The sequence below is a fragment of the Mustelus asterias genome, chromosome 9 (assembly GCF_964213995.1).
Source record: "Mustelus asterias chromosome 9, sMusAst1.hap1.1, whole genome shotgun sequence".
Classification (NCBI taxonomy): Eukaryota; Metazoa; Chordata; class Chondrichthyes; order Carcharhiniformes; family Triakidae; genus Mustelus; species Mustelus asterias.
The window spans coordinates 90,828,859-91,117,216 of record NC_135809.1 but is presented as its reverse complement, the minus strand read 5'-3'; the positions used below and the strand labels follow the sequence as shown (position 1 = coordinate 91,117,216).

General features: G+C 45.2%; 5 protein-coding genes across 13 annotated transcripts; 4 read left to right on the top strand and 1 right to left on the bottom strand.

Annotated features, from left to right (window-relative positions):
• The first annotated feature begins 319 nt into the window (after nucleotides 1-319).
• Nucleotides 320-61,803, top strand: tsg101a (tumor susceptibility 101a). The gene is made up of 10 exons (XM_078220518.1): nucleotides 320-512; nucleotides 22,029-22,113; nucleotides 29,859-29,924; nucleotides 30,799-30,962; nucleotides 31,873-31,999; nucleotides 41,896-41,959; nucleotides 46,342-46,433; nucleotides 50,155-50,357; nucleotides 51,029-51,268; nucleotides 61,470-61,803. Exons 1-10 carry the CDS (start codon nucleotides 471-473, stop codon nucleotides 61,557-61,559), a joined length of 1,173 nt encoding a protein of 390 aa, XP_078076644.1. The 5' UTR covers nucleotides 320-470; the 3' UTR covers nucleotides 61,560-61,803.
• A 3,268-nt stretch (nucleotides 61,804-65,071) lies between these two features.
• On the bottom strand, nucleotides 65,072-82,321 carry ldhbb (lactate dehydrogenase Bb). The gene is made up of 8 exons (XM_078220519.1): nucleotides 82,245-82,321; nucleotides 75,047-75,183; nucleotides 73,960-74,077; nucleotides 71,324-71,497; nucleotides 69,249-69,422; nucleotides 68,023-68,140; nucleotides 65,751-65,874; nucleotides 65,072-65,578 (listed from the first exon to the last, which is right to left on the bottom strand). Exons 2-8 carry the CDS (start codon nucleotides 75,173-75,175, stop codon nucleotides 65,414-65,416), a joined length of 1,002 nt encoding a protein of 333 aa, XP_078076645.1. The 5' UTR covers nucleotides 75,176-75,183; nucleotides 82,245-82,321; the 3' UTR covers nucleotides 65,072-65,413.
• A 10,476-nt stretch (nucleotides 82,322-92,797) lies between these two features.
• Nucleotides 92,798-155,122, top strand: gtf2h1 (general transcription factor IIH, polypeptide 1). Of its 2 annotated transcripts, none has more exons than XM_078220516.1 (16): nucleotides 92,798-93,551; nucleotides 112,010-112,084; nucleotides 113,122-113,295; nucleotides 115,390-115,591; nucleotides 116,825-116,987; nucleotides 119,953-120,046; nucleotides 120,194-120,343; nucleotides 122,869-122,948; nucleotides 130,141-130,259; nucleotides 132,683-132,770; nucleotides 135,584-135,672; nucleotides 139,817-139,934; nucleotides 141,194-141,284; nucleotides 143,603-143,718; nucleotides 145,671-145,763; nucleotides 154,544-155,122. In XM_078220516.1, the coding sequence occupies exons 3-16, from the start codon at nucleotides 113,142-113,144 to the stop codon at nucleotides 154,628-154,630; spliced, it is 1,644 nt and encodes a 547-aa protein (XP_078076642.1). In that variant the 5' UTR covers nucleotides 92,798-93,551; nucleotides 112,010-112,084; nucleotides 113,122-113,141; the 3' UTR covers nucleotides 154,631-155,122. The 2 variants fall into 2 exon arrangements, with proteins under 2 accessions (XP_078076642.1, XP_078076643.1); XM_078220517.1 differs by lacking the exon at nucleotides 92,798-93,551 and adding an exon at nucleotides 108,619-108,639.
• A 9,985-nt stretch (nucleotides 155,123-165,107) lies between these two features.
• On the top strand, nucleotides 165,108-230,565 carry hps5 (HPS5 biogenesis of lysosomal organelles complex 2 subunit 2). 2 transcript variants are annotated; one of them, XM_078220506.1, is made up of 23 exons: nucleotides 165,108-165,266; nucleotides 175,624-175,838; nucleotides 179,888-179,998; nucleotides 181,887-181,951; nucleotides 187,802-187,994; nucleotides 189,232-189,362; nucleotides 190,896-191,111; nucleotides 195,121-195,192; nucleotides 195,283-195,371; nucleotides 198,239-198,417; nucleotides 199,450-199,608; nucleotides 202,361-202,517; nucleotides 202,868-202,991; nucleotides 210,910-211,053; nucleotides 213,210-213,281; nucleotides 216,182-217,017; nucleotides 217,944-218,064; nucleotides 218,831-218,986; nucleotides 220,374-220,493; nucleotides 223,592-223,705; nucleotides 226,548-226,654; nucleotides 228,198-228,483; nucleotides 230,059-230,565. In XM_078220506.1, exons 2-23 carry the CDS (start codon nucleotides 175,734-175,736, stop codon nucleotides 230,117-230,119), a joined length of 3,618 nt encoding a protein of 1,205 aa, XP_078076632.1. In that variant the 5' UTR covers nucleotides 165,108-165,266; nucleotides 175,624-175,733; the 3' UTR covers nucleotides 230,120-230,565. The 2 variants fall into 2 exon arrangements, with proteins under 2 accessions (XP_078076632.1, XP_078076633.1); XM_078220507.1 differs by lacking the exon at nucleotides 187,802-187,994 and having other exon boundaries at nucleotides 165,128-165,266.
• An 854-nt stretch (nucleotides 230,566-231,419) lies between these two features.
• Nucleotides 231,420-255,055, top strand: saal1 (serum amyloid A-like 1). 7 transcript variants are annotated; one of them, XM_078220511.1, is made up of 13 exons: nucleotides 231,420-231,473; nucleotides 235,351-235,503; nucleotides 236,043-236,156; nucleotides 238,532-238,615; nucleotides 240,786-240,865; nucleotides 243,039-243,098; nucleotides 244,062-244,177; nucleotides 246,989-247,166; nucleotides 248,589-248,671; nucleotides 249,940-250,128; nucleotides 251,029-251,252; nucleotides 252,788-252,880; nucleotides 254,195-255,055. In XM_078220511.1, the coding sequence occupies exons 2-13, from the start codon at nucleotides 235,378-235,380 to the stop codon at nucleotides 254,279-254,281; spliced, it is 1,434 nt and encodes a 477-aa protein (XP_078076637.1). In that variant the 5' UTR covers nucleotides 231,420-231,473; nucleotides 235,351-235,377; the 3' UTR covers nucleotides 254,282-255,055. The 7 variants fall into 7 exon arrangements, with proteins under 7 accessions (XP_078076637.1, XP_078076635.1, XP_078076636.1 ...); XM_078220509.1 differs by having other exon boundaries at nucleotides 231,437-231,473; nucleotides 235,348-235,503; XM_078220510.1 differs by lacking the exon at nucleotides 231,420-231,473 and adding an exon at nucleotides 231,549-231,624 and having other exon boundaries at nucleotides 235,327-235,503.
• The last annotated feature ends 33,303 nt before the right edge of the window (nucleotides 255,056-288,358 follow it).

Below are 288,358 nucleotides of genomic sequence, written 5' to 3'. Positions count from 1 at the left end.
TAGTGAGTCAGATGGATTTTTATGACAATCCAGTAATGTCATGGTCACTATCAGGGATCCAAGCTGGAGGTCTGTGGCTCAGTGGGAAATGTCCCAACCCCAGCACATGATTTAATCAGGCTGTAAAATGCTAACAGGCCCTCAGAGCAGGACGGTGTCCGGGACAGGCCAGCTGGCTGCTCAGTGGCGCCCCTCCGGCCACCAACCTGTAAAACAGGGGAAAATCCAGCCAGCAACAACATCCGGGCACCAAGTGACCGGCCCCGCGCATCATCCGGCCCCGCCCACACTCGTAGCCCCGCCACACACGTAGCCCCACCCACACGTAGCCCCGCCCACCGATTCACCCTGCGACTCCGCTGACGGAGCGGCTGCAGTGCGCATGCCCGGATCTGGGATTCTGATGATTTCCGGTTGGGGCCCAGGCGGAACCGAGAGCAGTGGAAACACCGCGACTGCGAACCCACAACATGGCGGCGAATGAAGCAGTGCTGAAAAAAATGGTCTCGAAGGTACGAAGAGAGAGAGACTGGCACAGGGAGGGGGAGAGAGTGGCACTGGGAGGGAGAGAGAGTGGCACTGGGAGGGAGGGAGAGACAGAGTGGCACTGGGAGGGAGAGAGAGAGTGGCACTGGGAGGGAGGGAGAGAGAGAGTGGCACTGGGAGGGAGGGAGAGACAGAGTGGCACTGGGAGGGAGGGAGAGAGAGAGTGGCACTGGGAGGGAGGGAGAGACAGAGTGGCACTGGGAGGGAGGGAGAGAGAGAGTGGCACTGGGAGGGAGAGAGAGAGTGGCACTGGGAGGGAGGGAGAGACAGAGTGGCACTGGGAGGGAGGGAGAGAGAGAGTGGCACTGGGAGGGAGGGAGAGAGAGAGTGGCACTGGGAGGGAGGGAGAGAGAGAGTGGCACTGGGAGGGAGGGAGAGAGAGAGTGGCACTGGGAGGGAGGGAGAGAGAGAGTGGCACTGGGAGGGAGGGAGAGAGAGTGGCACTGGGAGGGAGGGAGAGAGAGAGTGGCACTGGGAGGGAGGGAGAGAGAGAGTGGCACTGGGAGGGAGGGAGGGAGAGAGAGTGGCACTGGGAGGGAGGGAGAGAGAGAGTGGCACTGGGAGGGAGGGAGAGAGAGAGTGGCACTGGGAGGGAGGGAGAGAGAGAGTGGCACTGGGAGGGAGGGAGAGAGAGAGTGGCACTGGGAGGGAGGGAGAGAGAGAGTGGCACTGGGAGGGAGGGAGAGAGAGAGTGGCACTGGGAGGGAGGGAGGGAGAGAGAGAGTGGCACTGGGAGGGAGGGAGAGAGAGAGAGTGGCACTGGGAGGGAGAGAGAGAGTGGCACTGGGAGGGAGGGAGAGAGAGTGGCACTGGGAGGGAGGGAGAGAGAGAGTGGCACTGGGAGGGAGGGAGAGAGAGAGTGGCACTGGGAGGGAGGGGGAGAGACTGGCACTGGGAGGGAGGGAGAGACTGGCACTGGGAGGGAGATGCTAGACCGAGGGAGGGAGAGGCTGGCACAGGGAGGGAGGGGGAGACTGGCACGGAGGGTGGAAGAGACTGGCACAGGGCAGGAGGGAGATTCTAGCACAGGAAGGGAGGGAGATGCTGGCACAGGGAGGGAGGGAGATGCTGGCACAGGGAGGGAGGGAGATGCTGGCACAGGGAGGGAGAGAGATGCTGGCACAGGGAGGGAGGGAGATGCTGGCACAGGGAGGGAGGGAGAGGCTGGCACGGAGGGAGGGAGAGGCTGGCACGGAGGGAGGGAGAGGCTGGCACGGAGGGAGGGAGAGGCTGGCACAGGGAGGGAGGGAGAGGCTGGCACAGGGAGGGAGGGAGAGGCTGGCACAGGGAGGGAGGGAGAGGCTGGCACAGGGAGGGAGGGAGAGGCTGGCACAGGGAGGGAGGGAGAGGCTGGCACAGGGAGGGAGGGAGAGGCTGGCACAGGGAGGGAGGGAGAGGCTGGCACAGGGAGGGAGGGAGAGGCTGGCACAGGGAGGGAGGGAGAGGCTGGCACAGGGAGGGAGGGAGAGGCTGGCACAGGGAGGGAGGGAGAGGCTGGCACAGGGAGGGAGGGAGAGGCTGGCACAGGGAGGGAGGGAGAGGCTGGCACAGGGAGGGAGGGAGAGGCTGGCACGGAGGGAGGGAGAGGCTGGCACAGGGAGGGAGGGAGAGGCTGGCACAGGGAGGGAGGGAGAGGCTGGCACAGGGAGGGAGGGAGAGGCTGGCACAGGGAGGGAGGGAGAGGCTGGCACAGGGAGGGAGGGAGAGGCTGGCACAGGGAGGGAGGGAGAGGCTGGCACAGGGAGGGAGGGAGAGGCTGGCACAGGGAGGGAGGGAGAGGCTGGCACAGGGAGGGAGGGAGAGGCTGGCACAGGGAGGGAGGGAGAGGCTGGCACAGGGAGGGAGGGAGAGGCTGGCACAGGGAGGGAGGGAGAGGCTGGCACAGGGTGGGAGAGGCTGGCACGGAGGGTGGGAGAGGCTGGCACGGAGGGTGGGAGAGGCTGGCACGGAGGGTGGGAGAGGCTGGCACAGGGAGGGAGAGGCTGGCACACGGTGGGAGGGAGGGAGTGGCTGACACGGAGGGGTAGAGACTGGCACAGGGAGGGAGGGGGAGAGACTGGCACAGGGAGGGAGGGGGAGGAACTGGCACGGAGGGAGGGGGGAGAGATTGGCACAGGGAGGGAGTGGGAGAGTCTGGCACGGAGGGATGGGGAGGAACTGGCTCGGAGGGAGGGGGAGGAACTGGCTCGGAGGAAGGGAGAGGCTGGCCCAGGGAGGGAGGGGGAGAGACTGGCACGGGGAGGGGGAGAGACTGGCACGGAGGGAGCGGGAGTGGCACTGGGAGGGAGGGGGAGAGATTGGCACAGGAAGAGAGGGGGAGAGACTGGCACAGGAAGAGAGGGAAAGACTGGCATAGGAAGGGGGAGACTGGCACTGGGAGGAAAGGAGAGACTGGCACTGGGAGGAAGGGAGAGACTGGCACTGGGAGGAAGGGAGAGACTGGCACTGGGAGGAAGGGAGAGACTGGCACAGGGAGGGAGGGGGAGACTGGCACTGGGAGGGAGGGAGAGGCTGGCACAGGGAGAGGAGGAGAGAGACTGGCACGGGAAGGGGGAGACTGGCACAGGGAGGGAGGGAGAGCGAGAATGGCACAGGGAGGAGGACAGAATGGAACAGGGAGGGAGAGACAGAGTGGCACTGGAAGGGAGGGAGAGGCTGGCACGGGGGGAGGGGGAGAGACTGGCACAGTGACGGGGAGAGGCTGGCACGGGGGGAGGGGGAGAGACTGACTCTGGGATGGAGGGGGAGAGACTGGCACAGGGAGGGAGGGGGAGCAACTGGCACTGAGGGGGAGGGGGAGAGACTGGCACAGGAAGGGGGAGACTGGCACTGGGAAGGAGGGGGAGAGACCAGCTCTGGGAGGGATGGAGAGGCTGGCACAAGGAGGGAGGGAGAGGCTGGCACAAGGAGGGAGGGAGAGGCTGGCACAAGGAGGGAGGGAGAGGCTGGCGCAGGGAGGGAGGGAGAGGCTGGCGCAGGGAGGGAGGGAGAGGCTGGCGCAGGGAGGGAGGGAGAGGCTGGCGCAGGGAGGGAGGGAGAGGCTGGCACAGGGAGGGAGGGAGAGGCTGGCACAGGGAGGGAGGGAGAGGCTGGCACAGGGAGGGAGGGAGAGGCTGGCACAGGGAGGGAGGGAGAGGCTGGCGCAGGGAGGGAGGGAGAGGCTGGCGCAGGGAGGGAGGGAGAGGCTGGCACAGGGAGGGAGGGAGAGAGAGGCTGGCGCAGGGAGGGAGGGAGAGGCTGGCACAGGGAGGGAGGGAGAGGCTGGCACGGAGGGAGGGAGAGGCTGGCACAGGGAGGGAGGGAGAGGCTGGCACAGGGAGGGAGGGAGAGGCTGGCACAGGGAGGGAGGGAGAGGCTGGCACAGGGAGGGAGGGAGAGGCTGGCACAGGGAGGGAGGGAGAGGCTGGCACAGGGTGGGAGGGAGAGGCTGGCACAGGGTGGGAGGGAGAGGCTGGCACAGGGTGGGAGGGAGAGGCTGGCACAGGGTGGGAGGGAGAGGCTGGCACAGGGTGGGAGGGAGAGGCTGGCACAGGTAGGGAGGGAGAGGCTGGCACAGGTAGGGAGGGAGAGGCTGGCACAGGTAGGGAGGGAGAGGCTGGCACAGGTAGGGAGTGAGAGGCTGGCACGGAGGGAGTGGAGGCTGGCACGGTGGGAGGGAGAGGCTGGCGGAGGGAGGGTGGGAGAGGCTGGCAGGGGTGAGAGGCACAGGGAGAGAGGGGAGAGGCTGGCACGGGAAGGGAGGGGAGAGACTGGCACAGGAGGGAGGGGGAGAGACTGGCTCTGGGAGGGAGGGGGAGAGACTGGCTCTGGGAGGGAGTGGGGGAGACTGGCACTTGGAGGGAAGGGGAGAGACTGGCACTGGGAGGGAGGGGGAGAGACTGGCACTGGGAGGGAAGGGGAGAGACTGGCACTGGGAGGGAGGGGGAGAGACTGGCACTGGGAGGGAGGGGGAGAGACTGGCACTGGGAGGGAGGGGGAGAGACTGGCACTGGGAGGGAGGGGGAGAGACTGGCACTGGGAGGGAGGGGGAGAGACTGGCACTGGGAGGGAGGGGGAGGAACTGGCACGGCGGGAGGGGGAGTGACTGGCACAGGGAGGTAGTGGGAGAGACTGGCACGGAGGGATGGGGAGGAACAGGCTCGGAGGGAGGGGGAGGAACTGGCTCGGAAGAAGGGAGAGGCTGGCCCAGGGAGGGAGGGGGAGAGACTGGCACGGGGAGGGGGAGAGACTGGCACGGAGGGAGCGGGAGTGGCACTGGGAGGGAGGGGGAGAGACTGGCACAGGAAGAGAGGGGGAGAGACTGGCACAGGAAGAGAGGGGGAGAGACTGGCACAGGAAGAGAGGGGGAGAGACTGGCACAGGAAGAGAGGGGGAGAGACTGGCACAGGAAGAGGGGGGAGAGACTGGCACAGGAAGAGAGGGGGAGAGACTGGCACAGGAAGAGAGGGGGAGAGACTGGCACAGGAAGAGAGGGGGAGAGACTGGCACAGGAAGAGAGGGGGAGAGACTGGCACAGGAAGAGAGGGGGAGAGACTGGCACAGGAAGAGAGGGGGAGAGACTGGCACAGGAAGTGGGAGACTGGCACAGGAAGGGAGAGACTGGCACTGGGAGGAAGGGAGAGACTGGCACTGGGAGGAAGGGAGAGACTGGCACTGGGAGGAAGGGAGAGACTGGCACTGGGAGGAAGGGAGAGACTGGCACTGGGAGGAAGGGAGAGACTGGCACTGGGAGGAAGAGAGAGACTGGCACTGGGAGGAAGGGAGAGACTGGCAATGGGAGGAAGGGAGAGACTGGCACTGGGAGGAAGGGAGAGACTGGCACTGGGAGGAAGGGAGAGACTGGCACTGGGAGGAAGGGAGAGACTGGCACTGGGAGGAAGGGAGAGACTGGCACTGGGAGGGAGGGGGAGTGACTGGCACAGGGAGGGAGGGATAGGCTGGCACAGGGAGAGAGAGAGGCTGGCACGGGAAGGGGGAGACTGGCACAGGGAGGGAGGGAGAGCGAGAATGGCACAGGGAGGGAGGAGGACAGAATGGCACAGGGAGGGAGAGAGAGTGGCACCGGAAGGGAGGGAGAGGCTGGCACGGGGGGAGGGGGAGAGACTGGCACAGTGACGGGGGAGAGGCTGGCACGGGGGGAGGGGGAGAGACTGACTCTGGGATGGAGGGGGAGAGACTGGCACAGGGAGGGAGGGGGAGCAACTTGCACTGAGGGGGAGGGGGAGAGACTGGCACAGGAAGGGGGAGACTGGCACTGGGAAGGAGGGGGAGAGACCAGCTCTGGGAGGGAGGGAGAGGCTGCCACAAGGAGGGAGGGAGAGGCTGCCACAGGGAGGGAGGGAGAGGCTGGCACAGGGAGGGAGGGAGAGGCTGGCACAGGGAGGGAGAGGCTGGCACAGGGTGGGAGGGGGAGGCTGGCACAGGGAGGGAGGGGGAGGCTGGCACAGGGAGGGAGGGGGAGGCTGGCACAGGGAGGGAGGGGGAGGCTGGCACAGGGAGGGAGGGGGAGGCTGGCACAGGGAGGGAGGGAGAGGCTGGCACAGGGTGGGAGGGAGAGGCTGGCACAGGGTGGGAGGGAGCGGCTGGCGGAGGGAGTGAGAGGCTGGCACAGGTAGGGAGCGAGAGGCTGGCACAGGTAGGGAGCGCGAGGCTGGCACAGGTAGGGAGTGAGAGGCTGGCACAGGTAGGGAGTGAGAGGCTGGCACAGGTAGGGAGTGAGAGGCTGGCACAGGTAGGGAGTGAGAGGCTGCACATGTAGGGAGTGAGAGGCTGGCACATGTAGGGAGTGAGAGGCTGGCACAGGTAGGGAGTGAGAGGCTGGCACAGGTAGGGAGTGAGAGGCTGGCACAGGTAGGGAGTGAGGCTGGCACAGGTAGGGAGTGAGAGGCTGGCACAGGTAGGGAGTGAGAGGCTGGCACAGGTAGGGAGTGAGAGGCTGGCACAGGTAGGGAGTGAGAGGCTGGCACAGGTAGGGAGTGAGAGGCTGGCACAGGTAGGGAGTGAGAGGCTGGCACAGGTAGGGAGTGAGAGGCTGGCACAGGTAGGGAGTGAGAGGCTGGCACAGGTAGGGAGTGAGAGGCTGGCACAGGTAGGGAGTGAGAGGCTGGCACAGGTAGGGAGTGAGAGGCTGGCACAGGTAGGGAGTGGAGGCTGGCACGGTGGGAGGGAGATGCTGGCGGAGGGAGGGTGGGAGAGGCTGGCACGGGAGAGAGGGGGAGAGGCTGGCACAGAAGGAGGGGGAGAGACTGGCTCTGGGAGGGAGGGGGAGAGACTGGCTCTGGGAGGGAGGGTGAGAGACTGGCACTTGGAGGGAAGGGGAGCGACTGGCACTGGGAGGGAGGGGGAGAGACTGGCACTGGGAGGGAGGGGGAGAGACTGGCACTGGGAGGGAGGGGGAGAGACTGGCACTGGGAGGGAGTGGGAGAGATTGGCACTGGGAGGGAGGGGGAGAGACTGGCACGGAGGGAGAGAGAGAGTGGCACAGGGAGGGAGGGAGAAAGAGAGTGTCACAGGGAGGGAGAGAGAGAGTGGCACAGGGAGGGAGGGAGAAAGAGAGTGGCACAGGGAGGGAGGGAGAGAGAGAGTGGCACTGGGAGGAGAGAGAGAATGGCACCGGGAGAGAGGGGGGGAGACTGGCACAGGGAGGGAGAGAGAGAGTGGCACAAGGAGGGAGGGAGAAAGAGAGTGGCACAGGGAGGGAGAGAGAAAGAGAATGGCACAGGGAGGGAGGGAGAGAGAGAGTGGCACAGGGAGGGAGAGAGAGAGAATGGCCCGGGGAGGGAGAGGGAGACTGACACTGGTAGGGAGGGAGGTAGAGACTGGCGCCGAGGGGGGCGGGAGAGAGAGACTGGCAGAGGGAGGGAAGGGGAGAGAGACTGGCGGAGGGAGGGAGGGAGAGGCTGGGGGAGGGAGAGGCTGGCACAGGGAGAGAGGGGGAGAGGCTGGCACGGGAAGGGGAGACTGGCACAGGGAGGGAGGGGGATGGACTGGCACAGGGAGGGAGGGACTGGCGGAGGGAGGGAGGGACAGGCTGGCACGGAGGGAGGGAGAGGCTGGCACAGGGAGGGAGGGAGAGGCTGGCACAGGGAGGGAGGGAGAGGCTGGCACAGGGAGGGAGGGGGAGAGACTGGCACAGGGAGAGAGGGGGAGACTGGCACAGGAAGAGGGGGAGAGACTGGCACTGGGAGGGAGAGACTGGCACTGGGAGGAAAGGAGAGACTGGCACGGAGGGAGGGGGAGGGAGAATGGTACAGGGAGGGAGGAGGACAGAATGGCATGGAGGGAGGGGGAGTGACTGGCACAGGAGGGAGGAAGAGAGGCTGGCACAGGGAGGGAGGGAGAGAGGCTGGCACGGAGGGAGGGAGAGGCTGGCACGGAGGGAGGGAGAGGCTGGCACGGAGGGAGGGAGAGGCTGGCACGGAGGGAGGGAGAGGCTGGCACGGAGGGAGGGAGAGGCTGGCACGGAGGGAGGGAGAGGCTGGCACGGAGGGAGGGAGAGGCTGGCACGGAGGGAGGGAGAGGCTGGCACGGAGGGAGGGAGAGGCTGGCACGGAGGGAGGGAGAGGCTGGCACGGAGGGAGGGAGAGGCTGGCACGGAGGGAGGGAGAGGCTGGCACGGAGGGAGGGAGAGGCTGGCACGGAGGGGGGGAGAGGCTGGCACGGAGGGGGGGAGAGGCTGGCACGGAGGGGGGGAGCGGCTGGCACGGAGGGGGGGAGAGGCTGGCACGGAGGGAGGGAGAGGCTGGCACGGAGGGAGGGAGAGGCTGGCACGGAGGGAGGGAGAGGCTGGCACGGGGAGGGAGGGAGAGGCTGGCACGGGGAGGGAGGGAGAGGCTGGCACGGGGAGGGAGGGAGAGGCTGGCACGGGGAGGGAGGGAGAGGCTGGCACGGGGAGGGAGGGAGAGGCTGGCACGGGGAGGGAGGGAGAGGCTGGCACGGGGAGGGAGGGAGAGCAACTTGCACTGAGGGGGAGGGGGAGAGACTGGCACAGGAAGGGGGAGACTGGCACTGGGAAGGAGGGGGAGAGACCAGCTCTGGGAGGGAGGGAGAGGCTGCCACAAGGAGGGAGGGAGAGGCTGCCACAGGGAGGGAGGGAGAGGCTGGCACAGGGAGGGAGGGAGAGGCTGGCACAGGGAGGGAGGGAGAGGCTGGCACAGGGTGGGAGGGGGAGGCTGGCACAGGGAGGGAGGGAGAGGCTGGCACGGGGAGGGAGGGAGAGGCTGGCACGGGGAGGGAGGGAGAGGCTGGCACGGGGAGGGAGGGAGAGGCTGGCACGGGGAGGGAGGGAGAGGCTGGCACGGGGAGGGAGGGAGAGGCTGGCACGGGGAGGGAGGGAGAGGCTGGCACGGGGAGGGAGGGAGAGGCTGGCACGGGGAGGGAGGGAGAGGCTGGCACGGGGAGGGAGGGAGAGGCTGGCACGGGGAGGGAGGGAGAGGCTGGCACGGGGAGGGAGGGAGAGGCTGGCACGGGGAGGGAGGGAGAGGCTGGCACGGGGAGGGAGGGAGAGGCTGGCACGGGGAGGGAGGGAGAGGCTGGCACGGGGAGGGAGGGAGAGGCTGGCACGGGGAGGGAGGGAGAGGCTGGCACGGGGAGGGAGGGAGAGGCTGGCACGGGGAGGGAGGGAGAGGCTGGCACGGGGAGGGAGGGAGAGGCTGGCACGGGGAGGGAGGGAGAGGCTGGCACGGGGAGGGAGGGAGAGGCTGGCACGGGGAGGGAGGGAGAGGCTGGCACGGGGAGGGAGGGAGAGGCTGGCACGGGGAGGGAGGGAGAGGCTGGCACGGGGAGGGAGGGAGAGGCTGGCACGGGGAGGGAGGGAGAGGCTGGCACAGGGAGGGAGGGAGAGGCTGGCACAGGGAGGGAGGGAGAGGCTGGCACGGAGGGAGGGAGAGGCTGGCACAGGGAGGGAGGGAGAGGCTGGCACAGGGAGGGAGGGAGAGGCTGGCACAGGGAGGGAGGGAGAGGGGCTGGCACAGGGAGGGAGGGAGAGAGGCTGGCACAGGGAGGGAGGGAGAGAGACTGGCACAGGGAGGGAGGGAGAGCGAGAATGGCACAGGGAGGGAGGAGGACAGAATGGCACAGGGAGGGAGAGAGAGTGGCACCGGAAGGGAGGGAGAGGCTGGCACGGGGGGAGGGGGAGAGACTGGCACAGTGACGGGGGAGAGGCTGGCACGGGGGGAGGGGGAGAGACTGACTCTGGGATGGAGGGGGAGAGACTGGCACAGGGAGGGAGGGGGAGCAACTTGCACTGAGGGGGAGGGGGAGAGACTGGCACAGGAAGGGGGAGACTGGCACTGGGAAGGAGGGGGAGAGACCAGCTCTGGGAGGGAGGGAGAGGCTGCCACAAGGAGGGAGGGAGAGGCTGCCACAGGGAGGGAGGGAGAGGCTGGCACAGGGAGGGAGGGAGAGGCTGGCACAGGGAGGGAGGGAGAGGCTGGCACAGGGTGGGAGGGGGAGGCTGGCACAGGGAGGGAGGGGGAGGCTGGCACAGGGAGGGAGGGGGAGGCTGGCACAGGGAGGGAGGGGGAGGCTGGCACAGGGAGGGAGGGGGAGGCTGGCACAGGGAGGGAGGGAGAGGCTGGCACAGGGTGGGAGGGAGAGGCTGGCACAGGGTGGGAGGGAGCGGCTGGCGGAGGGAGTGAGAGGCTGGCACAGGTAGGGAGCGAGAGGCTGGCACAGGTAGGGAGCGCGAGGCTGGCACAGGTAGGGAGTGAGAGGCTGGCACAGGTAGGGAGTGAGAGGCTGGCACAGGTAGGGAGTGAGAGGCTGGCACAGGTAGGGAGTGAGAGGCTGCACATGTAGGGAGTGAGAGGCTGGCACATGTAGGGAGTGAGAGGCTGGCACAGGTAGGGAGTGAGAGGCTGGCACAGGTAGGGAGTGAGAGGCTGGCACAGGTAGGGAGTGAGGCTGGCACAGGTAGGGAGTGAGAGGCTGGCACAGGTAGGGAGTGAGAGGCTGGCACAGGTAGGGAGTGAGAGGCTGGCACAGGTAGGGAGTGAGAGGCTGGCACAGGTAGGGAGTGAGAGGCTGGCACAGGTAGGGAGTGAGAGGCTGGCACAGGTAGGGAGTGAGAGGCTGGCACAGGTAGGGAGTGAGAGGCTGGCACAGGTAGGGAGTGAGAGGCTGGCACAGGTAGGGAGTGGAGGCTGGCACGGTGGGAGGGAGATGCTGGCGGAGGGAGGGTGGGAGAGGCTGGCACGGGAGAGAGGGGGAGAGGCTGGCACAGAAGGAGGGGGAGAGACTGGCTCTGGGAGGGAGGGGGAGAGACTGGCTCTGGGAGGGAGGGTGAGAGACTGGCACTTGGAGGGAAGGGGAGCGACTGGCACTGGGAGGGAGGGGGAGAGGAGACTGGCACTGGGAGGGAGGGGAGAGACTGGCACTGGGAGGGAGGGGGAGAGACTGGCACTGGGAGGGAGTGGGAGAGATTGGCACTGGGAGGGAGGGGGAGAGACTGGCACGGAGGGAGAGAGAGAGTGGCACAGGGAGGGAGGGAGAAAGAGAGTGTCACAGGGAGGGAGAGAGAGAGAGTGGCACAGGGAGGGAGGGAGAAAGAGAGTGGCACAGGGAGGGAGGGAGAGAGAGAGTGGCACTGGGAGGAGAGAGAGAATGGCACCGGGAGAGAGGGGGGGGAGACTGGCACAGGGAGGGAGAGAGAGAGTGGCACAAGGAGGGAGGGAGAAAGAGAGTGGCACAGGGAGGGAAGAGAGAAAGAGAATGGCACAGGGAGGGAGGGAGAGAGAGAGTGGCACAGGGAGGGAGAGAGAGAGAATGGCCCGGGGAGGGAGAGGGAGACTGACACTGGTAGGGAGGGAGGTAGAGACTGGCGCCGAGGGGGGCGGGAGAGAGAGACTGGCAGAGGGAGGGAAGGGGAGAGAGACTGGCGGAGGGAGGGAGGGAGAGGCTGGGGGAGGGAGAGGCTGGCACAGGGAGAGAGGGGGAGAGGCTGGCACGGGAAGGGGAGACTGGCACAGGGAGGGAGGGGGATGGACTGGCACAGGGAGGGAGGGACTGGCGGAGGGAGGGAGGGACAGGCTGGCACGGAGGGAGGGAGAGGCTGGCACAGGGAGGGAGGGAGAGGCTGGCACAGGGAGGGAGGGAGAGGCTGGCACAGGGAGGGAGGGGGAGAGACTGGCACAGGGAGAGAGGGGGAGACTGGCACAGGAAGAGGGGGAGAGACTGGCACTGGGAGGGAGAGACTGGCACTGGGAGGAAAGGAGAGACTGGCACGGAGGGAGGGGGAGGGAGAATGGTACAGGGAGGGAGGAGGACAGAATGGCATGGAGGGAGGGGGAGTGACTGGCACAGGAGGGAGGAAGAGAGGCTGGCACAGGGAGGGAGGGAGAGAGGCTGGCACGGAGGGAGGGAGAGGCTGGCACGGAGGGAGGGAGAGGCTGGCACGGAGGGAGGGAGAGGCTGGCACGGAGGGAGGGAGAGGCTGGCACGGAGGGAGGGAGAGGCTGGCACGGAGGGAGGGAGAGGCTGGCACGGAGGGAGGGAGAGGCTGGCACGGAGGGAGGGAGAGGCTGGCACGGAGGGAGGGAGAGGCTGGCACGGAGGGAGGGAGAGGCTGGCACGGAGGGAGGGAGAGGCTGGCACGGAGGGAGGGAGAGGCTGGCACGGAGGGAGGGAGAGGCTGGCACGGAGGGAGGGAGAGGCTGGCACGGAGGGGGGGAGAGGCTGGCACGGAGGGGGGGAGTGGCTGGCACGGAGGGGGGGAGAGGCTGGCACGGAGGGAGGGAGAGGCTGGCACGGAGGGAGGGAGAGGCTGGCACGGAGGGAGGGAGAGGCTGGCACGGGGAGGGAGGGAGAGGCTGGCACGGGGAGGGAGGGAGAGGCTGGCACGGGGAGGGAGGGAGAGGCTGGCACGGGGAGGGAGGGAGAGGCTGGCACGGGGAGGGAGGGAGAGGCTGGCACGGGGAGGGAGGGAGAGGCTGGCACGGGGAGGGAGGGAGAGGCTGGCACGGGGAGGGAGGGAGAGGCTGGCACGGGGAGGGAGGGAGAGGCTGGCACAGGGAGGGAGGGAGAGGCTGGCACGGGGAGGGAGGGAGAGGCTGGCACGGGGAGGGAGGGAGAGGCTGGCACGGGGAGGGAGGGAGAGGCTGGCACGGGGAGGGAGGGAGAGGCTGGCACGGGGAGGGAGGGAGAGGCTGGCACGGGGAGGGAGGGAGAGGCTGGCACGGGGAGGGAGGGAGAGGCTGGCACGGGGAGGGAGGGAGAGGCTGGCACGGGGAGGGAGGGAGAGGCTGGCACGGGGAGGGAGGGAGAGGCTGGCACGGGGAGGGAGGGAGAGGCTGGCACGGGGAGGGAGGGAGAGGCTGGCACGGGGAGGGAGGGAGAGGCTGGCACGGGGAGGGAGGGAGAGGCTGGCACGGGGAGGGAGGGAGAGGCTGGCACGGGGAGGGAGGGAGAGGCTGGCACGGGGAGGGAGGGAGAGGCTGGCACGGGGAGGGAGGGAGAGGCTGGCACGGGGAGGGAGGGAGAGGCTGGCACGGGGAGGGAGGGAGAGGCTGGCACGGGGAGGGAGGGAGAGGCTGGCACGGGGAGGGAGGGAGAGGCTGGCACGGGGAGGGAGGGAGAGGCTGGCACGGGGAGGGAGGGAGAGGCTGGCACGGGGAGGGAGGGAGAGGCTGGCACGGGGAGGGAGGGAGAGGCTGGCACGGGGAGGGAGGGAGAGGCTGGCACGGGGAGGGAGGGAGAGGCTGGCACGGGGAGGGAGGGAGAGGCTGGCACGGGGAGGGAGGGAGAGGCTGGCACGGGGAGGGAGGGAGAGGCTGGCACGGGGAGGGAGGGAGAGGCTGGCACGGGGAGGGAGGGAGAGGCTGGCACGGGGAGGGAGGGAGAGGCTGGCACAGGGAGGGAGGGAGAGGCTGGCACAGGGAGGGAGGGAGAGGCTGGCACGGAGGGAGGGAGAGGCTGGCACAGGGAGGGAGGGAGAGGCTGGCACAGGGAGGGAGGGAGAGGCTGGCACAGGGAGGGAGGGAGAGGGGCTGGCACAGGGAGGGAGGGAGAGAGGCTGGCACAGGGAGGGAGGGAGAGAGGCTGGCACAGGGAGGGAGGGAGAGATGTTGGCACAGCGAGGGAGTGAGAGAGGCTGGCACAGGGAGGGAGGGAGAGAGGCTGGCACAGGGAGGGAGGGAGTGAGGCTGGCACAGGGAGGGAGAGAGGCTGGCACGGGAAGGGGGAGACTGGCACAGGGAGGGAGTGAGAGCGAGAATGGCACGGGGAGGGAGGAGGACAGAATGGCACAGGAAGGGAGAGAGAGAGAGTGGCACTGGGAGGGAGGGAGAGGCTGGCACGGGGAGAGGGGGAGAGACTGGCACGGAGGGGGAGAGAGCAACTGGCACTGAGAGGGAGGGGGAGAGACTGGCACCGGAAGAGAGGGGGAGAGACTGGCACCGGAAGAGAGGGGGACAGACTGGCACAGGAAGGGAGGGAGAGGCTGGCACAGGGAGGGAGTGAGAGGCTGGCACGGAGGGAGCGGAGGCTGGCACAGGGTGGGAGGGAGAGGCTGGCACAGGGAGGGTGGGAGAGTCTGGCACAGGTAGGGAGGGAGAAGCTGGCACTGGTAGGGAGGGAGAAGCTGGCACAGGGAGGGAGCGTAGGCTGGCATAGGGTGGGAGGGAGAGGCTGGCGGAGGGAGGGTGGGAGAGGCTGGCACAGGGAGAGAGGGGGAGAGGCTGGCACGGGAAGGGAGGTGGAGAGAGAATGGCACAGGGAGGGAGGGGTAGAGACTGTCACGGAGGGAGGGAGAGAGACTGTCACGGAGGGAGGGGGAGGCTGACACGGGGGGAGGGGGAGGGACTGGCACAGCGAGGGGGAGAGACTGGCACGGAGGGAGGGGGGAGACTGGCACTGGGAGGGAGGGGGAGAGACTGGCACTTTGAGGGAGGGGGAGAGACTGGCACTGGGAGGGAGGGAGAGGCTGGCACAGGGAGGCATGGAGAGGCTGGCACAGGGAGGCATGGAGAGGCTGGCGGAGGGAGGGTGAGGCTGGCACAGGGAAGGAGGGTGAGGCTGGCACAGGGAGGGAGGGTGAGGCTGGCACAGGGAGGGAGGGTGAGGCTGGCACAGGGAGGGAGAGGCTGGCACAGGGAGGGAGAGGCTGGCACAGGGAGGGAGGGAGAGGCTGGCACGGGGAGGGAGGGAAAGGCTGGCACGGGGAGGGAGGGAGAGGCTGGCACAGGGAGGGAGGGGGAGAGACTGGCACAGGAAGAGTGGGGGAGACTGGCACTGGGAGGGAGAGACTGGTACTGGGAGGAAGGGGGAGAGACTGGCACTGGGAAGGAGGGGGAGAGACTGGCTCTGGGAGGGAGGGAGAGGCTGGCACGGAGGGAGCGGGAGGGAGAATGGTACAGGGAGGGAGGGGGAGTGACTGGCACAGGGAGGGAGGGAGTGGCTGGTACAGGGAGGGATGGAGAGGCTGGCACAGGGAGGGAGGGGGAGGCTGGCACAGGGAAGGAGCAGAGGCTGGCGGAGGGAGGGAGAGGCTGGCACAGGGAGGGTGAGAGAGGCTGGCACAGGGAGGGAGGGGGAGAGACTGGCACAGGGGGGGAGAGACTGGCACTGGGAGGGAGGGAGAGAGAGAGTGGTATTGGGAGGGAGGGAGAAAGAGAGTGGCACTGGGAGGGAGGGAGAGAGAGAGTGGCACTGGGAGGAGAGAGAGAATGGCACCGGGGGGGAGACTGGCACAGGGAGGGAGAGAGAGAGTGGCACAGGGAGGGAGAGAGAGAGTGGCACCGGGAGGAGAGAGAGAGAATGACCCCGGGAGGGAGAGGGAGACTGACACTGGTAGGGAGTGAGGTAGAGACTGGCACCGAGGGAGGGCTGGAGAGAGAGACTGGCAGAGGGAGGGAAGGGGAGAGAGACTGGCGGAGGGTGGGTGGGAGAGGCTGGCACAGGGAGGGATCGGAGGCTGGCACAGGGTGGGAGGGAGAGGCTGGCACAGGGAGAGAGGGGGAGAGGCTGGCACGGGAAGAGGGAGACTGGCACAGGGAGGGAGGGGGATGGACTGGCACAGGGAAGGAGGGAGAGGCTGGCACGGGGGAGGCACTGGCACAGGGAGGGAGGGGGAGGGAGGCACTGGCAGGGAGGGAGGGGGAGAGACTGGCACAGGGAGGGAGGGAGAGGCTGGCACAGGGGGAGAGACTGGCACTGGGAGGGAGGGGAGACACTGGCACTGGGAGGGGGGGGAGACTGGCACTGGGAGGGAGGGAGAGGCTGGCACTGGGAGGGGGAGAGAGTGGCGGAGGGAGGGAGAGGCTGGCACAGGGAGGGAGAGGCTGGCACAGGGAGCGAGGGACGGAGAGCCTGGCTCGGGGAGGGAGGGAGAGGCTGGCACGCGGAGGGAGGCAGAGGCTGGCACCGGGAGTGAGAGGGAGAGACTGGCACAGGGAGAGAGGGGGGAGACTGGCACAGGAAGAGAGGGGGAGACCAGCACTGGGAGGAAGGGGGAGAGACTGGCACTGGGAGGAAGGGGGAGAGACCGGCTCTGGGAAGGGAGGGAGGGAGAGGCTGGCATGGAGGGAGCGGGAGGGAGAATGGTACAGGAAGGGAGGGGGAGTGACTGGCACAGGAAGGGAGGGAGAGGCTGGCACAGGGTGGGAGGGAGAGGCTGTCGGAGGGGGGGAGGGAGAGGCTGGCACAGGGAGGGAGGGGGGAGACTGGCACAGGGAGGGAGGGGGAGAGTGAGTGGCACTGGGAGGAGAGAGAGAGTGGCACCCGGGGGGGAGGGGGGGGAGACTGGCAAAGGGAGGAAGGGAGAGACTGGCACAGGGAGGAAGGGAGAGACTGGCACAGGGAGGGAGGGAGAGGCTGGCACGGAGGGAGGGATAGGCTGGCACAGGGAGAGGAGGAGAGAGGCTGGCACGGGAAGGGGGAGACTGGCACAGGGAGGGAGGGAGAGCGCGAATGGCACAGGGAGGGAGGAGGACAGAATGGCACAGGGAGGGAGAGAGAGAGAGTGGCACCGGAAGGGAGGGAGAGGCTGGCACGGGGGGAGGGGGAGAGACTGGCACAGTGACGGGGGAGAGGCTGGCATGGGGGGAGGGGGAGAGACTGACTCTGGGATGGAGGGGGAGAGACTGGCGGAGGGAGGGGGAGCAACTGGCACTGAGGGGGAGGGGGAGAGACTGGCACAGGAAGGGGGAGACTGGCACTGGGAAGGAGGGGGAGAGACCAGCTCTGGGAGGGAGGGAGAGGCTGGCACAGGGAGGGAGGGAGAGGCTGGCACAGGGAGGGAGGGAGAGGCTGGCACAGGGAGGGAGGGAGAGGCTGGCACAGGGAGGGAGGGAGAGGCTGGCACAGGGAGGGAGGGGGAGGCTGGCACAGGGAGGGAGGGAGAGGCTGGCACAGGGTGGGAGGGAGAGGCTGGCACAGGGTGGGAGGGAGAGGCTGGCACAGGGTGGGAGGGAGAGGCTGGCACAGGGTGGGAGGGAGAGGCTGGCACAGGGTGGGAGGGAGAGGCTGGCACAGGGTGGGAGTGAGCGGCTGGCACAGGTAGGGAGTGAGAGGCTGGCACAGGTAGGGAGTGAGAGGCTGGCACAGGGAGGGAGTGGAGGCTGGCACGGTGGGAGGGAGAGGCTGGCGAAGGGAGGGTGGGAGAGGCTGGCACGGGAGAGAGGGGGAGAGGCTGGCACAGGAAGGGAGGGGGAGAGGCTGGCACAGGAAGGGAGGGGGAGAGACTGGCACTGGGAGGGAGGGGGAGAGACTGGCACTGGGAGGGAGGGGGAGAGACTGGCTCTGGGAGGGAGGGGGAGAGACTGGCTCTGGGAGGGAGGGGGAGAGACTGGCACTTGGAGGGAAGGGGAGAGACTGGCACTGGGAGGGAGGGGGAGTGACTGGCACTGGGAGGGAGGGGGAGAGACTGGCACTGGGAGGGAGGGGGAGAGACTGGCACTGGGAGGGAGGGGGAGAGACTGGCACTGGGAGGGAGGGGGAGAGATTGGCACTGGGAGGGAGGGGGAGAGACTGGCACAGGGAGGGAGAGAGAGTGGCACAGGGAGGGAGAGAGAGTGGCACAGGGAGGGAGAGAGAGAGTGGCACAGGGAGGGAGGGAGAGAGAGTGGCACAGGGAGGGAGGGAGAAAGAGAGTGGCACAGGGAGGGAGAGAGAGAGTGGCACAGGGAGGGAGGGAGAGAGAGTGGCACAGGGAGGGAGGGAGAAAGAGAGTGGCACAGGGAGGGAGGGAGAGAGAGAGTGGCACTGGGAGGAGAGAGAGAATGGCTCCGGGAGGGAGGGGGGGAGACTGGCACAGGGAGGGAGAGAGAGAGTGGCACAGGGAGGGAGGGAGAAAGAGAGTGGCACAGGGAGGGAGAGAGAAAGAGAATGGCACAGGGAGGGAGGGAGAGAGAGAGTGGCACAGGGAGGGAGAGAGAGAGTGGCACCGGGAGGCGAGAGAGAATGGCCCCGGGAGGGAGAGGGAGACTGACACTGGTAGGGAGGGAGGTAGAGACTGGCACCGAGGGAGGGCGGGAGAGAGAGACTGGCAGAGGGAGGGAAGGGAGAGAGACTGGCGGAGGGAGGGAGAGGCTGGCACAGGGAGAGAGGGGGAGAGGCTGGCACGGGAAGGGGAGACTGGCACAGGGAGGGAGGGGGATGGACTGGCGGAGGGAGGGAGGGACAGGCTGGCACGGAGTGAGGGACAGGCTGGCACAGGGAGGGAGGGACAGGCTGGCACAGGGAGGGAGGGAGAGGCTGGCACGGAGGGAGGGAGAGGCTGGCACAGGGAGGGAGGGAGAGGCTGGCACAGGGAGGGAGGGAGAGGCTGGCACAGGGAGGGAGGGAGAGGCTGGCACGGGAAGGGGGAGACTGGCACTGGGAGGGAGGGAGAGCGAGAATGGCACAGGGAGGGAGGAGGACAGAATGGCACAGGAAGGGAGAGAGAGAGAGTGGCACTGGGAGGGAGGGAGAGGCTGGCACGGGGAGAGGGGGAGAGACTGGCACAGGGAGAGAAGGGGAGACTGGCACAGGAAGAGAGGGGGAGAGACTGGCACAGGAAGGGGGAGACTGGCACTGGGAGGGAGAGACTGGCACTGGGAGGAAAGGAGAGACTGGCACGGAGGGAGCGGGAGGGAGAATGGTACAGGGAGGGAGGAGGACAGAATGGCACTGGGAGGAAGGGGGAGTGACTGGCACAGGGAGGGAGGGAGAGAGGCTGGCACAGGGAGGGAGGGAGAGGCTGGCACAGGGAGGGAGGGAGAGGCTGGCACAGGGAGGGAGGGAGAGGCTGGCACAGGGAGGGAGGGAGAGGCTGGCACAGGGAGGGAGGGAGAGGCTGGCACAGGGAGGGAGGGAGAGGCTGGCACAGGGAGGGAGGGAGAGGCTGGCACAGGGAGGGAGGGAGAGGCTGGCACAGGGAGGGAGGGAGAGGCTGGCACAGGGAGAGAGAGAGAGGCTGGCACGGGAAGGGGGAGACTGGCACTGGGAGGGAGAGCGAGAATGGCACAGGGAGGGAGGAGGACAGAATGGCACAGGAAGGGAGAGAGAGAGAGTGGCACTGGGAGGGAGGGAGAGGCTGGCACGGGGAGAGGGGGAGAGACTGGCACAGGTAGGGAGGGAGAAGCTGGCACAGGTAGGGAGGGAGAAGCTGGCACAGGGAGGGAGCGGAGGCTGGCATAGGGTGGGAGTGAGAGGCTGTTGGAGGGAGGGTGGGAGAGGCTGGCACAGGGAGGGAGGGGGAGAGGCTGGCACGGGAAGGGCGGTGGAGAGAGAATGGCACGGAGGGAGGGGGAGAGACTGGCACAGGGAGGGAGGGAGAGAGACTGGCACAGGGAGGGAGAGAGACTGGCACAGGGAGGGAGGGGGAGGCTGGCACGGGGGGAGGGGGAGGGACTGGCACAGGGAGGGGGAGAGACTGGCACTGGGAGGGAGGGGGGAGACTGGCACTGGGAGGGAGGGAGAGGCTGGCACAGGGAGGCATGGAGAGGCTGGCGGAGGGAGGGAGAGGCTGGCACAGGGAAGGAGGGAGAGGCTGGCACAGGGAGGGAGGGAGAGGCTGGCCCAGGGAGGGAGGGAGAGGCTGGCCCAGGGAGGGAGGGAGAGGCTGGCACAGGGAGGGTGGGAGAGGCTGGCACAGGGAGGGAGGGAAAGGCTGGCACGGGGAGGGAGGGAGAGGCTGGCACAGGGAGGGAGGGGGAGAGACTGGGACAGGAAGGGAGGGAGAGACTGGTACAGGGAGGAAGGGGGAGAGACTGGCACTGGGAGGGAGGGAGAGGCTGGCACGGAGGGAGCGGGAGGGAGAATGGTACAGGGAGGGAGGGGGAGTGACTGGCACAGGGAGGGAGGGAGTGGCTGGTACAGGGAGGGATGGAGAGGCTGGCACAGGGAGGGAGGGGCAGGCTGGCACAGGGAAGGAGCAGAGGCTGGCGGAGGGAGGGAGATGCTGGCGGAGGGTGAGAGAGGCTGGCACAGGGAGGGAGGGGGAGAGACTGGCACAGGGAGGGAGGGAGAGAGAGAGTGGTACTGGGAGGGAGGGAGAAAGAGTGGCACTGGGAGGGAGGGAGAGAGAGAGTGGCACTGGGAGGAGAGAGAGAATGGCACCGGGGGGGAGAGTGGCACAGGGAGGGAGAGAGAGAGAGAGAGAGTGGCACCGGGAGGAGAGAGAGAATGACACCGGGAGGGAGAGGGAGACTGACACTGGTAGGGAGGGAGGTAGAGACTGGCACCGAGGGAGGGCTGGAGAGAGAGACTGGCAGAGGGAGGGAAGGGGAGAGAGACTGGCGGAGGGTGGGTGGGAGAGGCTGGCACAGGGTGGGAACGGAGGCTGGCACTGGGAGGGAGGGAGAGGCTGGCACTGGGAGGGAGGGAGAGGCTGGCACTGGGAGGGAGGGAGAGGCTGGCACTGGGAGGGAGGGAGAGGCTGGCACTGGGAGGGAGGGAGAGGCTGGCACTGGGAGGGAGGGAGAGGCTGGCACTGGGAGGGAGGGAGAGTCTGGCACTGGGAGGGAGGGAGAGGCTGGCACAGGGAGAGAGGGGGAGAGGCTGGCACGGGAAGAGGGAGACTGGCACAGGGAGGGAGGGGGATGGACTGGCACAGGGAAGGAGGGAGAGGCCGGCACGGGGGGGAGACTGGCACAGGGAGGGAGAGGTAGGCACTGGCACAGGGAGGGAGGGGGAGGCACTGGCACAGGGAGGGAGGGGGAGAGACTGGCACAGGGAGGGAGGGAGAGGCTGGCATGGGGGGAGGGGGAGACACTGGCACTGGGAGGGAGGGGAGACACTGGCACTGGGAGGGAGGGGGGAGACTGGCACTGGGAGGGAGGGACAGGCTGGCACTGGGAGGGGGAGAGAGTGGCGGAGGGAGGGAGAGGCTGGCACAGGGAGGGAGGGGGAGAGACTGGCACTGGGAGGGGGAGAGGCTGGCGGAGGGATGGAGAGGCTGGCGGAGGGAGGGCGAGGCTGGCGGAGGGAGGGCGAGGCTGGCGGAGGGAGGGCGAGGCTGGCGGAGGGAGGGCTAGGCTGGCGGAGGGAGGGCGAGGCTGGCGGAGGGAGGGAGGCAGAGGCTGGCACGGGGAGTGAGAGGGAGAGACTGGCACGGGGAGTGAGAGGGAGAGACTGGCACGGGGAGAGAGGGGGAGAGACTGGCACAGGGAGAGAGGGGGAGACTGGCACTGGGAGGAAGGGGGAGAGACTGGCACTGGGACGGGAGGGGGGGAGAGGCTGGCACGGAGGGAGCGGGAGGGAGAATGGTACAGGAAGGGAGGGGGAGTGACTGGCACAGGAAGGGAGGGAGAGGCTGTTAGAGGGAGGGCGAGGCTGGCACAGGGTGGGAGGGAGAGGCTGGCACAGGGAGGGAGGGGGAGACTGGCACAGGGAGGGAGGGGGAGAGTGAGTGGCACTGGGGGGGAGGGGGGGGAGACTGGCACAGGGAGGGAGGGAGAGAGAGACTGGCACAGGGAGGGAGGGAGTGAGAGACTGGCACAGGGAGGGAGGGAGTGAGAGAGTGGCACAGGGAGGGAGGGAGGGAGAGTGGCACAGGGAGGGGGAGAGAGTGGCACTGGGAGGAGAGAGAGAATGGCCCCGGGGGGGGGGGTGGGGGGAGAGGAGATAGGTAGACTGACACTGGTAGGGAGGGAGGGAGGTAGTGACTGGCACCGAGGGAGGGCGTGAGAGAGAGGCTGGCAGAGGGCGGGAGGGGGAGAGACTGGCAGAGGGTGGGAGGGGGAGAGACTGGCAGAGGGAGGGAAGGGGAGAGAGACAGGCACAGGGAGAGAGAGGGAGTGAGACTGGCGGAGGGAGGGGAGAGAGGAACTGTGCGAACGTGGGTCTGTGCACATTTCTAAGGGTGGGTTGGGGCAGGGATGAGCAGGGGAGTGGTGCAGAGAGGAAGAGTTGTAGGAGGGAATGGGTTAGTTAGTGGTGGATGGAGTTAGTGTGAGTAATGTGAGTGGTTGGTGAGGAATAAGAGGGGGTCTGCCAGTTTTTGAAGATGGAGAGAGGGAGATTTCCAGGAAACTGCTCTGGTTTAAACTGTGTTTTTCCTTTTAAAGTATAAATACAGGGATCTGACAGTGCGGGAGATCATGAATGTTACCTCTACCTATAAAGACCTGAAGCCTGTGATTGATGCATTTGGTGAGTGAGGTGAAAATTCATCTAAATGGATTGTATCATTTCATTGAAGGGCATTTGGTTTCCTCTGATGTTTAATTGATTGAGGCAGTGAGCAGCTGTACACAGGTATCAGGAAGAGGCCATGTTTGGTCATTTTGGCATCCATGTTATAAGGACAATTGGAATCTACTTCCCTGGATTAACAAAGAAAATGGGGAACCTTGCTCCTAAATGCTACCCGGTGTATTTTAGCAGGATGGTGTTTGGCACTGGTATTGCTGTTATCAAATCGGCCGTATAGGCTGATGTTTGGGCAAGCTATCAGAAGGCAGCTAAATCTTGAGGAGCTGCAGTCCAGCAAGGGATCAAAACCTTGAGACAAGGAAAGGTGTAATTGAATAGAGTTTGGTGACCATATAAAGTAGTGATGCTCATCTTCACCAATCCAGTCAACTGCTGCTATACATACAGTTCACTGCATCTTCAACAGTACTCGTTGCAAACTCTTGGGCCATTGGCAATCCTGCACCTTGGCAGACTCATACTGCATCTCTCTCATACCGACTTCTTCAGCTTCAGTTGGAATTCTATGTTGTTGCCTCAAGCTCCCCAGTTAAAAAACGATTGCATTTATATAGCACCTTTCACAACCTCTGGATGCCCCAAGCTCTCTACAGCCAGTGAAGTCCATTTGAAGTATAGTCACTGTTGGGGTCAAAGAAAGCTACTATATTAGCAACCTGCATTTATCTTCATGCTCTTAAAATAGGAAAACATCCCAAGGTGGATAGCAGACAACAACAATTTCAAGACAGGATAAGTGGCCACAACCTTTATGAAAGATTTTTGATGAGGAGGGAGTGGATTTGAGATGGAATTCCATTCAGATGGCTGAGTATCGGATGCAGTTACAGAGATAGAGATTTAAGTGCAATCTTGAGAATGTTAAATTTGAGACTTTAGGTGAATGCGAACTTGTGAAGGTGAGTGGTGAGGCCTATGGACAACAGAACTTTGGATAATCACAGGATGGGAGGTTGGGCAGGAAAGCAGAGCAATAGTTCAATCTGGAGGCATGAATGAAGGTTTCAGCAGCAGATGTGATGAAGCAAAATCAGTGTTAAGTGACTTCTAAGTGGTCTATGTTATGTGGAATATACAGGAAGCTCTGCTCAAAGGCGGAAGATTACTGAGATTGAGAACAATCTGGTTCAGCCTGAGACAATAACCAGGAATGCTGATGCAATGGAACGCCATGGTATGGGAATGTTATGAAAGGTAGATTTTTAAGGTTCCACAGCCTGACAAAGGCCTTAATTAAAATTAACAGCTTGGTTGTGTATTTCTTTCTCTTCCTGTGAGCCTCCACTTGGCGACTGCCCCCAATAACATGAATGGAAATTGAGCTCCTTGCAGCAGACCTGTTACTTATCCCCTTGGTGCGTTGTATTCCAGGAATCTTCAGAGTCCCTTTCAGCATGGCTGTGATTGAGAAAAACTGCCTTTTTAAATAGTGATAAATATACTTGTCAAATAATACCTGAGCTTAGGACAGCCAGTCAGAGGCAGTGTGACCTCCATAGTATCTAATTCAAATGGAAAGGATTTATTCAGCACCCAGCCCAAACAAAGTGAATATCTCCATTCTAAACTCGCTTCATTCCTTAAAAAATAACCTTTCCTTAAATGATTTTTGCTGAAAGTGCAAGTGCCGATCCCTACCCAGCTAGGAAAATATGCCGTCTAAACTAGAGACACAGTATGAGGGAACGCAAACCACGGAAGCAGATTAACCTAGCATTTTATGGTGAATGGCAAAAGAACCAAAACCAGTTTAAAGCAGCAAATGGTTCAGATTTGAAATACACAGCCTGAATGTGCCATGGAAGCAGATTGAATTGTGGATCTCAAGGGAAAATTGAATAATTATATGAAGAGGAAAAAAAATTGCACTGTTGGATGTGAGTGTGAGAATGGCTGTGTTTCCAAGAGCTCTGGCACTAATCTTTCTGTCCTTTCGTTTATCCTGATGCAATGCTCATAAGAACCTACTCCTGGAGTGTGTGCGGACTCTGCACAGTGACCCAAGCCGGGAATCGAACCCGGGTCCCTGGCACTGTGAAGCAGCAGTGCTAACCACTGTGTTACCGTGCAGCCCCATAGTCTTATATAATGTACAGCATATATAATTAATGCTATACTTAAGAAAATAATGCACGCTATATTAAGAACGATTAAAGCAGTCCTTTCTGGACAAGTCAATTTATTTTTAATCTTGTATGTTAACCATTCCACAAGTTATTGCCTGTCACATCATTGCTTTGTAAAACAGAGGAACCTACACCTGAATGGTGTGGTTAGATCACAGTGAGGGAGGCGATGAATTATAAGATTAATATATTGTACACCACAAACCAAATTACACAAGACAATTAGCCCATCTTTAGAAATGTATTCCATATCAAGTTGTAGGTAGTTTGGTGATAAAGGATTTTGCTCAACTTTTTTGTGTCGCATTTTAACCTGATCATGTGGGCATTTTGCCCCCAGGGTCTTCCTTCACTGTTCACTGCAGGCCATCCAGCAAATGCAGGGGAGGTGTCCACTGTGCCCCAGGGGGAACACCTGGCCCCTGTTCGACATGCTACTTCATGATCGTGCGGCTGAAACTGGAAATAGTGTGGCAATTTACAGGCTCAAACTGGTATTCTAACAGTCCATGCCCAAAGCATCAAATCTCCAAATCGGCATGCCTGTTGCAGCTAAGTCCTAGTCGCCCTTTTATAGAAAGGATATTATTAAACTAGAAAGAGAGCCGGAAAGATTTACTTGGATGCTACCGGAACTTGATGGTTTGAGTTATAAGGAGAGGCTGGATAGACTGGGACTTTTTTCCCTGGAGTGTAGGAGATTTAGGGGTGATCTTATAGAGGCCGATAAAATAATGAGGGGCATTGATCAGCTAGATAGTGAACATCTTTTCCCAAAGGTAGGGGAGCCTAAAGCTAGAGGGCATAGGTTTAAGGTGAGAGGGGAGAGATACAAAAGGTCCAGAGGGGCAATTTTTTCTCTGAGGATGGTGAGTGTCTGGAACAAGCTGCCAGAGGCTTTTGTCTTTTAAAAAGCATTTAGACAGTTACATGGGTAAGATGGATATAGAGGGATATGGGCCAAACACGGGCAATTGAGATTAGCTTCCTTGCTTGAAAAAAAGGGCAGCATGGACAAGTTGGGCCGAAGGGCCTGTTTCCATGCTGTAGACCTCTATGACGCTATGTTCCTGGAAGATTTTTGGCTAAGTTTTGGGACAAAATGCTGGGTAAAGTTATGAAAATTCTCAATTGAAAGAAACAGTTGGAGGCAGCTGGGGTGAGCTGGGCCCTCAGTTTGGCGATTTGTTCAGTGATGTCGAAGGCATTGTAGGTGAAGATTGCCACTGTGATTAAAGTTATAGACGACAAACTCGGCTCTTTGGCATAGAATTTCCGTGCTCAGGTTGTTGAACTGCAGAGTACTGATAAGAAGCTTGATGAAGCGGAGGAAAGAATCCTTGCTGTCACAAATGCAGCTTCCTTGGTGGAGGCCTGCTTTCAATCCTTGGGAAATAAGTTACATGTAATGTCAGAGATCCTGGTCGATTAGGAGAGCTGGGGTCGGAGGAGGAGTGTCCGTGTGACACTCCTCCTTTTAGCTAAAATTCTTTTGAGAACTGGCTGCCACATTTTCTTAATCTTGACACAGAAACTGAGCATATTAATCTTGAGGATTCTTAAGGCAGTTTGACAAACCTACTAAGGCTTTGGCGCCTCTCAACTCTGGATGACAATTTGCAGTCAATCTGCAATTGATCACTAATCCTGGACTCCCTGTCATTACATTCCTTTTTTGATTTTGTGATGTTATTTATCATGTTAATAGGGGTGAATTCGTATATGAACATTGAGGTGAATTCCACCTAATATCCTTTGTAAAACAGGGACGTCCATTTCCTTTAATTATTCCCAAGTTTAAGACACAGATTTGATCCTACTATATCCTTGTTATGCCAGGGGTGCAGGATGGCATGGGGGGGAACCGCCTACATTGCTTCTGGTCCTATATCAAAATTGAATCTGATTGGTTTAATATCCTTAAAGAGCTTGAGAGTGTTGGGGAGCATGCCAGTTGCATGTAACCAGGGTTGTGTGATATTTATCTGTCTTTTCTTATAATCCTTACATTTAAAATGGTGGTGTCTACTATGTGGTATCTTTTACTCATCATGGCTCTTATGAGTAGCGCCACTGTGGGGAGATTTGGTAGGTGGTTTGATGTAGAGGTTGTGGAAGGCCTAATGAGTCTCCTCAGCTGGTGAACTATTAGTGTCACCATATTTTCTGTATTTTTGGGGTCAAAGAATTTCTGACGGACGCCTGTAATGGATGCAGACAGAGCACATATCCTGGGAAAATAAATCGTTTTATACATCACGCCTCCAGTATAGCCTGAGATAGGGAAGTATGCTTTAGTGTGCACCTAAGTGTGATGTGAGAATCTCTGGCTGACCAGCCTTTTCTATACCTGTGTCAATATCCTATATTATTTCACAGTAACTTCATTGCAGTGTTAACGTAAGCCTTACTTGTGACTAATAAATAAACTTTTAACTTTAACTTCTCCTTTGCTGAATACACAATGGCAATAGCTATTTTGAAAATCCTGGAATGTGTGGGGAATACAATTGTTTAAATGGAATACATCCCTCAGCATGCTCCTTTGATGGAGCAGGGGAGACTTAGCCTAGAATATCACACTGTCTGCATTACTTTAAGTTCAGGACATGGGTTTGATCCTGTTATATCCTTTTGGTGCCAAGGGTGTGGGGGTCTGCCCACTTTGCCTTTGACCTGTGTCAAAATTAAATCCTGATGGTTTAGTATCCTTGAAGAGCTCGAGAAGTTACCCTGACATTGGCAGTACGGGAAATGTTCTTTGCTTATGATTGATGTGGGTCTCCTTTGTTTTGTTGGAGGGTGTGCTGTGTGGGTTGTATGGCTTCCATAAGTTATGTGGCTCTGTCTCTAGTGTCCTGTAAGTGAAGGTGTGTACTGTTATGCCGTGTACTCATGTCCTTATCCTGTTTTCCCTCAATCTCTGCAACATCCTTTCACTGTTTGTATTTTTGGAGGCGCAATGAATAATGAACAATCCAAACCAACTGCGTTGGTGTTGTCTTGTCTTTTTCTGTGTGTCCTTGTGGAAAAATGGTTATGCTGGAATGTACCCGCCCTTGAGGGATTGTTGCATTATTTGTTTAAAAAAAAAGGGGAGAAATCTTCAAAAGAAATATATTTTTAAAAATGCCCAATTGGATTAGCTGTGCTCTTGCAAAGAGCTGGCAATGCCTTCTCCGATACAGTAACCGTTCAATAATACTGTTCTTTTAGTCTTCATAGGCCCCTATCCTTTCAGCTTTCAACACTGTTTTCTGCACAACCTCAAAATCAGTCATCGAATCATAGAGTGATACAGCACAGAAGGAAACTATTAGATCCATTGTGTCTCTGGCAACTCTTTGAAAGCGATATTCACTTAGTCTCATTCTCCTGTTCTTTCACTATGCCTAGCACTTTTTTTCCTTTTTCCAGTTTATCCAATTCCCTTTGAACGTTTTATTGAATTTCCTTCCAGCTTTCAGACAGGTGCATTCCAGATCATAATTTGCTGCATAAATTATTTTTCCCACGTGCTGCCCTCTGTCCAATTATCTTAAATCTGTCACTTCTGGTTATTGACCTTTTTCAACTGGAAACAGTTTCTCCTTATTTACTCTATCGATAGTCTTCAAAATTTTAACTACTTCTATCAAATCTCCCTTACTTTCTCTGCTAAAAGAAGTACAAACTCAGTTTTCCAGTCTTCCTGCAAAACTAAAGTCATTAATCCCTGGTACCATTCAAATAAATCTCATTTGCACCCTTTTTGAGGCCTGGACATCCTTTCTAAACAGTGGTGCGAGAATCACCCGAAATATTCCAGCTACTTCCCAACCAGTGCTTTATGAGGTTCAATATTCTTTATTTTTGTACTCTGCACCTCTGTTTATAAAGCCATGAATCCCTTGTATGATTTTAACCGTGTCAACTTGACCTGTCACCTTCAAAGACTTATGTATGTACACCTCTGGGTGTCTCTGTTGGTGCACTTCCATTAATATTTTATTACTTAGTTTCTTTGCCTCTCATTCTTCCCATCAAAATGAATCACTTAATTCTTTTCTGTGGTAGCTTTCAACTGTGGCGTGCCTGCCTATTTCATTAATCTCCCCTATTTACTACATAATCAAGTTTTGTTTTCCTGCAAATTTTGAAATTATGTCCTGTATCCCCAATTCGTGCAGCTATTGTGCATTTAATCTGTGGACTTCTATTTTGCTAACATGGTACTTTATCAAACAGCCTTTGAAAGTCTATTTATTTATATATAGAACATCAACTGCACTTCCTTCATTTATCCTCTGTTGCTTCATCAAATAACTTAATTTAGTAACCTTTTCCAGTCCAGTATCACAGATCAAGGAAATCACAGTAGAAGCTAAATGGTAGGTAATGATAAACAGCCTGTTCAGTGCATGATTCCGTGCTGACTGTTCACTCTGCACTGGTGTTCACACCCACGTCAGTGTTACACTGTACTGGTGTTCACTCTCTGTCAGTGTTAATACTGTGCTGTGTTGTTCAGTCCTTGTGTATCAGTGCTACTGCCTATGTTTTGGGAGTGCTATTGTAGGGATTATCGGGGTTATGTTTTACATTGGGAATTCAGGGCCCGAACTACTGGTCCACTGATGCGAGTTTAGGTTTAGAACAAGGGGTCACAATCTCAGGATACGGGTAGGCCATTTAAGACTGAGAGGAAGAGAATCTTCTTCAATCAGAGCATGGTGAACCTGTGGATTCTCTACCACAGAAAGCTGTGGAGGCCAACTTGCTGAATATATTTAAGGACGAGATAGATTTGTAGACTAAAGGAGTATGTGGAGAGCGCTGGAGTATGGTGTTGAGATAGAGGATCATCTATGATCCTGTTGAATGGTGAAGCAGGCTGAAACGGCCAAATGGCCGACTCCTGCTCCTAGTTTCTGCATTTAACCGACTGAGCCTATTGAAACTGGGAGTTTACAACCTTTTAGAGTCATAGAGCAATACAGCATGGAAACAGACCCTTCGGCTCAACCGGTTCATGCCGGCCATGTGCCCTCCCAGCTAGTCCCAATTGCCTGAGATCGAGTCATAGAGCTGGTGGAATTTTCTGGTGGAATATCTTTTCATTTCTGGTAAATCTAATTTATTTCCCTCCCCACTATCCCTGAAGGTGCAGACTATCATTTGGGCTATGGAGTCATGTTGGTGCCAACTATCTAATAGCTCTCCCTAAATGGCCATTAATTTTTGTGAACCCAGGCATTGAGCATCAATGAGCTGTTTTTGACAGTAGGAATATCAGTGCTCCTCCCAGTGCTTACCTGATGTGTCAATTCAGGCAGGACTCATTGGGTAACAATCATGAGTGAAAATGTTTTCAGCTTTCTTATATAACCACTACCTCCCACATCATCCTCCCACAGGATTTGCAGAGTCCCCATTGCTCCCTGTGCTGATGTTCCAAAGTGTATTTAACCTCCTAGGTATTGGTGAAGCTAAACTTTTTTTTTCCATAGATATTTGTGATTTTCCATTAATCTTTATGATTGTGTGTAACTTGATTTATTTCCTGTCTTATTCCAGTGTTTAACAATGGTTCTTCCCAGGAGCTGATGAGTCTCACCGGGACTATCCCAGTCAGCTACAGAGGTAAGGACTGAATGATGAAACAGCCTCGCATTGGATGCAAGGAGCAGTTTGCAGAACAAATGCAATACAAGAGCCCTGTTGGGATACATTGCTGGGGTTGACAGAGTGTAAAAAGGCTATGTGGGGTGGGTGGGTGTAGATGAGGTGTGTGTGACAGGAGGGGCAAGCTTTGTGTGTTAGCTGTTATTCAGGGAGGTTTTGAGAATATCTCAAAGCAGCCAGGAGACCGAGTAAGATCTTGGGTGCAGTCAGCATGTCCAGCAACTTAGAAAGCCTGTATTTTTATTGTTAAACTCTCTGCCATCTGATCTCCAAGAAACTTGCAGCTGTGCATGACAAGTGACCTCACATGTTTCTGTTGTTAACCATTTTCTGATCATAGCCATTCCACTCTTCTCTCTCAATATTTTTTGCCATGTTGTTGCTAAAGCAGGTATACATCCATTCAATTAAATAAGGAGTGAAGTCTTGAGGGATCAATCAATTTTATATTAAATGAATTATCTTTTTAAAATATAATTTGACAGCACTAAGAAATCCTTAGCAGGCTTCTCCAGTTATATTACTGAAGGGGACTGCTGTATGTATCCCAGAGGTGGGCGTGGTGGTGTATAAGGGAAGTAGATGGGCACAGAGTTCCAACCTTCACTGACCATTAGTGACATTGCCTGTCCAGCTAGCCCATCAGTATGCCACTTCTTGGAAATGATAAATTTGATTCTTGCCTTTTTTTTTAAACTGCAAAATGCAAGAGTACTTGGAATTAACAGTATCCCCACCACCCAAGTTTATTCATTCTTAAATGAGCTGCCATTGTTTTGTTTTTGCAAGCTTGAGAGGCTTTTCTCTTCATATTTTTTTCTTTCCTTCACAGGAAATATGTACAATATCCCCGTGTGCCTCTGGTTACTGGACACTTATCCTTACAACCCTCCCATCTGCTTTGTAAAACCCACCAGCACCATGATGATTAAAACGGGAAAACACGTAGATGCCAACGGCAAGATCTACCTCCCCTACCTGCATGAGTGGAAACACGTGAGTATCACATGTTTCAAACATGACAGTCCTATGTACCTCCATTTCTCAAGCAAGTACTGGCTTCTGTATACTTAGAAAGAGGTGGATATTTTGCAGCCAGTAACCCCAGGGAGAGACAGGTACTGATGGTCTATGAACCTTAAGGTGGGGTGGAGGGTGAGAGCTGACCAACACCTCTGGAAGCTGTAGCAGAGGCAGGTTCAATCGAAGCATTCAAAATGAAATTGGATTATTTGTTCAGGGTTGCAGGGAAGCGGCGGTGAATGGCAGTAGGTGAATTGCTCATTCAGAGCGCTAGTGCAGGCACGATGGGCTGAATGACATCTTCCTGCGCTGTAAGTATTCTGTATTCTGCCACTTCAACTGGGAACTCACGGCTTTGAAGGACTAAGGAGGAAAGGTCTCAAATGTTTTGCCTGTTCCTCAATTGAGGAACCAATTGTTTTTTTTATTGGCAACCTTGTGGTTGCTTAAGGCCCCGTATGGCCCCTGTGCCTGTTCTCACCATTTTCTCATGTCTTTCGGTTGAAGGGTGCAGTTCTGATCTCCATTCTACAACAGGATAGTCTGAATATTAGGATCTCAGAATAACCTCTGTTAACTTCTATTCACTGTCTGGCTAGAAGACACAAGACATTGAACATGATTATTTTCAACTCCATTTTGAGTTACTAATTGTATTCCATTCCTTTTATACTACATTGCACTTTGTTGATGAGCAGCTCCCATTTGTTAGAATTCCTTTCAATTGTCATGTTTGTATAAATGATCCAAATCGTAGTGAAATCCTCTGTTCCTATTTCCATGTAGAAATACAGCTCACACTGCACCCTATTGTGCAGATGTGAAGTGTTTAAACGGAAAACTTTAATGGCGATATCTCTGTGCATTTTCCTTCCTCCTTCAGCCACATTCTGATCTGTATGGGCTGATTCAGGTGATGATAGTCATGTTTGGGGAGGAACCTCCAGTCTTTTCAAGACCAGCCGCACCTCCACAGTATCCACCGTACCAAGCCACGGGACCTCCAACTAGTAAGTATCTTTCTGAGAAAGGCAATGTGATTAAAACAAGGTGATTAACCTTTGTCCTTCTAAAACTGTCTCTTGATATCCCAATTTTGTGTTTCAATTTTTCCCCAATCTGTTGCGTTGAGGTGCAGTTCCACAGTTATCCTCCGAAACAGTGAGAAAAGTCTTGATGTATAGCCTAGACAAAGAGTGTGAGTAGGATATTTGAGAACAGGGGCAACTAAACCTAATCCATTCTTTAATACCTCAACGTGCCACTTGCAATAGGGCCAGGGGGAAACTTATCAGCAGCAGAAACATTGGGTGATTGTTTTCTCCCCAACCCATGAACACTGAAGCCAAGAAAGACACTCCGTGCTACATCACCTAAAGGGCAAGCCTCTCTATTTTTCTAGCACCTTTAAACCAAGACATTTTACAGGAGTGTTATAAAACAAAATGTAACATCAAGCTACTAAAGGAGATATTACAGCAGATGACCAAAAATGCCTTACAGGAGGAAAGACAGGTGGAGATGTTTAGAGAGGAAATTCCAGAGCTTGGGACCTATGCAGCTGAAGGCACAGCCACCAACGGTGGCACAATTAAAATAGGGGTTTCCGAAGAGGCGAGAATAAGAGGAATGCAAACACTTTGGAGGGTTATGGGGTTGGAGGAGATTACAGAGATCTAGAGGGAGCACGGTCATGGAAAGATCTGAAAACAAGAGTGAAAATTTTAATATCAAGATAATGCTTAAGCAGGAGTCAGTGTAGGTCATTGAACATGGGTGATGAGTGAATGGGAATTGATGTGTGCATTTGAGTGACCTCAAGTTTACAGGGGGCAAAACGTGGAATCTGTCCAGAGTGCACTGGAATACAACTAAAGTTTAAAGTGCCCTGTTGATCCACTGGCACAAAGTAATGCTCACCTCACCCAGTGATTTATCCTCCAGCGATGTCAAATCCACCAGAAGGTTCTTCACTCCCTGACTAACCAGTGTCTTCAAACCTGATCAGAGAAAAATATCACAGCATCTCCTCTCAGACAGCACAAGTGGCATCACTGTATTGCAGAGCACCATTCAAGTAACAAAATGAGAGGTGAACCACAAGGTGTCAAGTAACATTTGACCTGTTTTCATCCGATCTATCATTCAAACTCATGCATTTGAGGATGAGAAAATAAAACAACAAAAACCTTGCTATGGGAAGTTTCAGGCTTTACAGTAGACAAAAACTGCTCGGGGAATAGGTCTCTACTAATTTCAACCAGTTATAATTTGATCCCAGGCTAAGTCTGTCATTCAGGGTTCCTGTACATAAAGTGAAAGTTTATTTATTAGCCACAAGTAGGCTTACATTAACACTGCAATGAAGTTACTGTGAAAATCTCCTAGTCGCCTCACTCTGATACCTGTTCAAGTACACTGAGGGAGAATTTAGCATGGCCAGTGCACCTAACCAAAGCGTCTTTCGGACTGTGGGAGGAAACCGGAGCACCTATGCAGACACGGGGAGAATGTGCAGACTCCGCACAGACAGTGACCCAAGCCGGAATTGGAACCCGGGTCCCTGGCGCTGAGAGGCAGCAGTGCTAACCACTCCTAATGTGTTCTGGAAAAAAACAGCATGCTGAACAAAAACATGCTTTAAAAAAAATCACTTTTCCATAAGAAAACATATAATAATGGTGTTTTACATACATGACATGTATTTTTTATATTTAAAAACTTATTAGCTGCTTTGAATCTAACTGCCCCAAAGATCTTTTTACGAACTCTTAATAACTTACAGTTCTAAGTCTTTTAGCTTACCTCCTGCTTGCTGCTTCCTCCACCCAACTCGACACCTCTCCAGACTCACCAATGCGCCGCTTCTCTCCCTTAGCCTCCCACTTGCCAACCCTGCTCCTCACCACCTCTTCTGCCTGCCATTTCCCTCCCCAACTCTCTTAACTCGCTGCCTCTCCTGAATTGCTGCCTCTCCCACCTACTCCTTCCTATCCCGGCCTTCCTGACTCTCTGTCTCTCCCGACTCCACCTCTTGCGTGCATTGCTTCCCCCCCTCCGACCCTGCAGACTCAGCACCTCTCCCATGCTTTGCTCCCCAGCCATTCCGACAAGTCACTTCTCCCAACTTGCCATTTCTCCTGACTCATCACTTCTCTTTCTGAACATTTGCTTCTGGGTCACTGTCTGTGTGGAGTTTGTACGTTCTCCTTGTGTCTGTGTCAGTTTCCTCTGGGTGCTCTGGTTTCCTCCCACTGTCCAAAGACATGCAGGTTAGGTGAATCGGCAATGCTAAATTCTCCCTCAGTGTACCTGAACAGACGCCGGAGTGTGGCAACTAGGGGATTTTCACAGTAACTTCATTGCAGTGTGAATGTAAGCCTACTTGTGACTAATAAATAAACTTTACTTTTTTCTCCCAACTCATTACCTCTTCTGACTTGGGACTTGCTGCTTCCCTCCCTGGCCTTTCTGGCTCGCCAACCCTCCTGCTCACTGCTCCTCTCCCCCACCCATTCTTGCTCACTCCTCTCCCCATAGCCCTCACTGTGGACGAGGGTTGGTGGGTGAATGTGGCAAGAGGAAGGGAGGGAATGTGAGGAGGTGTCAGTGGGAGAGTTGGGAGAAAAGTGGCAAGCAAGAAGGTTGAGAAGTGAAGCGGAAGGAAAGATCAGGGCAACTGGAAAATGGCAGCTTGTTTCTAAGAACTGTGAGCATGCTCAGTAACCGTGCAAAAATGAAAGTGGCAGCATTGCCATTTATAATTTACAAACAATTCTTCAATGAAAATGTGCTGTTACAATGTACTTTAAATGGGGGGATACCTGTAGTCGAGTCTGTAACAAAGATATGAATAAAGGCTTTATCAGTAAATGAGCTGAGGCGGGGGTGGAATCAGGCTGTGTTACTGAGAAGGAAATAGCAATCTTTGGAAGGATGTGGATGTATGAGCTCATCTCGAGTCATATATGACAGACAACAAGGTTACAAACAGTCTGGTTTAGCATCAGACAGTTGCCAGGAAGAGGGATAGAGTCAGTGTTTAGGGGACAGAGTTTGTAGCAGGGATTGAGACTAATGGCTTTGGTGGTGTTGATATTTAATTGGAGAAAATTTCTCCACATCCAGTCTGATAAGTTAGCAACAGTGGAGGAGACAGGAGGCAGTGAGGTAGAGCTGGGCATTCTCAGCATGTGTGTGAAAACGGTGTCTTTGGAGAATGGTGCTGAGGGGCAGGATATAAATGAAATGTGGAAGGGAGAATTGTGCAGGAATGGGAAAATGGAAAGATAAACTCTTGCATATGATACTCTGGTTACAGCCCCCCCCCTCCTCCCCCCTCCTCCCCGGGGTGGCGAAGAATAGCAGTGTGGCCAACACTATCAAAGGCTGCGGACAGATCAAAAAGTATGAGGAGGGATAGTTTACCTTTGTCATAGTCACACAGGGTGCCATTCATGACTTTGATAAGAACCGGTTCAGTCCTGTGACAGGAGCAGGAAACTGGATTCAAACTTAGCTTGGCTGATTTTAACATCAAAATATTAAACCTGTGCCTTTTTGATCTGTATGGTTCAATTACACATTGTCTTTACTTGTCTCAGATTGCACATGTCGCCCTTTGAGAACTATTCTGTTTTATTGCAGAGCTATAAATTGCTGATAATTTTTAGTTCTGCTTCATGCTGTACCTTTTTTATCAAGTCTACGTGGAGACATGTCAGGAAAGTGTGTCCTGGAAAATTTGCATTTAAAAAAAAGTAGAATTTCCATGGCAGTTCTTCAGTCTCTCATTTACACTGATTCAGCAGAGTTTCCTCCTATCTCAAGATAATCTCGGCCAAAAGTCCTAATTAATCTTCACTGCTGTGCAGCTTCCTGCTATGATGCCTTATCGGTTTCTTGTCAGAATCTGTTATGTTTGGGCTTCTCCCATGATTCTGTTTTTTCTGAAGGCATTTTATATCTGCTTTTTTCAAACTCTGGCCAGGGAACTTATCATGTGGAAATGCCGTCGTTGGACTGGGGTAAACACAGTAAGGAGTCTAACAACACCAGGTTAAAGTCCAACAGGTTTATTTGGTAGCAAACGCCGCAAGCAGCGCTCCGAAAGCTAGTGGCGTTTGCTACCAAATAAACCTGTTGGACTCCTTACTGAGGGAACTTAGCAGATGTAGCAGTTCTTAGAGCTGCTCTCCCGTTCAATAAAATGGTGGCTAATCTGGTCTTGTCCTCAACTGCACTTTCCTTCCTGTTCCCTAAAATTCTTTCCTTATGTTCAAAAGTCTGTCCAACTCTGTCATGAATATATTAAATAAATCAACTTCCACAACTTTGTGGGATAGAGAATTCTAAAGAGTCTTGAAGAAAGAATTTTCTCATCATCTCCATCTTAAATGGGTGACCCCTTATTCTGAAACCAGGCCCCTCTGTCTTTCTCACCTTATCTGGCTCTCTTGAAACTCTGAAATGCTAAGAATGTCAAACCTGCCAAATCATACTCTGTTGTTTCAGTCCGGTTCTCAATTCGCCATTTCTGTGTACATGGCAGTCAGCCATCCCGGCTGTAAGTGATATGGTCATGCCAAACATCGCCATGAAGACCCCTATGACTTTGAGTATTGTGTGCTTCCCTAAGAGCTGGGTGGAATTCTCAGGTGAAGGCAGAATGAGTCTTGTGGATCTGTGCCTGATTTCTGTCAGTCCTGGTAGCAGCCAGCTGAACTGGTCCTGCAATTCTATTTAGTTGTGTCAACATTTTGGTTTGTTTTGTAGTGTGTTGTCTCCTACAGATTCTGGTAAATCTCTGATTTCTGAAGTACCTGTTGTGTTCTGGGGCTCCTAGTTTCCCATCTGGTTCACTATCTCCTTTAGGGAAGGAAATCTGCCATCTTTATCTGGTCTGGCTGACATGTGACTCCAGAGCCACAGCAATATGATCGAGCCTTAAATGCCCTCTGAATTGGCCCAGCAAGCCACACAGTTTAAAGGCAGTTCAGGATGAGCAACAATGCCTGGCCTTGCCAGTGACATCCATATCCCATGAAATGATACAATTTTTAAAGAAAGGCTCTGGTCCCGAATTTTGCAGAGGAAGGAAAGCTCTTTTGCAACTTCCTTAAAACTCTGCCTCACCATCCTACATGTTGCTTCCACACCAGAATTCTAAGTAGGCACTCCTTTTGTAAATACTATTTTAAAAAGAGGAATGTATTTAGAGAATGAGTTTCAGCTTTCAACAGGACAGGAGTAAGATAAACAAAACCGACGATGAGCAAAGGTCATCTCGAACTCTGATTTTACACAAGGTGTAATCTGTTTGAACATTGCCTAAGAATGCAGAGGAGCAATAGATAATCTTTATTGGTGAGGACATGCTAGGTTCAATGCCTATGTTACTGATATGATTCCTTTATTACCTATTTGTTTTATTGACCTTTCTTCCCCAGTGTCTTCCATAGGTTGATGGCTAGACTGCAGTTCCATAAATAGGTTGAGTTTCTTGTCAACTGCAACATGCATCTTTAATTAAACTTTAAAAAATATTTCCCTACTCTCTGCTGAGTATAGATTGTGTCGTTCAGGTCTACCAATTAACCTTGTAAATTCCATATTGATTTTATGTCGGCTATTCATCGTGTTCTCTTCAAAGGCAGGAATTAGCATCTCTCTAGGCAACTGTGTTAGAAAGTCTAAAACCATGGTTGAGTTCCATTTGTAGTTAAACTTTACACACAAAAGAAGGAAGATAAACTAAGTACAGTCTATCTTTGTGTATAAAGTTTGTACACTTCACATTTGTATAAATTTGTACATTCAACCTACTTTTGCAAAATCTCTGTACATTTTGCAAAAGTAGGTTGAATGTACAGAGAACATCTCTTTACAGTAGCACAATCTAATCACCACTCCTCAAGATCGAATAGTATTATCTTACCATAGCCAAATCCTCCACCATCAGCATTGTAATAATTCTTGTTCACCAGTTAAAGAAAAACAACATAACATTTATTTACAGGGAAAGGCTAAACAGACTTGCAGCCTCTTGGCTGCTATCAGCTCCCAAGAAGGTTCTGGAACAGAAACCCGAGCTTCCCACAAACATCCTGGGAGTCGGCATTGACCAAAAACCTAACTGAACCAGCCACATAATACTGTCACCACAAGAGCAGGTTCTAGACTGCATAATCTCCAGTAATCAAAGTTCTGCAATGCTGTCACAGCCAGTATTGTATGATGGTAGACAATTAAATAAATAACTGGGGGAGGAGGCACCAAATGTACCTCCTGTCCTCAATGATGGTGGAGCCCAGCACATCAGTGCAAAGGTCGAGGCTGAAGCATTTGCAGCAGGCCAGAAGTGCTGAGTGGGTGATCCATCTTAACCTCCTCCTGAGTTCCTCACCAACATTGATGCCAGTTTTCAGACAATGCATTTTACTTCATGGGGTACCAAAACAGCTGAAAGCACTAGGAAGAGCAGTGAACTGGCTTCCTTCTATTTAACCTCCTCAGTTGGCTACAACAAAGGTTTCAAATTTATTTTCTTTGTTGGTATCTTTTTCAAATCCAAACGTATTATTTTACAATGTATGCAGTGGACAATAAGAAGCATTCAGCAAGGTTTTGTTGAGTTAAACAAAGAACAAGTTTATTAGCCACTAAACCAGAGGAAAATAATGTAAGACACAGCCTATCACATACAGGTATCAGCAGTAAGAAAAGTTACGAGTCCAAATCAAAGTTAAAAGAATATATGGTTAGAAGCTGTTAGCTTCTCATTGAGTCAGCTTGTTAAACGTTCTGGCTAACTGAAGTTATCTGGTTCCTTGGAGCAGGTAGGTGTAGAAGATGTTGCAATTCTTGCAAGATCTCAGTTCTTTGGTAGATCTTGTATACACTGGGAAGGTAAGTTCGTAAAGACGCAAATGATATGTCCATTCCTTTCAAATAGTTCTTTTTGAAGTGAACCTTGGCACTGCCAGGTGTGAAATTCATTAAGCAATCATGTCAGGGCATGTCTACAATGTAATTCATATAGTAACTTAATTGTCAACTTCCATCTCCTGACATCAGGTGACTTGTGGCAACTGTCTTTGGTCAGTGTCTTTTCTTGTGTTTTAAAATATAAAGCTCTCTTTAAACAGTCCAAATGTTTTTGGTTAGCTGATGAAGTTATGGGCGGATGTCACTTGTCACAACGACAGGAAATTGCGACTTAAGGTGTGTAACTTTTAAATGTTGATGCATACAAGAAATGACGAATTAGTCCAGCAAGCAATTTGAGTGGCATATTGCATGTTGGCCTTTATTGCAAGGGGACTAGAGTACAAACTAAGGAAGTTCTGATGAAATTGTACAGGCCTTTGGTGAGATCACTCCTGGAATACTGTGTGCAGTTTTGGTCTCCATGTTTAAGGTCGGACATGCTTACATTGGAGGCAGTACAATGAAGGTTCACTAGATTGGTCTCTAGAATGAAAGGATTGTCCAATGATGCGCGTGTAAATTTGGCCTATACTCTCTGGGGTTTAGAAGAATGAGAGATGATTTAATTGAAACATATAAAATTCTGGAAGGACTGACAAGACACGCACTAATGGATTTGGTTCAGGAGAAGGGGTCAATTATTTATGACTGCAAAGAGAAATTTCTTTACTTGGTGTTGTGAAGCTTTGGAATTCTTACCCCAGAGGGCCCATGGAAGCTCCATTGTTAGTAAATTCAAGTTTGGGATAGATACATATGTGATGCAGGTGAGAAAGTGGAATTCAGGCAGAAGATCAACAATGACCATATTAAATGGGATCATATGGACTTATTCCTTTTGATCTTCTGTTTCTCTCCAAGTCTCTCACGATCCTGACTTGAAATTATGTTGCCGTTCCTTCATTATCACTGGGTCAAAATTCTGGCACTCCCTGACCTAATGGCATTGTGGGTGTACCTACAGTACGTAGACTGCAGCAGTTCCAAGAAGGCAGTTCACCACCAATTCTCAAGAGAAATTGGGGGTGGGCAATTAATGCTGGCCTTGCTGGTGATGTTCACTTCCCATAAATGAATTGAAAAAATAAACGTCCAAACAGATACAATGAACAAACATTTCTGGGGAATATTTGATCTCTACTGGCCATTCTGTGAATCTTAATTTCATGAGTGTCCAAACTGCATCCACTTAAACCAATGAGGATAAACATGCTGCAGAATGACAGATATAGCCAAAAGAAAATCTACTTGGTTACAGTTGGTTAGTGTCTTTTTTTTAAAATCAAGCTAGTGAGGCCAAGCTGTTTTCGTTAGACAAATTTTACTGTTCTTTTCTTCACACCACTAATGTCACCAGAATACATATGTAGATTGGAAGTGCTGCATATTGACAGTCTTCATTGAATACTAGTGATGGCCATTTTGGGACCTCTTTCATAATTGGAAAATGTAGTGTGAATTGGGCAGGCATTGCCCTGGGCTTGCACACTGACTTCTTAAAAGTGAGATAGTAATTCAGGGGGTTTCATGTCTATATGAGTTGGAGAATTATGATAAATAATTTCAACCAGATCCAAAAACGTGACACGGTAGCGTTTGTCTAAAGAAAACAGCTCGGCCCCAATAGCAAGATTTTAAAAAACACTAACTGTAATCAAGTGGATTTTTATTTTTTGGCCAAGTCTGTCATTTTGCAGTATATGTTTAACCTTAATGATTTAAGAGGATGCAGTTTGTTCTTGATTGCTGCAATCAAAATATTAGTCTCACAACACCAGGTTAAAGTCCAACAGGTTTATTTGGTAGCAAAAGCCACTAGCTTCAAGCCACTAGCTTCTAGCCACTAGCACTAGCAAGCTAGTGGCTTTTGCTACCAAATAAACCTGTTGGACTTTAACCTGGTGTTGTTAGACTTCTTACTGTGTTTACCCCAGTCCAACGCCGGCACCTCCACATCATCAAAATATTAACCAGACTTCAGTTTGTCAATTTCTAAAATAATTTGTCATCTAGGTAATATATTTGCTTAATCAATGAAAAATTTCCAGTTTAAGTTCAGTATTCTTAGGAGGGTACTTTAAAATTAAATGCTACAAAGAAATATCAAAAACTCAACCATCGATAAAATAGTCTAGTTGGCTTGTTTCTATTTAAGTGGATTATTGTTGTCTTTCTATTGGGAACAAATTTTCAATTCTTTAAAAGTGTTCACAAATGCTTAGAAGCACTTAAGTTGCCGTGGTTGCTGATGAATAAGTGTGGAACTTGTACTTCTGGTGCCCCAGGACAAATGTGTGTGATGCTGTGTGCTGAAGAGAAATGGGATGCATGTTTGTAGCTGCAATGTTCACACACACACACACACACACACACCACACACACACGGTAAGTCGCAGGGACTAAACACTTTCCCATTGGCAAGCAAAAATTAAAGACGTGCCTTCACCGGTGTCGTATGTATTCTGATGTAAGCCTGTAATGTATTGTGCAATGTGGAGGAGACCTGAACAGGTGATGGGAAAGGAAACAACTCCAAACCGAATTTCATGCTGGACCAAAATAAACAAATTATATACAAATCATTCCCATCAAATTGGTTCCAGGGCTATAGGAAATAGACAGGGAAGTGGGATTAGCTGAGCTACTCATGCAGAGAGTGGGCATGACAAACTGAATGGCCTGCTGTACTGTAATCATTCTTTAGTAGTATTTACATGCAAATATGTTGGGCTAAAAACTAGTGTTACCTCATGTTATGAACTGTACACATTGCATCAATGTTGAATGCACCGCACGTGACATTTTTGATAAAGTAGCCATGAAAGACTTGTGGTAATGTCAGATATGCAAACTGTTGTATGTGCTGTTATAACATACCATTAATGTGTTCTGGTGTGTTTTTCTTTTTTGTTTGCAGCTTCTTACATGCCTGGAATGCCAGCTGGAGTTGCACCATATCCATCTGGCCACACCAATGCTGGGTATGATTCATATTTACCAGAGCTGTAATGCAGACTTGTATTTTAAAACTATTTATGTATTTATTTGTGTTCTATATTTGGATGCATAATCCAGCCTTAAGCAGAATACTGATGAAGTACTACATTGTTGCTTGTAAAACTGAAGTACCTCCTATCTGTTCGGCTGACCATCAAAGATATATGGTACTGTTTGAATGAGATTAAACAGTCCAGTAGTCAATCCTTCAATGAAGGCTAGACTCCCCATATTTTGTACAAAATAAATAATAAATCACTGGCAATATCTGTTTCTAAAATAATTCAGCCTGATCCTATAGGATAATTTTAACAGCAGATAGTATTTTAGAACCGGTCTCAGTGAAAACAAATCTAAATCTTCAAGAGTCAGAGACCAGGAAGAAGACACTTGGTTAGTACTAAGATGACATTCTCTTGAGACACGACAACCCGGGTTTTCTGCTATGAAAGTGGGATCTACTCTCAGTAACCAGTATTGAGAATAGAAGCATTAATTTCTCCTGTCGGAACTCTGATCCTTTCTTTGAAAACCGCGTCATCGGCACCATAGGTACCCTTTGCAATATCAATCTGGTTTTTAAATATTCAGTCCTGGGATGTGTCTCCCTATCCCTAATTGCTCTTGAGAAGGTGGTGGTGAGCCATATGGTGAAGGTGCTCCAACAACGCTGTAAGGTAGGGAGTTCTAGGATTTTGACCCAGTGACAATGAATAAACAGCTGTATACTCGAGTCAGGTTGGTGTGTGACTTGGGGAACCTGGAAGTCGTGGTGTTCCCATGCACCTAAAGTTTATTTATTAGTATTACAAGTAAGTTTACATTAACACTGCAGTGAAGTTACTGTAAAACTCCCTAGTCGCCACACTCTGGCACCTGTTCGGATACACTGAAGGAGAATTTAGCATGGCCAGTGCACCTAACCAGCACTTGCTTCTTCTAATTGTCCTTTGCGGTGATGGAGATGGTGACTTTGGGAGATGCAGTTAAAGAAGTTTTGGTGAGTTGCTACCATGTGTCTCAGAGATGGTAGACACTGAAGTCACAGTACACTGATGATGGATGGAGTAGATGTTTAGACTGGTGGATGAGATGTCAATCAAGTGGACTGTATTGTCCTGAGCTTCTTGAATATTTTTGCAGTTATATTAGCATTAGAATTAGGAGCAGGAGTAGGCCGCTTGGTTTTCCCAATTACTTGCTGTATATTAGCCTGTTACGATTCATGCACTAGGACACCCGGATCCCTCTGCATCTCAGTGCAATGCCACCTCTCCCCATTTAGATAACATGTTACTTTTTTATTATTCCTGCCAAATGAATAATTTTCCACCTTCCTATATTATACTTTATTTGCCAGGTCTTTGCCCACTCATCTAACCTATCTATATCCTTACAAAGCCTCCTTGTGTACCCTTCACATGTTACTATCCAACCTATCTTTGTGTCATCAGCAAATTTAAAAACCATATCTTTGGTCCTTCATCCAAATCATTTATCTAAATTGTAACAAGTTGAGGCCCTGGCACTAATCCCTGTTGCACATCACTCGTTACATCTTGCCAACCAAGCTTCTATCCATGCAATATGTTACCCCCTACACTAGGAGCTTTTATTTTTCACAATCTTTGATGCGGCATCTGATCAAAAGAATGTCTATTGGAAATTTTAAGAACAGTACATCCACTGGTTCCCAATTATCTACACATTATTTCTTTAAAGAGCTCCACTAGATTTGCTAAATATGATTTCCCTTTCACAAAACCATGTTGACTATAACTGATTACCCACATTTTTCCAAATACCCTGCTGTGACTCTTTAATAATGACTTATAACAATTCCCAATGACATATTAAGCTAACTGGCCTGTATCTTCCTGCTTTCTCTCTTCCTTTTTGAACAAAAGAGTCACATTCTCTCTTTCCTAATCTAATGGAACCTTCCCCGAATCTAGGGAATTTTGGAAAATAATCCATTGTATTAACTATTTCACTAGCGACTTCTTTTAAGATCATAGGATGAAGTCCATCTGGCCCAGGGATTTGTTTGCCCGCAGCTCCAATGATTTTCTCAGTAACACTACCCTAGTGATTGTAATTTTCCTGAGTTCTTCCATTCCTTCCATTTCCTGATTTACAGCTATTTCTGGGATGTTGCGTGTTTCCGCAAAATAAAGTTCCTCAGCTACCTCTTTATTTTCCATTATCAACTCTCCAGATTCACTTTCTACAGGACCAATGCTTGCTTCGTTAACTTTCCCTTTTTGGTTATCTGTAAAAAATTCTTGCTACCTGTCTTTATATTTCTAGCTATCTTTATTTCTTACTCTAATTTTTCTCTCTATCAATCTTTTAATCATTCTTTGTTGTTTTTATATTCTGTCCAATCTCCTGACCCGCTGCCAATCTTTGCTCAATTGTATGTTTTTCTTTAAGTTTGATACTAGTTAACCACGAATGGTGAGTCCTCCCTTTGGAATTTTCCTTTCTTGTTGGAATGTATCTATTCTGTGTGTTCTGAAATATCCTCTTCAAGGCCCACCATTGGATCTATCCCTTAATCTAATTTGCCAGTTCACTTTAGCTAGCTCTGCTTAGATGCCCTTGTAATTGTCCTTATTTAATTTAAAGTACTAGTTTTGGACCCACTCGTCTCTCCCTCAAACTGAATGAAAAATTCAATTATATTATGATTGCTGCTACCTAGGGGTACCTTTACATTGAGGTCATTGATTAACCTTGTCTTGTTGCACAATACCAGGCCTAGTTTAGCCTGCTCTCAGTTGGTGGCACAATGTGTTGGTCTGAGACAGTATCCTGAGAACATAGTGAATTCCTCATCTTGGCTACCATTGCCCATCAGATTTTCCCAGTCTAAATGCAGATTAAAATCCCCCATGATTATCACCGCATCTTTCTCTCAGGCTCCCATTACTTCATATTTTATACCCTGTCCTACTGTATGATTACTGTTTGGGTGCCTGTACACCACTCCCACAATTGACTTCTAGTCTTTATCATTTCTTATCTCTACCCAATCTATTTTTATGTCTTGATTTCCTGAACTTAGATTATCTCTCTTTAATGTGCTGATACCATCATTAATTGAAGCTGTCCATGACTAAATGCAAGAAAACCTGGACAATACCCAGGCTTAGGCTGACAAGCACACAAGTGCCAACAATGACCATCTCCAACAAGAAAGAATCTAACCATCCTTTCTTGACATTCAGTGGCATTACCATCTCTGAATCTCCCACTATCAATATCTTGGGGGTTACTATTGACCAGAAACTGAACTAAACTAGCCATATAAATACTATGCTACAAGAGCAGGTCCGAGACTAGGAATCCCGTGGCAAGTAACTCACCTCCCCAAAGCCTGTCCACTATCTACAAGGCACAAGTAAGGAGTGTGATTGAGTATTCTCCACTTGCCAGGATGAGTGCATAAAGCTAACCTTCCCTTAGGGAAGGAAATCTGCCGTCCTTGCCTGATCTGGCCAACATGTGACTCCAGGGCCACAGCAATGTGATTGACTCTCCACTACCCTCTAAAATGGCCTAGCGAGCCATTCAGTTCAAGGGCAACTAGGGATGGACAATAAATATTGGCGAGCCAGCGACGCCCATGTCCCACGAACGAATCAAAAAAAAGTTGTTGCATGATTGAGGAGCATGAGGATCTGCCACTTGACCCATCCTGAGATAATGCATTTGACTGAATACATGTTTTCACTAGTCCTACATAATTCCTTGAAGTGCAGAAGTTTAAATAAGTCGATTTTGACAGATATATTAAGATACAGTGAATTGCACTCATTTGGGAAATTCCTGATCTTAATCAAAATATTATTATTATGCCTACAGTTGAGAGATGAAAGGAAAAGTTCAGTTTCTGACTTCATTACAACAACTGTTTGCATTTTAATTTTAGGTGCAGGAATGTAGTACTTGCAGCAGGTTCTGGAGCTGATCCAGCATCTGCCTGGAATGATAATGTAAGCTACAGTTAGATTAGCATTTGGAGATCTTGCCTGTGATGATAGTAGGCTTATTGAATAAATTACTTTTCAAAAGGTGAAATCTGTGTCTTATTTTCCAGTTACTGTGCGTTCATGTGCTTTGATTATGCTGTTAGAGGCTGCAATAAAAACAGTCCGTGTTTGTTATGCAGCCAAATATTGTGTAGCCGTTAGGTCCTTCTATCTTAACAGAATCTTTCATGATGTTTCTCTGACAGCTACTAAATGCCAGATGCTCATGCATTGCGCTTGTACTCAGCACTTCACACTATTTCTCTTTTGTCATGGTTTTGTGGTGCAACAGTTGTTTCATTCCTTCCTTTTCTCCTTCCTGTTTCCAGTGGGTTTCCTGGATATCCATATCCCCATTCAGCCTCGTATCCTCCAACCACAGGCACTGCACAGCATCCTCCATATCCTTCTGCAGGTGGTGGTAAGAGATAAGGAGCACTTCATTTTATAGGTTAAATATCTGGAAATAACATTGTTGTAATAACTTGGTAGAAATGTGATTAAATATTAATCTATTTTTGAGTTCATGACATGTTTCTTGTCAAAAAGTGCATGTACTCGGGTTATTTAGGTCATGATGGAAGGAAAAGGTTTCACAGCTGCATTCAGTTTTGGCAATTGTTGGAACTGATCTCAACCAATGACGGTTGTTAAAGTTTTTTCCACTAATTTTCTCAACGGATAGCACTTTCTGGGGTTCCATTGGTGCAGTATCTCTCCAGCATCCTGACAAGTGAGCATTTATCATTCTTGAATCCAGACAATGAGTGTTTGCTGACTATTTGATGTGTAGGGCACCACAGTAAAACTTGATAACCACATATTTATTTCACCTTACACAGAGACACAGACACACACACAGACACAGAGACACACACTCACACGCAGGCAAACGCACGCAGGCATGCACACGCATGCCCACAGACACACACACCCGCGCACACGAACACACACCCGCACATGTGCGCGTACAGGGACGCACGCGTGCGCAAACACGGACATACATGCACACACATGGGGACGCAGGCGCACATGCACACACGGACACGTGCGCGCACACATAGGGACACGCGCGCGCACATACACACAGACGCACGCACATGGAGACGCGCGCGCACACAGACACGCACGCGCGCGCACACAGACACGCACGCGCGCGCACACAGGCACGCGCGCGCGCACAGACACGCACGCGCGCACAGACACGCACGCGCGCACAGACACGCACGCGCGCACAGACACGCGCGCGCACACAGACACGCACACGCGCGCACGCAGACACGCGCGCGCACGCAGACGCGCACGCGCGCGCACGCAGACGCGCGCGCACGCAGACACGCACGCGCGCGCACGCAGACACGCGCGCGCACGCAGACACGCACGCGCGCGCACACAGACACGCACGCGCGCGCACACAGACACGCACGCGCGCGCACACAGACATGCACACGGAGGCGTGCCGACGTGCATACGGAAACACGTGCGCGCGCGCATAGAGGCGCGCACACAGGGAAACGCACGCGCGGAGACATGCGCACACGGAGACGTGCGCGCACGGAGACGCGCGCGCACGGAGACGCGCGCGCGTACGGAGACGCGCGTCTGTGGGCATGCGTGTGCATGCCTGCGTGCGTTTGCCTGCGTGTGAGTGTGTGTCTCTGTGTCTGTGTGTGTGTCTGTGTCTCTGTGTAAGGTGAAATAAATATGTGGTTATCAAGTTTTACTGTGGTGCCCTACACATCAAATAGTCACAGACGCGCGCGCGCACAGACACGCGCAGACACATGCACAGACACACCCAAACACGCACAGACACACACCCAGACACGCGCAGACACGCACAGACACACGCAGACACACCCAGACACACGCACAGACACGCACAGACACACGCAGACACGCACAGACACACCCAGACACGCGCAGACACGCAAAGACGCACCCAGACATGCACAGACACACGCACAGACACACACGCACAGACGCACACGCACAGACGCACACGCACAGACGCACACGCACAGACGCACACGCACAGACGCACACGCGGAGACGCACACGCGGAGACGCACACAGGGACACGCACACAGGGACACGCACACAGGGACACGCACACAGGGACACGCACACAGGGACACGCACACAGGGACACGCACACAGGGACACGCACACAGGGACACGCACACAGGGACACGCACACACACGGAGACATTCAGACACACGGAGACATTCAGACACACGGAGACTATCTTGACTTGGATCAACAGTATTTGAATTTTTGAAACACGGAGGCACACACAGTCTCGGGGTCCCAAGTCCTATTATGATGTACTCTGACTGAAGCGAAGCTAACTCAGCACAGTCTAGGGATCAAATCCACGACCTTCTGATTTATATGGTGAAACACTTAACATAAGACCATTGAGAGAGCTTCTTAATGTCACTGTGCTATATCGGGAACTGAAACCTTAGCTGACTACTGGCTTCCAACAGATCATGCATCGGGAGCCTTATTAAGGTTAACAGAAAGGAATCTTCTATATTTGCTGACTCTTAAAAAAAGGTTGAGACACTTCTCTTCAGCTAGCTGCCAGTATAATACTGCACTAGGACACTTGTTTCTCATTCTTACACAAAGCACTGTATAATGTACAGAAATCCCGATTGAGATTCCTCAGAGTATAAAGTCAGCAGTTCTAAGTAACTTTATTTTGCACATTTATTAGTGATAGCTTTTGTTTGAATGGAAAATCATAGTCATTCCATGAATTTGTTTACTATAAATTCATTTAAAAATTAAGCTCCTATTCCTAACCCTCTTTCCAGTAGCCTGCAATCCCCTCCCCCACTTATCATTGTGTAGGTGTCCACAGACGTTGTCTTATGAAGAAAGATGAGAGGTTGGGCCTATAACATCGGCGTTTAGAAGAAAGAGGGGTGAGTGAGAATTCTCACAACACCAGGTTAAAGTCCAACAGGTTTATTTGGTAGCACGAGCTTTTGGGGCGTTGCCCCTTCATCAGGTGAGTGAAGGGTTCGGTTCACAAACAGGACATATATAGGCAAAGACTCAGTTACAAGAAAATGGTTGGAATGCGAGTCTTTCAAATTCCAACCATTATTTTGTAATTGAGTTTGTGTCTATATATGCCCTGTTTGTGAACTGAACTCTTCACTCGCCTGATGAAGGGGCAGTGCTCTGAAAGCTCGTGCTACCAAATAAACCTGTTGGACTTTGACCTGTGAGACTACCTACTGTGTCTACCCCAGTCCAACGCCGGCAACTCCACATCATTATTGGAACACGTAAGATTTTGAGGGACATGACAGGATAGATGCTGAGAGGATCTTTCCCCTCCTGAGGGAATCTAGAACAAGGAAGCATAGTTTCTGAATACGAGTTCATCTTTAAGATGTAGTTGAGGAGAAAATTCTTCAATCAGAGTTTTATAATGGAATTCTCTATCCTAGACCATTATAGATATTCAAGGCTGAGATAGCCAGATTTTTGAATGATAAGAGAATCTGGAGTTATGGGGACAGGCTGGAAACTGGAATTGAGGACAAGATCTAGTAAATGATATTGAATGGGTGGATCAGGCTCCTGCTATTTCTTAAGTTCTTGCAAGTACTTTTCTCGTCAGACTGGAAATTTACTGACAAAGTACAAATAAGTTATTTAAATGTCTTTAACTTTCAGTGTTTGATTTAATTCTATCTTGACTTGGACAACAGTATTTGAATTACTATTTTTTCTATATATTGACCATTTCACAGTTTAGAAACTAAAAGTTTGTGCCAACCATATCGTTTTCAAATTTTTCATTTCTTGCAACGTGCTGCTTTTAACGGTCAAAGTGACTTTATTGCCTTTCGTAGGCCTTAAAACTTCTGAATCTTCGCTCACTTCTCTGAAGAGTTAATCGAGGATAAGTTCAAAATGGAAAAATAACGGGTGTTATCTGCATCTCTCTTGAATTTTGAAATGACTAATAAAGAGGATTCAAAATGGCAATTTTGCAATCTGCTCTAAATTTCAAAGACAGTAGATTGAGGTTTGCAACGATGTTTTTTATCGACAGTTCCTTGAACCATCTGTCAGATTCCATGGTGTTTAGGCCAACATACAGTTTGTATTACAGGTCCTGCCAGAGACGGCACCATCACTGAGGACACGATTCGTGCTTCTTTGATCTCTGCAGTTAGTGATAAACTGCGCTGGCGGATGAAAGAAGAAATGGATCGTGCTCAGGCTGAACTTGATGCCCTCAAACGAACAGAAGAAGACTTAAAAAAAGGCCACCAGAAGCTGGAGGCGATGGTTAATCAGTTGGACCAAGAAACGGTAAGACTGAGCCACGGAAGAGAATTGCTAAGTGTTTCAAAGCCAGTAATCTAACATAATAGTAACAGGTCTCATCATCAACACCACAAGACACAGACAAGAGAGACCATCTCAAACGTTGAATTAATTTCCATGTGTGTATTTGGTCAGTGATTGGTGAAAGAGCCTCCTTTTTTTGTAGAGAGATCTAAATCTCGGTATGTATAATAATTAATGTCTGAAGTGTGACCTATAATTTGGAACATACCACATCACTCCACTCTCAGCATACGTGTTTGATGACGCTGATATCAGCAAAATACCCTGGCTACAGACTAAAGGAAAATTTCTTAACTTTCCCCTTTCCTTTTCCAGATTGCCTCACACCTTGGGGTCCAATTTCATGATTGCTTTGTTAGATTGCTAACCTCTTCTTCACTGTACATGCCATACATCAAAAAGGTTTCCTCAGAGTTATTGGATTAATATGGGCATTACTTAGGGTAGCATCATCAAAGCACAGTTCTGATTAATCACCTGATCTTGAAATTTATCTCATGAATAACCACCTCCTTGATTTAAAAGTTATATTCCTGTAATATATCTACTGCACACCATTTTATAAAATTCTGATTGCTCTGGCTGTTGTACTGTTTGAGCTTTCATTGACTCAAAGCTTATCATTTTCCCAGAATGAGGTCGACAAGAATATTGAAATATTACGGAAAAAGGACGATGAGCTGAGCATTGCACTGGAGAAAATGGAAAGTCAGTCTGAAAACAATGACATTGATGAAGTGGTTGTGCCAACAGCACCCCTCTACAAACAGATTCTTAATCTTTATGCAGAGGAGAATGCCATTGAGGACACCATTTTCTACCTGGGTGAAGCACTGAGACGTGATGTCATTGACCTGGAAGTCTTCTTGAAGGTAATTAAAGTCTGAACTGATGTGATTATCTCTTTCTTCCCCCTCTTACAGGGTCTCAGTACACCGAACATATGAATGTCTAAAGTGGTCATATTATATTCCTGTATTGGGGATGGAGTCATGATGTGGAGATGCCGGCGTTGGACTGGGGTAAACACAGTAAGAGTTTTAACAACACCGGGTTAAAGTCCAACAGGTTTATTTGGTAGCAAATGCCATTAGCTTTCGGAGCGCTGCTCCTTCGTCAGATGGAGTGGATATGTGCTCTCAGACAGGGCATACAGAGACAAAAAATCAAGTTACAGAATACTGATTAGAATGCGAATCTTTACAGCTAATCAGGTCTTAAAGATACAGACAATGCGAGTGGAGGGAGCATTAGGCACAGGTTAAAGAAATGTGTATTGTCTCCAGACAGGACAGCTAGTGAGATTCTGCAAGTCCAGGAGGCAAGCTGTGGGGGTTACCAATAGTGTGACATGAACCCAACATCCCAGTTGAGGCTGTCCTCATGTGTGCGGAACTTGGCTATCAGTTTCTGCTCAGCGACTCTGCGCTGTCGTGTGTCGTGAAGGCCGCCTTGGAGAACGCTTACCCGAAGATCAGAGGCTGAATGCCCGTGACCGCTGAAGTGCTCCCCCACAGGAAGAGAACAGTCTTGCCTGGTGATTGTCGAGCGGTGTTCATTCATCTGTTGTCGTAGCGTCTGCATGGTTTCCCCAATGTACCATGCCTCGGGACATCCTTTCCTGCAGCGTATCAGGTAGACAACGTTGGCCGAGTTGCAAGAGTAAGTACCGTGTACCTGGTAGATGGTGTTCTCACGTGAGATGATGGCATCCGTGTCGATGATCTGGCACGTCTTGCAGAGGTTGCTGTGGCAGGGTTGTGTGGTGTCGTGGTCACTGTTCTCCTGAAGGCTGGGTAGTTTGCTGCGGACAATGGTCTGTTTGAGGTTGTGCGATTGTTTGAAGGCAAGAAGTGGGAGTGTGGGGATGGCCTTGGCGAGATGTTCGTCTTCATCAATGACATGTTGAAGGCTCCGGAGGAGATGCCGTAGCTTCTCTGCTCCGGGGAATTACTGGACGACGAAGGGTACTCTGTCCACCGTGTCCCGTGTTTGTCTTCTGAGGAGGTCGGTGCGGTTTTTCGCTGTGGCGCGTTGGAACTGTCGATCGATGAGTCTACCAGGTACACCATCTACCAGGTACACGGTACCTACTGGGATTCTGCTGATGGCATTTAATAGATGCAGGAAAGTAGAATTTCCGGCAGAAGGTGATCTAAGCACAAGAATCTTCCTCATCTCCAGAAATGCTTTGGTTTAAAGGACATTGAAGGAATCACACATCATGATGGGAGTCTGCTTCCTGAATGCTTTGTGTTAAGAGTTTACACTATCGGTAACCCCCACAGCTTGCCTCCTGGACTTGCAGAATCTCACTGGCTGTCCTGTCTGGAGACAATACACATTTCTTTAACCTGTGCCTAATGCTCCCTCCACTCACATTGTCTGTATCTTTAAGACCTGATTAGCTGTAAAGATTCGCATTCTAATCAGTATTCTGTAACTTGATTTTTTGTCTCTGTATGCCCTGTTTGAGAGCAGATATCCACTCCATCTGACGAAGGAGCTAATGGCATTTGCTACCAAATAAACCTGTTGGACTTTAACCTGGTGTTGTTAAAACTCTTATTGGGGATGGAGAGCAGACAACGATTGTTGAAACCACATGGTTTCACAACTTGAATCTGAAATTACAGAACAGGTTGAAGCAATCGCGTTTCTGCACTGCTGTCTTACTGGATGTAAATACCAACTCTGAATGAACTCAGTCACAGACATTCCTGAGTCCCCCGGACTGAAATAACTGCAGGAGTTCCAAACTTGCTGGCGCCTTGTTTGAGTGAGTGGACTGTATCTGTTGTAATGAGGTCCACTAGCCCCCCCCTCGGTCCAACATTGTGACCAGTGCTCAGTCTGAACTCTGGCTTTTCGGGAACAGTGCTGTGTGAACATCCCTGATATTTGTCGACTTCCTCCGTGGGAGAAATTGTGAGAGCAGATGTTTGCCTAAAGGGGATGTTGTTTGTCTAAAATGGATGTTTGAGAAATATACATCCAAAGTCTGTAGTTCTCCTTTTTCCTGTCATTTTCAGGGAGAGATAAGAGACCATATTCTGTACAATACATCAATGTAATTAAATATTGCAGTATGTAAAGTGCCTGCCATGTGTCCTCTAAGGACTGTAATTCCTTTACCATGTCTGAGCTTGTTAGCACATGCTTTGATCTAACTGAGCTGTTGGTTTGTTAGAAAGTTGTGTAATTAGTAGTTGAGGTTTAAGTAGATTTATGATAAATGAAAATTAGATTAGATTGAAAAAAACCACTATTACTGAGTTAATTTTCCTTCCACACAGATGTGTTATCAAATTAGCTTTAGTGTGTATTGTCTTAACATCTCCGTTTGTTACTCTATTCTGGTTCTGGCTTATCCACTGTGTACAACAAAACTATTTTTAAAAATTATTTTGGGGTGGGGGAGATATTTTCACAAGATACTCTCTAGATGAGGATTTGTCTAGTTTCTGTTTTCTTCCTCATGCATTCTCTGAGCTCATCGTGTTCATGATGCCCATTTCCTGCTCCCTTAACCCTATTCCCAATGAAATGCTGGCCATCAAACTTTTATTGTCACCCATATTAAATTATATTGTTAATGGTGTTTTGTCCTCAGTTCCTGCCCCCTCTCCTTCAAATCTGCTTTATTACCCCTCGCCACAAAAAAAATCCTTGATCCCTCTTTTCTTGCAAACACTAGTCCTATCTCGTTGAATGGCGAAGCAGATTAAATGGGCTGAATGGCCTACTTTTGCTCCTAGGACTTATAGTCTTATCTCCAACTTCCTTTTCCTCTTCAAGTCCATATTGTTGCCTATCAAATCCATGCCTCCTCTGAATCCCTCCATTCAGTTTTCTGCCCCGCCATGATACCAAAGCTGCTCTTATCGATCCTCTGCAGCTGAGACAAAAATAAACTGTCCCTCCTTGTCCTACTTGACCTGTCCGCAACCGTGGCAGGTTTGACCACACCATCCTCCTCCAACTCCTGCCAGTTGTCTTCCAGCTGGAAAGAACTGCACTCGCCAGGTTCCATTCTTACCTGTCTAATGGTAGCCAGAGAATCACCTTTAATGGATTCTCCACCTCTGGTGTCCCCCTCCTATTTCATTCAGCATACTGTCCCCAATTACATCATCTGAAAACGCAGCATCAGTTTCCACATGTACACCAATGGCACCCAGCTCTACCTCCCCACCATCCCTCTTAACCCCCTCCACTCTCTAGATTGTAGACTGCTTGTCCTACATCTCATTCTGGATGAGCAGAAATAGTATTCAGCTAAATATTAGGAAGACTGAAACTGATGTCTGGGGCCCTCATCACAAACTACAGTTCCTTGCCACTGACTGCATCCTTCTCCAGCAAGTATCTGGAGGCTAAACGAGACTGTTCGCAACCTTGGTGAGATGAGCTTCCACCCACATAACTACACCATCAATAAAACTGCCTCCATAACCTCACCCAATTCTGCACCTGATTGAATTCATCAGCTGCTGAAACCCTCAACCATGCCTTTGTCATGTCTAGATTTAACTATTCCAACACACTGCTGGCTGGCCTCCCACTTTCTACCCTCCGACACTTTGCTGCCCACATACTAACTCAACCATCACTCCTGTGTTTAATGATCTGCTGGTAAAGCAATGCCATGATTTTTAAATTTGCTTCCTTGTTTTCAAATCGCTTAATGGCCTCGCCTCCCCCTGTTGTTGTAATGGCTTCCAGCCCCACAACCCTCCTCTAGTTTGTTTGCCCATTATGTTAACTCTGCATTCTCTGGATACCAATACTTCTGCCCTTGAAAATGGGTTTACTGACTTTACTCTATCAAAGCCCTTCATGATTTTGAAAACTTTTGTTAAATTTCCATCAACCAACAGGGGCTGCATGGCGGCACAGTGGTTAGCACTGCTGCCTCACAGTGCCAGGGACCCGGGTTCAATTCCGGCCTCGGGTCACTGTTTAGAGTTTGCACGTTCTTCCCATATCTGTGTGGGTTTCCTCCGGGTGCTCCGGTTTCCTCCCACACTCCAAAGATCTGTAGGCTAGGTGGATTGGCAATGCTAAGTTGCCCCTTAATCCCCCTGACACTAACGGGGAAAATGTATGGGGTTACGGGGATAGGACCTGGATGGGATGTGGTTGGTGCAGGCTCGATAGGCTGAATGGCCTCCTTCTGTACTGTAGGATTCTATGATTCACTACAAAGAGAACATCCCCAGTTTCTCTGCTCTCTCTGTTTGTAACAACTGTTTTAACAAACGGAAATTATTGTCCCCAATTTAGGGGAGCATTTATATCTCAGCCATTCACAATTGCAGCTAAGCTAAGAATTTCAGATTTTCAAAATAGATTTACAGATGAAATGGTTAGGGAATCCTATTTGGGAAAATTAAGGACTTTGGAGCATCGCGGGAAGGGAGTGTATACACATTGAACCTTTTAATAAGTTACAGATCAGGGAGAGTTTATGTACACAATTCAGCTGCTGTCACATTTTTGATCGGTGAGAGATTATGAAGCTGTTCATATGGTACTGATCGGGAGAGGTTTTGTACACATTGGAGCTGCTCATGCCATACTGTTCGGAAGCAAGTATAAAGTCTAAAGGGATCTGGGTATTTGTTCGTGAGTCACTGAAAGATAGCATGAGGTGCAGCAACCAATTAAGGTGGCAAATAGTATGTTGGTCTTTATTGCAAGATGATTTGAGTACAGGAGTAAGCAAGTCTTGCTGCAATTGTAGAATTTTGGTGCAACTGCACCTGGGGTATTGTGTGTAGTTTTGGTCTCCTTACCTAAGGAAGGATATACTGGTCACAGGGGGAGTACAATGAAGGTTCACCAGACTAATCCCTGGGGTGGTGGCAATGTCATCTGAGGAGAAATTGAAGAAGAAGGAGTGATCTCATCGAAGAAAATTCTTCCAGGGCTTGGCAGTGCTGATGCAGGAAGAATGTTTCTCCATTTAGAACTGAGATGAGGAGAAACTTTGTCAGTCAGTGGTTGGTGAATCTTGGAATTTTCTATCCAAGAGGACTGTAGAGTCTCAGTCTTTGAGAATGTTAAAAGCATAGGTTGATAGGTTTCTAGATAACCTTGATGCATCAAGGGATATGGCTACTGGGGAAAGGTGGCATTGGGATCAAAGAACCACCATGATCCAGTTATGGGCCAAGTGGGCTAGTCCTTTCTTATGTTCTGAGCTGCTCTCTCAGTACTGATGAGAAGAGAATCTATAGTGCAGCTGTTCTCTCAGTACTGATTGGGAGAGGTTGTGTACACAGTGAAGTTCACAATACTGATTGGAAGGGAATATCATTACAGTCCAGCTGCTCTCTCAGAACTGATCAGAAAGCATTGTCATTTTCATTAGCACTAACATCGCTGAATCCGCCACCAGCAACATCCCGAGGGTTATCATTGACCAGAAACTAGCCAGATAAATAGAGCAGGTCAGAGGATAGGAATCCTGCAGTGAGTAACTTACCTCCTGACTGCCCAAATCTGTTCACCATCTACAAGGCACAAGTCAGGAGTGTGATGGAATGCACTGTATTGTCTGGATGAGTGCAGCTCCAACAACACTCAAGCAGAACAGATTGGGGAGGGGTTATGTACATAATGGGGCTGTTCGAACAGTATTGATTGGGGAGGGGTTGTATTCACATTGGGGCTGTTCGAACAGTATTGATTGGGGAGGGGTTATGTACATATTGGGGCTGTTCGAACAGTATTGATTGGGGATGGGTTGTGTACATATTGGGGCTGTTTGTGCAGTACAGGTTGGGAAAAGATTGTGCATATATTGGGGTTGTTTGTACGCAGTTTGGGAAGAGATTGTGTATATATTGGGGCTGTTTGTTTAGTATAGATTGGAAGAGGTTATGTACATATTGGGGCTGTTCGTACAGATTGGGAAAAGGTTATATACATATTGGGGATGTTTGTACAGTATAGATTGGGGAGAGGTTATGTACAGAGTTGGGTTGTTCACAGTACTGTGTTGGAGGTGATGTAGAAGCATTTCGAGAAGCACCAGAAGTTGAAGACTGTCCCCACGATGATCATTACCTGCCCCAGTGAGCCTCATAGTTAGCCTTTTTTGATTCATTCATGGGATGTGGATCTGGGCCAGCATTTGTTGCCCATCCCTGAGGACATTTAAGAGTCAACCACATTGCTCTGGATCTGCAGTCACATGTAGGCCACAGCAGATGGCAAATTTCCTTCCCTAAAGGACGTTAGTGAACCAGGTGGGTTTTTGTGACAATCGACAATGATTTTATGGCTATCATTAGACTTTTAATTTCAGATTTTATTTCTTGGGGGATTTGAAGCCGGGTCCCAGAGCATTACCCCGGGTCTATAGATTAATAGTTCGGCAGCAATACCACTACACCACCGCCTCCCCCCTTGAAGAATTGAATATTTTGGGATGACAAATTTGTTTGGGAAGATTACTCCTGATAGTCCGAAAGACGTGCTGGTTAGGTGCATTGGCCATGCCAAATCCTCCCTCTGTACCCGAGCAGGTGCCGGAGTGTGGCGACCTGGGGATTTTCACAGTAACTTCATTGCAGTGTTAATGTAAGCCTACTTGTGACACTAATAAATAAACTTTAAACTTTCATTGGGTTCACCTTAATGTTTGGTAATTCACTGGTTTTGGACAGTTGTGACATGTTGTTGCTGTTAAGGTTTGTAATTGTGATGGTCTGTTGGGAGATCCATTATTCTAAATCCCTCTCTTCCACCATCCTAAAAAAATGCTGATGTTTATGCTAAATTGAGTTTTAGAAATTGAGAAATTGACAGTGCAGACATTTGTTTTGTTTCTGTGTTCTGCTTAACTTCGATGTTTGCAATGTTTTGTCTTGAAGCTTGCTTTCTGTATCAAAACATTTAGATAAGCTTCAGTTAGGTAAACACGACCACTGAGCAAAACGCACAGTCTGTTTTGTTTGTGACATAAATAACACATTGGTCAGTATACAGGTGTTTCCCTAGACACTATTCGTAAGGCATCTCCACAGAATAATTTCTCTGCTTTAATGGTTCCATCCAGATATAACAGGACTATGGTTCTTCAAGTCAGAGGCTGTATTCTCCATCTGTGCCTGACCAAAATAATTCAATGCAAAAGCAAAATTCTGCAGAAGCTTAAATCAGAAATAAATAAAAACAGAAAATGCTGGAAATACTCAATGTCAGGCAGCATCTGTGGAGAAAGAAGCAGTATTCAAGTGTCATGTTGGTGACCTTTTCTCAGGAAAAAATTAGAGACCTAACAGGTTTAAGCAAGTGTACAGATTGGGAAGGGAGAGACATTGAAGAGAGCAAAATCTCGAGTGGGTGGTTGGTTTGCAAAATGCCTCTTGTCGGTCTGCAAGCTTGACTCCCAGGTTCCCATCATCTGTGATTTAATTCTGTGCAAAATTCCCACTGGCCATCTTCTCTTTGATCTTCTACACTACAAACTCAACCGAAGCTTGAGAAACAGCATCTCACCTTTCAATTTGGCACTTTACAACTTTCCAGACTCCGCATTGAGCTCAACTATTAGAGATCATAGTGCATGCTCCATTTTCTTTTGGATGGCAGCTTTTGCCGATGACTGCTTTTCTCATTCACACCTCTAGACCCAATTTTTGTTTCTTTACTTGTCCCATTACTATCACCTCATGCATGGCATTATCATCCTTTTCAATCTATCCTTGCTTTACCCCTTCACTGACCTTCCTTTTGTTCTCCCTTCACTCGTCCCAATTCATCCCACCTCTGACTTGTTTAAGAAATATAAAAGTAGGAAAGTCTTGCAACGACTTTACAGAGCATTGGTGAGGTCACACCTGTTGTACGGTCCCTACAAACAGCCCCAATGTGTACACAACCCTTTTCCAATCAGTATTGTACGAAAAACCCCAACGCAAATACAACCCCATCTCAATCTGTACTGTATGAGTAGCCCTAATATGTACGCAACCACTACCCAATCTGTACTCTTCAAACAGCCCCAATGTGAATACAACCCCTCCTCAGTCACTATTTCCAGTGCACCACCACACCCACCTTAGCACTCCTTGACTCTGAGGTCCAACAGATACTCCACTTGATCGCTTGCCCACCAACCAATGCTGCTAGCTTCACACCTACCTCTCACTGCCTCTAGCTATGGCAGGCACAACAACCAAAAACAGTGACATACAATCATTGAGCTTCTGCCCTCTCTCTCTCTTGAAGGACAAGGTGGCACCCAATAGATGGGAGTAAAGTAGAACCAGCAAAGGACAAGAACACCTGCATCTTTTGACCACTATCAAGAGACTCTTGGCATCACTCTTGGCATCATAGGACCAGCGGCACTAGAATCAGTCATCTGATGTTGCTAAGAACATTATGGGGCAGTATGTTCCTGCTTAATACCACTTCTCAACTCCCAGCTGGCTCTTATCTTTAGATCTGGCATAGTGAACAAGGATCTCTTGCTTTTCACCCACCATCAATCTGATTTTCTGTTTCCAGATACCCAAAAACTTTGCCCTGGCCAGTCACAGCAGCTTGAGGATGAGTAGGAGAACAGCAGCACAGCACCGATAAAGTGGCCCCATCACTTCTTCTGGCCCTCGAGATCATCAGCTCAGATAGGCATTTAGAGACTATTATAGAATTAGCATTCATATATGGTAAATCACCAGTATGTGAGGGCTGCAGTCTCACCAGGAGTTAAAGGACGGTTTGCCAGCTCACCAGGTGGTGTGGCCACAGATGAATTCTGTCACTGGGGACTTAGATGAAGACCTCAATGGGACAGCATGCAGATAAGCCCTAGATAAGCCTGCACACTGAAATTCTGGGTGCATTGACAGATCTGCTAAACAGCTTCCTGTCTTTGTTATAGAGCATGAAGGAATCTGACAGAATTGGTTGGGGACATTGTGCACAGCTACCCCTTTCTGTAGCTTTTACTCCACCTCATGCTACAAACTTGGGTAGTGCCACTGCTGCCCCCAGACCTGTTGCAGTCTTTGTGTGGACAGGTCATTTAATATTCTGCCATCATAGGGAAGACACAGCAATACTTCCTGCCAAATCCACCAATTACAAAAACACTCCACCTTACTTCCAGGCACTTCGCAACAGCAGATATTTTTCAAAATTAATCTACCTACACATTGGTGTTTTGACCTTTTAAATACATGGTGCAGGGTCCATCTTGCAGCTGAGCTTTCAATCTTTGTAGAGTGATGTACACATTTGTTCAATGGACCTGTGTGGTCCTTAGGAAGTCCACTGTCACATCAGCTGGGAGGACTATCTATCCTCCAGGTAGTGCCAAAACATTTGCTTCTAACGCAAGTATGGAAAACCAATGCAAGTGTCCTTCTGATGGAGGCTTGCCATGTCAGAAGTAACTGGAGGCACAACCGCAGGGAAACCTTCATGTCCATTGTTTCTGGGCAATACCCAAGGGATGTAGCAAACCAGTCAATTTAAATACAAGAATGTTGTGGATTTTATTTATTCACATGTTCGTTTGGCAGCTTTATCAGTTTAAAAAAGCACATTAAATTGAGCATTCCATCAGAAGGAATTGGGACAATAAGCTCAGGAGGCTCCATGAATGGTCAGCATTAAACCACCACATAACATCCAGGAAAAGCTGTGTCCTGTCAGTTCACAACCAGTGCATTTTTTAATATTCCTAACTTGGGTGCAATTACGTTAATTACTGTGTATTTTACAATGTGTCAATGCTATTTTACTATTTCAGATAATGGACAAATAAAAGTTGTATTCTATAGCTTGTTGCCTTATTGCTCGAGGTTGAGATCCCCCGTTGTAACTGGGACAAACTTACTGAAAATACAGTTGAGTCCCAGTGGAGAATTTTCATCTCAAATACAAGGAGCATGTGATGAGCTCAGTTGCCATTCTAGGGATTTTAAGAACAGCCTACCCCTCTAACTAGATACAACACACTATCTGCTTTTGAACCACAGTTTGCAGACTTCAATTTTCTAATTCAATACCACTGCAGAAGTCACTAATTGTTTTTACTCCTCTCCACAGCACGTGCGACTCTTGTCTCGTAAACAGTTCCAGCTTCGAGCATTGATGCAGAAAGCAAGAAAAACAGCTGGTCTTAGTGACTTGTACTGAGCCATTCTTTGTGACTATAGAGTCAGGTCTGACTTACTTTCTCTCATTTGTCTTTGCAGTTAACCAGTTTCATAGAAAAATACTAAATTATTGCATATTCCAACTAAATTATGTTGACTTTCTGATTGCGATGTTTCCTTTCCTTTTAAAAAAGATTTTTTTGTTGAGGGACTTTGTATTTACCTGTAACCTTCAGGAGCAGCAATTAGGAATTGGAATAAAGATTCTTTAAATTCCAAACATATTGACAGCTATATTGTGTTGGGGAATTTTATCTAAGTTATTCTTTTTAATCGTTGCAGTTTTTAAAAAAAGTCACTTTGATCATGGTCTTTGATGAAGCCGCTTCGCTCCTTATCCAAGACATTTGCCATGATGTCGAAATGTACTTCATTACCTCCAGAAATAGAAGGAATAGGTCAGACAGCCCATTACCCAGTAAGAGGCAGAGGGGGAAATTGGATTTAAAAACCTGTGTGAAAGGAGTTGTTTCGGATCTACTGTCCTATGACTGTACCAATGAACATGCTTGACCCGTATTATTTTGAATAGATGGAAGTGACAAGTTTTCTGTTGCTATACCATTTGATTCAATAGCATATGATTCTCCAGCTCTGTGGGACTTCCCTATGTCAGTCCAAACAGTACACTTTTGAACAGAGAATGAGTGAAAATGTCATCCAATTCCATGTTGAGTAAAGCAGATTCATTTCAGGCCACTGCCCACTTACACCATCAGCCTCCTAGGTTATACACTCAAACTAAATCTTGAGCATGCAAAACCTTGAATTCTCTAACGATCTGAACTTCAAACATCACAACTTAGTAAATTATCAGAGCTCCTTCCACTTCAGCAACATGATTCACCTTTGCCCAATCACTTCCTCAACACTTACCAATATTTGTCATCTCAACTCAATTTCTTCAATTCCTTCCATAAACTCCAACTTGTCTGAAATTCTTCTTGCTTACGTTCTGTGCCATGCAAGTTGCACTTTCTCACTGCACTTTGTTCCTACTGCCTTTGTGGCTATTGCTTTGAGTTTTATGATCTTCCATGTTCCCTTCAAGTATCTTGGCCTCACCTAATACTCCAGTTCTCAAATACTGCTCCCACCTCTGCCCATTGATTGTTTTTTTTGGCTCAGGCCTGTAACTCTATTCCTCCACACCTTTTACCCGCCATCGATAGTAATACCAGCACTGCTTCAGCTCTTCTCACCAGAGAACCCTCATTCTAAATCTTTCACTTTTGTCCCTCAGTTTTGTCTCTCTAAATATATTTGGTCTCTAATGTGATTTTGCAGCTGGCTATGTCCTGTAACTTTACTGATCCGTAAGGGTAACATACAGCAAAATATCAAATAACAGGTCAACATCATTCAAAATTAGAGCGCAGACCATTTGTTTCCCATACTGCTGTCTATAGAAATAGGGTTAAATCTAAAAACACATTAATAGTGACGGAAGGAGTCCATATCGTAGGATCGATATCACACTTATTATGAAACATTACTTACAAGGAGATTTATTAGTTACTTTGTACTGGTCAACATGGAGGTGAATTGGTTTTGTAACATTGTGAACCTGGGATTGGTAAGAAGCCAGTAATTGATGTCAGTGTAAATTTGAATGCATGCGGTCCTCTGGTTTACACCACAAATTGCAACTCGGAGATTTTCAGGAACCAATGTTTTAAGTCGGAACAGATTTTCCCATAGGAACAATGGTATAAGCAGGGGCTTGGTCCCTGAGCCAAGGCCAGAAATCACTCGGGGCCCCCGGCAGTGCTAAATGGTCTCAACTCTAGCCCGATCAAGTTGCCAAAGCAACTGTTGATGCATGTTTGAGCACAGGTTTCTCGGGTTAGTGTGGAGGGTACAATGCAGTCATCAATCTGTTAGTTGCCTGTTTCATCTTGAACTTCTGCATGTTTGAACACATACTAAATACAACATAAACATTAAATGCCGTAAAATTACATTGTTTTGCTTTTAAATTACTTTGCTACACATTTCCAACCTAAAAGATGGTTTGACCTATCCAATCATACTGGTGGGTGTTGCAGCACATCAGTGCGTACATATGAACGTGCTGGTGTGGAAATGAGGTGTCAACTTATAAATGTTAAGTGCCATTTGTTGTAACTCAAATGTCGTAAAATCAAGGACTGCCTGTGTACTACAATCTCCATGTATTGAACACAATGTTCCTTTGAATGCTGAAAGATTGCTGGCATATGACACTTAGATCTGTTAGCCATATACTCACTTTATACAGGTGGCAAGGATAGCATCCATTTACTGTCCAACCAATAACTTATATTGCATTCAATGTTTCAAGGCACTTTAAGGGGGGTTCAACTCCTGAGTTGAAGAAACAAGGGAGGATATGGTTGAAGCGATGGAGCAATAGATGAAGTTTGAGTGTAAGGAAAGAAATAGTAGTTTCAAAATGGAATTCCATTGTATCGGGATGCAGTGACTGAAAGGTAATGACCAGACAATGGAGGCCACTGGAATGGAATGTACCAGCAGGAAAAGGTGGGACGTGAGTTCCGACAGGCATAGACCAGAAATTAACATTGTTTCTCTCTCCATAGATGCTGCCAGACCTGCTAAGTATTTCCAGCATTTTCTATTTTTATTACCGAAGAGGGGGATTTGAAGAGGAAAGTAATTCTTATGGTTCGTAAAGTTAGTGAACAAAGTGACGGGCAAGTGTGCATCATCATCCAGTGAGCACAAAGAATTGTTTAGAGCCCAACCATAATTATGTAGCAAACTTTTGATGTTTGTTCCCCAGTTCCATGTGTGGAAGTCCAGCCAGATACTAATACAAACACAGATCAAAGGTATGAAGTGAAAGGGAATTCCCAGTCCAAGTTAGTGTTCACACCATCAGTGACAAGTCTTTCAGTTCCAGCAGTAAGACTGCTGTACGCTGCAAATACCTTGACTATCCCACAGCCTTCAGGAACATTTTACTAATGCATAATTTTTCCAAGAAAGCAGAAATGTTAGGTTTTTTTGGAAAATTTGCAGAGAATATTAGAGCTACCTTGTGCCGTGTTGACCTCAATTAAACACTACAGGTAATTGTATTAACTCCACATGTTCAGCACCTTAAGGCTGATCATGGTTTCAGGGACTAATAATGGGCAGCAGGTCTCTTGGGACCAGGTAGAGCACAACGAATGGAGCATTTCCAAAGAATTGGCTAGAATTCTTCTCATTCTTTCCCTGGACCTCAAAACTGAGGCACTCTTTGTCCTGCAATATACATGACTTTTATAAGAAATTTGGCATTATCTAACCATTGTTTTGATTTACAAGCATCATCTCTCCTCAGTTGGTAATATCCTGCACAAAGAGCTTCAGCCTCTTGGGTTTCTTAGAGGTAGGATTCCCACATCAGAGAAATAGGCTATAGCTTGATTAACAAAGTTCTCCTTGACTTGAGGTGTACATTTGAAACGGGAATCAGTGCTGAAAAAATATATTTACATGAAAGATAGTTGATCAAACTTTATTTTTTTAATTTGATGATTTTACTGTTACATAGCTGTCCACTATATAATAAATACTTAAGACATTAAACAGCAGTGAGGGAGGGGTGCAGGTGAGGAAGATGAAATTATCTGATGTACAACTGTAATTACACAAAATACAGACGTGCTCCCTCCAAGTAATACTTTCGGATGTTTAGCAATTTGTGGTCAAAAGAAGTCACTAAATAGCTAGTGATCACAAGACAGCAGAAACACTGCCTATTTTCTAAAAGGGGCTATATGCAGCAAGATCACCAATGATCGTTGGGGGTTACTGCTGCATGGAAAGCTAAAGAGGAGAGGTTCAGAATTTCAGGTCTTTCTGGATGTCCCACAAGGTTGTGGCACTCTTCTGAAGCTGCTTTTCTTCTTCTGGCTTCAGCACCATCTTCACAACATTGGAGATTCCATGGTTATCCAGGACACAAGGGAGGCTCAGGAAAACGTCATTTTTAATACCATGGAAATCCTAGAGGATGGAAAGAATGGTTAATGCAATTTCAACTTAATGGTCCCCGCACTAAACCAGATAACATCTCCTGCCCTCCAATTCTGTGAAGTTATAAATGGTTCTGTTAATGCTTAGAAATGATTAACTCTTTTCCAGTCCCAGGTCTATAGTACAAAACTGCTGCTCTTACCTTGACCATTGTGGAAATAGGGTGCACCTTACACAGGTTTTTCATAATTGTCTCTCCCAGGTCTGCCACAGACATCCCGATCGCCCAGGAGGTGTATCCTTTCAGCTTTATCACCTCATAAGCACTAGTGGAGGGAAAGCAATAAGGATAGCACTGAATCCACAATCAACAGTAATGGCTTTCTTAATATCAATATACAGCCAGTGATACAGTTTGATAATACACCATTTGTAATTTGACCTACACAACCAGCAGTGCAAAAAAAAGAAGTGATGCTTGCATTAACTTTTGCCTCCTGATACTCATCAATGCTGGTAGCACACAGATATCTTGTTCAATTAATGCTTCACATGAGTGAATACAGTGTCGGTACGGTTTTCCATTACATAAAAAGCTCAGCATGAGAGAAGAACTGGAATTGTTGGATTCTTTGAATAGCAACATTTTCTTAAGCTGTGCAGAAGAATAATAACCCTTCTGTGGTCAGGTATTTATCAGTGGAAGTATTGAGATAACTGGGTACTTTTTCCAAAAGGATGTATCATTAAAATGAAGCCCAAGAGGAAAATCCCTAAATTCTCAATGCAGTTTCTCAGTCGGGGGTGGCAGTGGTTAGTACTGCAGCCTCACAGCACCAGGGTTCAATTCCTGGCTTGGGTCACTATCTGTGCGGAGTTTATACATTCTCACCATGTCTGCATGGATTTCCTCCCACAGTTCAAACATGCGCAGGTTAGGTGGATTGGCCATGTTAAATTGCCCCTTAGTGTCAGGGAGACTAGCTAGGGTAAAATACATGGTGTTATGGAGATAGGAACTGGGTGGGATTGTGGTCGGTGCAGACTCGATGGGCCAAATGGCGGCCTCCTGCACTGCATGATTCTATGAGATAAGGCTCTGCAAAAGTGCAGTAATACTTTCCATCATATTCCAACTCTCTCATTCACCCTCTCCACCATCTTTTAAAAATTCTTATTGAATAATGTGCCATTGGCAAGGCCAGCATTTATTGTCCATCCCTAACTTCACTTGAGACTGGTGAGCCACCTTCCTGAACTGCTGCAAGTCCAGCTGTTTTTTTTAAATTCATTTATGGGATGTGGGTGTTGCTAGTTGGGCCAGCATTTATTGCCCATCCCTAATTGCCCTGGAACTGAGTGGTTTGCATTTCAGAGGTAATTTAAGAGTCAGCCACATTGCTGTGTGTCTGGAGACATTTGGGCCAGACAAGGCAAGGATGGCAGACTTCCCTCCCTAAAGGACATTAGTGAACCAGATGGGTTTTTAAATCAATAGTTTTATGGTCATCAGATTTTTAAAATATTGAATTCACATTTCACCATCTGCCTTTGTGGGATTTGAATTTAGTTGTCCAGAGCAACTGAATCAATAGTCCAGTGACAATACACCACCACCTCCCCTGATACAAATACTGCTGCTAGGAAGAAAGTTCCAAGTCAGAATGGTATATGGCTTTGAGGGAAACTTGCAATTGGTGTTCCCCCTTTGCTGCCCTGGTCCTTCAAGATGCTAGAGGTCACAGGCTTGGAAAATTGCAGTAAGAAGTCTCAACACCAGGTTAAAGTCCAACAGGTTTATTTGATAGCAAACATTTAGAAAATTGCTGCAGTGCATCTTGCAAATTGTACATGCTGCTGCTGCCACCGTGTCAGTGGTGGAAAGGATGCCAATAAAGCGGTCTGGGGAGATTCAGCGATGGTAACATCACAATGTTTAGTAAGATCTTTTGGTCATAGTCCTCCAAACTTACTTTTAAAGGCAATAAATTCCAAACTCCATTTCCAATTTCTGCTTGGTAAAATCCACAGGGTAGAGAAGGAGGCCACTCAGCCTATCAATCCTACACCAACAACAATCCCACCCAGGCCCCATCCCTGTAACCCCATTTACCCTACTAATCCCCTGATACTAAGGGACAATTTAGCATAGCCACCCCACTTAACCCACACATTTTTGGAGTGCTGGAGAAAACCCTGGGCACTCAGGAAATCCACACAGACACAGAGAGAATGTGCAAACTCCACAGTCATCAAGGCCAGAATTGAATCTGGGTCTCTGGCGTTGAGGCAACAGTGTTAACTACTGTGCCATGGTGTTCTTCAAAAGCAATCTGCAAGGCAGAGTTGACCCTCACAGGAAGCACTTATTAGTTTTGACTATCTTAAAATCCCAAACCAATGAATTCCATACAGGAAGCTAAGAGAATAAAGACATATACACACAGGGACTTAAGAATGTACAAATCACTCACCTGTCCACAACATCTTTATGCACCTTCTTCCAGTTCTCTTTATCTTGGTCAGTTCCTATATCAGGATGGATGTCCTTCAGGCTCACACCAGCAACGTTCATGCCACTCCACACAGGCACTGTGATAAAACCAAGGAAAAGAATTGCAGCAGGGTTAGTAAAAACACCAAGATGGTTCAACATTCATCAACTCAGCACACTACACTCTGCAAGTACAAGTGGAGTTTAGAAAGAATCCAACTACACTATCTTATCAGGTATTCTTTCATAGCTCAAGAAATGGTATGTAAATGCCACATAAGCAGATATCAGTCATGGAAATTATATGAAAAAAAAGTGTTCTCTCTAGGTTATTTGGTTAACTCATTTCAAAAAATATTCCCGAGCAACAGAAAAGGCTGTTTGACCCAGCAGGCCTGCTCCTTCCATCAGCTGTGCATATTCTACACCACCAGGTAGTTTTCTAACTCTTTCCACCAAGAAGGGTAATTATTCACAATTGAACAGGCAAGAGTACAGAATGTGTCATACCCATTTGAAGTAGGATTATAATTTCTCCATCTCGACAGCTATTACTACACACACACACACACAATGTAGATGGATTATTAGGTACATTATCTCAGTCACTGTCATCTAAGGTTTATCATTTGGTTGACCTACAAGAGGTCAGAGGGATTTTTCAGCGCTATATTTTCCCCTTGATTGCATAGCTAGTAGCATCCATGGAGTCCTAATGAAAGATCATCAACCCGAAACGGTACTGAAATTCCCATCCCCCGCCAGACCAATGATCTCGTACAGGATTTTGTACCCTGGCTGTGTGATCCTAGTTTAAATTCCAGATAAAACAGCTAGATTATATTACAGTACCTCAGCCTTTCAATAAATGGTGCAGTTTTAAAAAATATGCTGAACTCAATGGACAATTTCTATGGGAAGGGACAGAGTGACCAAGTAACCAGTGTAACCCAGTACACAGCCCCAGGTCAGTGCAGTTCACAACTCCCAAGTCAAAATGTCTCAACAGTGAAAGCTGCTAAGAATAGCTGTTAGCACTGTTCAAAGAGACTAATATTAGGTAGCAGACGTCTTCTGGAAACAAACTGAGGGAGGCTGTGATAGAGCTATTTGCTTCCTTGCCAACTGGCCACTGCATGACATTTGACCTACTTCAATTTCAACTGTAACCTCAGGCATAAATTGGAGCAGCTCGCGCAGACATACCGCTCGAGTCTCCATGCTCGCCAATCACCCAGGCATGACAGCTGGAGCTGTGGATTCCCAATCTCTCTCCCATTAGATAGCGGAACCGAGCAGAGTCCAGGTTACAGCCGCTGCCAATAACACGGTGCATGGGAAGGCCACTCAGTTTCCACGCCACATAGGTCAGGATGTCCACTAGTGGGAAAGAAAACGTGTACATTAGAACAACACAAAGCAAATTCTTATCCCAATGCTATCCCACAGTACAATCCCAACTCTTACTCAAAGTGAATTGACAGATGGCTTGTAATTTTTGATTAAATGCTCAATTTTGGCAAACAATGTTTAATAGGTGACATCGGGATAAAGTAGAGTTCGCTCATTTGCTTCACCTGATAAAGTTGTCGAATGGAGCTCCATTATGAGCTATGATTACATTGAATGGTGGAGCGGGTCCAAATGGTCGACCCCATTTCTCATTCTTCACATTTCAATTTCAGCACTTACACAGTTAACAGCGCAGAATTACTGAGTAGGATTACTGAGAAGGTTTATTTGCCTTCATGTTCTGTCTAATCTCATGCTCTAACACATGGCTGAACAATAAACTCCAAGGGCACGGGATAGCTTTTGTTGCGGAGGCATCTGTACCCTGGGCAATATGCAGTTTCCATGGTGATGGCTATTTTTGCTGTGAATTGCTTGAACAGTCTCGGATGATAGTTCTGCTCGAGTTCCGACAGCTTGCTCAGCACATTCCACCAGCTATCCATTCAGAGAAAATCATTTTTCCCTTCCTCGCCATTTCCCCACAAGCTCGTTTTCACTCAATTTCCTCACATAGTTCTTTAACAGACCTGGTGTTACTTTCTCACCAGGGACAGCCGCTGCCATATATTCACTGAGCTATTGCAGACTGAAGGATCAGCAATTGAAGCCAAGATGGAAGCAAAAATAAAAATAGATCAGTTCTGGAAGAGCAGGGGATTTGTTAGTAGGAAATATTGCTGAAGAAGGTGCACAGGCAAGAAAGTATCTGTAGACAAGAACATGGATCTTGAATTGAATGCGTTGGGGCCAGATATAAAATAGTGTTTGAAGCTCAGGACAGGACTCAAGGACATATTAGATTAAGCATGACAAAGTATCCAGGGGAAGGAAGATAGTGTAGTTTGTTCAATGAAGCCAAGCAGGAGAACCCTACTTGTCAATATTAACCTGCCAAGATGTGGAGAAGCCAGGATTTTGTTTCAACAGACAGCAAACTGATGGTCGCAGCCTGCAAAATGATGGCAGTGCAGTAGAGATAGGTATGAACAGGCTGGACATGAAAAATGGGCTTGTGAAAAGATGCCACCACCAAGGGGAAGCACACCAACAAGCCTTGGTGGGGTGGGTGACCACAAATTGGAGAAGAAGCCATCCCAAGGATGGAGCTGTGTGGTGATCATGCAAGGAAAAATAATCATTTCAGGAGATGTACCGACAACACAAACAAGAAGAGGTGGAAACTAGGCAAAAGCAATGCCAGGCACACCATGTGCAAAAACAATATGATAATGGAGTTGGGCTGGTCATAGCAAACACTGCTATCAAGGAAGAGGAGCGAGATAGTAACGCCACTGTCACAAATTATTTAAATTAGTACAGTTAGGGCAAGCCAAATTGAATGGTTTTAAAAGTATTATGAAAATAAGGATGGAGCTGTGTGGCAATGGCATGCTAAGGAACTGGAGAAATTAGATAGTGAGAATAACTAGGCCACGGATGGGGTCCAGTATATCATTTAGTCTTTAATCTTAAACTAAATCTAAAGTCAGTATTTACATAAAAAGAAAATCATAATTTGCCCTTAGGATCTGGAAGCATTACTTCAGAACTGAATTTGTGCCAAAATCAAAGCAGAATTTAAACCATGATTCCACCCCAATAGGCTGGAGGAAAGGGCAACATTTGTTCAACTGCATGCCTCCTTGACTGAACACACCTCTTATTTTAAAATAGGTGTTTAATCACAAGAGCACATCCTGTTAGTCCCACCTTCAATTGTCCCCAAGTTCCTGATCCCTCCTGTACGAAAGGTAGGAAATGCTCACCTGGATTGGACACAACAAGTATGATGCAGTTGGGGCTGTGCTTGACGATGTCAGGGATGATGTGTTTGAAGATGTTCACGTTACGCTGAACAAGATTCAAGCGGCTCTCTCCCTCCTGCTGCCGAGCACCAGCTGTGATCACAACCAACTTGGATCCAGCACTCACGCTGTAATCTGTTAAATGAACAATAGCACATTTCCATTAATATGAGATGGGGTTACTCCCATCTCTCACAGATACCATCACATATCTCACAGCTATCCTACATACTCAACGACTGGTACAAAACGATTCCACTGCTTCTACCTCCCTATTATGAATCAACATTCTAGCTCTATGGCCTAGGCCCATAAACTAAAGAGCCTGCCTCATCACAGCAGTAGGTTGACAAACACTAAATCTCTTGCATAGAAACTACAGAACCGTCAACTGTAGTATGCCAGTGTTTATTCTTCACATTAGTGACCTGCATCACTCTCTAACCCTCCCCTCAGTCTGCCCTCTCATGCAACTTTACAAAGAAGGCAATAAACATCTACCCATGCATATTGTGCAGAGGAGATTTACCAAGATGTTGCCTGGGCTGGAGAGTTTTAATTCATAGAAATCATAGAAACCCTACAGTACAGAAAGAGGCCATTCGGCGCATCGAGTCTGCACCGACCACAATCCCACCTAGGCCCTACCACCATATCCCTACAGATTTACCCACTAATACTTCTAACCTACGCATCTCAGGACACTAAGGGCAATTTTTAGCTTCGCCAATCAACCTAACTCGCACATCTTTGGACTGTGGGAGGAAACCGGAGCACCCGGAGGAAACCCACGCAGACACGAGGAGAATGTGCAAACTCCACACAGACAGTGACCCAAGCCAGGAATCAAACCCAGGTCCCTGGAGCTGTGAAGCAGCAGTGCTAACCACTGTGCTACCATGCCGCCCACAAAGAAGAGAGATTGGATAGACTGGGGTTGTTTTCCTTGGAGCAGAGACGACTGTCGGGAGGGGCAGGGGGCGGGGTGGGTTGCAAGGGCCATGATTGAGATGTATAAAATTTTGAAGGGCATAGATAAAGCAGACAGGAATAAACTTTTCCCCTTGGTGGAGGGATCAATGACCAGGAGGCATAGATTTAAGGCAAGGGGCTAAACGTTCAGAAAGGATGTGGGCGAAAACATTTTGACCCAAAGGGAGCCTGGAACTCACCAACTGAAAAGGGTGGTGGAGGCAGAGACACTCAACATTTAAGAATTTAGGTGTGCACTTGCAATGCCAAGGCATAAATGGGCTAAGTGCTGGAAAATGGGATTAAAATAATTGGGTGGCTTGTCTTTAACTTTGGATCTCATGGGATAAAGGGGGAGGTGGCTAGATGGGTGGAGAACTGGCTTGGTCACAGAAGACAGAGGGTGGTAGTGGAAGGGTCTTTTTCCGGCTGGAGGCCTGTGACTAGTGGTGTTCCGCAGGGCTCTGTATTGGGACCTCTGCTGTTTGTGATTTATATAAACGATCTGGAAGAAGGTGTAACTGGGGTGATCAGTAAGTTTGCGGATGACACAAAATTGGCAGGACTTGCAGATAGTGAGGAGCATTGTCAGAAGCTACAGAAGGATATAGATAGGCTGGAAATTTGGGCAAAGAAATGGCAGATGGAGTTCAATCCTGATAAATGCGAAGTGATGCATTTTGGTAGAAATAATGTAGGAAGGAGCTATACGATAAATGGCAGAACCATAAAGGGTGTAGATACGCAGAGGGACCTGGGTGTGCAAGTCCACAGATCCTTGAAGGTGACCTCACAGGTGGAGAAGGTGGTGAATAAGACATATGGCATGCTTGCCTTTATAGGACGGGGCATAGAGTATAAAAGTTGGGGTCTGATGTTGCAGATGTATAGAACGTTGGTTCGGCCGCATTTGGAATACTGCGTCCAGTTCTGGTCGCCACACTACCAGAAGGACGTGGAGGCTTTGGAGAGAGTACAGAGGAGGTTTACCAGGATGTTGCCTGGTATGGAGGGGCTTAGTTATGAGAGATTGGGTAATCTGGGGTTGTTCTCCCTGGAAAGACAGAGGATGAGGGGAGACTTAAGAGGTGTATAAAATTATGAAAGGCATAGATAGGGTGAACGGTGGGAAGCTTTTCCCCAGGTCGGTGGTGACGTTCACATGGGGTCATAGGTTCAAGGTGAAGGGGGGGGTTTAAACACAGATATCAGAAGGACATATTTTACACAGAGGGTGGTGGGGGCCTGGAATGCGCTGCCAGGCAAGGTGGTGGAGGCGGACACACTGGGAACGTTTAAGACTTATCTAGATAGCCATATGAACGGAGTGGGAATGGAGGGATACAAAAGAATGGTCTAGTTTGGACCAGGGAGCGGCACGGGCTTGGAGGGCCGAAGGGCCTGTTCCTGTGCTGTATTGTTCTTTTTTCTTTGGTTCTTAACTAATGCAGATGCAATGGGCCAAAGGGCCTTTTTCTGTGCTATAGACCTCTATGACTATGACTCTCTATATTAAGAGCCATGCACCAATCTCAAAGCCTGGTCACAAGATGAATACATGCTGTTTCCAGCTTGAACCCAAGCTAACATGGCACTTTCATTCTCCACACCAAACTTGTACTCACCCTTGCCGGACACAATCTTGGGAGTGCGGAGGAAGAGGCTACCATGTTGCAAATCCATCATCTCTCCCTTCAATTTATCCTCCATTACATCCACCAGAGCCAACTCATCTGCCAGGTCCTGAAACAAGGAACAGTGTCATTTATAACTATATTCAAGGCACCAAAGGACATAGCATGATAAAATCATGGGGTTCAATTGCCATTCTGTCTCAAGTGGACCCGAGCCAACTAGATCACATGGACAAGATTGGGGGGGGGGGGGAAATACCACCAGCAAAATTCACAGTGCTGTGGCTTAGTTGGTAGACCCTCGTCTCAGAGTCGAAAGGTTGTGATTCAAATTCCAGTACAGAGTACTGCACTGTTGGAGATGCGGTGTTACAGATGGAACATTAAAACAAGGTCCTGCTTGTTCTCATGTGGACCATAAAAGATCCATGACACTACTTCAAAGAAATGCTGGGGAGTTAGCTCTGGTGTTGTGGCCAATATTTACCCCTCAATCAACATCTGGCCGTTATCACAACAATGTTTGCTAGGGCCTGCTAAGTGCAAATTGACTGCTGAACTTCCAATATTACACTGTGTTCATGTTTCAAGAGTACTTGTTGCCAGTAAGGCACTTTGGAACATTCCAAGATGTGAAAGGTGTCATAAAACTGTAATGCCTTTCGCCAAAGAAGCACTGCAAGCCGCCTGAGCATTGCTAGAAACTGGGTGGGAAATTTCTGTCCTGGTTAACTTTTGGCAAAAACACAAATTGTTGCACATATGGGCAAAACACTCCAGCTGAACCACGCAAGATTAGGGTGATATTCCATCTGCAAGAGTCAATGTCTTAAGGAGAGGATAGAATATGGCGAGGTGGCATGTAAGGAAAATCAAAGTTGTCAACATTATTCAACCATATGTGCCCCATGGTGTTCGCCCCATGGTGTTCACCCAACGGCACACGAGTTTGTCCATCCTAGGAGGGTCGCAGAACAACAGAGACCTATTACCCCTCTAAATCCAATCTTAAATTAATCAGAATCTCAACTTGCAGCCCAGTAGAATCTACCACAATAGCACCTGAATTCCATCTTACCTTCATTAGGACACTGACGGCACATGCCATTCCTACTGCACCCACACCAACAATAGTTATCTTGTTGTGTGAGCTTTTGTCTTGTGATGTCTGCAGATGCCCAATCAGTTTGTCCTTGAGGCTCGCCATTTTTGCTGCTGAAGAAAACAATAATTCATATTAAATCATCAGTCTTAATACATATTCCCAGGAGCTCACCATCACAAATGATCGAGGAGGACTGATTAATATTAGAGTCAAGCCATCACTGTAAAGTGTCAAGTGCACAAGTGCTTTTGCTCTAATGAAAATAAAGAATGTTTTGTAACGTGTTGTGATCTTCAACAATTTAAAAATTACAGCCTCTTGTCTTACCATCCAGACAAGTTTGATGCAACATCAGCCCAAATGACTCATTATTCCATTTTATCTAAAACCTACTTTAAGTTTCACTCTTCTTTTAAATTAATATCAAGCTTAAATTGTACATCTAATTATTTATATTAAGAGCTTTCATCAAGGCTTTGACATTATGCCACAAAATGATTAATCTGTGAACTAAAGCTTGCAATGAGTTGTTGTGTTCTCTGCCAACATGCTGCAGGGTTCATGCAAGTTCTACAGGAGTCCATTTCAGGATCACTGCTTACAATATTTTCCAAGCCTTTCTTTCTTCACAGTTAAATCACCAGCCTCTCTATCCCTCAAAACTCTGATGTCATTAAAACAGATGTTTGTTTGGTTATCTTTATCTGCATTGCATTCAGTGCTCGGATATCTTCACAGCCTGTGACCAGAATCGCTTGCTGTATTGTCGCTGGCAGTTCCCACCTGAGATTTCTTTTCTCTCCTGCTGGCAATTAAAACATGCTACCGTGCAAAGGGACCTGGGGGTCCTTGTGCATGAGACGCAAAAGCCCAGTCTGCAGGTACAACAGGTGATCAAGAAGGCAAATGGGATGTTGGCCTATATTGCGAGGGGGATAGAATATAAAAGCAGGGATGTCTTGATGCACCTGTACAGGGCATTGGTGAGGCCGCAGCTGGAATACTGTGTGCAGTATTGGTCCCCTTATATGAGGAAGGATATATTGGCATTGGAGGGAGTGCAGAGAAGGTTCACCAGGTTGATACCGGAGATGAGGGGTTTGGATTATGAGGAGAGGCTGAGGAGATTGGGTTTGTACTCGTTGGAGTTTAGAAGGATGAGGGGGGATCTTATGGAGACTTATAAGATAATGCGGGGGCTGGATAGGGTGGAGGCGGAGAGATTCTTTCCACTTAGTAAGGAAGTTAAAACTAGAGGACACAGCCTCAAAATAAAGGGGGGTCGGTTTAAGACAGAGTTGAGGAGGAACTTCTTCTCCCAGAGGGTGGTGAATCTCTGGAATTCTCTGCCCACTGAGGTGGTGGAGGCTACCTCGCTGAATATGTTTAAAGCGCGGATGGATGGATTCCTGATCGGTAAGGGAATTAAGGGTTATGGGGATCAGGCGGGTAAGTGGTACTGATCCACGTCAGATCAGCCATGATCTTATTGAATGGCGGGGCAGGCTCGAGGGGCTAGATGGCCTACTCCTGCTCCTATTTCTTATGTTCTTAATGCATCGCCAAATCTAACTGGCCTTCCTTGCTACTGCCATATTCTTGGGAATATTGCTGGTTTTGATGAGCTTTCCACAAGTACCTTCTAATTCCTCTACAATGCTGCTCTGCAGTTTAGGGAAACTTGATTTATATTGGCACTGCTTTATTTCCCTGGTTTCACTAAATTATAGTTTTCCATATTGAATACCACTTTTTAACCTTAAAAATCTATTTGCTTTTAGTTTTTCAATTGCACATTCTGTCAAACCCTCAGACATCCCTGTCACATGCAAAGTGTTTTCTGTTCCTTGCAGCCACCTGACATGTGGCTACACATCCAGGAATGTTTTTGGTGAATGAGGTACATAATTTGCAGGTTTCTGTGGTTTCAAGGGGAGGTTTGTACCTATTATGATGCAAATTACTCAGGAGTATTAGCAAGTATCCATCTTTTTGCTGTAGGGTGTCCATTTATTTAATTCTCTTTGAAATTCGGAGCCGAATTAGCTTTCCCCACTTTACAGGCTGGAGTAACTTTATCTTTCCTCATCTCTGCTCTGTGCTTTTGCCAATCATCTTACCTTTGTGCCCTGTGGCTACTGACGACCCTCCAACAGAAACAGTTTCTCCTCATTCACTCAATCAAAACCCTCTATCTTGAGACCTCTTAAATCCCCTCTTAAAATTCTCTGCGTTGTGAACAATCCCAGCTTTTTGCATCTCTCCACATAACCTAGAAAGTATTAAGTTCCTTCAGGGAATATGGTAAATTGCCACATTTCAGGACAGAGGTTACACGCTGACGGTCAAAATGGAAAGGTGCAGCTTAGACATAGTTGGGGGGTTTATATGAGTATGGAATGGACTGTCTGGGGACCACTTCAGTCTCCTCAATGACCCACCCCTCCTCCACTGTGACATTACCATCTCATTGTTCTACCCTATCAAACCCAATGTAGTCAGCATGCCACTCAACTACAGCTTGGTTTCCCAGACAATAATTTGTTGAATTAAAACAGTTCTGTTTCTCCTCCACATTATGCTTTTACATGCAATTTCCACAAACATGGGAGTCAGGTTCCACATACAAGCCGATAGCCAGCTGTACCTTTACCACCTTGCAGCATTTTGTCAAGTTTCTAATATTGTACCATATCATTTCATGATGAACCAAAATTTTCTCATTCAATAATTAGCAGATCAATTTTACTTTATTTTAAAAACTTTATTTCCAACTATGCTAGAGACTTGACATTTTAACTACGTGCCCGTTTTACTAACACTCTGCCACCCCCAATTGTACGGACATCCTTCTCAGTCCAAATGGCATTTTGCTCCAAATTCGGCTTCAAACCTCAGAATTAGTCTATTGCCAAGACTGCCCAATTCCACTACCCAGCTCTATCCTTAATCCTTTAATCACGCCACTGATTTCTCCAATGCTCCACTGAAATTCTAACATCTGAATTATGCAAACTGTACCCAAGTTAACACTTTAGCATCATTTAGTCATCACCCATTCTGATTCTTGACCCCTCCTCAACATATTGTTTGCAAAATAGTTAACCCAGTCTTGATATTAAGTTTTTATCTTGGGAACCCTAGAATCCTCCTACCAACCTTTGTCCAAGTACACATCTCTTCCTTCTCCTCTTTCCCAACCTGTTCATAAACGGTCAGTGCTTTTGGAACTATCCTCCTAAAGACTTCACTACGCAGTTCCACAAGGCTCCTCAAAGCTTAAATTTTTCACGTGCACCTTTTGTCACTGACTGACACTTCTCCCAGCGCTGCTTTATAAAGCACATTGGGACCTTTCATTACATTAAAAGGCAGCCCCCATCAGCAAATTATGGTTTCCATAATTTCTCAACAACCAAGAGATTTCTATAAGATCATGTAATAGCAACCAGTGCCACTGTATTCATTGTCCATCTGCATTAACTGCTGCAAGTAATCTCATATTACAAAAACTGCTAACATTACTACAGTAACATTCACAAGAGTCCTCTCTATTGTCTCCAACCTAAAATAATGGTTAATGGGCAGTGGACGGCAGCGATTCAAGGTGGCAGCTCACCACCACTTCTTAAGGGCAACTAGGGATGGGCAACAAATGCTGGTCAGCCAGCATGTCCCACAAATGAATTTTTAAAAAGTGACTTTCAAAGGGGAATTGAATAAATGGAAATCCACAAACTAAATAGAATAGCCATTGAGGATTGGGTGAGGGAAACATGTAGAAGTATTTAGCTGTTTCGCATACTAACTAAACAGAGATCTATTTCTAGAAGGAGATGGTTATGCAATCTACAAGAGTTTGGTAACCTTTCACAGTTGCCAATTGGCAGAAACCCAATGAGAAATTTCGGAGGAAGAAAGTTTCCAAAGACAGATGGACATGCAAAGCAAAAAAGCACAAAGTCATCATTGCACAAAGATCATTTACAGATTACATTCAAATGCATTCCTTAAAGCAATTTAATTAACAGATAAAACAGTTGAGGGATCATCCATAAAATAAAAAGCAAACAAAATTTGTTATGGAATGTTACCCATGTTAGTAGTTTAATAATTTGCAACTACCAAGTTGCAGCTGATACATGCATGTTGAAATTGCCAAAGATTTAACTTAATATTAGCACATGGTGTGCCATGCTTACTCTGCTCCCCTGATTAACTGGTTGCGTGCAAGACGATAAGTTCAGCACAGTAACAGAGCTATTGTGAAATTAATAGTCAGTTTAAAAAAAAAATCTAATTCTGTTACATGCACACTGGAAATTAAGCAATTTTAACTTACAAAAAAAGTGAATTGCACATCAACAGAATCCAGAACCCTACTTTTGTTAGAAATTGAAAACAGTACAAAAGGCAGTCTTGTATCCTACTCAGAAACCCGACAGTGCAGAAAGAGGCCATCTGGCCTATCGAGTCTGCACCGACCACAATCCCACCCAGGCCCTACCCCCATATCCCTACACATTTACCCACTAATCCCTCTAACCTACGCATCTCAGGACACTAAGGGGCAATTTAGCATGGCCAATCAACCTAACCCGCACATCTTTGGACTGTGGGAGGAAACTGGAGCACCCGGAGGAATCCCACACAGACACGAGGAGAATGTGCAAACTCCACACAGACAGTGACCCAAGCTGGGAATCGAACCCAGGTCCCTGGAGCTGTGAAGCAGCAGTGCTAACCACTGTGCTACCGTGCCGCCATTGTACTGCTTTCAACATCTTCACTTAAGTTAACATGTGAAACAAGAGGAGTCATATTCAATGAAACATTAACGGTTTCTCTCCAGAGATGCTGCCAGACCTGGAGTATTTTATTTCAGATATTCAGCATCTATAGTATTTTGCTTTTATTTAAATGCGAGACAAGCTTTGACAAAAATTAAAACGTAACAGGTTGTTGTAGAAGAGGAAACAAAGTTTGATCATGTTTTAAATGTTAATGTTTCCTTTGTTTCTGTCAGAGTGCTTTCATTCAGTGACACAAAAGAACTAGACAGAAAGATAAGTCTAATTGTTTTTAAAATCATAGAAACCCTACAGTGCAGGAACAGGCCATTCAGCCCATCGAGTCTGCACCGACCACAATCCCATCCAGGCCCTACCCCCATATCCCTACACATTTACCCGCTAATCTACACATCTCAGGACACTAAGGGGCAATTTTTTAGCATGGCCAATCAACCTAACCTGCACATCTTTGGACTGTGGGAGGAAACCGGAGCACCCGGAGGAAACCCACGCAGACACGAGGAGAATGTGCAAACTCCACACAGTGACCCAAGCCAGGAATCGAACCCAGGTCCCTGGAGCTGAAGCAGCAGTGCTAACCACTGTGCTACCGTGCCGTTTAAGGACGAACGTCAAGTTTTCTTTATATATATATATCTTTTAAATAATGATTAAAATGAAATTGTATAAATATTTGAAGAAAGTGCAAAGGATACAGGACAAAAGCAAGGAAATTAGCTGGCAACAGATGACTTTAAAAATCCAGCTGATGCCCTGCCTATGGTGCAATTTCTGTGGAGTTTCCAGTTGGGTGGTGGCCTGGCAGGGCAGCTCTAACCAACAATTCTTTATTGAGCTGACTTTCGTCCATTCACAAAAAAAATCACAACAATGTTTGTCCTACCCAATTAGCACAAATATATACGAGGTAAATGTATGTGAAAAGATTCCAACTTTTACATTCGAAACTGGACCAAGAGGCAAAGGGGAAGCATGTCTGGTGTCCTAAAATTTACCATAATTGTACACTTTCAATAGTCAATAATGCACAGGGAATTTAAGAAATGGATGAAGGAAAGATGTCAGCACATCCATTCACAAACAGGGTATTCACAAAACGGTCATAACATTTAATTAACCAATGTAATGCCAACATTTTGCTTCAAGTATCTAACTCAAAAGCCTATACCCTGTATTGATCTATCCACCTGTTGAAAACACTGCTCCATCCTGATTTTGAATTTATTAATTTTAATCCACCCTTCTCCGTATTGTACTATTCCAAATTTACTATCCCTGTGTTAATTGCCACCTTGATTGTCTAGAGTTTCTCAAATGAAGAATTAGTTCCATGACGCTTTATCTTGAATTCATCATCAAAACAATTGTAACCTTGCACACACAAATTTGCTGAAGAATTTTGAGAAGTCCATAGGATAAACCTCATCATGATCTTCCGGCCTGTAACATCATGCAAGGTACCTTCGAGTTTACTCCCAGTAATCAATTCTATCATTTAAGCTGCGGATACCCAGACATCATATTAATTCATATGTAACCTCGTGAAAAATCTACAGTGCTCATTGATAAAATGGGTCAAAAATTGCACCCAAATTCCTTTCCTAGTGTCATTTCGTACGCTAGAATATCTAAATGATTACACACTAATTTTTTTTTGGAAAGGGGGACTATGAACATCGGAATTTCCCCAGGGCAGTTGCCTCAACTTGGTTCTAACTTACAACGTGCACGTGTTGCACTATCACACTCAGGGCAGAGCAAAGCATTCAGGAAGAAATGATTCATTCAGGGACTGGAACCGGAGTCGATACGCGAGCCAGCGCCATCCCACGCTCCGGCCCCACTCACAGTCAGCAACAAGGTCGCGCACGATGGTAGATAGGCTTAATTCATTTCTAAATCCTCACATCCAACCCGGCTCCCAGAACCTGCCCTTAAATTGTGGACAAGAGCAACACTTTCTGCGTATGTGAAAAAGGAAGCTCTTGCGCCATCACAACAGCTTTACATAATTCAACCAAACGTACTATTTCAATAAACCTGCACTGTTATTACAAGAACAATAAATGCATAAAATTGGAGTGCTAGTAAAAGAATGGTACAAAATTTTAACAATTCATCTATTAAAAAAAGCCTATACCCAATCCCCATTTATATTCAATCTTATCTAAGACAGCGTGATGCAGTATTTTACATATAACGAGGTTATATATATATATAAGCATTATTTTATACAAATCGATTTATATTAAGCAACGCAACACGTAAGATCTCGCCAAAGTAAGTGGTACATTAAATGTAACAGTTGAGTGGCTGGGCCATGTCTACAGATTGCTACATTGATTGATAGCACATACCAGTTTGTTACCTTCCTCCTCTGCAGTAACACACTCCCTTCGCACAACGCCTGTATTTATAGCCTGCGTCATAATGCGTCACGCACTTATTAGCATTTTACGCGGAGAAGGCGGGGCCGCCGCTCAGCGCAGGGGATCGTGTCTGCCCACACGTAGTGTGGAGACTGATTTCCTATTGTGAGGAAGTGGTTGCCCAGGGCGGGGGGAGGGGGTGGAATGACTTGTGCAGAAACGAATGTACGTTTAAGCTCTTAAGTTTATTTATTGGTGTCACAAGTAGGCTTAACACTGCAATGAAGTTACTGTGAAATTCCCCGAGTCGCCACACTGCAGCGCCTGTTTGGGTATACTAAGGGAGAATTTAGCCTGGCCAATGCACCTAACCAGCACGTCTTTTGGGAACTAGAATGTACCAGCTGAACATTTGTTACTGCATATTCATAACTGGCTTCCATGGAAATGTGTTACCTCTAAAGATTACTGATGTGGGGATGCTGGTGTAGGACTGGGGTGGACGAGATGAGGGGTCACACAATACCAGGTTATATTGTTCAACAGGTTTATTTGAAATCACAAGCTTTTCAAGCGCTGCTGCTTCGTTGGGTGAATAGCACTTTACCTGACAAGGGAGTAGTGCTCTGAAAGCTTGTGATTTCAGATAAACCTGAAAGATTGCAGACTGTGAGGACCACAGTGAGATTGCAAGTGAAAGGTCTGGTGTTGCAGTCTTTTGAGAAGATGATTCCACCACATGCTGCCATCTGCCTGACGCTCCAACAAATTCATATGTGCTAGGCAAAGGAGTTACTCATTCAAGAGCAAGGAATTAGTGCAAAGTTGTACAGATATAGCCTGTTTTCCAGCTACCATTTAAATACACTTGGAAATGTATTAAGCTATCAGTCTAGTCCCAGTTATTCTTTACTTTGTCCCAGTACATATTCGTCACTTGCTTACAGCGGCCTGCAGCTATATAGCTCCATTAATGTAGTCAAATGTCAGAAGCCATTTTACAAATTTTGACACTGAGTCACACTGAAGATTAAAGGAGTATAGTGTAGAGGAAAGCTTACATGATGCTGTAATGATGATGTCAGATCACATGAGCAAGGAATAAGTGATCTGGAAGGAGAACCATCGAAAGCATCCTTTCTGGATGTATCACAGCTTGGTATGGCTCCTGCTCTGTGCAAGAAACTACAAAGGGTTGTGAATATAGCCCAGTCCAGTCCATCAAGCAAACCAGCCTCCCATCCATTGACTCCGCCCACACTTCCCACTTTCCCACTACCTCGGAAACGCAGCCAGCATAATTAAGGACCCCATGCACCCCAGACATAAGAACATAAAAACATAAGAAATAGGAGCAGGAGTAGGCCATCTAGCCCCTCGAGCCTGCCCCGCCATTCAATAAGATCATGGCTGATCTGAAGTGGATCAGTTCCACTTACCCGCCTGATCCCTATAACCCCTAATTCCCATACCGATCAGGAATCCACCTATCCGTGATTTAAACGTATTCAACGAGGTAGCCTCCACCACTTCAGTGGGCAGAGAATTCCACCTCTCTTCCACCTTCTTCCATTGGGAAAAAAATACAAAAGTCTGAAATCACATACCAATCAACTAAAGAACAGTTTCTTCCCTGCTGCCATCAGGCTTTTGAATGGACCTACCTTATATCAAGTTGATCTTTCTCTACACCCTAGCTATGACCAACACTATATTCTGCACTTTGTCCTTCCTTCTCCCCCAAGTATTCTATAAATGGTATGCTTTGTCTGTATCGTGCAAGAAACAATATCTTTCACTGTATCCCAATACATGTGACATAATAAATCAAATCAAATTAAAGCTCCAATCTTATGTGGAGGCCAAATGTGTAAATACTTGCAGTAAATAAAGAGTAATGGCTTTGAGGAACTACAGACTTGAGCAGCATACTTTGGGAGAATAGACAACCCCCGTCTAAACCCCGACCACACATTGGAACATAAGGAGGGCAGTGAATACAAAGAAAGTGAGAGCATAATGAATTGAGTTGGAGGTTGAAATTACCAAGGATGAGAAGCCAGGCACATGATGCAGAGACTGATTGAGGGAAGCAGTGAAGATATCTCCCTGAGAAAGTTGTTTGTAGTACAGTAGAGAATGAGGATTTTAAGTAAGAGGCAAGAAGAATGGAACCAGATGAGATGCTCAAGGAAGGAGAAGGTGCCAGAGAAGTAGAGAGAGAGAGAGACCAAAGTGTGATTTGGAAATAAAAGCCACACCACAACTGTTGGAGTTGAGGTCCCTTAGACAAGGGTCTATTCAGTTCTCCTAGTCAAGGTTAATATTCATGTTATCTCTTTATTCTCTGGCCTGCGAAGCACACAATAATCTTATTCCTTATACTTTAAGAGTCTGTATTAATAATCAAGTGTTAATAATATGTTTATAATCATAAAGGTTATAAACATTTGTGTTCCAAATTACATTTCCAGCCTTTCTAACATATCTATTATTGCGTTACTTATCCTTTAACTGTCTCACAATTAAGGCTATCTACTTAACTGATCTGGCTAGTTTCCAATGACAGTGGTTTAGTTTTTATTAAATGGCTTCCATCAATTTTAGCAGAAAATGCTTAACATATTAATTCAAAGTACAAAATGGTAGTCACACTTAAAAGAGTGATTTTCAAACTAGCAGCACTGCAACTTCCACACACTCTTCCCTCAGGACCCTTGGATGGATCTTATCCGGTCTTGGTACCTTATATAAAGTAATGATAGGCTTTCTAACAATGTCTCCTTTCAATTGTAAATTCCTCAATTGTTCCAGTTACCCCCTCGTTCATCTCGGCTTCGATAGCTCCTTCTTCCTTTATAAAGACAGATGCAAAGTACTTGTTTAATACCTCCGCTATTTCTCGTGCCTCTGTGCAAATCCCCTTTTATAATCCCAAATCAGCCCTACTCTTTTTCCACGCTTCTATTATTTAAATACTTATAAGAGACTTTAGGATTCCCTTTTATCTCAATAGCTTTTCTCTTTTCATGCTCTCTCCTGGCTTTTCTTTTAGTTTTTTTCACTTCCCCACCAGTCTGTCTATATGCAGCCTGATTCTCCATTGTATTTTCTACCTGACCTCCATAATACACACACCTCTTCCTTTTCATCTTCACCTCTATCTCTCTTGTTATGCAAGGCACTCTGGATTTATTTTTCCTACCTTTCCCCATCAAGGAAACATACTTTTAGATTGCCTGCAATTCTTTTTCTTTTGAGGTGGCCCATTGTTTAGCCATTATCTATTCTGCCAATGTTAGATTCCAATCACTCGACTCAGATGCATTCTTATTCCATTGAAGTTGGCTTTCCCCCAATTAATTATCCCTGCTCTGGACTGTTCCTTGTCCTTTTTCATGGTGAATTTATACCTTATGATACAAATGGTCACTGTCTCTTAAATGCTCTCCCACAGGTATTTAGTCCATTTAGGTCAACTCATTCCCCAGGACTAGGTGCAAAAGTGTCTGTCCTCTTGTTGGACTGGAAACATACTGCTGCAGAAAATCATCCTGAAGATATTCAAGGAACTCTAACCTTTCTAGTCAAGTTGCTTTGGACTATTCCTATCCCAGTCTGTATTTAGATAATTGAAGTCCCCCGTTATAATTATCTTAATTCTTGCACCTCTCTGTAATTTCTGTGCAAATTTGTTTCTCTACATCCCTTGCACTAGTTGGTGGTCTATATATTGCACCGATCAATGTTATTGCACCTTTTTCATTCCTTACCTCTAGCCTGAGATTCCATCTTGCCCCTCTGGGACATCCTCTATCTTCAGTATTCTACTGCCATCTTTAATAATACTGCTGGTGATTGCCCACCACCACACATACACACACACACACATAAGCCATTTTCTTCCTTTCCTGTCTCTCCTAAACACCTTGCACTGGGAATATTTAATGCCCAGACCTGCCCTTCTTTGAGCCAGGTCTCTGTTATAGCAATAATATCATTATTCCATTTGGCAATCTGTGTCTGTAGTTCACCAATCTTATTAACCACACCCCGTGCATTCACATACATACACTGATTTAGGTTTCATTACTTTCCGCCATACTCTGGCCCCATCTAATGACTGCTCTAATTCTATCAAAACTCTCCAAGTGTTCTATTTACCTTGATACTACACTCTGATGTACCCTCCTTATCAGTTAATGTTCCACTACTTTCCACTGCCAGTTTTTCTGCTCTCCAGTCTGAATTCCCCCTCAGGTCCCCATCCCCCTCCCCCTCCAATCTTCCCCAACCATAGAAAGGTTATGGTGCAGAAAGTGACCATTCAGCTCATCATGTCTGCGCTGGCTAAAAAAGGATAAAAAGAAACTAGCTACTCATTTTAATCCCATTTTCCAGCATCTGGTCCATAGCCTTGCAGGTTACAGCACTTCAGATGCAGAGCGCAGAATCTCATTTCAGACATGTGTGCACTGGAAGGACAGCTTATTTTTTTCTAATTCAGAACTGCTCAACCTACCATGGAACACTGGAGAACCCAGTTTGGGAAACCCTGCCCTAGGCTATCCAATCTCACATTGTAATTTTCAAGCCCTGGCGACATTCTGCTAAATCTCTTCTGCACTCTCTCCAGACCAATTATGTCCTTCCCATAATGTGACCAGAACTGTACACAAAACTCCAACTGTGGCCTAACCAGTATTTTATACAGTTCCATCATTACATCCCTGCTTTTTGTATTCAATATCTCATCTAATAAATGAAGCATTCCATATGCTTTCTTGACCACCTTATCTACCTGTCCTGCCCCCTTCAAGGACTGGTGGACATGCACTCCCACTTCCTCAATCCCTTACAATGTCTTCCCATTTATTGAGTATTCCCTTGCTTTGTTTGCTCTCTCCAAATGCATTAGCTCATACTTTTCCAGATTGAATTCCACCCACTCTACCAAACCATTGATATCATTCTGGAGTTGACAGTTACCCTCTTCACTATCAACTACATGACCAACTTTTGTGGCATCTGCAAATTTCCCAATCATGCATCCCATATTTATGTCTAAATCATTTATATAACAAACAACAAGGGCCACAACATTGAGCCCTGTTGAACACCACTGGAAACCATTTTCCATTTGCAAAAACATCCATCAACCATTACTTTTTGTTTCCTGTCACAGCCAATTTTGGATCCAACCTTCCACCGTCCGCTGGGACCTTGTCAACTGCCTTGCTGAAATCCATTTAGCCAACATTCACTGCACTGCACTCATCAATTCTCCTTATTACTTCCTCAAAAAATTACATTACATTAGTAAGACATGATCTTCTCCTAGTAAAACCATACTATCCCTGATCAATCTGTCTCTTTCTAAGTGACAATTTATCCTGTCTCTCACAAATGTTGCCTACTGCTTGATATAATTTGATTCAACGTTTGTGTAGTATCACCCTGCCTTTGGAATGTTATCTTAGCTACTTTTAGGTCATGTAGTGTTTTAGCTGTTGGGTGCATATTGTGTTTCATGTGATTTTTTTGCATCAATGACAGATATCTCAGCCAAAGTAAGTCTCAAACCTGTCCTTGTTGTGTTTCTGTCTTTATCAAATGTTGCTTCTGCTGCTTCCTAGATGATTGAGCTTAGTGATATCATTAATACCAGCACAGGCGCTTCCCAGTAAACCTTTGGTGGTGGCAGTCTGTCCCGTTTGGAACTGTGAGATTTATGGGGTGTACCTTCATTCTGCTGCTGACAAGAATATGGTTGGTGTCACGATCTGCATTGTGGTAGGTTTGGGTGTGCGGAACACTGGGTAGATCACATCTCCTCATGATGACCAGGTCTAGTTGGTGTTAATATCCAGACTTTGTGGCGATGTGAGAAAGGTGTTCGTGATGCAGAGTTCCTTCAATGCACAAAGTGCAAGAAAGATTTGTCCATTATCATTGATCCTTCCCATCCCATGTTGAAGCATATTGGCCATAAATCATTGTCTGCCCTCAATACATGTGTTGGAATCAGCCAAGATGAGTAGCCTCTCACCTTTTGGAATATTCCTCAGAATGTCGTCCATGGCAGGTATATAAATGCTCTTTGTCTGAGGTGCAGGCATACAAATTTGGTGCTTAGGTACCTATGTTAACTGCGTTTCCATCAGATGATAGCTGCAGAGAGATGAGGAACTCTGAGGTTGCTACTGACAGTTTAATAGACTGTGCCAATAAAGGCGGGAAACCCAGTAAGGGCTCAGAATATTCAGATTACCAGTTTAGAATGAAGAAGATTCGTTTTATATCTTGACTAATATTCGGAAGTGAGCTTTGAGTTGATCATCTTCATCAACATAACCTGTTACTTACAAATGTCAGTCAATTAGATTGAAGAATGTCTTTCAAGATGTATGGAACAGACTCGTACAGCAAACAGCATCAAGGGCAATGGATTGAAATTATTTAAGAATAATTGACAAATTCAAGATTAATAACACTTTGATTTATAGAAGAATTTGGTGATTTATTAATTAAAGGGAAGTTCATGATAGGATGATTATATAGTCCAAATGCCTTTTCCTACCTTGAACTTTGTCATTTCATAGAATCCCTACAGTGCAGGAGGCCATTAGGCCCATTAAGTCTGCACTAACCCTCTGACAGAGCATCTTACCCAGGCCTGTCCCTGTAATCCCACATTTTTACCCCACTAATTCCCCTAACCTATACATCTTGGGACACTAAGGAACAATTTAGCATGGCCAATCCACCTAACCTGCACACCTTGGGAGAAAACTGGAGCACCCAGAGGAACCAACACACAGAGGGAACGTGCCAATTCCACACAGACAGTAACCTAAGGCCAGAATTGAACCCGGGTCCCTGGTGCTGTGAGGCAGCAGTGCTAACCACTGTGCCACCACACTACCCTAAATGCTGCATTTAATGCTGCATATTATTTAATTGTAATGTGTCATCCTTTCTTTATCATTGGTGAGGTGACGAGCCGATTCACTGAATCTTGTTTTAAATTTTGCTAAATAAAAATTTAAAGATATCTTTGTGAGGACCTTAACTTACGACAGATATTTATATTTCAGTTGTAGTACACAAAGCCAAACGATCAGTAACTTAGAAGCACAGAAAATTATCTATAATTTAGAGTTTATGCAAGGTTCATAAGGGATTTATTAAGTTGAGCTATCTGCATTATAGATATAGCTAACCAACAACCATAATGCAGCAGCACAGCAGCTATGCTTCAGCAGCCACTCTCACTACTCCAGAAACTAATAGTTTCTGATTTCCCAGCTATCATCTTGGTTCAGCTAAATATGTTTGCAGCAATTAGCCCAGTAATAGGTTGTAATAATTAGACTGTAATGGGTTAAGAACATAAGAAATAGGAGCAGGAGTAGGCCATCTAGCCCCTCGAGCCTGCCCCGCCATTCAATAAGATCATGGCTGATCTGAAGTGGATCAGTTCCACTTACCTGCCTGATCCCTATAACCCCTAATTCCCTTACCGATCAGGAATCCATCTATCCGTGATTTAAACATATTCAACGAGGTAGCCTCCACCACTTCAGTGGGCAGAGAATTCCAGAGATTCACCACCCTCTGAGAGAAGAAGTTCCTCCTCAACTCTGTCCTAAACTGACCCTCCTTTATTTTGAGGCTGTGCCCTCTAGTTCTAGCTTCCTTTCTAAGTGGAAAGAATCTCTCCACCTCTACCCTATCCAGCCCCTTCATTATCTTATAGGTCTCTATGAGATCCCCCCCTCAGCCTTCTAAATTCTAACGAGTACAAACCCAATCTGCTCAGTCTCTCCTCATAATCAACACCCCTCATCTCTGGTATCAACCTGGTGAACCTTCTCTGCACTCCCTCCAAGGCCAATATATCCTCCCACAAATAAGGGGACCAATACTGCACACAGTATTCCAGCTGCGGCCTCACCAATGCCCTGTACAGATGCAAGACATCTCTGCTTTTATATTCTATCCCCCTTGCCATATAGGCCAACATCCCATTTGCCTTCTTGATCACCTGTTGCACCTGCAGACTGGGTTTTTTCGTCTCATGCACAAGGACCTCCAAGTCCCTCTGCACAGCAGCATGTTGTAATTTCTTTCCATTTAGATAATCCAATTTGCTATTATTTCTTCCAAAGTGAATAACCTCGCATTTGTTAACGTTATACTCCATCTGCCAGATCCTCGCTCACTCACTCAGCCTGTCCAAATCTCTCTGCAGACCTTCTACGCCCTCCACACGATTCACTTTTCCACTTACCTTTGTGTCGTCTGCAAACTTTGTTACCCTACACTCAGTCCCCTCCTCCAGATTGTCTATATAAATGGTAAATAGTTGAGGCCCCAGTACCGATCCCTGCTGTTGATTGCTGTTTGGATTTTATTTATTCAGTGAATGCAAAGTCCCTAAGATGAGCAGTTTCTTTTGGTCCTGCTGTATTGAATGTGGATAGGCCTCCACTGAATCTGTGCATTGGGCACTCTTCTGTGATGTGGTGGATGGTTTGCTGTCTTCCACTGTTTGGATTGGACAGCAATGACAGTAGCACATGGCAAAAACAGTACGTGACGCTGAGTCTCAAAGCTCATTTAACTATGTAATTTAGTAGTTAGACTCATCAACCAGTAGTCAACACCTTTAGTATCTTATTTGCGACTTTCAACCTAAGAAACTTACAAATGGATATCACTTTCAACTCCAGGAGCCCTTATCTTGTGTATTCACGTCTTGCGTGGCATCTTATTGAACCCCTTTAGGAAATCCAAGTATGCTACATCTACTGGTTTGATCCTCAAAACACTCTAAATTTGTCAAACAGAATTTCGCTAACATAAAACCATGTTGACTTCTAATATTATTTTTTCTAAATGCATTAAAATTTCTTTATGAGACTCCAGCACTTTCCAGGTCAACTGGCCCAAGTCCCCTGTTTTCTCTCCCTGCTTTCTTGAACAGCAGTGTTACACATTTGCTAAATTGCAATCTGTTTGGATCTTTCCAGATTTTAGGTAATTTTGCAAATTCATATCCAGCATCTCTGCAGCTATCTTTTTACAACCTTTGGCCCGTAGACCATCAGGCCTTATAGAGATGTATTGGATTTTAGTCCCTCGAGCTTCTCCAGTACATTTTCCTCCGCTGATATCCTAACCCCTAATTTCCTCTCTTTTATTGGATTCTAGGTTACCTTCTATTTCTGTTATGTAATAACATTATGCAATGTAATGGGTATTAGGTAGCTCGGGGTCGGCCTCTGGGGATGAGGTAGCTCTGGGCAGGCTCCGCGGAGGAGGGGGAGGTAACTCAGGGCCTGGGACAGGCTTCGGGGTCAGGTAGCTCAGGGCCTGGGACAGGCGCCGGGAGGGGGAGATAACACAGGGCCTGGGACAGGCTCCGGGAGGGAGAGTTAACTCAGGGCTTGGGACAGGCTCCGGGAGGGAGAGTTAACTCAGGGCCTGGGACAGGCTCTGGGAGGGGGAGGCAGCTCAGGGCCTGGGACAGGCTCCGGGAGGGGGAGGTAGCTCAGGGCCATGGACAGGCTCCGGGAGGGGGAGGTAGCTCAGGGCCTGGGACAGGCTCCGGGAGGGGGAGGTAACTCAGGGCCTGGGACAGGCTCCGGGAGGGGGAGGTAACTCAGGGCCTGGGACAGGCTCCGGGAGGGGGAGGTAGCTCAGGGCCTGGGACAGGCTCTGGGAGGGGGAGGTAGCTCAGGGCCTGGGACAGGCTCCGGGGGTGAGGTAACTCAGGGCCTGCGACAGGCTCCGGGAGGGGGAGGTAACTCAGGGCCTGGGACAGGCTCCGGGAGGGGGAGGTAGCTCAGGGCCTGGGACAGGCTCCGGGAGGGGGAGGTAGCTCAGGGCCTGGGACAGGCTCCGGGAGGGTGAGGTAGCTCAGGGCCTGGGACAGGCTCCGGGAGGGGGAAGTAGTTCAGGGCCTGGGACAAGCTCCGGGAGGGGGAGGTAACTCAGGGCCTGGGACAGGCTCCGGGAGGGGGAGGTAACTCAGGGCCTGGGACAGGCTCCGGGAGGGGGAGGTAACTCAGGGCCTGGGACAGGCTCCGGGAGGGGGAGGTAGCTCAGGGCCTGGGACAGGCTCCGGGAGGGGGAGGTAACTCAGGGCCTGGGACAAGCTCCGGGAGGGGGAGGTAACTCAGGGCCTGGGACAGGCTCCGGGAGGGGGAGGTAACTCAGGGCCTGGGACAGGCTCCGGGAGGGGGAGGTAACTCAGGGCCTGGGACAGGCTCCGGGAGGGGGAGGTAGCTCAGGGCCTGGGACAGGCTCCGGGAGGGGGAGGTAACTCAGGGCCTGGGACAGGCTCCGGGAGGGGGAGGTAGCTCAGGGCCTGGGACAGGCTCCGGGAGGGGGAGGTAGCTCAGGGCCTGGGACAGGCTCCGGGAGGGTGAGGTAGCTCAGGGCCTGGGACAGGCTCCGGGAGGGGGAGGTAACTCAGGGCCTGGGACAGGCTCCGGGAGGGGGAGGTAGCTCAGGGCCTGGGACAAGCTCCGGGAGGGGGAGGTAACTCAGGGCCTGGGACAAGCTCCGGGAGGGGGAGGTAACTCAGGGCCTGGGACAGGCTCCGGGAGGGGGAGGTAACTCAGGGCCTGGGACAGGCTCCGGGAGGGGGAGGTAACTCAGGGCCTGGGACAGGCTCCGGGAGGGGGAGTTAGCTCAGGGCCTGGGACAGGCTCCGGGAGGGGGAGTTAGCTCAGGGCCTGGGACAGGCTCCGGGAGGGGGAGGTAACTCAGGGCCTGGGACAGGCTCCGGGAGGGGGAGGTAACTCAGGGCCTGGGACAGGCTCCGGGAGGGGGAGTTAGCTCAGGGCCTGGGACAGGCTCCGGGAGGGGGAGGTAACTCAGGGCCTGGGGCGAGGTACTCGGGGCGGGCTCCAAGGTTGAGGTCGCTCAGAGCCTGCGGCAGGCTCCGGGGGAAGGAGGTGAGGTGCTCCGGCCTTGGGGCGGGCTCGGGCGGGACACAGGTTCCCGGAGGGGGGAGGTGTGAGGCGCGCCGGCCTGAAAACCGCCCCCACCTCCGGCGGGACTGAGATGCTGTCACTCCGCCGGCTCGGCGCCTGCGCGTCATTGCCGGTCACGTGCCGCTAGGAACCTTTGTCCGCGGGCCTCTTGTGCGGGTGCAGAGTTCCGGGGGGTCCACAGAGAGGGGAGGTGCCGGTGCTGCTGGATGTCAGAAGTTGGAGTCGAGTTTGGAGCTGGAGCCTGAAAGGAGGAGAAATTAGCAAGAACCTGGGAACGGGAGAAGAACAGGTATGGCAGTAATAGATCCGGTGTAGGACGTGGGCTCAGCAGCACACCCGGAATAGTGTCTGTATCTAATAGTCTGTTACATAAACTGTGATTGTATATCCGCAATAGACTGTTTCTGATAATGCCCCTGGGGTAGTGTGCACGGCTGATAGTGTGTCACGTATTGTGTGCCTTATACCTGGAATAGAACGTACATCTAACAATATGTCAGTATATCATATGACTAATAGTGTTCCAGTCTATCAAGGATGTAGTGTATACATAAGTATTGAGTGTACATAAAGTAGTGTGCCATGCGGAGGACGTCCTGGATGACTGGAGGCAAGGAATAATCATCGAGCTTCCAAAGAAAGGGAACCTCAGTGACTGCAGTAGTGTAACATTGCCGTCACTACCTGGCTCCTGGCAAGGTTTTCAGCACAGTGCTGCTCAGCAGATTGAAAACAGAAGTAGACTGTACAGAGCCAAGGTTTTGAGTCTGGATGACCCTTCATCTGCTCTGGCGAAGGGTCATCCGGACATGAAACGTTGGCTCTATTCCCTCTTCACGGATGCTGTCAGATCTGCTGAGATTTTCCAGCATTTTATGTTTTTATTTTAGATTCCAACATGGGTGGCACAATGGTTAGCACTGCTGCCTCTCAGCATCAGGGACTCTGGTTCGATTCCCGGCTTGGGTCACCGTCTATGTGGAATTTGCACATTCTCCCCCTGTCTGCATGGGTTTCCACTAGGTGTTCCAGTTTCCTCCCACAGTCCAAATATGTGCGGTTTAGGTGGATTGGCCATGCTAAATTGCCCCTTAATGTCAGTCGAATTAGCTTGGATAAATGCATGAGGTTATGGGGATTAAGGCCTGGGTAGGATTGTGGTTGGTGCAGACTCAATGGGCTCAATGGCCTCCTTCTGCACTGTAGGGATTCTATGATCTGCAGTATTTTGCTTTTATATTTATAGAAGCAGGCAGTAGCCTTTGAGAAGAACAGGCAGGTTACTGAAGTAGCAAATCTTTATGCTCAGCAACATATGTAGCAGGGCTGAATGTGCCAGTCTCATTGATTTCAAAAGGCTTTCAATAATATCCATCAATAGTCACTCTGGTATATTGCAAGACAGGATGGCAGCCCATTATGCCATGTTAACATCTTCAGTGCATTATCCAGCGTGCAAACTACGTGCTCCTACAACATCATCATAGCAGTGCAGCTAGGCTACACACTCTCCTCATTCGTTTCCCCTGTGGTTATTGATTTAATCATGAAGGAAGAAGGCAATGATGGGTACAGACTTTTGCATCTCATGGCAACATCACTGGTTGACAAACCTGGATTTCGTAGATGACAACATCTTGCTGGCCAAAGAATCGTGCACATTCCAAGATGTGACCACCGGTCTTGAGAGCAGTCGCACCAAGGTTGGCCAAGCATCAGCTGCAAGAAGACCAAGAGAATGATGACTGGACAGCGACAAAGCTCTTCCATCACCATTGGGCAACAAAATTTTGAGTACGTTGACCACTTCTCATACTTGGGAGGCAACATCAGCAGGGAAGGTGACTTAGAGATCGATATCCATGCAAGAATTGGCAAAGCAGCATCGGTGGGCCCCATACAGTCTGGGCATTCAACGCCATCAACATACCCACAAGGCTGCAATTCTACATGGCTGTAGTAGTTCCAACTACAATCTGTGTCAGCAAGAGAACAGCAAAGGTGTAATGTAAATTGAGCATCTTTCACCGATGTTTCCTATGTAAAATCTTGAATATCAAATGGAGAGACAGGATCACCAATGAAGAAGTACGCCAAAAGACTGGTCAGAGGTGCCTGCTGGTCATTGTGACAGAGATTACAAAGGCTGACAGACTCGCATTTTGCCTCCCAGACATATGCCTCATCAGTGTGGTAGTAAAATGGGTGCCATCAGATGGAAGAGTAAGAGGGATGGCCAAAGAAGACCTGGTGAAGTATGTTTTAGGAGGATCTTTGAGTGTGGGACACCACCTGTCATGGACCGGGGTTAGTGGCAGTGTTTTCCTGTCCATTGTCCCATATGGTGGAACTGTGGCATTTTAGCCTGGGCAGAGTGTTGGTTGCGGATCAGTGATAGCATTCTTACCTCTGACTTGGAAGGTTGCGGGTTCAAGTCTCACACCAGCTACTTGAATACAAAAGTTTAGTTGACATCCCAGTGCAGTACAGAGAAGTGCTGCAATATTGGAGATGCTGCGTTTTGAATAATGTTAAACTGTGAACCCATTTATGCTCTTAGATGGTGTAAAAGATCCTGTGACATTGATAAGAGCAGCTCTCCCTGGCTAATATTTATACCTCAAACTATATCACTAAAGCAAAAAATCTGATGATTCCTGTTTGTAGAACCTTGCAATGTGCAAATTGGCTGCCAATTTCTTACATTAGCATAGTGACTGTGCTTTAGAAGTACCTGATATGGTTGTAAAGCACTTTTGGACATCCTGTGGTTATAGATGTAAGTCCTCCCTTTTTTCTCGAGCAGTATGCAAGTAATGTATAACTACTGGTATGGCACCATATCCTGGAGAGAGTGCACGCCTGATAAGCTTCAGCAGATTGTACATATAATACTACATACCCAGGATTGAACTCATACCAAACATATCATTTCTTAACATGAAAGAGTGCAGATTAATGTGCAAGTATACCCAAGTAATGTACTGTTAATGGTATGCCAGTTTTTAAAATTCATTTGTGGGACATTGGTTGGCCAGTATTTATTGCTCATCAAGGGCAGTTGAGATTCAACCACATTGCTGTGGCTCTGGAGTCACATGCAGACCAGACCAGGTAAAGGATGGCAGATTTCCTTCCCTAAAGGAAATTAGTGAACCAGATGAGTTTTTCTGAAAATCGACAATAGTTTCATGGTCATCAGTAAATTCTTTTATCCCAGATACCTTTTATTGAATTCAAATCCCACCGTCTATTGTGGCAAGATTTGAACTCGGGTCCCCAGAATATTGGCTGAGTTTCTGGATTAACAGTCTAGTGATAACATCACTAGGCCATTGCCTCCCGTATTCCTGGAATAGAGTGTACACCTAATAGAAAAACATAATGTAGACCAATGTGTGGACAGTTAGAAGAAGGGTCACCTGTGGTTGTCCCACTCCAAAACAGGTACATTGTTTTAGATAGTGTGGAGGAGTGTGCCTCTCCAGGGGTAAGACACAGTGACCAGGTCACTGGCACACAGTCAGGCTCTGTGGCCCGGAAAGGGAAGAGAGGGGTTAGGAGAGCGATAGTGGTGGGGGATGCGTCAGTTAGAGGGACAGACAGGCGATTCTGTGGGGGCGAACGGGACTCCAGGATGGTAGTCTGCCTACCTGGTGCTGGGGTCACGGATGTCTCCGAGCGGATAGGAGGCATTTTAAAAGGGGAAGATAAAGAAACGGATGTCATTATACACATTGGTGGAAATGACGTAGATAGGAAGAGTAGGGGGGTCCTAAGGGAGCAATTCAGGGAGTTGGGAAATAGGTTAAAAAGTAGGGTCACTAGGGTGGCCATCTCTGGGCTGCTCCCAATGCCTCGTGCCACTGAGGATAAGAATAGGGAGTTGGTTCAAATGAATGCCTGGCTAAAGGACTGGTCCAGGAGGGAGGGCTTTATTTTCATAGACCAATGGGAGGTTTTCAGGAGAGGATGGCACCTGTACAAGAGGGAGGGGTCACAACTAAGTTGGAAGGGCACAAATATCCTGGCTGGGAGCTTTGCTAATGCAGTTCGGGGGGGGTTTAAACTAGTATGGCAGGGGGGTGGGGATCAAACTATTAGGTCTATAAGTGTGGTGGCTGGGGACGAGCTTGGGGCTGGGACAAGGCTGGCAAAGAAGAAGAGCACTCTGGGGGAGGACGACCTCACTGAGCCTGGGGGTCTGGAGTGCTTATACTTCAATGCAAGGAGCGTAGCAGGTAAAACAGACGAACTTGGGGCCTTAATGCGCACGAGGAATTTGGATGTGGTTGCGGTGACGGAGACTTGGTTGAAAGAGGGACAGGACTGGCAGCTGAATATTCCAGGGTACAAGTGTTTTAGGCGAGACAGAGGAGGGGCCAAAAGAGGTGGGGGAGTAGCGGTATTGGTTGGAGAGCATATTACAGCGGTGCAGAGGGAGGACAATTCGGAGGAGTCGTGTAGCGAGTCACTCTGGGTGGAGCTTAGAAACAGGAAAGGCGCAGTCACTATGTTGGGGGTGTACTACAGGCCCCCCAACAGCCCAAGGGAAGTGGAAGAATGGATATGTCAGGAGATACTGGATAGGTGCAGGAAATATAGGGTTGTTGTAGTGGGAGACTTCAATTTCCCTGGTATAGACTGGAAATCGCTGAGGGCAGGGACTCTGGATGGTGAGGCATTTGTAAAATGTGTACAGGAGGGTTCGTTGGAACAATATGTGGACAGCCCAACTAGAGAGGGGGCTATACTGGACCTGGTGCTGGGGAATGAGCCCGGTCAGGTCTTCAAAGTTTTGGTCGGGGAACATGTGGCAAATAGTGACCACAATTCTGTTAGCTTTAGGATAGTGATGGAAAAGGATGAGTGGTGTCCCAAGGGTAAGGTGTTGGATTGGGGGAAGGCTAACTTTATTGGGATCAGGCAGAAATTGGCAGCTCTTGATTGGGAGAGGCTGTTGGAGGGTAAATCCACATCTGGTATGTGGCAGTCTTTTAAGGAACGGTTGTTAGGGCTACAGGACAAGCATGTGCCTGTAAAAAAGAAGGATAGGAAGGATAGGATTAGAGAACCGTGGATAACCAGGGAAATTGAGGGACTGGTCAAAAGGAAAAGAGAGGCGTATGTTAGGTCCAAGCAGCTAAAAACGGAGGGAGCTCTGGAGGAGTATAATGAAAGTAGGAAAATACTCAAACGGGGAATTAGAAGAGCAAAAAGGGGTCACGAAATGTTCTTGGCAGACAGGATTAAGGAGAATCCCAAGGCATTTTATTCATACGTTAGGAACAAAAGGGTTGTAAGGGAAAAAATCGGACCTCTCAGGGACAAAAGTGGGGACTTATGCTTGGAGCCCAAAGAGGTAGGGGAGATCCTAAATGAATACTTTGCGTCGGTATTCACTAAGGAGAGGGATGTGTTGACTGGGAGTGTCTCGGAGGGGAGTGTTGAACCGTTGGAGAAAATCTCCATTACAAAGGAGGAAGTGTTAGGTTTGTTAGAGAATATAAAGACTGACAAATCCCCAGGGCCTGATGGAATCTATCCAAGGCTGCTCAGGGAGACGAGAGGTGAAATAGTTGGGCCTCTGACGCAAATCTTTGTCTCGTCACTGGACACAGGTGAGGTCCCAGAGGATTGGAGGATAGCCAATGTGGTCCCGTTATTTAAGAAGGGTAGGAAGGATAACCCGGGTAATTATAGGCCGGTGAGCTTGACGTCCGTGGTGGGGAAGTTGTTGGAGAAGATTCTTAAAGATAGGATGTATGCGCATTTAGAAAGGAATAAACTCATTAACGATAGTCAACATGGTTTTGTGAGAGGGAGGTCATGCCTCACGAACCTGGTGGTGTTTTTTGAAGAAGTGACCAAAATGGTTGACGAAGGAAGGGCCGTGGATGTTGTCTATATGGACTTTAGTAAAGCATTTGACAAAGTCCCTCATGGTAGGCTAGTGAAAAAGGTTGGATCCCATGGGATAAAGGGGGAGGTGGCTAGATGGGTGGAGAACTGGCTTGGTCATAGAAGACAGAGGGTGGTAGTGGAAGGGTCTTTTTCCGGCTGGAGGCCTGTGACTAGTGGTGTACCGCAGGGCTCTGTATTGGGACCTCTGCTGTTTGTGATTTATATAAATGATCTGGAAGAAGGAGTAACTGGGGTGATCAGTAAGTTTGCGGACGACACAAAACTGGCAGGACTTGCAGATAGTGAGGAACATTGTCAGAGGCTACAGAAGGATATAGATAGGCTGGAAATTTGGGCAAGGAAATGGCAGATGGAGTTCAATCCTGATAAATGCGAAGTGATGCATTTTGGTGGGAATAATGTAAGGAGGAGCTACACGATAAATGGAAGAACCATAAAGGGTGTAGAGACGCAGAGGGACCTGGGTGTGCAAGTCCACAGATCTTTGAAGGTGACGTCACAGGTGGAGAAGGTGGTGAAGAAGGCATATGGCATGCTTGCCTTTATAGGACGGGGCATAGAGTATAAAAGTTGGGGTCTGATGTTGCAGATGTATAGAACGTTGGTTCGGCCGCATTTGGAATACTGCGTCCAGTTCTGGTCGCCACACTACCAGAAGGACGTGGAGGCTTTGGAGAGAGTACAGAGGAGGTTTACCAGGATGTTGCCTGGTATGGAGGGGCTTGGTTATGAGGAGAGATTGGGGAAATTGGGGTTGTTCTCCTTGGAAAGACGGAGGATGAGGGGAGACTTAATAGAGGTGTATAAAATTATGAAAGGCATAGATAGGGTGAACGGTGGGAAGCTTTTCCCCGGGTCGGTGGTGACGTTCACGAGGGGTCATAGGTTCAAGGTGAAGGGGGGGAGGTTTAACACAGATATCAGAAGGACATATTTCACACAGAGGGTCGTGGGGGCCTGGAATGTGTTGCCGGGCAAGGTGGTGGAGGCGGACACACTGGGAACGTTTAAGACTTATCTAGACAGCTATATGAACGGAGTGGGAATGGAGGGATACAAAAGAGTGGTCTAGTTTGGACCAGGGAGCGGCGCGGGCTAATTGTTCCTGGTTTCTCGTTTCAAGGCTTCATTCTACGATCATCTTGCTGGTGCCAGTACAGAGTGAGACTGCGGATAGTTGGGAACCTGTCTCGGGGGCAGGGAATTCATATGGTGTTCGTGGAAGTGGAAATGACTAGGGTTGGGAAGCATTTTCCGATCGGGGCCATTGTGATCTCCTGGACTCGTTTCGATCGCCTCAGGGGGTCGGAGAGGAATTTCCCAGATTTTTTTTCCCCATATTGGCCCTGGGGTTTTTCACTCTGGGTTTTCGCCTCTCCCTGGAGATCACATGGTCTGGAATGGGGGGGTGGGGGTAAGTTAATAGGTTGTAATGAACAAAGCATCGTATCTGTGAGGGACAGCTCGGTGGATAGGATATTGGTATGTAGATAGGCTGGAAAATTGGGCGGGGATCCTGGATTCAGGATTCAATCCTGGACCGGGGAGCGGCGCGGGCTTGGAGGGCCGAAGGGCCTGTTCCTGTGCTGTATTGTTCTTTGTTCTTTGTTCTTTGTTTTACTGAAATTGTATTGACAACTACACAGCAGTCAGAGCAAGATTTAACTACATCGACCTTTGTAAGCGCTATGACATGGTTAAAACCATAGTTGTAGACTAGATTGCTTTGAGATCTTGGACCATGTGGTCATAGCGAATGTTGAGACTTCCCAGTTAAGTGGGTTGTGTCAAACTGGCTTTTGCTATGGTTTGGATGCTGACCTTTCAGCCCTCCAGTCTGAACTGAAATCCCAGCCAGCAGCACAAAATAAAATCAATAATCAGGGCAAGTGAATTAGGTAGAAATGCAGCCGCTGCTGTATTTTTCTACCTATGCTGCAGTAGGTGAGATAACAGAATCCAGGCAGGCACATCACCAGTAACAACAGCTTGCATTTATGTAATGTCTCTCAGTTTAGAAAGATGTGACAATCATAAGGTGTAAATTAAGAAGACAAAATGCACACATGAGCGAGCAGGGAAGGAGACTGGTGCAGTTGGAGTGAGAGATTTAGACGAAATGCAGGAGACTTTCAAAAGTACGTAGGGAGATGATATGGCAGAGGGATTTATGGAGAATGTTTGAGAGCTGAGTAATTGGAGGAGCAGCTCGTAATGAGATACAAAGAAGAGGTCAGTACTAGAGAACTGAAGAGTACAAGTATAGAATCAGGTAGAAACTACAGCAGGGAACTAGACTATTTGACCTAACCAGTCCATGTTAGTTTTTATACTTCACATAAATAATTGCCCTAATCCTGTTACAAAACCCCTTTCTCCCCTTTTCCCGCAACCATCTATCTAACCAATTCTTAAATGTTGATATGGTCTGTACTTCAGTAACTAACTATGGTAATACATTCCTGAGTTTGCAACTGTTATATCTTTTTGAAGAATCACCTACTCTTTGTCCGTACTATTTACATTTAATCATATCTGTCTCCTCATTCAAGATTCCCCAAGAGTTGGAAAAAGTCTTGTTTTTATCTACTGTATCCCATCCCTTAAATATTTTGAAGGTCTTCATCAAATCACACTGTAATCTCTTCAGTTGTAATTAAAACAGCCTCATTTTTGTCTTCCTTGGTATTGTATTTCTGCAGTCCAGATGGCATTTTCGTGAATATATATTGAAATCTCTTTAGAGCCTCAATATCTTTCCTGTAGAAAGTCTAAAATTATACATAGTATTCCAATTTATAAATTCTAGGCACATGTGAACATATATAATAACATGAATGGAAAGCTTGAAAACTTCAGCAGCAGAGCTGTACCTGCTGTGTTCCGCTCCAGGCTAAAGTGAACCTGTGGCTGGGTCACATGACACACTTCCCTTAAAGTGATGACATGCTGCGATTGCTCAGTGGTCTGACTGAGTTTTTATATTGATTTATCTTGATAGTTCATCTTTTATATTATATATTTTATACCTCTTGTACAGTCCTATCTTTTAGTTTTACAATTAATACAAATGCCACTGTTGTCCTTTAACCTGTGTCAAATATTATTTCATGAATTGATACATTAGTGAAGATCCAGGTATTTTGCTACACATATATTCAATATCAGTACTTTTGCAGTTGTTTTCTATTAAAGTAGCTGTGGATCTTAATTGAAAATGCCTGTCAAGACTACTGTCAAAACAATCGTCATTTATTCTACAGCCCAGAAAACCTTCCCTCTTTGGTAAGGGTGCAGTAACTTCTCAGAAGTGTATAGCTGAAGTCAGTCTCTTGAGTATAGTGGAAAGGGGGCACAAGCATTTGAAGACAAGGAAATAGATTTTGGGAATTGATATAAGTGACTACTGGGACATAATGGGGTCTGCTAAAGGGAGTGTACTGTTTTGAGTGATTCAGGATGTGGGTGGACGCCACATACAATTCTGACTGAATTGTAATTCTAGAAGGTAGAAGAAGGGGAACCAGCAGGAGAACGTTAGGCAGGTTGAGCCTTGAAGTGATAAAAGCATTTACTAGATGTTGTGATATGCGTTTTAGCGATAGCAGCATGTCATCACTTTAAGGGAAGTGTGTCATGTGACCCAGCCACAGGTTCACTTTGGCCTGGAGCGGAACACAGCAGGTACAGCTCTGCTGCTGAAGTTTTCAAGCTTTCCATTCATGCTATTATATGTGTTCACATGTGCCTAGAATTTATAAATTGACCCACAATGTGTTTGCTCAATCCCTTGTGAGCGATTGGTGCCTTTATATCTTTAGAACACACATGACATGAGGTAGAAAAAGAGTGTTTTGGTTATGTAGTGTTGAGTATGAATGGAGTCAGAAGAAGCAGTACATCGACTGGAAGGAATGAGGATTTTCAGCAGGGAAGCAAGAGGGTTTTGGAGATGTTGAAATACCAGGTGGCCAAGGTGAGATGGGGATAGTGTTGGGGAGGTAGAGAAAGGGCAAGGGATGTCAGGAAAAGAGCAAGGCAAGACATGGAATTGGAAAGTAGGCAGGTCTGAGTGCTTGGGTTTGAAGTAGCAACCATTTGTTGTACTGATCAAGTGTTATGAATCTTGGAATTCTCTACCTCAGAGAGCTGTGGATGCCCAGTTATTGCGTATATTCAAGACATAAGTTGTTATGGGGATAGTGCGGGAAGGTGGAGTTGAGGTAAAATGTCAGCCATGATCTTGCTGAAAGATGAAACAGAATTGAAGGGCTGAATGGCCTATCCCTTCTATTTCTTATGTTTTATCTCCAAGAAGAGAACCCCCTGGGGACTACAAAGATATTAATCTCAAGGAATTAATTTGGAAAGTGTTGGGACAGCATGTAGTTGATAAAATAAGGAAGATGTCGAGGGGGGCAAAATAAAAGCTAGAAATGCTAGAAAGATATAATGGGCTGACCTGTGGACAGTGGTGTAGTCAAGCTTTAGAATCAGTGTGAATTTAAATAGGTCAGCAGCTGATTGATGGGAAGTTGGAACTGTCTGGTGTTGGAGGACAAAAGGTGGATTTATATTTTATAAAAACATCACTGATTTTCAAGCAGTTCTGGCACAGCTGCTCTTTAAGTGAATTTATTTCTGTTCTTTCTCTTTAACCAAGCTTCAATTTTTCATATTTTTTCACTTTATTCTTTCAATTCCAGTTTTTAATCATCATCTCTTTCATTTCTGTTGTATATGTCTCAGTTGTTTCAGTGGACACTTGCTGTCTTGCTCTCTGCTGTAGTTTTTCCCCTTTGATATTTTTTTAATAAAAGCTTCTCCTTGATGTAAGCAGCCAAATAATACTGGGAAGTAACCTTTTTAAATAGGTGATGGTGGTCAGCCTCTTAATTCCTAGAGCACCATTGTGGAATCAGGTACACACCCACCCTCTGTAGCTTTTTTATAAAATGGGAAATTTTTGACTTTGCAATATTTGGAAATGCACAACTTTTCACTCGGACTGTTTCCCCGGGATCATTCCTGCATAGATCTCCACAGGATAGTTACAGGTGCAGCTGTGCCTTTCTTTCTTTGCCCATGTTTTCATTTCTCTTTGGGTAAGGGTCCACCGATATGTGTTCTCCAGTATTTCACTAGATGGTCATTCTTCATGGGTAAACCTTGACAATGAGAGTACTGAACCATACCAGGCATCACAGCCTAGACCATTTTAGAGACCACAAATTGTCACATCAAAACTGTTGTTGTATGCCATCTTTGAGCTCCTATTCATTTTGTTTGCATTAAACGCCACGTTGCTGAAGGTCTGCTGAATAATTTCTGGATTGATACCCAAGCCATGAACAAATTGGAGTAGGGTAAATAAGATTAGAGATTTAAATGTCTGACTCAAATATTGGTGTGGAAGAAATGGGTTTCGATTCATGGGGCACTGTTACCGGTATTGGTAAAAGTGGGAGCTGTACCATTAGGATGGTCTGCACCTGAACCGTGCTGGAAACTGTTTTGGTGAGTATGATTACTAGGGTGTTGAGGGAACTTTATGCTAAATAGTCGGGAAAAGTGATACAGAATTAAATGCACTCTTTCTAAATGCATTTGCAACAAGTTAGATGAATTGATGACACAATTGGAAGTAAATAGGTCATCATAAAGACGTGACTGCAGGGTGGTGACAGAGGCTGAGTCAATGTTCAAGGATATTCGACATTTAAGACGGATAAGCAAAAAAGGAAAGGGAGGTAGCGCTGTTAATAAAGGATGAGAGCAGTATTTTAGATTGGGAGGTCAAGATGTAGAATCAGTTTGGGTGAGATTAAGAAACGGCAAGAGGCAGCAAACATTAGTAGTTGTTATTTATAGGCTACCAAACAGTACTATTGGTCACGGTATAAATTAGATGTGCATGTTACAAGTGTAATACAGTAATCACGGGGTACATCAATTTGCGTATAGACTGGGCAAACCTAATTAGAAATAATGCTGTGGAAGACGATTTCCTTGAATCTATACATGAAGGTTTTCTGCAACAGTATCTTGAGGAACTAACTAGAAAACAAGCTATTTTAGATCTAGTATTGTGCAATGAGAAAGGGCTAATTAAGAATCCTGTTGTAAAGGAGCTTCGAGAGAAGAGTGACCATAACATGATAGAATTTTACATTAAGTTTGAAAGTAATGTAGTTCAATCTGAAACTAAGGTCTTGCATCTAAACAAAGCAAATTATGAAGATATGAGGGGCAAATTGGCTGTGGTGGCTTGGGAGACTATACTAAAAGGTACAATGGTGGACAATGGCTAGCTTTTAAAGAATCAATACATAGGATAGAATTGTTAGGTGCTTGCCATCCTGAGGGTCAATGCATAACATGCTCCCACTGAGTCTCAGAAGTCCACTGCCATTTGAGCATTGATTGGCAGTTGGCAGAACTTCCATACACCCTCAGCTGACAGCTCTCCCAGCCTCTCCAGGCACAGTGCTGCAGAGGCCAGAAGAGCTACTGTAGCACTCTGCCCGTAACTAAGTCATAGAATCATTGAATCTCTACAGCACAGAAGGAGGCCATTCAACCCATTGAGTCTGCACCCACTTTTCAACAGAGCATCTTATACAGGCCCACCCCCACACTATCCCCGCAACTCCACGTATTTACCCTGCTTATCCCCCAAACCTACACAACTTGGGACACTAATAGGTGATTTAGCTTGGCCAATCCACCTAACCTGCACGTCTTTGGACTGTAGAAGGAAACTGGAGCACCTGGAGGAAACCAATGCAGACACAGGGAGAATGTGCAAACTCCACACAGTCACCCAAGGCCGGAATTGAAGCTGGGTCCCTGGAGCTGTGAGGCAGCAGTGCTAACCACTGTGCCACCATGCCCCTTATACCAAGCATTGACAAGATACAACAAAAACACACTATTATTTGGTTTGACCTAAAAAAGAGGGCAAAGCAGATTTCTCAAAAACACATAAGTGCCTGTGTTAATGAAGTTCCACAAGACATGGTGATACCTATAGATCAATTAGACATCCGGATCAATTAATCCATGCTCCTAGAGATCACATGCTGTCTTATCACAAATAAAAGCAGACATCAAAACCATTCTCACTTATATTCTATATGTAAACTACATAACCCACTTTGTAAACTTATTTATTAGTTTTAAGGTTATAAGTAACTTTCAATCTTTGTTTTAAAAGTAAAGCAATTTCAAGTAACCACAAAGAGAAGTAACATCAACCTTCAATGACCTGTCCAAAACATACAGTCATTGATAGGGGCTGATTTAAGACCAGAAATCTGAGATGATGAGCTTAAGATATCAATCATGAGGGCATGACAGCATATTTCCCCCACCCTGAACAAATGGGCAAGGAAGATATCAGGAAACATTCTTAACAAGATGTAAGTAAAGTAACAAACACACTTTAATGATCAGTTGACACCTTAGAGGGCCAGTCAGGGGACAATGGGAAATGAAATCAATAGAAGACCGTCACCCTCGCGAAACAAATTATAAACTAATCATGCACCACATAGACCAATCACAGACTGATCAAGCACCCCTTAAATCAATTAAGAAACAACTTTGCCTCATTTAGGCCAATTAGAATGCAATAACATCATTGATCAAGCTGTGGGTTGTGGCTCGGAAAGAATTAATAAGCAGCAGCTTTCACTGAGCAAGTTGTGCACAAGGAAATAGAAGTTATAGAGAGAGAACAAAGACCATGTGTTCAAATAATACATAGAATGTGCGGCCCGGGGGGGGGCCGGGGGGGGGGGGGGGTGTGTGTGTGTGTCTAGAATACAGGACACAGTCTCAGAATAAGGGGTAGCCATTTAGGACTGAAATTAGGATGAATTTCTTCACCTCCAGAGGGTGGGGAATCTTTGGATTTCTCTACACCAGAGGACTGAGGCTCAGACATTAAGTACGTTCAAGACAAGAGATCAATAGATTTCTAAATATTAAAGATATCAAGGGGTATGGGGAAAATGGCATTGAGGTAGAAGATCAGCCATGATCTAGTTGAATGGCAGAACAGGCTCGAAGAGTAAATTGACCTACTCCTGCTCCTATTTCCTGACTCATGTTTGATGCTTATTAACTGTATAAGGACCTCCTTTCATTTTCTTAGTGGCAATTGTAAGTTTAACACAGCCTTGTAATTGACTATCCAAACCAAAGGAAATAGCCTTTCCCTATTTGTTCTATCAAAGCTCTTCATAATTGTAAAGGCCCCTTGTAGAGGTTTTCTTAGCTATCTCTGTTTCAGTACAAATAGTCGATATATTTTGAGGCTTGTCTCAAAACTATGGTTTTCCATTCCTGGTATCATCTTGGTGAGCCTTTCTAAAAGTGGACACCCTACCTGGCCCGAGTAACAATTTGTCCAAATTTATCATAACTCAAGTTATTTTACTAATATAGCATTTTTTTTTGGCTATAGCTGCCCAAGGAATTGGGTCAGAATTTACTGGCTTAACTGGTGAATGTGCCTTTACCAGTTTAATTTAAATGAGATCTTGAAGTAAGTGGAAGGTCAAATCTGCACAATACCCCATTCAGGGCAAATGACTGTGTATTCAATCAATCAGATTGAAGACTTGTCAAATGAACAGTGCAGGATCTGAAACAAAGTTGGAATAGTGACTTTTGTGTCAAGTCGGAGAGAGAGAAAGAAATATATTTTTAAAAACATTTGGGAGCTGAAGGAATGAAGCTCGTATGTTGTGTTAATTAATTTTCAGTGCCAGAGATATTATTTGGCAGTGGTTAACACACGCCATTAAAAAGGAACTCCGATGGAAACAAAGAAGTTTGTTGCAGTGAAATCTAGCTTAGATCAATAATGCAAGTACAGGAACCTCATACTGTTCATGCTTTTGAATGGTTTGTCAGAACTTAATTTCTGTCCTTTATCAAATCTTTGTTCACTCTGTTGTGTTTCCTTATATACTGTGTACCGGAATCTGACTTGAAACAACTTGTTGAGTGCTTTATGAAATTCATGTAAATTACATCTACTGCATTCCCCACATCTACCCAATCAGTCACTTCACGAAGAAAACCAACATGACTGGTCAGTAACAAATCCATCTGGATATTCTTGATAAAATGCTGACTCTCTTTATTTCAAAATGCTTGTCCATGACTAATGTTAGACAATTTTATGATTACTTGTTAAATCTTTTCCATTTTGAACATTGGCTAATTTTCACTTGCACTGTGTATTTGCATATCTGAGGAAAATTGAAAAATTGTGGTCAAAGCCTTAGACATTTCCTTTCTGAATTTTTTTAACACAGTCTTGCATGCTATCAGAAGGTTGTGGGTTCAAGCTCCACTCCAGGACTGGAGAGTAAAAAACTAGCCTGACACCCTGTGCAGTGCTGAAGGAGTGCTGCATTTTCAGAGGTGTCCATTTTTGGGTGAGATGTTAAACTGTGGCCCTGTCACTTCCACCATCATACGTAAAAATAAAAATATTGTGTCTCTATCATTCCTTCATTCTCCACCTTTAGATTTCTTCCTTCATTCCTAAACAGTCTGACCTCCTTTTATAATTCTTTTACTTTTTATTAACTTTCCAAAGCCGATAAAGTTTACTCGTGAGCATTTTTGCCAATTCTTTGTGCTTCAAACCTCCCTGTTCACGTTGTCACTAACTTTCTATGTTCTCATTATTTTTATCATTATTGTTAACCCTAACTTATTTTTCCATGGAACTCTATTCTTTGTGCTGCTTTTTGCCTTCTTGGAATTTATTTGGTATTCTATCCACCTCATGTTTGATTTATCTTTGTTGATTAATTGTTCTGTTTGCTAATCTCTCTGCAGAAGGATAGTGCAACAGACTCTGACTGGAAAGTGCAGGAGTTTTATAATGATCAAAATTGGTTATTTATATATCGCATTGCATTGTTGGGGTATTTAATGGTGTAATGGGGAGATTGGTTGGTGGGGTGGTATCAGGGTAGCTGGTGAAAAACACAGGAAATCGCATGTGAATCTGAAACAGTGACAGTTACAGATCTGTCACTACTGGTGGAAAGACAAATCACATTTGTATTGTGCTATTTCATAGCAAAACATCCCACAAAATGTCACAGGAGTATTATCAAACAAAAGTTGACATTAAACCTCAAGGATATTAGGAGAAGTGACCGTTGCATTGTTTTCCTGTCTGAATTTGACTTGTTACCTTAAACAACAACTGTAAACACTTACAGTTCTGACAATATTAGATGAGGTATTTATTGAGGCACCATATTCATGATTTCCCTATGAGTGCTGCTGTAGGGTGAACTGGAATACTGTGTGACGTTTTGGTTTCCATGTTTAAGGAAGGATATGCTTGCACTGGGGGGAGGGGGGGAGGTCAGTACAGCAAATGTTCACTAATTTGGTCCCTGGGATGAGAGGCTGAGTAAATTGGGTTTATATTTTCTGGAGTTTGGAAAAATGAGGGGCAATCTCTTTGAAAGTTACAAAATTCTGAAGGGTCTTGAGCCATTGAGATTGTTTCTGCTGGTCGGAGAATCTAAAACGAGTCTTAGAGTAAGGGGCTGCTCATTTAATCAGGGCGGCACAGTGGTTAGCACTGCTGCCTTACAAGCACCAGGGAGCCAGGTTCAATTCTGGCCTCTGGCGACTGTGTGGAGTTTGCACATTCTCCCCGTGTCTGCGTGGGTTTCCTCCGGATGCTTTGGTTTCCTCCCACACTCCAAAGATGTGCAGGCTAGGTTGATTGGCCAAGCTAAATTCCCGAGTGTCAAGGGGATTAGCAGGGTAAATACCTGGGGTTGCGGGGATAGGCTTGGGTGGGATTGATCTTGGTGCAGGCTCAATGGGCCGAATGGCTGCCTACTGTACAGTAAGGATTCTATGATTCATTCAGGACTGAGATGAGGAGAGATTACTTCACTCAAAGGGAGGTGAACCTTTGAAATTCTCTATCCTACGTGCTTGTGAATGCCCCATCGTTGAATTTAAGGCTGGGTTTGACAGACTTTAGGGCCAGAATTTTACCGGGGAACGGGCGAGGCTCGGAGAACGGCATTCTCCGTTGGCCTCGGGCAGGATTGTATGAATCCCAGGCGGACGTGCCAGTAAAATTCCGCCCTTGGTCTCAGGGAATTGAGGGATTTGGGGATTGGGCATGAAAATGGAGTTAAAGCCCAAGATCAGCCATGACGGTATTGAATGGTGGGACAGGCTTGACATTCTTGTTCTTTTTCACTCATGTTTGTTTACCATTTTTGTCTTCGATGGTGTGTATGAAATATAGTGATCAATTATTCATGGTGAAGCAAAGATACATAAAAGTGACAACAGAATTACACACATTCAACCCAGCAGAAATGCTTATACCTCCTGATCTCTTCTAATCAATTTATTATCCTCTTTATCTATGGAAACATATTTGCCTTCAATCCTTTATCTTAGTCCATAGTTTATATGGATGCTCATCATCTGCTGGCCTGACAGACTGCCTAGAACATTGAAATACCCAGGTAGTGTGAACTATAATTTCCTCAGTGACCAAAAGCTTGGTCAAAGAGATAAATCTTGTTGCAATTTTAAGGTTTATAAGATAATTAGGCCCAGAACTTCCATGGAGTGGAAACCACCGTTGGATTGGCAATCTGCTCTTTTTTACTTAATCGGGTTGGAAGCCACAGCCTTTTTTTTTACAGAACGCCTGCTGGAATTAGAAGTTACCAGGCTGAGAAAGGAAAAGAGCTGAAGTAAACTTATTTTTTTTCTGATTCTGGGAGAATTGAATGTTACTCAAAGGACAGTGTAATGTATACTTGTGAAGTGTGTTTTTTTTTGGCTCTGGTAAAAATAAAGGGGAAGCAGGGGTATTCCATTCTGTAGTTTAAAATATAAATTGCCTACAAATATGGTGTTTAGGTATGTGTTTTTTTTGTCTTTTGTTACAGTGAATGTCTTAAAATGTAAAATCTTGTGTCATCCTTTCGGTCATTAATTGGAAATTTGAATTTAAAAAAAAAGTTATTGGTCTTTATTGATATTGTAACAATCTTGAGGATCATTTTAAGGAGGAGAAAGAGAGGTAGGGAAGGAAATCCAGAATTTGTTGCCAAGCAAATTGAAGGCATCGGTGGTGGAGGGATTATAATCAGGGATGCACAAGAGGTTAGAATTGGAAAAGCAAATAGGTCTCAGAGACGTAGGGCTGAAGAAGGTTACAGAAAAGGTGAAGTGTCATTGCGGATTTGAAAGTAAAGATGAGAATTTTAAAATTAAGATATTGCTGGATCAGAATAGTACCCAAGGACTGTATCACATGCATTAAAGTGTGATTTGTTTTTTGTCCGATTGCCAATATAATCTTGGTCAACAATTAGCCTGTTGTACTGAGATAGCTGCCTAGTGTAATAAAGTATTCCATAGATCAGAGGAGATTTCAGAGCCCTTAAAGACGTGTTGAGGCTCTTAAAGGAGGAAGGTTTATTCATTATCTGCACCACACTTGCCTATACTCAAATCATTTGGCAAATCGTATATCCATCTCCCACCCGGTGTCTGTCATTGAAGTTGTCTTATATCTACCCTCCCTTATTTCTACATCACTGAGACTGTCCTGTAACAATTATTCCTATAAGCATGATTTTGTCCCTTTTCTAATTGTCCTGTCAAGCTTGATTTTTGCTTATTCTGGTCGAGAGTGCAGAACCCTATCAGATTTCACTGAAAGCATTCCTCTTGTCTCAGTTGAATGGAAATATCTAAAATCTTTTCCTCATGCAAACATGTTTTTTGTCTCTCCAGTTCCCTTTCTTGCTCCTGAAGACGTTGCTCATGCTGAAGGTCAAAGGTTGTCTGCCCTTTGGTATCTCACTTCTGGTAAATATCCATTATTTACATTATTTGGTCAGGCTGCTCAGCTAAGCCTGCTGCTGTACATACATATTTTCCAGGGAAAGTACCCAGAGAGCACTTTCTTCTCTCCCACACCCCCCCATGCTGAGGCCAGTTGTACATACTAACTCTGTTGCTGCATCCAGTTCAAGTAATTCCATATGTTTTCTGTATTGGCAGGACAGAATTTGCAGGAATCACTCTGGATTGGTGCTCAGTGCCTCCAGGTCCAGAGTGCAGGACACTAACAAATTTAATGTACAACAGAAAAAGAGTCAAAGAAGCAATGATCTGAGTGATAGAGGAAGAAGATAAGAAAGATTAGAATGGATAGAATATGTTGGAAGGCACTTGTGACACGGATCGCTGATTTCAGGCTAAACCTTTTCCTGATGGCTGTAAACACAGTGTATGAGTAACACTACTACCATTTCAGCTGTGTATGTTTTTTCAAAATTCAGAGCTGTGCACCATTAAACCAAACCAGATCTTGCATATTGTCAACATTTAACAAAAATATTTCTTAAGAAAGGGCTACATGTGAAAAATGAAAGGACAATTAAGTTAATGGTTATTTGCAACATTTTAAAGGAGCTGTCCTAAACACAGCTGAATATTTTATAGCAAACACTGGATTAGCAAGATAGCTATTTGATCATATTCTTTCAGATTATCAAATCCACCAACTTCCCATTGCAGCATCTGGCTGTTTCTTTAAATGGTTCCAGTGATTGTGTTTCTTGACAGAATTCTATTTCTAACTAGGTATGCTTGAGAAGTAAATATTTATCTTTGTAATGTTCTTTGATCTGTTCTGGGGTGCTTCACTATGAAAAGAAAATGTTAGTCATGAGGTTATGGCCAGGTTAAATAGTGTAGCAGCAGTTAGTGTCCTGAAACAATTGGACTGTCTTACATTAGGCATATGAAACATTGGGAGCTAATTGAGTCTGGACTTGTTTGTTTTGTAGGCTTAAATTAACTATGTAAATTAAGTGCCAAACTTTGTGTACTCTTTGCAGAATCTCATAAACTGTTCATCATGGCCACTTCATCAGAGGAGGTTCTGCTAATTGTGAAGAAAGTGCGGCACAAAAAACAGGATGGGGCCCTATATCTGATGGCAGAGCGTGTAGCGTGGACACCAGAGGGGAAGGATCGCTTTGTCATTAGCCATATGTATGCAGATATCCGCTGTAAGTATTTTGGTCAAAGGAGGAGTCTGGACAGTGAGGTATTTGTCACTGGCCTGTCAATTTTTAATTTGAACGCAAATCTAGTCCAAGCTGATAGTATTGAAAATCTTCTCTTACTTCTGGCTGTAAAGATCTTGTGTAAAGTCAATGTTTTAAAATGAGCCCAGTTCCTAAAAAGCATTGTTCCATAGTACAGAACTCCCTCTAACCTTTCAGCAATTGCTGCTAAACTAGCAGTCTCTCTTGGAGAGGCCACAAGATTGGAGATGTGAAGAATGAAACATGTCACAATGGAGCTTGTAGAAGATTAGGACAATGCAGAAGGAGTTTTGCTATTTGCATACTTCAGGGTGCAAATTTGTGAAATAATATTCTAAAGAATTTTGGTATGGGATGTTCACAGTATTACATTTATATTGAACAACAAGATATATATTTTGTATTTGTATCCCTTTATGATTCATATCTCTGTCCAAAGTGACTTGAATTTTGCATGAGCCTAAATCACATTGTCTCAATTTTTACACCCTTTCTTACTAACCACTCCACTTGCCCTCCTCAGTTTATTTTTCTGACCCAACTTGTAATACCCTACCCAATATTGTAATATTGCATCAAAGGACAAAGGGATGTTGGGGAAATGGGAAAGCTGTCAGTTCATTGCTTTTCTGCAGCTGGGGCAGAGTAGAGAGAGAGAGCTTTACTTTGCATCTGGCTGAGCTATACCTGCTCTAGATATTCTGAAGTAAATTATTTAACATTAGGATTTGTTTTCCATTTCTGATTTTAAATCCATTCTTGATTATCAGGGTTAACTTCTGCTTTGCTAAGGCTGAAATTAGTTACAGTCTAGTTTCTGGTTAATATGGGCCTTTATACAAGACTGGCTCTAGGCAAGCAATCTCACAGGTCAAAGTGGAGCTGGTGTAGGAAATGGAAGGTGGTACTGATGTTCTAACTTGCCTTGGAGTGCTTTGTTAAAAACATGGCTGATGGTAAATGCTGGGTTATTCCAAATCCCAGAAGGGAAACAACTGCCCTCAACTGTATTTTGCAATGTAATATAATGTGAGGAAAGGTTTGAAATCCAGAGAATGTAAAATAATTTTACATTTTATTTTAAAGAGAAAATCCCAAGCATTTTGTGACTATTTTAAGTAAAAATAAATATTTATTAAGCAATAAATAAACAACTGTACAAAAAGCTGGAAGTACTCTGAACTAAAACAATGGCTATACACAGTATCACTAACTTTACTTAGTTCCAAACAATCTTTATTGCACTACCTTCAGAGCTATTTCTGCCTGAACATTCCACAACATCTTATAGATTTTTAAAATTCAGTAAATGTTACCATACCAGGCAGTTATATATTTGGGTTTGCTTCTGAGGTAAAACAAACAACTGGCTTCTTAGGATGGGTTTTTTCACAGACGAAGCTTGCTGGGAGTAAGACAGCTATTCCCGCTGTTTCTGAAGTCTGAAGCAGTTATCCTAATTAATCACCTCTTGATATAGTTTTCCCTGTTGACCTTCCTTTATCTGAACTAACTTCTTCAGAATTCAAACTTAATTACTTTCATTTTGTGAGTCTATCTTTTAGAGTGCAAATGCACAGTTCACACCTTGTCTCCTTTGAACTTCTGACCCTTTATTCAAAATCCTTTATGTTCTGTTCACCATTGTTACCAGCTTGCCTTGCGTAAACATCAGTTTGCAATGTTGTTTGGCTCACAAAATATAAAATACACTAGTGTTATTAGCATAACTAAACTGTCCCTGCCTTAAGCAGTTTATATTTTCCAAAATTGAAATTAACCAGCAGGAAACATTCCAATTTATTGAATTTCCCTGATATTTTCATGTCATCCCCATTTTTCCTGGCAGCTTGATGCTTTAAGATATTTTATTCTCCAGCTTAAAAAATATTTGCACAGATGAACAAAACATTCATTTAAAAAATAATCTGTAGATTTTTTTCAATGCCAGTTAATATTTTGTCTCTTTATGTTCTCTACTTGAGGTCAATAGATTGAAATGTCCTATTGTAATAATTTCTTCAGTCTGAATTCAAGGTGTTGGTTGAATTCCAGGTCAGAAGATAAGCCCTGAAGGGAAAGCAAAAGTTCAGCTTCAGCTGATTTTACATACAGGAGACACGACAATCTTCCATTTCACCAATGATAACAGTGCTAGTGCAGCAGCCAAAGACCGTGACGCTGCTAAGGACTTGCTCCAACAGCTGCTCCCCAAGTTCAAGAAAAAAGCAAACAAGGAACTGGAGGAAAAGAACAGGTACAGGGAGGGAAAATACAGAACATATTCGAAACATCTTCAATCATAGGTGGACATGGAAACACTCAGCAAATTCCATTGTCCTAATCCAGTTGAGGAATTTATAGAAAATTGGTTTGACCTTGAATGTCTCATGGTAGTTATCTCAACCACAAAACTGGATTACTACTTAAAACCAGTTGAGAGGAAATCTTATTGGCCCTAATAGGAGAGCTGATGAATTTTCTTTGTGTGTGATATTTTATTTATGTCTGAAGATCAATGCAGGTGTTTCAAGCTTTTAAGGCGGAATGTAACTGAGCCATAAAAGTCACATGGCTCTAGGTTTAGTTCAGTTTTGCTTACTTAGCCAGGAAAGCAGTTGCTGTGGTTGCTTTCACTTCCTTGCACTAAATGTGGGCTAATTGGCCAGAGTTTTTGGTCCTTAATGGATATTTGGTGATCCTTGTTGGAAAGTGTGCATGTGTAAATGTTACAGTAAGAAGTCTCACAACACCAGGTTAAAGTCCAATAGGTTATTTGGAATGACAAGCTTTCAGAGCGCAGCTCCTTCATCAGGGAAGACTCACCTGATGAAGGAGCAGCGCTCCAAAAGCTCGTGATTCCAAATAAACCTGTTGGACTTTTAACCTGGTGCTGAGACTTCTTACTATGCACACCATAGTCCAATGCCGGCATCTCCACAACGTGTAAATGTTGTGCATTGTCAGACTTTGGATAAACTGATGCTTCTCATGATTTAGGCTCACATCTACTTGATGGCCACTTGGGCAAAGTACCAAACAGTAGCTATGTCTGCAGCAAATACACTCCACACACAACCACATGACCTACGATTAGCTTACTTTTGGTATTGTGAATGACAGAAAAATATGTCATGTATAGTTTAGTAAATGAATGCAGAATCGACTAACCAGAATCTCTGAATTAACAGTGTGCAATAGGTGCTATTAATTTGCCCTTTCAATTTGAGAAAATCCAGGTTTCAAAGTAATTTTTAGGATAAAATATCTGCACTCTGAGGTATTGATGGCCCAGTTCGAGTTCTTTGCTCAACCTCCTATCTGATAGTTGAGTCTTGGGTTCTGGAGTTTGGGAGTTACCAGTGATGATTGTAAAATTCTGTCTTGGCACTAGGTAACAAATAAACCCAAAAAATGAACAATCTTCCAGTGTTGTATCCAAACACTGTCATCCATTTATATTCTGAATTCCTGTGTTTCTGTATGCTAGAATGCTTCAGGAGGATCCAGTTCTCTTTCAACTCTATAAAGACTTGGTAGTGAGCCAGGTAATCAGTGCCGAGGAATTCTGGGCTAACCGTCTGACTGGGAATTCCGTGGATAACTCTGCGTCCGGTAACAAGCAGGATATTGGAATCTCTGCTGCATTCCTGGTGAGGATTCATTGTGGGCCTAATATGCAAAAGCCCATTGCAAGCTTTATGTCAGTTATCTTTGCATATTGTATGCTGTTTGGTGATAATACAAGAGACGGACAGAACGGGTAAATGTCTTTCTGCATCAAGGAATTATAAAAGAATAGGGAAATTTACCAGGAGAACAAATTTAAAAGCTTTGTATCTAAATGTACAAAGTATTCGGAACAAAATTAATGAGTTAACGGTGCAAATAGAAACAAAAGGGTCTGATTTGGTGGCGATTACTGAGACATGGTTACAAGGAGACCAGGTCTGGGAATTGAATACCCAAGGGTACTCAGCATTTTGGAAAGGAGGTGGTGTACTTTGCTGGTGAAGAAAGAGATCAGTGCTGTAATGAGAAATGACATAAGCACGGGATATCAAGATGTGGAATCAGTCTGGGTGGAAATAAGAAATAGCAAAGGAAAGAAGTACTTGTATAGGGCACAGTATAAATCAGGAAATACTGGGAGCTTGCAAGAAAGGCAATAATCATGGGTGATTTTAATATGCACATAGATTGGAAAAATCAAATTGGCAAGGATAGCCTTGAAGCAGAGTTCATTGAATGTATTAGAGATTGTTTCTTGGAACAGTGTGTTGCGGAATCAACCAGGGAGCAGGCTACTCTGGATTTGGTATTGTGTAATGAGGAGTGATTAATTGATAACCTCATAGTTAAGGATCCTCTAGGGAGTAGTGACCTTTGGGGTGAGAAAGTGGAATCCCACACTAGCGTTCTGGAATTAAAGAAAATTACATTGGCATGAGGACAGATTTGGTCCAAGTAGAGTGGGCAGGAAGGCTAAAAGGTAGGACAGTGGATGAGCAGTGGCAGTTGTTTAAGGAGATACTCAAGTCCTCACAAGTAAAATATATCCCAGTGAGGAAGAAAGATGGTAAGGGGGTAAAAAAACATCCATGGCTAAACAAGGAGGTCAAGGACAATATAAAGACAAAAGCTAAGGTATACCATATTGCAAAGGCCAGTGGCAGGCTGGAAGATTGGGAAACTTTCAAACATAAACAAAGGGATACTAAAAAGGTAATATGATGTGGAGTTGGCGGTGTTGGACTGGGGTAGGCACTGTAAGTCGTCTTACAATACCAGATTCATAGAATCATAGAAATCCTACAGTGCAGAAAGAGGCCATTTGGCCCATCGAGTCTGCACCGACCACAATTCCACCCAGGCCCTACCCCCATATCCCTACATATTTACTCACTAATCCCTCTAACCTATGCATCTCAGGACACTAAGGGGCAATTTTAGCATGGCCAATCAACCTAACCCGCACATCTTTGGACTGTGGGAGGAAACCGGAGCACCCGGAGGAAACCCACGCAGACACGAGGAGAATGTGCAAACTTCTCACAGACAGTGACCCAAGCGGTGAATCGAACCCAGGTCCCTGGAGCTGTGAAGCAGCAGTGCTAACCACTGTGCTACTGTGCCGCCCACGGCTAAAGTCCAACAGGTTTATTTGGTAGCATGAGCTTTTGGAGTGCCGCTCCTTCATCAGGTGAGTGCTACCAAAGGTGGGATCAGGTGAGTGGGATAAATGGATTTTTTTCTGGATGGCAAGAAGTAACTAGTGGGGTGCCACAGGGTTCGGTCCTTGGGCCCCAGCTATTTACAATTTATATTAAATTGTATACAGGGAATGAAGGCTCTATAGCCAAATTTGCAGATGACACAAAAATAGGCAGGACTGTGAGTTGCAATGAGGAAATAAGAACCTTACAAATGGATATAGATAGGTTCGGAGAGAGAGCCAAAATGTGGCAGATGGAGTTTAACGTGGATAAGTGTGAGGTCATGCATTTTGGTCAGAAAAATGGGAAGGCGACTTATTGTCTAAATGGGGGCAGACTTTGTGGTGCTCCGGAGCAGAGGGATCTGAGTGTCCTCGTTCGTGAGTCGCAGAAAACTAGCATGCAGTTACAGCAGTAATAAAGAAAGTGAATGGAATGTTGGCATTTATAGCTAAAGGAATAGAATATAAAGATAAGGAAGTTTTGTTGCAACTATACAAGGCATTGGTGAGGCCTCACCTGGAGTATTGTGCACAGTTTTGATCCCCTTGAGGAAAGGTGTAGTGGCATTGGAGGCAGTTCACAGGCGGTTCACTAGATTGATTCCAGAGATGAGGGGTTTATTGTATGAAGAGAGATTGAACAGTTTAGGCCTATACTCTCTGGAATTTAGAAGAATGAGGGGAGATCAAATTGAGGTATACAAGATGCTAAAAGGTATGGATAAAGTAGACGTAGAGCGGGTGCTTCCGCTGGTGGGGCATTCTAGGATGAGAGATCATAGTCTTAGGATAAGGGGTAGCGAATTTAAAACAGAGCTGAGGACAAACTACTTCTCTCAAAGGATTGTGAATCTGGAATTTGCTACCCCAAAGTGCGGTGAATGCTGCGACAGTGAGTAAATTTAAGGAGGACTTAGACAGATTTTTAATTGGCAATGGGTTGAAGGGTAATGGGGATGAAGAGCATATCAGCCATGATCGAATGGCGGACCAAACTGGAGGGCAGAATAGCCTAATTCTGCTCCTATAACTCATGAACTTAGCTTGTTTTCTACATGTTTGATTTATGATCATGACTAATGGAGAAGTATTATTATTCTTCCTAATGTTCCTAATAATTCAACACTGGTGAAGGAAAAACTACATTTATTAGTAAACCAATATATATGTATGTGTGCTTAGATTGCAGGGGGAAGTTCCAGGAGAGTGTGATAGTGTCAGTGAAGGGGAGAGAATACAGGTGTACTGAGGCTGGGAGTCTGGGTATGAAGTGTCTGCAGAGGCTGACTGCTTTTTTATAGAAATTTATTTTTTCATAAGTTTAAATGCAGTTTGAAGTAACCACTTATTCTTGTATACTGCAATATCTGAAATGTAATTGTTTCCTGCTTTCCTCACAGGCGGACATCCGGCCACAGACCGATGGCTGTAATGGCCTCAGGTATAATCTGACCTCTGACATCATTGAATCAATTTTTAGGACCTATCCTGCAGGTGAGTGCAACATCAGCAGAAAGCTTATGAATTTGGATAGGACAAATAGTGAGCTATGGGCAACATGTCTGCTGGTAAGCAGTCTGTATAGAACAGTCACCATTTTTGACCCAGATGATTGTGTGATACTCTTACTTTGTTTGACAGTGAAACAGAAGTATGCAGAGAATGTTCCTCACAATATGACAGAGAAGGAATTCTGGACTCGCTTCTTTCAGTCCCACTACTTCCATAGGGACAGGATCAACGCTGGCTCTAAGGATCTCTTCTCTGAGTGTGCCAGGATTGATGAGAAAGGTGAGCCTTAAATTCAAAGCAGAAACTTCAGTAGATGCAAATATGGAGAGTAAATGGATCTGCACATACATAAAATAGGATAAGTTTTTTATTATTCATCCGTGGGAAGTGTGCTTCTCTGGCAAGGCTAACATTTATTGTCCATCCCTAATTTCTCTTGAGAAAGTGGTGTGAGTCACTATCTTGACCCATGTTGTGTGGCTGCATCCTCAATGCTGTCAGGAAGGGAATTCCAGGATTTTGACCCAATGACATTAAAGAAATGGCAATTATATTTCCAATTCGGGAGATCTGACATGGAGGGAAACTTGCAATTAGTAGTGTTCCCATTGGTAGTGTTCCCTTGTTTTTCTAGGTGGTGGTGTCAAATGGATTTGGAAGATGCTGGTGAATTGTTGAAGTGTATCTTGTACGTGGTACACAATGCAGACACTGTTTGCTGGTTGGAAATGGAGTGAACATTGAATGGAGTGGTGGATGGGGTGCTGCTCAAGCAGACATTGTGCCTCGAATGGTGTTGAGCTTCTTGAGTGTTGTTGGAGCTGCACTTATCCAAGCTAGTGGGGAGTATTCCGTCACACTCCTAACTGTGATTTGTAAATGGTGCACAGGCTTTGGGGAGTCTTGAGGTGAGGTTACTCACTGCAGAATTCCCAGCCTCTGACCTGATCTTGCTACTCCACCTGCATTTTTAGTCAATGGTAACCCACCCCAGGATGTTGATGGCAGATTAAACAATGGTAATGCTGCTGAATGTCAAGATGCTGGTGTTGGACTGGGGTGGGCTCAGTAAAAAGCCTCACAATGCCAGGTCAAAGTCCAACAGGTTTATTTGGAATCACGAGCTTTCAGAGCGCTGCTCCTTCAACATAGAAACCCTACAGTGCAGAAGGAGGCCATTCGGCCCATCGAGTCTGCACCGACCACAATCCCACCCAGGCCCTACCCCCACATATTTACCCGCTAATCCCTCTAACCTACACATCAACAGGTGAGAGGAGAGGTAGATTTCACAAACGCGGCATATATAGACAAAGACCTAATTGCAAGATAATGGCTGGAATGCGAGCCTTTACAGGTATTGAAGTCTCTTTACAGGTATAGACTGTGCGAGTGGAGAGAGGGATAATCATAGGTTAAAGAGGTGTGAATTGTCTCAAGCCAGGACAATTAGTAGGATTTTGCAAGCCCAGGCCAAATGGTGGGGATTACATATAGTGTGACATGAACCCAAGATCCTGGTTGAGGCCATCCTCATGTGTGAGGAACTTGGCTATCAGTTTCTGCTCAGCGATTCTGTGTTGTCGTGTGCCTTGAAGGCTGCCTTGGAGAACACTTAACCAAAGATTGGAGGCTGAATGCCCTTGACTGCTGAAGTATTCCCCGACTGGAAGGGAACACTCCTGCCTGGTGATTGTTGCAAGGTGTCCGTTCATCCGTTGTCGTAACGTCTGCATGGTCTCGCCAATGTACCACGCCTCGGGACATCCTTTCCTGCAGCGTATCAGGTAGACAACGTTGGCCGAGTCGCATGAGTATGTACCTGGTGGGTGGTGTTCTCACGTGTGATGGTGGTATCCATGTTGATGATCCGGCACGTCTTGCAGAGGTTGCCGTGGCAGGGTTGTGTGGTGTCTGTTCTCCTGAAGGCTGGGTAGTTTGCTGCGAACAATAGTCTGTTTGAGGATGCACGGTTGTTTGAAGGCAAGTAATGGGGGTGTGGGGATGGCCGTGGCGAGATGTTCGTCTTTTTCGATGACATGTTGAAGGCTCCGAAGAAGATGTCGTCGTTTCTCCGCTCCGCAGAAGTATTAGATGACGAAGGGTACTCTGTCAGCATGTCCCGTGTTTGTCTTCTGAGGAGGTCGGTGCGGTTTTTCGCTGTGGCGCGTCAAAACTGTCAATCGATGAGTGGAGTGTCATATCCTGTTCTTATGAGGGCATTTTTCAGCGTCTGTAGATGTCTATTGCATTCCTCCTCGTCTGAGCAGATCATGTGTATATGGAGGGCTTGTCCATAGGGGATGGCTTCTTTATCGTATTTAGGGTGGAAGCTGGCGAAGTGGAGCATTGTGAGGTTATCCGTGGGCTTGCGGTACAGTGAGGTGCTGAGGTGACCTTCCTTGATGGACGACTAGGGGATTTTCACAGTAACTTCATTGCAGTGTTAATGTAAACGTACTTGTGACTAATAAATAAGCTTTTACTTTACTTTATGTACAGGAACCCTAAACAATAGACTTAGCCTGGAATCAAATTATAACTGGTTGAAATTAGTAGAGACCTATTCCCTGAGCAGTTTTTGTCTACTGTAAAGTCTGAAACTTCCCATAGCAAGGTTTTTGTTGGTTTTATTTTCTCATCCACAAATGAGTTTGAATTATAGATCGGATGAAAACAGGTCAAATGTTACTTGATGCCTTGTGATTAACCTTTCATTTTTGTTACTTGAATGGTGCTCTGCAATACAGTGACGCCACTTGTGTTGTCTGAGAGGAGATGCTGTGATATTTTTCTCTGATCAGGTTTGAAGACACTGGTTAGTCAGGGAGTGAAGAACCCTCTGGTGGATTTGACATCGCTGGAGGATAAATCATTGGGTGAGGTGAGCATTACTTTGTGCCAGTGGTTCAACAGGGCATGTGAATAATGTGTTTGCTGTACCATGCAATCCAACACTTAAACAGCGGGTACTTCAGTGTTTAAGTAATTTGGCAGTGAGCAGTATAACAAGTAGAGAGGAAGGCAGTCAGCAGCTGTGCAACCAACTACCCTTGTCCTAACAATAACAGCATTGAGACCAATTTGTGTGGTTCCAAACCTTGATTCCATGTTCTTTCCTTTTCATGGTGGCAGGCAATTATTTGCTCAGAGGCCACTCTTGAGAGTGGGTCTACATCTGCAATTAATCTGCTGAACCATTGGGATGAGTGGGGGTACAGTGAGACAAAAAGATTTAGTGTAGGCTCCATAGGAAGAAGAGGCAGTACTATAGGACCAAAGCAACAATTAAAATTCTACTTTGGGCTATTTAATTGCATGGCTGCTCATGGAAACTATCATATCCAAGTGAATGGAAGACAACTGAAGTGGCAAAACAAGAAAGAAAAATTCCGAACATATGCCTAAAATAGCCAGCATACTTAGCATTGTAGCTGATACTTACACTAATAGTCCGAGTTAATTGCTTGACATAGAATCTGCTTGCAATGAGAATGAATGATATAAATTGTGGGGACTGTAAAAATATGTTTTTTTAAAAAGTGTGCGAGTGACTAATATTCAAGTTTCACAATATAGTCTATCAAGTTCAACATCACCATTCTCTCCCATAAATGGATCCTGTCTCCCTAGGGATTCCAACATGCTGCTGGTTAGCTTCCCATCTTCCACCCTCCATAAATTTGTCATCTAAAATTCTGCAGCCTATATCCTAACTTGCGACAAGTCTCATTCACCCATCACTCTTGTGCTTATTTACCTACATTGGTTCCCAGTCTGGCAATGCCTGTATTTTAATATTTTTATCCTTGTTTGCAAATCCATTCATGGCATCACTTCCCTCTCTGTAACACCTCGTAGCACCACAACCCTAGGGGATCTTTGTGCTCCTCCAAACCTAGTATCTTGCATGTCTCCATCATTCTTGGCTGTGCCTTCTGCTGCAAGGCACTAAAGTCTGGAAACCCTTCCCTAAACCTCCTTGTCCTTTAAGATGCTCTGTAAAACCTACCTCTTAGATCGAGCTTTTGGTCACCCATTGTAATATCATCCTACAAAATCTCTTGGGACTTTTATTACTAGAACAGCCACCACTCATATTTATATAGCATCTTTAATGTAATTAAATCATCCAAGGTGCCTCATAGGAGCGTTAGCAAAATTGAATTCCAAGCTCCAAATGAGATATCGGGATAGATGTCCAAAATGTTGGGTTTCAGGAAGACCTTAAAGGAGGAGTGATTGGTAGAGGTTTCAGGAGGAAATTCCAGAACCAAGGGCTTGGCTGCAAAAGGTATGGCCGCCAGTGATGGAGTGGTTAAAGTCAGGAATAGTAGAGGCCAGGATTGAAGCAGCATGGATATCTTGGAATGTTGTAGGGAGGGAGGAGATTATAGAGATAGGGACAGGTGAGTCCATTCAAAGATGTGGCAGCAGAGATGAGCATTTTAAACAAGCTGTTGCTTAACTAGAAACCAATGTAGGTAAGCAAACACAGAAGTGATAAGTGAAAGAGATATGATGCGAGTTAAGACATGAGCAGCGGAGTGTTGGATGACCCAATGTTTACAGAAGGTGGAAAGTGGGAGAATGGCCAAGAATGTATTGGAATGGGCGTGGATGAGTGTTTCAGTAGCAGATGAGTTCAGGCAGGAATAAAGTCGGGATTTGTTATGTAGATGGAAAAAGAACAAAGAAAATTACAGCACAGGAACAGGCCCTTCGGCCCTCCAAGGCTGCACCGACCATGCTGCTCGACTTGACTAAAACCCCCTACCCTTCCGGGGACCATAATCCCTCTATTCCCATCCTATTCATGTACTTGTCAAGACGCCCCTTAAAAGTCACTACCATATCCGCTTCCACTACCTCGCCCGGCAACGAGTTCCAGGCACCCATTACTCTGTGTGTAAAAAATCAGCCTCGTACATCTCTTTTAAACCTTGCCCCTCGCACCTTAAACCTATGCCCCCTAGTAATTGACTCTTCCACCCTGGGAAAAAGCTTCTGACTATCCACTCTGTCCATGCCTCTCATAATCTTGTAGACTTCTATTAGGTCTCTCCTCAACCTCCGTCGCTCCAGTGAGAACAAACCAAGTTTCTCCAACCTTTCCTCAAAGCTAATGCCCTCCATACCAGGCAATATCCTGGTAAATCTTTTCTGTACCCTCTCCAAAGCCTCCATATCCTTCTGGTAGTGTGGCGACCAGAATTGGACACTATATTCCAAGTGCGGCCTAACTAAGATTCTATAAAGCTGCAACATGACTTGCCAATTTTTAAACTCAATGCCCCGGCCGATGAAGGCAAGCATGCCATATGCCTTCTTGACTACCTTCTCCACCTGCATTGCCACTTTCAGTGACCTGTGTATCTGTACACCCAGATCCCTTTGCCTATGAATACTCTTAAAGGTTCTGCCATTTACTTATATTTCCTATCTGTATTAGACCTTCCAAAATGCATTACCTCACATTTGTCCGGAAGGTGGCCTTAGTTAAAGAAACTATATCAATGTAAGTTTGTTGTTGTTCAGTCATGGGATGTGAGTGCTGATTCAGTAAAGAAGAAATGGCAGTATATTTTCAGGTCAGGATTGTTTTGGATTTAAAAGTGAAGTTGCAGTTGGCTGTGTTCCCATCTGTGCATTACCTTGTTTTTCTATGTGGTAGAGGTTGCAGGTTTGTGAGGTGCTATCAAACCCTTGGTAAGTTCCTGCAGTGCATCTTGTAAATGGTGTACATACCACAGTGTTCATGGTGGAGGGAATAACTGTATAAGGTGATAACTGGGATACCGATGGGCTGCTTTTTCCTGAAACAGGTTGCCCTAGAGTGCTATTGGAGCTACAGTTATCCAGGCAGGTGGGGAGGATTCCATCACATTCTTGACCTGGGCCTTATAGATAGTGAAATTGTTTTTGGGGAGACATAATGTGAATTACTGACCAAATAATTCCCAACCCCTGACCTGCTCTTGTGACTGCAGTTTTTATGTGACTAGTACAGTTCAGGGTTCTGGTTAATGGTAACCACAGGAATTTGATGGCATGTGATTCAGCGAAAGCAATGACATTAAATATCATGGGGATATGGTTGAATTATTGCTTGTTGAGAGATGCCCATTGCCTGGCGTTTTGTGTGGTGTGAATGTTACATCCCAAGTCCGAATGTTGTCCAGTTCCTGCTGTATGTGGACATAGGCGGTCATTATTTGAGGAGTTACAAATGGGAGTGAACGTGCAATTATGAATGAACATTTCCACCCATGACCTTATGATGGAGGTTAGGTCACTGAAAAAGCAGCTGAAGGTGGATTGGTCTAGGACACTACTTTCCTGCAGTGATGTATTGAGTCTGAGATGATTGGCCTTCGTGAACCACTAGTGGAGAGTTATTCCCCCCTGATTTCCATTGACTTTAATTTTGCCAGAGATCTTTGATGCCACATTCGGCCAAATGCTGCCTTGATATCAGTGACTGTCGCTTTAACCTTGCCCTCTACGATTCAGCTCTTTTGTCCATGTTTAGATCATGGTTGTAATGAGGTTTGGAGCCGAGTGGCCCTGGCAGGACCCAAATTGAGAATCAGTGAGCAGGTTATAGCTAACTATGAGCTGTTTGTTATCACTGATGACACTTTTTATTACTTTGTTTAAAAAAAGACTGAAGGGATGCTAATTGTTCAGATTGGATTTTTTTTCTGTTTCTTTTTGGTCAAGATGTAGGTTACAGATAGGAGGGAGTGAGTTCAAACTATACTGATTCTTCCTCTTCCCACTTGTCCGTAAGCAGAAAGTGTTTTGATTTTTTTTTTGAATAAGCGGTGGTATATTTCCCACCCCTTGGTTTTTGTGTGATCCGATTTCTACCAATAACTCACAGCAAAGTCAAGTTAAGATTAACTCAGAAGATTAGTTTATTGCACACAAAATGCAAAAAAGAGTGTCTGCAACTTCCCACTCCGTATTCATACAGTAAAGGGAGGGACAGAGAAAAGGAATTAATATAGGATAAAAGCAAATTACTGCGAATGCTGGAACCTGAAACCAAAAGAGAAAATGCTGGGAATCTCAGCAGGTCTGGCTGCATCTGTAACGGGAGAAAAGAACTGACGTTTCGAGTCCAGATGACCCTTTCTAGCTTCCACTTTCTATGCCTTTTAGCTTTGACAAAGGGTCATCTGGACTCTCAACGTCAGCTTGTTTCTCTCCTTACAGATGCTGCCAGACCTGCTGAGATTTTTCAGCATTTTCTCTCTTGGTAGGAGTTAATATAGTGCAGGGACCGCAGAGGAAAATAATATTGCTTTACATGAGTTCCACAGTCTAAAATCAAAGCCCAATCAGGAATTCTTTCAGAGGTCAGCTTGCTGAAGACTGGTGCTTTTCTGGCGGTGTTGATGCTCCACCATGAAGTAGGCAGGCAGAGGCAGTTCTGTAGGTGATAGTTCAAAATTTTTCCAGCAGAGTAGGATTAGATTGGGGCCAGTTGTTCAACCTGTTTATCCAGTGTCTGGAAATTGGCTTTGTGTCCTGGATTGATCACGCCTCGGTCATTCCGGGTTGGAAGATATGTTATTTTTTGAGAGTCTGGTGTTCATGAAGTCATTGTCTCTAGACACACCAACTCCACTAACAACCGTGGCTTATCAAATACAAATGACCTTCATGTAGCTCTCTCTATGAAGTTGGTTTGTGTGGTTCCAGTTGATCTGTTAGAAACTTCTCCGACATAACGAGGTGTGACATTTCCAAAAACTGAGAAGTGAATTATTTTGTTCTTTTGAATTACAGAAGGTCAGCCATCTTCATTGGCTTCGTTCAGCAGAAAAGTCCAGGGTAAAATAAGAAATTACATTGAGGGTAACATTTTAAAAATGTTTATGCAGTATTGGATTCTGTTCTGTAACACATCTGGACAAATTTCCACTTTATTGGGTTGCTGTCAGTTCTGTAGCTGTACTGGAATCGCTTACCGAGAGACACAGCTAATTTCAGTGCAAAAGTCTACAGCTGGGATATTGACAGAGCCTGCAGCTTTTGCCATGTATGCTCAGCCATTTCTTGAAATCATGTGGAGTGAATTCAATTGGTTTCAGTCTGTTTTCTGTAATAATGGGGAACCTCAGAAGAAGGTCAAGATTAATCATTGCCTTGACATGTTTGGAGAAGATTGGTGCGAATGTTTCTGCCTAGTCTTTTCTACTTGCGTACAGTTTCTGCCATCATTGATGCTGGGATATTCATGGAGCCTGCTCTTTCTGTTAGTTATTTAATTGTGTATTGTCATTCATTGCTGAATGAATGGTCTCTTTCTGTGCCATAATGACTATTAACTGTTGAATCTGTGGATCTGATCTTTTAGTTTTGGGATCATTTAACTCTGTGTACGGTATGTTGCTTCTACTGTTTAGCATGAATGTAGTCCTGTGTTGTAACTTCACCAGGTTGGCACCTCATTTTTAAGTATGCCTGGTGCTTCTCTTCGTACTGTCCTCCAGGGTTGTCTCCCTGGTTTGATGGGAATTGTAGCCTGGGCCATGAAGTTCCAGATTGTGGTGCAATACAGTTCAGCTGCCAGTGGCCCACAGTGCCCCATGGCTGTGGTTCTGGAGTCATGCATCAGCTAGACTAGGTGTGGATGGAATATTTCTTGCCCTAAAGGACATTAATGAACCAAATGGGTTTTTGCAACAATCTGGTAGTTTCATGGTCACCAGTACAGATACTAGCCTTTTATTCCAGATCTTTTATTTACTTATTAATTTAATTTCCCCAACTGCTGCAGAATTCAATTTTCTGGATCATTGGTAACCCACAGACCTGGATTAATCTAACAACATAATCACTATGTTACTATATTCTTTTTACCAAATATCTATTGATTTTATCATGTGACTTGGGAAACTCCTTTTTTTAGTCGAAGTGGATAATGTATTACTGCACATCACCATATCTAGTCCTTTCAATCTTCCAAAAGGCAGTTTGATTAGTGGTTCAAGCAATTATAAATTGCGGCACAGTGGTTAGCACTGCTGCCTCACAGCGGCAGGGACTTGGGTTCAATTCCCGGCTTGGGTCACTGTCTGTGTGCAGTTTGCATGTTCTCCCTTTGTATGCGTGGGTTTCCTCCGGGTGCTCTGGTTTCCTCCCACAGTCCAAAGATGTGCAGGTTAGTCGAATTAGCCATGCTAAATTCTCCCTCAGTGTACCCGAACAGGTGCTGGAGTGTGACAACTCGGGGATTTTCACAGTAACTTCATTGCAGTGTTAATATAAGCCAACTTGTGACTAATGAATAAACTTTAACTTTAAAAGAGTATATGCAGGTATGCAAATAGACATGCATGCTTGCAGAAGGGGGAAAATTATGTGCATGTTATGAAGGAAACTATAAAACTGTGTGGATTTGAATGCAAGCCCATGGAAACTGCACGTGTTTGGTTGGCTTGAGACTGTATGTACTTTGTAATGCATTGAAAATGCGCTGTCTCAATTTGAGCACACTCACCTGAGTCTGAATATTATAGGATCAAAGACACTCCATCAATTCAGTATTTACATAAGTGTTGGAGATTATAAATTGAGGTGCTGTTTGTCAAGGTGGATGTAAAAGATTCCACAGCATTATCTGAAGATGTGCAGGGCATTCTCCCGGTGTCCTGGTCAACATTCCTCTCTCAACTAATATCCCCCCAAAAATTAAGCTATCATTCAATTCATTTTACAATTTAGTGCAATTTGCAGTAAAAGATTTGCAGCATTTACCTCCACAACATTAGTAGCAGCATTTCAAATGTAAATTATTGTGAAACGCTGGAGCACATGATGAGGTGCTATATAAATGCAGGTCTTTGACATAGTAAATATTTGGAACCGATTATATATTTTTATTCAGCAGGCTAACACTGATTTGGGCATATGTGTTTTATGATGTATGTTTTTTAATGTTTCTCCTCAGATATAGTGTATAACATCATAAATGGATTGGATTGATGGTTTAAATGTAGGAGGGGTATTTGTGACAACTTGTTTATCAACAGTCTCACTGCAGTGAAAACTGTTGTTCACAGGGTTATGGAACTTCAGCGCTGTCATCCTCTAAATCCAACAAGGAGAGCAGCAATGCTGCTATAATCCGTCGCTTCAATCATCACAGTGCCATGGTGCTGGCAGCCGTCCTCCGCAAACAGTATGTGTCAATGCAATTTCCTTTGGTCCTTTTGCAAGGCGTCTTTGTTTTTAGTTTGTTTTTGTGGGTGTTATTGGCAAGGCCAGTATTTAATGCCCATCCAGTGAGAAGGTGTTGGTGAGCTGCTTTCTTGAATACAACTGAGTGCTTGTTGTACAATATCAGCAGACAGTTAAGAGTCAACCAATATTGCCGTGGTTTTGAAATCATATAGGCCATAGTACAGAGGCACAAGGATCTTCAACTAAATTACTGTTTGTGTTAAACTCATTTAACTGAGCACAGACTGGGAATATGTCCTAGGACTTTCCAGTCTGTGTGGCCCATTCATGCACTTTCTGTCATATCCAAGCTCATCAGAGCATCATTTTCTTGTAGAAACATAGAAAATAGGTGCAGGGGTAGGCCATTCGGCCCTTCGAGCACTATGCACTATGCGTGTGCTATGTTGAAATCTGCTGTTAACATGTCCTATAGGAACTGCAAAGTTGAAGTGTCAACACTTGTCCATTAGCTGTCACAGCACTGGGTGATGATTTAAAGGAAAATCCCAAGTGCTATTTCCTGTCATGCCACTAGATGATGCACGAAGGAGAATTCCAGTCTGAATTTTATCACTGACTTAATGTTTTCCTTAATATTTTACTCAAACTGCTTTCTAAAAAGATTTGTCTGCCATTTTTCGCAGTTAGTGAATTTTATGATCAAAATAAGATTCCAGACAACATTTAAAAAAAAACTTTTCATAACATTTCAATTTATCCATTAAGTTGTTCTTTTTTTTTTAAAAAAGCCATTTAATTCCTTCATTAAAATTTGAAGTTAATTAACATTGGTTTTTGGAAAATAAGCACCAGTTAAAGCTAATTAATTATATCATGCATTTTCGACAGAACAGGTTGATGCTAATGGCATGAACGTGTGTAAAAGACTCTTGATTTCTAACACTGAATGAGATAGAGATACAGGGGTTAATTGATAGAGAGATGGTTTCTTGCTGAATTTCTGATTTTTACAGTTGAATTTTGAAAGGAAAACCTTTAATCAGACCTATGCCAGCAGGATGGCATAATTGAGTGGCAACTTTACAAAGGTAATTTTCATTTGAATAAGGACATAAGAATTTATAAAGGAAATAACTAAAATTAATGGAAAAATACATGAGTTTAAAATGGTAGCTGATTTACATCTGCATGCCTTGCTTCAGTTATCCCCATTTCACCACTCTTGATTTCTGCAATATCTTAAAAGTTTTGTGTACAAAATACATTTTCTGTAAGTGTTTCACAACTTGTGCCACTCCCCATCATATTTTCCCTGTCACATTTTGTTGATACAGTAAGAAGTTTAACAACACCAGGTTAAAGTCCAACAGGTTTATTTGGTAGCAAAAGCCACACAAGCTTTCAGAGCTCCAAGCCCCTTCTTCAGGTAAGTGGGAATTCTGTTCACAAACAGGGCATATAAAGACACAGACTCAATTTACATGAATAATGGTTGGAATGCGAATACTTACAGCTATTCAAGTCTTTAAGATACAAACAACGTGAGTGGAGAGAGCATCAAGACAGGCTAAAAAGATGTGTATTGTCTCCAGACAAGACAGCCAGTGAAACTCTGCAGGTCCAGTGTGACATGTCACACTATTTGTAGCCCCCACAGTTGCCTGGACCTGCAGAGTTTCACTGGCTGTCTTGTCTGGAGACAATACACATCTTTTTAGCCTGTCTTGATGCTCTCTCCACTCACGCTGTTTGTATCTTAAAGACTTGATTAGTTGTAAGTATTCGCATTCCAACCATTATTCATGTAAATTCAATCTGTGTCTTTATATGCCCTGTTTGTGAACAGAATTCCCACTCACCTGAAGAAGGGGCTTGGAGCTCCGAAAGCTTGTGTGGCTTTTGCTACCAAATAAACCTGTTGGACTTTAACCTGGTGTTGTTAAACTTCATACTGTGTTTACCCCAGTCCAATGTCGGCATCTCCACATCATGACATTTTGTTGATAACATACAATTATAAAATAGTAACTCCAACTCATCATAGGAGATCTTCTACATACAATAACCTGCATTTATGTAGTATGTTTAAAGTAGAAGAATATCCCAACATGCTTTATGGAGTCATGAAAGAAAATAGGGCACTAGGCCAATTTGGGGTGGATGGAGGGTTAAGGTGATCAAAAGATTAGTCAAAGAGGCACGTTTTAAGGAGAACCTTAAAGGAAAAAGGGTAAGTAGGGCAGCGGGGTGGCATTGGTGAGGGGTGTGTGTGGCATTCCTGAGTGGTACCCGGGTGGTTGAAGGTAGAGCTGCTAATAATGCACTAGAGGGGGAAGAGATGAAAAAGAGGCCCGAAGTGTAGGAATGAAGTTGTTGGAGGGTAACTGTGTAATGTAATCCTTTGTGTCCCATTTGCAGAGAAACACAAAATGATCAGAACAGTGAGAACAACAACACTGATGGTAATTCCCGTGATTCAGATTGTTTCCAGCCGCCAGTCAAGAAGGTAAAGATAAAAAGGATACTACAAAAGAAAACAAAACTACATCATTCTGAAACAATGCTTAAACAAGATAGATATCAGACTTCCCGTGTGGTAAACCGTAGTCGGGATGGCAACCAACAACAGGAATAAAACACAGACTCTGAGCAAGGCTTTAAACATTGAACAAAATCGTCTATCCAAGATTTACCAGCATTTCACCTGAAAATTTGGTTTCAGCATGCTCGGCCATTAACTTAAATTATCCGTCCCCAGTGCCTCAGTAAATTTACATGATGAGAAACTGAGTCAGGCAAGTAAGAAAATTCCGTGGTTTGATTCCCAGCCTGCTGAGTTGGCTGATTGCAGCTAGGTTAGTGGTAGGGACAATACAGTTAATTTATTCTTTCATGGGATGTGGGCAAAGCTAGCATTTGTTGCCCATCTCTAATTGCCCTTGAACTGAGTGGCTTACGAGACCATTTCAGAGAACAGTTAAGAGTTAACCACATTGCTATTGATCTGGAGTCACATTCCCGCTGCCTTGGAAGAGCAGCCAGCATAAATCAAGGACCCCATGCAACCCAGATATATTCTCTTCCACCTTCTTCCGTTGGGAAAAAGATAACAAAAGTCTAAGGTCGTGTACCGACTGACTCAAGAACAGCTTCTTCCTTGCTGCCATCAGACTTTTGAATGGATCTATCTTATATTAAGTTGATTTTTACACCCTAGTTATGACTGTAACACTGCATTCTGCACCCTCTCCTTTCCTTCTCTATGTACAGTATGCTTTGTCTGTATAGTGCACACGAAACAATACTTTTCACTATATACTAATACATGTGACAAATCAAATTAAGACATGTAGGCTGACAAGATAAGGATAGCAGATTTCCATCCCTAAAGGATATTCGTGATCTAGATTGCTTTTTACAGCAATCGCTGATAGTTGACATGGTCACCATTTCTGAGACTAGCTTTAAATTCCAGATTTACTTATTTAATTTAAATTCTGCAAGCTTCCATGGTGGGTTTTGAACCCATGTCTCTGGAGCATTAGCCTGGCCTCTTGATTACTAGTTCAATGACATTATCATTCTCTCTCTCTCTCTCTCTCTCGCCTCCTCTCCCCTTGCCATTATCATTGGTGTTTGTACCTCAGTTAGAGAGGAGAAAATCAGAAAGGTTCCATGTGAGCAAATGGTTCTTATCACAATAGCCCATCCTCGTCCCATATTCCTTCAGCTTCCCTTTCTTCCTGCACTTCACTGATCTAATCTTGAATTTTGACATTTCTGCCTCAACATTGTGGATTTCAAACCTTCACAACTCTAAAGAAGTTTTTCCTGCCTCGGTTTTAGGTTTCTCACATTTAATCTTGTATCAATGCCCCAATGTTCTTGTACCTCCATCGGTGATAGCACTGCCATTTACTCTGTTCCATCCTTTCTATATTTTAAATACTTCCATCATCATTGATGTTGTTCTAATAAGAAAGATCCGATTCTTTTAGGTTTCCTTCTTATTAATGTTTCTACATACATCCAGCTTCCTCGTGAATTTGATGCATTCTCTTCAGAGCCCCTACATACCCATTAATGTGGAACCCTAATACTTCTCTCAGGACTATAACAGGTCTTAAAGATTTAATATAGATTCTTCGTTACCTCTTAGCTTTAATACTCTATAGCTTGGCAGGTGGGGGAGTGGATGGATTTATAATTCGGTTACAACAGTTGACCAGAAACATTAACTGTTTCCTCCTCCACTGATGTTGCCTGACTGCTGTGTTTTTCCAATATTTTCTGTTTGTATTTGAGAATTCAATTAGCTTGTCTTATAGCTTTAACAACTTCAGGTGCTGCCTTTTATATCTTGAGCCTGTATTCCCAAATGCCTCTGCTCTTCCACGCTGTAAGAAGTCTCACAATGACAGGTTAACATCCAACAGGTTTATTTGGAATCATGAGCTTTCAGAGCGTTGCTCCTTCATCAGGTGAGTGTGATGAAGGAGCAGCGCTCCGAGAGCTCGTGAATCCAAATAAATCTGTTGGACTTTAACCTGATGTTGTGAGACTTCTTACCGTGCTCACCCCAGTCCAACACCAGCATCTTCACATCATGGCTTCCACACACTGCCCAGTGGAACAAATATTTACCAATGCTTTATTTAATGCCTTGATGTGGGGTATTCTTGCCCATGTTTTCTTTCCAAACCCTATTCAATAGAGGATCTGTATCCTGTAAAGGAACAATATCCAGCTGTTCCTGATTATTCTCCTGATACACAGGAAAATTCACTTTTTTCCTATTTCTGCACTTTGAAATTCTGTACTTCCCCAATATTTCTCTTGTAGATATCCACATTCTGCAAGAAAGTTGATTTTTTGACCTTGTTGTATTGCTTTTCTTGCACTTCGTTACGTTTTGCCTTTTTCAAGTCTCATTTGATAAAGACCATGTCTAAGAATTAAACTTCGTTGCTCAAATGGCCTAACTTTAGTAAGACATTTTCCCAGGTGAATGTTTGTAAAGTTTTTGTCTTCTAAATTTTCTTAGCTATATGTCATGTGAGCTAAAAAGATGAGAGAAAATTTAACTTCAAACTAATCAGATTGGAGTCCAGCTGAAGTTTAATTCAATTAGAAATTATTTGAAAGGGATAAAGAAAATGGGAGACCAATATATCGTACATTAATGAGGGGAATTGGATGGTCTGTAGATTAAAATGGCAAGATCGGGTGGGGTGGTGTAGGAGAGCACAGCAATTGGGTAAGACAGTGCAATACAGCTTATATTAAAGTTTGATTGTTGGAATCTTTCTTTCTGTGAAGGTAAAGTTACAGGAAGCAATAGAATATGAAGACTTGGGAGAGAAGAACTCAAAGAAGACAGTTGCACTAAATTTGAAGAAGGCTGACAGGTAGGTTTGTGATCATAGAGTAGGATTGTGTGACCCAAACCGGTAGATTAATCATACACATGGCACAGTGGTCAGCACTGCTGTCTCATTGCGCCAGGGACCCACGTTTGATTCTCAGCTTGGGTCACTGTCTGTGTGGAGCCTGCATGTTCTCCCTGTGTCTGTGTAGGTTTCCTCCGATTGCTCCGGTTTCCTCCCGCAGTTTGAAAGATGTGCAGGTTAGGTGCATTGGCCATGCTAAATTCTCCCTCAACGTACCCGAATAGGTGCTGGAGTGTGGCGACTAGGAGATTTTTCACCAACTTCATTGCAGTATTAATGTAAGCCTACTTGTGACACTAATTTAAAAAAAAAACTTCAAACTCATAAAAACTTAGGTGCGGACACTCAAACTGATTCAGTCACCTTCTATGGCTATGACTTTCTTGTACATGAAGACTGAACTTTCTAAGAGTTAGGTTATACATGTTACATAACTGGATGTTCTTCCTCAAGGTACACTTACGATAGTGCATTCCTCTAAAAGCTATCTGTTCTCTTTCTCTCCCATGCTATGTAAATGCAGTAACCCCAGTTATCAGTTTTTTTCCCCCTGTGGCTAGCAGCAGGACTGCACTGTCAATTTTCATACGGGAGAAATCTTTCAAGCCCCTTCTAAACCTTGCAGAAATAGTTATAGTGCTAGCTGTTTCTTCTTGTAGAGATCCTCAAATTGGTTTTCTGCATTTCCACTTTCTGTCTCTCTTTATTTGTCTATTAGTATTTTTCACATAAAGCGCACTTCCTATAAATGTAATACTTTTTTTGCTTTTTTCTGTCAAGCTTTCTTCCATTTGGCTCATTTTTCCCACCTAACTCCCAGCCTACTAAATTTCTTCCAGCTGACTGTCTGGTATACAGATTTACTAGAATTTTCTTTCCTATTCGAGAAGGGTGACCAGTGAACCACTCAAATTAACCATGTAAAAAATGGTATGCTTTCTCCATTTTTTTTCAGTAACTGAAATATCTAATGAACAAAATTCAATCATAAAATTTACAACTTGCGATATTATGATCTCTATAGAGACTGATAACTTTTAAACAGCAATTTGAACTTCTGGTTATTAGCTGAAAGGATTTTGTATTTTAAAATAACTTTTACCATATCAATGATTAAAGATAACACACTATTAACTAAAGATTACTTCAAACCACTGGAGTTTGCCACTTTGCAGTTTTAATGTCAACTGTAAACCCCAATTTTGTTACGTTACTCCATCTCTTAAATAGACATCCAATCTCATGGAACCAGTCCCCAAAGGTTTACTCCTGTTATTTTCCTTTCCCAAAACTATCTTTCACCACAAGATGTTTCCAAGAACATTCCTTCTAGCTTTAGCTCGGCCAGCTGTTTTATTTTGACTACATGAATGTACTTGGTCTTCAGATTGAGTCTGAGCTACCACCCACATTCTGCATGGTGATCGATAAAGTTGCATTTTTGCTGCTCAGTTTACAGGGCTGGCTAACATCTATCACTTTTTGTTCTCCTTTCAGTTGGCTACAGACCACAAGATCAAAACTACAACTCCAACCCCCTCTCTGAAATTTGTCGACATTTAGGGAAGCCTGTAACCTGATCTCAAAATGGATTTCTGTATCCACTTCCCCATGACAATGGGAAACACATTGGGTGGGATTCTCCCACAAAAATTCTAGGTGTTAAATTCATGTAAAAACTGGAGCAAACCACGCTGGGTTTTTTTCAGTGGGAGTTTCAAAATGAATCTCCCACACTCTGCATTGAAGAGTCCACTAGCGTGAATCACTCCAGAAATCAATAGGCGGGGCCTATCCCTGCTGAAGAGGCCAGTAACATAGTGCTGAGGGGGCCACTGCGCATGCACCGATCTGTCAGTGCCAAGATCAGCACAAGCACAGTTTGCTGGCCTTCCAATTGCTAGCCAGTCCGATCACTGGCCCATTGAACATGTCTAGGCCCAGCAGGACCCTACCCCCCCCCTTCCTGGCCCGCCTTGATCTCCTGCCCCACCCTGATGGCCAGCCGCAATGGCTGGCTGGCCTCCCTCCCCCACCGATCACGACTGCAGAGTGGCAGCAGGACCCACCAGGGCAGTGCCAAGATGCCCCCGGGTGGTGGCACTTTGCACCTTGGGCAGTGCTGGGGGCCCAGGCTAACACTGCCAAGTTGCAATGCCCAGGGGGCACTCGCCGTCTCTCCCCCCCCCACCCCTGGTATCCCCTCCCTCACTCTGGGGGCCCTTGATTGCCCCCCCCCTTTACTCCAGTGGGGTCGGGCCACCAGCACCCTGCAAGTAAACACTGCTGAAGTGAAGCGTTCCTGGCAGGGGGTGGTTGGGGTGGGGGGGGGGGGGGGGGGGGGGGAAGAGAGAGAGAGAGTCTAGCGGGCCTGGAGATTTCAGTTCTGGGCCTGCTAATAGAATTTAAATTATATTAAAATTACCTGCTGCATATATTAGGCGCGGAGCTGACGGCACCGGAAATCCATCCCTGGGAGACATGTGGAGACCCGAACGTCTAGCCCGCTGCACTAAATAAAACAGTGCAGTGAGATGGAAGAATCGCCCCCATTAGCTTTGTATTCAATTAGAAATACTAATCTGTTATCACAACCTTTCATTTTAGAAATAAAGAGACTTGTTCCCGTGCAACTGTTTACAACATGATGTGGCTACCACCTTTCAGATTCTTGGCAGATTTATGTTCTTTTCATTGTGAATTTAGAAACAGCTGTTCCCAAGCATCCAGCACCTCCATCACACCAAAATCATCTGACTCTCCCTTTGATCATTGATAATTAAACCGCCCAGGTTTATGGTCAGACAGGCTCGAGCAAATGTCACATGACTCCTATTATTTTTCTGAAATTTAAAGATGCAGTCCCAAACTATAAAATCTTACAAACCAAAATAGTCCTAAAACATGATAATCCTATAAACCTATCTTAACTGGTATGTAATTATCATTGAGTGAGAAAACCTGAAGTCCATGGAGAAGATGCTCCATCAGTCACTAACAACAGTGCAACTTAAATGTGCGCTAATTCTTTACATGGTGTTGCCACTGCCTGCAAATGAGTAGGAAGTTTAGGAGCTTAAGAGAGGGTAATTGGTAAAACAGGGACTAGAGAGGAATACGCTAGAGACCAGGACCCTGAGGAAGATTAATAGAACTCGAAAGTTCAGAATAGAGAAGTTTTTGGGCATGAACCAGGAACAGACATTTGTGCTTACTACCCACAGTGAGTGACTTATTGTATCATTCACCACAATAATTTGTGTATAACACTACTCTTAACCTCCAAACATTCGAAACTTATAGATGAGTTTATGCAGTAGAAAAATCCACTTGTTTATACGTCATCATTTTTAACATGTATCTGTCCTCAAGAACCTATTCATTTTTTATTTTGCTGCACTGGAATGGATTTGGGTTCCCCTTGTTTTTAAGGTGGATGGGTGCCAACTGTTGCTTTGATTATTGGGCTACTTACTATTCATGTAAAATCAAAAATGTCAGTATTTTTATTATTTGTGCAGAGAATTGAAGTTTGCTGTTAAATTGAGGATAACTGACTTTGTGTGCACAATTCACATGATCTTGGTAAATTGACAAATTTGTCCTGAAAACTCTCAAATTTATTCCACTGACATTCCAATCTTTGAGGCAGTAACTAATTCCAGCCGTGCCACTGAATAAAATCTCCAATGGGGCCATATCTAAACATAAATATATCAGGCTATTGTAAGCTGATCAATCCAGCAATGAAAGGTCTTCCTGGCATTGTAGGATGGGTCACTGCCACAAAATTTCTTCATCTATGTAGTTTGGGATCGTTACAACCTATTGTGTTATAAGTGCTTTCTATCTTGTTTGTAGCTGTAACTTTGCAGAAAGGAACTAACGCGTGGAACCTGGTTGTTGATCTTTCTAACTCACTGGAATAAGCTGCATTGGTTTGAAATATGAAAAGAAAGGAACTGAGTAAATTCTAGAGACTGTTGCATTTTGCCTCAGAGTGTTCTGACAACAGCTCTTATTCAACTAAAATAAAGCATAGTTAACGGAACAAAATTCTTATTTTTAGTGAAATTAATTTTTTCCCCTATTTTTCTTTTAGATATTTTCATGGTCCAACTCCTGTTCAGTCTCAACAATACGCATCTAGCCAGGATATCATTAACTCGGTCCACTGTATTCAACAAGAAATGGTTAATTACAACCCCAGTCTCGCTCAGGTATGATCAATAAAATAAGCATGAATATTTTGTGGCTGTGCTGAACACAAATCATCTTGTCTGTGTTTGTGTTTCAACAGGCTAAAAAAAGGAGCAGAGTAGAATGAAGCTTTGTAAATGAAAACTAAGCTGCATAGAGGGAATGAGGCACATCTATACCTCACCTAATATCATTGCTCATTTATATCAATCTCTCATTTAACTCGGCAATGTACTAAGGAGAGCAACATAAGAATACAAAGAAATAGTGAACCATGGCCAAAGATACAATAGTTTGCTTCTGTGGCAATTCATATATTATCATTTGTTATGCTATTGAATAGTCAAAATGGAGAATTAATTAATAAGGACATTGGATTCATCATCATAGGGATTGATTTTTGTAACTGTTCATCCACAAACCTTTGCTCCAAGCAGCTCTTTGCACTTTACAGGCAGTCCTTGGACCTATGACAAAATTAGTTCCTGCGAACCATGTGTTAAGTCGAAACATCGTAACTCCGAACCGATGTTTCTTATGGGAAAAATGTTAAATGGTGGATTGGTTCCTGAATCAAGGCTTGATACCCTATGTTCAATGAAATAACCCAGACTTTTGTACTCGATCAATTATAAATGTGTGATATATCAACATTAACATATTATATTAATATTGCTGATATGACATAAAAAGCAACCATAAAAATGTATATACTGTATAGTGTTGTACAGTATTATCCGTTAAACATTACCTTCAAATGATCTAAAAAGCATAGACACATTTTTAAAGCTTTAATTTGTCTTCTTCATTCCTGGGCTCATGGGTGGGTCTGGCTGGGTGAGCTTTTCAGGGGAAGGACTGCTTTGAGATGACCTTGCTGGACTTTTTGAAGGGTTCTTGGTTGACATTTTGAAAGGTCCTTGGCTGGAATCTTAGGAATGTGGTTTTTCTTTCCTTAACACTGGGCCAGTTTAGTGCTGCTGTTGCAGCTGCACTAAAATCAATCCTGGTTATTTCTCACAATTCAAGTGGGCATAGTTTGAAAATTTCACAAATGTATTATTATACTCTATTTATTTTACTATGATAGCACTGGACTGTGTAGTACATTATAAACATAAACTGTAGTACAACTGTTATACTTGGATCCACTGAGCATTTTTTTTTCACATTTGGCTTTATGATGATACATATGGATTTTCTGCTCACACAGCTCTAGAGCATAGTTCAAAATCTAAAGCCATTTCACTGACATTTTCCTTGCACATCTGTTGATCAGGTTCTGTCCAGTAATATGGCAAGCAGTGCAATTAGTGACCTATCGCCTGGTGGAGTGCTCATGCAAGGGGGAACATCCCAAGCCATAAACCGTGAGTATCTGTTCTTACGCACACTGTTGCCGAAGTTCTGTGCAAATGTCACTAATGTTTCATGTTTGTGTGACTATATCTAAGAATCCTCACTGTTCCCACTATCTGTATATGTACAACATAGTTTGACACAGCCTCTCTGTTTATATGATCCTTATTTTCTGGACTGCAGAGAAAGAGCACCTCCCAATTGTTCAGGGATTTAGCGCACAATTACGTAGTACTGAGCCATTTAGAGCAGGAAGGTCACATGCTGCATCATAGTTCTGTACTGATCATATCTGGAGTGGCCGTGGTCCTTTTGACTCTTGCACAGTTGAAAGGAAAGCTCGACTTTGGTTCCTACAGTTGATGGCTAGTTAATGATTCTATCTAGAAAGTGATTGCGTATTTGGGTTTTACATAGGTACAGGTAAGTCTGAATGCGGTGCATTTTTTCATGTCCTCTCCTAATATTTTATTTATAAGACTTGCTATTTGAGTCTCACAAGGGAAGAGCAGCCACTAGCGTGGCATACCGGAGGATTGGTTGTTTGCAGATGTGTACCCAAGCATTAGTCAGCAACTACAGGCAAAACGACAGAGGTTATGGGTTTGGTGTGGGGGTGTTGGGAAAGGGAGTGGAATTTTGTACTATAGCACTTGCAGGTTTTGCATAGGGACCATTTTACAACGAAGGTCAGACCTTGGTGCTGAATAAAGGTCAAATTGTTAACAATAAACATTACTAGCAGTATGAGCAGACTGTCTACAGTCTGTCTATGCTGCGAAAAACTGGAAGACTAGAAACGGGAAGCTAAAAGCTGCTGGGATAGGATGCCGCCGTTGACCGGTGCACAATGATAATTTGGGGATTGTTATTGATGTGAAGCAGTGAAAAATGAGGGGGGAATGAAAGGGAAGGTCTTTGATGGGGTGGAAGGCAGGGCAGATTATGATAAAGGGATGATGGTGCAAGGCTAATTGGGTAGTGATAAGATAAAAAACTAAAATGGACCAGAGAAGATGTAAATAAGAACTATTACTAGCATCGACCGTCTGAGAAAATGGTTATGATCTGAAATTGTTGAATTTAATCTTGAAGCCAGAAGGTTATAAAACGCCTAATTAAAAAATGAGCTGCTGTTCCTCGAGCCAAGCTTCAGTGATACAGTTCTGGAGACTAGGATCAGAGTGAAATGGAGAATTGAAGTGACAGAGTAAAATGCAGGTCAACACTAGATCACGGATGGCAGCTTCCACCTCCAATTAGCTAACCCGCCTTAACAATTCACACACACACTCTGCATCTCATGGTCTTTATTTCTCATTCTTTCATCAATATCTTACACCAATATCTGTTCTGACAGTTTCTCGCAATTAAGTTAATGACTCATTCCTGTTTCTGTGGTCTCTTTCTTTATCTACACCTTTCCCTTTCTTTTGATAAGAATAGTGAATGTTGCATGATGGTTACATTTTCAAACATTTCCTTTAATGCAGGTGAAACAGAATGTTCTGGAAAGGGGGGGTGGTGAGGTTATATTAAACGCTTCTGACCAGAGACAGGCTCATGTGATCTGGTGGCCATGCGAGAGAAACTGAACAAAAACCTATTGAAATCAAGTGACAGTGTTACACATTTACACAATAACTCACAATAAAGGGACTTTGTGAGCAACAGGGGCACACTATAGTTTTATCAAATGTGCAGCAAATCACATTCATGGCAAAGTCACAGTGACACGATAAGGCAAGACCAGCTTCAGCAAAATCCCAGGTTTATTGTAGGAATGGTTGAGAATGAAGACAGATGGACTCTTTGCATATCAAAGAGACTGCATCTTGGAACCAAAATTGCAAGTACAGACTTTGTGAGAGGGCACAGCTACAAAGCATCATTACAAAGTACATTTCTACCAGTAGTGTCAGGAGATGGATCCTCAGTTGTGCATGACTCCCAGCCAATCTGGGAGAGTTTAAGGGGTGGCACGATGGCACAGTGGTTAGCACTGCTGCCTCTCAGCGCCAGAGACCCGGGTTCGATTCCCGGCTTGGGTCACTGTCTGTGTGGAGTTTGTATGTTCTCCCCATGTCTGCGTGGGTTTCTTCTGGGCACTCCGGTTTCCTCCCACAGTCCAAAGACGTGCAGGTTAGGTGAATTGGCCATGATAAATTCTCTCTGTGTACCCGAACAGGTGCTGGAGTGTGGCGACTAGGGGATTTTCACAGTAACTTCATTGCATTGTTATTGTAAGCCTACTTGTGACTAATAAATAAACTTTATGTGCCGCTGGAATAAGTTCTGCTTTGCTCACTTTGTGTTGCTATTGTTGCAGAGATGATGCCAAGTGATGTTCAGATGGAACTCAAACACTTGTATGTGGCAGTGGCAGAGTTACTGAGACACTTCTGGTCCTGCTTTCCTGTCAATACGCCATTCCTTGAGGAGAAGGTAAGCAATTGACTCTGGTCTGATCCTCCTGTTGTTAGAAAAAGTTAAAGCTAGAAACTTAAACTACACAGTTCAATCAATGCATTGTTTTGGGAACTTAAAGCATCACAGACTTTAAAAACCGTTATTAAATTTCAAATTCTGAAACCGGAACAAAAAAATTAAATCATAAATTTTGCATTGGACCTATTTGCAGTTCATATTTACATGAAAATGTCTACTTGTCTCAGAAAAATTTAGTCAATACTTTCATTTTGACAAAATATTTCCGAACCTTGAAGTACGCTGAAAATGTTTTGATTTTAGATTCTAACTCCTTTTCAAAGATGTTTCTTCCTTTTTTTTGCTACTTATTATACTGCAGTTTACCATACATACTTGTATGTACGCTCCTTTTAAAGCAACCTGTATTTTGTGCCCATCTTAACATGTGCCATTGTATTTATACTCTACCAAAATCTATCTTTAACTTATTTATGGGTAGCATTTTCCCTTCAGATTTAATGTTTTAATCATGATCAGTATTATGCCAGTTGCCTTAACCCTAACCCAGATTTTAAAACTGCCCTTGGCATTAAATATGCAGTCTCACTTGTAAAGACTATGGGCCCTATTTTACCATTTTGATTCTAAGTGCTGGGCGGATTTGAACCTGGGAGAGTTTCAGATCCGACTTTTAGGCCTGTTAAGTCAATTTAAGTACATGCAAATGTACTTAAATGGCTGTACACCCTTTTTGGGCGCGGTCCCGATCGCGGCCATTTTCAGGCCTTGGTAAAGGGGGAACTGGCGCGGAGGCGGGTGCGGATCATGCTACTCACGCCCAACTTTACCAAGTTTTCGTGCCCGAAAACGGGCGCAACGTGATGGTAAAATCAGGCCCTGTGGGGGAAAGAATACAATTTGCACAGTTCATGTAAAAGGTATTGTTCTGAGATGGGTAACGGGCTTATAGTGGAGGCAAAGTAGAGAGAGTTTATCAGCAGAAATTCTTGACCCTGACAAATGGTAAAAGTGTTCATGTTTCTCAGTATTGGAATTCCCCCCTCTTTGTCCACTGCAAAAATGTAATAAGAGCTAAGGGCCATGTTACATATTGAGATTAATACTGTTTGTGCTGCCGATATGGTTGAATCTGTGAGTGCCCAAACAGTTTAAGTTCTCAAAGTGGAAACTATTTATATCATAACGTCTGCAAAAGTACTTTCGTATGTGTTTCCTTAATTTTCTTCCCTCTTCTGAAGTTAATGACTTTCACTATTGCTCAGCTTCATGGGTACAACTATTAGCTGTCTCCTACCTCACTTAAATGACCACTTGTCATGTGTAAGCCCAGCCAGCAAGTGTTGACAGGCTATTTGACAGTGGAGGGTTGAGGTCAGTTCTGTCCTCAAGAAAACAGGGAATTCTGGATACAGGTCACTGAATAGTGATCAGGAGCATGAATCTTCATTCATGTCCCTGACCTGCAGCCTTGGAGCATTGGGCCCATTTAAAGCACTTCATCGGCTGTCTCTTGGCTGAGATCAACTAAAGCTGAAGTCTGTGTTGAAATCTGCAACTTTCTGATTTGTAGGGTGGTCTATTCATTTTTATTGCCAAATATCATATGCTACGTAACCTGTCTGTAGAATGCACTACCTCTGAGCGTCAATGCAGTCAAAGGAATCAAAATATCCAGGTTGAAAACATTCATAAAAGTATTGGAAGAAATATTCCTTTTTTATCTGATCATAGTGGCCCCAATGGGGTTAGTGCGAGAAGGTGTAGCTGAGGTGCACCATGATCTTATTGAATGGCGGAGCAGGCTTGATGGGCAGAATGACCTATTCCTGTTCCTATTTCTTGTGTTTAGTGCTTGGAGAATTCTTTGTGTGTGCAGTAATTCTTGCTGATTTTTGGCAGGAGTTTACTCAATGGAGAGATGTAATTTCTTTTGTCTGCTGTGGCAGGTTGGGAAGATGATGAATAACCTGGAGAGATTTCAGATGACAAAACTAAGGCCATTCCGAGAGAAGCTGCAGAAGTTATACATCAGTACAAACGTGAGTCTCGGCAGTTGTGGGCACTAAACATGGTTACACTGGTGGGACAGAAGGAGAAATGCGTGCAGAAGGAAAAGCAACCAACAGGTTGTGCTGCACATTTGATTCAGAAGTTGCCTCAGATATTGGGATAAGAGGATGTTTCGGCTCCCAACATCTTTAATGTTGTCGTCTGCTTTGAACTCAACGTAAAATGCAAGATCCCAAACTTTGATCTGTCAGTTCTTTGGGTACTCACCCAGAGTTGCAGTTGTTATAATCATGCTTTTACACAGATGGTATACTGGCAGCATACACATGCTAATTCTTTCATCTTATTAATATAATGAGGGCAGTTGTACCTCCAATCCTATGTTCCTGTTTTTTTCTTGAGTTCTCAGATCAGCTTCCTGAGCCATTGTAAATGCAAGCCTCTATTCTGTTGACTCTCAAGGGGTCCATCAGGACCATCACCATAGAAGAAAAAATGTGAGAGTGGCACTCGGTGATTGTGAAGTTCTGGCCATTTTTATGGCATGCTAAAAGCATGTTAAGGCTGGAAAAGTTTCCTATCTTGTGATGACATTAAAGCAACAAAACCCAAGGCCTATCCATCTTTACCCATCTGGTTCAACTAAAAGTAACTTGGAAAATCTTCAGTAGTTCCATCTCCTTGATGGACATATGCTTTTGAAAACTTTCTACTGGGACCAGATTAGGAATTTTGTAACAAGTGCTTCCCAGAGCCACATTATGTGGAAGTATTGAGCTTTTTTGCATCAACTGGTTCATACTTATTTTATCATAGAATGACGCAGCACATTTAGCCCATTATGCTAGTGCCGGCGAGCGATTCACTCCCCTCTCATTTCCCCATAATCCAGCAGTTTTTTTTCCTTTATTATTTATCTGATTTCCTTTTAAAAGTTATTGAATCCTCTTCCATCATCTTTTCAGGCAGTATATTCCAGGTCATCTTAACTCACTGCGTAAAAAGGTTTCCTCATGTCACCAATTAATTTAAATCTGCAACCTCTAGTTACCAACCCTTTAACCACTGGAAACAGTTTCTCCTTATTTGCTCTGTCAAGACTGTTTATGATTAAGAACATCTCTATCAAATCATCACTTAACTTTCTCTGCTCTATTGAAAAGGACCTCCACTTCTCAGTCTCTTCATGTAATTTCATTCCTGAGACCAGATTTTTGTAAATCTCCTCGACATCCTCTCTAAGATCTTGACATTCTTTCTCAACTTGTCCTGCCACCTTCCAAGCTCATATGCTTACAACCCTAAGCCTTTCCTCATTCTTTCCACCAAAATGAATTCACTCTCACGTCTCTGCACTAACTTTTATCTGTCTTGGCTACTCAATTCACCAATCCATCTATAACCCTCAGAAATATATTAATATCCTCCAGCATTTGAGTTTTGTATCATCTAGAGTTTTGAAATTATACCCTATATATCTGTTCTGCCACTTCCCCTTTACTTCCATGGTCTTTAATTTTGCTAACAAGCCTATTATGTGGTATTTTATCAAACACCTCTTGAAAGTCCACCTATGCAACATTGGCCACACTGCCCTCATCCACTTTCTCCATTACTTAATTTCGAACTCACTCAAGTTAGCCAACATAATTTACCTTTAACAAATCCATGTTGGCTTCCATGTGTTAATCAATATTTTTCCAAGTGCCAATTAATTTTGTCTCAGATTAATGTCTCTAACTGTTTCCCTGTCACTGACGTTAAGCTAATTGGTCTATAATTATTGGATTTATCTTTCTTCCCATTTGTGGCGTAACATTTGTAATCCTCCAGTCATTTGGCACCACATCCATATCTTAAGAGGAGTGGAAGATTGTGCCGAGGTCTCTGCAATTTCCACTACTACTCTCAACAAACTAGGATGCAACCCATCTGGATCAGATAACTTTTCTACTGTGGGTGCTGCCAACCATTTAAGTGCCTCATCATTTTTTTTTCTACCTTTACTGTGACACTGGCATCATCATTCTCTTCAAGACAGATGCAAAACATTCATTACCTCAGCCAGTCTCTTTAAGATCTCCCTTTTGGTCCCTAATCGGCTTCACATTTTGACTACTGTTTTATTAGTTAAATGTTTATAAAATATTTTGCACTCGATTTTTAATGTTAGCTGCTAATCCATCCTCATAGCGACTCTTAGCTCCTCATTTCCTTTTTAAGATATCTTCTATGTTCAATTTGGTTCTCTTTTACCTTATCTGTACCTTATATGGGCGGCACGGTAGCACAGTGGTTAGCACTGCTGCTTCACAGCTCCAGGGACCTGGGTTTGATTCCCGGCTCGGGTCACTGTCTGTGTGGAGTTTGCACATTCTCCTCGTGTCTGCGTGAGTTTCCTCCGGGTGCTCCGGTTTCCTCCCACAGTCCAAAGATATGCGGGTTAGGTTGATTGGCCATGCTAAAATTGCCCCTTAGTGTCCTGAGATGCGTAGGTTAGAGGGATTAGCGGGTAAAATATGTAGGGATCTGGGTGTAGGGCCTGGGTGGGATTGTGGTCGGTGCAGACTCGATGGGCCGAATGACCTCTTTCTGCATTGTAGGGTTTCTATGATTATATTTGTCGGAAGCCTCAGTTTATCTATATCATTTTAACCCCTTTAGTCATCCAAAAAGCCCTAGCTTTGGATCCTTTCCTTTCCCCATCATGGGATTGTATTTATTCTGTACCCAAACCATCTCCTCTTTGAAGGCTCCCTGTTGCTCATTTAGTTTTATCTGCAAATCTTTGATTGCAATACACCTGAGCCAGATCCTTATTTAACTTACTAAAATAGCCATCCTCCAACTGAGTGTTTTTGCATCATTCTTTGTTCTTTTCCATAATTATTCTAAATCTAATAAATTGTGATGCCTATTTCCCAAACACTATCTGAGTTTATTCCCCAAAACGTTCCCCAAAACAAAATCCAGCACTGCTTCCTTCCTCTTTTGGTTGGAAATACACTGATCAAGGAAGTTCTCTTGCACAGATTTCAGAATTTCCTTGCCTTGCCCTTTACAGTGTTTCTATCCCATTCTACATTAGAATAATTTAAATCCTCCCTTATCACTATTCTAGTTCCTGCATCATTCTCTAATTTGCCTCTGGATTAGCTCCTCTATCTCAATCCCACCATTTGATGGGCTCTAATATGTACTCAGCTGTGTAATATAGCTCTACAGTTTCATAATTCTAACCAAATGGATTCGGACTTTGATTGAACCCTTTGGTGCATCATCTCTTTCCAGTGCTGTAAAAGTATCTCTGACCAATATTGCCAGTCCATTTTATTTTTTGCCCTTTCCCTATCTTTCTGAAAATATTACAGCGAGGGATGTTAAGTGCTTTGCTCCTCTTTTTTGTACCACGTCTCTGTTATTACCACTCTATAACAATCCCATGTGGCTATTTGTGCCTGCAGTACACCAAGCTTTTTATCTTGCTCCAAATGGTGGACTTCACAGTTTCTCAATCTGTGGCTTGCAAAGCCTGTCAAAGTGGGACATGGTGATATATCATTGTGCAAATTTCAAGGAGGTAAGTTTAAAAAACAATATAACTGGGGGAACTTAACCAATTGAGGCTGATATCAGAATGCTGGGCCAGTAATCATTCTATCTGACATCGTGATCACAAACTAGAAAACAATTAGTAGAGCACATTTCCCTCTTGTAATTGTTTGGCAGAATTAGGAAGATTTGAATAGGGAGTAGCTGCCTTTACAGTATTGATAATGATTCTTGAAACTCTTCCATTTTTTTTGTCCTTGAGAAAGTTATATTCACCACCCTTTATCTTTCTGCTGGTAGAACAGCAGCAGCATGAGATCTGAATATTGTTGGCAAGGCCAGCATTTGTTGTCCATGGTTAACTATCCTTGAAGAAGTGGTGTGGTGGTAAGCCGCCATCTTGATCCACTGCATGCAGTGTAGGTACATCCAGGTGCTTTTTAGAACATAGAACATAAAACAGTACAGCACAGAACAGGCCCTTCGGCCCACGATGTTGTGCTGAGCTTTATCTGAAACCAAGATCAAGCTATCCCACTCCCTATCATCCTGGTGTGCTCCATGTGCCTATCCAATAACCGCTTAAATGTTCCTAAAGTGTCTGACTCCACTATCACTGCAGGCAGTCCATTCCACACCCCAACCACTCTCTGTGTAAAGAACCTACCTCTGATATCCTTCCTATATCTCCCACCATGAACCCTATAGTTATGTCCCCTTGTAATAGCTCCATCCACCCGAGGAAATAGTCTTTGAACGTTCACTCTATCTATCCCCTTCATCATTTTATTAACCTCTATTAAATCTCCCCTCAGCCTCCTCCGCTCCAGAGAGAACAGCCCTAGCTCCCTCAACCTTTCCTCATAAGACCGACACTCCAAACCAGGCAGCATCCTGGTAAATCTCCTCTGCACTCTTCCCAGTGCTTCCACATCCTTCTTATAGTGAGGTGACCAGAACTGCACACAATATTCCAAATGTGGTCTCACCAAGGTCCTGTACAGTTGCAGCATAACCCCACGGCTCTTAAACTCCAACCCCCTGTTAATAAAAGCTAACACACTATAGGCCTTCTTCACAGCTCTATCCACTTGAATGGCAACCTTTAGAGATCTGTGGATATGGACCCCAAGATCTCTCTGTTCCTCCACAGTCTTCAGAACCCTACCTTTGATCCTGTAATCCACATTTAAATTAGTCCTACCAAAATGAATCACCTCACATTTATCAGGGTTAAACTCCATTTGCCATTTTTCAGCCCAGCTTTGCATCCTATCTATGTCTCTTTGCAGCCTACAACAGCCCTCCACCTCATCCCCTACTCCACCAATCTTGGTGTCATCAGCAAATTTACCCCCAATTTTTTCGGTCTGGTTAATCTGTTTTGGATTAGTAAATTTGCGGATGACACTAAAGTCAGTGGTGTTATAGACAGTGCGGAGGGAAGTGGCAGGTTACAGAGGGACATAGATAAGCTGCAGAGCTGGGCTGAGAGGTGGCAAATGGAGTTTAATGCGGAAAAGTGTGAGGTGATTCACTTTGGAAGGAGTAACAGGAATACAGTGTACAGGGCTAATGGTAAGATACTTGCTAGTGTGGATGAACAGAGGGAACTGGGTGTCCATGTGCATAGATCCCTGAAAGTTGGCACCCAGGTTGATAGGGTTGTTAAGAAGGCGTACGGTGTGTTAGCTTTTATTGGTAGAGGGATTGAGTTTCGGAGCCAGGAGGTCATGCTGCAACTGTACAAAACTCTGGTGCGGCCGCATTTGGAGTATTGCATACAGTTCTGGTCGCCGTATTATAGGAAAGATGTGGAAGTGTTGGAAAGGGTGCAGAGGAGATTTACCAGGATGTTGCCTGGTATGGTGGAAAAATCGTATGAGGAAAGGCTGAGGGGCTTGAGGTTGTTTTCGTTAGAGAGAAGAAGGTTAAGAGGTGACTTAATAGAGGCATACAAGATGATCAGAGGATTAGATAGGGTGGATAGTGAGAGCCTTTTTCCTCGGATGGTGTTGGCTAGCACGAGGGGACATAGCTTTAAATTGAGGGGTGAGAGATATAGGACAGATGTTAGAGGTAGGTTCTTTACTCAGAGAGTAGTAAGGGCGTGGAATGCCCTGCCTGCAGCAGTGGTGGACTCGTCAACGTTGAGAGCGTTCAAGTGGTTATTGGATAAACATATGGATGATATTGGAATAGTGTAGATTAGAGGGGCTTTAGATTGGTACCACTGGTCGGCGCAACATCGAGGGCCGAAGGGCCTGTACTGCGCTGTAATGTTCTATGTCTATGTTTTCCATAAACAATATGGGGGCAATTTTGAGCCCGCAGTCTCCGTCTGCGAGAATGGCAACTCATGCTCAAAATCTGGAGAGCGCGATTCGCGCCAGCACATTTCTGAGTTCTGGTCTTACCGGCCCCTTGTTGGTGAACTGGCATGAAACACATTGCAGGACCACAACGCAAACTGGAGGAACAGCATCTCATCTTCCGGCTCTGCATTGTACAGCCTTCTGGTTTCAACAATTTCAGATGATTAGCCCTACCCCACCTCAATCCCCTTGTTTTCATTTCATTTCATTTTTTACCATTCCCAACTTTTTATTTCTTTAGAACTTGTTTTGAAGGGGAGTTCCTGGTTTTGACCCAACGGCAGTGAAGGAACAGCAGTATATTTCCAAGAACGGATAGCGCATGGCTTGGAGGGAATCTTGCAGGTGGTGGGGACCCCATGCATCTACCTCCTTGTTCTTCCAGGTGGTAGAGTTTGCACGTTTGAGCGTGTTTTTGATTCAGGATTGACAAATTGCTGCAGTGCATCTTGTAACTGGTGCGTACTGACGACACTATGTGAGGTGGTGGAGAGAGTGAATGTTTAAGGTGGTGGATAGGGTTCCAAACAAGTGGGTTGCGTTGTCTTGGAAGATGTCGAGCTTCTTAAGTGTTGTTGGAGCAGCACTCATCCAGGCAAATGGAGATATTCCATCAAATACTTGACTTGTGCCTTGTGGATGGTGGACAGGCTTTGGGGAATCATGAGCTGAGTTATTCACCACAGAATTCCAGCTTCAGTCTTGCCCTTTTAGACACAGTATTTACATGGCTAGTTCAGTTTCTGGTCAATGGTAACCCTGAGGATGTTGATAGTAGTCCTGGCAAAACCCAAACTGCATGTCGGTGAGGCGAGCTGGTTATTGCTGAGTAAGTGGTGTTCGATAGCATGATCAATGACCCCTTCCATCACTTTGCTGATGATTGAGAGTAGGCTGATAGCAGTGGAAATTGGCTAGAATGGTATTGTTCTACTTTCAAAACCAACTAAAGCTGTGCTTAGCCTTATAAATCTTCCCAAATTTGATACATTGATTTTAAAACTTGAGTGATTATATAATGAAATGTGTTGAATGAGTGAGTAAGGACCTTGTAATTTCCTTACCAGGGTTTCTTTAGTCCACCAAATATACTCCTGGTTTGAGTGGACAAATGGAAATGAGCACAATCTAAAAACCAAAACAATGTCACATTTTGACAAGAGAGTCTACCCAATGACCCAATACAGCACTTGGTGATCCTTGGTGATCTTTTCTATCTCCTCATCCCTCCCTCATGGAAGCTCAGTGTGAGTTAAATTCCAGGGCTTATTGAGAAAACTGTTTCTTAGGTCAACCAAAAGCACAGCATGGGCTTAATGTTAGTATTTATATATGTGGCTTGAATTCATTGTGCATGTTGTTTATATAACATAGATTACATAGAATCATAGAATCCCTACAGTACAGAGACCATTCAGCCCATCGAGTCTGTATTGACCACAATCCCACCCAGGCTGTAACCCCACACATTTACCCTGCTAATCCCCCTGACACTAGGGTCAATTTAGCATGACCAGTCAACTTAATCCGCACATCTTTGGACTGTGGGAGAAAACCAGAGCACCTGGAGGAAGTCCACGCAGATACGGGGAGAACACGCAAACTCCACACAGATGGTGACCCGAGGCCGGAATTGAACCTGGGTCCCTGGCGTTGTGAGGCAGCAGTGCTAACCACCAAGATCCCACTTGGAGTTAGATCCCACTTGGAGTACTGTGAGCAGATCCGGACACCACACTGGAGGAAGCCGCTTTGTGGCCCTTTGTTGGTCTTTGTATCTTTTCCATTCGGTAGGATCTGTGCTATTTTTTACATTTTGTAAGCACTTTCTTTTAGTTTAATTCTGTCCCTTATCTCTTTAGTTGTCCATGGCTTTTTTTTTCTGTGAAGTTGTGCTTTTCCTTCCTAGGGGTATAAATGTTTCTTTAAATATCCTTCACAGTTATTCAGTTGTTTACCCGTTAGCAGATTTTCCCAGTGTACTGCAGACAGTCTCCATCTAATTTTCTAACCTGCAATGGTCAGTTACACCCCTTTCTCAACTGAGTAATTTGGTAAGTTGCTACGAGCTATGTTTAGTGGGTGGACTAAGAATAACATTGAATTTAATGCCTTTAACGTAGTGAACAGTCTCAAGGTGCTTAACAGGATTTGATACAGCCACAGAAACAGATATTAGAACATATGACCAAAAACTTAGTAATGGGTAGATGTAAAGGAGTATCTTAAAGGAGGAAGCAGAGTTAGAAAGGCTGAGAGTTTTAGGGCCTAGCCAGCTGAAGGTATAACCAGCAATGGTAAAACACTGGTTAGACCCCATCTGGAACATTGTGGCCCATTATGAGCATCATACTTAGTAAGTAAATTAGGGCCTCAGCAAAGGTGCGGTATGAAATAATACTAATGATGAAAACTTGAGTTACAGGGAGAAACTAGAGAAACTGGGTAGCTGTTAAAGAAAAAATTGTTAAGAGGAGATTTGATAGAGGTGTTTCAAAAGAGCAAATAGAGCAAGAGAGAAGTAGGAGGGGTCAGTAATTAGAGAGCAAATTTCAGGTAATTAGGCAACATGGGAAAAATCTGCAGAGCAAGTGGCAATCTGAAACGCACTGTCTGAAAGGGTAGTGGAAGCAAATTAATTTTCAAAACAAAATTGAGAGACAGACAATAGGGATCTGGAGATGACTGTGAATTATTGGCACCTTAAGCAGTCTTGTCAGTGTCTTTCAGGCTTGGAGCAGTGAGTGTCTGTAATGAGCATTTCCAATTGTATTGCTTTTTCTTGAGCAGGTCAACTGTGTGATGCAGGTGGTATAATTTTAGCCTGGATTGGGTTGTGAGGTTTTGCTTCGTGTTCACATTGTTTTTTGGTTGTCTTACAGTTGACTGGTCATTTAGAAGATATGCTACAGGTAGCCTTCAGTAAGTTCCATGCCTGGCAATCAAAACGAATGCTGAAAAAGACGTGATGCTGTATTGTTTTGAGACGTTTGAGAGCAAGAGATCGAGTTACCTGCAAAGTCCCAGCAGAAAATGCTACCAGCTCACCAAACTGCTATGCTGGACAGGGAGGTGAAAGCCCTGCGACATTGAAGAGACTCAATGTAATTTACAGAGCTGCATATTGGGAGAAAGCAATTCAATAAGATGGACCACTCGGGGGTGACTCTCACCAACTGACCAAAATAGAAGAGAGCTACAGGGCTAATTCCTGTATAACACAGCTTGGGGAGGCAGTGCTTCTTCTGTGCACAAAGATTCTGTCAAATGATAACTGAGTATATTTAGAAATGGTCTTTCTAGCATAAACATTTTTTTCATTTTTGGGTACAGTTTTAAACAAGAATGGCACAATGTAAATGTGAAACTTTTTCAAAGTGTAGCCCGCTGTTTTTGGATCCTGTTTGTAACTAAGGAGATGGAAGATGTGGATATTTTAAATAAAGAATAAATGTGAAATTAATTTGAACTTTCTCAAATGATTTATCTTTTACATCAAGAAATGTCTTGTGATTATACACAGTTTCTGTAACTGCACACGCTGAAATGAGAAGTGCTTTTTCACACAAGAACATGCTGACTCAATATAATTCGGGATCCCTGGATCATATATATTATCCTACCCTTGGTTTTATACAATGTTTACTAGTCACCCTTGCACCTGCATAGTAAGCTACCCAGAGTTGTGTTCCCATTTCCAAATAGAAACTTATGTGATTGCAGACCTTCCACAAACATACCCAGGATTTTGTCTGAGAATTCATTGTTTGGTTTGCATTGGAGTGCTCCTTTGGGTTGTAATAGAGTGCTTAAGTTGGAGTTTGGTGAGTGAGAATTTGGTAAAGAGGGAAGGAGGTGATCCTTCCATTTTCTACCTTTCCTTAGTCTCCAGTAACTTGCCCCTTTACTACAGGGGAAACCCACAATGCAATGGGAGTTCAGAGAGAGACAGCCCAAAAAGCAGCAGAGAGTGTGAGCCAGGAGTTTACAGATAAAATCTAAAAATTATGTTACAGGAGTCCTAGAAGTTAATTGGTTGATAAGTGTAGGCCTTTCTGGGATTGGTACTGAGAAGACAGATGATTGGTAAGTGACAGGTGGGTTATTATACCATATTATAGTAAATACTTTGAGGGAGAATTCTCCAGCCATTCTTGCTGGCGGGATTCTCTGGTCCCGTTGGCAGTGCACCGCCTCCCGTGACAGCATGGGGTGACCTCAATGGGAAATCCCATTGACAGTGGCGGGACCAGAGAAGGCCACTGCCAGTGAACAGCGCATCACCTCCTGCCACCAAAAAAACACACGGCTGGGAGGCTGGAGAATTCTCCCCTTTAAAGTTTAAGGATGTCAGTGCATTTGGGCCAAGTGGAATTTGCAGCCTGTGGGATGCGCAGGCACAAAGTGCCCTCATTGACTACATCTGCAGGAAATGTCACCAGCTGCAGAAACCTGAGCTCCGTGTTGCAGAACTCGAGTGGTGGCTGGAGTCACATAGTGTATCCATAAGGTTGAAGATTATATGGGTAACGTTTAGAGACGTGGTCACACCGCAGCTAAAAAGTACAAAGGCAGGGGGAAAATGGGTAGCTGCTAGAGCATCTTAAGAGGAACAGGCTGGAGGTGCAGGAATCCCCTGAGGCTATCTCAATCTGTAACCACTTTTCCATTTGGATTCTGGTGGGTGAGATGGTTCCTCAGAAGACTGTGGCGTGAGCCAGGTTTGTGGCACCACGGGAGTCTCGGCTGCACAGGAAGGGGGGGAGGAAGAGTGGAAATGCTAATGGGGGAATCCCATAGTTAGGGGAACAGACAGGGATTTCTGCAGCTGTAGACATGAGTCCAAGATGGTATATTGCCTCTCTGGTGCCAGAGTCAAGGGTGTCACAGAGTGGCTGCAGGGTATTCTTTTTGGGGAGGAAGTTATGGTCCACATTGGGACCAATGACATAGGTAGGAAAAGGAATGAGATCCTGAAAGATTTTAGTCCATTAGGAAGGGAATTAAAAAGCAAGACTTCAAGAGCATTAATTTCAAGGTTACTCCCAGTGCCATGTGCTAGTGAGCATAAGAATAGGAAGACTGAGCAGTTCAACGTGTGACTGGAGAAATGGAGTAGGAGCAAGGGCTTGAGATTTCTGAGGCATTGGGACCAGTTCTGGGGCAGATGGGACCTATAGAAGAAGGATGGGTTACACCTTAACAGGATTAATGCCCTCACTGGGGATTTGCTACTGCTATGTGGATGGGTTTAAATTAGAAGTTGATTTGATTTATTATTGTCACATGTATTAACATACGGTGAAAAGTATTGTTTCTTGCATTTTATACCGAGAAAACATAACTTTCATAGAGAAGGAAACGAGAGAGTGCCGAATGTAGTGTTACAGTCATAGCTAGGGTGTAGAGAAAGATCAACTTAATGCAAGGTAAGTCCATTCAAAAGTCTGACGGCAGCAGGGAAGAAGCTGTTCTTGAGTCGTTTGGTACGTGACCTACGACTTTTGTATCTTTTTCCCGACCGAAGAAGGTGGAAGAGAGAATGTCCGGGGTGCGTGGGGTCCTTAATTATGCTGGCTGCTTTGCCGAGGCAGCGGGAAGTGTAGACAGAGTCAATGAATGGGAGGCTGGTTTGCTTGATGGATTGGGCTACATTCACAACCGTTTGTAGTTCCTTGCGATCTTGGGCAGAGCAGGAGCCATACCAAGCTGTGATACAACCAGGAAGAATGCTTTCTATGGTGCATCTGTAAAAGTTGGTGAGAGTCGTAGCTGACATGCCAAATTTTCTTAGTCATCTGAGAAAGTAGAGGCATTGGTGTGCTTTCTTAACTATAGTGTCGGCATGGGGGAACCAGATAGGTTGTTGGCGATCTGGACACCTAAAAACTTGAAGCTCTTGACCCTTTCTACATCGCTCCCGTTGATGTAGACAGGGGCATGTTCTCCGTTTCACTTCCTGAAGTCGATGACAATCTCCTTTGTTTTGTTGACATTGAGGGAGAGATTATTGTTGCCCCATCAGTTCACCAGATTCTTTATCTCATTCTTGTACTCTGTCTCATCATTGTTTGAGATCCGACCCACTACGGTGGTGTCGTCAGCAAACCTGAAAATTGAATTGGAGGGGAATTTGGCCACACAGTCATAGGTGTATAGGGAGTTGAGAACACAGCCTCGTGGGGCATCGGTGTTGAGGATGATTGTGGAGGAGGTGTTGTTGCCTATCCTTACTGATTGTGGTCTGTGAGTTAGGAAGTTCAGGATCCAGTCGCAGAGGGAGGTGCCGAGGTCCAGGCCACGGAGTTTGGAGATGAGTTTCGCGGGCATAATAGTGTTGACGGCTGAACGATAGTCAATAAATAGGAGTCTGACATAGGTGTCCTTGTTATCTAGGTGTTTCAGGGTTGAGTGCAGGGCCAGGGAGATGGCGTCTGCTGTGGACCTGTTGCAGCGGTCGGCAAACTGTAGTGGATCCAGGGAGTCCAGGAGGCTGGAATTGATTCGTGCCATGACTGGCCTTTCAAAGCACTTCATAATGATGGACGTCAGAGCCACCAGACGATAGTCATTAAGGCACTAAGATTGGCAGTGGAATGGTAATCTGAGGGAAAATTTAGAGTGGAGAAGAGAAAAACTGGCAGTAAGAAGTAGAGAAATATTAACTGATTTAGTGGATATATCAGAGAGTAGTATCAAGGTAAACAGAATACTTTGAGAGTTTGATAGAATAGGCAAAAGTAAGTCATTAGATGGAGTCAGAGTAAGGAGAAACATAAAACCCAAATCAGGGCTAATGTGCATGTATGAGAATGTATTGTGTGTGGTTAATAAGATTGGTGAACTGCAGGCACATTGCCAAATGGAATGATGATACTGCTTTAACAGGGACTGGGCTCAAGTGTTTAGGAGAAACATAGAAAGAAAATAAATGCGTTGTGTGTGTGTGTGTCTGTGGAGGGGTGGGGGGGGGGGGGGGCGGTCACAGTCACTGGCAGTATTGATTAACGAAGACATTACAATACTGGAGAGAAAGGATGTTCCAGAAGGGTAAGGGACAGAATTTCTCTGGCTAGAGGGAAGGAATAAAAAAGGTGCAATAACATCAATTGGTGTAGTAGACAGACCACCAGCTGGTGGAAGGGATGTAGACATACAAATTTGCATAGAAATTACAGAGATGCAAGAATGAGAGTAATTATAATGAGGAGTTTAATTATCCAAATATAGGCTGGGATAGGAATAGTGCAAAGGAACAAGATGGGTGAGAGTTGTGATCTGGTGCATATCCAACCTTTGAACAATGTTGACCTAATGATGGCCAACTCTTGCTGCCTTCACTGCAATAACATTCCCATTGTCCACCCACAGCAAATGTGCAGATTCCAGTGTCAGCCATTTTCAACAACTTGATTTTACATAATGGGTTGGATATTGTAATGAGCAGTGAACAAAAGCTGTTTATTAGATTTACACTTCTTGTAGATTTTCTCTCACTGTGCGTGACAACTTCCTGTCTGCCAAATCTCAAGACTCTGCGGCATCCCCTACAGATAGCCCGTGTCAAAAGGGTATCCTCCGCAATTGGGTATCTCCTCAACCAAACATTGCAAAATGTGAGTTAGGAAATGTGAGTCAGGATAGTGAATTTGATGCCAAAACAGATACAGAAAGCAAAATAAAGTGAGAGATTCGATTAAGAGACAAAATAAAACATACTATTTTTTAGAACTCCCAACAATGAAAATCTGAAGGAATGAGGTATACAGCTTTACTTTCCATGCCAGAGAGATTGTTTGGCAGTAACTATGACTTACTATATTGTTAATATGTTGCTTAGGCTGCAATTATTTTTTTTGTGTTGAGTTAGTTTGTATTCACACTGTCGGTACAGAAAATTCGTGTCATTCAATATTGGGAACCAGACAATGAGATGCTGTTTTTGTGCAGCTGACATGAAGGTAACACATCTTGGCCAGCAATTGTCTAACTGCACAAATGCCCTTGCCAGAAATGGCTGCCTGAATTTGTACCCTGTTGCCTCATTATTATTTTCATAGCAAAATGTGACCCAGTAGTTTTAGCACAAAATAAGCCACCCAACATATTTCACAGAGAATAATGAATTATACACTGGCGATGGCAGAGATATGGATCAACTGATCAAAGAAGTAGGGTTTGATGAGGTTTCTAAAGGAGGGCAGGTTCAATGAGAGTGTTCGAGTAGTGGAGGAGCTGAGGTAGGGGAGAGCTGATCGATTTTGTAGAGGGAGATATAAACAATGTTCATGAAAGATGTGAGATGTATTTAAATCTTAACTGAGGTTTGCGTGGAATATAGTTTTGTAATTGGTCTGTTTCAGTTTGAGAGAGTGAGTGACCATGGAAGGAGATTAAGTTAGTGACAAGGTAAAGAAATTTACAGCAAAGGAAAAGTATTCAAACTTGCCAATATTGAGCAAAGGAAGTCATGATTAATCTAAGACTTGATATCAGACAGTCCATTAGGTGTTGGAACAAATTTTGCTGAGTTATCTTCCCCAATAATGTATTATAATGTAATATTTGCAGCCCGTTGTGAAACTGTCATCACCAAGCTACTCCCAGTTTTCCAAAATTTCACAATACCTTTTGAGGTTAGAGCTTAAGTTACTCTTGTATTGTCACTAAATCCATGATTCATGCTCCTGAATGAGCCAAGTCCATGGCAGCACCTTGCTACTCTGATCCAGAAGCCATTAATTCTCAGGGCTCCCAACCTCACTGATCTCCCTGCCAGATGTTTCAAGATTATTTGCCTTGCTTTTGTCTTATAGAATTAGTGAACTGAAAGTGCTTAATATTAATCAATCATGTTTGTTTTGGCATTTCGACAAAACAATCCTTTGGATACACTTGGAGTTTCTGCTAAAGAAAGAACCTGCAGTTATGTGATATAACCTCAAGATGTCCCAAAGCACTTTGCAGGCAATTCAGTATTGTTGAAACATATTTGTCAAGATTTTAACTAATTCATAGTCCATTCACCAACAGAGTCTTTAAATTGGGCTCATATATAGGCTTCTATTTAACATCCCAAATGAAATATGGCATCTCAGATGGTGCAGAACTGCCACTGGAATGTCAGGCTAGATTACATGCTAATTTCTCTGGAATGGGGGATGAACCAGGCGGCATAGTGGTTAGCACTGCTGCCTCACAGCGCCAGGGACCTGGGTTCGATTCCCAGCCTGAGTGACTGTCTGTGTGGAATTTGCACATTCTCCCTGAGTCTGTGTGGGTTTCCTCCCACAGTCTAAAGATGAGTGAGTTAGGTGGATTAGCCATGCTAAATTGCCCCCGAGTGTCAGGGGGACTAGCTACGGTAAATGCTTGGGCTTATGGGGATAGGGCCTGGGTGGGATTGTGGTCGGTGTAGACTCGATGGGCCAAATGGCTGCCTCCTGCACTGTAGGGTTCTATGAACCTGCTACTTTCTGATCCAGAAGTTAGGATACAACCACTCAGCCCATGTTGATACTTGAGAATTTTGTTTCTAGTTTTAAGAAATTGTTTTTTTCTAGTTAAAGGTGTAGCGCTGGCTGCATTAGGTGAACATTTTTATTAGCTTAAGATGTTACATCATCCAAATCAAGTGTTTCTGAAAGTTTGGACAATTATTTGTTTCTATGGCTTGAAGACCAAGAGCGATAAATGGAAATAAAGTGAAAGCTCAGGATACTTTTTAACCAATCAGCATGCAGGGAAGAGATGGAGAGGTCAGTTTAAATATCATCGAACTTGTTGTAGAACAGCTTTCTGGCACAATTCAAATCAGTTGTGATTTACAGTATTTGCAAAGCACCTGCACACTTTTACTTGTGCATAATAAGGTTTTTGGCAGATTTGATCTTGCAACAATTTTTAAGTCCCCCCTGCTTTGATAGAATGAAGATCATTTTGTAAGGTCATCTTTATTTTGCAAACAAACTTAATGTGTCACACACACCACAATCTTATTCAACGATCCCTCAGGCACTTCAACAACTTACATTGCCTTCAAGGTAGCAAAATATCCCAAGGCAGCACTCAAAGGCAGAGGGGGAATTTGATCATCAAGCAAGAAATGTGATAAAGCAAGGATAGTGACCGGTAAGGTGGAACAGGTAAATTTTGAGGATGATTTTGAAGTTAGACAGTGTTGAAGTAATAAGCAGGAGATTTGGAAACTAATTTCAGAAGATGAAGTTATGATGCTTGAGGCATGACCATTGGTGAGGGAGCAGAGAAAAGTCATCAGTAGATAATCATCCAGACTCAGAAAGGTAGGCGTTAAGGTAGGATTTATTGCACAGGAGTAGCAAGGATTGGGATTTGTTGCTGTATATTAGGAGTTTGAAGTTAATATGCTTGTAAATTGGGAACTAGTGGAGGTTGGTGATAACAAACGTGATAGGTGAATGGAACTTAGTATGGGACAGGTTGAAGCGGTGGAGTCTTGGATAAGCTGGAGTTTTTGTTCTGTGGGGCTGCTGGGGCGGGGGGGGGGGGGGGTGGGTTAATTTTGAAGACTACAGGAGAGAATAAAGATGGAAATACTTAAATTTCCATATATGGTGAGTAAAAGGTAGAGATCGAAATGGGCAATATTGTGAGGGTGCAACTAGATGGTCTTATTGTTGACTGGATGTGAATTTTGAATCTCAGCTCAGATTGAATAGGACCCAATGTTTCCTAATGTTAAGTATAGCTGAGCAAGCAGTCCAAATGGGAAAAGGACTGTGGGGAAGGGAGTAGGGTGTTGTTGGAAACTCTTTGGATGTTAATTTTTACGTTTAATCGGAGGCATGACTTGATGTGTAGGTTTTTTGGTACTTACTTGTTGTCTTAGATCAAAATAAATTAGTGCTAATCTGCTGACTTTTCGGAGACCATTATCAAGCAGCATTATCAATCTGAGGTTTGGCTTAATTCCTAATGGCATGTGGAAGATATATAAATTAAGAACACAAAATACTTAACTACCTTTTTGGCTAGTTAAGCCCTCAGACAAGAACAACAAAAAAAAGTACAGCACAGGAACAGGTCCTTTGGCCTTCCAAGCGTGTGCTGACCATGATCCCTAACCAAACTAAAACTTTCTGCATTTACTCATGCCGTATCCCTCTATTCCCTCCCTACCCACCCAGATGCCTCTTAAATGTTGCTAATGTGTCTGCTTCCACTACTTCCTCTGGCAGCGTGTTCCTGGCACCCACCACTCTCTGTGTGAAAAACTTGCCCCGCACATTTCCCTTAAACTTTCCCCTCTCACCTTGAACCTGTGCCGCCTCGTAATTGACACTTCCACCCTTGGAAAAAGCCTCTGATTATCCACCATGTCTATGCCTCTCATAATTTTGTAGACCTCTATCAGATCTCCCCTCAGCCTCCGTCTTTCCAGTGAAAACTATCCTAGTTTATTCAACCTCCCCTCATAGCCAACACCCTCGAGACCAGGCAACATGCTGATGAACCTTCTTTGCACTCTCTCCAAAGCTTCCATGTCCTTTTGGTAATGTGGTGACCAGAACTGCACTCAATACTCCAAATGCGGCCTAACCAAGGTTTTATATAGCTACAACATGATTTCCCAACTCTTGTGCTCAATGCCCCGGCCAATAAAAGCAAGCATGCCTTCTTATTCACCTTGGCCACCTGTGTTGCCACTTTTGGGGAACTGTGGACCTGCATGCCCAGATCCATCTGTATGTTAATGATTCTAAGGGTTCTGCCATTTACATTATAATTCACACCTAAATTTGATCCTCCAAAATGCATCACCTCGCATTTGTCCGGATTAAACTCCATCTGCCGAATGTCCAATTTATCTATATCCTGTTGTGTTCTCTGACAATCCTCGGCACTATCAGCAACTCCGCCAATCTTCGTGTCATCAGCAAACTTACTAATCCGATCCCCTACATTTTCCTCCATATCATTTATGTATACTACAGAGGTCCCAGAAGATTACAGAAGCCCTGTGGAACACCACTGGCTACAGATCTCCATTCTGAAAAACACCCTTACACTGCGACTCTGTCACCTACAACTAAGATGTGGAGATGCCGGCGTTGGACTGGGGTGAACACCGTAAGAAGTCTCACAACACCAGGTTAAAGTCCAACAGGTTTATTTGGTAGCAAATACCATAAGCTTTCGGAGCGCTGCTCCTTCGTCAGATGGAGTGGAAATGTGCTCTCAAACAGTGCACAGAGACACAACAAGTTACAGAATACTGATTAGAATGCAAATCCCTAAAGCCAGCCAGGTCTTAAAGGTATAGACAATGTGGGTGGAGGGAGCATTAAACACAGGTTAAAGAGATGTGTATTGTCTCCAGACAGAACAGCTAGTGAGATTCTGCAAGTCCAGGAGGCAAGCTGTGGGGGTTACTGATAATGTGACATAAATCCAACATCCCAGTTTAGGCCGTCCTCATGTGTGCGGAACTTGGCTATCAGTTTCTGCTCAGCGACTCTGCGCTGTCGTGTGTCGTGAAGGCTGCCTTGGAGAACGCTTACCTGAAGATCCAAGGCTGAATGCCCGTGACTGCTGAAGTGCTCCCCCACAGGAAGAGAACAGTCTTGCCTGGTGATTGTCGAGCGGTGTTCATTCATCCATTGTCGTAGCGTCTGCATGGTTTCTCCAATGTACCCATGCGTGCAGACGCTACTTGTCAAGCATCTTACTAAATTCCATAAAAACTACATTCATAGTCCTTCTAGCTGGAGTAATGGGTCAGAGCTTTCCAAACTTCTGGTGTGGAAAGAAAAACTGGAGATTTATCTTCAGGTTTTTGGATGGTTGCTTTCCTCCCTCACCAGATTGTCCATATGAAATATATGGTTGTGTCTGGGGAAGGTCATGTCTCACCAACGTGAGTTTTTTTGAAGAGGTGACAAAGATAATTGATGAGGGAACGACCAATGTTTGTGCAGTTGGGAAGAGCCCAGCTTGCTTTCCCGCTCCATGATGAATCTCAGATCTTCGTCTGTCTACTCGGCGGTGATGCCTCGTGTAGCTGAAGGGCCGGGGGCGGGGCCACGTTCTCGGGGGCGGGTTCCAGGGGGCGGGGCCGGGTTCTGAGGGGCGGGGCCGAGTTCCAGAAGGCGGGGCCGAGTTCCAGGGGGCGGGGCCGTGTTCCAGGGGGCGGGGCCGAGATCCAGGGGGCGGGGCCGTGTTCCAGGGGGCGGGAGCGAGTTCCCGGGCTGACCGTCCCCCTCCCGGGGCGGGGACGAGTTCCAGGGGGCGGGGCCGAGTTCATGGGGGCGGGGCCGAGTTCCAGGGGGCGGGGACGCGTTCCAGGGGGCGGGCTCGAGTTTCAGGGGGCGGGGCCTAGTTCCCGGGCTGACCGCCCCCCTTCCCGGGGCGGGGCCGAGATCCAGGGGGCGGGGCCGAGTTCCAAGGGGCGGGGCCTAGTTCCCGGGGGCGGGGCCTAGTTCCCGGGCTGACCGCCCCCCTCCCGGGGCGGGGCTGATGCCGTTGTGGGGAAGTCCGCGGCTCGGAGCGGGCCCCTAACTGGTTTTGATTCCGATTGCAGGCGGACGGTTCGGGAGCAGCTCAGAGGCTGCGGGCCGCTTTCAGGTAGAAGCGGGCGGGCCGCCTCGGTTGCCGGTTACCGTGTCCCGCTCCGGGCTCGGGAATCCCCTGGAAGCTCCGCTTGTTGGCCGGGCCCCGCAGCCTGTTCACAGCCGTCGGTCCGACTGGCACCAAAGCTCAGGGAGTGCAGGCGACTGGAACAGGGGGGGTCACCCGACACCCACCCCTCTGCCCGTGTACCAACCCCCCTGCCCGGGTACCAACCTGCCCGGGTACCAACCCCCCTGTCCGGGTACCAACCCCCCTGCCCGGGTACCCACCCTACACTCCACCCCCCCCCCCCCCTCGCCCGGGTACCAACCCCCCTGCCCGTGTACCAACCTCCCTGGGTACCAACGCCCCCTGCCCGGGTACCAACGCCCCCTGCCCGGGTACCAACGCCCCCTGCCCGGGTGCCAACCCCCCTGCCCGGGTACCAACCCCCCTGCCCGGGTACCAACCCCCCTGCCCGGGTACCAACCCCCCTGCCTGGGTACCAACCCCCCCTGCCCGGGTACCAACCTGCCTGGGTACCAACCCCCCCTGCCCGGGTACCAATGCCCCCTGCCCGGGTACCAACCACCCTGCCCGGGTACCAACCACCCTGCCCGGGTACCAATCCCCCTGCCCGGGTACCAACCCCCCCTGCCCGGGTACCAACCCCCCCTGCCCGGGTACCAACCCCCCCTGCCCGGGTACCAACCCCCCCTGCCCGGGTACCAACCCCCCCTGCCCGGGTACCAACCGCCCTGCCCGGGTACCAACCCCCCCTGCCCGGGTACCAACCCCCCCTGCCCGGGTACCAACCCCCCCTGCCCGGGTACCAACCCCCCCTGCCCGGGTACCAACCCCCCTACCCGGGTACAAACCCGACACCCACCCACCCACCCCCCTGCCCGGGTACCAACCCTCCCTGCCCAGGTATCCACCCTACACCCACCCCCCCTGCCCGGGTACCCACCGCCCCGTACAAACCACCCTGTACCAACTGCCCCCCTACCCCCGGTACCAGCCGCCCCTACCCCCGGTACCAGCCGCCCCTACCCCCGGTACCAGCCGCCCCTACCCCCGGTACCAGCCGCCCCTACCCCCGGTACCAGCCGCCCCTACCCCCGGTACCAGCCGCCCCTACCCCCGGTACCAGCCGCCCCTACCCCCGGTACCAGCCGCCCCTACCCCCGGTACCAGCCGCCCCTACCCCCGGTACCAGCCGCCCCTACCCCCGGTACCAGCCGCCCCTACCCCCGGTACCAGCCGCCCCTACCCCCGGTACCAGCCGCCCCTACCCCCGGTACCAGCCGCCCCTACCCCCGGTACCAGCCGCCCCTACCCCCGGTACCAGCCGCCCCTACCCCCGGTACCAGCCGCCCCTACCCCCGGTACCAGCCGCCCCTACCCCCGGTACCAGCCGCCCCTACCCCCGGTACCAGCCGCCCCTACCCCCGGTACCAGCCGCCCCTACCCCCGGTACCAGCCGCCCCTACCCCCGGTACCAGCCGCCCCTACCCCCGGTACCAGCCGCCCCTACCCCCGGTACCAGCCGCCCCTACCCCCGGTACCAGCCGCCCCTACCCCCGGTACCAGCCGCCCCTACCCCCGGTACCAGCCGCCCCTACCCCCGGTACCAGCCGCCCCTACCCCCGGTACCAGCCGCCCCTACCCCCGGTACCAGCCGCCCCTACCCCCGGTACCAGCCGCCCCTACCCCCGGTACCAGCCGCCCCTACCCCCGGTACCAGCCGCCCCTACCCCCGGTACCAGCCGCCCCTACCCCCGGTACCAGCCGCCCCTACCCCCGGTACCAGCCGCCCCTACCCCCGGTACCAGCCGCCCCTACCCCCGGTACCAGCCGCCCCTACCCCCGGTACCAGCCGCCCCTACCCCCGGTACCAGCCGCCCCTACCCCCGGTACCAGCCGCCCCTACCCCCGGTACCAGCCGCCCCTACCCCCGGTACCAGCCGCCCCTACCCCCGGTACCAGCCGCCCCTACCCCCGGTACCAACCGCCCCTACCCCCGGTACCAACCGCCCCTACCCCCGGTACCAACCGCCCCTACCCCCGGTACCAGCCGCCCCTACCCCCGGTACCAACCGCCCCTACCCCCGGTACCAACCGCCCCTACCCCCGGTACCAACCGCCCCTACCCCCCGTACCAACCGCCCCTACCCCCCGTACCAACCGCCCCTACCCCCCGTACCAACCGCCCCTACCCCCCGTACCAACCGCCACTACCCCCCGTACCCCCCTACCACCCGTACCAAACGATCCCCCCCCCCGTACCAACCGCTCCCCTTTCTCCCCCTCCCCCCGTACCAACCTCTCCCCTTTCCCACCCCTCCCGTGCCAACCGCTCCCCTTTCCCCCGTACCAAGCGCTCCCCTTCCTCCCCCGTACCAACCGCTCCCCCCCCCCCGTACCAACTCCCCCCCCCCCCCCCCCCGTACCAACTCCCCCCCCCCCCCCCCGTACCAACTCTCTCCCCCCCCCCCGTACCAACTCCCCCCCCCACCCCGTACCAACTCCCCCCCGTACCAACTCCCCCCCCCCCCCCCACCAACTCTCCCCCCCCCCCCGTACCAACTCCACCCCCCCCCGTACCAACTCCCCCCCCCCCCCCCCCCCCCCGTACCAACTCCCCCACCCCACCCCCACCGTACCAACTCCCCCCCCCACCCCCACCGTACCAACTCCCCCCCCCACCGTACCAACTCCACCCCGTACCAACTCCCCCCCGTACCAACTCCCCCCCGTACCAACTCCCCCCCCCCCCCCCCCCCGTACCAACTCCCCCCCCCCCCCCGTACCAACTCCCCCCCCCCCCCGTACCAACTCCCCCCCCCCCCCGTACCAACTCCCTCCCCCCCCCGTACCAACTTCCTCCCCCCCCCGTACCAACTCCCTCCCCCCGTACCAACTCCCTCCCCCCCCGTACCAACTCCCTCCCCCCCCCGTACCAACTCCCTCCCCCCACCCCGTACCAACTCCCTCCCCCCCCCGTACCAACTCCCTCCCCCCCCCCGTACCAACTCCCTCCCCCCCCGTACCAACTCCCTCCCCCCCCCGTACCAACTCCCTCCCCCCCCGTACCAACTCCCTCCCCCCCCCGTACCAACTCCCTCCCCCCCCCCTACCAACTCCCTCCCCCCCCCCGTACCAACTCCCTCCCCCCCCCGTACCAACTCCCTCCCCCCCCCCCGTACCAACTCCCCCCCCCCCCCCGTACCAACTCCCTCCCCCCCCCCCCCCGTACCAACTCCCTCCCCCCCCCCGTACCAACTCCCTCCCCCCCCCCCCGTACCAACTCCCTCCCCCCCCCCCGTACCAACTCCCTCCCCCCCCCCGTACCAACTCTCTCCCCCCCCCCCATACCAACTCTCTCCCCCCCCCCCGTACCAACTCTCTCCCCCCCCCGTACCAACTCTCTCCCCCCCCCCGTACCAACTCCCTCCCCCCCCCCCCCGTACCAACTCCCTCCCCCCCCCCCCCCCGTACCAACTCTCTCCCCCCCTCCCCCGTACCAACTCTCTCCCCCCCCCTCCCCCGTACCAACTCTCTCCCCCCCTCCCCCGTACCAATTGCCCCCCCCCCACCAATTGCCCCCCCCGTACCAATTGCCCCCCCCGTACCAATTGCCCCCCCCGTACCAATTGCCCCCCCCGTACCAATTGCCCCCCCCGTACCAATTGCCCCCCCCGTACCAATTGCCCCCCCCGTACCAATTGCCCCCCCCGTACCAATTGCCCCCCCCGTACCAATTGCCCCCCCCGTACCAATTGCCCCCCCCGTACCAATTGCCCCCCCCGTACCAATTGCCCCCCCCGTACCAATTGCCCCCCCCGTACCAATTGCCCCCCCCGTACCAATTGCCCCCCCCGTAACAATTGCCCCCCCCGTACCAATTGCCCCCCCTCCCTCTGTTCAGCTGTCAGTCATCCGATTGGTGATTGATTTTGGGATATTTCCATGCTTCTCATGGACATGTGATATTGTACCTCACCCTGTTCACTTGTTCTCCCTCTGCTGCAAAGTGTATCATATTTTGCTACTCATATTGCCTTTGTAGTTATTGTGATTATTCCCACATGGTGCTTGTTGGTGTTTCTAGTTTGTTTGAAGATGGATATTGTAATTTTCCTTTTTAACTGGTGTGTTGGTTGATAGTTGCATTTGACAATTTGTTTTGTTAAAATTTCTGCTGGCTCATTGGACAACTTGGGGTAATGTTGGGTCAGCTGCTGTCGACCTTCATACGAGTTTTGAATGTGCCTCCACTATTGTTTTGTATTAGTCAGGTTTTATAGTGAGATATTGTTTAGCACCTATCTTGCAAAACTGTGAGGATGCAAGCTGTGTAACCAGAATGAGGAGGAAAATGAATGTCACATGCAGCTGCTGTAAAAGCCACAATTACATCTTCAAAAGGGATTTTGACATCCTCCAATTACTCTTCTAAAACTAGAATCATAAGACGCAGGGCCTTGAGTCACATGAACATGGCAGACAAGGAAGGACAGTTGGTCCCAAGACACATTCCATACAATCATGCTTCAACTCAGCATTCCAGTGTGACCTTAGCTGCCGCCACCACCACTCTGCAATAAAAGGAAAGCATTTTAAAATTTTTGAAAATGCTATATAAGACGATAAGCTGTAGGAGCAGAAGTAGGCCATTCGGCCCATCGAGTCTGCTCTGCCATTTAATGAGATTATGACTGATCTGATATGATAATCGTCAACTCCACTTTTTCACCGTAACCCCATAATCCTTGATTCCCTTACTGATTAAAAATCTGTCCATCTCAGCCTTGAACATACTTAACGACCCAGCCTCTACAGCTTTCTGCAGTAAAGAATTCCATAGATTCAGTACCCTCTGAGAGAAGAAATTTCTCTTCACCTCAGTTTAAATGGTGATCTCTTACTCTGAGATAATACCCTCTGGTCTTGGACTCTCCCACAAGGGGAAACAACCTCTCAGCAGCTACCTGGTCAAGCCCCCTGAGAATCCTATGTGTCTCAATAAGATTGCGCCTCATTCTTCTAAACCCTAATGAGTACAAGCCCAACCTACTGAACCTCTGCTCATAAGAAAATCTCTCCAGACCCGGGATCAATCTAGTGAACCTTCTCTGGACTGTCTCCAATGTCGGTATATCTTTCCTTAGATAAGGGGACCAAAACTGTTCACAGTATTCCAGGTGTAGTCTAACTAGAGCTTTGTACAATTTTAATAAGACTTCCCTATTTTTATACTCCATTTCCTTTGAAATAAAGGCCAACATTCCATTTGCCTTCCCTATGTCCCGCTGCTTGCTATTTGTGATTTATGCACAAGGACCCCCTATCCCGCAATGACCCTCTGGAAAACAAACTCCTAGCATCTAACCGATTCTATATTCACATACCTTAGTTTGGACAGCACAGTCGTCTCTGACCTGCCTACCTCATTGTCATCCTTACATGATATATAAATGCTATGGTTATTTTCTCCATATCCTCAGGGCACTGATCATGAGACTTTTATACCTTAGTCTCTTTCCTACTCAGACTTTTGTTCAGAGCCCTGCACAGTATATGTATGCTTGTTGTTAGCCCTATCCAGAAAGATTCTAAGGGGTAAACCAACCATGGCTAACCATGGTACCGCATGGTAGGTTGTTGCATAAGGTTAAATCTCACTGGATCCAGGGTGAGGTATCTATATGGATAGAAAATTGGCTTCTTGACAGAAGCCAGAGGGTGGTTGTAGAAGCTTGTTTTTCAAACTGGAGGCCAGTGATCAGCGGTGTGCCTCAGGGATCAGTGCTGGGTCCACTGTTATTTGCCATTTATATTAATGATTTGGATGGGAATATAGGAGGCATCGTTCGTAAATTTGCAGATGACACCAAGATTGGTGGCATAGTGGACAGTGAAGAAAGTTATCTCCAATTGCAACGGGATCTTGATCAATTGGGCCAGTGGACTGATGAATGGCAGATGGAGTTTAATTTAGACAAATGCGAGGTGATGCATTTTGGTAGATTGAACCAGGGCAGGACTTACTCAGTTAATGGTAGGGCGTTGGGGAAAGTTACAGAACAAAGAGGTCTAGGGGTATATGTTCATAGCTCCTTGAAAGTGGAGTCACAGGTGGACAGAGTGGTGAAGAAGGCATTTGGCATGTTTGGTTTCATCGGTCAGAACATTGAATACAGGAGTTGGAATGTCTTGTTGAAGTTGTACAAGACATTGGTAAGGCCACACTTGGAATACTGTGTGCAATTCTGGTCACCCTATTATAGAAAGGATATTATTAAACTAGAAAGAGTGCAGAAAAGACTTACTAGGATGCTACCGGGACTTGATGGTTTGAGTTATAAGGAGAGGCTGGATAGACTGGGACTTTTCTCTCTGGAGCGTAGGAGACTGAGCGGTGATCTTATAGAGGTCTATAAAATAATGAGGGGCACAGATCAGCTGATAGTCAATATCTTTTCCCAAAGGTAGGGGAGTCTAAAACTAGAGGGCATAGGTTTAAGGTGAGAGGGGAGAGATACAATTTCTTCACACAGAGGGTGGTGAGTGTCTGGAACAAGCTGCCAGAAGTAGTAGAGGCGGGTACAATTTTGTCTTTTAAAAAGCATTTAGATAGTTACATGGGTACGATGGGTATAAGAGGGATATGGGCCAAATGTGGGCAATTGGGATTAGCTTAGGGGTTTAAAAAAAAGGGCGGCATGGACAGTTGGGCCAAAGGGCCTGTTTCCATGCAGTAAACCTCTGACTCTATGACTCTAACCAAGGAAGTTAAGGAGAATATTAAGTTGAAAGAAAAAGCATACAAGGAGGCAAACTCAGTCCCACAGGCTGGGATAAATTGAGAATCCAGCAAAGGAGGACTAAAATGATAGAAAAGAGAAAAGAAACTACAAGGACAAACTAGCGAGGAATATAAAAATTGACAATAGGAGATTCTTTTAAATATATAAAAAGGGAAGAGCGAGGTCAAAGTGAGCATAGGCCTCTTAGAAAATGAATCAGGGAGATAGTTATGGGAACAAGGAAATAACAGAGAAGTTAAACAGATATTTTGCGTCAGTCTTTGCAGTGGAAGATACTTCGAACATCCCATTAATAAAGAATACAGGGGAGGAATTAAGTACGGTCACCATCACTAGAGAAGAAGCATTAGACAAATTAATGGGGCTAAAGGCAGATAAGTCCCCTGGCCCTGATGGCTTTCATCCGAGGATCATAAAAGAAGTAGATACAGAGATACTGGATGCATTGGTTGTAATTTTCCAGAAATCCTTGGATTCTGGTGAAGCACCAGAGGATTTGAAAACTGCCAATGTGACACCCTTATTCAAAAAGGGAGGGAGGTAAAAAGCAGGTAACTATAGGCCAATTAGCCTAACGTCTATTGTTGAAAAAATGTTGGAATCAATTATTAAGGAAGTAATAGCAGCACATTTAGAAAATCATAATCTAATCAAGGGAATAGTGTCTGACTAATTGATTAGATTTTTGAGGCAGTCTCAGTCAGACTATAGAGGGGAATCAGTAGATATGTTGTATTTGGACTTCTAGAAAGCATCCAACAAGGTACCTCCCATAAGGTTAAATCATAAGAGCCTATGGTGTAGAAGATGGTATATTGCATGGATAGAGAATTGGCTAATGGGCAGGAAACAGACAGCGAGGTTGAGGGATTCTTTTTAGGTTGGTGACCTGTAGCCAGTGGGGTTCTACAGGGATCAGTGCTGGAACCGCAACGGTTTACAATATATATTAATGAATTATAGAAAGGAAATGAATGTACTGTAGTGTAGCTAAATTTGCAAACAACCCAAAAATAGGTGGAAAGGAAAGTTGCAAGAGAAACATGAACAGTTTACAAAGAGGTATTAATAGGTCAAGGAAGTGGGCAAAAAGCTGGCAAATAAAGTATAATGTGGGAAAATGTGAAGTTCATTTGGAGGAAGAGCAATGAACAGTATTATTTAAATGGAGAGAAATTGCAGAAAGCTGCAACACAGACGGACTTCGGGGTACTTGTGCACGAAACATACAAAGTTAGCACACGGGTGCAGTAGGTAATCAGGAAGGCTAATTGGCTTTTATTTCAAGGGGGTTGGAGTGTAAGAATTGGGAAGGGGAAGTCTTGCTGCAACTGTACAAGTTACTGGTGAGACCACATCTGGAGTACTGTAAGCTGTTTTGGTCCCTTTATTTAAGGAAAGATATTTTATTGGAGGCAGTTCAGAGAAGGTTCACGAGGATGATCCCTAGTATGGAGGGATTGTCTTGTGCGTAAAGGTTAAACAGGGTGGCACTTCACTCATTGGAATTTAGAAGAGGTGACCTCATATAGGATATGGCATATAACATATAGAATTCTTAAGGGGCCTAACAGGGTAAATGCTGAGAGGATGTTTCCCTTCATGGGAGAGCCTAGGACCAGAGAGCATAGTCTCAGAATAAAGAGGTGCCAATTTAAGACTGAGATGAGGAGGAATTTCTTCTGAGGGTTGTGAGTCTTTGGAACTCCTTGCTGCAGAGAGCTGTCAGGGCGGAGTCCTTGTGTATATTTAAGGCTGAGATAGATAGAATTTTGATCAGTCAGGGAATTGAGGGTTACAGGGAAAGGGCAGGAAAGTAGACGTTGGATGTCAGATCAGCCATGATCCTATTTAATGGCAGAGTAGGCTTGAGGGGCCAAACAGCTTACTCCTGATCATATTTCTTATGGGTTTATGGTCTTCCCCATGTGCATAACACTATTATTGAGCTAAATGTCACTTGCCAGATGTGTTTCCAGATATGTGCCATCACATCTGTATCTGGTTGTTGCCCTTTGTTTTCATTCTAAGAATTGTTTATTGGTGATTTTCACCTTCATGCAGATGATTAATAAAGATTGTGAAGAGTAGACCTGAAACTGATCCCTGTGGGGCTCCACTTATGACTGCACACACAACTGCTACCAATAATAACAATCTTCTACTTGGGTGAATGTAAACAATTCCTTATTCAATTTACAGCCAATTCAGGCTGGGGATCTAAGTTTTAAGTTTATTTATTAGTGTCACAAGTAGGCTTACATTAACACTGCAATGAATTTACTGTGAAAATCCCCCAGTCGCTACACTCTGGGTACATTGAGGAAGAATTTAACATCTAACCAACACGTCTTTTGAACTGAGAGAGAAAACAGACAGTGACCCAAGCCGGGAATCGAATCTGGGTCCCTGGTGAGGCAGCAGTGCTAACCACTGTGCAACAGTGAACCTACATATTGATTGTATCTGATCCATGTCTGACTCTGTTTTGTAGATGATGCTGAGTTAGGTGTTAAGTCTATTCTAGGTTCCTGCAGCATTTTGTGTGCTCAACTGCATTCACTGGGTGTTATTTTGACTTTTAGCAATAGTGTCCTTTAGTGAAAAGGAAGGTGGGGAAACGGTACAATGGGTGACCAATCCAACACCACTTGGTTTACGCTATAACCAAAGGTTAAAAGACTTTGTCTTCATGAACATTGTTGTCTGGATGAGCAAACTTGTCTCTGCACACACCAAAATAGTGCCCTGTTCTTTACAGACCTTGTCCTTGTCTCTCTCTGCCTACTTGTAGCTGCTATCAGGATATTTGCTGTCATTGTACATCACTGCTCTATCACTTTCCATGACTATGGGGCTTGTACTATCCCAGGCTAGTCGCAGGTGTCTGGCCATCATGACTGTGCCTTGGCTGTATCTCACACTTCACTGGTCTCCGCCTTCTGAGTCATTGTCCAACTAACTTGCTCAGATTTTCCTCTTCTATCGTTCCCTTTCGTCGTGCACTTTGAAGATGTGACAACACCGCACTGCACCAGCCAAAGCTGATGGGCTCCTTGCTTCATTTTGTATGACTGCCAAGTTGAGATCCCTGGGTGTGGCTGTTGGTGTGCACAACCAGTCACTTAAGAGTTGGAGAGTTGAGATGTCAATTTCCCCTACCCACATCCCTTATGTGTGTGCGGCTTGGCAGGGGACCAATGGTATTAGCCCTCTCAAACATCACCTATATACTCGCTGTCTCTGGGACATAGTTATTTGTGTGCTTGTGATTAGAAGTTGTGGGCTTATCAATTTGTATGCTCATGACTGGGAATGGGAAGGGAATGCTACTATCTTTGGTTTGGGAGCTGGGTGAGTGCCATTAATGCTTTCCTTCTATTTTGCTATCTTCTCTGTGACCACTAGCTGGCAATGGCTATTTTTACACATTTTAAAAATAATTGTGTCTGATATATTGTTAAATTGTACTGTTCTGGGGTGGAGTAGACTTTCTGACTAATTGGTTACAAGTGATTATGTCTATTTACTATCCACAGCATGAACATGAAGTATCCATAAGAGATTGTGAACAAGTTTACAGAGGTTGCAAATCATACCTTTCGCCAATTATCTTATTTTCATTGAAACTTCTTTGTGCGCCTTTGCAATGTCACTGCCAATGATCCCAGAATCGTGTAGCCATGTCCTGGCTGAGCTGGACTCTCTGGATCCCCTGTTATCTGCTCTCCGGTTAGATTCAAGCAGACTCAAGGTGAGTGAGAGGGGGACACAATCAACACAGCTGCCATTAAATGAAAGGGCTGATGTTTTATATTTTTAATGAGATGGAAATTTGGTGATTATGTTGATCCAGTGTTGATCAGATTGTTGGGTAATGCAGTAGTCTGTTTTTTGTGTTGCGATAGTCCTGGTTTTAGTCATAAGTGACTGTCAGGAAACAGTGGGAATTACGGAGATCCCCTTAGAGATGATCAGTGGCAGCATTTCAGTCAACTCCACAGGTACAATAGTTTGCAGCTGCCTTTTCTTTAGGTCCTATACTCTGGGTCTGTGAAATAACTCACCTGCATTGGCATCAAAGTAGCACCATGCTCCCCTTGTAGGTAAAGATGAGTCTGTACCCTTTTAATTTGCAGTAGAAGGGTGGGATGCTGAACTGAAGATGCACTAATCTGCCACTGGTGCTCTTGCGGATATAGATAAAGGCATGGAGTGTACCATACTCCTGCTGGTAAAGATTGTGACATGGGGAGGAGAGAAAATGGGTCCATTTTCTAATTGGTGAGATGTGACAATTCACAAGGATCTGTACTGAAGCATGAGCCTTTCACCATTTATATTATAAAGGTTTATGTTCATTATTGCTTTAAAGTTTATATATCCATAATTGCAAGTGGCTCTTATGTTCGACGATGCAATAAATTGTGTGAATGGGAGTGGCAAGAATGTGATGGAATACAGGCAAGTGACTGGGTGAAACTGGCAGATGTTTGGAAGTTTGAGGTTATTCATTTTCAATTTGAAAAAGATGATTAGAATATCAATTGGAAAACTGAGTGACAACAGGATTTAGGGCTCTGTGTACACAGTTTGCTAAAAGCTAGTGCAGAGGTATAAATAATAATCAAAAAGGCAAATAAAATGTGTGTCTTTATCTCAATGCGGCTTGCACACAATGTAGTCGCCATGATGCTTCAGTTGTACAGAGCTCTGGTCACATTCCATGCAAACATACAAAATCGAAGCAGAGTTAAACCATTTGGCCCTTCAAGCCTGCCCCGCCATTCGGTTAGATCATGGCTGAGCGGTTTCCCTTGCTTATCAAGAATCTAAAGTTATCAGGGGTAGACAGAAATGTGGAACTTGAAATCTACCATTGCCTGAAAAATATTCAATGACCCTGTCTCCCGCACCTTCTAAGGCAGAGTTCGAAAGCTGCATAACCCTCCAAGAAAATGAACTTCTCATCTGTCCTATAAGGGCAACCTTTATTTTAAAACAGTTACCCTTAATTCTGCTCATCCACAAGTGGAAACATTCTTTTCATATATACCTCGTCAAGACTATTCAGAATCTTTTATACTTCAATCAAGTCACCCCCCACCACTCTTCTATACCTATATTCAAATGGAAACAAGCCCATTGTTCAACCTACATGTATCAATCTAGTAAACCGTCTCCAATGTATTTATATCCTTCTTCAAATCAGGAGACCAAAGCTGTGCAGTTTTTGAAATGTGGTATAATGAAGCATAACATCCTTACTTTTATGTTCAATTCTTCTTGTGATAAAGGATAACATTCCATTAGCTGCCTTGATTATGTGCTCAATCTGCATACTAACATTTTATGACTCATGCAGTAGAATATCTAGATCCCTCTGAATTCTGCAGTCGTTCTCTGATTAAGTAATACTGTTTTTTTAAAATTTGTTCTGCGAAAATAAACAGCTTCACATTTTCCCACATTATACTCCATCTGCCCCGGAACGTACCCCTGTAGGACTCCACTTGTCACATCCTGCCAATCAGACCAAGAGCCATTTCTGCATACTCTGTTTTCTCAGTAAGAGTTTTAACAACACCAGGTCAAAGTCCAACAGGTTTATTTGGTAGCAAACACCATTAGCTTTCGGAGCGCTGCTCCTTCGTCAGATGGAGTGGCAATCTGCTCTCAAACAGGGCACAGAGACACAAAATCAAGTTACAGAATACTGATTAGAATGCGAATATCGACAGCCAACCAGGTCTTAAAGATGCGGACAATGTGAGTGGAGGGAGCATGAAGCACAGGTTAAAGAGATGTGTATTGTGTCCAGACAGGACAGCCAATGAGATTCTGCAAGTCCAGAAGGCAAGCTGTGTCCAACGCTGGCATCTCCACATCATGACTACTCTGTTTTCTGCCAGCCAATCTTCTATCCATGCTAACATGTTACCCCCTACACCATAAGCATTTATTTTCCGCAATAACCTTTGATGTGGCACATTATCAAGTGCCTTCTGGCAATCCAAGTACAGAATGTCTTCAGGCTCCCCTTTATCTACAGCACATATTACTCCTTCAACAAACTCTGATAAATTGATTAAACATGATTTCCCTTTCACAAAACCATGCTGACTCTTCCCAAATATCTTCTAAGCACCCAGCTATAACTTTGGTCAATTCTAGCATCTTCCCCATGCCAAACATCAAGTAACTGGCCTGTAGTTTCCTGTTTTCTGCTTCGCTCCCTTCTTGAATAGAGTTATGTTTGCCACTTTCCAGAATCTAAGGAATTTTGGAAAATTAACACCAACGCATCTTTTACCTCATTAGCCACCTCTTTAAGACCCTGCGATAAAGCCCATCAGGACCTGGATACTTGGCAGTTCCATTAGTTTGCTCAGTACCACTTCCCTAATGATTGTAATTTCACCAAGATCTTCCCTCCCTTTCTCTTTCTGACTTACAGCTTTTACTGGAATTTTTTTTGTATACATCTTTAGAAACAAAATCTTTGTTCATTTCATCGACCTTCTTATCTACTATTAACTTCCCATTCTTGCATTCTAGAGAATCCACACTCATTTTGCTTACTCTTTCCCTTTTTAAATACCTCAGAAACTCTTGTAATCTGTTTTTATGTTTCTAGCTAGCTTCCTCTCGCACTCTAATTTCTTTCTCCTAATTAACCTTTCAGTCATTCTCTGCTGTTCTTTATATTCTGTCCAATCATTTGACCTGCCAATAATCATGGTTTTTCCTTAAGTTTGATGCTTTCCCTAACTTCTCTAGTTAACTGCAGATGATGGGGCATTACCTTAGAATTTTTCTTTATAGAAGAATATACATATTCTGGGTATTCTGAAATGTCACGTTAAATGCCTGCCACTGCTTCGCTATTGACCTATCCCCTACCGTAGTATCACTTCAGCTAGCTCAACTTTTATGCCCACATAGTTGCCCTCTTTTAAGTTTAAAATACTAGTCTTAGACCCACACTTCTCCCTTTCAATCCAGATATAAAATTCAATCATATTGTGGTCCCTTTACTCTGAGGTCATTAATTAATCCTGTCACATTACACAATAAAAAGTCCAATATGAAATGCTCTCTGGCTGGTTTCAAAACATGCTGCTCTGAGAAACTATCTCAAAAGCATTCTATGAACTCCTCATCCAGACTACAACTGCCAACCTAGTCTTTCCAGTTTATGTGTAGATTAAAGTCACCCATGACTATTGCCTTCCCTTTACCACAAACACCCCATATAATTTCTTGTATACTTCGCCCTATATTGTGGTTATTGTTAGGGGGCCTGTGGACTCCCACAAGTCACATTTCCCCAACTATTCCATCTTGAATGCTGCATTCAGTTTGGGTATGAGCATCAGGAAGGATACATTGTGCACTGTATTCCATGTGTTGCTATTCATTCAGAGGACTGTTACCAGGCTTAAAAAAAAGAGTAAAAGCATAGACCATGTAAACTTTGTTTTATTTCCTTAAGTTTGGAAGTTGCCCTAATTAGAATATCAAAAGAATCAATAGGATTGCTGTTGAAGCCATTTGCTTTAGAGGGAGAATTCACAGCAGAAGAACGTAATCCTAAACTTAAAACAAAGCAAAACCATTTTAGTATTTCAGGAAGCTTTTTTCACGGCTAAACGGATGGAAGCTGGTCACAGACAGGATCAGTTTCAGGGAGGAAGAGCAGTGAGATTCTAATAGGGATCAGTTGGAAAGTGGAAAGATGACTTTGACATGTGGTTGTGGAAATGTTAAAATGTGACTTTGAAGGATCCTGTCTTTTCTCAGTGCACATGTTTGTCTGTGTCGCGGAAGTGGCTGGCACTGGGCAGCTCAGCTGGTGGACTCCATCTCATTCAGAAAGAAGGCTGGAAACAGAGATTCATGTTAACACACAAGGTGAGGACTGCAAAAGGTTGAATGTATAAAGTCTGTTGCACAGGCCTGTTTCCTTAGGGTGCTCTATGTTGTAAGTGAGACATCAGCGAAATGCAAAAATGATTAAATATTCGTGAATAATCTTGTCAAATACATTTTAACACAGCCTAGGACAAACAGGTACAGTGATACACTGAAATATCTCTTGGTTTGGTAGCACTTGCATTGTCTTTACCTCTCTGATAGCTTATTTATTAAATGACAGATCACACGACACCAGGTTATAGTCCAACAGGTTTATTTGAAATCACAAGCTTTCGGAGCTGCATAACTGAGCAGCAACATCTCGGTTCTGTTTCTCAGTTTTCACTGCGTTTGCTTGTTTTAAGGCCAGCTGCTAAAATTGTCCTTGATTGCTTAAAGAAGGGAACAACATCAACTGGTCTGCTTGCCCTTTGTCACTGAGATAACCTCTGTTCGAAAATGTTTTCTTGCAAATGTAGGAAAACTTTAACAGACTGTAATGATTTCCATGGTTAAATAACCTGCCAGTGCTCATTGCCTTGGCTCAGACATAGAATGGTTACAGTTGAAGTATGTGACCTTACTGTACCCCAGCCAGTGCCCACCAGATTGTGCTCTCCTTTAAATGGAGAAACCCAAGGGTTCAAACTCCACTGTGGTCTGAGTAGATAATCTTGGCTGATACCTTCAGTGCAGCACCAAGACAGTTCTGTGTTCTGGAACTATATTTTTGATGAGATGTTAACATCAGAGCAAACCTGATGGATGTCAAAGATTGGCATTATTCAAAGTGAGGATTGGTGTCCTGGTCAACATTCATTCTTCAAATAACTGGCGACTTTTAATTTGATTATTATTTGGGGGATCTTGTTGTGAGAGAATGGTACATCGAATTTACCTGCAAAACAGCAGTAACTCCACATTTGGAGTACTGCATACAATTCTGGTCACGCTGTTACAGGAAGGATGTTATTAAACCTGAAAAGGTGCAAAAAAAGATTTACAAGGATGTTACCGGGACTGGAAGGTTTGAGTTATAAAAGGAGAGGCTTGATAGACTGGGACTCTTTTTCTCTGGAGCTTAGGAGGATGAGAGGTGACTTTATAGAGGTTTATAAAATCATGAGGGGCATACATAAAGTGAATAGCCAAGGTCTTTTCCCCAGGGTAGGGGAATCCAAAACTAGAGGGCATAGGTTTAAGGTAAGAGGGGAAAGATTTAAAAGGGACCAAAGGGGCAACTTTTTCACACAGAGGGTGGTGCGTATATGGAATGAGCTGCCAGAGGAGGTGGTGGCAGCGGTGGGTACAATTACTTTTAAAAGACATTTGGACAGGTACATGTATGTGAAAAGTTTAGAGGGATATGGGCCTAGCTCAGTTTAGGAAATCTGGTTGGCATGGATGAGTTGGGCCAAAGGATCTGTTTCCGTGCTGTATATCTCTATGACTCTAACTGTTCAAAAGTAGTTAATTTGAGCATTGAAGGGTTGATAAGGTGCTATACAAACACAAGGTCATTCTTTGGAACAGCGGAAGAAATGTGGCAAGTAAAAAAAAATAGTTACACCTGACTAGTTTGTAAAATTAGACATTTCAACTCGACCATTCTAATGTCTTGACCCGGCCAAAGGATTAGTTCTTGAGCAAAAAGGCACTTTGTCCCAATGCTGAATTTATGTTGATGTTAGGTGCTGCTATGTGTTCCCTTCCTCCTCTTCCATTGCCTGAAGCAGCATTTTTCCTCTGCTTATTGGAAAGCTACATGAGGAGTCAGGAGGGAAAACCAAACAATATAAATGCTTAAGGGAAGGTGGCGGCTTTGAAAAAGCTCTACAGTGGCATCTGAGTAATGTGGATGAATAATAAACTTTTTGTCCTTCAGGAAGGAGCTCTCACTCACGTTGCTTGCTGTCAGCATGATGAGGACTATGTTGCTGTAGCAACTAGGTTAGTATACTCAATTCTGGATTCTTCATGTACTCTGTAGCAGCTTCCATTACTTTATTTTCTTTAATCACTTTTTCAATCTAGATTTATTTTTCTTTCACATTTTGTATAACTTTTGAAACTGAGCCTTAGTTCTCCATGTCCAAGAAAGGGCGTCACTGAAATCCAGCTAAAATTTCTAGCATGCCCGAGGAACCATTTTAGATTTTATTTCAATTGATGGTTGCAGTCCGTGCCTTCACCAAATTCACACTGAGTTCAAAACAGCAGAATAATGCTGTACCAAGCCTTCCCCAGGACTTTAACTCAGAAATAAGCACACAGCCTGTATCGTTACAGTATATATTAAACTTATCTAGTTAAACAAAAACACGAGATAGGAGCAGGAGTTGACCATACGGCCCATCAACCGTACTCCACTATTCAGTACGATCATGGCTGATCTTAAGCTTCAACTTCACTTTCCCACCCAGTCCCATTATCCTTGATTTCCTGAGAGATCAAAAGTCTGTCTATCCCAGTCTTACATGTACTTAACAATGGAGCATCCACAGCCCTCCTAGAGAATTCCAATGGTTCACAATCTTTTGAGTGAAGAAATTTCTCCTCATCCCAGTCCTAAGTGTTTGTCCCGTATCCTGAAACTGTTCCCCTGTGTTTTAGATTCCCCAGCCAGGGAACAACAGCTGTGTCTACCCTGTCAATCTCCTTAATCTTGAATATTTCAATGAGATCATCTCTCATTCTTTTCAATCTGGAAAATATAGACTCAATTTACTCACACTCATCATAGGATAACCCTCTCATCGCAGGGATGATAAAGAACGGTAATTTTCTGACCAGTGTTTATTCTTTCCTCTCATCAACTACTAAAGCTAACTAGTCTGGTTAATTTCTTTGAAAGCTTCCAGTCACACGTACACATTTAACAAAAAATAATTGATATATTCCTTCAGAACAGTGATTGGAACCCAGTCAATGTAAGTCTGTTTAAAGAAGGGATGTGCCTGTCAAACACGTGAACAAATCTCACAAGTTGTTTGAATTTGAATTTAATGGCTTAACTCTTCTCTCTCAGGTTATTTGAGTAGAAATTTGAATAGTTATTTGAAGAGGTAACCAAGAAGGTAGATGAGGGCAGTGCAGTTGATGTTGTCTACATGGACCTTAGCAAGGCTTTTGACAAGGTACTGCATGGTAGGTTGTTGCATAAGGTTAAATCTTACTGGATACAATGGATTCTAAATGGATACAAAATTGGCTTCTTGACAGAAGCCAGAGGGTGGTTGTCGAGGCTTGTTTATCAAACGGGAGGCCTGTGACCAGCGGTGTGTCTCAGGGATCAGTGCTGGGTCCACTGTTGTTTGTCATTTATATTAATGATTTGGATGGGAATATAGGAGGCATGGTTAGTAAGTTTGCAGATGACACTAAGATTGGTGGCATAGTGGACAGTGAAGAAAGTTATCTCCAATTGCAACGGGATCTTGATCAGTTGGGCCAGTGGGCTGACGAATGGCAGATGGAGTTTAATTTAGACAAATGCGAGGTGATGCATTTTGGTAGATTGAACCAGGGCAGGACTTACTCAGTTAATGGTAGGACATTGGGGAGAGTTACAGAACAAAGAGATCGAGGGGTATATGTTCATAGCTCCTTGAAAGTGGAGTCACAGGTGGACAGAGTGGTGAAGGCGGCATTCGGCATGCTTGGTTTCATCGGTCAGAACATTGAATACAGGAGTTGAATGTCTTGTTGAAGTTGTGCAAGACATTGGTAAGGCCACACTTGGAATACTGTGTGCAATTCTGGTCACCCTATTATAGCAAGGATATTATTAAACTAGAAAGTGTGCAGAAAAGATTTACTAGGATGCTACCAGGACTTGATGGTTTGAGTTATAAGGAGAGGCTGGATAGACTGGGACTTTTTTCTCTGGAGCGTAGGAGGCTGAGGGGTGATCTTATAGAGGTCTATAAAATAATGAGGGGCACAGATCAGCTAGATAGTCAATATCTTTTCCGAATGGTAGGGGAAACTAAAACGAGAGGGCATAGGTTTAAGGTGAGAGGGGAGAGATACAAAAGTGTCCAGAGGGGCAATCTTTTCACACACAGGGTGGTGAGTGTCTGAAACAAGCTGCCAGAGACAGTAGTAGAGGCGGGTACAATTTTATCTTTTAAAAAGCATTTAGATAGTTACATGGGTACGATGGGTATAGAGTGATATGGGCCAAATGCGGGCAATTGGAATTAGCTTAGGGGTTTTCTTTAAATAAAAGGGCGGCATGGACAAGTTGGGCCGAAGAGCCTGTTTCCATGCTGTAAACCTCTGACTGTAAACCCAGCTAAATTGAAGAATCTGGCAGCACAGAAGAGGCTGTTTGGATCAGTGTACCTATGCCAGTTCTTTGGAAGAGTTATCCAATTTAGTCCCACACTTAACCTTTTTCCGAGTAAGACTGCAAAATTAATCCTCTTCAAATACACGTCCAGTTGCCTTTTGAAAGTTCCTATGGTGTCTGATTCATCACTGTTTTGAGTAGTTCCTTCGAGACACAAGCAAGCTTCTGTGGAGGAAAACATTCTCCTCCCTCCCCCCAAGAACTTATGTCAATTATTTTAAATCTATGACCTCTCAGGAAACAGATTTTCCTTACTTGCACTACCAAAATCCCTTATTTTGAGTACCTCTATCAAATCTTCCCTTAACCTTCTCTGCTCCAAGGTGAACTATACCAACTTCTCTAATCTCTTCATTTAACTGAAGACCCTCATCCTTGGTATCACCCGAGTAAACCTCTTCTGTACATTCCTCCTTAAAGCCTGGTGCCCAGAATTATACACACACTCCAGCTCAGGCCTTACCAGTGATTTGTAAATGTTAAGCATGACTATCTTGCTTTTGTATTCAGTGCCCTTATTTACAGAGCCAAGTACCCCATATGCTTTCTTAGCTGCCTTATTAACTTGCTCTGTCACCTTCAAGCATTTGTGAGCATGAAGCTCCCTCTGCACTTGAACATCTCTCAAAGTTGTACCATTTATATAATACTGCCTATTTTGATTATTCTCCTATAGTCCATCATTTCAAACTTGACACGCATTAAAGTGTATCTGAGCATTTTCCCAGTCTTAGTCTCCTTCAGTCTGCTGCTATTTACTACATTGCCAAGTTTGCTATTATCTGCAAACTTTGAAACTTTGCTCCCTGTACCCAAGTTACTACAAAAAACATCAATCAATGGCCTTAAAATGGAACCCATGGGGACCCCACCATATATTTCTCTGCAGTCAGAAAAATATCTTCACTACTATTCTGTCTCTTATCCCTTAACCTGTACCCAAGTTACTACACTCCCTTTAATACCATGTGCTTCTATTTAGTGAACAAACTGATTATGTGAAACTTTGGATAGAGGTTTGGATGAAACAAGTGGATAGAGCTGTGAAGAAGGCCTATAATGTGTTAGCTTTTATTGGAGTTTAAGAGCCGTGGGGTTATGCTGCAACTGTACAGGACCTTGGTGAGATCACATTTGGAATATTGTGTGCAGTTCTGGTCACCTCACTATAAGAAGGATGTGGAAGCGCTGGAAAGAGTGCAGAGGAGATTTACCAGAATGCTGCCTGGTTTGGAGGGTAGGTCTTATGAGGAAAGGTTGAGGGAGCTAGGGCTGTTCTCTCTGGAGCGGAGGAGGCTGAGGGGAGACTTAATAGAGGTTTATAAAATGATGAAGGGGATAGATAGAGTGAACGTTCAAAGACTATTTCCTCGGGTGGATGAAGCTATTACAAGGGGACATAACTATAGGGTTCATGGTGGGAGATATAGGAAGGATATCAGAGGTAGGTTCTTTACGCAGAGAGTGGTTGGGGTGTGGAATGGACTGCCTGCAGTGATAGTGGAGTCAGACACTTTAGGAACATTTAAGCGGTTATTGGATAGGCACATGGAACACACCAGGATGATAGGGAGTGGGATAGGTTGATTTTGGTTTCAGATAAAGCTCGGCACAACATAGTGGGCCGAAGGGCCTGTTCTGTGCTGTACTGTTCTATGTTCTATGTTTGCAATTGCCTTTACTGCAGCAAATACATTTACTGCATTACCTTCATCAACTTTCTCTGTTACTTCCTCAAAGGATATCATCAAGTTGGTCAGATCAATTTGCTTTTAACAAATCTTTGCCTGCTGTACCTTATTAATCCATGCTTCTCCAAGTGAGAATTAATTTTGTCCGTGACTTTAGTAGTTTACCCACCAGATTGTTAGACTGACCTGTAGTTATCAGGTTCACCCCTCCCCTCTCTTTGAATTGGGGAGTAATAGTTGCAGTTCTGAATAGAATCATAGAAACCCTACAATACAGAAAGAGGCCATTTGGCCCATCGAGTCTGCACCAACCACAATCCCACCCAGGCCTCACCCCCATATTCCCTCAATAATCCCTCTAACCTACGCATCTCAGGACACTAAGGGCAATTTTTTTTAGCATGGCCAATCCACCTAACCCGCACACCTTTGGAGTGTGGGAGGAAACCGGAGCACCCGGAGGAAACCCACGCAGACACGAGAATGTGCAGACTCCACACAGACAGTGACCCAAACCGGGAATCGAACCCGGGTCCTTGGAGCTGTGAAGCAGCAGTGCTAACCACTGTGCTACCGTGCCGCCCTAGTTCTCTGGCACAATCTCCAAATCCAAAGCAGGTTGTTGTTTTAAAGTTTATTCTTGTCACAAGTAGGCTTACATTAACACTGCAGTGAAGTTACTGTGAAAATCTCCTAATCACCACACTCCGGTGCCTGAGGGAAAATTTAGCATGGCCAATGCACCTAACCAGCACCATTTTCGGACTGTGGAAGGAAACCCACGCATACCCGTGGAGAATGTGCAGACTCCGCACAGACAGTGACCCAAGCCAGGAATCGAACCCGGGACCCTGGCGCTGTGAGGCAACAGTGGGCTAACCACTGTGTCGTCAAACCATGCCATTTAAACTTTAACAAATCCACAGCAGATTATTGTCAGAGTTGAAACAAGTCAAGCTGGGATATGATTTGAATGAAACATGATTTTTAACCCTTAATGCACCGTGACAGAATTAAAGAAGACCATAATCCCGATATACTTTGGATAGAAATGTGTCATTTTTGTTAAAGAATCATAACGAGCAGGAAAAGGCCATTCAGCCCATCATGCCTGATCTGGCTCTTTGATCAAACTATACAATCGGCCCCACTCCATTACTTTTTTCCTCGTAACTCTTGCCCCGTAGTCACAGTGAATATATGATGCCTTCATTTACTGGATAACGTAAATGTGGTGTATAATGTGTATTGAATAATTCACGCTATGGAATTTGACTTGGCATGTACCTTTCAAACGTGTTGTTTTAATTAGGGAGGGCCCAATGTTAAACAGGGCACAAGGATGGTGAGTTTGCAAAATCATAGATTTATTGAATTACATCTGGTAATAGAATTTGACATTTCAAGTCAGTGCAAATTGTAAGATATGACTCCATGTAGCTGGATGATGTGCTCATCATTGGGTGTATAACAGATGACATGCTTATGAGACTTGCATAAAAGGAAAGAGAACATGCATGTGCTGAATGATGTGTGCTGCAGAATGAGTGTGATAGAGAGAAAATCCTTGCAGTAAATATGAACATTGCTGGAGAGAGACAGCACGGATGCATGTTGTGACTGATACATGCTGCAGAGAGAAATATTCTGCCTACTGGGAAATGTCGACGACTGAGAGAAAGGTTGGTCTCCGTTAAAATAAATCCCTTGGCTGACCAAGTCCTCATTATTTTATTGGTTTGTTTCCTTGTTCAGCCAGGGACATGTGATTGTGTGGGAGCTGCATCAGGAGCGCCGTGGGAAACCTGAGCGTATTTATGTGTCATCAGAACACAAAGGCAGACAGGTCACGGCTCTCTGCTGGGATACCGCTGCTCTCCGTGTTTTTGTGGGAGACAATCTGGGAAAAGTTTCTGGTCTGAAGGTTAATTCCTCCAAACAGGGAAAGGTCTGTGTTTTTCCTTTGTGATGTACTCCTATGTATGTACATAATGTTGGAATGGAGTGGGATGAACAAACATATTTGGATATTATCTTTACCCAAATTGCACAGCCTAACATTATTGCTCACATTTCTGAAAGACTCACTGATGACTGACTCTTGGTAAATAGATGATGTAACTGAGCCTCATGGACCATCAGGCATAAAGCTACCATTTAGTGTGTTCTGGGCATTTAGCTAGTACATCAACAGTGGTGCTCCAGTTGACCTCAATGCCTGAGATGGCTTCTGGACTGTTAGTCAGTGACTCCTGCTGAAAAGAATGTGTTTATGGATGTACATGATGGAAGATGAGATTAAGTTATGTGACATTTCCAGTTTGAAGAACCCGTAGGGACTTGCTCTTGAGGCTTACTGAACTCAAAACCACTTGAGTAAGGTTTTGGAGGGTACGATGCCTGCCTGCCGAATAGTTCTCTGCAAGGAGTTGATGTGTTCAAGAGAAGAAGGGGGAAAAACTGGTAAGATGTTAACTGGCAGCAGTTGGGCATTAATATGCTGGAATTTAGTGTAGCTGTGCAGATAACAGGGTGAGACTATTTGAGTGGGGCCGTGTTCTGGATTAACATGATTGGGTTTAGATTGGACTGTGCCATGTGTGGGATAGTGATTGGCACAAGAGCATCCATGGCCTTCCCAATTAATAGATAAATATGCAGATGGTATATGTGGTGAATTTGGGCATTGAATGTGTGCCAGTGCACTTGGAGGGCATTTGCAAGGAAATAAATACATAACATTATTGGTGGAGTGCAGATTCTTGCTAGTGTGATATGTAAACGTTGTTGTAATTTCTACTCGAGTTCCATTCCATTTTTAAATTGCAAAACCTAGGTGAAGGGCAAAGACACAGAATGCAGGATGCTGCAAAGGTAAATGTAATTGAGGAAATCGCTGATTGAAGAAGTAGTGATTAGGCAATGCTAAGCTTAAGTCTTAAAGTAAGAAGGAACATTTTGAGGGAGGTGAGGAATTTTACAAATACAATATGACATGCTGTGTAAATTTGTAGAAACGGTACTCCACAACCATGGAGAGAGGCTGGAGATGAGGAAAGGAAACGTTATTTGGCCAGGAACTTGCTCTGCAATTTATATTTAGGAAGAGTACTGAGGGTGCAAGATGTAGTGTTGCAGAGATTATGCAGAGTTGCTTTATTGATTTGATTTCTATTCCGTCTCAGGCTGCTGCATTCGTGATGTTTCCAGTTCAGGTGATTACAACTGTAGACTCGAGAGTGGTGCAACTTGACTATCTAGACGGAAGGTTGTTGGTCTCATCTCTCACTCGCTGCTATCTGTGTGACACTGACAGGTATTTGACAATATTATACATCTATTCAAACTTCTGCATTGTAATTTTGAGTTAGGTGAATTTTGGACAAAACCTGCATGTTAGCTCTGTCACTGGAGGTGACATCCTGATGTCTTCAACATTCACCTCTAACTGATTGGTGCAGTTTTTGCTCTCTTTATCTAGTTTATAGCAGGTCTGCTGGCTGCATTTGCAGGGGGATGTGTGTTATCTTACAGAAAGCCAGCTGTTGGGGGCTAAAACTAGAGCCAATCTATACACACTTTTGTAAACATTTATTAACGGAGTTGCAGATTATAAGCAAGTATTTCCTAACCCCTAACAACCATAATGTGAAGTCAGTGTTTATTTTCCAGGGCACAAATGAATCCTAGGTTGATGCTCACCACCTGCCTACAATTAAACACAGTTAATATATAACGAACAATGAATGGGTCAACTTGCAGATGTAAAACTGTTGCTGCATTGTTCTTGCCGGCGGGAACAAAGGTGACACTGAGAAGAATGGCACAACAATTGACAATGTATTTTAGCATGGGAGCGCTCAGTTTTCTACCATCCTGAACATTTTACCAGTCCTTTCTTTAAACAAAAGTGTTTTTTCTAACCTGTACCCCATCACCCAATTTTCTCTCCAGGCAGTCCTGATCCCTGTTTTGATACTGTTTCATGAATGTCAGCAAGTCGACTGTACTTCATTGAGACGTGAACCTATGTAGTTAATGCTGGAGGGTGTGTGACTGTTCGACTCTAAGCTTGTCCTTACCTGATGATACATTGGTAACTACACTTCTCAGCGAAGTTAATTGATTAGTACTCAAAAGGCCTACCGATTTTCTATTCCTCACCATTAATCCAAGGACACTGAGGCCAACTGTAGCATTATTAACTAACTCAGATCAGAAATTGAACCCAGAATCTTCCTTGTCTGCAAAGATTCAGTGCTAGAGCAGGCTATGTATTTAACCAATGTTTTATGTGGATAGTTGTTGTACATTGCCAGTTACTTAAGGTGGTTAATTGGAAAGTAAACTGAAGCTACACCTTATACTTCAGAGTTAGGGCTTTTATAAAAATTCTCGATATTTTTCATAAACAGTAAGACTAAAAGGTTTTGAATGAATTTGGTTATTACCTCATGTTCTGACACTGTTGTCTTTTACATTATCCGATGGACGCTGGACTGATTTCTTGCATTGCAAGTTCTCACCGTTTTTCCTGCACAGGGTCACGATCTGGCTCCAGTTTTCCTTCTCTGGAGAAACCTGATTTTTGATGCAGGACTGGCACGGGTTGCTGGGGTCGCTCTACCTCCAAATGTTTTATTGCACACTGCAAATTGAAGAAAAAGAAAGCACAAATAAACTTTTGATGCCAGAGAAATTAGATGTAAACTGATTAAAAATTGTTGCATAACAATTGAGGGCTTGTTACCTTATTGGATGGGTGATGTCTGCAATCATTACACCGTCAATAAAACTGAAGACTTCAGCATAATCAGATCAACTTTTTCAAATTCTTCTTGGATGGCAGGGAGAAGTTCTGGAAAATTGGGAACAAAGAGCGAGATGGAGAATTTGGAGCCTGTTTCTTACCAGGATCAAAGAATGTTGGATTCTCTCAGCCACTGATATTCTGTGCACGCCCTGGTTCACGTATGTGGGAGGTGAACTTTGAAGGGGAGGTTCTGAGCACACACCAATTCAAACAGTTATTGGGATCACCTCCACTTCCCATCATCACCCTCAGGTATCCAGTTGCATATATTCCAGTGTCTCCTTCATTTAATATCATTGCTCATGAGAAAATAATAAAGTGAGAAAAGACCATCAAACCCATCCCTCTAATGTTCTAGCCACCCTAGCCAGGCTTTCAGCTGTGTTTTGAATGGTCTCTGAAATCTCTGCCTCTACTATTCTCTGATTATTTTACACATTTCTCCTGTATTGTGTTTTCTGTGCCCCTTGTCATGACTTATCAAAAAGCGTTTGTCTCATTTATTCACTGCCGTTACAGGAATTCCTGATGTTCTCATGGACAGTCTCTTTTGTCGTCTTAATTGTTTGTCACTTGTTTCCGTTATTCCCAACAGGGTCAGCTGTAGACCATTTAGATCATGGCTGATCAGTACGTCATCTCCATTTACCCATCTTTCCTCCTTATCTCTCAATGCCTAATAAAAGAAATCTGTTGATCTCAGTCTTGAGAATTTCAGTTGACTTGATCCACGGCCCTTTGGGGGTGATTGTTTCCTGAAAACCATTATCTAATTTGCAGATTGTGTCCTCTTGTTCTGGATTTCCCCACCAGAAGAAATAGGCTATTTATTTTTACTGGACCAAACCCTTAATCTCAACTCAGATCAGAACTCGAGGGAATATGAGCAAAGTTTATGCAACTTTGTAATTTAATCCTTTCGTTTGTGGTATGATTATGATGAATTTGCATAGAATCCCTTCCTAATACAATGCAACTTTCCTCTGATTTGGTACCTAAAATTGAATGCTGTACTCTAGATGGGGTCCGACATGGCTCTGTACAACAGAAGCATTACTTCCTCATTTTTGAATTCCAGTTCCCTTTATAAAAAGGCAAGCAAGCTTTCCATTGGCCATTTTGATTCCTTTTAGTATCTGATGCTCTAGCTATAGTGACTCGTGTACGTGGGTACCTTTACTCCTCCATAGCTCGTGGTCTTTTCCCCAATAAGAAACTATTTCAATATCTGCCATAGTTTTGCCAATTAAGTTAGCATGTCTGTTCCTTCAATTGACCTCTGAACCCTTGTTATTGGTAAGCTTGGATATACAACTCTCTTTTCCTTCATCTGAATCATTAATGTATATGGCGAAAAGTTGAGTTCCCAGTACAGACCCAGGGTGAATGGAACTTGTCACATCTTTCCAGAGAACTAGCTCTTTATTCTTACTCCCTGGTGTTCCCTATCTCCCCACCAGCTAGTGACAATTGTCAATTTTGCTAATAATCTTGTGTGCCAGACCCCTTTCTGGAAGTCCATACAGTGTTCTTTGACACTCCCCTATCCCTCATGCCAGTGATCCCCTTCAAAATAATAGATTAATCAGAAATGACCCACCCTTCACAAATTCAAATTGACTTTCTTTGATGAACTGCCTAGTTTTCAGATGATTCAAAAAATAATTGGGAAGGCAAGTGGTGAGGCTGACACAGAGTCAACAGGGATATAGACAGGTTAAATGAATGGGCAAAAACTTGGCAAATGGAATATAATGTAGGGTAATGTGAAGTTATGCACTTTGGGAGGAAGGATAAAGGAGCTGAGTATTATTTAAATTGAGAAAGAGTGCAGAAAGCTGCAGAACGGAGGGATTTGGGAGCCCTTGTGTATAAATCACAAAAAGCTAGTATGCAAGTTCAACAGGTAATTGGGAAGGCAAATGGAATGTTGGCCTTTTGTGGAGTATAAAAATACGGAAGTCTTGCTAAAACTATACAAGGCACAAGTTAAACCATGCCCGGAATATTGTGAGCAGTTTTGGTCCCCTTATCTAAGGAAAGATATACTGGCATTGAAGGCACTGGATTCTGGGTATGAAAGGATTTTCTTTTATGAAGAGAGATTAAGTGGGTTGGCTTCTACTCATTGGACTTTAGAAGAATGATTGGTGACCTCATTGAGACGTATAGGATTCTCAGGAGGCTTGATAGAGTAGATGTTGAGAAGTTGTTTCCCTTTGTGGGAGAGTCCAGGACTGAGCAAGAAGTCACCCATTTAAGACAGATGAGGAGGAATTTCTTTTGAGGGTACTGAATCTGTGGAATTCTTTACCGCAGGGGGCTGCAGAGGCTGGGTCGTTAAATATGTTCAAGGTTGAGATAGATTTTTAATCAGTAAGGGAATCCAGGATTATGTGGATAAGGCGGGAAAGTGGTGTTGAGGATTTTCTTATCAGATCAGTCATGACATTAAATGGTGGAGCAGACCCGATGGGCTGAATGGCCTACTTCTCCTATGTCTCATGGTCTTATGATATCTGCACAATTACTAAGTCACTGTGTCTCTGCCTTTGATAGATTCAATTTAACTTCCCCACAATTGAGGTCAAAGGCACTTTCACTTCTTAAAAAATAGTGACATTGGAAATTTTCCAATGTAAAGGCACAGTTCCTGAATCTGGAGAGCTATGTACAATTATAACTAATACATTTGCAATTTCCTCATCTGTTTCTTTTGATATGTGCTCACTGTTGTAGTCATTGAAGTGCAAGTTGTTATTGCTATTCATTTCATGACGACCCATTCCTGTGCTCTTATTATTGCACTGCAGTGTTCCCTGGTCCTCTTCATGTTTTTGTTGCTCTGCATGTTATTTGTGTCATTTGGATGTAGAGATAAGTTACCACTGCAAAGTTCAAAACCTCATTCAGTTCAACTATCTAGCATCGTTTTTAATTCGCCAAAGCTAATTGGCTCCATTGCTTCCCTGTACAGCTTGTTACATGTGTTTCAGCCTTGATAAAGTATTTAAATCCAAATGTCTGTTCACATTTCCTGTGCTGAGTATAAGTCTGTGCTCATAGTTTATGGAGTTTGTGGTTATGTCAAAGAATTACTAGGGTTCAGTTGATCTACACCCCTTAGAATATTAAAAATTGAAAACTTTGCTAAGGTATCTCCAAGTTTATTTATTCCTTATGTCAACATTCCCAGCTTCTCCCACAGGCTAGGTCCCCAATCCGTGGTATCAATTCAATTGCACATCCTATTTACCCTCTAATGATGCACAGGTTACCTGAAAAAGTGCTCTTTACAAGTTAATCACCCTAGTGATTCATGTTTTATGTCTCTGGCCATTTGCTGCAATGGTCTTCATAAACGGCATACTAGGTTATCTGTCCTGTATTGTAATCTCCAATCTAGATGACTTCATGCACTTGGTTTGCTGCTATTTGCTGACCATCCCCATCACCTCTATTACATATAAAATTTAAGCTGTTTTTATAGAAGTACAAGGTGCTGGCTGGTGGCCCACAACGTATAAAATGCAAAAGGTGCAACCCAAAATTTAACTTCACAAGGTTTTTACATGTCTTGGTGAATTCCAGCAAATTTATCTTTAGATTCCAGCTGACTGTGCAAGAGGTGGAAATGGGCAAGTGCAGGTATTAGAATATACAATCATCTTCACACACTCTTGTTCCTGTTCTTAATTGATTATCTGCAGTTTTAACAATGACCCAAAGGCACATTGATCAGTCTGCTGCAGCTCGATGTACTTTGGTCCAATTTCTAATCCACTCCAGAAGCTGTGCTTCTTACTTTGTGGGTCATTCTCCCACACACCATGATGCCAGGTACTTGCTAAAATCTAAATATATAACATGTAGCGAGTTCCCTTTGGCTACTAGGCCTATCATTCCATTTATATCATAAAGCTATTTCCATTGAAAGCAATTCATAATATCCAATTCTCTTGGTACTCAATCTGTCCCATTTATATTGTGGGACAGATTCAACAGTAACAGACACTGTAAAATGTGCATAGTTGGTCCAGTCACGGCAGAGGTTGCTGTAGCTGAATCAACCCAAATGCAGTGGATATTTCAGGATGATTGCTCCCTGGAGCAGTTCTGTTGTCTGAGTTTGCCAGGTTGCCTCCAATGACATGTTTACCCTGTAAAAGTTCATGAAGCACTGATTTCAGCTCATGCTGTTGCTGTTCATTTTCATTTATACTTAGGAATTCATTCATCAAAATGTTAATTTCCTTTCCAGATCTGAGCTACACTCCAACATGACTTCCTGTCCTCCGCAATCCATCTCTTTTCCCAGACTCTTGTGTTTGAGGTGAGAAACAGAGAAAATAATACAGCACACACTGCTGAATAATTATTAGACGACAACGTTAACATTTCTGATTTCTTCCCCCTCCCACAGTGAAAATTATGTTCTGAGTTGGACAGACCGAGGGATCTATGTGTTTGTTCCGCAGAGTGTTCAGGTGTTGCTCTGGAGTGAGCTGAAAGGTGAGATGTTGAAGCAACTAGACTTGCATTGTGAGTTTTGAAGCAATTAAAAAATATATACATATTTTGTCTTTGATATAATTTCTTACCATTCACTTCTTGCTCTCCCCAAGTCATTGTCTTGTTGGGACAGTGTTCACTTGGATCCATACCTCTTCCAAGTAAGAATTTTTGAGACGTGACTTAGACAGTTATTGGTGGCAAGTCATTCAAATCTGCGCACTACATAGTTGAGTCAGGATGTGTGATTTGGAGGGGAACTTGCAGCCACATGTATCTGCTATCCTTGCCCTTCCAGATGTTAGTGATCTCCAGTTTGGAGGTTGAAGGCTTGGTGGGTTTCTGCCATGCGTCTGTAGAAGGCACATATTGTTGCTGCTGTACACCGCTGATGGAAGGAGCGCTGATCAAGCAGACTACTTTGTTCTGCGTGGTGTGCTATGATCCTGTTCGGGACTGTTAACAGAAGAAATCCAAGCACCAAGCAATTAATCAATCGAACTGTGCTACAAGCTTTCACCTTTTTAAGCAAGAACAAACTTTATTATATATCACAGAGAATTAAACAAAGTAGGCATTATTAACTTAACACCATAGTTTAGAATTATGATTTATGCTGTGAACTCAGTTTTACTTTTTACTACAGCTCCACAATTCCCCCTGGTATTTCAACTATTCTTCCAAAGTAAGCTTCTATGGTGACCCTTCCATTAGCTTTGAGCTATATGACCCTCCACTTTTCTTTACAGATCTCACAATAATGGATGCCTCAACTCCTTGTTTGGGCTGTTGGTAGATATCCAACTGCCTTTCCAAAGCTTTCTAAGATAACTCTGCTGACTGCTTTCTGTCACAAGGCTCTGTGAAGACCACTGTGGATTTTTTCCACTCGATGCAAGTTAGAGCAAATCTTCTAGCTGCTCTCCCCTCTCAAAATCCAAACTGAGAGAGAGCCTCACCCACCTCCATGCAGTGAATGATGAACTTAGCATTTTTGCTGCTTAAAATGCAGGTCTAACTGACTATCGCCACTTGTGGTGTGCTCAATCTGCTGAGATGCAGTATTCACCAAAGCAAAGGTACAACTGCCTCTTGTTTGTCCCCAAACTGGATGACTTGCTTCTGTCTGCAAACACCTGAAGGACAGATAAACAAAAGAACTTCTAGCCCCATATCCCATCTCCATGACGACATGGCATGCTTTGGAATGATTCGAATAGAAATGCAAACCAATTATTTTACCTTCAACACAACTCTTAAAATCTGTACCTATATGAATAATTTCTATTGCTATCGGAGTTTTACGACCTTCTTTCCTAGAATTGTTAGCTCTGACTTGATAAGTCAATGTGGCCTCAACCTTGTTAAGTGTAATAAATACCAAGTTTCTTTAAATTGCATTTACTTCAGGATTGTGGAAGGCATAGCAATCTAGTAGGCTGCTGAGAGAATGAACACAAATATTTAAGTTGGTTATGGGGTAAAATATGGTGGGGGTGGAAGTGAGGGTTGAGGTGGATTGGTGTGAGGGTGGGGGGGTGGATTGGGGGTGAGGGTGGGGATGCAGGGCAGGAGGTGGATTGGGCTAAGGGTGGGGGTGAGGGGTGGATTGAGGGTGAGGGGTAGATTGGGGGTGAGCGATGGATTGGGGTTGAGGGTAGGGGGTGCAGGGTGAAAGGTGAATTGGGTGTGAGGGTGGGGGGGTGCCGGGTGGATTGGGCTAAGGGTGGGGGGTGCAGGGTGAGGGATGGATTGGGGGTGAGGGGTGGATTGAAGGTGAGGGGTGGATTGAGGGTGAGGGGTGGATTGAGGGTGAGGGGTGGATGGGGGTGAGGGGTGGATTGGGGGTGGGGGTGCAGGATGAGGGGTGGATTGGGGGTGCAGGGTGAGGGTGGGGGGTGCAGGGTGAGGGGTGGATTGGGCTATGGGTGGGGGGTGCAGGGTGAGGGATGGATTGGGGTGAGAGGTGGATTGAGGGTGAGGGGTGGATTGAGGGTGAGGGGTGGATGGGAGTGAGGGGTGGATTGGGGGTGAGGGTGGGGGGGGTGCAGGGTGAGGTGTGGATTGGGCTAAGGTTGGGGGGTGTGGGTGAGGGATGGATTGGGCTACGGTTGGGGGGTGTGGGTGAGGGGTGGATTGAAGGTGAGGGGTGGATTGGGGGTGAGTGGGGGGTGAGGGATGGATTGGGGGTGCAGGGTGGGGGGTGGATTGGGGGTGGGGGGTGCAGGGTAAGGGGTGGATTGGGGGTGAGGGGTGTAGGGTGAGGGTGGGGGGGTGCAGGGTGAGGGGTGGATTGGGGGTGGGGTGTGCAGGGTGAGGGGTGGATTGGGGTTGAGGGTGGGGGGTGCAGAGTGAGGGGTGGATTGGGTGTGGGGGTGCAGGGTAAGGGGTGGATTGGGGGATGAGGGTCGGGGGTTTGAGAAAGCTGAAGAGAAACCACTCCAAAGATGTGCGGGTTGGGTTGATTGGCCATGCTGGGTTGCCCCTTAGTGTCGGGGGACTAGCTAGGGTGAATGCATGGGGATGGGGCCTGGATGGGATTGTGGTCAGTGCAGACTCGATCGGCCAAATGGGCTCCCTTTGTACTGTAGGGATTCAAGAGGCAACTAGATAGATACATGAATAGGCAGGAAATAGGGATATGGACCACACACAGGCAAGAAAATATTAGAGAGGCATCTGTGTCGGCACAAACTTGGGCCGAAGGGCCTGTTCCTGTGCTGTACTTTTCTTTGTTCTTTGTTCTTTGGTTTCTCTCTCTGAATATAATACTCCTGAAGATGTTCTATTGTGTGAGGCTCAGCAAGTTTACTGTAAGTCCAGACTGTTCAGTCTCTGATTTGTCCTCACTCCTCTCTCCTTTTCAGATGTGCAAAACATAGCTGTTTACAAGAACGAGCTGTTCTGTCTCCACGCTGATGGGCGGGTAACTCATCTGTGTCTCCTGTCAGGGGAACGGTGCACAGAGCGTCTGCTTCGGCGGGACATGTGGACTCTGGCTGCACAAGTCTGCTGCCTCTTCCAGCACTGCATTACTGCAAGCAGGGTGAGCATCTGCTGCCACTGTCACAGTTGAACTCAGATACTTTGGGCTAGCAAGATGCTTGTGATGTTTGCTATTTGAGCTCTTAAAGCAATTTTAAAGAACCATTTTAATAACAGGCTAATGCTGAAATCCTTGAAACAGAGACAGGATTTGTACTAAATATTCCAAGTCTGCAGTTTTGAGGGTTGTTATTACATGGGAGGGGCTTCTCATTGTGCATACCCCAGGCTTCTTCTGCTCAGTTAGTCTTCATGATCCTTGTTGAACTCATCTTGATGTTTAGCTTCCCTGTAATGCAGTTGCTACATGAGAATTACAAGGTCATGTACCCCAATTAAGCTTAAAATTTAAAGGCCATTTAAAGTTTCTAAAGTTTATTTATTAGAGTCACAAGTAGGTTTACATTAACACTGCAATGAAGTTACTGTGAAAATCCCCTAGTTGCCACACTCCGGCGTCTGTTCGGGTACACTGAGGGAGAATTTAGCATGGCCGATGCAACTAGCCAGTGTGTCTTTTGGACTATGGGAGGAAGCTGGAGCAACCAGAGGAAACCCAAGCAGAGAACGTGCAGTCTCTGCACAGACAGTGACTCAAGCTGGGAATTGAACCCGGGTCCCTGGAGCAGCAGTGCTAACCACTGTGCCACCATGCCACAATTAGATGTAGCTTGAGGAAGGATGTAATTATATGGGCCACTGTTACACAGGGACCTCTGTATAATGTATGGCAGAAGTGGGCAGAGTGTAATGGAATCCCTCATGTGGAAAGAACTGTGCAATATATAGTCACTATTATAGGAGGTGAAAGATGTGGTGTACTGTGGTCACTCCATCCTGGGAAGTGACGGATATGATGTAATGTGGTCACTGTTATATAGGTGGGATTGCTTTCAAGGTTTTTGTTTAATAATATCTAGGGGATGGCAGTGTTTGAGGAGTTGGTCCCATGTAGAAATGGCCTCAAGTGCAGTTTTGATTGAGCCATATTGTCCTGTGACAGTGGCCTTATTGTTGATGCTCCTCTTCACAGACTCGTAAGCTGTTACCTATGGACAGACTGGAGCACCTGAAGTCACAGCTAGATGCTGCCACACAGAGCCACCTTGTTGCCCGATTGGAAGAGGTGTTGCTGAAGCTAGAGCCCTTTGATTCAGCCTGCAGCAGTCGCAGGAGCAGCTTTTCATCTCATGTATGTAGTTTGTGATGACTCTTCACCCTAACGCAACGTTTCAGTATAAGATGTCTGCTGAGATTACTGGCTTTCAGCTCAGGGTGAGGGTTTAGTGGTGGCTCGTGGAGGTTAATGTGTATTTCACCTTGAAAATATCCTGTAGTTGGTTAACTTTAGCTCTTGAAAATATCTGTTTTCTGAACTGATTTGGTGGGTAAAGTGGCTGTGACTTTCAGCTTGGCAGTGTTATTCATATGGATTAGGCAGCATATTAACATGCATCACCTAGGTGAGTGTTGTCCAGTAAAGATTTTAGTGCTTGCCATATTTGTACTAATCAGGTTCCCATATTGTCACATGATACAAAATATTTGCACAACCGTTTGAAAATAGGTTTGAGGTTTTAAGCCTTCAGCAATCAAGACCAATAAACTCATTGCCAGAGCCAACATCAAAAAGACTTTGCAATCTAACCGTTTCACAAAGCCAGCTTGCTGTTTACACTCTGGAGGGTGGTGACAATCTGTTAACTGATGTGTTCTGTTTCTAACAATATGTTCCAGTTTATTTCCAAAAAAAACAAATTTTGTTCAAGAGTTAACTCTCTTGATTTTATCAGAATTGTTTTGTTGGGAGAAATGGGGAGGGGAAAGAATTGCCCAATCTCCACCTATTAGCTTGTCAGTTGCCTGTCATTTCTGAACACTGTGTCCAGACAATTAATAGACCATTGGCTCGTGGAAAGCCACCAGTTCTATCTCTCCTTTTAAACCAAAAGTGTCGTCTTCCTTTCAATTACTCACTTCAGCAGATCTAGTAAGATGAAAGCTGAACAAATGTGGATGACACCATCCCAGCTTGCCAAATCTGCACATTTCTGCACTCATTGGCAGCCATGCTTTGCTGCTTGGTGCTCATGCATTGCAAACCTTTTGTGAAAACGGCCAACTAACAGCTAAACAAATCCAAGTTCTTCAGTTACCATCCCGGGCCACTAGGTTTCTCAAATTTTCAAAGAGAGTTCGACTACTGGCCTTCGGAGGGCCTGGCCTTCTTTCATAGCGACTCACTCAGTGGTTTCACAGATCCAAATGCAGGCACCCACTGGGAACAGGGAGAGAGAGAAGATGACAGGTAGCAAACATTTTTTCTTGATTCATTCATCTTTTGATTAATTGAGCAAGTGTGTTTTCAGCTTCTATGGCACTGCTTCCAGGAAATCTGACAATAGTCTAATTTTTAAAAAGTTAGAAACCGAAACTGCTGAAAATAGTCAGTAGGTCAGGCTTCATTTGGGGCGAGAATAACGGTTAACATTTCATAATGACCTTCCATCAGAACAGATACTGATGAACATAATTGCAGTTCAATTGAAATGTGATATCTGTCTAACAGCAGCCTGGTCTTGAGTGACACCCACGCTCACACCCAGGGTAGTGGAGTCCAAAGCTAGAGGAATAGAGATGTATGGCATGGAAACAAGCCTCCTGCCCAACTTGTCCATTCCGACCAGGTTTCCTAAACAGGACTAGTTCCATTTGTCTGTATTTGGCCCATAGCCCTCTAAACCTTTCCTTTCCATGTACCTGTCCAAATGTCTTTTAAATGTCATAATTCTACCTGCCTCTATCCCCTCCTGGCAGCTCATTCCATATATGCACCACCCTCTGTGAAAAAGTTGCCCCTCGGGTCCCTTTTAAGTCTTTCCCCTCATCTTAAGCCTATGCCTTCTAGCTTTGGACTCCACTACCCTGGGGAAAAGACCTTGGCTATTCACTTTATCTATGTTCTTCATGATTTTATAAACCTCTGTAAGGTCACCCTTCATCTCCCTGCACTCCAGGGGAAAAAAGCCCCAGCCTCCTCTTATAATTCAAACCTTTGAGTCCCGGTAACATCCTTGTAAATCTTTTTTGCCCCCTTTCCAGTTTAGCAACATCCTCCCTATAGCAGGGCATCCAGAATTGTATGCAGTACTCCAAATGTGGCCTTACCAATGTATTGTACAGTTGTAACATAACGTCCCAACTCCTGTACTCACTGCTCTGACCGATGAAGACAAGTGTGCCAAACTTCATCTTCACTACCATGTCCCTGTGATGCCGCTTTCAAGGAACTATGTATCTGCACCTCTAGGTCTCTCTGTTTGACAACACTCCCCAGGGCCCTACCATCGACTGTGTAAGTCCTGCCCTGGTTTGTCTTACTAAACCACTATTGCAACGTTAGCATAACTGAGGAAAGTGTGCCTCTAAATTGGAGAAGCATCAATTTGCCATATGTCTGTAACCGATTTGAATATTGGACAACACTAATCTAGATTCATCCAGGAGCAGTGACAACTTGTATGGTGTACCAATGCCCAGGGAAGTGTATTTGGGAAAAGCTGCATGTTTTCAGGGGCAGGAATGTGGAGTTATAATTTCAAAATAGAATTGTAACTGACTGCCCCTCCCACTTAGCCTTTCTGTTTGACGCTGTTCCCCCTTTGCTTTTGTTTTCATTGTTACCAAAATATGAAACTGGGTGGGATCGATGCTCCCTGCTTGGTGAGGACTTTCCTGGTGCCATGGTTGGTGAAGTCTACCATTTCTTTGTGTCAGCTGAGGGGACATGTGGAGAAGGGGAAGGTGATCTCCAATTGAGAGTCTGAAATTGGAACCTTTTCCTGCGAGCTGGGCTCCCTCTTTATCCAAGAGAAGTTTCCGCATCGCAACTTAAAATCATGAGATGCTGCTGCATTTAAATGTTGATGCTTTCTTTCCTTCAGGAGAGTTTTAATGTCCTAGATTCAGGCATTTATCGCGTGATTAGCCGACGAGGCAGCCAGTCGGATGAGGACTCTGGTTCATTGCACAGCCATCTGTCTGAAGAGGAGAGACTGAGGGAATTTACTTCAGTACAGGAGGAAGAGCAAGGAGAGCAGGGTAAGGACAGGTGATGCCCTTGGGGAGAGCAATTAATCTGTGGCTAAATCTGTGCTTTGCTGGAACTCTGCTTGATTTACTTAAATGAGGACAGTGGCATTGAGAAATGCCACACAGAAAATTAACCCATTTGTCAGTTCAATAGAAACATGCATTGCTACCAAATGTTAGCCCTAAATCCACCTTTACAGTGCACTGCAGATTAATGAAAATACTGCTTGGAACATTCATTTGTTGCTTTTTATTTTTGTTTTCGTAGCACATCATCTGGTGTCTTTCTTGAACCTGTGCCAAATGGGAGGTGTGCTGTTCTCCATTGATGTCATTTTGTTTCTGTTTCCATTTGTTAGACAATGTCTCCCATTCTTCCTTGAATATTGAGGGTGATCGGAGTGAGACACTGATTCCATTCCATCTTCCATTGTCATTTCGTTCCACATCTCCACGCGTCTCTTTGCAGGCTATGAAGGAAAGGTAACCTTAACAACTGTTTGCCACCAACACTAGTGCCAATGTTGACATGAGACACCTGTAAACACAGTTACTCCTGGTAAAGACTGTGTAGCTGAACCAGAGATCCTGGGATTGATTCCTCAGCTTTATCTCCTGGGGAGATTTGATAACATTTAGGGCATTTTGTTTTAGTACAACTGAGCTAAGGAGGGAATTCCGCAGCCATTGACTACCACTGGAATGATATTTGATTTGATTTATTATTGTCACGTGTTAGTATGCAGTGAAAAATATTGTTTCCTGCATGCTATACAGACATAGCATACCGTATATAGAGAAGGAAAGGAGAGTGCAGAATGTAGTGTTACAGTCAAAGCTAGGGTGTAGAGAAAGATCAACTTAATGCGAGGTAGGTCCATTCAAAAGTCTGATGGCAGCAGGAAAGAAACTGTTCATGAGTTGGTTGGTATGTGTCCTCAGACTTTTGTATCTTTTTCTTGACAGAAGAAGGTAGAAGAGTATGCCCGAGGTGCGTGGGGTCCTTAATTATGCTGGCTGCTTTTGCGAGGCAGCGGGAAGTGTAGACCGTGTCAATGGGTGGGAGTGATACACTGGGCTTCGTTCACAACCCTTTGTAGTTTCTTGCAGTCTTGGACAGAGCAGGAGCCATACCAAGCTGTGATACAACCAGAAAGAATGCTTTCTATGGTGCATCTGTAAAAGTTGGTGAGAGTCATAGTGGTCATGCCAAATTTCCTTAGTCTCCTGAGAAAGTAGAGGCATTGGTGGGCTTTCTTAACTATAGTGTTGGCATGGAGGGCCCAGACAGGTTGTTGGTGATCTGGATGCCTCCACTACGCTTCCTGAAGTCGATGACTATCTCCTTCATTTTGTTGACATTGAGGGAGAGATTATTGTTGTTGCACCAGTTCACCAGATTCTCTATCTCACTCCTCTACTCTGTCTTGTCATTGTTTGTGATCCGACCCACTATGGTGGTCTCATCAGCAAATTTGAAAATAGAGTTGGAGGGGAATTTGACCACACAGTCATAGGTGAATAAGTTTAAGGTTTATTTATTAGTGTCAAAAGTAGGTGTTCGAGCGGTGTTCATTCATCCGTTATCGTAGCGTCTGCATGGTCTTCCCAATGTACCATGCCTTTAAGACATGACTAGCTGTAAAGACTTGCATTCCAACCATTATCTTATAAATTGAGTTTGTGTCTGTATATGCCCTGTTTGTGAACACAGCTCTTCACTCACCTGATGAAGGAACCTGAGACTCCGAAAGCTAGTGCTGCCAAATAAACCTGTTGGACTTTAACCTGGTGTTGATGAGACTTCTTACTGTGCTTACCCCAGTCCAACGCCGGCATCTCCACATCATGATATTTGTGTAGCAGTGGTCTAAGGTGTTTGGGCCTCTGGTGGAACAGGAGACTTGGTGGTGGTATCCTGGTAGTACGCGCTTGAGCTTGGCCTGATTGAAGTCCCCGGCCACGATGAACAAGGCTTTGGGATGTTTCATCCAGCGCAGTCTTCATGTCCTCATGGGGTGGGATGTAAACTGCTGTCAGGATAACTGTGGTGAACCATCGTTGGTTCACCACTGGGGTTTGTTACCATGTTACTGTTGGGCTAGGGTGTTATTACTGTGGGGGTTGTACTATGTTGTTGGGTTAGGGTGTTTACCTGTTATGAGAGTTATCGTGGCACATTCCAGTGGGGTCCCGCCTCCGGTGGCAGGGTATAAGACCCCCTGCTCCGGCAGGACCCCTTCAGTCTGAACTGGTGTATTCGTGTTGGTAGTTCCCTTGTTACTTTATTAAAGCCTTCAATACCGAAGCCTTGATTCCATGTGCTTATTGACGCGCATCAATTTAATAAAGTAAACAGAAAACTCACAACTGTGCAACAAGAAGAAAAAAAAACAGAGAGTATGGAACAGATCCTAAAACCGGATCGTCTGACACTGGACCCACGTGCGGTCGGTGCAGCTAACACATTCGACCATTGGTGGAAGTGCTTTGAGGACTACCTGGCAGCCTCGGTAGCTATCACTACGGACAGTGATAGACTCCAGGTCCTCCACGCGAGGGTAAGCGACACGATTTACCTAGCCATTCGTGCAGCTCCCACTTACCAGGGTGCCGTCGAGCTCCTAAAGAATAGGTACATTATGCCACCCAACGAGATACATGCTCGTTTCCTCCTCGCTACACGACGTCGGCAGTCGGGCGAAACCATAGAGGATTACGCCAATGAGCTCCTGCAGCTTGCCAGGGGTTGCGACTGTAAGGACGTCTCCGCCGAGCAGTATATGTACGACCTCGCCCGAGACGCGTTCGTAGCAGGGGTAGGGTCCTCGTACATCAGGCTTAAATTGCTAGAAAAGGGGAAACTCAACTTGACCCAGGCAATGGGGATGGCCGTGAGGTTGGAGGCGGCGTCGAAGAGCTTGGCGCTGTACCCCGAGGACCACGTGCAGTCAACGTGGTTGGAGCAAGCTCTGCTCCCTCCTTGCCCCGCGAACCCGCGCTCCCAGACCGATTCGACGACGGCGGCAGCTCCAGGTGGCCAGCGATGCTATTTTTGTGGAGGGGCCAAGCATCCACGGCAACAGTGTCCGGCAAGAACGGCAATCTGCAGCCAGTGCGGTAAAAAAGGCCACTACGGCAAAGTCTGCAGGTCCAAACCTAAAAACGGCAGTGCAGCTTGTAACCCTCCAGAACGGAGACCATCTCTTTCGGCGTCGCAGTACCCACGAGGTCCGACCACGTGCGATCTCAGGACGGCGCCATCGTGGCAGACAGAGGAGGAGGAAGACCACCAGGAGTCGCTGCGCTTGGCGCCCTCGCCCACGTGCGATCCATGGGGGCGGCCATCATGGTCCACGACGACTAGGAGCGACCAGCAGGGGTCCTCAGCATCCACATCGGCAGCATGCAGCAACGACCAGCAAGGGTCCTCAGCATCCACATCGGCAGCATGCAGTGACGCCCAGGGGCCAACGGTGGCGTCGATCTCTCTGGATCAGACCAGGCATTACAGACTGGAACATTCTATGATGGAGGTAAAGGTTAGTGGCAGAACTGTGAATTGTCTGTTTGACAGTGGGAGCACCGAAAGTTTCATACACCCTGAAACTGCTAAAAGGTGTGGACTCCGGGTTCTCCCTGCCAAACAGACAATTTCCATGGCATCACAGTCCCGGTCTGTACCGATCCAAGGACGATGTATGGTAACTCTTGAGGTACAGGGCACAGTTTACGAGCAATACAGGCTCCTTGTGCTACCTCACCTTTGCGCGCCAATTCTCCTCGGACTAAACTTTATGGTCCACATGAAGAGTGTGATCCTACAGTACGGTGGGCCACTCCCTTCACTGGCAGTAGGGAATCAGCCGCAGCCTCCAAATTGCCCAAAGCGCCCCGCGTGCAATTTATCCACCCTGAAGATCACGACTCCATCCCTTTTTAAAAATCTGGTACCTGGCTGCAAGCCCATCGCTACTAAAAGTAGGCGTTACAGCGCTGAGGACCGGATCTTTATTAGATCTGAGGTTCAGCGGCTCCTCAAGGAAGGGATCATACAGGCCAGTGCTAGTCCGTGGAGAGCGCAGGTCGTGGTAGTCAAAAGCGGGAACAAACCTCGGATGGTCATCGACTATAGTCAGACCATTAATAGATACACGCAGCTGGATGCGTATCCTCTCCCGCGCATTTCTGATATGGTCAATCAGATTGCGCAGTACCGAGTGTTTTCTACCATAGACCTTAAGTCCGCCTACCATCAACTCCCCATCCGCCCAGAGGACCGACAATATACGGCTTTTGAGGCGGATGGTCGTCTATACCAATTCCTCAGGGTTCCATTTGGTGTCACCAATGGGGTCTCGGTCTTCCAGCGTGCTATGGACCGAATGGTGGACCAGAACGGGTTGCGGGCTACCTTCCCGTACCTGGATAACGTCACCATCTGCGGCCATGACCAGCAGGACCACGACACGAATCTCCAACACTTTCTGCGCACTGCATCTCGCCTGAATCTGACCTATAACAGGGAGAAGTGCGTATTCCGTACGCGTAGGTTAGCCATCCTCGGATACGTGGTGGAAAACGGGGTCATTGGCCCTGATCCAGACCGTATGCGCCCACTCACTGAACTTCCCTTGCCCGCTAGCACGAAGGCACTGAGGAGATGCCTCGGGTTCTTTTCATATTATGCACAGTGGGTCCCCAACTACGCGGACAAAGTTCGTCCGCTCATTAAGTCCACGACCTTCCCACTTACGCCGGAGGCCCAATTGGCCTTCAAGGTTTTGAAGAGCAACATCTCGAAAGCCACGATGCACGCGGTGGATGAATCCATCCCTTTCCAGGTGGAGAGTGATGCATCTGACTTCGCCCTAGCCGCCACACTAAACCAGGCAGGCAGGCCCGTCGCATTCTTTTCCCGCACCCTTCAAGGCCCAGAAATTCGGCACTCAGCGGTGGAAAAGGAGGCTCAGGCCATTGTGGAGGCAGTCAGACACTGGCGCCATTACCTGGCAGGTAAGCGGTTCACCCTGATCACGGATCAACGATCCATGGCGTTTATGTTCAGTAACACGCAGAGGGGCAAGATCAAGAACGATAAGATCTTGCGGTGGAGAATTGAGCTCTCCACCTATAATTACGATATTATGTATCGTCCAGGGAAGCTCAATGAGCCCTCGGATGCCCTCTCGCGCGGAACATGCGCCATCATGCAGGAGGACCGCTTGAAGGCTCTCCACAATGATCTGTGTCATCCTGGAGTCACCAGACTCTACCACTTCATCAAAGCCCGCAACCTGCCCTACTCGGTGGAGGATGTCAGGTCAGTAACTAGAAGCTGTCGGATTTGCGCAGAATGCAAACCACACTTTTATCGACCAGACCGGGCACAATTGGTCAAGGCCACTCGCCCTTTTGAGAGGCTGAGTGTGGATTTTAAGGGCCCCCTTCCCTCAACGGACCGGAATGTCTATTTTCTCAATATAATAGACGAGTATTCCCGGTTTCCGTTTGTTTTCCCCTGTGCGGACACGTCAACTGCCACCGTCATCAAGGTTTTCAGTGAACTTTTTACCCTGTTCGGGTACCCCTGCTACATTCATAGCGACAGGGGCTCGTCGTTCATGAGCAACGACTTGAGGCAATTCCTGCTCTCATTCGGGATTGCCTCTAGTAGAACCACGAGCTACAACCCTAGGGGTAACGGACAGGTGGAAAGGGAGAATGCTACAGTCTGGAAGGCTGTCCTACTGGCACTGAATTCCAGGGGCCTTCCAGTCTCCCGTTGGCAGGAGGTCCTTCCAAATGCGCTCCATGCTATCTGCTCCCTCCTGTGTACGGCAACCAATGCTACTCCCCACGAGAGGATGTTCTCATTCCCTCGGAAGTCGTCCTCGGGGACCTCATTGCCAGCCTGGTTGACGTACCCAGGACCCGTCCTTCTGCGGCGCCATGTGAGGGCTCGCAAGTCCGACCCCTTGGTCGAACCGGTCCAACTCCTCCACGCCAACCCTCAGTATGCCTATGTGGCATATCCTGACGGGCGAGAGGACACTGTCTCCATTAGAGACCTGGCGCCCGCAGGGGACGTAGCAACCCCTGTCGCTCCTATTCCCCCAGTCACAAATCCACTACTCCTCATTACTTCCCCAGACGTGGCGCGGTCAGCACCGGGACCAGTGCATAACACTTTTACTCCCATGTACAGCTTGCCTGAGACTCGGAGATCGGCGCCACCATCATCATCACCACCACCACTACCACCAAACGTTCCAGGATCCCCTGCACCATCGCCTCACCAGGGCCGGCCGGCCCGGGAGTCCTTGAGGGGACAGCCAGACGTTACTTTAAGAGCGCCACCACAAGCACCTGCTCCGTTTTCGCAACCGGTGTTGAAGAGATCGGCACCTGCTCCGGTTTCGCAACCGGTGTTGAGGAGACCGAAGCGTCGGTGCGGTCCTCCAGACCGTCTGGACTTGTGAATCCTGTGACTTTTCTGTTATTGTCTGTTATATGACCTGTTTTTCGTCCACCCCGCCACCTTTTGTTCTTAAAGGAGGAGTGAATGTGGTGAACCATCGTTGGTTCACCATTGGGGTTTGTTACCATGTTACTGTTGGGCTAGGGTGTTATTACTGTGGGGGTTGTACTATGTTGTTGGGTTAGGGTGTTTACCTGTTATGAGAGTTATCGTGGCACATTCCAGTGGGGTCCCGCCTCCGGTGGCAGGGTATAAGACCCCCTGCTCCGGCAGGACCCCTTCAGTCTGAACTGGTGTATTCGTGTTAGTAGTTCCCTTGTTACTTTATTAAAGCCTTCAATACCGAAGCCTTGATTCCATGTGCTTATTGACGCGCATCAATAACAGAGGTGAACTCCTGCGGAAGGAAGTAGGGCCGGAATTTTAGCATTTTATGCTCCCCGGACCTTTATTCCAGGTCCGGGGAGCAGATACTCGCCAGTGTTGCTACATCTAGGCACCACGAGGTGTTGGTTAGGAGGCAGACCCCACCTCCTCATGCCTTGTTTGAGGCTGCTGTGCGATCCAGTCAATGGATTGTGAAGGCCTCTGGTTGTAGGGCACAGTCTGGTGAAGCAGAAGTGAGCCATGTCTCTATGAAATAGAGCACACTGCAGTCCTTCAGTTCTCTTTGAAAAGTGAGTCTGGCGTTAAGTTTGTCTTGAGTGAGGATAGGATTGGCCTGTGATGTGGCCCAATGATCAAATAGCCTACAAGTACCTCCGATCTTCACACTAGACTAGATTGCATGGGCTACAAGAGGTGATTGGTGACTGTGCAGTTGTACCGCAGTCGGAATGAGGAGGAGGGGAAAGCATTGCCGAAAAAATTCCCATCAGTCTTTGTTTTGCATTCACTATACCTTGTTCATGAAGTCAACATTTTCTATTTGAAATTCTCCTTAGCTTTGAAGAGCGATTGAGCAGACTCGGCCTAGGCTCCCTGGAATTTCTTTACTCACAGCGTTGTGAATCATCAAATTCTCTACCGCAGAGAGCCTTGGATGCTCAATCATTCAGTAAATTCAATACAAAGATTGACAGAGAATTAAGGGAAATGTGGGGACAGTGTGGGAAGCTGTTGAGATAGAAGATTAGCCCCGATTTTATTGAATAGCTGAGCAGGCACGAAGAGACTGATGGCCGATTCCAGCCCCTATCTCTAGTGGTGTCATGAACACTCCCATTAGGCAGAAGCAGCCTTTACTGCAGCTAAAAGCAGCGCTGCCTGTCCCTCTTGCTGAGGCGGTGTAGCACTCCACTGGGCTTTGACGGACTGGCTGCTTTTTTGATGGATTATTTCCTCCTTTTAACCTTAAGAATTGTACGTTCACTTTGAGCCACTGATGGATTACATCTCCTTGTTGGGTTCAAATGCATTGTGCATGTTATCTCTTGTATATCTGCTTTCAGAGGACAATGAATATTTTGGAATTTCTTGAGGGAACTTGACAGTTGTACATGGTACTGGATAAGAAAGGACAGGACAGTCTAGGAAAGGTAAACCCAGAACAATAATTTCATCTGTGCCAGACACCAGACAGGATAGGGAGCAAGTTCAGGGTTGTGAACAACAAGCTTAGGAGAAATGCCAAGAAGTATTTGTTTTTACCCAAAAGGTGGTAATGACTGGAATAGGGTGCTAGAAAGGGTGTTTGATTGACATGGCCTCAGTCATGAGGGGGAAATTAGGGTTAGCATTTGGAAAGATTGCAATCAGAAGAGTCATCTTCATCCAAACCTATCTTGTGATTGTTGCTGTGGGAGCTAACAAGGTAAGCATGTGTCCATGTATAAACCTAATGAGTCTGATCAGCTGCCTGATGTCTCTGCAGAAGCAATAATTTGTACATTTCTCTTGAACCTTTGACCTGTTTTGCAGTGTCTCCAGCTTTGTCAGGAAAACAAAAGAAACGATCAGTACGCTTCACCCCAACTCAGACTTACGATTCAAACCAGAAATAAAAGACGGTGAGCTTCAGTGTGACGTTCCGGTCACTCCAACCGCACGTACACAGGAGCATGAGTAAGTTTTCTAATGAACAATTTAGCAGTTCTTATTGTCTTGGCGTCATGTTGTTTACCAATGTTAACCTGGAACCAAAAGACCCATTTGGTCACATAGTTACTATTCTTCCCTCACTCTTGGCTACAGAAACATGGGCCACCACTCCAGGCCGTGATCTTGCTGCAAGTCAGGATTTCTATCCTTCTAATGGAGACGTAGAATACTGCGGGTTCTGGAGATCCAATATAGGAACAGAAAACATTGGGAAAAAACTCAGCCGGTTAGGTAGCAACTGTGTAGAGAGAGGGAAACAGTTAACATTTCAGATCTGTAACCTTTCATCAGAACTAGGAAAAGTTAGAGTTGTAATAGGGAGGGGCAAGAACAAAGGAAGATCTGTGAGAAACCTAGTAGACTGGGACTATACTCGTTGGAAGTTAGAAGAATGAGGGGGGGATCTTATAGAAACACACAAAATTATGAAGGGAATAGATAAGATAGAAGCAGGGAAGTTGTTTCTAGAAACTAGAACTAGGGAGCATAGCCTCAAAATAAGGGGAAGCAGATTTAGGACTGAGTTGAGGAGGAACTTCTTCACCCAAAGGGTTGTGAATCTGTGGAATTCCCTGCCCAGTGGAGCAATTGAGGCTACCTCATTGAATGTTTTTAAGGCAAGGATAGATAAATTTTTGAACAGTAAAGGAATTAAGGGTTATGATGAGCGGGCGGGTAAGTGGAGCTGAGTCCACAAAAAAATCAGCCATGATCTTACTGAATGGCGGAGCAGGCTTGAGGGGCAAATAGCCTACTCCTGCTCCTAGTTCTTGTGATAGAGTGGAAGACAAGAAAAACAGCAGTTGATCCTCCAGGGCCAAAGGGATGGTAATGGGGCAAGGAAAGAAACCAAAGATGTGTCGAGAGCAAATGTTCTACTGACTGAATTTAAAAAGAAAGGAAACAAAATGAGTGGCAAAGTTTACACTCTGAAATTGTTGAACTCGCTCAACATCGAGTCTTGGCAGGATTCTTTCCTTTGGAAACATCAGGATTCAACTTGATTTGCCACTTTTCCAATGACTTCATGCAATCACCAGCATGGGTCACCGATGACTATTATCAGAACTGTATTCCTTCCCTGCTTCCTGCTAGACAAAGCAAAATGGTTTTGGTACATAACATAAGAACTAGGAGCAGGAATAGGCCATCTGGCCCCTCGAGCCTGCTCTGCCATTCAATAAGATCATGGCTGATCTTTTTGCGGACTCGGCTCCACTTATCCGCCCGCTCATCATAACCCTTAATTCCTTTACTGTTCAAAAATTTATCTATCCTTGCCTTAAAAAATTCAATGAGGTAGCCTCAACTGCTTCACTGGGCAGTGAATTCCACAGATTCACAACCCTTTGTGTGAAGAAGTTCCTCCTCAACTCAGTCCTAAATCTGCTTCCCCTTATTTTGAGGCTATGCCCCCTAGTTCTAGTTTCACCCGCCAGTGGAAACAACTTCCTTGCTTCTATCTTATCTATTCCCTTCATAATCTTGTATGTTTCTATAAGATCTCCCCTCATTCTTCTGAACTCCAATGAGTATAGCCCCAGTCTACTCAGTCTCTCCTCATAAGCCAACCCTCTCAACTCCGCAATCAACCTAGTGAATCTCCTCTGCACCCATCCAGTGCCAGTATATCCTTTCTCAAGTAAGGAGACCAAAACTGTACACAGTACTCCAGGTGTGGCCTCACCAGCACCTTATACAGCTGCAACATAATCTCGCTGTTTTTAAACTCCATCCCTCTTGCAATGAAGGACAAAATTCCATTTGCCTTCTTAGTTACCTGCTGCACCTGCAAACCAACTCCTTGAGATTCCTGCACAAGGACACCCAGGTCCCTCTGCACAGCAGCATGCTGCAATTTTTTACCATTTAAATAATAGTCCATTTTGCTGTTATTCCTACCAAAATGGATGACCTCACATTTACCAACATTGTACTCCATCTGCCAGACCCTCGTCCACTCACTTAGACTATCTATATTCTTTTGCAGACTTTCACAAAATATGATTATATTTCAGCACCGGTCAGGATCCGGTCAAAGCCTAAAGTGTAAGGGTTACACTTTGTCTGAATGCAGTGATGGAAGTTAATTCTAACTACAATTTGCTGTCTCATTGCAGCTTGAGCATTGATGACAAGCCTCAAGAGGTGGACAAACTGCAGGAACTGCGACTAGCAACAGCCGAGGCTGTGTGAGTGTGAATACGGGTGTTCCTCTCTTTGATATGTCTGTGAATGTCATATACTTAATGAACACTGAAGAACGAAAAGCTTCCCATTTTGGGCATTCACTCTCAGTAGCAAGTACTTTCAATATGTTTTTAAAGCACAGGTTTTATGGAAAGTAAGTCTCCCTCTGCGCTGTTCAGTAACTCTCAGGACTGATATAGCGCTGTTAGAAGTAGGACGAAAACCCTATTACCCTGCCCCAACAATCAGGCAGGGTAGAGGGATATTTATCCTGCTTCTATTAACCAATGTAAGAAGCCTCACAACACCAGGTTAAAGTCCAACAGGTTTATTTGGTAGCAAAAGTCACTAGCTTTCGGAGCGCTGCCCCTTCGTCAGGTGAGTGGGAGTTCTGTTCACAAACAGGGCACATAAAGACACAAACTCAATTTACAAAATAAGGATTGGAATGCGAGTCTTTACAGCTAATCAAGTCTTAAAGGTACAGACAATGTGAGTGGAGAGAGGGTTAAGCACAGGTTAAAGAGATGTGTATTGTCTCCAGCCAGGACAGTTGGTGAGATTTTGCAAGCCCAGGCAAGTCGTGGGGGTTACAGATAGTGTGACATGAACCCAAGATCCCGGTTGAGGCTGGGAACCCTAAACACGTTAAAGAAGCCATCCCCTACAGACAAGCCCTCCGTATACACAGGATCTGCTCAGATGAGGTGGATCGCAACACACCTCCAGACGCTGAAAGATGCCCTCATAAGAACAGGATATAGCGCTCGTCTCATCGATCGACAGTTCCGACGCACCACAGCGAAAAACCGCACCGACCTCCTCGAAGACAAACACGGGACACGGTGGACAGAGTACCCTTCGTCGTCCAGTACTTCCCCAGAGCAGAGAAGCTACGACATCTTCTCCGGAGCCTTCAGCATGTCATTGATGAAGACGACCACCTCGCCAAGGCCATCTCCACACCCCCACCTCTTGCCTTCAAACAACTGCACAACCTCAAACAGACCATTGTCCGCAGCAAACTACTCAGCCTTCAGGAGAACAGTGACCACTATACCACACAACCCTGCCACAGCAACCTCTGCAAGACGTGCCTGATCATCGACACGGATGCCATCATCTCACGTGAGAACACCATCCACCAGGTACATGGTACATGCTCTTGCAACTTGGCCAATGTTGTCTACCTGATACGCTGCAGGCAAGGATGTCCCGAGGCATGGTACATTGGGGAGACCATGCAGACGCTACGACAACGGATGAATGAACACCGCTCGACATTCACGAGGCAAGAATGTTCTCTTCCTGTTGGGGAACGTTTCAGCGGTCACGGGCATTCGGCCTCTGATCTTTGGGTAAGCGTTCTCCAAGGCGGCCTACACGACACACGACAGCGCAGAGTCGCTGAGCAGAGACTGATAGCCAAGTTCTGCACACGTGAGGACGGCCTCAACCAGGATCTTGGGTTCATGTCACACTATCTGTAACCCCCACGACTTGCCTGGGCTTGCAAAATCTCTGACTATCCTGTCTGGAGACAATACACATCTCTTTAACCTGTGCTTAACCCTCTCTCTACTCACATTGTCTGTACCTTTAAGACTTGATTACCTGTAAAGACTCGCATTCCAACCATTATCTTGTAAATTGAGTTTGTGTCTTTATATGCCCTGTTTGTGAACGGAACTCCCACTCGCCTGATGAAGGGGCAGCGCTCCGAAAGCTAGTGGCTTGTGCTACCAAATAAACCTGTTGGACCTTAACCTGGCGTTGTGAGACTTCTTACTGTGTTTACCCCAGTCCAACGCCAGCATCTCCACATGTCTATTAACCAATCCCAGTGCAGGTAACGCACTGTTACATGGGCTAAGCACCCTTTGCAATACTCCATTGAGCATGATCAGGAAAGATATGATGCAGTACATTCAAAGTACCCATGCAAATACTCCACAATTTTCTCTCTAAAAGCCCTGATTTCCTGGAGGAAAGTTCCACGGTGGTACCTCAGCCAAGTAGCTTTTCTTCTATTATAATGCACAGGGGGCATCAGGTTTGATCAATAGGGGACATTGTAACTGAGACTAAATCTGCCCCCACCTGATGTCCACGTGAATTTGCATTCTAACGTGAACTGCAGAATAGTAATCATAGAATCGCTACAATGCAGAAGAAGCATTCGGCCCATCGAATTTGCACTGGCACTGACACAGTATCTCACCCAGGCCTTCTGTCCTGCCCTATCCCTGTAACCCCACACGCTACCCATGGCTAATCCATCTAATCTACACATCTTTAGACAGTAAGGGGCAATTTAACATGTCCAATCCACTTAACCTGCACATCTTTAGACTGTGGAAGGAAACCAGAGAATCGGAGGAAACTCACGCAGGCACATGGAGAAGGTGCAAACTCTACCCATGGCCGGAATTGATCCTGGGTCCATGGAACTATGAGGCACCAGTACTAACCACTGGGGCAGCATAGTGGCATAATCAGGAATGGGAGCCTTGACTGATTTTCTTTCCCAACCCCCACATTTTTTTTCTCTTTCCCTCCAGGGATAGGGCAGGGCAGAGGGCCTGGGTGAGATACTGTGTCGGAGCTTTCCTTCAGCAGCTCTCATCAAAAATACTGGTGCTGATGTAGCATCCCTATTGCTGCCTTTACTGAAGTCAGTTAATTTGCCACAACCACTATTTGAACCAGAGATTTTCTTTATTGGTTGATAGTAAACTCTATCAAATGTGGTCAATTAATAGGAGTTTGATGAAGGATTTAGGGTCACTGGCATTTAAAATTTAATATGATGTGTAAAACTAGGATCATTTGTAACTATGACTGGAGATGGCTGGCTTATCTGTGACTAGTTTGAGTCGATGATTGTTGTCTTGTTTTGCAGCATTAAACTACAGGATCCCCTTGTTTTGTTTGACACTTCCCTTCTGAAGGAAACACTCCAATGCTGGCTCCCGCATTTGGAAAAAACATTCAATTTCAAGGTGAAAACTCAAGCTGTGAATGACGTTAGCACATCAGAGGAGGAGTCAAAGGTTTTCAGCCATCGAGATGAACAGAAGTCATCAGTATTCAGCCGCAGGGAGATGGAGGTGTCAGCAGTACTCAGTCACCAAGGGGGGGAAGAGGAGGTAGCAGCCATCATCCACAGAGAGGATGAGAAGGAATCAGCAGCATTCCTTGAACGAGAGGAGGGGTCAGTGTCACTATGTTTTGAAGAAAATGACCAACAGCCAACATCCTTTCCCAACCATCGAGAGCCAGAGGTGGATTCGGACTCAATTGGCCATCAGGAGCAGAGAGAAGAGTCAGTACCATTTGTCCATCAGGAGCAGAAGGAGGGACCAATCCTAAAACATGGAGGAGAAATGATGGAGGAGGGAGTCATTCCCAAGGGTGCAGTGGTAGATGATGAGCCAGTTTCAGCTGAGCTGTACAATGTGCCCTTTGTGACGGTTCCTTTCTGCAGCATACCAGCAGACCTCGTTAAGGACATGACCGAACTGTGCACTTTGTGTTTCGAGGTGGGAATATTTAAAAGTACGACTGAGGGTAAATTCCCAGCAACAGAATTGCCTGAAGTTGGCACTGCAACTCAGGCCTGTCTCTATATGCGGAATTATTTCTTCCTGTTGGACTTGATGCGAGTAAAACGCAGCATTACGGCTCGTAACTGGTCCACTCCTCTGGTGTGGCAGACGCTCATCCTTGGATTAAAAGGTAACTGCAAACCACTGGTTTCTACACACTGAATTCGTACATGTGCTGTTTATTCTTGTAGTGCTCTCTCTTACTTGTACCCTTCCTTATCAGGTGCCATGTGCTTCCAACCACCTGCTGATCTATGTTATATGATCAAACAGACATGAGGCAAGCAGCCTGGCTCAATAATTCCTCTTTATTTGACACAAGAAATTTTTCCTCACCACCACTGATTAGGGTAGCGCTGGTCTTCCATTTTCTGTCTTCTGACCTGGTTATAATTTGAACTCAATGCGGACCAAAGACATCCTGTTTGGTGCCTACATTGACTTCCCTTGGACGCTGCTGGGTTTATTTTGATTGAAAATACCAGATGAATCTTGGCACGCATATTTACTGAATAATTGAACCATAGAGACCAGTGTTTGTCTGTTAGCTTTGCTGATTTTTGGCTAGTGCTACAGTTGACTTTGGTACTGAGAGTTCGGGAAAGGAAAATCAGTCAAAGTTCCTGCTCCTGATTGTTATTCCGTGACCAGTGATGTCAGCATTACTTGCACACACATGTCCAGATTCACACTAGCTGATGGTAGAAAGAAAACTTATTGATGGTTGACCTATCCGACTGGCATTTTTGAAAATGCTTTCATGGGATGTGGAAGATTGCAGAAGTGGTGTTGGTGGAAGGAGAACTTCCCCTTGGCACCAGTTGTTGTACATCAGGGTTGTGTGGAGCTGCTTGGAATCCAAACTATAACTGGAGTGACCAGAGGCTGTAAGGGCTGGAACATGAAACTGGCTAGTTGGAGCTAATTGTGGCTAGGTTGGTGACAGTCACTGCTGAGCTGGTTTGATTCAGGTGCTGGGTGTTGCATTGGCAGGTGCTGGGGCCAGGGCAGTCTGTAAACCTGTACTGACAAGGGTATGATCAATTTCTGTTACAGAGATAACACAATCGCACCCAATCTCCAATACCATAATGGATGGAGATGTGCGGAGAGTTCTGAAGTTACTGGGTGGTGAGAAGCAGTCAGGGAGTCCCTACCTACTGGCACATGCAGCCAGGTAAACCTGCACTATTATATTATAATATCATTCTGTGTTAATACAGCGGTTTCACTTCCTATCAGGAAGTTGGCTTCTGAAAGGATTCACCCTTACTGGAATTTCATATGAAACTTTTTCTCTCTTCACCATCAGCACACTGTGGCTGCAGTCTAAATGTCTGCTACTATTAATACACAATTACCATGCTATTAACAATGTGAGAATATTGCTCTCGTTCAACTTTCCCTGGTTTTGAGGGTGTTGCTCTAACCCAGTGTTTCCAATCTTCATTGTCTCTTACTTTTCTCCTTTCAGGACTTGACTGACCAAACACTGTTAGATTGAGCCAAGATGACCCTAGGTTGGCATTCACGATATATTTAGATATATGTATGGGCTCTGTATAACCTTTATGCAGACTTTTGTATTCCTGGATTTTGGGTCTCTATTTCTGGTTATGGGATATTGGGTTTCTGTGCTGCTCATCACCCTTTTCTTGCCCTCCATGAAATGAAGACAAGTGAATCCCATTAAGAGCCAACTTCCTTACAGCAAATGAGAAAAACCCTCAAAATAAAGCGATTAGAACTATTGATCCTGTTCTTGTTCTTTCTCTTGTTTGGCAGTGATGTTTAGGAAATCACTGATGGGATTGCTGCAACTAATTACAAGATTGGTCCCCTCAGTGAATTCCTGAATGAGATTCTGGTCTTCTATGGAGGATCGCGTTTAAGGTTGTTTACTGCCATACCTCCCTGGTGAACTGTATGTGTGATCTCTGCAGAATGTACGAGAAATTTGGTGAAATTGCACTGAGGTCTCTCGTCCAGTTCCACCCTCACATTCTCCCGTCTGACATCAAGGAGTTGTGCCAGAATCAACCAGCCCACTTCTTGGCGTACATCGATAACCTGGTTAAATCCAAGCCAGAGGACCAGAGGTTAGTTTTGGTCAGCCCGATTCTCTTAGACTTGATGTGCACGTGTAACAATATTGTTTGTATGTACACAGTATGTGCTGTGCAATGTGGTTTCCAGTTTATTCCATTAGTATAAAAGCAAAATACTGCGGATGCTGGCATCTGAGACAAAAACAGAAAATGCTGGGAAATCTCAGCACGTCTCACAGCATCTGTGGGGAAAGAATAGAGCCAACGTTTCGAGTCTAGACGACCCTTCGTCAGAGCAAAGAGAATCAGCAGAGATTTACATGATGGGGGTGGGGGGATGGTGGAATGGGACAAAGGGAATGTAAATGGGAATACAGAAGGCTAAGAAGATGTTAGAAGTGTCCATTAAGTGATCAGAATGCGTGATTGGCAGCACCGAGGTACAGCTTGGTAAAGGACTGCTTGAGGAATGTGGCAGATGCCCGGGGAGGGTCGGAGAGGAGAGCTGCAATGGAGAAGTGGAAAAATGGAGGTGAGAAAGAAGGATGATAAAATGGATGAATAGGATGAAACAGAATGAAATAAAATAAATGGAAATGGGGTTAAGGTGGAGGGGAAGCGTCTGAGAGTTGGCGCTCAGGCTCTGTGAGGTAGAGGTCCATATGCCAGACAACAACAGCACCGCCCTCATTCCATTAGTACTCTGTAAATCATTGAAAACTTTATAGATGAATTTTCTTTGAGCTATATAGCAATTCCACATCTGATAATAACAGACTACAATGTGCGTTCAGTATACATTCTTCAGGAAAGCAAAATTCAGTCTTTTCCTTTCTGGTAATTCTGGCAGTCTCAAGAATTTTAAATGTGTTGCAACAGGCTGAAGAGCCACCATGAGAGCTCAGGTTTCAGTGAATTTCCTTGTTCAATTCCTGATATCTGCTACATTGGGTGGTGTCAGCTGAGGTGATGCCAGATCTGCTAAATCTGACTTCTGACCCTGAGAGTAAGGGAGAGCCAAAGTCAATCAGTGTCTGTGCCCCTCGTTACTATCCAGTGACTCCCATAGGAAGGTGTGTGTGGGTTAAGGGAGGATCATGTTTGGCTAGGCTACATTGTCCAGTCACAATTCCTGACACAGTTCACTGGGACTAATTTTGACTTTGGGCAATTTCAGATTAGCCCCAAGTGGAAATCAAAATTAGGAGAGAGGTATAAATGGCGACTTGTCCAATCGTTAAAGCCTTTGTGTGAAGAATGGCCCTGTGGACAAAACGCTGTGGAACTATATCCAGCTTTTAAAAGAGAACAGGGCATAATTAGGGGGATTTCTAAAAAATATAATGGAAGTGGTCTTCAGCCACTAGAGAGGTCAGAGCAATTATGTGTTCTGTGCAACTAATGAACTAAAGATTTCTTGTCTGTTTTCTGCAAGCAGATTGCATTTGTTAGAGGCCATTCTTCAGCCTAAATCATGCAAATTAGATTGGCTGCGACTTGCTGTGTCTCACGATGCTCCCCAGAGGACTGACACCACTGATATTGATGGAAATCCCAGGTAAGGAAGACACACGTTTACATGCTCTATACCTCACTGTTGGATGTAATGCCCTGCAGTACATGGTGTCCTCTGTTTATAATGTGTATTTCACAATGCACAAGGTAAATGATTTGACGGGTTCTGCCATCCATTCTGCAGAGCTTTTTGTGTGCATTGTGATTCGTTTCTCCTGATTCTGCAATTTTGCTTCAAATTTCTGAAAGTTGTAAGTTCTGAGTGGTGATGAATCACTTGCCACAACTTGTCTAATTTGTAAACTGCATAAAATCCTGTAATATTTCACTATAGCTCTTTTTTTATTCATTCGTGGGATATGGTCATCGCTGGCTGGCCAGCATTTATTGCCCATCCCTAGTTGTCCGAAGGCAGTTGAGAGTCAACCACATTGCTGTGGCTCTGGAGTCACGTGTAGGCCAGACCAGGTAATGACAGCAGATTTCCTTCCCTAAAGGACACCCTAAAGGACATTAGTGAACCAGATGGGTTTTTCCAACAACAGACAATGAGTTTGTGGACATCAGTAGATTCTTAATTCCAGGTATTCTTTTTATCGAACTCAAATTCCACCATCTGCTGTGGCGGGATTTGAACCCGGGACCGAGTTTCTGGATTAATAGTATTGTGATGATACCACGAGGCTATCGCCTCACCTTGGAGGAAAAGAAAGGTTTGCATTCATATAGCACCTTTCACAACCTTGATGTCCAGAAGTACTTTACGTTGTAAGGTAAGTAAGATTGAAGAACAAGAGGGCTACTGGATATTTTATAATGGACCTTTTTTCTTTGATGTAGAAGTAATTTCTTTGAATATTGACAATGCCACGTAGTTTGCTCATCGAGTTAATTTTTTAAGACTATAGCTTGAACTATAGGCTTTCTGACCATATTTTGCTGAGACTTGTCTTCAAAACTAGTTGTGACTGGAAATTGCATGTCCATCTGTCCAATAGCATATATTGGCTTTGTAAGTGACCACAGCCTGGTCCCCTGGCACTACCAAAGGACAAAGTGGCAATGCCCAAGGGCCATTTGGGTGGTGGGGGGAGGGGGGTGTCGGCATTGTCAGTTGGGGTGGGGGTTGTGGCTGCCGGGAGATAATTAGTGATAATTTGTAAGTGAGCCCCGTCAGTCCAAAAATGTGCGAGTTAGGTTGATTAGCCATGTTAAAAAAAAAATTGCCCTTAGTGTCTTGAGATGCATAGGTTAGAGGGATTAGTGGGTAAAATATGTAGGGATATGGGGGTAGGGCCTGGGTGGGATTGTGGTCGGTGCAGACTTGATGGGCCGAATGGCCTCTTTCTGTACTGTAGAGTTTCTATGATTTCTATGATCCATTCAAGTAACATTATCTTGGTTGATTGCAGACACGCAGAATTGTCCCAATCCAAGCAGATAACCTATTTCTGATCGTCCATTCTGAAATTTTGTGTCTCATGAAATAGAAACAGGAATTTCTGTTGAAGCTCTGTCACTCCTGGCAATTCATTTTTTTTCCAGAGGATAGGTGAAGGAGGGAGTGATTGCAAACCATGCATTTTGGTGCATATTTTGACTTTTCAGAGCAACACTGTCAATCACCCAAGCAGGAGAGAGAAAATCACGTAACGCAAAACTATTTTTTAATATAGCTTTTTGAGGTGCCCAGAGTGTTTTGTGGCCAATGGCTTCCTTTTTGCAGTGTGGTCACTGTTATGGTCAAATGCCCATAAAGCTTATTGTGAGATGAACACTATAAAGAGCAACAAGAGCCATCAGCACACTGACCCTGGAGAGTCAGTTGACTTCTATTGTGGTTTCTGCACAGACAGAGACAGACATGTCTGAACTTATCTCTGGGAAGTGACATAAAATACAAATGTCCTTCCCAGGTGCTGACTGACCACCCCTCACCGTTCCAGTGGAAGATGCACAAAATGACAATGACTGCTAGACTGGCTGGCCCCATTTCAAATAAAGACTTTCTGGAGGCTAATCTTGGTTGCAATGTTGATGGGTATCACTCATTCTCCATTGTATGTCATTTACATTTGCATCAACCCATTGTCTGGACAATGAAATGCATAGATACTGTTGCCACATGACTGAAACTGGTGACCCACTGGGCTACTCTTGTAAATCAAAAAGATATTCCATGTCTAGGATATGAAGACCAAAGGGAAGCCCAGCTAGTCAATCTGGGATATGAAGACAAAATCTCTTGCCCGACACGAGGAAGATCCTACCTCAAAAGTCATCTTGCAAAAAGGGGCTGATTTTATTCATCAGCAAGACTATACTTCTTTACTGCAGGAGGTTGCCCACAATTTCATCAGTAACAGCCAAAACCTTCCAAACTTCCATTGCCTCCAGTGAATCAAAATAAAATCCTTCAGGCCTGCAACATTTCAATCACCATCTTAAGGACTGTGTAAACGAGTGGCTTGTTTCTTTTTACACTATTAGTAATGTAAGTGCACGTAACGTCCACAGAAATCATCTTTCCTTTGTGTGTGTCTGTATGTTTGGGGAGTGAGCGTAGTTTACTACTTGGTTGGTTGTGAAAAATAAATATTTATCCTTTCTTTTGATTTTATGAGAAATTCTGTTTTATCTTTAAAGTCACAGCACTAAAAAGGGGAAAAATACCCCTCAAAAATATATCTTGTCAGCCCAGAGATGAGAAAAGGGGGAAGTTATCCCACATCTCTCCCCATCTGTAACACTGTTATAGGTTAAGAAACACAGCAACCAATTTATGCACAGCCACAAAATTGAATATGGTAATGACCAAACAGTTTGTTTTTTACAGTTGGTTGAGGGATAAACATTGGTCACAACCCCTTTGTTCTTTAAAGTAGTGCCATGGGATTGTTTTATGTCCACCTGAGAAACCATTTAACATCTCATCTGAAAGATAGCATGGAGCAGCATTCCCTGGCGTGTCAGTTTAGGTTTTGTGCTCAAATGCCGAGAATAGGACTTGAACTCTCAACTTTCGAAACCTCAGGAGGCGGGAGTGCTAGTGCTGTGCTGAGGGAATAGGAGAATGGGGAATCCAGTCTAACACACTGCAATCAAATTTTAAATAATTGCTGTTGTTGATTTACTCCTCAGGCCTCACTCCCATCGATTTACCTGGGGCTACGCTCAGCTGATCAGTTACTTCACTCAGCTTCCAGGAGATTTTGAAACAAAAAAGAAAATGTTAGACATCTGTAAATCCTATGGGTAAGTTCGGCAGCATCCCTCCCGCTGGTACTGTGCTCCTGTATCTCTGCTTATACTAAACTGGAAATGATTTACTTGGTTTTCTGCCAGTGGTACAGTGGGTGATGTACAGACCAGAGAGTTCTAGTTCCAGTTGTGACGTTAGTGCACCTTTAAGAAATGTTTTTAATCATGTTCTCTGCAGCTCTCCCAGCCACAGTTTATGCCATTGTTGCCGAGTTGTCTGGAGAAGTCCTTTTATTGCTCCTTCAGTGCCTTAAATGGGATTTGTTTATTTTTACTTTGGGATCTTTTATGACCCTGCATTGTTAGGAGGAAGGCTGGTTGGCAGGTCATGTGTTCTGGACAGTTTTTCCTTCCTGGTAGGGCGTTGGGGAGAGTTATAGAACAAAGAGATCTAGGGGTACATGTTCATAGCTCCTTGAAAGTGGAGTCACAGGTGGACAGAGTGGTGAAGAAGGCATTCAGCATGCTTGGTTTCATTGGTCAGAACATTGAATACAGGAGTTGGGACGTCTTGTTGACGTTGTACAAGACATTGGTACGGCCACACTTGGAATACTATGCACAATTCTGGTCACCCTATTATAAAAAGGATATTATTAAACTAGAAAGAGTGCAGAAAAGATTTATTAGGATGCTACCGGGACTTGATGGTTTGAGTGACAAGGAGAGGCTGGATAGACTGGGACTTTTTTTCTCTGGAACGTAAAAGGCTGAGGGGGTGATCTTATAGAGGTCTATAAAATAATGAGGGACATAAATCAGCTAGATAGTCAATATCTTTTCCCAAAGGTAGGGGAGTCTAAATCTAGAGGGCACAGGTTTAAGGTGAGAGGGGAGAGATACAAAAGTGTCCAGAGGGGCAATTTTTTCAGAGGGTGGTGAGTGTCTGGAACAAGCTGCCAGAGGTGGTAGTAGAGGCGGGTACAATTTTTTCTTTTAAAAAGCATTTAGACAGTTATATGAGTAAGATGGGTATAGAGGGGTCTGGGCCAAATGCGGGGAATTGGGACTAGCTGAGGGGCTTAAGAGAAAAAGGGCGGCATGGACAAATTGGGCCGAAGGGCCTGTTTCCATGCTGTAAACCTCTATGACTCTGACTAGTGAATTTAAGGTTTCATTTTCTGTTTTGACTGGCGGCAGTTTAGTTTTAGAAGTGACATCAAGCTGAAAAGAAGTGTTTCGCTCTCTCCCTGGCTTTGGAAATTCTGCCGGTGAGCTGAAAACAAGGGTTTTTGCCTTCCTGGCGTAGAACATCTGCTGTTGGTGGCTCGACCAGAGTCTCTCCCTGGTGTTCTGGGAAGCTGTTCTGATTTCAAACTGTTCTGGGTGTGTCCAGAGGGCTGCTAGAAGTTACAAACTGAAGTCAGGGCTTCTCCAACCAAAGGACTCAGTTCCAGTATCATGTGAGCATTAGTCTTTATTGTGTTAAACCTGTGGAAAGGTTTTTGTTTGATTGGAATATTTTAGTTACACGTACTAAGGGTTATACATTATCATGGTTGTTTTGTTTTTGTTTGCAATTGATAAAAGTTATTGCTAATTTTCTTTCCATACATGTTAACTATATTCTTAAATAAACTTTGTTTGATAAAAGCTCCCTAGTGGGTCATTTGAATCTAAGGTGAAACATATCATGCTTATTCTCGCCAAATTCGAAGTGCAAAACTTACAATCCAGGCAGGCTTCATAAAGCACTTTGGGGTTTCTGACCTGTATTATAACACAGTCTATGCTGAGTTGGCCTATCTCTGCTGGGATGCCCTGGGTTTGACTGGGAAAAAACTAAAGATTCCTGCTTCCAACAGACCAGTGGATCTTTTCCTGTCCTATCTATTTCTGTGTGCTATTCATATCATTATCTTATTGGAATATGGGTGTGGATGCCAGCTGTAATGTTGCAGTTGTTAAATTGCCCCTCGACGCGTGCACTGTCTAGACTTGAGTAAAGAATCACTAATTGTCTGAAGTCCTGAAAGTCTGTATTTGTGAAACTGTGTTCCTGCAGGAACTGGCATTGTTGCGCGCGATAGTCAAAAAGCTTGTTACTTCCTATGAGTAGGGATAATGTGCAAATACCAAAAGCATTGAATTGATGGTAAAGAAAGGAAGTTAATGCAAAATATGATGAGTTAAATCTTGCTGTCAATTAAGAGATGAAAGAAATGAGAAGTGCAATGGGCCATAAAGATAGGTCGTTCACACTGCATTGGAGGACAGGTGGCTGATGGCTTGGAGATGTGGGTAAGTTTCACCAGTCAGTCTTTAGTTGCAGTGTCACCAAAGCTGATGTTGGCAGTTTTAAATCATCGGCAGTTTCTAAGTATGTTAAAACTTTCAAATTCAAATAATGTGTAAGTAAGTCAGGAGTATCTTAGGGTGGGCATTGAGGGGAAGCACAGAGTACCATAGTTGGCTATTGGAGAGAAGTGGAGAATTGTATGGGACGGGTCTTGGAGAGAACAGGATGAGTGCCATGGTGAGTAACAGAAAGAGCAAGTGTGGTTGTGTTGGGGGTGGGTAGTTGGAATAGGCTGTGCAACAGGAGGAAAGCAGAATCAGTAAGTGTGTGGGGGGGCGGGGGGGGGGGGGGGGGGGGGGTTGCAGGATCAGAACGGAAGGAGCATAAGTCAGATGGACTTATGTCAATGGAGTGGAGGGGCTGAGTCATGGAGACAAAGTGGGATCTGTAAATCAAAAAGCTAAGTGACTATCTCAAGGTGATATTTGTTTAATTTTGGGAAATATAGGCATGTTCAGTAGTTTACAAGCAGCTTATTCCATAACTCTAGACAGACAAGTGGCTGATGTTTCAACATGAGCTTCTTTACATTTCCAGGTTCTGGCCTGCTTACCTGTCATTGTGTCGGCAGCTGGAATGCAGAGTTGAAGCTTTCACTGTCATTGTTTATTTGGATGATATCAGCCTATTTCATGAACAGAATGGTTTGTATTTCATTTTTTAAGTTTGTACCTTTAAACACATCCCCCCTGCCCCCCAAAAGCCTTTCCATTTTCAACAAACTTCTTTCTGGAGTAGTCACTGAGGATTTTGAATATCTGAACAGTTTCCCCAGTAGATTTTCTGTGCTGTCCGAGGGTGAAGCAGATCTGACAGAAATTTCATTTAGGAGCTCTAACCAATCAATGGACTCACAGTATAGAAAGAAGAAGAAAAGAAAGAATTGCATTAATTTAATGCTTTTCTTGATCACCAGACGTCCTAAAGTACTTTTCAGCCAGTAGGGTACTGTTGAAGTATAGTCACTGTTGTAATGTAGGAACAGTAAGAAGTTTAACAACACCAGGTTAAAGTCCAACAGGTTTATTTGGTAGCAAAAACCACAAGCTCCGAAAGCTTGTGGCTTTTGCGACCAAATAAACCTGTTGGACTTTAACCTGGTGTTGTTAAACTTCTTACTGTGTTTACCCCAGTCCAACGCCGGCATCTCCACATAATGTAGGAAGCGCAGCAGCCAATATGTTGCAGAGCAAGCTTCCAGAAACAGCAATCTGATAATGATCAGGGAATCTGTTTTTGTAATATTGATTGAGGGGTAAATATTAGCCATGATACCCAGGACAACTCTACTGTTGTTTTAGGAAATACTGCCATGGGATTTTTCACATCTTCTTGGCATCTGGGGCCTCGGTTTAATGATTCATATAAAAGACGACACCTCTGCCAGTATAATACACCCCGCACTCCTTCCCTCCCTCCTCCCTCAGTACTGGAATATCAAGCTTCATTTTTTTGCTTGAGCCCTGGAGTAGAACTTCAACCAGGAACCTCGTGACCCTGAGGTGAGGTAAATTAGATACGGAAATGTGGCCACGTGGCATTGCCAGCAATCCTAGTGCAGTCTTGACTATCTGAACAGACTCCATCCGTCCATGTTGTCCTAATCATAGAATAGAAATCATAGAAACCCTACAGTGCAGGAGGCCATTCGGCCCATCGAGTCTGCACCAACCACAATCCCACCCCACATATCTACCCGCTAATCTCTCTAACCTACGCATCCCAGGACTCTAAGGGGCAATTTTTAACCTGGCCAATCAGCCTAACCCGCACATCTTTGGACTGTGGGAGGAAACCGGAGCACCCGGAGGAAACCCACGCAGACACGAGGAGAATGTGCAAACTCCACACAGACAGTGACCCAAGCCGGGAATCGAACCCGGGACCCTGGAGCTGTGAAGCAGCAGTGCTAACCACTGTGTTACCGTGCCACCCAAGTCTGTGTAGTTCTGGGCACAAGAAATCTGTTCATCCTGTCAGAATAACTCTTAAATAGACTCAGTCTGTCCCCATTGTATTGTAATCCTTGTTTGACCAAGTCTGCCCAGAGCATATTGTCTTTGAGTATACCTAGCTGAATTGTCTTGTGTAACAGGCTGGACAGAGCCTCTTGTGCTGTCCTGCTCCAATATCAACTAACTGAACTGCTTTAGGGAACATTTTAAAAGTCATGGTTCTCTTGTTTAGGTCTGATGCCAGAGACTCTGGAAGAGTGGAATTTTGTACTGGAGCTGGTCCGGAATCACCGTGATGTCACCCACTGTCCCGCTGCGCAGAATGGAGACAGCATTGCCAATGAGGGCTTTGATTTGTCAAGTAGTATCAGCCTGGAGAATGTAGCTCTTCTCCTTGCGAAGGCACTAGGCCCAGACCGAGCACTCACTGTGTTACAGGACAGAGACCTGCATGGGAACATGTCGAAGAGATTTGGCAGAGTATGCGACATCCTCAGAATTGCAGAGAAAAGACAGAGGTGAGAGGGGCTCCAATCCCACCTTAGATTAACCTCCTCTTCTATGTTTTGCTGTCCTAGTGAGTTAAGTTACTGCCAGTGCGTCATTACGCCGTGCAGATTTCAAGATTCCAGGTTTCTGGTCTGTGGTGTGTTAGCTGGTATCAGCCATGGTGCTCAGATAATTGCCCTGTGTGCCTCTGGATTAGGGAGGGGATATCAGCTGGGGTTATCCATTCATCATCTCCAACTACTGCTCCTTCTCCAACCTCATGTCCCTCTCTCAAACCTTTGAATGAGTGTTACTTTTCAGCTCTGCTTACCTGTCCCCAGAGTTCAGATTTCTTCAATCTGATTTTGGCCCAACACAATGGCAATGAAAGTGCTCTGCTCAGTTACTAATGATATCCTCTGATTATGACTGTATTGCTCTTTGATCTCGCCACAGAATTTGTCACAACCGCACTGTCCTCCCAACATCTCTCTTTTGTGCCTGATTTCTGTGATTGTCAGTTTCACTCCCAGCTGTCTCGACACTGAGCCATACAGTACAGGAGGCCACCACTCGCCCCATCAAGCCTATGCCACCCTTTCAGAGAGTTGGCTTTGAATCCCATCCACATGATAAGATTTGTAGTTAGTCAAGGATTCCTAGTTGATCACCTTTCATTATCAGTATACCTGTCATCTTAGATGCAGGATCAGCCCTCCACCATTTCCCATGACATGCTATCTGTCAAACTACCTGTTTGACAAGTTGTGGAGGAACCAGAATTTCTTCCGTTGAAGATCAAGGAATGTAAAATCATCGTTGTCAACCTGTTTGCACCCTTGTCACTGATTTCCCCCTGTCTGTTAGGTCAGCCTGTACACCCACAGCAACTAATGTGACTTGGAATATCCTACCTATCACCAAGACTCCTTATTTCATTCAGCATAAATTGCTGGATATATTATTCAGGTCTTCTTGACAAATTTTTTTTCTGCAACGTCTTTGGTGATGGCTACCTAACCTCCATTCTCTGCAGCTGCAAAACAACCTAAATTCTGTAACTTATATCCTTGTTTCCCAATGCATTGAATCTAAAATTTGAATCTACAGACCTTTGTCTGACCTTTTCCCACCACACCTCTGCAGTCTGTTTAATTTGTCCATGTGATTATCTAAATCAGGATTTCCTTGTAATCCCCCTGCTTTCACTCCACCATTAATATCCAAAAATCTTAACTGTCTCACCCCTGCTCAAGCTCCTCACTGTGCTCCCTACTCTAAATTTAAAAGGCTTTTCGAAGCCACAATTTTGAACAAACCTTTGGTCATCATCTCCTAACTCTTTGATCCTGGCTTGGCATCTATTATTTCTATCATCAGTAAAGGTTTTCAGACTGTTTCTATATGTGCAGGTTGCTTGTTAGTGACTCCAGCTGGAAAATGGTGGATGTTCTGAGAGAAAATTGGGTTTGTTTGTGATTTTCTCACAATAGAATAGATTGCTCTGTACAATCACTGTCCAGCTTGTGAGAGGATGGGTAAAAATGGCATAAACAACAACTCCCGTGTGATTTAATGCTCTGTGTTGTGGTTTTCTGTTGCAGGGCCCTTGTCCAGTCCATGTTGGAGCGATGTGATCGTTTTCTGTTGTCTCAGCAAGCGTAGAGGAGCCAAATAAAAGGGGATGGGGGACGCTTTCAGCTACCTTCAAGAGAAAAAGCTGCCAGTTTTGTACAAAAATGTCGATTCCTGCTGATCTCCAATAACCTACTAATTCTCCTTTCCTTATTCAGTTGCTGCTTTGGGAATACTAATTCCCAAATGATTTGCTCTGTAGCTGATTTATCCCGATGTTTGCCTGCCAAAAAGACTTGTTCAGAAATGTATTGGTTTACATGTGCCTTACACTTAATGATGTGGAGGGCTAGATGATCTGTTCACTGGGCTCAAAATTGTTTTGTTGTGTTTTGGATTTGTGTGATGGGACACCATGCTTGCTTTAAACACCAGATGCCATGGGCACTGACTAATTGCAAAAAGCACAAGTACACTTTGTTTATTGGAGGAGATAAAAGTTGTTAAAAGACTTGAATAAAAATGTCTAAACTGTGATTTGAAGCTGTGTTTTTTTTGTTCATGGGACGAGAGCATCACGGTCAATGCCAGCATTTGTTGCCCATCACTAATTGCCTGGAGAATCTAGGTCTGGAGTACTGCATTCAGCTTTATGGAATGAACCTCCTGAAGGAGATATTGGCCTTGCTCAGGTTAGTGTGGACAGTGCCGGATTTAGGCATAAACAAGCTACAGCTTAGGGCCTCACAATCTGCAGGGGCCTCACAAAATTTCAGAAGAGAACATTTAAGAGCGGATACCAGAAAAGAAAAAGAAAGCACCAGTACATTTAACATGTATCTTAAAATTATTTTTGTGGCCTCCCAAGGTCCTGTTTTGGTACGCACCTTTGTGAGACCTTTTGTGTAACTTTTTAACAAGGAGCCTCCAAGCTTTATATAGTTTAGGGCCTCACCAAGTCTAAATCCGGCACTGAGTGTGGATTAATAGTTAATCTTTAAGAATAGGTGATACTGGGAGAGTTGCCTTGGTCAAGCTAAGCACATGTTGTGTGCAATATTTGTCAGGCAGCAATTATGGTGCAAGCTGCTGCTGAAGGATCCAGAACTGAACCAGCTGCCGGTCTGGGCTGCTTTTCAGTGACTCTTGCTGTTGTGATTTGAACGAAATCGTAGCAGCCTTGAGGCGACTGAAGTGGCTGAGGGGCGGGTGTAAATTGCCGATCGGTCGCGGGGTGACGCTGTGTGGGGAATGTGTGAATTGACTCCCAGCCGGTGAGTGGCGCTGCAAGGGGAGGGTCTGAGTTTAACTCCCAACCGCTGGGTGGCGATGTGAGAGGAGGGGAAGGTGTGAATTAAGTTCCAGCCGGTGGGTGGCAGTGGAGGTCCTTGACTTCCAGCAGGTGGGTGGCGCTGTGAGGGGAAGGTGAATTGACTCCAAGCTGGTAGGTGGCGGTGTGAGGGGAGGGAACGCTAAAAGGGTGGGAAAGGTGTGAATTGACTCCCGATCGGTGGGTGGCGCTTTGAGTGGATGGTGTGAATTCACTCCCAGCCGGAAGTGGCAGTGAGGGATGGGTGTGAATTGACTTGTGGCTGGTGGGTGGCGCTGTGAGGGGAGGGTGACTCCTGGCCGGTGGGTGGCGCTGTGAGGGGAGGGTGACTCCTGGCCGGTGGGTGGCGGTGTGAGGGGAGGGTGACTCCTGGCCGGTGGGTGGCGGTATGAGGGGAGGGTGACTCCTGTCCGGTTGGTGGCAGTGTGAGGGGAGGGTGACTCCTGGTCGGTGGGTGGCGCTGTGAGGGTGACTCCTGGCCGGTGGGTGGCGGTGTGAGGGGAGGGTGACTCCTGGCCGGTGGGTGGCAGTGTGAGGGGAGTGTGACTCCTAGCCGGTGGGTGGCGGTGTGAGGGGAGGGTGACTCCTGGCCGGTGGGTGGCGCTGTGAGGGTGACTCCTGGCCGGTGGGTGGCAGTGTGAGGGGAGGGTGACTCTTGGCCGGTGGGTGGCAGTGTGAGGGGAGGGTGACTCCTAGCCGGTGGGTGGCGGTGTGAGGGGAGGGTGACTCCTGGCCGGTGGGTGGCGCTGTGAGGGTGACTCCTGGCCGGTGGGTGGCAGTGTGAGGGGAGGGTGACTCTTGGCCGGTGGGTGGCAGTGTGAGGGGAGGGTGACTCCTAGCCGGTGGGTGGCGGTGTGAGGGGAGGGTGACTCCTGGCCGGTGGGTGGCGCTGTGAGGGTGACTTCTGGCCGGTGGGTGGCAGTGTGAGGGGAGTGTGACTCCTAGCCGGTGGGTGGCGGTGTGAGGGGAGGGTGACTCCTGGCCGGTGGGTGGCAGTGTGAGGGGAGTGTGACTCCTGGCCGGTGGGTGGCGCTGTGAGGGTGACTCCTGGCCGGTGGGTGGCAGTGTGAGGGGAGGGTGACTCCTGGCCGGTGGGTGGCAGTGTGAGGGGAGGGTGACTCCTGGCCGGTGGGTGGCGCTGTGAGGGTGACTCCTGGCCGGTGGGTGGCGGTGTGAGGGGAGGGTGACTCCTGGCCGGTGGGTGGCGGTGTGAGGGGAGGGTGACTCCTGGCCGGTGGGTGGCGGTGTGAGGGGAGGGTGACTCCTGTCCGGTGGGTGGCGGTGTGAGGGGAGGGTGACTCCTGTCCGGTGGGTGGCAGTGTGAGGGGAGGGTGACTCCTGGCCGGTGGGTGGCGCTGTGAGGGTGACTCCTGGCCGGTGGGTGGCGGTGTGAGGGGAGGGTGACTCCTGGCCGGTGGGTGGCAGTGTGAGGGGAGGGTGACTCCTGGCCGGTGGGTGGCAGTGTGAGGGGAGGGTGACTCCTGGCCGGTGGGTGGCAGTGTGAGGGGAGGGTGAAATGGTTGCCAGGGCCTGTCATGTTTCGATGGGTTATGCGTTATTGGTCGGTCACAGTTTGAATTTAGCCTTTGCTTTGGTGTGTGAGACAGTCTGAGCCCGGGAGAGAGAAACAGTTGCTGCAGAGTGAGTGAGTCCAACCCTTTGTGTGGAGATACTCCATGGTTAAACCCAGCCCTGCACTGAGCCAGTCTGAGTGTCTTTGTGTCAACCTGTGAGATCTCCACGGCTGTGGCTTCATTCAGAAACTGTTTATCTGCTATCTTTGTTCTGTACTTAATTTCTGTGTTTGATTTGTGTAAGGAATGCATTTTATGAGACAAAATCAAAAAATTATGGGTGCTGGAAATCCTGAAATTAATGCTCAGCAGGCTGTGTAGCATAGTTGTTGAGAAAAAAAAAGTTCCCTGTCATATATAAAATAAAAACAGAAAATACTGGGAAACCTCAGCAGATCTGGTAACTTCTGGAGAGAGAAACAGTTAACGTTTCAAGTCTGTATGATTCTTTGCATTTTGCTTTCTCACTGTCCAAGCCCCCAAACGCGCCTTTCAGGTGAATCAGTGTTTCACTTGCACCTCCTTCAATTTGGTTTACTGAACTCACTGCTCCCGATATGGTCTGCTCTACGTTGAGGAGGCAAAACACAGACTTTGTGACTGCTTTGTGGAACACCTTCGCTCAGTCTACAAGCTTGACCCTGATCTTCCTGTCATTAGCCATTTCAGCTTACCATCTTGTTCTCATGCCCACATTTCAATCCTTGGCCAGCTGCAATGCTCCAATGGAAACTGGAGGAATAGCACCTCATCATCTGATTAGGCACTTTACAGTCTTCTGGACTCAACATTAAATTCAACAACTTCAGACCACAAACTCTCTGGTCCATCATGACTACCATCGACACCGCAAACTGCCGGCTCCAAGTGGAGAGGATCTCCAAGAAGATCGCGCATATCGACATGGTATTTGCTACCAAATAAACCTGTTGGACTTTAACCTGGTGTTGTTAAAACTCTTACTGTGTTCACCCCAGTCCAACGCCGGCATCGCCACATCATGACTACCATCCTGACTCCCTTTTGTAATTCCTTTCTCCGGGGGGGGGGTAATCTGCTGCCTCCATTTGTTCTTAAGGTTTGCTTTAGAGTGTGGACCCTTGTTATGCTATCAACACATTCTGCTATCACCTTTATCCTGCTATCCTTCGTCTTTAATTGTCTTGTGCCATTACATCTTTGGCAAATCGCTTCTAGCTCCCATTTATCCTTGACCTATTTTGCTTTACCTGCTCTTAAACAGTATAAAATCCATCACATTTCTCCATCTCTTTAGCACTGAAGAAGAGTCTTAAGGACTTGAAATGTCAACTCTATTTCTCTCTCCACCTATACTACCGGACCTGCTGAGTTTTTCCAGCATTTTCTGGGGTTGAGGGTCCAATCAGATCAGCCATGATCTTGCTGAATGATGGGCGGAGCAGGCTCAAATGGCTGAGTGGCTCAGTCCTGTTACTAATTCATATGTTTGCATGTATGTTCATATTTGAGCTGGCTGCACGATGATAAACTTGTCAGTGAAATTTTGGAGTTACTTCAACCCTCTGTGGCAATTATGATTTGATTTATTATTGTCACATATTAGTATACAGTGAAAAGTATTGTTTCTTGCGCGCTATACAAAGCATACTGTTCATAGAGAAGGAAACGAAAGAGTGCAGAATGTAGTGTTACAATCCTAACTAGGGTGTAGAGAAAGATCAACTTAATGCAAGGTAGGTCCATTCAAAAGTCTGATGGCAGTAGAGAAGAAGCTGTTCTTGAGTCAGTTGGTACGTGACCTCAGATTTTTGTATCTTTTTCCCGTCGGAAGAAGGTGGAAGAGAGAATGTCTGGGATGTGTGGGGTCCTTAAATATGTTGGTTGCTTTGCCGAGGCAGGGGGAAGTGTAGACAGAGTCAGTGGATGGGAGGCTGGTTTGCGTGATGGATTGGGCTACATTCACGACATTTTGTAGTTCCTTGCGGTCTTGGGCAGCGCAGGAGCCATACCAAGTTGTGATACAACCGGAAAGAATGCTTTCTATGGTAACTCCGTGAGCCGTGCAAGTCTAATATTTCAGAGGCACCGTTGATGATTTAATAGTCAGTCAGTTTAGTACTGAAATCTGGAGAGGTAGCCATATCATTATGGACTGGGATTCTTTCCACTTGACTTTGGATGCAGCAGCTAGGATGGCTCTGGTTAAATAAGTAATGGGAAGCTACTTTGTTAAACAGAGTAGTTTTAATTGGTTAAGCTGCAGCATCAGTTGTTCTCCAGCCTTAATTTTCCTACATGCCGAAAGGTTATCTGTGTGCATGCTATGGTTGCTTTTTTAATATCTGGGAAGACTATGAGACTGACTCAATTTCTCTTCCTCTCTATTATGTTCTCCTGATGGATTAATGCAGCGTTTTCTGTGCTTCCCACAGTAGTATTGTCTGGACATTTTGAATGCTGGGATGGATCGCAACCCATCCCCACCACCAAGTGATGAGAGCGATGAAGAGACAGCCAGAGTTGATGCAATAGGAAACACAGTCTACAGCAAACACTGGTTGTTCAGCACACTCATGAGGCTGATTCAGGTAACACCTACATCCTGTGCTTGTGTGCAGTATGCAATGATTAATGCAGATTTGACCAGTTACAGTTGGACCTTTCGGATCCTCTGAAGACTGCATGACAAATGAATTGAATGATCCTGACTCAACCATGTAAATTGTAAGGCTGTGGGTTGAAATCTTGGTCTATGCTGAATCACCTAATCTCAGTTAAAGAGGTGTGGGGTTGTGGGTGGAGGGAGAATCTCAGCTAGAGCTCATGCTGATGTTCATTGTTGAGTAATCTTTGAGAAAAGGGGATGGGTGTGTGACTGAATTACTTTGACAGTGATGTCCTACATGATTGAGTATCTATTGATAGGAAGCGTATCAAGGCCATGGAGAGGTTGCAAATGCAGTTGTACCATATCTGTGAGATATCACGGCTCTTGTGTCCCCAAGCATAGAACTTGTAGTGTAGCTACGGGCTTTTGCTGGGGTATCCAACACAGAAAGGCGTGCATAATATCGAGCTGAATGCTGGGGGGGCCACACACAATATATTAACTGTTTCACTTTCTCAGCTTGTCTCTCCAGAAGGTGAAGAGACGGAAGAGTCTGGTTCCAGAGCAGAGACAGAGCTGGATGAAGATCTGGAGAATGAGATTTGTAAAGTGTGGGATATGTCAATGGATGAGGTAATCATAGGACTATGTGGAGGCCTTGATTATGATGGTGATTGTTATCTGTTTGGAAGTAGGTGACACTATTCTACCTATTATGTCCCAACCTCTCAATCCCTGTGCAATTTCCTGTTTTATCTGTAAATTCCTTTCCCTGGCTCTAACCTCCATGATGTGGAGATGCCGGCGTTGGACTGGGGTAAACACAGTAAGAAGTCTCACAACACCAGGTTAAAGTCCAACAGGTTTATTTGGTAGCAAAAGCCACTAGCTTTCGGACCGCTGCTCCTTCGTCAGGTAAGCGGGAGTTCTGTTCACAAACGGTATATAAAGACACAAACTCAATTTACAAAATAATGGTTGGAATGCGAGTCTTTACAGGTAATCAAGTCTTAAAGGTACAGACAATGTGAGTGGAGAGAGGGTTAAACACATGTTAAAGAGATGTGTATTGTCTCTAGCCAGGACAGTTAGTGAGATTTTGCAAGCCCAGGCAAGTCGTGGGGGTTACAGATAGTGTGACATGAACCCAAGATCCCGGTTGAGGCCGTTCTCATGTGTGTGGAACTTGGCTATCAGTCTCTGCTCAGCGACTCTGTGCTGTCGTGTGTCGTGAAGTCCATCTTGGAGAACGCTTACCTGAAGATCAGAGGCCGAATGCCCATGACCACTGAAGTTCCCCAACAGGAAGAGAACACTCTTGCATGGTGATTGTCGAGTGGTGTTCATTCATCCGTTGTCGTAGCGTCTGCATGGTCTCCCCAATGTACCATGCCTCGGGACATCCTTTCCTGCAGCGTATCAGGTAGACAATGCTGGCCGAGTTGCAAGAGTATGTACCGTGTACCTGGTGGATGGTGTTCTCGTGTGAGATGATCATCTCACATCATCTCACGTGAGAACACCATCCACCAGGTACACAGTACATACTCTTGCAACTCGGCCAACGTTGTCTACCTGTTACGCTGCAAAAAAGGATGTCCTGAGGCGTGGTACATTGGGGAGACCGTGCAGACGCTTCGACAACGGATGAATGAACACCGCTCGACAATCACCAGGCAAGAGTGTTCTCTTCCTGTTGGGGAACACTTCAGCGGTCACGAGCATTCGGCCTCTGATCTTCGGGTAAGCGTTCTCCAAGGCGGCCTTCACGACACACGACAGCGCAGAGTCGTTGAGCAGAGACTGATAGCCAAGTTCTGCACACATGAGGACGGCCTCAACCGGGATCTTGGGTTCATGTCACACTATCCGTGACCCCCACGACTTGCCTGGGCTTGCAAAATCTCACTAACTGTCCTGGCTGGTGACGATACACATCTCTTTAACCTGTGTTTAATGTAAAGACTCACATTCCAACCATTATTTTGTAAATTGAGTTTGTGTCTTTATATACCCTGTTTGTGAACAGAACTCCCGCTTACCTGACGAAGGAGCAGCGCTCCGAAAGCTAGTGGCTTTTGCTACCCAATAAACTTGTTGGACTTTAACCTGGTGTTGTGAGACTTCATAGAAATCAGAGAAACCCTACAGTACAGAAAGAGGCCATTCGGCCCATCGAGTCTGCACCGACCACAATCCCACCCAGGCCCTACCCCCACATCCCTACATATTTTACCCACTAATCCCTCTAATCTACGCATCCCAGGACACTAAGGGGCAATTTTAGCATGGCCAATCAGCCTAACCCGCACATCTTTGGACTGTGGGAGGAAACCGGAGCACCCGGAGGAAACCCACGCAGACACGAGGAGAATGTGCAAACTCCACACAGACAGTGACCCAAGCTGGGAATCAAACCCAGGTCCCTGGAGCTGTGAAGCAGCAGTGCTAACCACTGTGCTACCGTGCCGCCGTGCACTTCTTCCTGTATCTAACCTCCATCCCAGCAATGAGAGAACAAAATTAGTTCATTTACTTTAGAGGTAAATAAGAAAGTTGCTTCATCTGATTTTCTTCTGGCTTCACTCCCCCAGGGAAGGTTCAAGTGCGATGGGCAACTTCACCAGTCACTTATATTACCTCTTGCGCTGTGGTACGGCACATTGAGAACCCAGAAGAATTCTTCACTTAGAAGACTCTCTGCTCTGGCGTAATAATGTGGAAATTTTGTTTTGCAATCATAGCTTCACAGTTTATATTCTGGAAAGAATTGATGCTTATCAGGTCACGTTCTCTCAAATGTGAGTGATTGGTATCTCTGCCCCTGTGAGATGCAGCAATTTTGTGGTTGTTGCTGCACAAGCCTAGCCCTTTGAGCTGTATGGTCACTGTGCTTGACCCTCTGGGATTTCTGATCACACTTCCCTATGAGGTGCATGATCGCTGTCCCCTGACTTGGATGAATGTCACCATTGTCTGCTGACTAAGCTTTGTATTTTGTGTTGCAGGATGTTGCTGTATTTCTTCAGGAATTCAATGCTACAGACATCTTATTAGGGATCATTGGTAAATCCAAGTGTCCCCGACTAACGGTGGGTGAAACATGCAGTAAGTGAGGGGTTACTTGCAATGTTATGCATTTCTGTCCAGTCAGCTGTATGGTAGTCTCAATACTACTTGTTGTTGGCAGAGTGTGCGACCTGGCAATCAAATTTTTCCAGCTTGGATATCTAATTTTAGAATACCACCCATGCCAATCATGTCTAGTTTGTAAGGAAGCTTTCCCAGATATGAGTATCCAGTGGTTATATCTTCTGGCTATTGGGCATAGCAAGCTTTGGGTCTTTAATAAGTTTTTTGGTTCCCCTCTCGCTATTCTATGACCAGACAATTGGTTGGTGCCCAACTAGCAATTAGTCAGTGTTCCAGATCAAAATGTTTCCAATGTTGGGGAAGTCCGGAACTAGGGGTCACAGTCTTAAGAATATGGGGTAAGCCATTCAGGACTGAGATGAGGAAGAACTTCTTCGCTCAGAGAGTCATGAACCTGTGGAATTCTCTACCACAGAAAGCTGTTGGGGCCAGTTTGTTAAATATGTTCAAGAGGGAGCTGGACGTAGCCCTTGTGGCTAATGGGATCGAGGGGTATGGAGAGAAAGTGAGAGTGGGATACTTAAAGTGCATGATCAGCCATGATCATATTGAATGGTGGTGCAGGTTTGAAGGGTCAAATGGCCTACGCCTGTATCTATTTTCTATGTTTTTAAAAGTCCTTTATTGTGTTGTTGCTTCCTAAATCCATGCCCATCTTTCCCAGAACTCCATTTTTGAAACCCTCAATCCCTCTGATCAGATTTCTGCCTATGCCACAGCACTAAAAGGATTCTTATCAAAGTCACAAATGACATCCTGTGTAACTGTAGCAAAGATAAATTACCCCATCTCATCCTTCTTGACCTGTCGCCCAGTTGGGTGGGGCTGTACTAGCCTGGTTCCATTCTGATCTGTATAATATCCACAGTATCACCTGCTTGTCTTCCTCCTCCCGCTTTAGCTATGGTGTCCGTCAAGGATCTATCCTGGACCCTCTTCTATTTCTCATTTCTATGCTGCCCTCTGTGACATCATACAAAAGTACAGCATTAGTTTTCACATACACGTGTGACATTTAGCTCACCCTCAACGTTACCTCTCTTGACTCCTCCACTGTTGCTAAATTATCTGACTGCTTATCTGACGTTCAGTACAGGTAGAGCAGAGATTCTCTACCATTGAATATTGGGAGGACTGAAACCATTGTATTTGGTCACCACAACAAAACCCATTCCCTGGCTACCGATTCCATCCCTCACCCTGGCAACAATCTGGGACTAAACAAGACCATTCACAACCTTGGTGTTTATTTCTGTAATGTCGCCCAATTTGGCCTTTGCCTCAGCTTCTGCTGCTGAAACCCTCATCGTGCCATTGTCACCTTTTGACCTAACTGTTTCATTGCACTTGTGGCTGTCCTCCCACATTCTACCCTCTATAAATCCAGCAGTCCTTGTCTTAACTCCAGTCCCATTCACCTGTTATCCCTGTGCACACTGATCTTCACCTCTCTGCCTCTGTACCACTTTCTTTCTTCCTTTATGACGCTCTTTAAAACCTACCTCTTTGGCCAAACTTTTGGTCATCTGACCTTGCATCTCCTTATGTGGCTCGATGTCATATTTTTTATAATGCTCCTATAAAGTGCCTTGGGAGTTTTATTATGCTTAAGGTGCTATATAAATGTTATCTTTGTTGTTGTAATGTTCCAGTTTTAAAAACCAAGATGTGCATGAGTGTAAGTGGTTAAATAAAAGACGTGTTTAAACTAAACACACGTCACTCTCAATAGTATTTCTATGGAGTAGACTCGGTGAGAGGGGGAGGAACAGTGCTGTGTTAAAAATGAGCTGTAACTATGAGTATAATTACCTCACTGGGAATGGGCTTAATGCTTATGATTACATTTTGCACAGGATGCCATTTTCTGTGGTGCTGGAGATGTAAGGGTATTGCCTGAGATTTTTAAAATTATTTTTGGGGATTGGAAAACATTTATACAGAACTTTCCCTTGGGGAAATAAACGGTGAGGTAGAAATCACACTGGGAGAATGTGGAAATGGTCTGTGGAAGGAGCAGTCATCAGCTAAATAGTCATTTCTCATTCTGTGTTCTTCTGCAAAAATGTTGTGGAATTTCTGATAAAGTCTCCTGTTTTTCGAGGTTAGGAGATTTGCATTGGTATCCTGGGGAACATGGCTTGTTACAAGGAGACCTGCCAGTCAATCACTAACAACGATAACCTCGTGTGAGTACTGGAACACATGCCATGCTGTGTATTCTTGCATCAAACATCAGTTAAAACATTAATCCCCATTCTTAGTGAGCCTTGCTAGTGCAATGGATATTTGGGAAAACTGGATAAAAACGAATTAAAGATAAGCCCACAGCTTAGAATTCTCCGCTTCTTGTGTAAACTCTGATCTCCTCTGCTCTCCTACCTATGAAACAATGTATGATAGCATGAATCATAGAATCCCTATAATGCAGAAGGAGGCCATCTGGCCCATCAAATCTACCCCAATTCTTCGAAAGAACATCCCATCCAGGTCCCTGGCATTGTATCACCCAAATCATAGTTGAGATTTCAGTCATTGGTGATGCACCAGATGCTTGATCTCACTTCAATGAAGCAACCCCTCTGTAACCTCCAAAAATTAAAAAGAGCTTGTTAAATTTTAGAATTGACATTTTCAATAATTTATGAGCTCCAAGCAGCAGCTTTCTTTGTACAGTTTATCACCAAAAAGTCCTTTCTAGATAAAGTCAGTTAAGCAATAAACCCTGCTATTTTTAACTGAAGAGTAGAGTAGAAGGTACTGCCCTGGATCTATTTCATGTGTCTGATGAACCAATGTGAAGTGATCTTTATTCTGCATCTGACAGTGCTGTACCTGACATGCGATTAGTTGATACTATCCTTGAATAATGCAAACTTTGCCAAAATAGAATTCAAAATCCCCAAAAGTGATCAGATCTGTGAAAGCTCCCAATAATAAACATAGTTAGTTGTTTCACTGTAGGCTATTGGTCATATAGATGTTGGGAACTTTTGAGATACTCAAATTGGTGTACACAACCTAAATCCGTGAGACAGTTTTGCAATTTTGCTCCAGCTGCGGATCTGGTCAGATAATTCTGACATCTATTTTGCCTTTCAACACCTACTAAAAATATTTCAGTTGGTGTACATTAATCATCTAGACTATCATATGTGATGGAGTGTGTTTATGCTATGATGAACAACATCTTGAGAGTTACCATTGACCAGAAACTGAACTGGACTAGCCATATAATTACTGTGTACAAGAACATGTTAGAGGCTAGGAATTCTGTTGTGAATAAGTCACCTCCTGAGTCCCCAAAGCCTGTCTACCATCTACAAGGCATAAGACAGGAGTATGATAGAATACTCTCCACTTGCCTGGATTAGTGCAGCTCCAATAACACTCAAGAAGCTCAACACCATTCAGGACCAAGCAGCCTGTTTCCTTGGCACCTCATCCACAAACGTTTACTCCCTCCACCACAATGTACCATTGCAGCAGTGTGTAACATCTATAAAATGCACTGCAGGAACCTTGGACAGCACCTTCCAAACCCATGACCACTGCCATCTAAAAGGACAAGAGCAGCAGATGCATGCGAACACCACCACCTGGATGTTTCCCTCCAAGACACTCACCATTCTGACTTGGAAATATATTACTGTTCTTTCACTGTCGCTGGATCAAAATCCTGCAATTCCCTCCCTAACAGCACTGTGGGTGTACCTACACCACATGGACTGCAGCAGTTTAAAAAGGTAGCTCCCCACCGCCTTTACAAAGGCAATTAGGAATGGGCAATAAATGCTGGCCTAGCCAGCGATGCCCACATCCCATGAATGATTTTAAAATAAATGAAATGAAAGTTTCTGGAACTGGCAGGAGGTGTGATAGCAGGCGCTGCATCTTTTAAGAGTTTATTTTATTTTCACTGCAGACTTGCTGTCTGAAAATGAGCTCCAAAGTTTATCTTCTAAATATCCACTCAACAAATGATCGGTATTTAAGAATCATGCTGTATACCAACATTCATCATAAATCCTAGTTTTATTTGTAGATCTTTTTCAGCTATAAGTTGCTATTTGTAGCTATAGAGTATTAAGATGTTGAACAAGGAAGTAGGCAGTACAATTAATTGAACCTAGAAGCTGTGGGAGAAGGAATTTGGGATTTAGTTCCTGTTTCTTAATTGTTTCTGTTTGGTTATTTTGAAAGGCTATGACTGTTATAATTGTCCTAGGGATGTGAGATGGTGCCTTCAAAAGAAGAGGGAAGAAAATTAGGGAGAAGATGTTATGCTTGGATTGAGGGAGGTCTTAGCTGGCACTAATTAGTCTGTATTGCTGACTGTCTTATTTCTTTCCTGTTCCACAGTGAGGTGTTGTTGTTGCTACTCGGAGACACTGACCCACCTACTCTTTTGGAGACCAGCAGGTAGGTTCTTTGTATAGCCGCTGCACCGTGTATTGTTCTGTGCACTGGGATTGTGAAGATCACATGTTACTTCATTACTTTCTAGCCAAATCACTTCATGAGTTAGCTATACACGTGAGGAAAACCTAAAACCAAGGAATTTTATTATGGCAGTAATAGGCCTTCTCTCGAAATTGCTACAATCCTTATAATGAAAGTACTCCCATGATTTTGTTCGGTAGGGAATTCTAAGATTTTGACCAAACAATGTGGATCCAAGTCAAGATGGCGGGTGACTTGTATGAGAATTTAATGTTACCCCCGTGATCGCTGCATTTGTTCCTGTTTTAAGATCGTGGAAGTGGGGGGAAATTTGAAATAAAACCAGAAATGTGCAGCAAATCAGTTAGTGTATCCAAGTGTGGTTAATGTTTTGGATGAGGCATAAATGGAAGTGTTAAACTATCTTTTTCTTCCAGATATTGACTGATTTGTTTATTTTCTGTTACTGTTGGAATTTCTGTCTCGTCTTTTGCATATTTGTGTTGTGCTTTGTGAATCTGATATGAACCAATTGTTGTAATATATTGGATGCAATTTCTGATCCTGATTGGCAATACATTTACTGGTCATGGAGATGGTTGCCAATTATCACAGTAGGTTTGATCGATTATGGACATGATTCCTTCCTTGTAAATAATTGATATTATTTATAAGTATGGGCTGACTAGTATGATTTCAGTAAAATATAAAAGCTCCTGTTATGTGCCTACTTGAACTATGAGCAGCAACTAACAGTAGAATTCAATATCATCCTTCTATACTGGGATTGTATGTGGAGGGAGTATTTTGAACTGTAAGCACAGGTATCTACAGGTCTGCCACTGGAGGTGATGAGTTGAGGCCACTGGGTTGATAGTCACAATATTAGGATACACTGATACCAAAGTGGGAATTATAATGGTTAATGTCTCTGTTTGACAGGTTAATACTGAGCTGTCTTTCTCAGCCAGATGTGTCCAACATCTGGGTTGACCAAATCTACAAGCACCGCTCTGTTCGGGAGAACGTATGCTTCATAATGCAGAGCTCCACAAATGGTAAGTGTAGTAGCATGCCCCTTTTAAGGGCAAGCTCTTGGAGGGTCATGTGATCCATTCAGCCAATTGGGCCAAAGCGCAAGAATCCTAACGGAGGGGGTGGAGGGAGCGTGGGTTTCCTGGCAGTTAGGAGTCTGGAGACCTGGAGTACGGGTAGTCTTATTATTTACTCTGTTCATATTTGCTTACCTTAATAAACTGTTCATTCGTTAATCTACTTGATGGTCACTTGTCTTGAGAAGATACTACAATTGGCAGCGAGGACCAATCATAGTGCCTTCATGCTGCTGCAGAAATCAGAAGAGCAAGCCTCATGAGGAAGCCGCCTTGAAGTGAACTTGTTCAGCAGCCTTAAAGTGTCAAAATTCCACTTTTTGGGAAACTGGACTCTTTGGAGCCCAACACGGTGTAGTGGGTGCAATATGTCAAACGCCTGCATTATTTTTTTAAGTCAATTAAATTGGTGGGGGCAAGAGAAGCAGTGGGTAATCCTACCAACAGCCTGTGGGGCTTCAACCTAGAGTCTAATAAGGAGTCTGACTTCTTCAGATGCCCCCGACTCCAAAACTTTAGAGGAGCTCATGGAATTAGTCAAGGAACATTATCAATTGAAGCCCCCGAGGATAATGAGCGATACAAATTTAATTCGATGATGAGCCCCAGCTGAATTCTCCATGTTTGGGTCTGCACTCAATGATATGTTGAGGGACTGGATAGACTGTGGTGTTAATGACATGACTACACAAAATAAATTACCAGCAGAGGCAGAGATTAATTTGAAGAATGCATTAGGAGTCACCCAGGGCATAGAAAACACTGGAAAGGGGACGATGGAGCTGCAGAGCGTGCAAGCAGGCAAGGTCCACCAAGTTTGGCAGGGAGACGCCAGGGAGGAGGGTGCACAAAGTAATGAGCAAAGAGGCTCGGAGCAAAAGAGTGCATTGCTATAGGAGAATTGGTTCACAGACCTGGAGCTATGAAGAATGCTACCATTGTGGGAGAGATCACCCCCAGGAGAGATGTAAATTCAGGGAAGCTAAATGTTATGCCTGCCATAGGAGGGGGCACATGAATTATTATTATTGTGTTGTGGTTGGGTGTGAGGTTAGAGCTGCATGTGTGGATGCATGTGAAATTGAAATGGTGTGTGGACTCTTACATTCTTCTGTTGACAAGCCTGCAGTGTTGGAGTGACCTTTGGGAGCTACTCAGTCATGGCTCAGTGGTACCAGTCTAGCTGTTGAGTCAGAGGATTATGAGTTCAAGCCAGGGACCTCAGCACAAAATCTAGGCTGAAACGTCAGTGCAGTAGCTAAGGGAGTTCCCCACTGTTGGAGGTGCTGTTTTTAATAGTCGGAACAAATGGGTCTTTTTACAGATGGCAGACAGTGACTGATGGGGTACTGCAGGGTTCAGTGCCAGGACCCCAGCTATTCGCAATGTATATTAATTTAGATGAGGGAACTAAATATAATATCTCCAAATTTGCAGACGACACAAAGCCAGGGAGGGTGAGCTGTGAAGAGGATGCAGAGAGGCCTCAGTGTGATTTGGACAAGTTGAGTGAGTGTGCAAATGCATGGCAGATGCAGTATAATGTGGAAAAATGTAAGGTTAACTGTTGGTATCAAAAACAGGAAGGCAGATTATTTTCTCAATAAGAGAGGGGAATGTGCAATGAGACTTGGGTGTCCTTGTACACCAATCGCTGAAAGTAAACATGCAGGTACAGCGTGCGGTAAAGAAGGCAAATGGTATGTTGGTCTTCATAGCGAGGGGATTCAAGTACAGGAGCAGGGATATCTTGCTGAAATTATACAGGGCCTTGGTGAGACCGCACCTGGAATATTGTGTGCAGTTTTGGTGTCTCTATCTGAGGAAGGATGTTCTTGCCATGGAGGGAGTGTAGCGAAGGTTTACCTAGACTGATTCTTGGGATAGTGGGACTGATGTAAGAGGAGAGATTGTGTCGGTTAGGGTTATGTTCACCGGAGTTCAGAAGAATGAGAGGGGGTCTCATAGAAATCTATAAAATTCTAACAGGATTGGACAGGGTAGATGCAGGTAGGATGTTCCTGATGGTGGAGGAGTCCAGAACCAGGATAAAGATATGGGGTAAACCATTTAGAACTGAGTAATTTCTTCACCCAGAGTGTAGTGAACCTGTGGAATTCACTACCACAGAAAGTAGTTGAGGACAAAACATTGTATGTTTTAAGAAGGAATTAGATATAGTTCTTGGGCCTAAAGGGATCAAAGGATATGGGATCAGGAGGAGGGGAGAGAAGTGGGAACAGGTTACTGAATTGGATGATTAGCCATGATCCTATTGAATGGCAGAGCAGGCTCGAAGGCTGAACAGCTTAATTCTCCACCTGTTTTCTAAGTTTCTAATCAAGGCCAGATGATAAAAATTCTACATCACTATTTTTGAAAATGAGTAGGAGAGTCCTCCCCAGTATCCTGACCAATATTTATCCCTCAACCTACGCCCAAAAAAACAGGCTTGTCATTATCTTTAATGTGTGCAGATTGACTGCTGTGTTTCTAACATTACAACAGCGATTACACTTCAAAAATACTTAATTGCTTGTAAAGCACTTTGGGATGGCCTGAGGTCATGAAAGGCACTATATAAATTTCTGGGTGGTGGTGTTATCGGTATATTGGTTTCAGTGTATGCTACCCAGATCTGAGTGCTGCAATCTTACCTGCAGCATTTGCTGATTAAGCCTGGGCAGTTGCAAAGAATCAATCTGGACATCATTGCTTTTTGAGGTTGGTGGTAATTTATTTTTTTCTCTGATTAAGCTGACTTGTTGGGCAAGATCGGAGAGATGGTCGATAAGCTCTTTGACTTAGACAAGGAGCTAATGCTAAGCTGGGTCAGTGACTCGAAGGAGTTGCCTGATGCATCAACTACAGAACAGGAGAAAACAGCTGAGACTGCAGTGGTCCCTTGCTTATTGGAAGCAGCCAGACAACTCAGGTAAGTTTGGGAAAAGGGATGTGGACCCAGTATCTAGGGTGCCAGAGTAGTTGATATAGTGAATGTAAACCCAGTGGTATTTTTCTCCATATTTTAACTTTTCCTCCCTTTTTCATATTCTCCCGATCCTGGTGGTGGAGAGACCTGGGGTTTGAATTTACAGAGTGGAGACTGTTATCACTTGGATCTCATGTATGAATTTTCACACTAGGTCCACTTGAACAATGTAAAAAGCATTATGAAGTACTATTACGATCGTGGATTGGCAGCAGTTCCTTAGGCAGTCTTGTCACTTAACTATCAGAAATATGTGCTGTTTCACTTTTCTGTCATGACCTGGAGACTGTTATTGCAGCTAAATTGCAATTCATCGTAGGATGCCTATAATGTTTCCAAACTACTCCAATAACTGAAAATATTACACTCCAGCCCAGGCTGAAACAACCAATTGAATGTATTTATAAAATCAGATGGAAGTTGAAATATGCACAAAGCTTGGTTAATATAGAATGCATGGCAACTAGAATTTATAAAAAAACAGATCTCTCTCCAGGGTTGGTTCAACAATGCCATTTCACCCCTGAATTGACCTCATGCAGCTTGGTTTGGTAGTGTGAAAGTCTCCTATCTGTTGACTGTTTGGCCTTTAGTAAAGCATGGCACAAACTATGCCTGATACAGTACTGAATCGACAATGTCATCTAGAGACCACATGGTGGTTGGTTTAGAAAATGGTAAAATGTCATCTTGGTGAAGTAGGGAATTTTATGCTATGTTAAACCTGCACCATACCTGACCTTGGAGTCCTTGATGCTAATGATGGGTGGCTCAGATGGAATGCATTCATTTTCCAGCACTAAAACCTTGATGGACACAGAAACTAATACAAAGCCAAGAGCTGACGCTGAATGAAATGCCACTGGCTTTGGCCAGTGCTGTTTGGATGGTTCTGAGGTGTTAAATCATCAGTAACTGAAGTTCTTGTGTGTTCGCTCTTGAAATGTGAGTGTCATTGGCAGAGACAGCATTCAAAGCTCATCCTTAATTGTCCTTGAGAAGGTGATGGTGAGCTGCCGCCTTGAATAACTGCAGTCCATGTGGTGTAGGTTCACCCACGATGCTGTTAGAGACAGAGTTCCAGGTTTTGGATCCAACAAAGATGAAGGAACACCTAAGTAATTCCAAGTTAGGTTGTTAGTGACTTGGAGGGGAAGTGGTGGTGTCCCCAGATTGGAGGAAGTATGAGATGCATTGTTGCATGCGTGTAAAATTGGGATGGAAGAAGTGCAGACATATGCTTTAGGCACTAAACTTCCAAGTGTTCCTGGGACCTAACCTGTCCAATTACTTTCCAGTTTCTGTTGTATGCATAGGATGCTGCTTGGTGTATTTTGGTCTCATTGCTTTTTTGCTGTTGTTTAGGTCAGACAATATTGAGGGCTTAGAGGTTTACATGCATATACTGCAGTTGCTCACTACGGCAAATGAAGGAATCCAGGCAATAGGTAATTTTCTTATTCTCCACATCCTTATCTACAGTTCTAACACATTCAATCCTGTGTTGTTAACATTTACTAACAGTGAAATTCACTCTTTGTTCAAAATACTCTTCAATATTAAAATAGCATGCACACTTTTTGTTCCTAATTCTTGTGTCATGATTTGAATACACAAATATGTTTCATTGAGCTGAAATTCATTCAACACATCAGAACTTTGTGACCATGTAAACTGAGGAAAACTCACCAATTTAAAATAAAAATGCAGAAAATGAATGAATTGACTCATTAAAAGTTTTCTTTCAGAATTACTTTGGCTGCATTTAGGCTCTTGTGGCAACCACTGGTGACTGGTCATTTCTGTTGACCATTTGTTGCCTTTATAAGTGTAATTGAATGATTTGACCTATCCTGCTTCAGTGGAAAGCTCGTTTTTAAAGGTTTTCAATACTTTTGTCAGTTGTGCTTCTGGTTAACTGCAGTATGGGTTCACAATGACCGATTACAATTGCAGAAAGCCTGGGATCCAGTTATTTTTCATTTTGGAGCTTCAAAAGCCCCATTAGAATTTGCCCGTTGAAATCTATAATACCAACATTATGTGCAAAAATTGGACTTCTTTAGTCCCAATTGCTGCTTTGCAGGATTAATGGGAGTAGTGGGTCATAATACGAATGGGAAGGGAACACCTTATGAAATAGTTCAAAATGAGAGCAGTATGAAACATGTTTTATTCTTGGTAAATGGAGGCTCTGGATAAGCTCCTGGGTTAGTCTAAAGTCTGTCTTCCCCTATGTAGTTAATGAAACAACACTGGGATAATTTCCATCGTAAGAAGTCTCACAACACCAGGTTAAAGTCCAACAGGTTTATTTGGTAGCAAAAGCCACTAGCTTTCGGAGCGCTGCTCCTTCATCTTACCTGACAAAGGAGCAGCGTTCCGAAAGCTAGTGGCTTTTGCTACCAAATAAACCTGTTGGACTTTAATCTGGTGTTGTGAGACTTCTTACTGTGTTTACCCCAGTCCAACGCCGGCATCTCCACATCATAATTCCCATTGCCAGCAAAATGGAGAAGCCAAACTTGATTTTGATGGAAGGCAGAAAATTTGTGTTTTTTTGTTTGAAGAGAATGCCAAAACTGGGATATTTGTCGGTGTGGTTTTCACTATATAACGGAGGGGTACTTTGTTCAAAAAGTAGCCTTTCCTTGCCTTTTATCTGTGCATCAGACAAAGTTTTGTTTGCTAACTGTTTCCTAATGAATCTCCTTAGTGAAAACTCCAGACAAGGGAGAGGCAACCTGGACTCTTCTGTATGACATTGTTTGCACTGATCTTTGCCAAGACGATGACCCAGCGATCATTGTAGAGGAGCAGGCAAGTGTGCTGTCCTCCACACTGGCTGTCCTTTCAGCGATGTTTGCTTCAAACATGGAAGAGAATTACATCAAGATTGAGCAAAGTGAGTGAGTTCAGCATATACTGGGGAAGTTGGTGGGAGAACAGAATATAATAAATCCAGCTGACATCTTGTGGGTGGTGATGAGATTCTTTATGGAGGTAATCAAACCGAGTACAAATTAAGATAATTCCAATATTGAAAAGTAGTTGTAAGAAAAGAATATTATTACCTAATTCCATGGAGTTGAGTTGACTGGTATTCACTTCTCTGTAGCTATACTCTACTACTAACCTCTTACAATCACCTGTACTTATGTTGATTTTGTAATTGATAAGCACTCAAACCTCTGCGCTTTGAACCTCAATGTGAAGGAGCAACTTATCTCTAGAAAGCTTCATTATATTATTATACAGAGGCGATTTACTAGAACGATACCAACGATAAGGACCTGGGTTACTCTCCTTAGAACAGAGAAGGTTAAGAGGAAATTTAACAGAGGTGTTAAAATTATGAAAGATTGGGAAAGAGCAGGAGAGTGGAACTAATTGAATAGCTCTTTTGAAGAATAGCACAACCACACTGTGCTATATGATTTTATAAATTTGTATTTTAAGAGCTTCTTTTGAACCCACCTCTTTGACCAAGCTTTTGGTAACCTCTCCTTATGGCTGCTTTGACTCTGCTCATTTTATTTTGATTAATTGTTGACGTAGTTCATTCTCCATTGAGCTCAAACTGGCTGAAGCAAGTCCACAGAAAGGACTGAGTAGCAATTGTGGCTATTTGCTATTAATCCTCTCCATTTGATCTCCTGCTTAACAATTGTACCATTTATCCAAGTTTGATTCATATCTGAAGTGTATGGTTGTTTGTGGCTCCACTTTCTGAAGTGTCTGCTTTGCTAGGTTTGGTTGGTTTCATTGTAGTGTTCTTCAGCTCTATGTTCTATGTTTGGTGCAGATCTTCCTTTGCTCAGTACACTGCTGCGAGTTTTGTTCTATGCAGAGGAAAGTCAGAAGAAACCATCGGCGGGAATGAGAAGACCCAGTGCAGACAAATGGTCAGTCCCATCCCCAACATCTGGTGCCCAGAAGGGGAAACGGCAGGAAGGAGACTTACACCTGAAAATTCTCCTGGATATCTGCTGTGAATTTCTCTCTGAAATCTTCAGGGACATCTCGAAGGTATGGTTGTTAACTGGGGAATATCAGATGATTAACTGGTGCATTAATCATTTACTAATTGTTTTAATTGTATGCAGATGATTGGCATTAACTGGGTATTCGTTTGTGCCTCTATAAATAGAAATTCTGGTTGTTGGGGATTAGAAGACATATCCTTGTAATCTGTCAATCAAAAACTTATAAAAATGTAAAAAGATTGGCTGCAGTTCTATTCTTCACTAACTGGCTTTCTGAAATATAGTAAGAAGTTTAACAACACCAGGTTAAAGTCCAGCAGGTTTATTTGGTAGCAAAAGCCACACAAGCTTTCGGAGCTCCAAGCCCCTCCTTCAGGTGAGTGGGAATTCTGTTCACAAACAGAGCATATAAAGACACAAACTCAATTTACATGAATAATGGTTGGAATGCGAATACTTACAACTAATCAAGTCTTTAAGAAACAAAACAACGTGAGTGGAGAGAGCATCAAGACAGGCTAAAAAGATGTGTATTGTCTCCAGACAAGACAGCCAGTGAAACTCTGTGGGGGTTACAAATAGTGTGACATGAACCCAATATCCCGGTTGAGGCCGTCCTTGTGTGTGCGGAACTTGGCTATCAGTTTCTGCTCAGCGACTCTGCGCCATCGTGTGTCGCGAAGGCCGCCTTGGAGAACGCTTACCCGAATACCAGAGGCCGAATGCCCGTGACCGCTCACGGGCATTCGGCCTCTGATATTCGGGTAAGCGTTCTCCAAGGCGGCCTTCGCGACACACGACGGCGCAGAGTCGCTGAGCAGAAACTGATAGCCAAGTTCCGCACACACGAGGACGGCCTCAACCGGGATATTGGGTTCATGTCACACTATTTGTAACCCCCACAGAGTTTCACTGGCTGTCTTGTCTGGAGACAATACACATCTTTTTAGCCTGTCTTGATGCTCTCTCCACTCACGTTGTTTTGTTTCTTAAAGACTTGATTAGTTGTAAGTATTCGCATTCCAACCATTATTCATGTAAATTGAGTTTGTGTCTTTATATGCTCTGTTTGTGAACAGAATTCCCACTCACCTGAAGAAGGGGCTTGGAGCTCCGAAAGCTTGTGTGGCTTTTGCTACCAAATAAACCTGTTGGACTTTAACCTGGTGTTGTTAAACTTCTTACTGTGTTTACCCCAGTCCAACGCCGGCATCTCCACATCATTTCTGAAATATAGCATGCTGGAGGAGACAGTGACAATCGGGGGGAAGGAAAGAAAAAAAAAGGGGGGAGTTGAGTGACAGCTCCACTGGAAATGAAGTAAATTAATGGAGGCTGTGGGAGTGGAGTTTGTATGTGAGAATGGGAAAGGGAAGATGTGGATGTCGGGTTCAGTAAGTGAAAACTTGTGCTAGAAAATCTCTTGACAATTTTTGCATGTTGAATCCGCTGCTCATACACCAACCAATAGCAACAATGTGATTGACAGCTCTACTCAGTTCATGTAACTGCTGAGATTTTGGTCAGGCACAATCTCATTGCACTCTTTAATTGTGATTCTCTCTGTTGTGCTTGTAGGAGATTGTGTCAAAAAGTTTTAAAGAAGGGTACTTGAGCCAGGCAATGTGTACCTGTGCCTTTCAGTACCTCCTCCCTCTGAACCACACTGCGGTGAGTATTTTCAAATGACTGTTCTCTTCAGGAATGAGGGATTTTTGCCATTTGGCAGAATTCCAAGTTTTGGATTGTGGAATTCTGCCCTTTTAGTTTTTTCTTCTCGAGGAATGTTTGAAATATATTGCGCTTCAAACATTTAAAAAATGACACACTGCAAACTTGGTTAACACATTACAAACTTATGGTTGGGAGGAGCGGTGAGGCCTTGCTTTGCCAAAGCCTCTGATTCGGAGACACAACAATCTCACACACCTCCATCCAGTCAATTGCAACTTGCATTAATGGAGGCGCTTTAATGATTAGTTGTGGGTAATCGGCCAGATCATTTCAATTTGAAATAAGAGCAGTTGGAGTGCAGCAGCAGGTCTGGGTGTAGGGTCTGAGCCCAGGGGTCAGGGCAGCACAGGTTCGTCCCAGCTCAGCTCTTATTCCAACATGAGCCAATGACCAGGAAACAGCCCAGAGGCTCAAAGTAAGGTGTAAGTGAGGAGAGGGGAGTTTGGGGGAGGGGTTCGATAGAAGACAGCATTTAGAATTCTGAATTTAGAAGCAACTTTTCACAGAGGATCTCCCGGCATCAATTAGAGGAGACTTTGCAAGTTGGCATTTGGAAATGAAAATAGAGCATGCCGGAAATACATGACAGCTTCTGTAAAGCAGAAGACTTTAATTATTAGGACGATCAGAAAACTGGGAGAGAAAGCTGGACAAATAGTACTATTGTAACCCCTTTCCCAACAAGCCACAAAATGTTTTTTTTCAACATTCAATTTGGATGAAGGTTTATATTTGAAATGTGAATCTCTCTCTCTCTTTAACTTGCTCACAACCTACAGTGTATTTCCAATATTTTCTAGTTTCCAAAATGCAATGGTAGTACACACGCCAACCATAATATTGTCAACAGTGCCAACTTGTTTGTACTTTAGCAGGAAGATTGTCATTCCACCCACATCCCCTCCCCCCACTGGTTTCTTGTTGCAATCATAGCAGAAGGCAGGAATGGAGCTTGTTGGAACCAATATATTTCTATGCCGTATTATCTATATCAATGACTTAGATGAAAGCACTTCAGTGTACCATCTAATTTTGCTGAAGCTACCACGCTAAGTGGGATAAGAAGCTGTGAGGATGATGTAGATAGGCTGAAAAAGATTTAGGCTGGTTAAGTGATTGAGCAGCAAGGTGGCGTTATAATATGGGGAAGTATGAAATTAGTCACTTTGATAGGAAGCATCGTTAAGGATTGTACGCATTTCATCCAGTTCTCTATCCTCTCTGCTGACCGATACATTTAATGTCTTCCAGGTAGAAAGGTTACACGCCATCTTATCAGAAGTACAACCGGACATTGCGGAACAATTATTGCTGGAGTTCCCCAATCTCAGATCCTGACTGGGAATTGTTGCCACCACTGAGAGGGAAACTATGCTGTGTGGGAAGCAGATGGCCAAGGGCCAAGAGAACCCTTAACTGTCTAAGTATAACTATCTCTGACAGACATTTCTTGGCAATTTTAGCCTTGTCAATTACAGGGGTGCCAATATCAACACACAACTGCATTTGAATAGAATTTTAACCTCTTCAGTCATTTCAGTGCAGTTTCTGAGCATCAAAGGAATGTGGATGAATTAAGATCTTGAAGCAATATATTTTGCTGTCTCTTGTGAAGTAGGTTAGCAGTTGTGAGAAATTCCAGGGCTGAGTGAAGTTACTAACAGGACTCTGCTGTCTCTAGCCTCTTGAGAAAGACATTTGAGGAGCAGCTTCATCCTGCACCTTCCATCTATTTGATCCTGAGGGCATTTCATGGTTTTGGGGCTGGAAACTGTTGCTGCCGCCTATACCTTCCATCTGTGTGCCGCCTCCTGAAGATATGATGTGGTGTTGAGCTAGAAGCATGCCCTGTCAGCACTAGCCTGTTAACCTGAGCTGATGGACATGACATTGTGCACAGAGGGTTTACTTTTCAATAAATGGTTGCTTTTTGTTTTAACCAGTGATAACATATTTATAAAAATACTTTAGCTCCCTGAGACCTCTCAGTGAGATATTTTCACAAATCCCCAGATAATTTGAGTGATTAATTAGCTTCCAATGGCAGAAAAATGACAGCAACTTTGTGACATAACATTTCATGATGGTGCATTGGATAAAAGAACCGTTTAGCAACCAGAAGGTTCGAGTATTCTTCCTGGATGATTTATGAGTTAGCTGAACTTAGCTTAGCTAGGGCAACAGTTGAGTTGCTACAATTGGCCTAGCATCCCTGGGTTAGGTTGCCAAAATTTAGTTAACAGTGCTCCTCTGCATGGGTTTTTCATCACCCCTGCTAAAAATATATATTTGAATATCTGGTAAGAACAGGATTGTCATAGCAATGATGACATCCACAACTAAATAGCCCGTTTACAGTCACTTGTGAAAAGCAGACACTTATTAAGGAGATAGAGGTAACTGATGACCTTGAACTGTACCACAACAATAGTGCTTTCAGTATAGAAATAGAAGATTACATTGTGTACACATGGTATAATCTATACTTGTAGACCATCTTAATGCAACCAGTAACATGGGATATGTCAATACAAGTAAACTCACCAGTTACAGCAGAAATTAGACCTAAGGATCTCTCTACACTTCCCGTGGATGAGCTTCATTCCCAACTTCAGAAGATCCTACTGCATAAGTGTGACATTTTTCCATTTCAGAAAATTGCTAAGATAAATTTGGTGTCAACACCATAAGACATAGGAGCAGAATTAGGCCACTCGGCCCATTGAGTCTGCTCCGCCATTCAGTCATGGCTGATATTTTTCACATCCCCATTCTCCTGCCTTTTCCCCATAACCCCTGATCCCCTTATTAATCAAGAACTTATCTATCTCTATCTTAAAGACAATGACCTGGCCTCCACAGCCTTCTGTGGCAAAGAGTTCCACAGATTCACCACTCTCTGGCTGAAGAAATTCCTCCTCATCTCTGTTTTAAAGGATTGTCCCTTTAGCCTGAAGTTGTGCCCTCTGGTTCTAGTATTTCCTACTAGTGGAAACATCCTCTCCACGTCCACTCTATCCAGGTCTCGCAGTATACTGTAAGTTTCAATAAGATCCCCCCTCATCCTTCTAAACTCCAACGAGTATAGACCTAGAATCCTCAAATGCTATAACCAAGCTGTTATAGAATTTAAACTTTTTTAGAAATTAAATTGGTGGGTAAGAACTCATGGTTGAGCATATCTATATAAAAGAAATCTAATCTCTGCACTCACCTCCTGTTAGCTTTTCCCATTATAAATTTCAGTGCCCACATTTATAATGAAAATTGTCAACTTGTTATGTATAAAATTGTTATACTGTAATTACAACAAATTGACAGCACAGAAACAGGCCCTTTGGCTCAAATGGTCCTATCAGTGAGCCTCCTCCCACTCTACTTCATCTTACCCGCTCATCATGTCCCTCTATTTTTTTCTCCTGATATACAGTTTAGCTTATTTTTATGTTTCTCTGCAATTTGCCTTAATCACTACATACAGTAGCAATTTCCACATTCTAATAACTTAATAAAGATATTCTCCTTCTAGTGGCGACAGTGTTATGTCACCATTGGCAGGAGGGTATAATTACTGTGTCAAGGAAATATAAAAATACCAGTGAACTGCTGGAGATTTTAAGGCATACATGCTCGATGCCAAAGTATGACATGAGAAATTTGATGTGATATGCAAAATTCATGCCAGACACAAGGTAGTTTGAAATAGAACAGGAAATACCTGCGATAAATTGGGTAAAAAAATCTTATGAAGACCTGAAAGAATTAATTAGTGTAGACATAAGCTGTAGAACAGATCTCGGGTTTACATCCTGCAGTGCTGACTTAACTGGTCTTGATTGGAGTAGCTGTTGGGTAAATGACCTCAACATCTTCGCATTCAGGCAAAGAAATACCTCGTAAAGACCCTATTCCTGATAAGTGACTCATACTGTATAATGTGAGAAAAGAATTGAGCTAGCATAAGAACATAAGAACATAAGAAATAGGAGCAGGAGTAGGCCATCTAGCCCCTCGAGCCTGCCCCGCCATTCAATAAGATCATGGCTGATCTGACGTGGATCAGTACCACTTACCCGCCTGATCCCCATAACCCTTAATACCCTTACCGATCAGGAATCCATCCATCCGCGCTTTAAACATATTCAGCGAGGTAGCCTCCACCACCTCAGTGGGCAGAGAATTCCAGAGATTCACCACCCTCTGGGAGAAGAAGTTCCTCCTCAACTCTGTCTTAAACCGACCCCCCTTTATTTTGAGGCTGTGTCCTCTAGTTTTAACTTCCTTACTAAGTGGAAAGAATCTCTCCGCCTCCACCCTATCCAGCCCCCGCATTATCTTATAAGTCTCCATAAGATCCCCCCTCATCCTTCTAAACTCCAACGAGTACAAACCCAATCTCCTCAGCCTCTCCTCATAATCCAAACCCCTCATCTCCGGTATCAACCTGGTGAACCTTCTCTGCACTCCCTCCAATGCCAATATATCCTTCCTCATATAAGGGGACCAATACTGCACACAGTATTCTAGCTGCAGCCTCACCAATGCCCTGTACAGGTGCATCAAGACATCCCTGCTTTTATATTCTATCCCCCTCGCAATATAGGCCAACATCCCATTTGCCTTCTTGATCACCTGTTGTACCTGCAGACTGGGCTTTTGCGTCTCATGCACAAGGACCCCCAGGTCCCTTTGCACGGTAGCATGTTTTAATTTGTTTCCATTGAGATAGTAATCCCATTTGTTATTATTTCCTCCAAAGTGTATAACCTCGCATTTCTCAACGTTATACTCCATTTGCCATATCCTCGCCCACTCACTCAGCCTGTCCAAATCTCTCTGCAGATCTTCTCCGTCCTCCACACGATTCACTTTTCCACTTATCTTTGTGTCGTCTGCAAACTTCGTTACCCTACACTCCGTCCCCTCCTCCAGATCATCTATATAAATGGTAAACAGTTGCGGCCCGAGTACCGATCCCTGCGGCACGCCACTAGTTACCTTCCTCCAACCGGAAAAACACCCATTTATTCCGACTCTTTGCTTCCTGTCGGATAGCCAGTCCCCAATCCACTTTAACACACTACCCCCAACTCCGTGTGCCCTAATCTTCTTCAGCAGCCTTTTATGGGGCACCTTATCAAACGCCTTTTGGAAATCCAAAAACACCGCATCCACCGGTTCTCCTCCATCAACCGCCCTAGTCACATCTTCATAAAAATCCAACATGTTCGTCAAGCACGACTTTCCCCTCATGAATCCATGCTGCGTCTGATTGATCGAACCATTTCTATCCAGATGCCCTGCTATCTCCTCTTTAATAATGGATTCCAGCATTTTCCCTACTACAGACGTTAAGCTGACCGGCCTATAGTTACCCGCCTTTTGTCTCCTTCCCTTTTTAAACAGCGGCGTAACATTAGCCGTTTTCCAATCAACCGGCACTACCCCAGAATGCAACGCGATTTGATAAATAATCACTAACGCATCCACTATTACCTCTGACATTTCTTTCAATACCCTGGGATGCATTCCATCCGGACCCGGGGACTTGTCCACCTTCAGTCCCATTAGTCTACCCAGCACTGCCTCTCTGGTAACATTAATTGTATTAAGTATTTTTCCTGCTGCCAACCCTCTATCGTTAATATTTGGCAAACTATTTGTGTCCTCCACCGTGAAGACCGACAGTCAAATAATGTGCTAGCACTCACTGTGCTGAAGTATAGAGTAATTACTTGAGCAAAGTAGCAGAGGACTCCCAATATATGGTGGATTTGCATCTCAGCAAGAGTCCCTTTAGAAAAGAATGGATAAACATGTTTTCAGTGCTGCAAAACTGTGCTAGAAGCTACTGCCTTTAGAGGGCAGTATGAGCACAGGGGTTAGAGAGGTGACCCACATAACCAAGACTTTAAATATTCTACCAAGAGATTCTGTTTTTCTAATGTAGGTACCGATTTGTGGACTGCATTTCTCCAAACGATTGTGGTCTTTGCCATGAACTGAGAAGTGCTTTCATTGCCGACGTAATGCTGCAATGAAGAAAAGCACCAAAAATACGTGAGGCTTCATCAACTCAGCGACTCTGAAATAGGATTTTTCTATTAGCGCAGTATTATAGACTCTTATAATACAGCATGTCTTTTGAATGAGACGTTTAAGTGAGGCCCTGTCTGCCCCCTCAGGCAGTTGTTTAAGATCCTGTGGCACTAGTTGTAAAAGAGCAGGAGAGTTATCCCTGATGTCTGTCCAATATTTATCCCTCAATGTCACAAAGCAACAGATTATCTGGCCTTTATAACATTGCTGTTTATGGAGCTGGTGCACAAATTTTCTGCTGTGTTTCCTACAACAAAACTTAAAATAAAAAGTACTTTGTGGGCTGTAAAGTGCTTTGAGATTCTTGGTGTCTACAGAAAGAGGTCTTTTGGCCCACTGTGTTATGCTCACTCTTCGAAAGTACTATCCATTACTCCCACTTCCTGTAACACCCCCCAAATATCTGTTTACAGCAAACATTTCAGATGCTTTTAAAGCTACAATGGAGTCTCTTTCTTTCAAATAGTGCATTCTCGATCATAGCGTACAATGCTGAATTCAGAGCCCAGAAGAAAGCCAATCAGCCCACTGCTTCTTTGGCAGTACTGACTCTTAATCATAGGTGTCAGCACAAAAGAAGGCTCTTTGGCAAAATCCTCCCAGCTCTCTGCAAGAGTAATCCAGTTAGTTCCACTTCCCCACCCTTGCCCTCTATTTCTGCATTTTTTTCCCTTCAAGTACTTATCTAATTCCCTCATTTTGTTTCCTCATGTCACCTTTGGTTCTTTTGCCAATCACTGTTAGATTTGTGTCTTCTGGTTCTTATTCCTTCTGCCATTGGAATCAGTTTTTATCAGTCCATTGAATCTCCTCTCAATGTATCCTGATATTGTTATCGGCCCTAATCCTTTTTTAAAAACCTTTTCCCAGTTGTGGAGCATCCAAAGACACTTAACATAGAGTCAGCTCGAGCTAAAACAAGCAACAGGTTACTCAACGGAAGCATGCATAAAGAGGAATGATTCTCACAATGCAGAGGCAATTCAAAGATGTACAGTTTCTGTTAATTGTTTATACCATCTTTGTGATACCTCATCATTAACCGACAATGTTTTTATCTTGTACATCTCATTTGGTATGACCACAATTCCAGAATAGTCACAGAATAGCCTGACCTTTTAACACAAACAATTCCCACAATTTATTCCAAAACACAATATTTGCTTATCTATCCTGACATTTTACTTCAGTCTTCTGTATATTTTAGCCTGCACTGAGTTCAGGCAATCCGTTTTATCACAACATAACTCATAGATCACCCATTAACTTATTCTATGCTGACCCAAAGGTCAGATATCTTAATTTATCATGGATTGGCCCATGGGCTAGTCATCAACTTCCTGGCCTGACCAAAAGGTCACACTCTCTACTGCATCCACTCTTGTGCAAACACTTTAAAAACTTAAACCAGCAACTTGGTCATGCCTGGGTGATCCCATGATACACCAATTTATCCCCAAATGCCTTCTGTTCCTCTTTGTTCAAAAAATCTATCTAATTCCTTTGTATTATCACTCCAAGAGGACTGTTGCCTGTTGGTTTAGATTGGAGGAAGTAGACAGAACGTAACAATTGCCTCTGGATGCTACACTGCTATTGGCGAGAATAAGTCGTGGAATGCTTTCCTAGATAACAGTGCACTGCCCATTAGAGAAAGCAAGCAATGTAGTCTCTCTCCCAATGGTGTACAACAACAATAGCACCAATCTCAAGAGCACAGACTACTAAATAGATTTTGTTCTTTAGCTGTTCTTCAGTCAGGTGTAGTCTGGGTATTATTGAGTCCTCAGCAAAGAAAAGTGTACTAAAAAGGGAAGAACAAGTGTCATTAACATCTGGGTGGGAATTTATACAATAGTTTCCTTGTAGAGAGCTTTAAAGTGGTGGACAAATGGAGCAAGCCATTGCAAAAACATTTTGCAATGCTTCAGTATTTTTAAAATCCAATATGGTAGTCGAGTCCAATTTTTTCTAGTGTATTTTGTGTCACTGCACAGATATAACATAGTGTGATAACATTTAATATAGAATTTCTTTGCACTCTAAATTAGTTATTCAGTCATTGTTGCCAAGGCTATAGCAGTGCATCAGGCAGTGCTATTGAGTAAGCTGTGTAAACTGCTGTAAAAAGTAATGCTATCTGTTTAGTCCTCTCCTATCTTCAGAAAGCTCAATCTGTTTCTACTTCTGCTGTGTAAAACAAGAGTGATACAGTTACACTGGTTCAACTGGTGCATGTATACTCTTAGACACCAGAAAATCAGCTTTCTCTGAAGGTTTTATTGGTAAGTGCATTGCTTGTTATAATGCTGAACCATATGGACAGGAAGCTTCCAGAAGCAATCTCCAGCCTGACTATTTAACTGATTTCAGTCGGCATGACAGTGGGGTACCTCAAATTGCCTTCGGTCTGGATTAGGAAGGAAGATATTAGTTGAATGGAGGGGTGTGGGGGCTGCTCATTGCAAGTTATGTTAAATCCTCATTATACAATGGACATCGAATGAGCAAAATTTGTTTAACCACCATGGACGGCACGGTGGCACAATGGTTAGCAGTGCTGCCTCACAGTGCCAGGGACCTGTGTTCAATTCCGGCCTCTGGTCACCGTCTGTGTGGAATTTGTATGCTCTCCTTGTGTCTGCGTGGGTTTCCTCTGGGTGCTCCAGTTTCCTCCCACAGTCCAAAAATGTGTGTGTTAGGTTGATTGGTCATGCTCATTTGTCAGGGGCTAGCTAGGTAAATATGTGGGGTTACGGTGATAGGGCCTGGGTATGATTGTTGTCAGTGGTAGCTTGGTGGGCAGAATGGCTTCCATCTGCACCGTAGGGATTCTGAAATAGCTGGCCAGTATTCATCATCTTGCTTCTTAATGCATGATGCTTTCAACTCCAGTATGCAAGGTGCTTTGCTCGAGTTTCGTCAGATTTGGTTAAATGTCACTGGCTCTGATGATTATCACATCTTTTTCATATGTTATCTCTCTCTTGGGAGTTCTGCAGTGTCATGAAAATTAGTTCAGACAATGAAAGATATGGTGCAAATGATAGAACATTATGTAAAGATGCTGATGCGTGTTCAGGAGAAATCGGATGGTTTTGTGTTCTTGGTACTGTAAATAATAATAATAGCTCAGGATATGTTTAATTCCAGCAACTGCAAATGTTAATATCTCTGATTCCAGTTTTGATTGATTTAAGCTTTTTCCTGCCACTTTATCCTGATTGGAGCTACGACATTGCTAAACGTTTGCCCTGCCTTAATAAACTGTTTTTGTGTTAGATCACGCCTATTCATAGCCTAATATTAGGAAGGAGATTTGGCTTTGTCTCATCAAGAGCCCTGTTACTGCAGGTTACATTTGTTCTGATGCTTTGAGCCTCTAGAGAGTGCATCCATGAAGCTGAACCGGAAGCAGCAGTTACAAACACTTCAGCAAATATTGGTGACTTGCAATACCATGCTGCAGCTCCTCAAATCCTGTAATATGTATAGGAATAGCTCAGCTACAGGCAGAAAATGCCTTGTAATGATGTAGTATGTCATAGGTTTGTGCCAGCAGTTCAAGTTGCAATCTACTTGGTGAGACATGATAATAAAGGAACTTCCCCATTGGTTAAAGATGTACTCTTGGACCTCCTAACTGTTAGTTTTGAATGCTGCAAAATAGGTCAGCTCACAAGCTGTGCAGTTAGTGTATAATATAAGGATAAAATAGATTTGAACAATTGGTATTGCCAGTCACATAAAGAGGCCACTGAAAGCATAAAGCTATCACATGCGCACTTTAAAAGTTCACTGCTCAAAATGAAAGGTGTGACCATATTTTCTGAATGCAAAATGATTGTACAAAGTTTCTAGCCATTGCAAAAGGTGTATGGAGGGAAAGGAAAGATCAATGAGGCTGAAAGAATGGAAAATTCAATTGAAAGCACAAGATGCAGACATAGAAACATAGAAAAACTACAGCACAAACAGGCCCTTCGGCCCACAAGTAGACCTACCTATAACCCTCCATCCTATTAAGCTCCATGTACTCATCCAGGAGTCTCTTAAAATACCCTATCGAGTTCGCCTCCACCACCACTGACGGCAGACGATTCCACTCGCCCACCACCCTCTGTGAAAAACTTACCCCTAACATCTCCCCTGTACCTACCCCCCAGCACCTTAAACCTGTGTCCTCCCGATCTATGCCCCTCAACATCTTATACACCTCTATTAGGTCTCCTCTCATCCTTCGTCTCTCCAAGGAGAAAAGACCGAGCTCCCTCAGCCTATCCTCATAAGGCATGCCACTCAATCCAGGCAACATCCTTGTAAATCTCCTCTGCACCCTTTCAATCTTTTCCACATTCTTCCTATAGTGAGGCGACCAGAACTGAGCACAGTACTCCAAGTGGGATCTGACGAGGATGAATAGTAGAGAGCAATGCTGCCAGCTTTTAGTTTGATGAGTGGTCAAGTGACATGCTGCATTGAGAAAGATTGCCCTGTTTGGCATTCCCCAGTGGATTGTATAACACCGTAGCGAGAGCTGGCACTCGCTGTTGACTCCAGTGCTTGTAGGACCTGAAAACATGCAGAAGATGACACTTCAATAAGTCTGACTAGGTAAGAATAACCAACAGTAACATATACCTGGTAAATGGCCGAAGGTTCCATACAGCACATTGCCTGCCAGCCCATTGCAAATTTATTGTGTCGTCTCCCCAACCCCCAAAAAGCTCCTGTGCCCTGCCATGGCAAGCTTTCATGCAACCTTTCAGCTTTTTCATTGCATCTCGCACATTTAATACCTGAGCAAGGCACTCATTTGCAACCTGTAATTGAAAACCTTGCCACACTCATAAACATGTGATACACAAATTTATTCTTTTAGTGACAGTCAAGATAGATTCAAATACATAGCAGTCATCAATGTCCCTTTGTACTTTGGGAAATGCACCAGTGCAATGACATGGGGAAGTTGTTCCATACTAATCAGTGGAAAAACAGATTTGATTCCTCAGTTACCTGCTTGGTGAATTGGCTGAGCTGAAATTAGTAAGGAAGGAGCCATAGGAGTTCAAGATGCAGACATAGAAACATAGAAAAACTACAGCACAAACAGGCCCTTCGGCCCACAAGTTGTGCCGACCACGTCCCTACCTTCTAGACCTACCTAGAGAGATTCCAACCAGAGTTTACAATCAGCAGGTGTCCTTGCCTCAGATATCAAAAGCATTTCTGATACTGAGCATACTGAAATAGTAGGTGTGCAGCAAGCAATTCTTTTTTTAAAAAGCCTCCAATTTTTGGGAGGAAATTAAATATTTATGAAAATGTCAAAAAATTAACAAAAGGTCTTAAAACTAAAAAGAGGTGTACTAAAAATGTTACCAAATAATGTGCAAAGACATTATTTGGGCAACCTCATTGCCAATGGAGTTTCATTTGCTCCCAGATTGACAGAAGGAAGGGTAAGTGTAATGTCCTAATTATGTTAGGGATTGTGGGTTTTAAAAAAGAAACAGCATGGTTTTCAGACATAGATTCAAAGTAACACAACAGGTTTATTGAAAGATGTTCTCTGCACAGAGTACCGGCCTGCGCAATAAACGAATGATGTCACCAAATCATGTGACTGGCTCTTAAAGCAATCATGCAGCTACTTAAATATATAACAGTAAGAATGAATCTGGGCTGAATAAATTGGAGTCATAGGTTAGCAGGAAAATTGGTAGCTGAACAATGGGCTACCTTCAAAGAAGAGATGATTTGGCACAATCCAGGTGTATTTCCTCAAAAGCGAATGATAGGGTGTTGGAATTTTGGGTAGATTTCAAATGGAATTATGTATTTGTATTAATTCTTATTAGCTCTGTTGTGTTAATGTATTTGTGTTCACTGGAAGTGATGTTACAAGTCCCTAGCACGGGAAACAGGCAGAGGAAACAGTTATACAAGACAACCCATTGTTTTAAATCCTCTGTGCTTCCCTGGTGTCATTTTCCGATATACAATATAAAAACTGACGATGATGATGAACTGTACGTGATGATGAAGAAATTTGCTGAGAAAAGTCGGAAATAAGAAAAGTTAGAAAAGAAGCTTTCTGTATGTGCTCGGAACCTATGGGCTAGGTGGAGGTGAGTAACAATATTCTGCTGCAGAGCACATATAGAGCTGGTTATGTTAAGTTAGAGGCTGAAGCTCAAGTTGTTGCCTTGTTTGAAAGAAAAATCAAGGTAGCTGCTGGAAGCACAGTGTGCATATGGGAAACCTCCATTAGTAAGAAAAATGACAGGAGTTTACAGAATCATGGGACTGTTGAGGAAAGCAACACCTCATCTACAGATCAGACACCAAGACAACCTCCAGCGCCTACATCAATGCCAGAGGTTAATGCCAGTGTACAGAAGAAGATGCCAGAGTTTCGTGTCAAATGTCAACCTCCAGATCATCTGGCTTATTGATTATTGTTCATGCTGTCTTTTTTTGAATTTGTTGGGGATGTTCAATCTAAGGGGGGGGAGGAAATGTTATGTATTTATTCTTATTAGCTTACTGAAGCTGCTGTGTTAATGTGTTCATGTATTCACCTGAAATGACGTCACACGGCTCTTACGTGGGGAAACAGGCAGAGAAGAACCAACCTCATAAACCAAAGTCTTTGACAGGACCAGTATAAAAGTTGGCAAATTATGTTAGTTATATAAAACGTTGGTTAGGTCACATTCGGATATTGTGTTCAATTCTGGTCACCACACTACCAGAAGGACGTGGAGGCTTTGGAGAGAGTACAAAAAAGGTTTACCAGGATATTGCCTGGTATGGAGTGTATTAGCTATGAGGAGAGATTGAATAAACTGGGATTGTTCTCCCTGGAAAGACGGAGGCTGAGGGGGTGACCTGATAGAAGTTTATAAAATTATGAGGGGTATAGATAGGGTGAACAGTTGAAGCTTTTTCCCAGGAAAGAAATGACAATTACAATGGGGTACAAGTTCAAGATAAGGAGGGAAGGTTCAGTGGAGATGTGGGGGGGAAGTTTTTTACAGAGGGTAGTGGGGGCATGGAATGCACTGCCAAGTGAGGTGGTCGAGGCAGATATGTTAACATTTAAGACTAATCTGGATAGACCCATAAACAGACGGGGAATAGAGGGATATAAGTGGTTGGTCTAGATAGGACAACATGATCGGCACAGGCTTGGAGAGCCTGTTCGTGTGCTGTACTGTTCTTTGACTGAGTCTCTGCTTGTCCAATCCTTGATCTGTTTAGCGCATACAGGTGATGAATCCAAGAAATATAACAACTCTTGAGGAGTGGGTGTTTTGGCAGGACTACTTGGTAACGGAAGATGACTACATATGTCTGTATTGGCTATATGGGAGCAAGGGCAATGTGACTCAAAAGCTGATAGGGTGAAGATCTGATGCCAGATTCTCGCTGAAGCTATAGTGGAATAGCTTTGCCTTCGCTGAATAAACCTGTCAGTGGTTTAATGTCAGATGCAATTGTAAAATGTCTCCCATGCAGATCTTGGTGAAACTTCTTGACACCAAACACAACCAACAGTGCTTCTTGCTCTTTTCAGCCGATGGGTTTTTCTGACCTGTCCTTCATTTGATGGGCTAGCACGGCTCCTATGCCATAGGAAGGAGCAGTACACATCAGCACTAGTTCTTTAGCTGGGTCATAATGTACCACCAAGCACAATGACTGAAACAGTTCCTTGGCTGCTGCATAGGCTTTTTCTTGCTGTGAACCCCATGATCAGCAGTGGTTCTTCCTCAGCAACAGGTAGAGTGATGCAAACCCAGTGGCCAGATTAGGTAAGAAATAGCTGTAATAAATGATCACCCCTAGGAATGAATTAAAATCTGTCATATTACAGGGCAATGATGCATCTTTAAGGGCTTGGATCTTGTCTTCAACCGGATGCAACCCCATAGCGTCCACTCTGTGGTCCAGATGGGTTACCTCAGAAGCCTGGAATGTGCTTTTCTTCCACTTCAAACACACCTGCTTCCATAAATCTTTTCAGCACTTCCTCGAGGTTGGCTAAATGTTCGGCTTCAGGCAGTCTAATGATGATGTCATCCAAGGAAACAACCACACACGGAAGTCTTTGCAGGTGACTCGTGGTTCACTGAAAAATATAACATGGAAATGAAGCTCCAAATGGCAACTAGGTATACTGGTAGAGGCCTCAGGGTGCTGTTTGTCACATCCCGTCTTGACCGTGTTGTCATGCTGATAGGCATGATTTATATCTAACTTGGTGAATGAATTGCCTCCTGCTAACTTGATGCACAAGTCATCAATTTTGGGAATGGGTTACTTATCTAACTTTGCTGCTCTGTTGACTGTCAGTTTGTAATCACCACATAGATGTGTGGTCTGATTTCACTTGGGAACTGGGATAATGGATGCAGCCAACTCAGAAAATAGATTGAATTATTCCCAGATTTTTCAAGCTGCACAATTCTGCTTCCCACTTTTTCTCTGGGATAGCAAGGGCTTTGAAGAAGTGTGGTCGGGCCAGGGATCAACGTGTATTTTAACTTGCATGTCCTTCAGCTTTCCCACCTCATCCTGAAAAAATGTAATTTTTTTTTCAAAAGCTCTATAATTCCATTGGACATCAAATGGAATATTTCTGACCTTTTATCTTTTGCAACCAGCCTTGACTCATAAGGCTGGCCTCTCCCCCTCTAAAACTATCACCAGGAAGCTGACCAATCTTCTGTTTGTGGCAGACTGGAACAGCAGCAATGCCATCACATAAATGGAGTTCCAATGCAAGTTCTGAGGTAGATGGATGTATACTCCAATGTCAACGGCTTACTGCCTTCACTGAGGTACTTGGACATGTGCTGCCCAACAACAGTGGCTGGAACATCGGTGTCCACCTCCATCTGTAGTTGCTTGCCATTCACCTGCAGTGGGTGCAAATTTAACAGCAGTCACCTGATATAGAGAGTATGCAACAGCAGCATCAGCTTCCACAGTGTCAGTTGACTTGGTCAGATGTGCATTCTACTCTGCTGTTGGTTTATTCTTTGTACGAACCAGGTGCCCTCCCTTGTGGTAATGGTAGTACTCTGTCTCTCTAAATCTGCATGCACTCCTTGATTCCCTCCACACATTAACAAATGCGTGCCTTGTCAGCTGACACATTGTTAAGTAGGCTATCATTTGGGATGGCACTGAAAATCTGTGCCATCCTTTGTGCTATACTCAGTGGCAGGCTTCAGTAAAATGGTACTGTGTTCCTTATTCACATGTTGCAAATCCTGAGAATCTCCTGCAGTATACTCCATGGTGAGGTAATGTTCTAGAGTGCATTTGAAATCAATATTCTGTTCAGCAAGTAAATGCTGCTCTATGGTGTTGTCAGTCACCTCACTTGCCAGCCTGTCCCACAGCATATTATTCAAGACCTCCCCAAACTCTTTGCACCGGGAGCCATTTCAGGTTCTCCTGGAGCACATACTATCATATTGAATGGTGTAATTACAGACAGACTTGACTGAGATTGGACTTTGCAAGCTCCACTAACTTGTTGTACTAAGTACTGGGTACATCCGGGGCAGTTGGGTTTCTGATAAAGTTATACATTTTACTTCCACGCACACTCAGCAGGATTGCTCTACATTTACCTTCGTCAGTAATTTAATTCACCATGAATTAGAAACCAAGCCTCTCGACATGGTGACTCCAACCTGCATCATATGGATCGACCTTCCTAAACAATGGCATGATCAGTCAGGCTTTTTTCTATTTGCTTCTGCTGGTGCTGCCTGTGTTCTATTTTTTGTGTTTACAGCTTTAAGAGCTGTAAACTATTTTTTTGCTTCGAGTTGTCTCTGCAGCTTGCCATTTTGTCTTTGCTTTTCCTGCTATTTTCTGACTTAGACTTCCCAGTGATTATGGGCCACCTTTGAAGGCGAGAACATTTATTTCTTTTTTTCTCTCTACCGGTCCAGTTTATTTACAATTCTGTTGGCTTTCTCAGTACTTGATGATCTTGTGCTTCTGAAGTCACGGCACATGCGCTTTTTATAAAATATTGCGAGCTTCAGCTCTGCCACAATGCATTTCATTTGTGTAAGTATTTAAGGCAAACATTGCAGTAATTTGTTGGATTTCAGGACAATTTGTTGTTTCGTTTTTCTAAAGCTGCGTTTTCTTTTTCACCCACACTTTCCCCGGAATCCTCTTCAAGCATGCCAAACTTTTGAAACATCTTTGCTCTTTTTCAACTTTGTGATACTCAGACCAACCAGAACAAAGCACGCAACATCAGTCAGATTTATCCCCGTCACCAGTGTAATAACTTGAGGCAGGAACCAGTTTGTTGCGAAAAAAGAAAAACTTTATTGGAAACACGCACACACATGTTTACAGGCTTGTTGCCATCTTATTACCCCCAGCACTGGTGCTGCCCAGTAGTTGATTGGCAGGAGGGAGGGGCAACCACTCCCATTATTACAACTTGCTAATCGGCCTTTTGGCTAAGATCAAGTGTAGTATGGATAGGATGCTGCACTTGGTTGAGGTCATTAGGTTACATTTAAGCTTCATTTGAAGCAATTTTTAAAAGCGGCACCTCGGCCTTTTGGCTAAGATGCAAATGAGATCAAGCCTTGGAGGAGGTGAGTCTGCACCTACTCCATTGGCTCATGTAGATCAGACTCAAGACAGGAGTGGAGGCCCTGTCTTGTCAGCTTGGATCGGAAATGTCTCAACTTGTTGAGACTCTGAATTGGACTTGATTTGATTGAATTGGAAAAGTTTAAAAAAAAAACATTATTGAGGAGTGCCAGTAATACTGCCAAAAATACCCTCCCAATCTAAAATATTTTTCAATCAGTTAACAGTAATATTTTCAAAGTTTGAAAATACAAAGCCCCCCACTGCCAATCCCGACCACTTGCACTGCTGAGTTCTCCTGGAATGCCTCTATTCAGAATCCCCCCTCTTCTCACTGTCAGACTGTTTCAGTTCTGGAAACTTTCTCTCATTACTATTAGCCAGCCTTTGTTCCAAACGCCGCCTCCCCTCATGGTCAGCTTCTCTTGTCCAGAATGCACCCTCTGCTCAGTGTTAGTTGTCTCCGTACAGAATTCCGTCTCTTCTAATTTTTGGCTACTGCCGCTTTAGAATCGTGACTCTCTTAAACCTTCACCCTTTATACCTGAATAACAATTGCGGCACTGTTGTTGAAATTCTTCGTCAATCACCGAGTTTTCCATTTCATTAACCTTTCGACAACCACCTTGTTTATCTGCATTACAAAGCGTCTAGTCTATCAATTCATCTTTAATTAAACATCTCATATTTTCCATGACTTCAATTAAAGCCAAGTATCATTTGAAATGCCCCAACCTTACAGCTGTTTATGTGAAGCTCAGTCAATATCCTGCAAACATAAAAAATACACAAGTTCTTCCTAGTAAGGCTGATTGAGTCCTTGTGCAAATGGAGTGAAAAACGGTAGCACACTGGTTAGCACTGCTGCCTCACAGGGCCAGGGACCTAGGTTCAATTCCAGCCTCAGGTGATTGTCTGCGTGGAGTTTGCACATTCTCCCCATGTCTGCGTGGGTTTCCTTCAGGTGCTCCGGTTTCCTCCCACAGTCCAAAGATGTGCGGGTTAGGTTGATTGGCCATGCAAATTGCCTCCTAGTGTCCCAAGATGTGTAGGTGAAAGGGATTAGCAGGGTAAATGTGGTTACGGGGATAGGGGCTGGGTGGGATTGTTGTCGGTGCAGGCTCGATGGGCCAAATGGCCTCCTTCTGCACTATAGAGATTCTTCTATGATTCTATAAAAGGACCCAAGAAAATAAAGTGGTTTTCCTTAGTTTAGTCTGCTGTGTTGGGAAACGTGGGGTTGTATACAACTAGAATACAAGTTGTATTGTGTTTCACATGTTGTATTGGGAAAGTTTTGAACTGAGATATGCAGAGTTGTTTTGTGCTGAATGAATAAATTTTGTTAAGTTAGAAAGGCGTCCCCTTGATTCTGTGGAGTTGAATTGCAGTTTGGTGTTTAATTCCGTTAACAAGATTTATATCTATCAGAATTATCTAATGCATTTCATGTAGTCAATTATTTTAAACACTCCTGAGTCATAATGCCAGATTAATTTAGTTTGATCAATGCATCATGCCTGGATTTCAACCACTCTTCAGAGAAAAGGCAACAGCATGGTGATAAAATCCATAGATCAATATGATGAGATGGAGGTGAGCAAAGGTCTGGAATAATTCTTTCAAAAATGCCTCCATGAGATGACATGTAAGAGGATGTTCCTCTATTGATCCTGAAATCAAAAGATCCTGGAAGATTAAAATGATAAAAGCAAATTTTTGTTTTTTTGTTTTTATACTTTTCCAATTCAATCAAATCAAGTCCAATTCAGAGTCTCAACAAGTTGAGACATTTCCGATCCAGGCTGATAAGACAGGGCCCACACACCTGTCTTGGGCTTGAACTACATGAGCCAAGCTGATTGGAGGAGGGGGAGGTTTCCTCCTCCAAGGCTTCTGCAGATGCTGGAATCTGAAACCAAAAGATAAAATGCTGGAAAATCTCAGCAGGTCTGGCAGCATCTGGAAAGAGATGTCTCCTTACAGATACTGCAAGATTAAAATGATGTTGCAGTGAATGTTTGGAATTACATTTCTAAATAAGTTGTTAATGTAAATGAAAGAAAGTTCACAAAAGTGAAACCAAAATATACCTTTATTGAAGTACACTGGCCCTGATATTAATCTGAAGACGGCTTCTGAATGGGGTGCAGGTGACAGAATTGTCTGGATCAGCTCAGGAAGTCAACTCTGAATTGGAATCACCAATTAATTTTGACTCTCATGTTTTGCATTTCAAAGTTGCACAGCAGGTGTGCTGCATGATATGATCTCTGCTGTATTTAAAGGAACAATGCTCAAATGGAAATTGGAGGTCTTCATGATGGAGGTGCACATGGAGCAAGAGCAAGAACCCGTGTTATCATTGGAATACCTGCTAAATGCAATCAGGAAGAAGAGGGATGCATTTCACTCAGCAATATGATGAAGATAAATACAGGTCTCCAAGAGTAGATGTTTAGAATAGCTGAGGAAAGAGCAGCTGGAGAATTATTCCCACTTCTTGGATGCAATGTATGAAGCTCTTTCATGACCTAACCAGGAAAAGTAAATACGTTTGCAGAATTAATCTAATCCCGTGGTTTAAGACCTGCCACATTTTATTCAGTCTTGCTAAGCATCCCCCATCATATTACTGACTCAATTTCCAGCAACACTCAGCCTTCACTTTCTATGCACGTCATCAACACCTCCCCATCTATCCATCCACTGTTGCTTCTTATCCAAATCTAAATGGAATGTGATGCACCCTTCTCACTGAATACATTGCATTGATCAGAGGGTTGTACATGACTTCACTTGCAGGTTTGTTTTTGATCTTTGTAAAAGATGAGAGCAGAATCTAAAGGAAGAGGACAGGACTGGAGGTGGCCTGCCACATATAATCTCGCTAACAAATGCAGAGGAGGAGAGGTGGCACATCTGCATCCCCCTCAGTTGGAATTGGACAAACAGGGAATTCACAGATAACTGATAAAATTACAAGTATTTCACACATTCTGACTTTATTTCAATGAGGTACAAGACTGAAAATGGTGATTGTCCAGATTCTGACTTTACCGCTGTTGAATTATTAATAAACTTTAATTGAGTATGCATCTCAGAAACCGAAGATTTGTCTTTATTAAGCTCAGTTTTGAAGAGAAGTTACCTAGACAGTGGTTGGGTTTTGAGATGCAATGATTATGAAGTATCCTACCTGGCTTGCTGTAGTCGTGTGATCTCTGCGGGAGGTGAATGTATAGGGAAAGTCATGTTATATTCAGTTAAATAACAACATTACACTAGAAAGACGGTGGTCTTTGAGCTTATAACATGGTGTTGGGAGTGGAGCTGAAATTGAGTATGAAAAGCTGGGATAAAGCTACTGGAAGAGGAATACCAAAATGTTCAACCTGCTAAAAGCTGCTAAAAACACACAGACAAGAAAAAACTAACACAAGTTAAAGGCTGCAAGTAAAATACCCGGTGAGTTAAAAATGGCTGTTAATTTTCCATTCTTAGCTCCTGTTGAAATGAAAGTAGAAATAGGACAGAACTGGAATTTTTCCACTTGCAATGGCTAAACTACGTGATTGCAACAGATTTGATTAACAGACGGAGCTGATATGAGTAGCAATACATTTAACACTGCTGGGTAGGGACTGTTACAAATTGTAATCCACCTTAAATCTATCCGAAGAACAGAAAAAAACAGACTGCCGAAATTTTGAAAGCCTTGATGGCACACTTTGAACACAAAGTAACGTAACTTATGAATGGTATGTGTTCAACATTAAGACTCAAGGGCATAAGAGATCCGACAGTGAGAGTAAATCTACTGAGAGAGGAGAAAGTAATAGGCATGTGCAGAAATGCAGAGGCTGTAAAATGTCAGCTAGAGCACATGTATGGTAGAACAGACCAGGAGATACATAATGCGCAGAAACATTCCTGGCTGAAAGAGCAGAGCATCCACAGACAAAAGGTAGGATGCAAGTACTGTAAAAGACATCATACAAAGGAAAAGGAGAGTCCACATGGGAAATTAGTATTTTAAATGCAAGAAGCTGAACCGGCGGCACGGTAGCACAGTGGTTAGCACTGCTGCTTCACAGCTCCAGGGTCCCAGGTTTGATTCCCGGCTCGGGTCACTGTCTGTGTGGAGTTTGCACATTCTCCTCGTGTCTGCGTGGGTTTCCTCTGGGTGCTCCGGTTTCCTCCCACAGTCCAAAGATGTGCAGGTTAGGTTGATTGGCCAGGTTAAAAATTGCCCCTTAGAGTCCTGAGATGCGTAGGTTAGAGGGATTAGCGGGTAAAATATGTGGGGGTAGGGCCTGGGTGGGATTGTGGTTGGTGCAGACTCGATGGGCCGAATGGCCTCCTTCTGCACTGTCGGGTTTCTATGATCTATGATCATGTTTGGCTAGAAAGAAGCAAAACAAGCAGAAGGCCATTGGAGAGATGCCAGCCAAAGAATCTGATGAAGCACGATACACCATGCAACATGTCGGTTTCAACAAGTCTATAGGTGATAAATGGTTTGTGACTATTAGAATGATGACCGTAGAAGGAGAACATCAGGTGAACAAGAAGTGTCAGATAGACATTGGTGCATCATGCAATATCATGATCATCACAGACCTGTGGAAAGTGGTTCAACATGGCAATCCAAATATGAAACCCTCAAAAGTAAGGTTGAAGCTATGTGGTGACACAATACTCATACCAAGAGGGTAAATTCATCTGACAACCTAATGCAATGGCTAGAATCAAAATCTAGAGTTTCAGATCATAGATGGTAAGCAATAACAGACTTCTCAGTTGGAGTAAGTCTGCAGCTTGGACCGGTAACACTAAATATGCGAGCAGAGATTCACAACATGTCACAGCACACAAAATCATGGACTGCTGAAGAGACCCTAGACGAGTTCAAGACGCGTTTACAGGGATTGGATGTCTCCCTGCGGAATATCGAATATGCGGAGTACAGGAATCAGAGAATCTGGTGAACTGGTGTAGCAACAATAATCTCTCCCTCAATGTCAACAAAACGAATGAGATTGTCATCGACTTCAGAAAGCATAGGGGAGAACATGCCCCTGTCTACATCAATGGGGACAAAGTAGAAAGGGTCGAGAGCTTCACGTATTTAGGTGTCCAGATCACCAACAACCTGTCCTGGTCCCCCAATACCGACACTATAGTGAAGAAAGCCCACCAATGCCTCCACTTTCTCAGAAGACTAAGAAAATTTGGCATGTCAGCTACAACTCTCACCAACCTTTACAGGTGCACCATAGAAAGCATTCTTTCTGGTTGTATCACAGCTTGGTATGGCTCCTGCTCTGTCCAAGGCTGCAAGAAAGTGCAAAAGGTCGTGAATGTAGCCCAATCCATCACGCAAACCAGCCTCCCATCCATTGACTCTGTCTACACTTCCTGCTGCCTTAGCAAAGCAGCCAGCATAATTACAGACCCCACGCACCCCGGACATTCTCTCTTCCACCTTCTTCCGTCGGGAAAAAGATACAAAAGTCTGAGGTCACGTGCCAACCGACTCAAGAACAGCTTCTTCCCTGCTGCCATCAGACTTTTGAATGGACTTACCTTGCATTAAGTTGATCTTTCTCTACACTCTAGCTATGACAGTAACACTACATTTTGCGCACTCTCATTTCCTTCTCTATGAATGGTATGCTGTCTGTATAGCGTGCAAGAAACAATACTTTTCACTGTATGCTAATACATGTGACAATAAATCAAATCATCTTGAAGTAGATGAGAGTGTAACATTAATTCAGCATTAATGAGGAGTTCCAGTTGCCTTCAAGTCAAGTCTAAAAGGCAAGCTGGAAAAAAGGGGAGTAATCAAGAAAATGACAACTCCTGCAGACTGGATTAGTAGCATGATAACCCGTGAAACAACCTGAAAAACTGACAGTATGCTTAGATGTAAAGGATCTAAATAAAGCGCTGAAGAGATCTGTCTGCCCCATGCCAACCAGCAAAGGAATTTTGCCACATCTTGCAAAAATCTAGATATGAAGGATGGTTACTGGCAAGTGAAGCTAGGTGAAAGCAGCAGCTTTCTAATGATGTTCTGAATGCTGTTTGGGAGATACAGGTGACTGTGCATGCCAATTGGCATTTCCATGGCTTCAGAAGAGTATCAATGCAGACAACATTGGATAGTCAGTGATCTTCCCGGAGTGGAAGCTATTGTGGATCTGCTAAAGATGTGGAGACTCAATGGAAGGAATCATAGCTGACCATGATCAGAATTTAATAGACTGTTAGAGAGAGCTCACCAGATAAAACTGAAGTTGAACATGAAAAAAAATTGTAAATAAAGATGCCTGAAGTCATGAGCTTGACAGCAAAAGGTCTGGATTCTGACAAGGTGAGCGCCGTGGAAGAGATGTGGCGACCAACAGATGTGAAATCGGTGCAACAATTGTTGGATTCATGAACAATTTAGCAATTGTTTTGCTTGATTTCTTATTAGAGTGTGAACTATTTATGCAAGCTCACTGCCAAGGAGCACAGAACAAGAAGCAGCATTTACTAAAATCAAACAACTAGTAACAAAAATGCCAGTGCTAAAGTACTATGATGTCAACGATGAAGTACCTTGCAGTGTGATTGATGCCAGTGAGACAAGTCTTGCAGCAACCCTAGTGCAGCAAGGACAACTGGTTGCATTTGCATCCAGGGTATTAATGCCAACCTAAAGACGTTATGCTCAGATTGAGAAAGAGTGTTTGGCTATTGCTTTCGCTCGTGTACCTGCTTGTGAGAGAGAAAATAACAATGGAGTCTAGCCATAAGCCACTCTCAAGTATTTTTGTCAAACTGCCACTATCTGCTCCAAAGAGTCTGCAAAGAATGTGACTTTGTTGACAAAGATATCATCTGGAGGTGATACACAAGCAAGGGAAACAGATGTATATTGCTGACATGCTGCTAAGAACAGCACCCCCCATGAGGAATACTGAGGAGGCTAAAACAGAAGGTAAAATCTTTCAGGTTCAATGTGAGGCTGCAGCTCAATGTGATCTGGAAGTCATCAACCCAGCAGAAACATTAAACATGACAAATACCTTGCTCAAATCAAGCCAGCTACCCAACAAGATGCAACCCTCCCAAAAATATTTTCCATAGCAAAAGTTGATATTATAGTTGCAAGGAATAGCAGGATGGCCTGAGAGCACCAAGGATACACCTGTGGTCATGAGCATATTGGGCATATCAAAATGAAGTGACAGTCCAAGGTGGCATCTTGAACAAAGGAATTAGAGGAGACGACGCGCAAGATGCTGAAGCGCATCTATGCAAGCCATCAATGAATTGAATCAAATCTGGGGAAGGCAAGAGAAGTGCAATACTGGCCAAACATGAGCAATGAAATTAAAGGCCAGTGTGGTACTTGTAACGAGTGCCAAGCTAAACAAGTTAAAGAGCCATTGATGATGCATGACATTCCAGACAGACCATGGATGAAGCTGAGTTTAGGCCTCTTCACTATAGCGGAACTAATTATCTTGTCACAGTAGACTACCATTCTGACAATTGGGAGTTGGACCAGCTGACATCAACAACGATAGGAGAGCTAGTAGAATGCCTGAAAGCACACTTCAGTTGTTACAGCAATTCAGACGTAGTGATGAGTGACAATGACACCCAGTTCACAAGTGAAGAATTCAGCCACTTCATGAAGGTTTGGAAAATTCAACACTATAAACAGTTTGTTAATGCACGAGAACAGTTGTGGTGTAACACTGTTACACATGATATTGTATGCACAGTTCTTCTGTTCTTTATAGAAAGGGAGATGTATGAGATTTGAAATGCAATCATTATTAAGTATCCTGCCTGGCTTGCCATACCCTCATGGCAAAGATCACATGACAATGTCAGGGCTAGCCATGTTACATTCAGTTCAAAACGACACTATACTGGAAAGCCTGTAGTCTTTCATCTCGTAACAGACAGGGTATGATCAAACATAGTCTTATGCTCATCAGATTTAGATACTCTTGAGGTATCACACCCGGGCACACATTTGGTAATTGTACTGCTAAACGCTAAACGCTGCAGCCCATCTACACATTAGTAATTTCTGTCCAAATCTCTTGTCCTTCCCTGTCGATGACTTTTGCCACATAAGGTGCTTCCCCTTGTAGTTTTTCTTCATGCGTAGACTTGCCTTTCATCATGAGCAGATTTGTGCCTTTGAATTGCAATTAATCAAATAAACTGTTTTTGTGTCTTTAAACTGCAATTCACCAATTAGTTGTTTCTAGGCTAACATTCTTGTACTTTCTTACCTTTCATATTTCAGCATCCGTATATTTTGTTTTGAACTTATTTTTGAACATCAGCAATTAAATCTATCCTTTCCTCCTCTGCCCCTCCATTTTGGATGCAGTTTTGAACTGCCTTAGTCTTCCGATTTACATTTCTGAAGGCTTTTACTTCTCAGAATCTCTTTCACAGCAGGCACATAATGATCAATGCCACAACTAGTACAACCATTGAGTAACCACTAGCCCCGCTTGGACCAGTTTAATCCAGGGATGTAATTCTATTCTCGTCACAATCTCACACCATTCCTGATTTCCTAATGTTTTAACTGTATACTGTTCATTAACTTGTCGCATGTCCTCAAAATGCTTTTGTGATTTTCTTGGTTTTATGGATTATGGATTTCCAGCGAAGGGACGGAGGGGATATATAATGTCTGGTATGTGGAATTGCTTGGATTGATTCATGCTCCAAGAACAGTTTCACATAAAATGTAATGCATTAAATGGTGCTCCAGCACTAGTGTTTTATCTGATTTTTTTCGTTGTAGACATATAGAATTGGTGTTTTGATATAGGGCACCAACCCAACAATCATAAAGGCACCTCTGGTGGTCACACATTATTTTCCCCTGCCATTGTAAGCTCTATTTATCTGTCCCTCTTCCTAAAATCCTAGATTCCTCTTACAATTTGATGATTCCTCACGAATCATTAACCTGAGACTGAAGTGATTTGATTCCATACCACATCACACATACAGACCCAGGTGATTTATTTCAAGGAGCAGCACTCTATATACAGTGCTGTCTATACAGTGCTGTCCAAGTTTCACCATTCTTCTTCAAATGGCATAGGTGTTCTTCACATTGTTTGTGCATTGGGACTAATCCAGAATCTTTAATCATTTAATTAGACTCTACCTGATACACTTTCAAAAGTGGCTTCAGTTCTTTTGTTAGCAAGTGTAATGCCAGTACTACTAGAATGATGGTCTTGTCTTTGCCTTCATCCTGTGGGACCAAGAATAGACATTCCCAATTGGGATGCCATATTGTAACCTGTATTCCCTTTTTCATCTAATACTTCTTCAATTGGGCTTCACGGATAAAGGAGGGGATAAGACTATATTCTATAATATCTGGCCCTTTTTGGATTGTGTTCATCGCAAATGGCATACATGCTGCATGTGATGCATCTAATGATATTTTGGTTCTGGCTCACCATGTTATTCACACATTATTTCATTTATCATTTCTTGGATCCTTTCAAGATTCTTTACACCTTCAGTGGACAATGGTGATTTTTTATTGTCCTTGAGAAGGTGTTGGTGAGCCACCTTCTTGAACTGCTGCAGTCCATTTGGTATAGGTACAACAGCAGTGCCTAATGTACACCCAACATGTCCTAATGCTTCCTTAGGTTACTATTCTCTTGTTGGTTCATTTTCAACAATTCTTTTAGGTGTCTCTTCATTCCCTCATTGTCCTCCCACATGTTTTCTATATCTATCATGTTAAATCCTAATAAGCCTGCTGTAGCTCCTATTCCTAGCCATTCTGTCAAATTGCATTTCCTATGTGATTTTGGCCCTTAGACTCATCTTTCTCCTCCCACAGCATGTTTCCAACCTTTCATTACCAATTCTCATATAATTTTGTCTATTAAATGTGAATAATTCCATTGAGATCATTTTGTTGACATATCCATTACAATCTCAGTGCATATCATTATCTAGTACAGTTCCTGGTTCTATTACTTCCAGTCTATTGATGCTGAGGTTAGCTAGTTAGGTTAGACAGGTTTCTTCCTTTTAGATTCTGTTATGTTCTTTTGTTTCAATATTTTTTATGTTATCAGTAAAGGTGGCACTGTTTGCTTCTCCTCTGTCATCACAACATATGTTTCCCTTTTCTCCCTATACATGTCATCTCCATTGTGGCCATTGTTTACCCATGGACACAAGGGTACATTTATTTATTACATCAATTCTCTAAGCATCTGCATCCTCCTTTTTGTAGGGTTTAATCTGATCCTTGTAATATGATGTATATTGAATTTTCTTTTCCCCATTTTTGGATGGCCAATTTCACATTGGCCTCTCCTGATTCATCCACGATTTCAAAAGGACCTTCCCAGGACCAACCCCCACTCACCCACCCCGAAACACCATTCTAACAATTTAAACGGTTCACCTAACAACAGAAAATGCTCCTTCTTTGCTTTTGTGGCTAGCATCAAATTATTTACATTTTGCAGCAGGCATTCTGATTCAGAAAAGCCTTTGATACATACGTATAGGTTGGAAGTCAAGAACTTCCTGAGGGCAAAGTGGGAAATATGAGGGGAGGCAATTTAAACTCAATTAGTACAATTCTAAAAGGACTGAAGAAATAGAGTAATGTGCTGGTCTATGTATGTGAGTATCTGACAGTGGCAGGACAAGTGAAGAAAGCTGCAAAAAGGTTTTGAGGATCCAGTTATGTTGGTTAGATTTCAGTAAGGTACAGGTTGCAATTTCCAGGCATCACACTTACTTCAGGAAGAAAGTTGAGGCCTTAGAGAGGGTACAGAGGAAATTTGTCAGAATGGTACGAAGGATGAAAGACCTCAGTAAATGGAGACTCGGAAAACAGGTTGTTCTGAAAACATTTTAAAAAACTATTTCGTGGGATCCAGCCAGTAATTATTGCCCATCCTTAATTGTCCTTCAGATGTTTGTAGTGAAGCTGCTGTTTAGAACCACTGCAGTTCATCTGGTGTAGGTACACCCACGGTGCTGTTAGGGAAGGAGTTCCAGGATCTTGACCCAGTGGCAATGAAGGAACAACAATATATTTCCAATTCAGGATAATGTATGGCTTGGAGGGGAACTTTCAAAGAACAAAGAACAAAGAACAGTACAGCACAGGAAACAGGCCCTTCGGCCCTCCAAGCCTGTGCCGCTCCTTGGTCCAACTAGACCAATCGTTTGTATCCCTCCATTCCCAGGCTGCTCATGTGACTATCCAGGTAAGTCTTAAACGATGTCAGCATGCCTGCCTCCACCACCCTACTTGGCAGCGCATTCCAGGCCCCCACCACCCTCTGTGTAAAAAACGTCCCTCTGATATCTGAGTTATACTTCGCCCCTCTCCGCTTGAGCCCGTGACCCCTCGTGATCGTCACCTCCGACCTGGGAAAAAGCTTCCCACTGTTCACCCTATCTATACCCTTCATAATCTTGTACACCTCTATTAGATCTCCCCTCATTCTCCGTCTTTCCAAGGAGAACAACCCCAGTCTACCCAATCTCTCCTCATAGCTAAGACCCTCCATACCAGGCAACATCCTGGTAAACCTTCTCTGCACTCTCTCTAACGCCTCCACGTCCTTCTGGTAGTGCGGCGACCAGAACTGGACGCAGTACTCCAAATGTGGCCTAACCAGCGTTCTATACAGCTGCATCATCAGACTCCAGCTTTTATACTCTATACCCCGTCCTATAAAGGCAAGCATACCATATGTCTTCTTCACCACCTTCTCCACCTGTGTTGCCACCTTCAAGGATTTGTGGACTTGCACACCGAGGTCCCTCTGTGTTTCCATACTCCTGATGATTCTGCCATTTATTGTATAACTCCTCCCTACATTATTTCTTCCAAAATGCATCACTTCGCATTTATCCGGATTAAATTCCATCTGCCACCTCTCCGCCCAATTTTCCAGCCTATGTATATCCTGCTGTATTGCCTGACAATGCTCTTCGCTATCCGCAAGTCCAGCCATCTTCGTGTCATCCGCAAACTTGCTGATTACACCAGTTACACCTTCTTCCAAATCATTTATATATATCACAAATAGCAGAGGTCCCAGTACAGAACCCTGCGGAACACCACTGGTCACAGACCTCCAGCCGGAAAAAGACCCTTCGACCACTACCCTCTGTCTCCTATGGCCAAGCCAGTTCTCCACCCATCTAGCCACTTCTCCTTGTATCCCATGAGCCTTAACCTTCTTAACCAACCTGCCATGTGGGACTTTGTCAAATGCCTTACTGAAATCCATATAGACGACATCCACGGCCCTTCCTTCATCAACCTGTGTATTCTGTGTATTCATTCTGTGTATTTTGTGTTCTTATTGGCATTACATTATATTTATGCTTACCAGACTTAACTATTCCAACATTCTCCTGGTCAGCCTCCCATGTCTTCCACCCTCAACAAACGTGAGTTCATTTACATTTCTGCTGCATGTGTCCTAATTCAGAGCAAGTCTGTGCTATCGATCTATATTGGCTTCCTGTCCACCAGTGCCTCAAATTTACATTTGTCTGTTTACGTTGAAATGTCTCTGTCTTCACTTGCTTCACTTGTTTGAACTCGGAAGTGTGAGCACTGCACATTTTCTAAACGTGGTACATTGTGTGTTGTGAGTGTTCTGAACCTGGGTGTGTGTAAGCCTTGTCCTCTCAAATCAAGATGTGAGCTTTGATATCTGCAAAAGAATGTCTAGATCAAATTACACAATGCAGGGACTTTGAATGGTTCCACAACAAATAGGATCAAATTATACATTTGAGCTAAAGGTCCAGATCTTGCTGTCTCCCGACCGTCAGAGACTGGATGTACAATGGAAGATGCACATAAGGACCTGTGAAGATTCTGGCGCTGACCTATATGTGAATTGTCTAGGAATCTTAAACTTCCAATGGGCAATTCCCTGCTATCCAGGACCAACTGTAAGTGTGTCTGAGCATGAGCTATAATTGGAAATTTGGGTTATATCCATGTGACTCAGCTTGGTAGTTAGCCAGAACACGTTAAACAGATTAAAACCCAATCTAACACCTGGTAACTTTACAATAGACCCCTCCAGACCACCCGACTAACTCCCAATCGGTTCTGACTACTCTGCTGGGCAAATGGACTCAATAGCTCCTGACCCAACTAGACTACCCCGCTGCCAGACCTGACTACTTGCCCTGACTATTCTCTGGCTACCCAACTACCTCCCAACCAGAGCCGAATACCCCCCACCTTGCATACCCCCACAACTAAATCTGGCTGCCACCCCCCAACTAGCCAACTACTGCTATGACCCAGCTATCCCCACCCACTCATTGACCTAACCCATTCACTCATCTCACTCACCCACCCACTCACCCATTCACTTACCTACCCATTTACTCACCTATCCACTGGCCCAGCCACCCACTCAATTTGCCCACTTGCCCACACATCCATTTATGCATCCTGCCCACCTAACCACCTTGCCCACCTACCTTCACGATCATCTACTCAACCATTCACTCATCTATTTACTAACTCACACAAAGACTGAACATTTAAAATTATCTTAAGAAGGCAGCTATTGCTGTTTTTAAAAAAAAGGGGCGGGGGGCATGTCCAATCTTCCCCCGACTCTACTCCACGCTGATGGGAAACGCTGGATTGCATGATTCTTCCTCGGATGAGATTAGAAGATCCTGGAACAGATTTGCAGTAATGTTGGGTCGGGAAAACCATCCGGGCAGTGGTAATGCATGCAGCATTGCTACTGACAGGAAGATTCAGGCCAAACTATTGACACTGTCTTGTCCTTCAAGGCAACCAATCAGAAACTCACTTTTTGCAAAGAAACTGTCAACCTAACCTCAGCAATGCAAATTGTCAATCAATAGTTCATAGAGAAATCATAGAAACCCTACGGTACAGAAAGAGGTCATTCGGCCCATCGAGTCTGCACCGACCACAATCCCACCCAGGTCCTATCCCCATATCCCTACATATTTACCCACTAATCCCTCTAACCTGCGCATCTCAGGACACTAAGGGCAATTTTTAGCATGGCCAATAAACCTAATCCGCACATTTTTGGATTGTGGGAGGAAACCCACGCAGACACGAGGAGAATGTGCAAACTCCACACAGACAGTGACACAAGCCGGGAACCGAACCCAGGTCCCTGGAGCTGTGAAGCAGCAGTGCTAACCACTGTGCTACCGTGCCGCCCTTATTACTTCTTGCTTGTAAAATTGTAAGGGGTTGGGATGGAGTCAGTCACACAATAATAGTTTGCTGACCCTGATTGTTACTTTTCAGAACTCTTTCGTGTACTTAACACTTATATTTCCGTCAAAAAGAATCTGGGCCATTTGTCTTTAATTTAAAATATAAGTCAATTGTCTCTTAGCTGTCCCATTCTTGGTGGTACAATCTTAAATTGAAGAGAATCTTCAACAGCCATTTGCACTCTTAAAAATGTGAATTCCAGTTATAGGAGCTAAACTCTACATTTTCAAGTTTACAAAGGAAGGGATTTAAAATATGTAATCACTGAATGTCTCTTAGTTGAAACTTACTTGCTTATATATTTTGTGCGATGCTACCCACTGGGGATAGTTTGAATGTTTTACTATGTAAGCACTTGCTGCTCCGGAAGTGGAAGGAAAGGAGATCAGCAGTAAAATAGATGGCATTTTGGAAGCAACATTTGTATTCCTGGAACAATTGTAGCCTTTTGATCACATAAACCAGTTAACCATAGTTTTATGAAGCAATGCAGAAGTCTGTCAAGATGACCAACATCCGGATTCATGGATGCAACTGTATGAAACTAATATTACAGAGCATATTAATGTTGAACTTAAGAATTTCCATTTGTGTGTGCTGTGGCTGTCAGTAAATAAATCTCTTGCTTATTCAATTTTAAAGTCTTCATGCCTGGAATTATTATTTTAAGTTGTTGTACGTTGAACTAGAATATGAAGCACGACAATTGGATAATGAGTGGTAAAATAAAAGCTGAAGGAGTTCAAACCAGCTAAGAAGTGGCGCAATTGTTTTGTTTAACAAAACCACCACACCCATATGACATTAGGAAATCTGAAACTGCCCAGCTTTCTGATTATTCCAAATTGTGAACCTAGGGACTATTTACATAATGTATACGGCCCGCAGTGCAAATCTACAGAAAACCAGACCAGTCACATAGACTTCCTATCATTTCTTAAGCAAAGCTTTCTTGTCCTTAGTTAAGTTGGTCTCACAACCTTAGCATCTTTTCCCTTTTGTATTTGACTCCTGTGCTACAGTTTTACCCCTTGCAACAACTGCCCCTATCTAGGTGGCTGCAACAGCTGATATTAAAACAAAGTTGCTGGGAACACTCAACAGGTCTAGCAATATCTCTGGAGGGAAACAGAGTTAACATTTCAAGTCAAATATGACTGAAGTGTGATGCCCGGAATTGGCAACCAGAACCTAACTGAAACCTGACCAGCATTACTGAATCCTACCAAGCTGGAGAATTTAATATTTGTGCACATACCACTTTGCAAGCTGTGCCCAGCATACCCTCTAATTCTATCTTTTACTCTCGTTCTATGCTTTTAAAACTCTAACTCTTTTAAACTCTGTTACAATGCTTTAATTCAATCTTTTACAGATTTGGCAATTTTTAGACCCAGAAGACTTCTGACCTGGAGTTGTCATGGACCAGCCAACCACATGTGACCTGCGGCCAGCGTTGATACAAAAGCCTGAGGTCATGTACCTATTGACTCAAGAACAGCCTCTTCCCTCCTGCCGACAGACATTTGAATAGACCTACCATATATTAAGTTGACCTTTCTCTACACCCTAGCTATGACTGTAACACTACATTCTGCACCCTCTCCTTTCCTTCTCTATGTACAATATGTTTTGTCTGTATAGCATGCAAGAAACAATACTTTTCACTGTATATTAATGCATGTGACAATAATAAATCAAATAAATCCATTTGCTAGATTTTTGCCCACTCATTTAATCTATCTATTTTCCTTTGCAGCCTCCTATGTCCTCTTCACAATTTATTTTCCTACCCATCTTTGTGCCATCAGCAAATTTAGCAACTATATCTTCATCCAAATCATTTATATAAATTGTAAAATGTTGAGGCCCCAGCAATGATCCCTGTTGCACACACCACTTGTCACATCCTGTCAAGTTGAAAATGACCCATATATGCGAACTGTTTTTCCTGTTAGCTAGCCAATCTTCTAATCATGTCAATATGTTACCCCTTACACCATGAGTTTATATTTTCTGCAATAACTTCTGATGTGGCACCTATCAGTTGCCTTCTGAAAATCTACAACACAGTGTATCGGTTCCCCTTCCACAGCCTATGTGACTCCTTCAAAGATCTCTCATAAATTAGTTAAATATGATTTCCTTTTCATAACGCCATTGTTAGCTCTGATTTCCTTGAATTTTTCTAAATGTATTGCCACTAATAGCTTTAATAACAGCTTCTAACATTTTCCCTATGACAGATGCGAGGCTAACTGGCCTGTAATTTACTGCTTTATGTTTTCCCTTTTGAATAGTGGAATTACATTTGTTATTTTCCAATCTAATGATGTCTTTTCCGAATCTAGGGAATTTTTGAAAATTAAAACCAACATATTAACTATTGCACGAGCCACTTCTTTCAAGAGATTAGGAATTAGTCAACTCATGGTCCCAACAATTTGCTCAATACCACTTACCTGGTGATTGTAATTTTTCTGAGTTCCTCCAACCTTCCCACTTCCAGATTTATAGCAATTTCTGGGATGCTGCTTGTATCCTCTATAGTGAAAACCGATGCAAAATACCCGTTTAATTCATTTACTAGCTCCCCACTTCTCGTTATTAATTCCCAAATGCACATTCTATAAGACCAATGCTCGCTTTGTGAACTTTTCTTCTTTAAGTATCTATGGAAACTTTTACAATCTGTCCTTTATATTTCTAGCTAGCTTTCTCTTGAACTCTTAATTTTTCCTTCCTTATTAATCTTATTATGATTCTTTGCTGCTATTTATGTTCTTTCCAATCTTCTGACCTGCCACCTGTCTTTGTGTAATTATATGCTTTTTCTTTAAGTTTTAGACTGGGCAGAATTTATGAGAATTTGTCAGAGTGTCCGTTCTGGTGAGGAATTGGTGTGGAACTCTCCAGCTCCACTGGCTAGTTTTCTCTCTACATCTTGTTACTTCAACTGTCAATAAAAAGAGTGGGTGGGGTTGCATCATCAGTCTGGTAAGGCACAGACTTTGATTGGAGCTCCACTTTTAAAGGGTGCCTGATAACTGAAGAAAAAAATTAATCTCCACCATGGAGGTGTCTGTGGTCCTCCCCCTGATCATACTCCCACAGATCATCCGATCATCGCAGACATCGCCCCTCGATCATCGCTCCCTACACCCTCCGATCGCCATTAATTTGTCAAGTCTTTTGTGCACTTTAGTGTATTTTTTTGTATCCTTCTTTATTTTAATAAATGTTTCACTTTAATATAAAAGCATCATAATTGGTCTGAGAAGTTATTTTCTGATTTTGTAAAACCTTGTAATACACAAATTGCAAAACTGTTCTGGCAGCTGTTTCAAGTCTCCCTTTGGGATTTGGGCAGCTCAGTATTTACTATCTGCCATGCCACAACACAGTCAATTTTACTGCAATCATAGATGCTGCAACAGAGGAGTGGGCAGGTAGGAAGCAACTTTGGAGGATCATGGACTAAAGTTGATGTGACCATGGTAGAAGAGAGGACATCAGAGAATGCTGAAACAGACCAGAAAATATCAAGAAGGAAGGTAACAACAGACTGGAATTCATTTTTCAGCAAAGGTTTGAGTTTTTATGTATTGGGACTTTGTTCAATTCTGTTTTCTTAATATTAGCAATTATCCATTTATCTCAAATGGATCAATGTAATAAGATAATCGAGGCTTTGGAATTTGTAATGAATAGAACTTCATTTTCTTGTATGTGGGGTCTGCAAGATTTCATATATATTTTGTGCATGGATGGCTTGCACTTTCTGTCTTTTGAGGCTTGCATTTTACATGTATTCCTTGTGTTTTTAGTGGGATCCTGGATCTCCTTTGTACTTGAAGGACTTGATGTTTTTGTGTGTATGAATTTGAATTTTGTATTTGGACACATTTAGATTTTTATAGGATCTCATTTTTATTTATGGAGATGCAGTCACAAGAGAGAATGGATGGTTAGAATTCTCCATTTGTAAACGACAGTTGACAGTAAAGATTATTCATTAACCTTACTGGGAGAAACAAAAGAGAAATTAAAGTTCACTGTCATTCATCACGGAATCAAGGTGCCATTGTGGGTAAGTCCAGATTGAAGGCATGGAAACCTCTTGCAAGTATAAAATTGCTTTGTGAAATTAGTTTGGAGCAGATTTAATACAGTTTTGCAGCAGATCTGGCAGTATCTACAGTATTTCTGCTTGCTTCATAAATTATCTAGTTAGCATGCACAATTGTGGTTGTGGTAGATGGGGTAAGGACAGGGAAGTCGATGATTGGGGGCAGTTTAAGGGATAGAACAAGCCCAGGTCACTAGAATAA

Bases quoted from the DNA above. Each gene is read 5' to 3' on its own strand.
- saal1 (XM_078220511.1), top strand. From the start codon at position 235,378: ATGGATCGCAACCCATCCCCACCACCAAGTGATGAGAGCGATGAAGAG. The intron at 236,157-238,531 runs GTAATCATAGGA...TTTGTGTTGCAG, and splicing joins GGGATATGTCAATGGATGAG to GATGTTGCTGTATTTCTTCA. The intron at 247,167-248,588 runs GTAAGTTTGGGA...GCTGTTGTTTAG, and splicing joins GAAGCAGCCAGACAACTCAG to GTCAGACAATATTGAGGGCT.
- hps5 (XM_078220506.1), top strand. From the start codon at position 175,734: ATGTCACTGCCAATGATCCCAGAATCGTGTAGCCATGTCCTGGCTGAG. The intron at 198,418-199,449 runs GTGAGCATCTGC...TCCTCTTCACAG, and splicing joins ACTGCATTACTGCAAGCAGG to ACTCGTAAGCTGTTACCTAT. The intron at 202,992-210,909 runs GTAACCTTAACA...CCTGTTTTGCAG, and splicing joins TTGCAGGCTATGAAGGAAAG to TGTCTCCAGCTTTGTCAGGA.
- tsg101a (XM_078220518.1), top strand. From the start codon at position 471: ATGGCGGCGAATGAAGCAGTGCTGAAAAAAATGGTCTCGAAG. The intron at 32,000-41,895 runs GTAAGTATCTTT...TTTTGTTTGCAG, and splicing joins AGCCACGGGACCTCCAACTA to CTTCTTACATGCCTGGAATG. The intron at 51,269-61,469 runs GTAATTAAAGTC...TCCTCTCCACAG, and splicing joins ACCTGGAAGTCTTCTTGAAG to CACGTGCGACTCTTGTCTCG.
- ldhbb (XM_078220519.1), bottom strand. From the start codon at position 75,175: ATGGCGAGCCTCAAGGACAAACTGATTGGGCATCTGCAGACATCACAA. The intron at 74,078-75,046 runs GTAAGATGGAAT...TCCTTGTTTCAG, and splicing joins CCGTCAGTGTCCTAATGAAG to GACCTGGCAGATGAGTTGGC. The intron at 65,875-68,022 runs GTGAGTGATTTG...TCCCTCCACTAG, and splicing joins CATAAAGATGTTGTGGACAG to TGCTTATGAGGTGATAAAGC.
- gtf2h1 (XM_078220516.1), top strand. From the start codon at position 113,142: ATGGCCACTTCATCAGAGGAGGTTCTGCTAATTGTGAAGAAAGTGCGG. The intron at 115,592-116,824 runs GTACAGGGAGGG...TCTGTATGCTAG, and splicing joins GAACTGGAGGAAAAGAACAG to AATGCTTCAGGAGGATCCAG. The intron at 135,673-139,816 runs GTAGGTTTGTGA...TTTTTCTTTTAG, and splicing joins AATTTGAAGAAGGCTGACAG to ATATTTTCATGGTCCAACTC.